Consider the following 287,738-nt stretch of genomic DNA (forward strand, 5'->3'; position numbering starts at 1 on the left):
TAACTAGATTGCAGTTTAAGGTAATTCCAGTAGTGCTAGAGCTGGAGTGATCTATGCTACTAACTTGTGCCACCTTGAGCAGCTGCCAAAGCATTGCTGTTCAAAGAGCAAGTAGTGCTGAGTTCCAGCCTTGCCAGTGATACAGCAAAAACTATTTTGGCTCCTTCGTGCTCCATCAGAAAACAGTAATTTTCAGTCTCAAACTTGACAGTGGTTTGAGCCTCCGTCTCATTTCTTTCATTTACTTTATTGTTGTAAGGGGGAAAGGGATCTCCAATCTAACTAAACAGATTGGACTCCAGACTTGGGTTTGTTTGTTTGAGATTCAGATATGCAGACAGACTCTCTGTAAATGTTTAATGAAACAGTTGCCGTTGTGTTTTCTTCTGACACTCATACAATTTAAAGTGCTTACATTGTGTGCTGGCTATGAGTTGGCTTCCATGCTTCACTCTCCCTGCCCTTTGGTATTTCAATTTTACTGGGTTTGAGGATAAGCATTTTCAATTGATATAAGTCACTGATTGGAGATGGAGAAACGAAATGCTTAACATAGTGTTTTGAAGAGACTGTGTGTCTAAACTTCTTCTGTTTTGTTAGAAAGTTGATTTTTTCCAAAACAGGGTTAATCTGACTCTACTCCAGCAGAAGTGACATCACTAAGGGCAGAGTTGGGCTGACTCTCACTGCTTTTGAAAAATCTTACTTTAGTAATGTAAAAAAGTGTTTTGAGATATTAAGATAAATATACTGCAAATGTAAATAATATGGACAGAAATTGCCTTTGCTTCTGAAACATGCATTGTTGTATTATTTAGAGATCTGTCTCATTTTAGAACTGAGTTTACTTTTACTTTCTTGTTACTAAGAAAGGAAAAGGGCATTATCACTTCTATAGTTAATGGGAGACTCTTTCTAGAGACTAGTGAAAATCTTACCTCCCCTGCCCACATGCTGATTTTTGTTTCTTGTCCTAACTACTGTTACAAATTGCTTACCACACCAGTGTGCTTAGTGCCTGTGGCTTAATGGTGCATGAACGCCCTCTCCGATGATTTGCAGCAAGAATCTCCTTAAATTGTTTACCAGTATCCACCTATTTTTTTGTTTAAAAACAAGTGCTGTGTGAGTTGGATAAATGTCTTTCAAGTGACTGAAAGAATAAGTTCAAAGGCAATAGGGAGTCATTAAATATCTATTTAAGAACTTAGAAGTAGCTTTGCTAAACAGTGAAATGTTTTTTGTGGCAAATGGGCTCCACTGAAACAGCCACTAACAGCAACGGAGGGTTCACACTACCTGGCTGGGAGTGTCTGAGTATGGAGCCTATACCACTGTATAGGGAGGTGTGGGTTGCCTGTGCTATATAGGGAGACGTGGGTGGCAGAGGGTGATCGATGCAGTACTGAAATGTTCTGAATTGCCTTCTGGAGACTATTCCTCCACACAGAGCGCCTAGGTTCTTAAAATGCATGCCTGTTCTAGGTCTAGGAAAATATCACTAGATCAATGCAAGATTCCTTCAGTATTTTTCCAGTATTTTTCCTTAATCATAGACTGTTATGACTTAAGTGAGGTAGTTTTTCATACACTTGTATCACAACTTATTTACACAGATTTTTTTCTGTGAAGAAACTCAGTTTTCTTACTTTTTCATAATGAAGGCAGCTTGCAGCTTTCATATTTTCCAGGAGTTTTCTCCTCCTGCATCCTTCAGCATTTTGTTGTTTTTCTCTGACTTTGCTTTGCTTTGTTTGATGTCTTCCTGGAATTTGGCCTTCTGGAATTGAAGTGATTATCTTTAAATATTTAATGGTCTCAAGTGGGGACTTTGCCAACAGAGACTTTCTGAGGCCCTTCTAGCTCAAGATTTTTCATCCTTTTATTTGCCACAGAACAAATGGTAGAATCCTGATGAGTAATTTCCCATCAGCTCTGCTTTGGTTTGAGTACCAACTATGGGTAGTGAAAGTGGCTTCTTTTTTACACTAGGATCTCATCAAGTTTTCCCTATCATTTGAGGTTTGTTGGAGAGCTCATGTTTTTATGTCTTGTTGTTTTTTCCCTTAATTATTTGGGAAAGCTAATTATTTTGTCCTCCCAGTCCAGGAACAATTGCTCATCTTTTCCCATCACTGCAGCAACTGGTTTGAAATAGGCAAAGCTTTCACAATTTTCAGAAGCCAACTCTATTCTTTCCCTGCTGAGAGCCCTCTAGCACCTTACTTATCTGCCTTAGAAGAAAAATGCGGCATGTGTTAACTTGTTTCATTTTGCTTTTATTTCTGACTCTACCTAATCTAGCACAGACCAGGATCATTCTCTTACTCCTTCTCAAGCTATAGTTTATTTGTCTTAATCCCAGGTCACTTTGTGGTTAGAGCATGTCACTTGATTCACCTGACACCTCTCTACTCAACTCTAGGTCAGTTTTGGAGGTGACACTTAGATTTCCAAATGAGCATAGCTTCTGTGTGAGCACATCAGGTGAAGTTTCCTGGACTTTCAAAAATGCTCTGTGTTCACCAGTGCCTTTTGAGCCACTTGAAGATTTTGTCACATTCTTCAAGGGCTTTTTAAGGGAGCTGCTAAGTACCAAAACGTCTTTTGGAAAAAATGTGCTTGCAGCCTCCAGGCAGAGTTTGTAGTCAATCAGTGACTCTAAACATGAATTCCTGATCTGTAACCACACACAGCAGAGTGAGTACTCAGTAATCATACCAGCTAATTATGGTTTCAGTTTATCCTGTGTTGTGTTTGCCTTTCCTGAATCTCTTGGTACATGGGATTTGGTTTTTGTTTTTTTTATGTACAAAGAATCTGTGAACGTCTCTTGTATAGTGATCTGGCCAATAAGCCTCAGTCCTGGATTACTGAGAAGTAGTGCATGTCACTGTACATGGCCTTGCATGCCTGCACCCCACGTAGCCTCTTTCCTGCTGAGGTAGCAGGCTGCCCTGCCTTTCCCAGAATGCCACCTCCATGTGCACACTTAGCTGATAGGTAGGCATGCCTTGTCTCTATCAGCACTGTAGTGGGGGGAAAAAGTTGCTCTGTAGAGACCCTCAAGAGTTGCAACTGAGTTGAATTTGAGTACCTCAATGTGGTAGCAAAAGCATAGCTATATACCCAGGGCTACAAGTGTCCTTAACAGGAGATGACTTAAAAGTCGTTCTAAGGTAGTTCAGAGGTTTGGGATTTACTAAACTGAGTTTATGATAACTGTAGGTGAAAAGGGGAAATGAGAAGCAAAACTGTTTGCCTCAGGCCCATTGAGTTGAAATCCTCAAAGGGCTCAGCATGTTACATTATTGTTCACTGCACTAACCACAGAAGGTGACAGTTGTGCCCTGGGCCCTTTGCGACTGCTCTGCACTCTGCTTGGGCTATGAATTTCTGCATTCACTTGTAACGTAAATAGATTCTCAAGCTCTGGAACTGAGCTGCTCCAGGCAAAGGAGAAAAATGGATTTGTATGTTCCCATTCGGTTGCTCTTAACTTAAGACATAAGTATTCCATTTTTTTTTTGAGTGCCAGACTGCTAGTTTCCGTGATAGTGTTGCTATTCTCTTCCTTTCCTAGTCTCTGGTGACTTACAAGTGTGTGCTGTCTCTTTGGTTCAAAGAAGACATTGTACAAAAATAACTAAATGTTCACACTCCCCGTTTTCCCTGTGCCTGCTGTAAGGTTTCAGGCATAGGACAGGAAGTAAGCAAGAAAACAAGGTACCTAGAGCTTACCGGGTGGCCTGCCATAGGTGTTGTGCGTAACAAGCAGGAGTAGAGATGCTGGGCTGTAGGAGAGGCAGCTTGACTACAGGCAGTGAAATTGGGCAGTTCAGCAGTAACCCCAAACCAGAAAGTTACTTTTTGTTTTGCTTGGTGTCTGCTCCTGATGCAAGCATCTTAGAGGCCTAGCAAAATGAACCCTACAGCCAAATTCTGTTTGTCCACTGAGGATGTGAGAGGTGGATGACAGGGAATTCTTGCTCTCTGTAGCGCTGGGGAACTGAACTATGTGGGGAAAGGATTTTGCAGTGTATTTGGGGAGAAGAAAGACTGTAACTACTGAAAATCATTCACCTGCTGATCTTTCTGAAGGTTCTCCTTGGTGCTCAGGCTCCCAGACTTGGCAGAAGGCTGAACAGTTTTATAGGGTGTAGTGGATTCTGGGGGGGGGGAGGTGAAGGGGCTGGTTGTGTGTGTGTGGGGTTTATTTTAATTATTATTTTTTGGGGAGGTGTTTTTTTGTTGTTTTGGGGGAGGGGGTGGAGAGGTGGGATTTTTTTTTTTTCCCTGTAGTTGGCTACTGTAACGTTAGAGCTTACCTGCTAAATTTTATTTCCCCCTTCTTCCAGTGACTATGTCTGAGGAATGGACTGGCTAATCTGCTGCTTTAATGACTAACAGAATAGCCTTGGTCTCCCTTGTCAGTGCTGAAGCTTAGAGGCACAGGCTACCTGATCTCACTGATGCCCTTGAGAGTCCTTTGCCCCTTTCCTGCTTGTGGAGAAAGAGGGCATTTGCTGCACAGACAAGGACAGGCAGGAGGAGACGCACAGTGTTTACGATACAGCAGTGATCTAACTGCCTTCAGTAAGTCCTATAGCTGCTTGTCTTGACCACAGAGAAAAAAGCTTTTTGTTCCGTGATAAGCCGGTCAACTGTCCTGATGGGAAACTACCTCCAGCAGAGCCCAAGGGCCTGCACAGCTAAAAGAGAACAGTTTTAAGCTGAAGCTTGGCTCGTACAGGCTGCTGACTGCTTCACCTGGCAACTGACAGTCTTTTTTCTTTTTCTGCAGTTTGGCCGTAGGCCCTTTCAGGGGCCTCTGGGCAAAAGATAAATAATCTATTTTGTTTGTCCTAGGCACTTGTACAGCTCCTGGTATGGCTGGCAGTATCTGAGACTCTTGCAGCCTTCTAACATATGCTGTTGTAAAGCTGAAAGGTGACTTAATTGCAGTTGCACAAAGAGCAGAAATGCATCAAAGGTAAAGGATAAAATCCATGGCAGCCATTATCGTTTCTTTTTGTCTAATCTATACCCAGTGTATGCTTCACCTGTACACATAATTTAGGGTTGACTTCTTCCCCCCCCCCTTTTTTTTCCAACTTGTGCTTATATGATGAGAAAATACAAACTGGTTCTCTAGTGTCAGGGTAAACGGGTGCCTTCTATTGTGGTTGGCAATTTTGTTGTGAACTAAGCAAGTGTGCCCTAAGTTGTAGGCTGATGGGAAAATGTGCTGTGGGAAGAACCTGCCTGTATAGCCCATCAAGGCTAAGGAGTAGTAGGATTAGACTCCTGGGTTGTACCGTGCCTGAGTAATAGCACAAAAGGAAAAGAAAACTGGTCCCTGCAGAGTGTAGAATGTAGTCTTAACAGTGGGACACAATGTTTATGCTACTGTTGCAAAAGGTTTTAACTTAGAGACCTGTCAGCATTTAATTACTTTTGACTTTTTAAATAGTTTTTCTGTAGGTAAGAAAATATTTTTTTATTAAATCTGCATTAATCTTCACAGACTCAAGAGTTTTGAGTATTTCAATTGGTTGCAGAGGCAATTAAGCACCTAAATCCCTTTTGAGATGAGGTTATGCCCGTTCTTTTTGTAATAAGGGTGTACTGTGTTTATTCCTGTTTTTCATACAACTGCCGTTTGTTTTATTTTTTTAAATCATCTGTTGGCTCAAATAACTAAGGCTAATAATACACCTCTCTTGTTTCATTGCTACAGCACTGTGAGTGTTACCTTGTAATTTATAAGGCAGGGGAGGATTTTAGTCTAACAGTGATCCTCCTTTGACATGTTACATCACCCATAAAAAGATCGGAGAGATAACCCTTTGCCCTAAGTAAATTGTAGAAAGTAGAGCAGTATAAGAAAGCCTGGGTTAGTGTTTTGCAAAAACAATATGCATGTTCACCGGTGAAAGAACTGGATGGCCTCAGAAGCGTAACTCTCGGAGAAGGAAGATGTCCCACTGATCAATTCCAGGCCTTAAACAGAAATATCTCAGAAACTTAGGCTGGTTCCACTTATATGTAGGTGACTCCTTGCGACCACAGAGTGAGGCAGAAACAGTGATAGTGCCAAAAGTCATTCTGCTGTGTCCCTTGTGACGATAGTTTCAAGTAACAGCCAGGACTTACTGTAATGTTAGGTGTGATCTAACCAGCTGATTAATGACCTGTGCTTGGATACAAACTCTGATTTTGATCCCAGTTGTCAAGGAATTGAATCCATTCCCAAACAAGACTGATCTCAAAGTATAATACTGTCCGTTGTTAAAAAAAAGAAACAGTTTACATCAAAGACAAAACCATTACCATCTGGAAATTAGTGCATTCCTCTGACTCTTTGGGGGTGAAGGAGGTTAGGGTCACCTGCGCATGGAAACACTCTGGAACCAGCAGACTGGAAATTCCAAATTTTGAGACTATTTTAATCTTAGGTTGAAACAGACAAGTTCATCCATTGTACTGTCTGCTGAGTTATTTTTAGATTAAACATCACTTGTTGCTTGCTGTCCTCAGTTTTCTATAGAACTTTGGATCAAAAGTATAGGCCACTGAGGCTCCTAAATAGCCCAAAACTGCTTGAAGCTGCGGATCATACAGTTATGAATGTAGTTTTTAACATGGGCTTAGGTTCTTTGATAATCGGTGCTGGATTCTTAAAAAAAAAAAAAACAAAACAAAACAAAAAAAAAAAAAAAAAAAATTGCAGCTATGGAATCATGTAACATGAGAAGATTTAGAAAGACCTGATGTCACATGACTTTTTGGTTTAAACATCTAAGTTTACAGTTTCACTTACATGCTAATCCTTCTTCCCAATACTTTTTGTCTCAGCATTATTTAATAAACCCTCATGTTGATATGCACCTCCACCACTGTTTGCAGGTAGCTCATAAACATTTGAGTACATTGCTTGATTAATTCTGTTCCTAATGAACATCAAACTCCACTGTCACTGACTTTTATGCACTTCTCTACCTTTAAAGCAGAGCGTGGAGACTGCTGAGGAAGTGTGTGCCTGCTCTTAGTTATGCGAGATATTTGTTAAAGACCTACATTAGTAATGGTCTGAAGGTCTAAGTGATAGGAGAAAATACAGTGGATATCTATGACAAGAAATTGTGCTGCTGTCTGAAAACGAGTCCAAAAACTTCAGAAGTGACCAGCATTGTGGTTGTCTGTAGTGTTCGGGGTTATCCCTCTTGGCAATCAAACCCTGCTTTTCCAGGGAATGGATCTGCTTCACTGAAATAGTGGGAGTTCAAGTACCTCATTACTTCTGAGAAATTCTCTCCAAGCCAAACCTCACAAGGTACATACCTGAGACTGAGGTACTCAGAATTCTAGCTATTCTTCAAAACGCTGGCTGAAGAAGGGGCCACTGGGTGGAGCTGTTGTCATACGGTTAGCCTTCATAAAAACACTGGAATTTAAGAGGTGGTAAGAGAGAGGTCTGTGATTCTGTCTGGTATTTAGAGACTTATATTTTAGAGAAATGGCCTAAAATATTAAGGAATTCCAATTTAAAAATACTATTTTTATAAGGTAATAAATCTGGGATTTAAGACTGACAGGCATAGCAGTGCTATGTGATAACATAATAAGATTTTATTAAAAAAAATGTATCACCTGGACAAGAAGGTAAAGTTAAAGTAACCTGAGCTAGTCATGTTTCCTGTTGTCAGCCATATTAATAAAGGCTATGGGAAGTGTGGGCAACAAGAAAGCAATACTACCAAGCTGGATGACTGGCCCAAGTTAGAAAGGCAATAGGTAAGGAATTGTTCTGAACAGCTGTCTTTGACAAAGTTGTACGCTTTATTTGGAGAAAGGTGTGCACTAAGGACCAGAAGAATGATGAAGAGTTAAAAAGCAAGAAGTCAGAAATTGTTTAAAGAAGACAGTTTGTCACAGAGAACAAAAGTGAGTGTGTGTTTGCATGCTCTGTGGAAGGGAGTCTACAGACAGACTTTTCTAGAGGTAAGAAGTTGTAAGTCTGAAAGAAAAGCTATGTACATGTACAGTCTATGTAATTGCTAAGGCAGAAGTATTTCAGAGAAACATGGCACTGTACTTTGTGAAGACTTGTATGGTCAGACTTTATTTGTGTTTTTGCCCTGGAGGAACAGAACTGCAGAGTTGAGTCTCAAATCTGCTGAGGTAAACACTGTTAGGAACAGGGATTGTGAGGAGTCAATGTTCAAAGTGAGAAGATCGTGTGATAATATTTGGATCTAGGTGATGGTTTGAAGCCTTTGTCCTGGAGGAAAGTGCTTTTGAATGGAAGGTTTCCAAAGTTTAGTTCACTCCAGCTCTGTTCAAAAAATATTGATCATGACTGACTTTTTATGCTTTCAGGTACACAATCTGAAATGTTTCAAAGAGTGACTTCATTGCTAGGAATTAAGGAGTACTGTTTTCAAAGCCTATTGATGTTTTGATGTTAAAAAAAAAATAGTAGTGAACTGAGTGTGTGACTTAAGGTTACCTTTGGGCTTTGAGCTTAGACGTTTCACATTACTTCAGTGTATCTGCCTCTCCATCTATTAAAATAGGACCGTTACTAATTGTCCGTCTGATTAGGAGGTTAAAAGGAAAAGCTGAATAAAGTTTATGAGCTAATATGTAAGTTTGAGGCATGGAGTCCTCTCAGAGGAAGAGATTAGAACTAGACTGCTTTCAAGTCCAGTTTTAGTAAGCTATATGCAACTTCACAAAGCAACAGTTTCTTCCTTCATTATTTTGCTGTAAAAAAAAAAAAAAAAAGAGCATGAATCTGTGTATATATGCACACATACACGTGTGTGCATGTTTCAGTACCACTTTTTGTGGAAACTGTTACAATACAGAACAGGAAGACCTCTAGATTGTGGAATCAAGGTGTAGAATGAATTGGTTTAACAGTTGACTTCTACCAGTTTACACTATTTGCAAACGACTTGAATTCAAACAGTGTTTTTTTGAAACCTGAGGATACTGAGGGTTAAAGTGTTTGCTGTGTGAACTGAGGACTAGCTCATTGCCTGAGATAGAGTGCATCAGATGCAGTTATTCTTCCACTACTTCGTTTTTTCTGCTAAAACTATCAAGGATGCTGTGCTAACTCTGCCTTTTCAGCTCACAGTTCTGGCATTCCTGTTCAGAAATTCCTAACTCTGATTACTTGAGGCTTTTCTCCTGTCTGTGCAAAGGTTTAGGCTATTAGGTGCTAATGATAGCCAGAGGGCTGATAATATACCTGAAACAAAGATTAGATGGTGAAAGCTTTCACTCTCTCTGCTTTTTAGAGCAGTGCCGCCAGCTACTTGGCCTGCTGGGTGTTACTTTGGAGCAAACATGGCTCGTTCCACTCCTTGAGAAATGGAGTGTTTATTGATATGAGCAGTTTTGTTGTGTTATTTATTAAGTGGTTTGGGGTGTTCCCTTCTCAAATGAGAAATCTTGGCTACATGTGTTCCTATCACTATGCCTCTGTGACCTTGCAGATGAAGTCGGTATGTCAAGCTGCAAGAGAGAGTGCCTTAAAGTGGATATGGGAACAGGATTTAAATATGGTGTGTTCAGAGTGGCAATAGGATAATACAGATTCTGCTCAGCCAAGCAGGAATGCCAAATTCTCGTTAGAGTGGGATCTACTATTAGTGATGAGCTGACTGTAGCTTCTAGCAACAGAATTTCAAGTTGTCTCACATTTAGCTAAGTTCAAACACAGTGCCTGAAAGATAGCACTGAGAAAGTAAACCTGCTTTCTTCTTCCCATTCCTTTCACTTCTCAGCCAGCATGCATCAAGATTCACCGGTGATGGGGCTGCATATTATATTTCACTGCTCCGGCAGGGAGGGCTTCAGTGCTGCACAAAAGGGCTTCTGAAAGGCACTTGGGTTGCTGACTGGACAGAGCTGTGCAGGTGAAGATGTGCTGCTGGTGGAGAGGTAAGGAACTGAAAGAGGATGTGGGTCACGTTTATTTTTTTTTCTATTTGTGTGTGTGTACTTGAACACATATGGGTTATGGAACAATGCCACTGACAAAGCAGACAGCACTTCAGGTTTAATCATGCCCTCTGTTTATTATAGTTTTGTTGTGGGATTCCAACAGCTTGCCAAATGTGCCTATCATTAGATAGTTGTATCATCAGCACAGCAATCTGCCTCGTAGGTGGGAAGAGCCACCGACAGCTGTCGCTGAGGCACTCGATTGGGAAGAGCTGGTGCACAGACAAATGACCTACTTATCCCGGGTAAGGCAAGGTGATGTGATGCCAACCATACAGGATATGGATAGTTGCCAGGCGGAGGTCCCTGGATCTGGTGCCTATGTAGAACAGGCTCTCCTTTGCTTTTCCAAGTGCTGAACTTACTCTGCCAAATTATTAAACACCTGGCCAAAGTGTGAACAGAAATGATTCAGCGAGGAATCTAACTGCTAAGCCAGGGCACATATGAGTGTAGTTAACGCACAAGTGTCTGTGCTGTAAGCAGTACAGAGAAAAACACTTCTTTCCAAAGTTATTGCCTGCTTGCTGAGCTTGACTGCGGGATTAGCTAATTTTCAGGGAAAGAGCTGGAAAGCTCGCCAGGGAATTAGCAGTAGGATGGACTAGGAATGACAAAGCACCATGTGGGAGGTTGCTTTTCTGAAATCAGTATCTTCTAATATGGACGTGCAACACAAAATAGAGGCAGAATATAAAAATACAGTTGCCAAAGTGACTTTCAATGCTAATGACTAGTTTTGCTTTCTGTTTTTAATTCAATCCAGAGTTAACTTTGAATTTACGTATGTGATGAAGACGTGATAACTTCTGTTGTTAAGAATAAGAGAGACTTGTATATAAATACAGGATTTACTCTCTTTATGTAAGCATCATGCGCAGTATTCTCACCAAACCTGCAGCACTTTGAAAATTTCCTGGAAATTTTGTTGGTTAATTTACGGCCAGTTGCATTTAAGAATGCCCTCTTTCTAAAATTGTGTTTAGTGACTCTAATTTCTTGTTTTGTGATTCAGGTAAGTAAACTCCCAAACTTTGCAACATACACAATAATCTAAAATTTCATTAGAACTGAAAGAAGCCTAAAACTTAATGTGTTCATTTTGATTCATTAACTTCAATCGTCATAATTCTTCCCATTTAAACGTTGATAATGCTTGTCATTAAACGGAGCTGTTGGCACATAAATATGAAAGGCCAAGGATCTGTAATAAATACAGATTTATTCCAAGGCCTATAAATATTGTAGACCTATTAAATCCAATTCAGCCTTTAACACAACCTTTAGTATGCTTAAACTGCAAACAAATCTAGGAAACTCCATAACTTAAGTTTCTAAGATGAAGTAAACCACCCTGAAGTTTACAGTGTTTGTAACTTCAGTTTACAAACGGACACCTCGCACAGGAGCAGTTCAGGTGCGCAGCACCAAAACAGCTTCAACTCCGCCCGCTGCTGGGCCGCAGTCCAGGGAGCCTCGCCACGTGCCCGGCCGGGCTGGGAGGCGGCCTGTCGGACCGGGCTGCCGGGGCCGACCTTGGCCTCCGGCCGCTGGCCATGGTGCTGAAGGGGAGAGGCAGGCACGGGAGCAGCCCCGAGCCTTCCCCAGGGACAGCTGGTTTGGACAGCCGTCTCGCACTGGGAATAGCTGGGACTCTGATAAGCTACGTGGTGACGTGTGTTTGGGGCATAGCGATCCCTCCAGGGATTTGTTTTCAATCACAGAGCCGTGTTGGGAGCAGCCTTCCCTGCTGCCTGATGCAGAACCAGATGGTGGATCCTTGTACAGAGCTTTCAGATGGAACATAGTTTATCAAAAAATGATGTGACTGTGCTGGGCTTCATTTTAAGTCTGCTGAAGGTTTTGAACATAGTTGCTATTTATTCTTACTGTGTAGAAAAACAGATATCTAAAAGGCCCTTTGCACAGATGTGCAACTGCTCTCTGGAAAATGCGTCTCTCCTTATGATTGCTTTTGGACATTAGAGTCAAGTCTTCTGATAAGAAGGCCAATGTAGTCAGCATATCTTTGGCACTGGAATTGGATTTCTCGGGTTTCTGTGCTAGTTTTTAATCTGTGTGCGATGGAGAAAACTCATCTTGTTTCCATGTTTATTGGTTGGTTCAAAGGATTGAATCTGTTCAGGATGACTGTTTAAGTTATGTAGGAAATGAGGGGTCATTAACACCCTCAGAGCAAGTATTTCCCGGGATTAGGGTTCTGCATCTGTGGACTGTGAAAGTGACTGAGAAACTTTAGGGAAACTTCTGTGTGGAGTTAGCTAGTACTGCTAACTGTAGTGTTTTCAGATACTTCCTTTTGTCTTCTTTCTTTGAGTTAACCTCTATTTTTTGTGTAGAAAATCATAATATGAAGCACCTGGCAAGGGCTGATCCCTGAAACAGTAAACAGTCAAAAGGAAAAAAAAAAAAAAATCCTCATTCAGTGAAAGAAGCTAAGCCATAGACTGAGCTTCCAAGAAATAGCTTTTTTTTTTTTTTTTTGGATGTTCTTGATAAAAATAACAATAAAGGTCATGAGAGGTCCATCATCCTGAGGTGTGATACTGCTTGCTTAGAAAAGTGGACCCTGCTGAGACTCAGATCAGGTATGTCTGATAACTGAGATGGAACCACAATGTTTATTTTTAGAATGTGTCAGAGAACCTGTTTTTGGTCCCTACTGTTCTATAAACGTCAAGTACTTATTTGCATGATCTGAGACTCAGTGATTTCTCCCATAAAATGGAGTTAGCGTGTCTGAATGCTAGCTTCCTCTCCTTTCCCTTCTGTGTGATAGCCTGAGATGGCCGTAGGGAAGATGGGAGGGGAATGGGATGTTCCTGATCTCAGATTACACTGTTGCCAAAAAGAGCAGTTTCACTCTGACCTTACCCTGCCTGCAGGCTTCTGCTGCCCTCCCCACTTTGCGAACAGGAGAGGGGAGCAGGGACTAGGGGAGTTGGGGCTAGGCCTCGGAGTTCTGGTTTCTTTTCCTTCCTGCACTCAGAGTAGTTGAGAGGGGTTATTTTTCTTGATAGATGACTAAATCTAAAGTCCAGTATGTCTTTGTATGTAATATTTGAGAGTCTCACTTGATGCCTTATGAGGAATTAAATTGTAAATATTGATGAAGTTAAATATTGTTTTGGTAGGGTATTGCATATTATGGAATATTATGATGATGCACTGAACATAGACATTTTAGGCATTATTTGTAAATTGCTGGAAGCAGAAACTTCATGCTTTGCCTGCTAATCCCCACTGAAGTGTAAAATAAATCTAATTATCTCATCAATAGCCTTACACAGTGAAAAGAGAGCAAATTTAAAAAAACAGATGGATAAGTATATATCTGTGGCTATTATGTTAATTTTGGTTCTTCTTTTTTAAAGTGTTCGCAGCTAATTTGGAAATTAATTGAAAACATCAAATACATTTTTACTTGAAATATAGACAATATGTTTAGAAGTTAGTGAGCTATTCAAACCACTAAAATAACAGCAGATAATCTGAATATTCTAATGCAAGCTATGATTACAAAATCTTTACTTCTGCAGTTGGAAACAAGAAAAGTAGATGAAAATAAAGAACTAAGAATGTGTCAACTGGAAGAGGGCTTAAATTTTAGAAATCTTTTGGTTGTTCTTGTTTTGTCTTTTAATTTTTAATCCAACTGGCTGCAGAGCCAGAAAGTTGTAATGAAAAGGTTTTGTTTCCTCTGTCCTTAGTGGGCTCAGACAAGTTGGGGCATAGTATGTGAGTGCAATAAAACTTTTTTCTGCTAACGAAGTTAATCCTTCTGGAGATGAGAGCATCAGTGGCTATTCCGCTGTTATCAGCAGGGTCAGGTGATTAAAACACATTTTTGGTTGCACCTTCTGCAGTATCATGCTGTAAATCAAGGTGCAGTCAGTAGGACTGGGTGAAGTAGTCAGTATGAATAGGATGCACATCTGTGCCTGTGGTGAGTTCTTTCTGTGGTGATGCCACTTTGCCTGTCACTTTCTATGCTAGGTACATGCTAGGTGTATGCTAGTACAATTGCTATTGTGCCTGCATTTGTTAACAGAGATAAGTAATGTAACTGTGGTTGCAAGCAAATATCATCTTGCTTGAAGTATCTGGTGTGTATGTTACCTATGCACTGAGAAAAGTCATATGAACTTTTAAAGAGCCACTACAAGAATTGAACTGTCAAGTTAGGGATTTTTTTCCCCTGTTTCCTTTACTGACAAATGCCTTATTTAAGTTTCTGATAGGATGCTAGAGTAGAAAAAGAAAAGCTTGCTTTTTCACATCCCAGGTGGAGTGAATTTTTGATCTGATTTCAGACCCTGCCAGCAGCACTCAAAGCAGGTGTGTGCAATGACAGCAGAAGCTTCAGAGTGTTGAGTTGGAGGAGAAGTTGCAGCCTGCTAGGGTTGAAAAACTGTTGTCTTCCTGTCTCCTCCATTAAGTCACTGTAGATGTATTATTTACAAATGGAAAGTGGGGAAGACTTGGTGCTCACTGAAAAGAAGATAGGGTGATCAGATGCTGCATATTGCTGCTAAATTTCCTTGTCTGGTACTATGTAGATGATGGACACTGTGCTGGGATGAGTGACTGAATAGGAATGACTTGCTGCTGAGTGGTGCATCGTTTTGTTCTTAGGGAAGAGTTTTGGAGCAGGGTAGGCAAGCATATCACAATATGTGCTGGGTAAGAATGTGTTTCCATAATACTGCATGGAGTATTTGTACCTGTCCAAATCAAGGCAGATAGGAACAGGCTAAACTCTGAATAGAAAAATCAGCTTTTCCTTTTTTCAGATCCCATTTTCCCTGAGTAGGCACAGGAGAAGCAAGTAAACAGAGGCCAATCCTTTCAGAAAAAGAGGGAATGCTGAATTATGAAGCCCAAGCTTAGTGTTTCTTCTAGTCCCTGCAGGAGAGATACTTGTGCAAGAGGGACTTGTGCAAGGATTAGGGAGAACATGTTTCAGTTGCTGGGAGAGATAGAATATGTTCCCTAGGTAGTGGGAATTTACTATCAAAGGTTATAAAACTGTACAAAATTTGGATACTTTTGCAGCTTGAGACACTTCCCTATATAAAGCCAAGACAGGTTGTTTTAACGCTTCCTGGAATGCCTGATCACAAAATAAATTTGAATATTAAACATTCCTTAAAATATTATATCTGCCTGGCTGCTTTAGTTAGAAAAGTCTGAAATTTCTGCTTGCCACTAGAATGCAGCCTATTCTGGGGAGATGCACTAAAGCTATGTCAGCAGCTAAGAAAACTGCAGCAGTCTGGGATTTAACTGGAGGAATTTATATGCTGCAATGCAGTCATCTGTATAGGATTGTGACTCCAGGGTTATGCCATTGGAATTAGGGTAATACTTACGCAATCTCTGCTCCTTAAGTCCTCAGGAGCTGTGTTCAGTGCTATTTTCTAATAGAGCACCTTCGGCTACACAGGAAGAGACTGTTTCAATGGTGATCAAAACTACCTTTGGAGAAGTTAAGCTACCTGAGTGGTGTAACAAGACTGAATTAGTTCATGTTTATGGCATTGGATGATAACACTGGGCATGTTCAGACTGTCCCAAAGGAAAAAAAGGGCTGTCCAGTCATAAATTGTGCTTCCTGTTTTTGCTTGGAGTTGTGAGAGAGATCATCTCTCAGATTTAGCTAAAACCTACTTGTCTTATAAGGTCCGTCTGATACTTAGTACAAGATGGGAAATGGATATGCAGAGGAATGACTGGAATGAAAGAACACTTTCAAAGAGGTGCCCGGATTTTTTTTTCATAAAGAACTCTGAGTAGTTTCAGGTGACTTTATAGCATGTGGAAGAGGGTATCTACAAGGCTGGTACATTCTATAATATGTGGGATTAATGTTGATAGCTCACAGAATAGTTGCAGTGCTCCACTTGTAGAATGGAGCAGTATGATCAAGTGACTGAGGGAACTTGCTCTCTCGAAAAAGTGAGAATCATCCTGCCATGCTCTAGCAAACTTAATTCCCTTCTGAAATGAATTTTTTTTAACTGCCACTTTTTATGCTTCTAGCACTCTGCTATAAGCATATATTTGAGGTTAATTGTGCTGTATTACGTAATAACAATTTGTGGCAGATTTTTAGAGGGCTCGACCTGTGTCAGGGATGCTGAGACACGAAAGGTAAGTAATTTGTCTGTGGTTACCAATCTCGGTGCAAAGGCTTGAATATAGGTGGCAGTGATGCAGTTTTTCTCAAACTATCTAGGGACAGGGCAGATTAGTTATGTATGTTTGACTGCTTTGGGGTTTTTTGTTAATCTATTTGAACATACTTTCCTTAAAGGCTCTGTACACTCAGAAGCTCTTCTAAATCCTAATCTAAAGCTTTTGGTTACAAAATATATTTAGAAACGTGTTGCAAATGTATTTAGACAAAGAATGTGACAAGCATATTTAGATTTTACTTAGTATAGTCGCCTTGTAGTTACTTGTGTTCTGACTGCTCTGATTTGCAAACCTGAATGTGTCAGTGTCATAGATAAAATTTTATATGTTGCAACAGTCGTAATTGCTTCCTGGTATTCAGTAATAACAGCAGACACTAAAAAAATAATGTTCAACTGCTCTAATTTTAGCATAAAATGAAGATGACTTGTTGATTAGAGTTATTGTTTTGGAGGATATAGCAGTACCCAAGAAACCAGCGGGATTCACAGAGATGTTTCGTTTGAGAGTGTTCACACAACACCCATCATAAACTATTGTCTGTTGCTATGATACAATCGCAGCAGATCAAATGGCGGATAAACATTGTGTAACTCTTAAAGAGATCAAGAAACGTATATAGCTAAAGGATGGTAGAGATCTGGGGAAGGATGCTCTTGGCTTGGACAGCAGTCTCAGATGAAATGCTGTGTGCCAGAGAACAAAGCAGAGGTAGACAAAGGACTTCAAAGATGGAGGGAAAGAGAGGATGGCATAGCCCTAAAGCTATGTGGGCAGGAAGGAATGTACATCCTAGTTATAATGTTGACAAAAGTTCTTGTAGGAATCTTCCAGCGCAGCATTTCCCTTGTGCCATCCTATCTTAGCGGGTTTCCTCCTTTGTATACAAAGGACTCTGAAGAGCTTCCTCAGGTAATGTTCCCACAAAAATACTTATGGCAGATTTTTTTTCCCCCAATTATTTTTCTTTCTTTATTCTAGTTTGTTACTTAGGTAGATAGTTCTTCATGTTAAAAAGATGACTGCTATTTTAATGCTTTTTATCTTGCTTTTAGTGATGTAAATTTTTCACTGTGGCAGAGCAGCCAGGTGACAATAGAGTTATTTTTATTCCTCAGATTACCTAAGAGTCCTGCTAGTTATTTCTTTCATTTATTTAGACAGATTTATTATGTCTATTCTTGTCTTCCCTTTCGCAAGGGATAAACATAAGATAAACCATTCATGTGTGTAGCAGTGCTCCTTGGTTGCCTAACTGCCTATTCCTATCCTCCTTCCAGAGGCACCTCGTTCCATCCCACCAGCTTTGTACTATGATCTCAAGGTCAGCAAATGGAGACTCGGGCAGACTGCCAAAAGAGCAAGGATTGTCCAGTTAGCCACAAAATCACCACAGAAAATGCTTTGCCACTCAAATAAGAGAGAATAATCTGAACTCTCTGGTTGATTTTTTTTAATTTTATTTTATTTATTTTTTTTAAGGGCTGTGTCAGGTTTTACAACAGTGATGCTTGTCTGAGTTAGCAAAGAGTTTCAGGTGATGTCAGGAGAAGTGAATTGTACCACTTACTTCACTGAGTGTCAGCTCAGACTCAAAAATAATACTTACTAAATGGAGTTAAATTTCACTGCTTTTCAACACAAGAAAGGAGGGGAAAGACCCTGTTAAAAAGAACTTTGGGGTTCTTTTTGGTTTGGGTCCATATTGGAATTCTTGGTTTTGGTGACCTTTTAACAATGCACAGCCAGACTGAAAGCAGCAGTGGTGAAGTTCCTTGGCTTCAGAAAAATGAAACCTATTTTCAGCATCTGGGCTATTTCAGCCAGTGATATTTGTGGCACATAACATCTTACAGCATTTTAATGACAATTCTACAAATAAATGTGACAATTGGGTATTGGCTCAGAGAAAAAAACAGCTGTTTTATGTCTCTGCATCACAGATAAATTCCCTCATGTTTTGAGTTTTGGCATCTTTAGTTGATTGCTCAAGTGTAAGAAGAAATACTACAGAGCTAATTATAATCACTTTTAATTAGTTCCTGCAGTAACTCCTGCAATACTCTTTAAGGATGTTTAAAAAATCATAACAGCAGGATAAAGTGAAACTTTGCACATCTAGTTGGGAGGGAGGAGGAAATGAAGACAGAAAAGAATTATACTTGGGTATAGAGCATGTATAGAGCACCAAGGGAATTTGATACGAGTGAGATATCCAAAAGACATGAGACTAGCTAAGAATTTACAACCCAGGATGTACTGTTTCTGTACAGCTTTTCCTGCATAATCACACATGTGCCATGCTTAATTATGAGGAGAATATCAATGCAAGCGATATCTGTGGTCTGACCAACTTGAAAGTTCTCATTGATTCCTTGGGGAGTGAGGACTGAGTGAGAGAAGTTACTGACATTAGAAAAGGCAGTGAGACCTGCAGCTTTGATTAAATATTACCAGTCATCTTACATCTGCTTGAAAAGGAAAGCCAGCACTTGCAGGTTATTTCTATGTCTCTGTTATCCTTGCCCTTGCCCCTTTATATCCAGTGCTCAGGTCCTCTTAGCAAAGGCCTTCCTTAGGAGATTACCTTGTTAGTCTGATAGGCTTTTTATACTCCTAGCTTTATAGTGAGGTTGAAGAGATGGCAAGAGGGAATTTTTCAGGAACGCTAGAAAGATGTGGACTTCTTATCCCACTTCTGTGCAAGCAGCTGGCAAAAAAAAAACAGAGCACTGTTCAAGCACCCATTGTGGTTGGTAGAGAGCAGATGGGAGAAGAGGGTGACGCTGGTGGGAAGGTACTACTTGCTTAATAACACAGATCTTGGTTTTTGGTTTTCATATTGGAAAACAAGGTCTACTGAACCCCCAAAATAGAAGAGTGAGATTGGTACGTGTTTAAATGGGGTTTAGGTGTTTACTTTTCTTAGTCTTGAAAAATCTCAGCCTGAGTTTAAGTGATCTCTCTTTGCTCCAAATGAATGATACAAGCTGTCTGTGAGTTTGATGCATCTTTGCAACTGAAACACAAAATGACATCTATCTCTGCATCAAGGAAGTCACAGATACTTAGATGTGGCAGTCGAAACACAAAGCCCTCAAACAAAGCTACGTACGAAGTGTTACAATACGTGGACCTGTAAGTATTCTGCCAGTATTTGGGAATATGGAAAAGTAGCTAACAAAGCAGGAATTTCTGGCTAGATTTCTGATTGCACAAGAGTATGAACCATCTCTAACACCTTATTTTTTCGTAAGTATGACATAAGCCTTAGAAAACTTACGTAAAATGTCTCACAAAATTAGCTGCTTAAACAGTATGCATTTATGTACCTCCTGTAGCATTAGCAACAGGAGTAAATGGTGTGTTATCACGTGAAATAGAGGCCTTAGATATTATGTATTGTAATATATAGTTAGCTCTGAATCTCTATCTGCAGGACTCTCAATCAGAAACAAAGCCCCTTAAAAATCATTCTGTAAGTACATAACTGGATGATGCATCTCCGTTACTGGATGCCGCAGCCCATTCTCGGCAAGACGGGAAAGAACACACACGTCAACGTGATGCAAGTTCAATCCCCCTTATTATTCTACCTATCTGGCTTATATATCCTTTCAGAAGGCTCATGTGTTCACACACTTTACAAAGCGTCACTATTGGTTGACTAGCATTGTCCAGGTGTATCTGCTCAGTCTCTAATTGACTGCTGTGTCGACTCCCTTGCCAGGTGCATATACTTCTGCTTATCTTGCTGTAAAATAGCCAGGGCCCCGACAACTGTTAGTGCTCATTTTGTTCCACAGTTTGTAATATGTCAAAGAGTGAACAGCAGAAGATAAATAGAAATCCCCAAAGAGTAGTAGAAGTTAAAAGAGCTTTCAGGAGCTGAAAGAATTTTCTTGGGTACTTGGCAGTGTGGTCTGAGGGTCAGAATACACAGGGAATCTGAGCTCTCTTTTGGAACAGTCCAGCTACTTACACATGACAAAGGGCTTCACTGTTTTATTCCTTCTTGCCTTTGTTTCCCTTCTTGCCCTTTCCATGTTGAGACTTAATTTGTCTGTAAGCTCCTCAAGGCAGGGATCCTTCCACTAAAGGCACAACAGTACTATGAGTTCAGTTAGGGCAGTCCTATAACAGCACCAACAAATGATAGTAATACATTTACAGCCTCCTTGACTGCCAGAGACCTGCATCTGGAAAGCTGATTTCTCTGAGCTGGCACCTTCTTCCTCCTGCTTTAAAAAGACAAACAAACAAAAAAAAAAACTAGCTCAAAGGTTTTCTGAACCTGAGTTTTGATATTTTTAACTTGATGCATTTGGTCTGTGTAGTTGTTTATCTGCTGTCAACTGTAGCTTGTTCAAAGTCTGTGGTGACAATAATATGCTGACAAATATGAAGCTTTTTGCTTTTAGATTTTCAAAGATACTTAAAGAGAAACTTTAAGTTTTAAATTCTGTTTACTAAGTGCCTCAGACTCAACAAAGCAAGGAGGGAAAAATGTTAATAGAAAAAATCCTTAAGGGGTTTATTTTAGAAACCTTGACTTTGTAAATTGGTAAATAATTTTCAGCTTTCCAGGAAATAAACCTGCATTTTTAAGGATATGCATAATTCTCCTGCCAGAATTGCTGATATATACAGCTGAGGATACAATCTGTCTTGCTCTCTCCAGGGTCTCTGCATCCTTTGTTAAGTCTTAGACTCTCCTAGAAGGCAGTTTTCCTTGTTTGATGTACACGGAATATGAGGCATAGAAAAATTAAAGGAACTAACCACGATTTCTGGGCAAGTCAGTATTATTTTCTGAAGCTCAGGCAGGACCTCTGAGTGAAATCCTGGTCCCACTGGTAAAACAATGGAAAGGGGCAAGTGACTGCACTTTCTTTCTATTATAATGCACATAAATGAGTTCCTTTCTTCTGTGGTTCTCAAAGTACTTTATAAAATAAATTTAGGATCCTTATCCCCGTTTTACACAGCAGAAAACTCAGGCCACAGGCAACAAAATGACATTTCTGAGAGCATTTAGCAACATAGTGCCATTGTTAGGAATAAAATCCACATCCCTTGCATTTCAGGTCAGTGCCCTAGCCAGTAGGCCCTTCTGCCTTCCCCTGTACACAACACTTCTGTAAGCAGCTTGTCATCCCTAGACAGGATTTGAGTGGAATAAACGGCAGCGAGCTGGTAGCATGCTGGCTGGAGAGTGTCGTTTTTCTCGGTGCATCACGTTGCGCTGCCTGCATGTAATCTGAGGTAATGGAAGCAGAGGGAAGCAATATGTGCAATATAATACAAGAGCCAATGCGGTGAGGACAACACCCTTCTATAAATACAAGTTGCAGATGTCTGACCGTAATGGGAACTAGAGCGGTCTCCATAGCCAACAAGGATTTTGCTGTTTCTGAAGGGCTGGGCAGGTACCCTGTTCCTCTTCTGTCCGTTTTCTTGAATACTGTTTTCCCTTCCTTTCGTCACCGGTATTAATTCAGGAATGTTAGGGGAGCTGCATCCCTGCTTTCTCTCTACCCCGTGGCCAGCTTTGCATCTTCTTTGCTGTGGTGATGGACACAGTGGAGGCATCCAAGTACTGTGTGTGGTCCTAACTCTGCACCCTCTGAAGTCATTTTAAGTTGAAGTGTTCTGACTCACAGGAACAGTGGCAGGCCCTCATGAGACCTCTTGACAGTTCTCTTAATACAAGCTGAAAGTAAGATGAATAAAATAGGTTTGGAAACTGCACAGTAAAAATCTTCTTTCTAAACAAGGTATGTTTAAATTAATGATTGTAAAACATATGCATTTAAAGATGCATTTAAAATGATTCTCAGTGCTGTATCAACAGTTACAACAGTTGAGGTAGACAATTTTGGTTTTGTTTCTTTGTTTCTCTTTAATAACTTTTTTGGAAATGCCTGAAAACAAATGTATTTGGGACTGAACTGTGCTTTTTTCCAGGAGAATGTGATGTTCCCTCATGTTCTAGGTAGGGATTTTGCAGGCAGTACTGACATGCAATGAAAGCTAGTAAGATGGGCTGGAGAAGCTTGAGCAGAGGTCTAGCTGCCGTATCATCTCTGAGAGAGGTCAGATATCCTCTGGTAGGGTGCCCAGGGGTTTCGCAAGGAGGAGTGGTGCAAAGAGTTTCCTTCCCTCCTCCCAAAGAGGGCCTAGGAAGGGCACAGCACAGGGGTTAGAGGTGAGCGCTGCCTGGGCCCAGGGGCTGGGCCGGCCTCTGGGTGGGAGTGACCAGCTGCTGTCTCTAGTAGTTCTTAGGCAGCAAGGATACACATTGCTGTGTATCTTGGAAAAAAAGAAGAGTGCCTGGGACCTCTTCTCTTCCTGGCACTTGTAGGCACAGCAGAGAAACTGGCAGCAATGTCTAGAATTCCCCTAAGAGACAGGAGGAGAACTGCTATGGCTTTCAAACACAACTTTTCATGATTGACTGCCTCCTCCAGCATGTGTATTCCTGCCTCAGCCTTGCACCTATCTCCTGGGACTTGGTGGTTTCCCAGCCTCAGCAGTGGCAGGTTTTGTATGTCCTGTGCTAAAAAGCAGACTCACAGGAAAAGGAACTGACTTTCACTTAACCTTTATATCTCCTTCTGTGATTTATCTTTAAAGACATCCTCAGTGCTCAGTGCCACGGTGCGGTCCAGTATGTCCTGTAACATGCTTCTATTCCAGCAGTAGCAGGCAGAAATGTACATTTTAATATGCAGTTAAAAATAGCTTTGTTTGTTTTAAAGTACCCTCCCCTACCTGGTATTAATTTCCATGGAGTCAAAGCATTACAATTCACTTGGTTTCTGTGATGACTGCAGACTAAATTTGGAATATTACCTCTTCCAAGCACAGTTTTAATGCTATCAACAAGTAAGTTTTTTTCAAACTTACCTAAATCATTACAATCTGTTATGCCTTAAAAGAGAGAACTAGAGAATTTTGCCCTATATTCTTCTATTTTGCTTTTTCTTTCTTTTTTTTTTCTTTTTACATTTGAATTGAACAGTTCTTTATTAGATGTTCTTAGACTTGTAACAGTATTGCTTTGGTTTTCTTCCTAAATAAAAGTTAATGTATGGATGCCATTCCAGCTTTCCAAATAACAATAATAATGAATAAACCTGACAGGCTAGGAATCAGGCTATGGTTACACATTCAGGTGTTATCAGATTTGTATGTTAACAGATAATTTGGCAGTACCAGCTTTATTTGGACCAAGTATGAAAACAGACATGTTTCTGTTTTGTAAATCAGAATACATTAGAGCACAGAGTATCCGAGCTGGCTGCAGGAGAATAGATATCTATTCCGTCATAAACATTGTTCCATAAAATACTGAAAATGTTGTATCGTAGAATGAGCTTTTGCTTTGTCCCATATGGTTGTGGAGTTACTGTTCTGCTACAAGGCTCCTTAAAGCCAGACTGGCTGCTTTTTGACACCACAACTTCTATTCCTCATTTATTCTTGCGTTGATAAGTTTGGCAGGTTACTCAGAGTGCTTCAGGTTGGAAGATGGGGCTGGGAGAAACCTTGTTGAAGGCATTGCATGTTAAGAGCTGCCTTACATTTGAGGTAACTGTAAAGTGCCTATTAAGCTCCACCATGTGGCTAGGGTTTGAGACAAAAAATGCTGCTGGGAGTCTACTGCTTTGTGCCTAGGCTTGAAGGGGAGCTGGAATGGCTCAGAGGACATACATGGCAGCCAGTCTAACAAACCAGAGAAATGGGGTAAAGGGAGGATTAAGTCTGTTGTCTATACATGAGAGAGACAGCAAAAGTAACAGAGCAAATGAGAGAGAAAGCAATTAGAAAAAAAAGACATGCTTGGAGATAGAAAGGGTGGCCCTGTGAGGATGAGAAGGATACCTTTTGTGTCTTTCAGCCAGCAGCTGACACAGTTGAAGCTGCAAGCACAAAAGCTATCTCTTTTTGTTTGATTCTGCCACTGTTGAGGGAAATAGTTCATTGTGTGGCTCTGTAAATAAAAGGTCTTGTATCATGATGTTCAAAACAGTTAAATTTTTCTCTTCCTGTCGAAACTACTCATAGGACCCCAACCACTGGTTAGCTTCGGGGTCAAAAAACAGGAAATGTTTTCTGCATTACACAGCTAATGTGCTGCTGCTATGGATGTTATTTCTATTACTTTTTACCATTCTTTAAAGCTCTTTGGTTTTAGAACTTGTTCTCCTTTTCTCAAAACTCCCAGAAAAAAGTTGCAAGAAAAGGTAAGTGTTGTAAAAAGTGAATTATGGAAGGAAAACTGGAAGGAAAACTTCTGACACTTACGAGTTTCCATTGCTGGAACTTAAGTTTTCTGTATTAGAGAGGAAACTGGGTAAGGCACAAGTGAGGCTAAAGCTGTTTTCATTCCATTCTTACCACAGCTGACAAATGAATAAGTTAATTATTCTTTCCACTTTCACCTGTAAAGCACCTTTTTGGTGCACCTGGCCTACTTAAATACTAAACATTATGGAGTGGAGACTGTTTCTGACTCTATCTTCGTACAGCACAGCAAGGTTTCAGTCAGAGCAGTGTGCTGGCAAGGTCTGTGCAATAATATCCAAATGCTATAGTGCTGTGGTTGTTACCCCAACTCTGCTTGCTTACAGTAACTTTACAAAAGTACTACAGTCCTACATTGTCTGAGTTGATTCATGCTGCAGATGAATAATTTCCAGAAGACTTGTGTCAGAAATGGAGGGGCTGCTTTGTTTTGTGTTTTATCTCATACACTTGCATTGAAAAAGAAAGCCAAGGTACTTTATTCGATTCTCTACCCAAAGAACTTGTCTTTGCCAAGTAAAATAGGTGATGCATTTAGGTAGAACTGGAAGTGAAGTGAAGTGTACCTCCCATTCTGTGAAAGTCGACTATGGGGAGTTAGGATACCTAGTCCTATTGGAGTGTCTGTGATACAATTTTTGTGTAGGGCACACCTCAGAAAGTTGTTTTGAGGGAATCGTGAAGTCTTGGCTTTTGAGACCAGTTCCTGATGAAGGCAAGTATGAGTGTCAGTAGTAGTAGGGAAGGTAGTGTTGCCGTCCTTACCAAGTAAGGCAGAGCATGGTGTAGTTTGTCAATGAACCAGAGAGGGCAGATAGCTTCATGCTTGTGTAAACATGAAACCAGGGGAAGGCCCTGTGCTCTTGCTTGCCCCTTGGATGTGGAGATTCTTTCTGCCTTTCTCCTAGCACACAAATGTGTACGCATAGGGCTGGTTTTAGACAGAAGTTACCTAATGCAGCAGACAGCTGGAGGTGGCAAAGCAGCCCTGACCCTGCTGTTTAATTTGCCTGTGTGAAGGCCCTGAGGATGCCGTATGGCTGCTGTACACTACCAGGGAGGAATGGGTCAGGACTGTGGGATGGTGGTTACAGGCAGAATGGTCCCTGAGCCACTTCTTCCTTCCCCAGCAAGAGGAGTTGTAAGCTTAATCCTCCTGGCTCTCCATCCCAACTCCATTGCTTCCCTTTTTTCTTTCCTTTTCGGTGGCAGATGTGAGCTGGTATTTGTTTGGAGCTGGTCTCGGCTGTGCCTTCTTAGCACAGCAAAAACTGTGACTGCTTATGCTTTTCAGCAGCATGAAGCTGACTGCGGTTGTGTTCTGTGTCCACACATGTACGTGTGTTCACATAGCTGTGAGAAGGTGGGGTGCCAAGGCAGGAGTTTGAAAGGGCTTAGGTGGAAATAAGTTTAGCTGACTTGTTGAGGGAAGGTGTTTTGGGGAGCAGTAGAGGAGCAAAGAGATTAAATGAGGTGAGAGGGGTGAAAGTTCACATGCTTGGAGAAGGCCTCCCAGAGGCTGGAAAGAAGGCCAAACTCGCTCCAGTCAGCCCCAAGATGGGAAGTTTGGACCACGGACAGATAGCTGACTCGTATTAGTTTCAATGTCACTAAGTGAAGGGCTCAGCTTACGCATAAGGGATACACTAGGCAAATTGTAATAGTGGGATATTTCTGTTTGTTCTGGACCCAATGCCCGCTTTGCTGGCAGCAGAAAGGTTCAGTGTTCAGGATGTTGCCCCTACCTTTCCCTCACCCCGATGCTGGTTGACATTGCTGCTCTCACCTACCTTTGTAATGGCTTTAAAGGAGACGCTCCCACAGTTCGTTGGTCAAATGAAGCAAAATGTCACAGAGGGAGACTATTTTGATCCCTTTCGCTGGTGGGGGGAGCAAAAGGGGAGGGGAGAAATGGGCCAAAATAAATGTCATAACAGACCTGAAGTTAAAAAGTGTTCCTCCAAGCTTGGGCTGTGCTTTCTGGGCTCTGACTCATTGAGCTGGAGCGAATGTGGAAGGTGAGCTGTTGTGAACCACTGTTTCCTCTCCTGCTAAAAGACCTGGATGGAGCAGCTGGCACTGTGGATGGACTGGAGGTAGGTCTGTTCAGCGTTGCCGAGCTTCAGGATTCCTGGGGAGGGATGCAGTGGCTTCAAGTCAGAACTGTTAACTCTCCCTCTTCCCTTTGTGGCAGATTTTGTACTCCATAGTTTTCCCTGTTGATACAGGACGTGACCAATACAAGACTATTTTGGGTGTGAGCTCTTTTGCACCAGGTTCTGTTGTTTAAATGCAAGAGTTTTTTCTAGGCAGTCTTAGGGGCTTGGAGAAGCCTCTGAAAGTGAGCATTTGGGTCTTCTCAAGTGGTTGCGCTATCCTGTGCCTTACAACACATTTGAAAAAGTACAAGCATCCAGTGGAAACCTGTCCATCTTGTCTTGTGTTATTGCTTGCTTAAGAGATGCTGTGTGGATGATTACAGAGTGATTTCATGAAAATTCATTTTTATCCTGTGTTTGATCTGTCTAGCCTGTGCTAGCATATTACAGTTACTCCTCGGATAACATCAGTGTTGTGGTTTATTTTCAGTGGCAAATGGTCTTGCTGAGCCAACTTTTTGATCTGTTTAAATCATTAAGATTAGTGGCATAACATCTCCATGGAACGTTGTGATAGCAAGATAAACTATGTGCTCAGTGTTAGGAAAAGAAGGGTTGTACGTCTGTCTATATTTCTCAGAAACTGTTGAATTTTTTTAGGCCTTAATCTGCAGCCATAACTACATGATTGTAACCTGTAATTATTAATTGGGAGCAGAGCCAACAAAAACTGATATTCCGAGAATTATGCAAAACAAAGCTGGGGAGCAGAGCAGCAAGGGGAATTGGTGTGTGATAACTGCATACACAAGGAACAATGAGATACAGAGGAAGACAGGGAAAGGGTATAATGGGCTCTGGTTGGCAGAGAGACTTAGTTGGAAAAATGTGGAATAAGTATATCTTTGAGTCATTTGCTTTTCCATATCTGAAAGCCTCCTAAACATGTCATCACAATACATCTACATGCTGAAGATGAGCAGTTTGATAAGGTATGATTGATTGTGATAAGTGTGACAATAATACAGGGCATGTCTAAACATACAGCAAATATTTTCTTTCTCCTGTGGAAAATGTTTACACATGAAAATGGAGTTTAGGTTTTGTCAGCCAAAGAAATAGTTGATGACACCAGCAGTAGATCCCTCTGGTAAGGCTGATTTCATGCAATAAGTAAATGAAGAGCTGATTAGCGCAAACTTACGGTTGAGAGGAAAAATGCAGAGAGTTCATTTATTTATATCTCTGTAAAAGGAATGTAATGTGCTAGTATGAGAAGGTGAATGTGCCTTTCCAAAATGCAAGGCAATGAGGAACGGGGCTCATGTATCATGAAGTCAATGGCTAGCTGTTAATTAGAGAAGGCCCTTCTTGTGCTAGTTGTTTGGGAACAGTGAATGCCTCTCAGTAGAGTGGGGAAACGTGTGTGCTGGGGTATTTTACTCCTGCCTAGTGGAAAGGGAAAGATGGGCATGGAGAGTGAGGGAGAGCTCTGGAGACCTGACCTGGCTGCTCCTGCTGCCCCCAGAGGAAGGAGAGACATAGGGCAGCGAGTGCTGCTTGCAGAGGCAACCTAGCTCATCCTCTGCAGGAACAGCTGCCCCCCTCTCTGGGTTTTTCCTCTTAGTTCCGGTTTCTCTTAGTGCTGTCCTCTGGCATAGGTGCACGGGCAGGGGTGGCTGGGATCTGGCCAGAAGACACCGCATTAGGGCAAAGTTTTCTGTTGCCTGATACCCTCGGAAACAGCTTGTTGGGAGAGGGCTCAAGGCTGCTCTAAGCTGCAAGCAGAGGTAAGAATGCAAGAAACATAAAGCTGGCTTTTAGTCAACAATATTTCTCCTGACTCCCTTCCCATCCTTCCTCCTTTTATTTTCTCTCCACCTCCAAAGCATGGGAATGTAGTAATTGCGTTTTGACGCAGTTTCCAAACTCACTGTACCTTAGTCATTAGAAAAAAAGAAGGCAGGGGGTGGGGTAGGAGAGAAGAATTAAGAATGAAAAATAGCCATTAGCTAGTGCCAGTAGGGCAGGAATGTCAGAATGCTGTTGGAAGTATGTACTAACAGATTTGTACAACAGCTGTTACTATGCAGCTTTTTATTTTTTTTAAAAAAATATAACTTAAATTTTTGATATTGGATCTGTGATACACAAACCTTGTAAGACTCTGAGTCCACATTGACTTCAGATACAGTACTCTAAGCATAGATGCCTGTGTTAAAAGTGCCTGGATTTTTAAAACTTGGCTGGAGATTTCATGGCAGCCTTTCTTGTGGTTATTTCTGGCACCTCTGGCTGCCAGTTGGAACGTGAGGCTGTAGATATGTGTGGAAGTGGAAAGGAATGGGTGTGCGTACTTCTGTGGAGTAGGAGCCTTTTAATAGAAACAGGCTTGATTTAAGATTGGTTTTTGAAATGAGTAAAGATTTGCGGAGCAGATGCAAGTACAAAATCCAAACCAGTTTTCTCCTTCAGGCTGTTAATACAAAAGGGTAAAAAGATCCTTCAAAGTGCTTTTTAAACAACAATTAATATTCCTTGGAATCTCCCCCATCAACCCTGAAAGAAGGCTCAATGTGATGAGGAAGCCAGAATTTAACCTCAGGAAGTAAGTTAGTGAGGGAGATGGATAAGCATATAGTCTGAGGGATGAGAATATAGTCTTCTGCTGACTTCTGCCGTGTGTCCTTTCTGCCTCTGATTCTGTCCTGGATCCAAACGCTGCCTTGGACTGGCCCAGTCCCTATTCCTTTTGGGCAAGGAATTGTAAAATATTCCTCAAGGGGCAACAGTGAGCATTTCTGCACTGACAGGAGGGGTGAAATTGTTCAGAAATTTCCTGACTGCATCTGCTTGGGGCCACTTTTGCTCACGCTCCCTTTCCCTAATTGAAGCCAGCAATCAGCTCATAACCTGTCCTCGTTTCAGTTCATGCATTTTACCTGGGTTTGGCTGTCACTGGGCTGTCTGCAGGCTGTCCTGGTGGCCTGTTCTGTCCAGTGGATTGCAGCAGGGAGGGTGTCTCCGAGGTGGATGTCCCAGGTAGAAGGAAATTGCTTCTGTGTCTGCACACCTTTGAACCACTGTGGGACCCTGCTGTCCCCTCACCTTTCCTGGTCTCACCATAATGTGTACCAAGTATTAATACATTTCAGGAGGAAAAGGCATTGAGCTAATGCTACTTCTGAGGGCATAGGAATAGCTGCTAAATAGGCTGAGGAATACTGCTGGTGCTGGAACATGTATTACTGCTGCCTCCGCTGCTGCGGAGAAACAGCGTGTTAGTGTCCTGCAAGGCTGCCTTTCCCCAGCAAAGACGAGACTGACTGTGAAGGCAAAACCGTGCCCAGGAGCGCGACTCTCTGTGGCTCCACTGTAGACACTTCATAACTAAACATTCTGGCCTCAGAAGAGGGGCCCGTGAGGTGCCTTGAAGATGCCCTTTCCTTGATAAGGAAGAACTGGAGCTGTGAGATGAGACCATGCTGGTGGGGGGAAATGCAGGCAAAAAATTCAAGGCTCTGAAAGATGGACATAATCCTCATGTTTATATTAATAAAATGATGTGTGAGATTCTCCAAAGGAAATATTTTATTCTGATGTTTTATAAGCATAAATGGAAATCTTGCTCTTTGACAGCACTACTATTTTGTCAAAATGCTGTACCAGAACATGCTGTCCCTTCATATCTGTCAGTTCTCTGTCATGCCCTGAGTCCCATAAAATACACAGAATGTTGTCTCAGGACAGTAATCTCCTACTGCTACATAAATGTTGAGGAGAAGCCTTAAGTTCATTAGTTCCTAAGGCAGAAGATACTGTTTCTGCACATTTTTACTTCATACAGAGCCTTTATTAATCTTAGGCTGATATGCCTTTTATTTTAGTTACTGGAAGCTGGTAAAACTTGAGGCCGATTGCTTATTTCATCTCTTTGTGTGTGGAAGCCTGACCACATAAGCAGTTCTCACAGATTAGTGGATCTGAAATGCTCTGTGACAATGCACCAGTGCCAACCCTTAAAATTGCTTGCAGGACGCCAGGTGATCCTTGTCATTGCTGCTTCCTTCCCATGGAGAAGAGGTAGGGTTTTGCTCTGATGCAGGCTGCTTGCTGCAGTCTTCTTTAGGAACTGCTGCTGGAGGTAATAGCAGATTTAAGTGGATGGTTTCAGCAGTAGGTCTTGTGGGTAGGTTCTCCACAGTGCAGTTCCTCTGAGCTTGCTGGTTCGCCTATGTACAGCTCACAGCTCAATTATGGCTCCTTTTTGGCCTGGACTTGGGAGCAATGGCCAGGAAATTCGGCAGAGCTGGTGAGGGTGGGATGGGGCTGTTATCTAAAGGTATCTAATGGTAGGGACTCTGACCTTCTGATAAGGTGTATTGCTACTGGTGGACTTCAGCTAGGGTTTCCTCTCCCTTCCCTTATGATGAATCCTGAGGGTTTGGGGCTGTACATTGCTGAATCTCATCTCTCTCCTCATGTCCCTGAGCTTGTAAAAGCTGCTGTAGCAGAAGCCTACTGGGCTGGGGAAAGTGTTGAAAGAGCAGCCAACTCTCAGTGATACTTTCCCTCGAAGTTTCACAGCTCTCTGAGCATTTATCCTGTATTATTTTCTGCTTCCCAAGCAAATGTAGCACCCCAGCAGCCATGAAGATACCTTTGCTTGGCAGAGAGGTATAGGGTAAACCCCTTATAAATACCATCTGTGACTGTTATTGTTGCAATTGTATGTAATTCCTGGTTTTGCTCTTTATGTTGGACTTTATTTATTTATTCTTGGTCTTGTTTTGGATTGGATAATGCAAATTTATCTAGTTTCAATTTTGCTCTGCCTCTCTCCTAGGGGACTTTGCACTTCTGATTTTCTTGAAGTGGCAAAGACTTTTGCGAGTTGTCTGGGCTGCTGGGAAATGGTTGTTTGCTTTAAAATACTCTGTTTCCATTGGAATTACCAAACAAAACATTTAAAAATCGTTATGTCTTCAAAGCTTTATTTATACAACATACATTTCTGCCTAGATTTGACCTGACAGTGTTTCCTTTAACTGTTTTCTTTAGGATACATTTATAAGAAAGAGTCAAGAAAGAGTGAGAGATGTGGAAATCCAAAATAGTAAATGATCATGCTGTTATTTAATCCTTTGAAAAGGGAAGCAGACTTTTATGGTGACCCAGAATAGACAATGGAGTGACAGATGCAAGTCCTTCCCAAAGCGAAATAAACTTTTGGTATGCAATGTCAAGTTGTATACAGCATAAAATGATCTGGAGTTTAGAAATGAAATGATAGAAGGGGAAATATGATCAAGTTACTTTGAATGTTAAGTTAATTGAATTTATCAGTTGCCCTGCTCAGTCTTTTTATTGGTATCAAAAGAGAGCACCTGGTTAAAAAAAAAGATGCAACACTTCAAAGGCTAATCAAAAGAACTACTGTTGTTTTCTGGGAATAAAGAGCATGCAGTTTTGCAATAGGGTAACGGCTAAAGCCAAAGAGCTGACCTGAGCCAAGAAGAAAAACATGCATGTAACATTTGGGTGGATGTCTGTTGTTTAAATCAGCTACATAAAGAAAACAACAATGTTCCAAGGCCATTAACCCACAGAGACCTGGATATCAAGGAATGATTATTTATCTGGAGCTAAGAAATATACTTTCTCATCAGCTCTTCTCTGTATTTTCCTGTTGTGATGGTTTTACAGCTTTCCTTCAAATAACTATCAGAGGGCATTATCTGAGACAGATATTTGGATGTGCATGTGGTTAGGCAGAGGATGTTGTAATTTACCAGTACTGAGTTTTGTACTGCTGTTATTGATGCCGCCTTTAGAATAAGAGAGAACCCTTTTCTTATATCGTGGCTGTCGACATCATGATCACATTTATCAAAGGCATCCCCATAAATTTTCCGTTTGTAGCTTATTCCAAAGTTTTATTTAATCAGGTCACCCGTATACATGGCCTTGCAATTCTGGTGGCACAGTGCTGCATGTGTTTGCCTTGTAAAGAGAGCGTTCTCCAGAAAGTGGGATTTCAGAAGGAAGTTGCTTATCATCGTGGCATGTTGTATTTCAGAATTCCTGCTGCTGCCATTTGGCATCTCCAAAGCCCTGTAGAGGTGTCTGCAGAATATCTCATCTTGACAGAGGATGTTAGATGCACGACATCTTTTGAAGAAGCCTGTAATATCTGGTCTTGGAGGTTAGCAACTGGAAAGCTGTTCCGTGAGAGTCCCTTAGCTAAGCCTCTGTATGTCTGGTAAACAATTACTTTAGAAAAGTAAGTTCTGTTTCAGAATCACCTGATGGTGTTTCATCTTGCACGGGCTTGGCACCAGGGCTTAGTTATGTATCCAGCTGTGTTTTTTTTTCCTGTCAGGAAAAGACATGGTCTTGGATTAAGAGGTAAGAGTGGCCTGGCAGTCAGGCTGCTCCTTCCTACAGGATATTATTCAATGCTCAAGAGCATATGCTATTAGTGTAGGAAAGGCAAGAATTCATTTGTAAATTAGTGAGAAGAATTTGTTTTACGCATGTATGCTTTTTCCTAGCATTACTTGTTGCCATCTGCTTTTTGCAAGGTATCTGCAGCCAGAGGATAAGAAAGTTAAGTGTTCCACTTAGTTGTGAAAGCATGTTGCAGACATACATGCTAGTCATGTTGGTGGACTTGGCCTTACACTGAGAATGAATGGGGCTGCTCCATGCCTCTCCACTCAGCGCTAAAATCTTGGAGGTTCTCCTGAGCTGATGCTCCTGCTCGTATCTATCATATAGCAGCGAAACGCTTCTGGTCCTTTTCCACCATTCTCGTGCACCCACAGTTGGCCTGGTGCTAAGGCGGGTTGACTTCATGCCCTATAATTCCACCTGCCTCCTGAGACACATGAAATAACCCGTGTCCCTGCGGCCTGGCTTGTTGCATACGCTCGCTCCGAGAGGGCAGAGAGGAGGTGAAGTGATTAAAAGCATGGAAGCGCTGCAGTCAGCTGGGGCGCCCCCTTTTCTGCCGCCTTTCTCACTGCGCTTACCCGGGGGAGGGCGAGTGTCCGTCGTTTCAATACGCTGACGGCTGCAGGTAGCAGAAACGCGTTTGGGCGGCCTCTCGCACCGAGCAGGCCGAGAGCGGCAGCGCGGCTGACAAGCCCCGGGCCGGGCCGCTGCCCGCGGCGCGGCGCGCTCCGAGCAGCAGAGGGCGCCCGAGCGGCGCCGCCCCCGCCGCGCTGCCGCGGGAAAGGGCGCTGCGCGGGGTGGAGCCGCTGGCCTGCCCGCGACCGGCGGCGCTTGCTCGGCGCACACGTGCGCTGCTTCCCGGGCAAGACGGAATTTCAATTTCCCCCCCCCCCCCAGCTCCTCCTGTTTCTGCCACCTTTAAAAGATGAAAGTGTAACCTTGGGCAGGAGAAGCCAGCAGGAATTTTGCGATTTGCTGCTTTGGCCCTGTATGTGGTGCCACTGCTAGTGGGCATAAGCTCAGTTAGGGTCCTGAATTAGGACTCTGCATTACAGAGTCTGAAAAGTCAGTTTCCTGTTAAATGTTTTCGCTGCTAACCTAGGCAAGAATATCGGAAAATGCAGAACCTGATAATCTAGTTTCAAAAGCCAGTAAGTTTACTTATATTATACTTGTAATAACCAGATATCGAAGTAATGCTGTGTTGGGACTTTGTTCTATTTAGATTTCCTAGGATGTGGATGAAAAGGACAAACTCCTGATCTTTGGTACTTGACCACAAACAGAGAACACAAATATGGGAGCAACGAAATTGCTTTTCATGGGTGGTTGTCAGGAATAGTGCTATCAGACTAATTCAGCTCTATTATTAAGCTCACTGTGTAATGGAGGAATTTGCCCTATTGACTTCAACAGCTAGAATGAGGGATGTACCTGTCTGTTTTTAACAAAACAAACAAAAAACCCATGATCTTTAGGAATAGTTTTGATCAAGGATTAAATCCTGAAAACATGCATGACTGATTTTGTTAATGAAAAGAAGATTACTTGCATGCACAAGAGTTTTCAGGGTTGAGCCCGCTTTTAGAACGATGACTTGCCATTGATTGTTTGTCAACAAAGTAGAACGATACAAAAAACCTCTTAGAAAAATATAGCTATAGTTTCTCCACACCTATTTATTTGTTAAATTTTTATACGCTTCTGAGACTTCCCAACTGAAACTATATTACTCTTAATCTAATACAAATATTTTATCTTTCAGTAGTTTGCAAAAAAACTCTAGAAATATGGAAGTTGCCAATTTCCATTTAGTTCAACGTTGGCTCGGACAATGCTGTGGTCAGTATAAACTGCTAGTGAGGAATCTGCAGGAAATTCTGCAGTATATGTTTATGGGATAACCTGCCTACAGGGGAAGCCTTACTCTACCAATTCAGCTGGGCACATGGACGTATGTATGTATGTTCCAATCCTTATCATTGTGACTTTAGCCATTCTCCTCATCCTTATAAATGTCAAATGCTGTCATTGACAATGATGCTTTGTGGTACTTCTCAGGAAAGCTGAACACTGGACAAGTAGGCCAACAATTTCTGTCTAACAGTGGATATGCAGTTGAATGTGGTATGTTGTCCTTTGCAATAGCTTTTGTGTGCTGTATTGCCTTTGTCTCGAGTATGAGGTTTGCTTTGGTGAAGGGCACACCTTTTCTTAGCAAAGCCTTTGTGGGCAGTGCTGAAGCCAGTGGACTTAAGCGCACACGTCAACAGACAACCAATGACTTCACAGACGAAACTCTTTCTTCAGTGCCCATTCTACAAAGAGAAAGGTAGCAGGCTTTGGTCCTAAATGAAGAGCTTACCCCAGTTTATTCAATGAAATAGGAAAAAATATTGGAAATTACTAGACAAAATCTTCTTGGGGGGAATATACAGACTGAAGTGTTAAAGTCATGTCAAAACGTACATATACATGACAGCATGTCATGAAAATCAGTCCAACTGTTTTTTTTTTGTGTGTTATCAGTCACTCATGGACAGAACTATGTCGTCCTACTCGCGTGTCTCTCCGTACGCAGAATGCACTCATTTTCAAACTTGGCTGAGATAACCGACTTGGCTCTTGACTTAAGGACTCCTGGAAATGGTTTTGTTAGGGTTTTAGATCATTATGTGTAGTGAGGGTATATTTAAAAACTGACTTAGAATTCATGCATTGTAATGCCAAAACAATTTTTAGCCAAAAAATTAAATGCATAGGTTTAAGATGATAGTATTTTAAGTTAAATGATTTGTAAAGAAATGGAATTGGTATGGGAGCTGGACGTGTTACTGAAACTATGAGCTAAAGGGCAACTGCTAAGGGTGGCCAAAGAGGTGCTTTTACTGAGGAAACTAAACACAACAGGGGAAAAAAATCCTAAACCCCATGTTACTTGTTCAAGTGGCAAGAAGGCAATAGCAACCTTCTGAAGCAGCTACAGAAGTGAACTTCCCTGTTTGTTTAGAAACAGACACGAACTTGAAAGTTCATGCTAACTGAAATTACAAAGTTAAATCATGAGGAGAATAGCGGTTGATTCTGAGCTGTTACGTTTGCCTTCAGAAGAGGGAAAGATGGTTTAGAATTGTACAGTTATTCGGGTTAGGACTTGACTACACTGAACTTCTAAATTCATTCTGTGCTTTGCTTTTGTTAACACAGCAGCTGTCATTTGTTAAAATGAAACATAGCTCTAAGAAATGAAAGTCATTTTTACCTTATCAGTGACCTTTGGAAATCCATCCGTTATTTAAACACAGGATCTTAAGGAGTTCGATTTATTAAAGGGAGCAGAGGCGCCAAGTTGTGACCAGTTTCACCCGGTTCAGACCATAGATCTGAGAGCATTCAGGAACACATTAACATGGAGGTGGTGGAATAGTAGTTTAAAAACAGATACTGTTTCCAGAGGCTGAGGAAAATACAGCAGAGGGGATAGCAGAAACTGGGCAGGGGAGATTAGGCCACTTGTGCAGTGTTTGTGCTGTGACCTGCAAGTACTGTGGCTTCTGTTGCTGCTACTTTTTTTGCCTGTACAATGGATTGTGTATTATCCCCTAATACGTGGTTTGGACAGGTGACAAAACTGGAGCCCGGTAGTTCAGGAGTTAGCTGAAGAGGCAGTTGCCATGTGGTAATGCTAGAGCTTGCTAAAGAAGCGGCGTTTTTCTCTATGGAGGGACAATAGTCGCCTTTGTTCCCTGAGTGTTCGTGTCCTTTCAGCGGCTGGATTGCAGTGCTGCCATGTCACTTGTGAGCTGTTTACAGAGCCCAGGTGTTTAAAAATATTTTACAAGTCGTCTTCGTGGTGACCTAGGTGGTAAAGCCAGCACAAGAGCCACAGCCTACTGAACGAACTGGGGTACGCTGCCCACATCAGTTTTCCAAATACCAGTTTGGAAAGAACTTTAGCAAGGGCAGTTCTTGAAGACAGAAATGTGTGTGTGAGAGGCACAGACAGTATCTAAGACTACATGCACAGGCAGAAAGGTCAAATGTTGGGTGTAAAGGCTCAGAGGGTGAGCAGCATTTTCCTGTGGGCTGATGCAGCCGCTTACCAGAGGGAATTTAAAGTGCATAACCACCTTGTGCACTGGGCCCTGTTCAAAAGGTAGCCAGGCTGCAGGACTGCCCCACAAATGCCTAGTGACCGGTTATCCTTGCCAGGCTGGAAACTAAGCACAAACACCATGTAAGGGATTACTTCCATGAAAAATTGTAACAGACTGCCTGAAGGGTGATGTTTTCCACTTTTTCCTGGTTTTTGCTCTGCAGTATGTTTTTTTTTTTTTTGCTAAGATGGTACTTCGGTTGTGTGGTTTAAGTGATGTGGTTCCTGCTCCGGGAGTACGGTAGGCTCTCTGCAAGACGCTTCTCTGTCCACCTGCAGCTCTTTGCTCCCGTGGACATCGCTCTGCTTTACCTCAAGCTGCTCCGCTTGCCTGGTGACTTGGCTTCTGCTGGGGGTGCGCATCCGGCTGAAAACCCCGAAGTAGGGTAGCAGCGAACGCGACGGCTGGAGGCAGAGCTGTAGGGCGGCCGCCGGCAAGTGCAGGCCTTGGGGCAGAGGTGACGCCCCGCGCCCTTCGGGCTGCGCGGCGGCCGCTCCCAGCCCTGCTGCCCTGCGCGCCGCGGCGCGCACCTGCCCGCGGGCGCGGCGCGGCGCGGCTCGGCTCGGCTCGGCGGAGCGGGCGAGCCCGGCGCAGCGGCAGCGCCGGCACCTCAGGCTCCTCCTCCGGCCTCCCCGCCCCGGGGCCCCGTGACGCCGCGCGGCGGCCGAGCGCCCGGGGAGGGAGCGGGGGATGGGACGGGACGGGCCGGGACGGGCCGGGATGGGAGCGGGCGAGGGGACGTCCGAGCCTGCGGCGGCTTTAAATGCGGGCCGGGCCGGGCGCCGCCAGCACAGCCGCTTCGCCTCGCCGCCGCTCGGCCGCGGGAGCCTTGCGCGGGCGCTGCGCTGCGCTCCCCCTGCCAGCCGGCGCCCGGGCCGCGGGCAGCGAGGCGGCCGCGCGTGTGCGTATGCCGAGGGCGGAGGGGCGAGCGGCGGGCACGCGTCGGCGCCGCGGCGGGGGCGCAGCCGTGCCCCGCGCCGCCTCCTGAAGCCGCCCCGCCGCCGCCGCCGCCGCTGCCCCGCGGCCGCCGCCCGCCGCCAAGCTGGAGGAGCGCCGCAAGCCCGAGCCCCGGAGGTGAGCGCGGGGCTCGCTGCGGGCCGCCGCGCCGCACCTGCCCGCCCGGCGCCGCGAAACCGGGCGGCGGGCGAGAGCAAAGCGTCCGGAGCGTTGGGGCCCGCTTGCTGCCCGCCGCTGCCCGCCGGCGCCGCTTGGGCCCGAGGCGGGGCGGGGGGGGGGGGTCCCTGTGGCTGGGGCTTTCGCGCTGGATCAGCCTTTCTCCTTTTTCCTTCCTTTACTTTCGTTAAAGGTTTAAAACGCCAAGGGAGCTTTCGCCTCTAGGAGTGCTTCGCTGGTGCTCGCTAGTTAGCGATAACTTGAAAGTGGTTTACGTGATTCGAAAACTTTTTATACTTTTAATTTGTCTTCGCTTTAGTAAGCTGTCAGCAGCACTCGTTTCAAGGAAATCAGATTTCATCTGAAGTTTTTAATGCTCTCTCTGGCATTTGGCCATATAGGGATGTTTTCCCTGCCTTAAACAATTTGAGAAGAGCTCCTTGCCTCTTGTCTTCCCCTTGTGAGCTTCTTGCGAAGAACTGCAGTCCAGAGGTGCTCTGCTCAGGTAGAAAGCAAATATGGAAATGAATATTAAATCATTCCTTTGTTTGTATATGTTTTCTTATGACAAAGTTAATTGTAATGGATCTGTGCTTGTTAGGAGTGCAGCTTTTTTGTATTTGTTTTCTAGAGAAGTTAATGCGTTTTATATTGAATATGCTGAGATCTTCCTGATACTGCACAATTTTAAAAAAGATACTGGGCCCTATGCTTCAAGGGAAGCAAGCGTTGGTCACGCCTGGGAACCGACAGGTGCCTTCAGCTCCTGTTGAGGTCAAGGAGCTCAGGGGACATAGGCTTGCCATAGGGTGCTACCTCAGGGCACAAGTGACTTGTTGCTGTAAACCTGCCCGAGTGGGGAGTAATTTTGTATTTGTAAAAAGAGCTCTACTTAATCATTCTACAGAACTGTTCCTGCAAGTCAAGTTATGTGCATAAGTAGTAACAAGATTGAACCCTAAGGCAAATCTTAACAGTAACTACTCCATCAGAGAATTGTTCCAGATAGTATATTTATCCTCTTTTGTTTCAGAGAGACAGAGTTTACTTTGCATCTAAAAATGACTTTGTGCTTATAGACTGCTAGCTACTTAGTGTCTTTATTGTTTTAGCTATTCCCTGAAATGTACATATTTTCCATTAAAAAAAAAAACTTGGCTAGCTGGATTTGACAAAATGTTAAGAGCTGCATATTGTGTGTGGGAATAGAATTTGCTCCTTACTAATTGCTGATGTGATAGTCTGCAGAAGTGTGCCTGGTTCTTATTTTGGCTCAAAATCAAATGTGAATTATTTATGCATTAAGAAGAAGGTACAGGCAAAAACAAAAAGCCCACCCAAAACTCCTAAACCTCAGCAACTATTCCGTGGTAGAATTAATTTATAATTATGTGAACTAACTGATTTGTAATGGTCTCTGTGCATTTTTTTTTTTAAGCTCCTGCATGAAATTCAGTGCTGAAGCAGACACTGGAAGATCTTTCCTAGTGATTGCGATCATGTTAGAAGGTTGTAGAGTCCAGTTTTGCAAGGCTCTATTCCAGCTGGTGATTTTAGATCTCACTAAACTAAACAGGATGTAAATTCACCTGCTTGCAAATGTCAGTGCAATCTGAAGTGTGTTAGTATGATCTGAAGTGATGCTTTTGCTGTGCTTCCCCCCCCCCATGAGTTGGACATGAATCTGAAGTAAAACCAGAGACGTGTATGTTTCCAAAGCGATCTTATGGGAGGAGTTTGTTTACTTATTTCCTTTCCTCTACCACTTTTACAGAGTGTGAGTTGTTTCATGTCTGTAAAAGCAGTGCCTGGACTTCAGAGAAGAGGCTGCTTGAAGCTGCATTTCCAAGGCTTCAAGGCTCTGGCAGTTGTACCGCCCAGGAGAAACTAGTGGCTTGGTGTGTTGCTGCTAGCCAGAGTTGAAACTGGGGTGAGAAGGAAATACGGGTTGCCTTTTTTCCTTTTTTCTTTTCTTTCCCTCCCCCCCCCCCACCTTAGGGGGGAGGGATGAAGTTTTCATTTGTGTGCACAGGGCATTCCTAGCAAGTTAACAACCTGTATGCGTATCCATTCAGCTCCCGGCAAGGTTCAGCAGTGTTTTTTGCAGCTGATAACTGTAAAGATTTTTTCTCTAAACTTCCATGTTGTGGTTTTAAACCTTGAAGCTTCTGTGCAGTCAGAAAACAAGCTTATGTGTTAGTTTTGTATAGTGGTATTGTTCAAAGTTGGATTTTAAAAGGAATTCTGTAGGGGAACTTTCAAAATACACTTTTGTAATTCTACTGTCGGTGCAGGGCAAATACTTCACTTACTGATGTCTTACATTGATAAGAAAAGGTTGAATTCGTGCACAAAGTGCAGTTCAAAGAAAAACATCTCTGTGAGAATGGGAAATCTGTAACTCCTGTAGTTTTCTGATCTACCTGCGTATCGGGGAGGGCGCCTTGCTCCCATACAAAGGTGTTCTTTCAGGAGTTGATGCTTCAACCTGAAGGATTCTTAACCAGACTACTGCCTTAAAGACCTGTTAATGCATACTGTAGTGGGAAGTGTTTTGGGTAAGGTTGTGAGTGAAAATTGTTGTGAGAGAGGGTAAAGAGAAGACTTGCATTCATTTTTCTCCTGGTAGTTCTGCAAGCAGTTATTTTCAGGAAAAGGTTCTTCAATAGGGTCAGATTTCGTCCTGCAAGAGACAGGCTATTGTAAAGGCAAAACGTTTCCTTAATTGAGCAAAGGCTTCCTGGATCAAGTAGCTTCTTCAGGAAGGTGGAACTGTGAGAGCACGCACTTTTGTGGGTACAGAAAGTAATACTGCTGTGTGCCTATATGCCAGTCTGGTAGTGTGGATTGCTAGTTTGTCGACTGATTCTTGTTTGTTTTTATTACTTTGGGATATTGAAGAGCACATGTGAGTATCATCAAAACAGTAAAAGCTGTGGTTTGTGTTTAAATCAGTTCTTGTAAGTTGGGAGCACCAGAGGACTTAGTAGGAGGTTTAAAGACACTTTGTTGAAAACAAGGTTCACAGCGTTGTAATTCTGGTGGTATGGCTGGCATTGGGTCGTTTCCTACGTGACATTGGTAAAAATGACTTCAGTGCATTAGCAAGATAGCATCCTTGTCATGCTCCAGTGACCTGCCTTTCACATCCTTTCTTTGTGCATTAGATTAAGAATTAGAACTTTTGCTTTGAGCAAATTAAAAGAGTTCTGATAACCACTATCGGGCTTTCTCATTCGAAGTCAATTAGCTGCTTCCGGCTTTAATGCGTTTAGGAGCTCAAAAGGAGTGCACTTTGAAAAACCAGTAGTAGCAGTTTACAGTTAATATTGATAAAGGAGTGTGTCTCTGTGGATGGTCTCATGCCATTGTGCTTCTTCTGGTGGAAGGAAAGCTTCTGTTTTACGCTCCCAGTAAGTAACAGAATGGAAATGGGGAGGCAGAAGTGTTTAAGTATGTTTCATTGTGTGACTTGAAATGAAAACGTAGCAGAAATATTATCAAGTCTGTGATGAAGTGCTGCTACCATGCAAAGCAATAATGCTGTATTTATTGGCTCTGTTGGGATCAGAGATTTTTCCCTGAACTTTGAGTTGTCCTAGCATCTTGTTTCTACTGACTTTGCTCTGGATCGTGTGCTGTCTGTAGCAGGAATGCTTTTCATTGCTGTTGGGGCAACGTTGAAGGCTATGATGGCATCTCATTTGGCGATCAGATAGCATGTGGCATCAGTAAAAAGCCACAGAGCTTTGAAAATGCCTGGTTAAATCCTGTCACCATCTCCTGGAGTGGTTTCTACCTGTATCCTGGTCTATCTAAACTTTCCTGATAACTCAGAATTGAATAGTGGCTTTGAGGAGTGGTCGTAGTCCTTCAGGTCAAGGCTTGCACAGATATTCAGCTCAAACATATAACAGCATAGAATTACTGTTATGTTATGCCTTGAAAGTTAGCATGTGATACTAGTTATGATTAAAAAGCCTCCTATAAAATATAAGCCCTGTTCTAGTACAGGGCCCTGTACCTGCTTACCTGGAGTACAGCTGAATATTGTGTGGAGTGCTATACAGCTGGAATTGCTGTAGCCTTTTGGGGTCTGGAAGAAACTCATTGGAACAAAAGCCAACTTTTGTGTTGGGTGTTCTTAAACTCACCTGCTACGTGGTGACCTGTCAAGCTACAGATATTCATGGTATCATCTGTCCTCTTGTTTTGCCACCTGCCTCATTATCATAAGTGAAAATAAAGCTAGAAATGTGTTTGAATTACTCTCCTGCAAGTACTAGTTTCTCAGAGAAATAATTTTCGAAGGTGCCGTGGGGGCTGGCAGTATGGTGAATGGCTGTTTGAATGGGTTGAAACGGACAAGCAGATAGCTCAGAAACTTGGCCTGATTTTAGATTTCAGTTCTTGCTCTTTAGCTGTGTGTGTTTTGGACTTACAGATTCGCATCCAAATTTATAGCTGTATAAGTAAAAGGAGAACAGGATGTATAGTATATGATGGTAAAATGTGATCCATGCTGCTTGAGAATAACCCCTGTGGTGTCCTACAGTATGACTGATGACTGATCCTGCTGGGGACATTGGAAGAAATTATTGCAAATGACTCTATTTTCCGGTGATTTTTTTTTTTCCTGAGGTAAGTTGTTGAAGAGGCAATTTGGGATCACCAAAATCAAAATCCTTTTTACTTGTGACTCAGATGAACTTTTGAGATCTAGATTCTAGAAATGTTTGTTCTTAGCAGGGCTAGTTGTACTGGAGAAGTAAGAGGAAAACTGAAGGGGAAAAAATATTTGTGTGTATGTGTATGTATGTATGTATAAAAATAAGAATATATATATACAGACGTGTGTGTATGTATATTTATGCATACATACCTATTCACATGCATACTTGTCTCTCTATGGCTATTCTGTTTTTACTACTTTTAAGAAAATCAGTTTAAGGGGCTTTTGCTTCCAAGCAAAAGCATTTCAAATCCTAGCTTTATTATATAACTACATATATAGGTGGACAAGTTCTTATTTCTGTTTTGAATACTATATGATATATGCTTCATAAACACTGTTTAGTAAATCTCATTTTAGTAAATCTTAATTGTGCAGACATTAGTCCTGACCCCCAAATTTCATATTTTGATGCAAGTTTTGAAAATTTGGACTTGTCAGTTACTGGAGTTGTTCAGTCACTTCATTTACGACTGAGAATTACTGAATTTCTACTGTATTCTATCATCAATCATAATTATAATCATTTCATTGAATTGTAATGCTGTTACCATAGTAAATGAAAATATTCTAAGGTTTAGAAGTTTGGCTTGATACATTTTGTGATATTCCTCTCCTTAAAAAGAAATTAATTTCTGTGAGGTGCAGCCCATAATGAATATTTTCTTTGGAATTCAGAGAAGAACAGCTATGATCCAGCCAGAGGCTGTGAAATTGTTGGTCATTATAAATTAGAGCAGCTGTGTCTTTGATAATGCTTCTTTTGCGGCCTAAAAACTGCTTTTTCAGTTTAGCTTCCATTGACAGATTTTTTTGCTACAGATTTTTGAAGGTGATTTTGACCTCTTTTTTAGTCAGTTTGAGTGTTCCTACCTCTAAATCAAGAAGTTGGCTATTTCCATGATCTGCCTAATTAGGAACACAAGTAATGGTGGCTGGAAAACTGCGCCCAGAAGTATGGGGGACACACTGTGTATGGTTCTTTGGGTTTGTTTTTGTTTGCTTTTTTTTTAACCCGCTAAAGGTTTCTGCTGCTAATCTGTGGAATTAATGAAACAGGTTAAATTTTACATGATTCTTTCCCAGTAGAGATTTAATTTTACATTTAATTTTACATTTTGTCCACTGTGCATAATGGGTGCAGAAACAGAAGTTGGCTACCTTTGGCAATGGTATTTTTAACTTCAAAATGAGAATCTTTATCTTAAGCTTTTTAATGCTTTTACGTTTTTAATCACCTCTTGAGTTTCCTGATCTCAGTCTAATTTCAATTCTTAACCTTGAATAAAAGGTTTCAGTAAACTGCTTTTATTGTACCTGTGACTCTAAAACTAACACTTCAGACACATTGTCAGCGCTTATACTTGAAAAGTGTAAGGATCTTTCAACAAGGTTACTAAATATAATAAGACTCTGTTTAGATTGAGGTTGGGAAATAGTTACTCAATAGCTCAAGAAAAGTAGCATCAAGAGTATATTAAACCTCTTTCAGTGCACCGGAATTGAACGAATCCTAAGTGTAGTTCTCATGTATGGGAGCTGTACATGCAAATTTTGCTTAGCTCTCATAGTTGGCAAATTTTGTTTTTGTGATTATGAAGCATGAATTTTATCCAAATTCTTGTAAAACTTGAATAGTCTGATATCATTTCCATGGCTGACAGTTACTGTTTTCAGCAAACAGCCCAACTGAAGAACAGTAGTGCTGTTAAATAGATCAGCCTGTGTCTCTTTCTAGGCAGAAACAGGAAGAGCAGTGAAAAAATGGCTGGGTACTTTGTTCTCTCCCGTCCCCAGTGAAGCTCCATTCCAGAGCCTTAATGGCACAACAGTGCAGCGCATAGTGCCCTGTGAGTAGCTGCACGTAAATTGTTTAACATCGCGTGATCTTTTAGGGCTGCAGTTTGTGAGTAAGTGAGTTTGAGGAGTGGTGTCATGGGTGAAGCGCGTATGTGGTGCTGTGCGGAAGCAGTGCCCAATGCCTTTGTCTGCAATGCGGCTGGTTTTATATATATATATATATATATTTATATATATGTATATATATATGTATATATGCACGTGTATGTGTGTGTACGTATATACACACACACACACACACACTTAACAAGGCACTGAGATGAATGAAGTTTCAGTGCAGTAAGCATCTGTATCAGTGCCTAGAGAAAGTTTGGAAATCCAAAGCAACAGCCAGATCAGTGTCTGACAACATAGTTTACGTTGCTACTTACAGCCCAGTGGTTCTAATTCTAGCGCTTTTCTTATAGTGCGGGAGTGCGGGGGGGTGTTGATCTCAGTGGGGCTGTTCCCTTAGTTCTGCCAAGCACTTTAGCACAGGTGACTTCTGGCCTTTGAGCAATTCAATAGATTGAGCTTAAAGGCCATGCTTAAGTGCTTTGCTGGATTGAGGCCTGGGTGGGTAGCTCCACTGATAGGAACAAGTGAAATGCGTAGTGAGATAGCACAGTGGGTGAAGCAAATGGGCAGAACTGGGCCTGAGGCTATCTTTATCCAACAGATGGACAAAGTCTAGATGCAACCATAAACTGCTTTTGGGTGGTAGGGTGGCACGTGGAAATCAGTGCTGAAGACCTGTGCGAAGTCTTCAGGGCCTTCTTGGTTGGGAGTTTAAGGGTGGCGTTAGACAATCTGTTTTGCGTTATGAAGTTCACCTGTAGCCCAGATGGCAGATGACATTGGTAACGTTATAGAGAAAACCAATAGATAGCTGTTAGCAAAGTAATAAGTTTAAATGCTGCCTGTTTTAGAGTTGGTTTATGCATCTGATATGTTACTGGTACCTGTGTTACCAAAATGTGTTTGCAAAGAGAGAAGACATCTTGCTTAAGATTGAGTACAATTTCCACAGGAATAGAATACACCTAAAAATTTCCCATAACTGTGTATATGCTTCTTACTCTGTTTAAAATAATATTTGACTTTTTCTACCTTTGTATGAATTACCTGATAACACATTAAAAAGTTAGAGTTGGATTCATCGGGATTTTAGAAGGAAAGTCCGTGCTGTACTCTTTGCTGCTGACTTTATCACTATGGTGCTTTAAGTGAGGGTCCACAAATAGGCTGAAGTACAAGCTTTATGGCCCACGGTTTGCATTCACACACTGCACGCAGCAGTGACCTGCCTGCAGTGGCTGCTGGTGCTCTAGGCTTCACTAGAATGGTTGGCATTACTGGTGTCCGGTGGCTTGAAGGAAAAGGTGGGTCTGCACAGCTTCGTGGTAGGCCTTGGATTTTCCATTTTAGGAGTGCTCTGAAGCTAAGCCTGAGAGCCTGCTAGCATGGAAAGAATGTAAGCAAGTCTGGACTTGAGCGTTAGGATTGAGCCCGTGCTTTGCTGACAGTGTAGACAAGCCCAGGCATCCTTTCTTGCCTCTGTGGGCACTGAATTACAACTACGATACTCTGACTATTCACAATTTCATGGGTTATTCCTCTCTGCAGTGTAAGAGTGGGCATGCAGCTGTGATTGTCACACAACATTTTAGCCTGGGACAGGTACTCTGGGTCCATGAACAAAACAGAGAAACATTAGGAATTGCTGCAAAAGAAAAACGGCCTTGTTTTGCAAGTTTAGTTTGGATCATCCATCTCTTCTCTTTGCCAAAAATGCGATGTATAATTTTTGTTGAAAGGGAATATGCTGCAAAACAGCTCCATGGAAATCCCAGCTATATCTCACAGTGTCAGAATCCTCTCCAGACACCGAGTAAAGGAAGAACACGTCTACAGCTTTTAAAATAATTACTCGAATTAAAAATCAAGCTAGAAGAGCCTTGAGCCAATGCAATTCAGTGCAAATTAGGCATACAACTTAATTTATTAAAAAGCATTGCAAAACCCACTTCTGCTCTTCATGGTCAAAATAGATCTCCTGGTGAGTAACCTGAATGTCCTCTGGGCCGTCAGTGGTGGTGAAATGTAGCAGTGCATAGAGATTTCCGTGAACTTTAAAAGTTTCTGTCATTACTTCAGTTCAAATGAAACCATCTTTCTTGAACCCATTTCTGCCTTTTTATTGCTAAATTATGAGCAAGACACCTGTGCCTTAAGTATTCCTGCTACAGTAATGGCTTGGGTTACAGACAACTTAGTATTTTTCTGGGGTGGCCTGACTCTTGCCTCATAACTCTATAAAGGCAGCTAATGTCTTTCAGGAAAAGTTCAGCACTCCTCTGGATCTGGCCCTTAACTTGAAATTCTTGCTATTGTGTATGGAGTCTTGAACTGTGGTATCAGCCCAAGTTTTCTGGCTCTGCTCCCGGACCAATCATTCCGCTTAGTAGAGCAATAAGAAAATGCAAGATAATGGGTGCAGATAACTGGGATTTAATATTATCTTAGGCTATTTTCCTTTTACCTTTAAACACCATCTTGTGATTAGATGCTGGGCATAAAGCAGTTCTTTGTTAACAGGTATCTCCAAGAAATTTGTAATTACATTAAGATTTACAAGCTTGGTGGTTATACTGTATTTAAGAAGGTGCCTCTAGCTGATGGATAAGGCGTGTGTGACTCCACCAGAGGTACCAGGAAATAGCCTTTACCTTTTTTTGCTTGTTGAAAGCCTTGTCACAAAAAGGACAAAAGGCAGCTTAATGCCCAGACTCTGCTGAAGATTACCTGGAGCTGGACACCGTTGTACCACGTTCGGAAACATACCTTTCTAGTTAAAGCTAGCCAGTGACGTTTGTGGGAATTAACTTATTTGAGTACAACAACCAGGAATACTCCCAAGGGGCCAGATGAGGACTGAGCTGTGCAGGTTATGCTGAATGAGTCTTGGCCATGCACGTTGCATTGCCTTGACCTCTCAGTCTCCCTGTCTTCATGACCGTGTCTGACACTCCAAACTGCAGAATTGCATTTCATTATTATTACTTTTTTTTTAATCAGTAGTCTAGCTAAACATTTTCTTGACCCTGCCAGCCCCAAAAAGGAATGTAAAAATTATTTTGTTCTGTTATTATTTTGTGAATATACCTCAGTGTTACCAAAGCAAACAACTATTCTGGGCCTGTTTCAGAATTTTTTCCTGAGGTTTCTTCACAAATAATGTCTGCCTCCTTTTTCACCTGCATCTGCCTAAAGAAAAAGGGATGAAAGCAGGTGGTGGATGATGAACTTGAGCAAATAAGTCTGGTCACGTACACTTGGTGTCAATGAGATCTTAGCTCAGAATTCCTGGCCTTTTACCCTGGTAGCTTTAACTACTGTCATGGCAGCACGTGCTAATTTTAAAGTGCTCCTTAAAATCAAACTGCACTTCATTTTGTTGTAGGCTGTATATCACATAGAGTGTGTAAAGATTAACTGTGACTCTTTAAGGTGCTTTTGAGTTTATTAAAACAGAAGGAGGAACTTCTACTTTACAAAACTCAGGAGGAGAAGGAAGGAGAATGAGGATAGTATAAAAAAAATTCTTAGTGTCTCACTTAAGGTAAAATGACATGGTTTGAAAGCCTTATTGTGACAGCCAAGTTCCTCAGGAACCTGAGAGTCTCCCCTTTCTGAAGGGAAGATTTCAGACATGTCTGGGAAATTTGCAGCTACGGACTCATCCCCTTTGGTATCGCTGGAGTCCAAAGGAGCCCAGCTACTGACCTTGCTTGTGAGGCTCTTAGAATGCTACAGGAGCCTAGGAGTAAACTGAGCAGTAGTCCTTTGGCAATGGAAGATGCAAAAGGCCTTAATTTTTTTAGACCATTTCTTTCCAGAAGTATGTTTTTTTTTCCCTGTTTCTCCTCCCTCCCCCCCCCCCCCCAAGTCCATTCCTAGAGTGGATGAGGATTTTCAGACTTTATGTTAAAGCCATGCTTTCTTTGCTTTTCCAGAAACCTGCTTGGTCTTCTAGACAAGCTTGTTAGTCTTTGTACTAGTATGTAGGTTAGTTTGGAGGATGGAAGACCTCCTGCAACAGTTTTGCTTACCAGCAAATCACATTGCTGATACCGTTTTTTTCCCCAAAAAAATTGCCTGGCAGGAGTCACTGGAAGGATTTCATAAGAGCTAACTATGAACAATTTCTGGTGGAAAAGTAATATTCAGTGCTGGGTTACTGTTTTATTCTCAGCCTTGTTTTAGGCTGACATGGGTAAGTCTATTTTAGGTTGCCCTTAAATGGATATCATCTAGAGGACAGTCTTGTTAAAACTTGGGAGTTGCCTGCTCAGCAGTTCAGTTATATGCTCTTGGCTGTATTTGGAGGATACAGTAAATCCAGCTGTAGGCACTTAGAACCATATTAAGTATATTACTCTCCCATGAAGCAAAATGTCAATCCAGTAGTAAACTCATTTTGCTGGTTAAATGAGTTTAACATTTTTAAATGGTTTGACTTTATGCTGGATCATGTATTGTCTGCTTTTACCAGACTACTTTTATGCTGCATCATGTCCCTCCTGTTACAGTTGGTGTCTTGGCGGCACAAAACCCGTATTGCGTTGTTCACTGACTAATGCAGTAAAAATGCCATCATGTGCCCCTGTGTGGTCTGGGGCAAACTCTTATTACGGGATGATTGATGGCCTACAGGTCTGAGATTAAAGATCATGGGCTAGTCTGTTCTTCCCTGGTGCCACAGGTTGAAGTCAAGGTCACTGCAGTGTATCACTGTCTGCCCTGTGTTAACTGAGCATGAAGAAGGATAAGGAGCACCAAAAGGTACTGCTCTACTCCTCAGCATTGGTGGTTTGCTCCCTCTCGTCCACTACAGGGAATTTTGTTGTGCCCTATGTAATATCGCTGGCTTCTCTCTCGGCAGATGCTGTCAAGGGAGTAAATATGTGGATGAGCTCTTCTGTGAGGCTAGTAACAATGATTTAGTCATGGCGATGAGGTTGAGGGTGTAATCCCTCATCTTTTATCTGTCTATCCACTAACCTTTTTTATCTATTATATATCCATATCTATCTATCCACTATCATTTGTCCTAGTGACCATCAGTGCTCCATGACAATTATTTTTTTCTGATAATATTGGCAAAACTTCGTATGTACCTGCCCCTCTGATGTCATGAGATGAAACTGAATCAGGAAAGTTTTCCCTGCTTGGGGGTGCAAACCTGGTTAGTGATAGTCAGGGTCAAACACGCTTGATTCTGTCCCAACAATCTGACAGCACCTTCCAGAGGGCACAACTGGCTGCTTCTCTTGAACGGGCTCTCAAGTCTGCTGCGGTGATGCAGAAAGGGTTTGTCACTTGCAGTTACATTGCTGCTGAATGATTCTTGTGGGTGTCATTCATAAAGGACCTGCAGCCTTCAGGATCTGGGGCTGGTGCATAATTGGTGTTTTGTTAGATACTTGGCACTGATGAGAGACTGAATGACTTTCTGGATTCATGATGCTGTGGGCTGTGCTTTATGTCTCTGTCATTCAAGCTGCAGTTTGAATTGGTGGAAGCAAGGAAAATTCTTTTTTATTTCAGATCCTTCCCAAATGGCTTTTAAAATAATTTGGTTTTGCACTGCTCTTCTTTCTGCACTTCTCCCAGATGTTGTTTCTTTATCTTCAATAAATTTGTATAGCTTTTTTTCTCCAGTGCAGTTGGTGAAGACAAGGACATTTAGCAAGAAATTCACACAGTCAAATTTCAAGCTATCAGCTCTGCATTAGTTTCGATTGATGGTTATTAAATTAGCAAAGCCACTGAAATGAGTGCGGAGATGTGTGGGCTGAGAACAGTGTGAGTGTCCGTTCTCAGAAGAGATTGTCTTGATTCCCTTGGCAAGCAGCTCTAAACTCTCCCAGACAGGCAATTGTCACTCTAGTGGGGATGGGGTTGGCTTGTAGTACCTTTTCTTAGTCTTTGAAACTCTACTGGCTTGCTTTCTCTAACATTTTTGGAAAAAGCAAGTTCTTTCCTCCATCTGGATCGCGTGTGTATGCTGTCAGTCAGATTTGGTGACTCTTAGTTCTACAGCTGTGTGCTTTGAGCTTTCTTTGTGTGGTCAAATGTTAGCACATCTCTTTCTACTTTTGAGTAACTGTCATCTGACTTGCAGAAATTCTTGTATCAGAGACTTTCATCTAGTGACTACTTAAGGGTTGCAGAAATTGATTATTTTTGCAAGGCATCTGATATTTAGAAATCAAATAAGCCCCTTGGCATACCTGCAGCTCTCTGTCATGCACTTTCTCCAGGTCTGCATCTGTAGTTTGCTAGCACACCCATAGTTGCATGACAGCTTCAGTGCTAAACACAATTTAAGACATTCCTGCTCGTGTAACACAATTCTCTGCTGCTTAGTTATGCCACATGGGCTGTTTAGAAGGCTGACTGTTGAAGCAGATTACTGAAATCGTCCATGTTAAAAATATCCTTTATGCTGGATTATGTTTTTGAAACCAGCATATCGTGAAACCTCTTACCACTTTAGGATGGATCAGAAACGCTGTGATCGTGTTGTGTGAAGTGCTGAATGTGCATTAGCTTCCTTGGCTGCTTCAGATGTGTCCAAAACATTTTATGCAACTGGGCTTTCTGCCTGGTGGGGCCTGCTTGTGCCAGTCAAGTTTTTTGCTGGGTCAGGTGTTGTCTTCTACTAGCAGAAAGTGGGCCTAAAAGCATAATGCCAGCATATGTTCTGTGCTGTGTGCAGGGCTTATGGTAGCTTAAGAACCTCAGACGTGCACAGGGAGATGGTGGGGAAGGGAATGTGTGGCTCTGGGAGCTTGAACATATGAAGCTTGAAGGAGGAGAAAAGCTCCAAACCATAATTACAGAAGTGAAATTTAAGAACAACGTTGTTTCAGGCATTTCGTGTATTGGGGCTTATTGCTGTGGAGAAGAGACTTTCCCCTGAAGTAGGCACAGGGGAGGATGAACGCAGAGGCCGCTGGGAAGCAGGGACTGAAAATGTTTACTGGTTTTCCCTGGAGAAAACCAGATCTGCATTAATGGTGCTGTGCTCCACCCCATGTTGTACACACTGTTCTTTTGCTGAATGGGAAATGGACTTAAACCAAGAAACTCCCATTTGAGATAAACATTTTCTTTCAAAGGGCAGTCTGGCCAGATTAAGACACCATTTTAATGTCTTGATCGATGGATAGAAAACATGACGTCAAGATAGCTACCCGCTGCTTTTTGCGAAATCTGTGTAGGTCGTAGTCAGCAAGTACTGCAAAGATGCCCTTCTGCTTCTGTTTCCTTGTATTGATTTATGTATCTCTATATACTTACATACAGGTATTTATCCCCTGTGTTTATCCCACAATATGTTTGTTTAAAGTCTGTGCCTATTTTAAATTTACATGTGCTGAGCTGAGCTTAAGTATATGGTATATGCTTATAATGTTGCAGGAAGTTCTTAGCCCATTGTTGTTAGTCTTATGACACAATACACTTAGATGCAGGCGGGTTTTTTGTTTGTTTTGTTTTAAAAAAGAGTTCTTATATGAGGCTTAAACCAAGAACAGCTATCCTCTAGAACAGGACTGATTTTTAGATCAATCCTGTTTCAGTTGAAGAGCACATACAAATGCTCCCATAAATCAGCCCTTTGGAGCAGTATTGTCTAAGGTTTGTGGAGCCTGAAGTCGTGCACTAAATTGTAAGATACTGGACATTGCCCTACTTGTAGAAAAAGAGACAAGCATATGCTGCATGGCTTGGAGTCATCTTTTCTCTGTTGGACTTTTTCTTTAGTCCACTCCTGAAATGCTTTCTTCCCTCCTGCTGCTTTCCCATTTTTGAACTAATCCTAAGATTTTTTACAAACCTCCTTTTCCAAGCAAATGACTTGGAGCTGGTGTGGTTTTGAACACTTTCCAGTGCAGAAATTGAACTCTGTTATCTCACCAATATGTGAGACTGAAAACATTTTCAGGGGTAGCAACTGTTCATAAGAAATATAGTCAGATAAAAAGTTGCCTGTAAGGCACAAACCTGCAATAAAGATATCACAGGACATGATACTGTCGAGGTAATGGTTTGCAAAAACAAAAAACGCCCAGATTCTGCAGGCTGTACTGAAATAAAAATTTTTAGTAAAGATCCACTACTGCTTGTAGATTTAAAAATTGACACACTTTTCTATCTGGAAAAAAATGTTTTGTATTTTATATTTCACACTTTGCAGAAATTGAAGCTACAAAAATGTGTTTTCTCTTAGTCTCAAACAGATTCATGTTTGTCATCAGAAGTCACTGCTCCCTGTTGATGGGGACATCTCATAGAGCTCCTGCCTAGGTGCATATTTTATATTCCTTTGAGTGTCTTTTTACACTCTCCCTGCTCTAAGTACAGTAAATATAGCAGATGTGTGTGGAAGATGTCACAGACCAGCCCGTTGGTTGGTGCAAGCTCACCCAGTCCTGTGGACAGAGGGTTTTAACTAAGAGGCTACCAGTTTTAAATTTAGCTTAAATGAAGTGTGGATTTTGGTTTGCTGATGTATCTCATACTACCAACCTGTCTCTTTAACAAAAAAAGAAATAAAACCAAACAGGCAACTGATTTTGTCGGTTTTTATGGAGACTTGTGTCATTTTACAGCAAGCAATCTAAACATAGTAAAACAATGGCTTCAGCTGCTACACCTACCCTAGCATCAAGGGCCAACTTTTCCCCAGCCGTATTTCCCTGTATTTTGATAATGTTACTTTCTTGTTTGCATAGAAGAAAGGTCTTTTCTTGCTGAAGCAATGCAAGTTAAATAGGGAAAATCTCCCTTTTCCAAAGCCCCAATTCTCATGAAACAAAAGAAGTTTCAGTTTCTTTCATTCTTAATTATTTTTTTCTAGTAGTTACTTCGTTTTTGGGATGTGTCCAGTTCAGTCCTTAACATTATAAGTTGGAGAGTTTTGCTGCAGCTGACAGAAATTTGAAGTGAAATCCAAATGATCGTGACTTATTTTGCCAAAGTAAATTTAAATAACTTATCTTGGTTTTAGGAAGGCGCTCTGGCTTCATCTGTGAGTTGAGATAAACCTTTAGAGTTCTTGACATTCCAGTCAGTTTTTAAGAACTTGATTTGATCAAAAATTGAGGCTCTCATTTAAATTCTGTGATAGGACGTGGGTATATTAAAATACACTTAAAGATTTCAGCAAATGGGGCACAGCCACTGTTGCTCTTGAACACTGAGAAATCTTCCTCATTTCAGAGTTATCTCTTTAGTTTCCCTTGCTAACTTAAGAACTCACCTATTTGGGGAAAGTTTGGACTAACATCCAACATGAATTAAAAATCATATTCTGAAATTGTAATTACATTCTTTTACAGTGTTATCTTCTGTATCGCTCCTGTCTTTTGTCACCTCTTTTTTTAATACCTAAAAAATACTAGGTTAATGGTATGTTTTCAGTCTTAATCTCAGTCTCTGAAAACAGCTCTGCCTGTCTGACATTAGACTGAAACATTTCACCTAACAATAAGGTGGCTTAATTGTGGATTAAAAAAAAGGGGGGGGGGGCAAAAGAAAAAAAAGCCCCCTCACCTCACTTCTCAAAATTATCTTATTAACACTAAAACCACTTTCAGTAATCTAAATAGCACAACACAGTGTTACTGAACATACGGGCCATGCTTTCCTAAGTGACATCCATTGAAATGAGGCATTTCAAACAAAAAACCTAACATGGGATTTTGTATCTTGTCTAATGCTGCCTTATTAGTGAGGGGCACTGCATAGCCTTGGCTTGTGGTTTTCTCTAGGTCTTAATAACCAGCTGACAAGACCACAGCAGAGGTCAACAGGGAAAATATTCAAACAGAATGAATAGGCAGTGTGAGGGCAGATAGGTACTTGCAAAAAACATCATCTGAAATACTCATCTGAAGACGATATCGAAGAAATAGCTGCTTTGAGAGTGCATCTGTTTAAATGAAACAGATTTATTCTCAAGAACGTATGAGCGGGAGAGTAGAAAAAAGGTGAAACAGCATGAAATCTGAAAAGTCTTGCAGCTGTATGTAAAGGCTGTATTTGGATACTCCTGAGTACAGAAGATGCATACTGCTTGCTGAAGCTACACCAGTGAGATAGAGGAGATATTCTTGTCTGCCTTGGTTTTGCATGCTGCGCAAAAGCATGCTGGGATAAGTCTCTGGCTTGTTACCTGTCTGTGCTATGTTGTCATAAATCTCCCCTAGATGGACTTCCTTGAAGGGTACTTGAGCAGGGCAGAGGAGCAGAGAGCATAATCTCAGTGATTTATGTAGGCTGTTGCATACTTGCCCTGTGTTTTGCTGAGAAATCCTTCTAACAAGTGGACTTCAGTGTCAAATAATGATAGGCTTATGTCACTGGCGTGCTTGAGAGAGACTAGTGAACAGCAGTGGCCCTTCAAACTTTCATAGGCACTTTGGAGAGAGTAGTAGTCCAGAATGTGAGTTTGCTGGTAAGCTAGTGATAAGATCATAAATTTGCAGAACTTCCTTACTCTTTGCTTCCTTATTCTTTGCTCCTACAGCATGCACGTTGAATGAGCAAGTGTGCCACAAGTGTCCCGGTCCAACAAGTGCTGGCAATTTGTTGCAAATAGAAAATAGGGGTCTGCACAGAAAGCCATAAAGCGCAGCCCAAAACAAATGAACAGCTCATGCTCCTTTGAGGTCTAGGTTCGAGCCCTCTCATGTGTGTCCTGCATTGTCAGAAGCAAAGATGCTTTAGCAGCTTGCACTCATTCCTAGGTTTTAGTCTTATAGCCTCTGGGTAGTGTTGTTCATCTCACCGTTCTGCACTGGAGGTGCTCTGAAGAGAAGAAATGGCATTCTCCACTTGGGCAAGGAATCTGCTGGAGAGGGAAGAGTTGAGATCAGTCTCTCTGAGTCTGCTCTACCCGATTGCCTTGTGCAGAGCAGTCGTCTTAGGCAATAGTTCCTTGCTGATTGTTGAGAGTTACTATAAAAGAAACTGTGTTTAGGTTTGGGTTTAAAAGTATTATAGTGCAAGTTCTTCCTGCAGAAAGGGGAGGCTTCTCTCCTCCCCACAACCTTTCACTGAAGAAGCATGTGAATAAATGCTGCTTTAGAACTAACAGGGGAAAATGCATCCAAGATAAATTTGGCAGTCTACTTTAAAAGTACATCAGACTGTGCTGAGGATAGTCAGAAGCTAGTTTTTGTGAGTTATAGTGCTTATATGTGAGCATTTGAGGAAAACCAAAAGGAGTCTAGTTCTTAATGAGGAACTGGTGGCATTAGGTTTGTTTACTCACCTGTTCACTTATGGGCTGTGAGAATTGGTAGTCTCCTGTTTGCCTGGCCACTATTGTCACTGTATCTGAATGCCGCCCAGGTTGCGGAGAAGGGAAATCGTATTGTTGACAGAAGCAGCTTGGTTAGCTTATTGGTTCTGGCTATTTATTTTTGGGGCACATGCATGAATCCCCGCATTCAGCTTCTAACTTCTGTGGCTCTGTGGAGGCACCGGTAGGCACTGACAGAGAAGCCATCAGTGTTGCTCTGCTCTGCTTGGTCCAGGCGCTGTGCATCCAGCCTACGTGAGTCTCCTGGTCCAGTTGATGGTTGTGTTGCTGGCGATTGGGTGAGGCTGCTCGTTGAGATGGTTTAGGTGGTAGTTTAGTCCTGTGAAGGACTCTGAATGCCAGCTCAGCTGGCTTTTTATACTTTGCAGGGAGCAGTGCAAAGGAGTATGTTGGTGTTGAACCAGTGGCAGTTTCTTGCAAGCCGTATTTGTTTTGAGGAGCAAAAATGCAGCCTAAAGATAGGCATGCTTGGGTCACTCTGGCTGTGTTTGCTCCTGGTAGCACATGGAGAAGTTGCAGAGGTACAGGAGTGCTTTACGGCTTTGTGTAGAAGGTGTTGGAGTGTCCAAAGGGGTCAAGCAGCGTAAAGCAGCTGTCCATTCTAGCGGCAGCTGTAGGGTCTCCTCAGCTGGAAATTATTTTTTAGCCTCCAAGAGGAAAATTGACTTGTGTGATGAACAGTTTCCTCCTTTTGTGTTTGGAGGTAAATGGAGGGGAATTTTGTATGTGCGGATTCAGGCGTAATCCTCATGGGACTCAGACCTGCCAAATGGCTTAGCCGGCAGCTCTGGGTACACTGTCGACTTGTTTTTGTGTCTCTGTCCTCCCCCCAGCATCCCCATCCATTGTGCTCCCACTCTACTTCATGGAAGGCGATGGAGTGAAGAAGAGGTCTTGGCAGGTAGACGATGGCAGGCCCTGAGAAGCAGATGGAGGTGGTTGATTCGGCATGCCCCTGAAGATCTTATTTCTCTTGCCTTTCAAATTAATGTATACAGCTTCCATATGCCCGCACATAAGAGCGGATTCACGGGAGCAGGAGCTCACCGGTGGACGTTTCAGTAAGGAAGGTTGACCTGGCCCCAGCCAGGGCCCGGCTGTCGGCACGTCTGTTCTCTGCTCTTATGTGACCTAATGTGCACAATCCTCTCGTCTCCTGGAGCTCTTTGCACGCTCTCCACCCTGGCTAATTGCAATAGCGTTACTCTTTACGTTTGATTTTCACATGGCCTATGCATTAATAGTACCCGTTCCAGTTAAAGAGTTGGCTTAATTTTTTTTTTTTCTTTGATCAGTCCAGAGTTTGCTGGAGTTTCTTCCTGATTGCAAAACATGTTTGAAATAGGCCAAATAATAAAAGCTTATCAGCAAGTCATAACTCTCATTTCTTATTTCTTCAGCAATGTTATGCATTTATTCACTTGAGCGAGTTGTGTCTCCATGCAACAGCTAGTGTTGCCACATCGGCCGTTCTGCTTTATTTATGCCAAACACTAGTTTTACTTTTCTCGTGTCATAAATTTTAAGGTTATAAAAAGTGCTGGTGTTGATTCCTGTCAGCGGGAGAGCCTGAACTGTTTCTTCGCACCGCGTTGCGGAGGAAGCTGCGGCAGCGCAGCGCCGGGGCTGCCGCCGGGCCTTGCTGCTGGGGCAGCCCGTCCTTTCTGGCCGCTGCGATAAGGCCGCGTAGCCGAGAGGTGGCAGCGCTCCATCTGCTTAGCTCCTCCGTGTTTTGTGGCGAAAAGAGGCTTTTCTGCCCGGCCCTGTTTTAAAGGCTTTACTTTCCCATTGCAAACTCAGGCGTTGGCAATAAACACACCCTTTCTGCACCTTGACAATTTCCATGTGCCCGAAGGTGGTTTCCATAGGCTTCCAAATGTAGGGTTTTGTACAGAAACTAACTTAATCAGATCTTCTGTCTTTTTATTTATCTTTTTTTTTTTTTTTTTTTTTTTTTTGTTAAGATAGCATTTCTAGCACTGTAACCTGATCAGTGACTTCTGTTGTGCACACCTAAAATGTGAGCAGTAGTGGAAAAAGCACACTGTAGAGTTACAGTATTTTTTTTTTCTTTCCCAAGTAGCTTTCACGTAATGATCTCAAAATAAACCCTGAGCCTTGCTACATCTATGTGAACGAGGCCTCGCTTATCTCTGCTGCAGTAACGATTGGGGACAATAAAGCTAAGGTTAAGTATCATCTTGCTACATTATACCACTTTGAAGATGTAATGCAGGTGTTTGGTGCTGTAACAAGACGATCTACAAGAAGAATTTATGACATGGTAAGCAAAGCAGAGACTATAAGATAAGTGTAGCTGAGGGGAAGGAATTGAGGAGTTCTGTGATAAGTTTAATTAAAAAAAATAGCTAAATAAATTGGTCTTGAACCACAGTAGTTTGCTATAGAATATAAATCAGATTTGCTCTGCTGATGGTGAATGTTTAAAAGTGCTTTTATCTCAAAAGTTATCCTGAGCAGAGAGTTGAACATACCTGCTCATTCCTTAAGGTGTACTCCACTTGTTTGAGAGTAGCTGGAGAAGAACCTTTTAATCTTTTCTACTTTGTGTTACTGATTTTCCTTCACCTCTGCCCATTGTATTTTGACTTTTCTCTCAATCCGTAAATCAGGAACTTCCTTCAGTATTAAACTGGACTTGTTCTTTTTTAGTAGTTGGGCAGAATATTACCATGACTCCAGCTGAGGGTGGTCTACAAATTTAGATTTGAATTGCAAGCTGTGTTGGGTGGGTTATGGGAGACTTCTGCCAGAATCACATTGACACACAGAAGCATTTCTCAAAATGCTTAGTATTGATCTGTGTTCCCAGACAGGCCGTTTCCTATAACAGCTTATGGTTTTGTACTCAAGTATATTCTGTTGGAGTACATGACTTGCTCAAATTAGAACCTGAAAATAGAGAAATAATATGTATTTATTTATTTATTTTTGCAAAACCTTACATTAACTGTAATGAGGATTTGGGCCTAGATAAAAGGTGGCCGGATGTCCCGTCGTTTTGGCCTTACTCAAAGAAGCTAATGAACCAGCACCACCCTTAAGCTGAGGCACGTTTATGTTCAGTGGCCCCCAAACCATTTGCTCCTTCTCTTACTTCTGTCTAGTGGTGCCCTCCTCTGAGGGATGGTGAAGATACCTTTTCTGGCTGCAACGCTTCACTGATAGGGCTCTGCACCAGTTTTTCCCCAACGACCCACGTGAAGATTTTCTGTTGTTTCTTGTGATTCTTTATTTTAAATTTCTTCAACTCCCATTTTTTGTTACTTGAAAAAATCCAAGGGGCTGAAATGTTTCCCCTGTGCAAATTCACAAAGGATCTTTCTTGCCAGATTCTGGCCTGAAGAAATCCTGCAGTAATCTGAGAAGGGCAGAAAAGACCAAGTCAAGGGAGGTGGTGCTTCAGAGTATAATCACTAAACTCCTGCGGATTAGATTCGAGGCACTGTGCCAAGGCGACCCAGGCTCTATTCCTGGCCCTTTAACCCCCCCCCCCCAGCTCCTTGGGATCTGCTGTGGGCACGTTTCAGGGAAAGCATCAGTGTTGCAATGTGTCACAAGCAGGTTTCGAACCCTCTGCAGCCAGAAAGCACCGAATTGACCTGGCGAGTAAAGGTACCGCTGCAGCGGGTGATGTGAGCAGGCGCTTTACTATGGGGATGGCAACTGGTGGATTCTCAGCGTTTTACCCCTTGCAGGCAGTGCAAACTGTTCACTTCCGTGTGACTTGCTCTTTTGTTGTAGCGTACTTGGGCTGGTGCTGCCAAAGCCGGTGTGCAGAAAGCAGCCTGGAAACACTGCTTGAGCAGAGGCCGCAGCGGGATGGGCAGCGGGTTGCACACACACGCATACGCGCGCACACGCTGAAGGGCCTGACTGTGCTGTCAGAGACAAATGCTAGGGCACGCCACGAGTGAAACTGTAAGAACAGCTCTTGTGGAGTAATAGAGGTGTGTGCGGTGTGTGTTTGGGCTGCAAATCCAGGCCCGTGGGTTCCAGCTGTTTTCAGTTGTGTTTATAGCAAGTAGCTACTGTGCTACTTAAAAAAAAAAAATCAAAAAATTGGGGAGTGTCTACACAGTCATAGCATGCTGGCAAGAGCAGTTGTGGCATCCATGCTCTTTTGTAGCCAAAGATAAGGTGCATAAATTGTCTTGAATAATTTAGAAAGAACTTGAGCTTTCAGGGAAGGCTTCTGTGCTTGTGTGCTGGCTTCGTGTGCTTTACTGGCCTCTATAGGAAGCACATCTTGGCCCTTCAAGCAGGGCATCAGCCCCTTGTAAAATGATACATTTCTCAAGTTTGAAGACTTTGTTGTTCAAATCTTGTGGCTTCTGGGTTTCTGTCACATACAGTGTGTGAGGAAACGGCCTGTGTGAATGAGAAGCGGGCCTTGCTTCAAACTTCTGAACTGGATCAAAACTTAGGCAGGAGCTGAGGTTCATGTTGAGTATGGTGGTGTATTAACTGCTGCCATCCAATAATCCAAGTGAGAGATGAGTATTTCCAAATACTAACTTAGTGGGTTTGGATCTGACCTTTTTTGCTTTGTTCTTCCTTCTCTGTGAAATACTTGCGAGTCATTCATGTGGGCTGAGCTGCTCTTCTGCAGACTGAGAGCCAGGGATGAGGCCAACGGGCAAGTCAGTAAAGGTGCCTGAGGTACAGGAAAACACAGCAATGACTAAAGAACTGCTCCTCTGCTGCTGCTGTTAGCAAATGGGAGCTCCGATATGTTCTGCCATGGAAGAACACTTTTCTTTGTGCAAATAGATGTTGGCATGCTTTTGCAGGGTAGATGTCCTAGGATATCCTTGGTATACATCTGTTCTATTTTTTTTTTCCTATGCTCTACTGAATGTCAATATGCCCTTAAAAAAATCTCTGTTCATTTACTGTTTACTGCTGCTGCACTTAGCTTGTGGGATCACAAGGGGAAGCAATATGGTTGTCAGGATGTTTTGAAGGTTTTTTTTCCATTCTGTACCAGACTTGCCTATTCCATCCTAGGAATATGTAGAATAAGTCTGTGTGTCTATGTAAACATATGTATATATATAGACATATATAGAGAGATGTATATATATGTATGCGTACACACATAAGCACGCGTATATAGTTGTATGTAGGTATGCATGTATAAATATATGCCTGTCCTTTGCCACGGGCAGAAAACCAGATAGGGCTCTAGTTCTGGGGCTGCATTGGTACCAAGCTTGACGTTCTCTTCAGTAGCTTCAGAGGCGCCTGTTCGTGATCTGTAGAGCTAGGTACATGTGTATTTGATGTGCTGTCCTTGTTTTAAGAATAGAAGGCTTACACAATGTTTCCAGTAATGATAAATGAATGTGTGCTTAGCCTGTGAAAGTAGGTTATTTAATATAACTTATTTTTTTTTCTTTGTTATTTTATCATTTTTATATATACTCGTCTAAAGCGAGCTTGCAGATGGCCCCTTGGAAAGTGTGCAGGTTCTTATTCTGTGCGTGAAATAGGGCAGTTTAAGTTCTGGGTAGCTCAACACGAGGACTTCGTGGTGGAGGTACAGAATTAGGAGCCTCCTCTATAAAGAGGAGCTGATAAGAGATGGAGAGAAAAGCAAAGGGGAAAGGAAGCCATTACTAAAATCAGTCCCCAAATGAGCGAGTGAATGAATGAATGGGTGACACACATAAATACTCTGCTGTGATGGCCTGACTTACTGTAGCTTGGTCTCTGGATAATCCTCATATGTCAGATTTCTGTAAGGCCAACATGTGACACAAAGCTTGCCTCTCAACAGACAAGAGTGCTTTGCTGGTATTAAGGGGCTGGCTGAAGCCTAGTCTCCCACTGTGCATTCAAACGTGTGTGTGTGTGTGTGTGTCTGTGCTTAGTATGTGTGCTTGCTTGTATAGGTGGTTCTGCAGCCAACGTTTTTGAGAAGAACTTTAAAGGGAAACTGGAATTTCTCACACTGTTGCCTGTTGCATAAACAGTCCCAAACTTGCCTGTGTGTGTATATATATCCTGTTAAGAGAAAAAGAAAAAAGGAACGAAAAAAGAAACAAGAACCGGGAGAAACAAAGACTTCTAGCTGGGATTACCTTTCTCACACCTGTCGCCCCTGATGTCCTCTCAAGGTTAGAATTCGAGCTACGTGAGGCCAGCTTATACCAAACGCCGTTTGAAAGGAGCTCGGTGAAGGAACAGCAGGCACTGGAAGGAGGACTGGAGAGCCCACAATAACATGAACAACAGCTTGCAAGTTAACCTGCCCAGGAGCTGGGCTGGTTCAAATAGCTCCCTCCAGGAGAAGTCTGAGCATTCCTTTTTTCTTTTCTATTACTATAGGATGGAGGACGAGGCAGTGCTGGATAGAGGGGCGTCCTTCCTTAAACATGTATGTGACGAAGAAGAAGTGGAAGGTAAGAGACCTTGAGCTGCTGGGGAGAAAGAATATCATCACAGTTAGTATTTATGTATAAATTTGCCACAGTCTGGTAGCAGAGGAAAAGGGCAGGTTTGTTTTGACTTAGTAATTAATCCTTAAATTGACTGAAAGGCCAGTAAGCTTAATCAGGGTGGAATGGACTTACTAAATTTGAAGAAATCCAGTTTTTCAGATCGAGAGTGAAGGTTGTTATATGCTGCTGACACGGACTTCCACCTCACACAAAGTAATGCCCGCTCTCTTTTTGTATAGCAGTGGTGAAATATTGGGGCTTTTTGTTTTTCTTTCATGTATGAAAGTTTCAGCAACACTTGCATATCACCACTGCACCTTGAAGTGGTGGAATACAGTGGCAGACATCACAAGTGGGGAAGTAAATCAAAACACTAGCAAAATTCCTACTGAGCGTCAGGGGTGGACATACGCAGCAAAGGGATGTTTTCCTGGGTTATTCTTTTTATTTAGTAGGAATAAATGGAAGAGCTCTCCCTGGGAAGAGGAACTTCTTAACAGAGCAAAGAATTGGACATTTTTTTTTTAGGAAAAGAGTAGATTCCTTCAAAAGCCTTTTAATTTTTTTCTATAAATATATTGTGAAATCCTAAAGGAAAAAGGAGTTTGAAGGAGTTCAGCTTTTTAAGGTTGTTTTGGGAAAATTCTTAACTTGATAGGAATGAATTATTTTATCAAATTCTCTCTCTCTTTTTTTTATTCTATTTTATGAGGATCAGTTGACATTGTGCTTGATAAACTAGTGGAAGAGGAGGAGGAAAGGGCTGTAGGACACGTACCCTACCTAGAAGGGAAAGGAGGCCAGCATTTCCCCTCACAGTGTTTCAGTGTGCACTCTTGATGGGTTTTATTTGTTGGGTTTTTTTGTTTGTTTGTTTGTTTTACAAATTGAGAAACTAGAATGACATTATATACCAAACACCTGTGACTTTTAAGTTTAAAATGTTTTGAAAGGTGTGGAGATACAGCCCTGTCATTGTCATCAGTGACAGACATTAAAGTATTAAGCAATATGGAAAAAAAAATAATCTGCAAAAATGTTTGATTAGAGCAGTTCCAGCAAATCATTTCTATGGAAAAGCATGTGTTTTATTTCTGTCTTGCATGAAGTAATCTGTATTTAGCAGCTGTTAATCATCACATAGGGTTTAATTAGGCCACTGTCTGCAGGGTTTTTGTATTAGCTTCTTGCTCATAGAATAATTGATACTTAGGCACAGAAGCAACATTTGGGAGAGAAGAGAGGAGAAACAGTTCTTATATTTTATTGCCTTAAATGTTGCCGCCTGCTGTTGTGGTATGTATCACCCATATGTGATGCTCCAGGAATAATACAGGATTGTTGTTTGTGCAGATCAGCGCTGCAGTGTCCTTTTTAACTGTCCGCAGGTGCTGTGAAAAAGGTTGTGGTTAATGTTTTATGTAATGTTTCTAGATGTTGTGCGTTTATCTCCGTGTTTCTATGCAGATATCCTCACTTGATTTACTTGGGCTAACAGACCAATTGTTGTTCATCTTGCTGGGGAAAAGAGAAGAGGAGGTGAAAAAAGATGAAGTATTTATAATTGCACACGACAGGGCTCTGAGAACCGTAGCTGCTTGTCTGAGCCTCCCGGGAGCCTTGGAGCTGGGTAACCGGCTAATTCCCTTGTTCGTGCTAAAGGCAGCACCTTGCTTCTCACCAGGCTTCTGTGAATGACCTAGCTAAATCGCAAAGGGAGCTGCCATCTGCGGCGGGGCCGCTGCTGACGCTGTGGCATCTGTCACTGTCACCATGCAGAGGGGTGGGTGCGTAGCTCGGTTGCTGGCTTGCTGCTTGGCCGCTCCGCTCTGCCCTACTGGGACAGCCTCAAATTCGTAGCTTGCTTGGCACATTCGAGGTGTTAGCATGATGCAAATAAGTGTTAAAGCCTTCAGCACTTTGAGGAGATCTTATTTGTCCTAATACAGAAGCTGCATGTCTCCAACCACATCAAATGGCTATGAACAGTTACACATCCTATATATAAGTACACTTAATATATATGTGTGCATCTAATTATGCACACAGGCACCTCATTTACAATCATAGTCTGCATATATCTGATGGAAAGGTTAAAACATTAAGTCAAAGACCCCCTGGCTGATACTTGTTGCAAATGCTTTTGAGTCTTTTTTGCTAGACTTTTGCAGGCATAAGAGGAGTGGAGCAGTTTCAAAGAGAGGAGAGCATTTAGCTAGAGGCCTGAAGAGGTGAGCTCTGAAGCCCTCTCTGTTACTTCAGCTTACCTTTCATGGTACGGTTAATTTGCTTTTTTGAAAAGTTTACAGTGATCACATCCTCTGTAGAAGAAGGTAATTGCAAGTGGAATTGTTACCTCTAGATGTATTTTATTTTCAGATTGTTTTTAATTTCAGCTAACTTTCATGAGGAAACAAGGCACGTATTATAAAATTATTAGCCTTTCTTGCCTCTTCTCTCCACTCTTATCCCAATGTATATGTATTTTTAACCCAGCAGTCAATCTTGGCCAAATTTCACAAAAGCTGCTTAAAGATGCAGGTTTTCCAAAACTTGTAGGACAATAGCTGAACAGAAAAATGAGACTGTTTTATTTCCCCCATGTTAGAGAAAGGAGAACTGTTAGCTTTGTTAAACACCAGAGAGATGACAGTGGAGTATTAGGGCAGAGGGAGAGGGGGACTCTCCTACTGCAGGAGTTTGCACAAGGGAATTGAAGAATCCCACTGTTGGACACACACTCCTTGGAAAGCAGCTGCTTTTGTTGCTTATGTAGCTGATTTAGAACAGATGCAGAGAGTATTTGAAAGCTGTCATCTTCAGTGTCCCTCCTTTGCAGATTAACTGTCCAGAATGTAAGAGAGAAATGATGTGCTGTTATTTCAAGGCAGTGAGTGGTTCTTAAGTCAGACCTTTTCAGTAAAGTACTTGACGGTTCTCTTCTTTTATTTGTTTTTTTATTTATTCATGTAGCTGGTGGCCTTGCGTCATGTCTATGAGAAGGACACAGCAATTCTGGATTACCGTGTAGCTCACTGATTTGATTATGTGGTGCTGTGGTTGAGAGGGGCCTTTCTAGTCTATAGGATGTTGAGACATGCCTTTGCTGGATAAATGTATTGTTAATAGAAATCATGTACCTATTGGAAAAGTATGTAGCTTTGAGCCAGTTCAAAATATTATTTAACGCATCTCAAAGATGGTGCCTCAATCTGGCGCCTGCAGATCTGCATGTTGTTGCTATTTTATTAATGCTATCGGCTACTGACATTTGAAAATGATTCAGTTCTGGCTACTCCCCCCCCCCCTTTTTTTTTTCTTCTTTATCAGTGAGAAGGCTTAACTAACAACTTCAGTACATTTTACTTACGAAGAGCTGCTTTGTTGGCACTCAGTGATGTTGCACAGAAGTGGCCGGAAATGTGACTCAGCAAGACTAGGAATCTAGCTCAGTCCAGTTCAGAGTGTGAAAGGAAAGAAAGTGAGAAAGCATAAGCTTTCTCAGGGGAAACCAAGAACAGACATAGCCCTAATTTGAACCTCCTGTACAAGAAAATCATTCCTATTCACTTAAAGCACTGCACGTTCCTTTCCTTAAAGGTAATGACACATTGCTGTAATGCCACTTTTAGGAATGCTGGTATGTGTGACATAAACAGATTACTTAATAACCAATTTTGCAACAGGGGAAGAGTAAAGCTCCACCTTATCCTTTGAGATTATGTATTCTTGGCTCTTAAAGTGTAACTTCCCTCAGGCTCGCTGCCACCTGAACTCCATGATGGGGTGGAGGATGCTTAATTTCAAGTTTGACAACTTGGTTACTGGAAGGCCAAAGCAGCACTCTGGGCCCATATATTACGAGATGGGGACCAGCGCTTATGCAAGGTGCTTTGTCCTGCATTTTAATTACTTTCCAGAGTTTAGGTATCAGAGTATTTCTGAGATAGCACTGTTGTAAGAACAAATTCACTACATAAGGTAGTGATAAGCTGATTGTGCATGCAGAAGAAATGGAGCTGTTTTAAGAACAGCTGAGTCAATATATGATACTCTTTGTCCAGTGCAAAGGAAAGACTGTGTTTCCTTTTAAGCAAGAGTAAGTTTTACAGTGACATGTTCTGTGAGTGTAAAGCACATAGCAGTGAAGGGAGGGTTCTCCATACCATCCTGACAATGACTGGCTTTTTGCATCTCAGATCAGTATAGAAATAATCATAGGCTTTCAGACCTGATAGTGAAATGCATTTTGCTAAGGCTGTCTTAAATGGAAAGGTAACTGCCACATGGCATGCCTCTAACCCTCAGCCTTCGATGGGAGTGACTTCTCTGAGTGGAAACTTTCTGGGGAAATGTTACTGGGGCCATCTCAGAGCTGCTGGTCCTACCTAGGGAGAGCAGGTGCTTCCAGGACAGACAGATTTACCTGGGCTGTGCAGAATAGTCCAGGGGCATCTGTCTCAGTGCGCCCATAACAATGACACTACAAGGATCACTTTTTAAGCTCTCTTTTGTTTTTTGCTTCAGTTTCTGTAGGTGTTCCTCAGCCTCAGTATGGAGGCTGGTGTGGCTTGAGCAGCATTTACTTCTCTGGGGCTAGCTTATTTAAGAAATCTGATGGTTCAGGTTTTTACAGTTGTCTTCCGCAGTAGAAACCTTTTAGTCCTTTCATTGGAACTAGAAGTTCTCCCTAAACCATGCCTTTTCTAAAGCTTTTAACAGTAGAGGTGTGATTTTCTGCTTAGATGTATTTTGTGTTCTTCCTTCTGATCCTGAGGTTTTCTTGTTCAAGTGGATGAGGTTTTCCTTATTAAGAAGTGGTACCCAGGCACTGTCTTCTCAGCGATCCTACAGAGCAGTGCCTTGAAACAGGGAGATGCGTGCATGCATGTAGAAGAAGACCCCTTTTCCCTTTATTTCAGAGGGTTCTCGGTTTGCTGGATCGGTTTTATGGAGAGGGCTTGGGGCATGTGGCAGTTGTGCATCTACTGGTTACATGATATTTTTGTTCTCTTCTCTCCTGCTTCTTTTAAATCAGGGTGAGATCCATCTCTGGGCTATTTGGCTCTCTTTTCCCACCTCTCTTTTCCCATACTATATATGCCTTCCTCTCATGCCCAATACCTCTTCTTGAAGGCACAACAATACTGGCAGTGCAGTTCAGGAGGGAGACAGAAGAGCAGCTATAGCCTTTACTCAGTCTACACATCTGAGCCTCAGATGTGCTGGTTACCCTTCCTGAATTTTTTTAGGACATTTTAAATTAAACAGGTAACATATAATGTCCTGGGGAAGTCCAGACACAATTGTAAAATGGGTAATGCACACATTTGCATTGCAAATTCTGTCCAGGTTTTTGCTTGTCTCCTAAATGGGCAGATTTTTAAGAACTGTACTCCATACCCTAAATAAAAATGGAAAATCAAAGGAAAAGTCTAACGTAATTGTGCTGAAGGGTAAATGACAGAACTTGCTCAGCAAATGAGGAAGCTGTCTGCTGACGTAGAAGGTAAAAGATACTGGACTTAATGTCAGAATATGTCAGACCTGGATTAATTTGTGCTTGGCCATGGTAAACAGAGTCTTTGTATAGTGAAGGAACACAGGAGTGTTGTTTACTTTCTGCCATGTGTCCAGAACCAGCAGAGCTGGGCTTCATCTGGAAAAGGATGCTAGAGCTGTTTTCATAGCTTGCTAGAGTTAGTGCAGTCTTTACACTGGTTCAGGTATTACCTCAGGCTTTGTGAAGGTCTGTCCCTTCTTTTCACTTGAGTGGTATTTTGCACCTGGTTGCTCAAGGCTCTGAGAACTTCCATGGCAGTAAAAAGGGGCTCAAAAGGAACATAGAAAACTTCTATGCTTCCTTGAAGGAAGCATTATGCTGTTGGAGAGACATTGCAAGGCCTTTGTGTAAATGAGTCTCCAGGCCTGAGAGTACCGTGTTTGCATTCCACCGTGGTGCCTTGTTGGGAGGAGCTTGGCCTTCTGGTATCCCAGCTTCCGGTTGGAGTCTGCCTTTTATAAAACACACCATGGCCTCTATATCTTTAATTATAACCACAGCCTTGGAATCAAGGTTCTGTTGCAGCAAGGCCATTTCCTGTCTCATGATGCAGTACTGCAGAGTTGATCAGTTATGAGGACTCCCTTGGAGCTGCCTGGCACTTCCCAAATCCAGGGGAATGGGGTGGTGTCCTAGGTGGATCTCAGCTCGCCAGGTTGCAGTTGGGTATCTTGCTTTTGTCAATGAGCTGTGCCCCGTCATTTGTTCTGCAGGCTTTGGACAGCGCGCCACTCTGCGCAGTCACTGACAGTGACATTGACAGTAGTTCCAGCTCTGAAAAGGCATGGTGTTTGCTTCAGAGATTAGATTTCAATGGCGTGCCTTCCTGCTGCTTGTGTGCATGCTCTGCACGTGCTAAAGCAGCAGCTAACCTCCGCTGTTTGAAGGCAGTTTGGATCTCCCCGCTGACACTGGGGAGAGCAGAGGCCTTGCAATGCCTCGGTCAGCATACCACAGCATGGCTGAGCATTGAAATGGCAACCATCTACATCAAAGTATGATGATGGTATTTCTAGTACTGGCTTTCTCCTTTAAAGAAATTGTATGGACGTTTTATCCTTTCCACCTGTCTTGCCCTTGAGTGCTGGATTGGAAGAGGTCATGCTGAAGCTAAGCAAACTGAATGATAGTTTTGAAACTACCATAATAACCAACATTCATCTTTTCTCTGTAAAATTTACCCATGCATTTAAGGGGAGGAAAGACTGTCCCTGGTAGACTTGGCTTAAGCAATTCATCAGCATTTATAAGACTCCTGGCCTCCAAACAATGCAGTGCACAGTGCCTAAAATTCAGTGTTCTTTCTCTTTGGGCAGCTGCCTTACGAGGAAAAATGTTACAAGCTTTTGTTCCCAAGTCAGTGGCCTAGCTTTTCTACGAAAAGCCAAAGGCTCTCACAGAAGGCCCTAAGTATGTAGACTTAGCAGCTAGGAAAATCAAGGCTCTTATTTATATTGGAAAGTGGTCCAAAACGTACCTGCATACATGTACTTAGTTGTGCCAAGTACAGCTAGCTCAGTTTGTCAGCCTTAGTAATTAATGAGATTGAAATAAGGAAAATGAGGCCAAGGTGTTTTCAACCAAGATAGGTGGTTTTGGGCAATGTCCATTTTGGGTAGCAATTTGGGCACTTCAAAAGGAGGCATGGTTTTTAAAGGAACTGTGGTCAGGGCTTCCTGAAAATCAGGTGTCTTGAGTTGGATGCCAAAAAAATCCAAAGGTTGTGTACTTCCACACAGCTTTTTTTAAAACTTAAAACAAACAATCCTCTCCAGCACAGCTCTCCCCCTCCCTCCTCCTGTGCAGTTCCCGAAAGCTGTGCTTTTTCAAGTTTTTCTTTTCTTTGAGTAGAATCCAAGCAACATTGGCCAGATTAGCTCAGATCACAGCAGGACAGGTTTGGTGGCTTCTGTAACCTCTCACAGCTCCAAAGAAGAGAGAAAGAAAAGCAGCTTATGGAGTTGTGGGTAAGAGTATAGTAATAGCTTACGTAAAGCTCAGTGAAAATACCCCAAATGCATATTTCTTGTTCACTCTAAACAATGGCTGCCCGTTAATTCATTGCCAACTTTCTTACATTTTCCTGTCGTGGAGCAGTACCTTTTAGCTGTCCTCAGTGTGTGTCTCCTGGGCACATACTCTGTTTCTCTCCTCGTAATCCACCACTTTTAGCGACTTACTTATTCTGCTTTTTCCAAACTCATAGAGTTTAGAAATCTAGGATCTTGAGGTAGAAATGTAGAATTTTGAAGAAACTAGACAAAACTATGTTTTTTCATTTCCTCTTTCTGCTTTGTATCTTCTTGACTTGACTTTCACTGAGCTTCCTCTTTTAAAGCAATTCCATTCTTCAGGGCACCATACTAACTTCACCTTTTAAACAAGCTTTGCTGAAGTAGCCTCTGAATCCTGTTAGGAGTCTTGTAAGTCAGGGTCATTGATGGGGAGGGAGCAAGTGGCAGTGGAAGATGCACATTTGAAACTGAGAATAGCAAAGTTTAGACAGATGGCTAGGAAGACTTTCTGTCTGGTTAACTATAGTGTCATTATGTGGGAACCCTTTAAAGACTACAGAGGTTACTTTACCTAAAGATTAAATTGACCTTTTGAAGACATTTAGGTTCTAGAAACTTGATATTATCAAGATTCTCATGTACATGCTGTCTTACCTACGCTGCTCTGTTCCCTGTCCCTTGTAGTCATTTTAGGGAAAAAAAAACAGAATATGAGTAGATAAACTGCAGTAACACAAATATGTAAAGTTAACTTTAGTCAAGTTCCTTGTTCGAGTAAGTAACAGCTTGTGGAGCCAGGAAGGCAGAAGCATCTTTTTTGCGGGTGATGGATCCTCTCCTAAACAATTTAACCTTAGCAATGAATACAGGATCTTTGTGCCAGAGGTGACAGAAGGGAAAGAAAGTAAGCTTGAGCCCATGGTTGGCTGATGGACAATTGGAGAAAAGCCCTGTTGTTTCTAGTTTTGTCCCTTTCTGTTTTGCCTCTCGGTTGAATAGTAGCTTGTGTTTTCACTCTTGGAGGCCCTGTTTTCTCTTTTGCACTTTTATTGCATGTATCTCATTGCAGACTGTACTCCTAGTGGCTTTTTATTAGGCTGTGAGCCCTGTACTCACCCTGATGACTGCCCTTTTACAAGTATTTGGTCCCATCCCTTAAGGTCCATCATCTGATCAAATCACACTGACCTTTTTCTTTGGCCAACTGCCACCACCATGGGATACCATAGAAGAATTAGTTTATTGTATATTACTGTTCTTTTGAAGGCCCGGATGCTTGAGAGCCTTCTAGATCGCAGTTTGTTTGGTTTCCTGGTTACAGACTTGTGCCAGTTTTTCCCCAGTCATCTCCATAAAGACATGAATTCTCCTGGTTCTGCTAGTCACAGTCCTTTACCTAGCATCCATTGGCTATCTCTAGGCATCCACCTGCTGCTGCTGGTCCTCTGAAAGTGTGTGCTCAGTCTCTTCAAAGACTGCCTGTTCTCCACTCAGGAGAGCAGAATCAAGGCTCCTAAGAGTGAAAGGGAAGGGAGAGCAGGGCAATTCAGCAAAACTGCTTAGCAGTTCCATCCTCTGGCAAAGATGCTCCTTTTCTCTACTGTGCTTGCGAAGGGGGTCTTTCCTTCTGAGTTTCCCCATCCACAGGCGTTTTCCTTGTTTTTGCATTCTCTGTGCCTGCAATATGTCTCTTTCTCTTGTGCGGCCTCTTGCTCAAGCCACTAGTCAGCTTTGTCATTTGAGTTAGTTTTTACCTGGTGAGTGGGCACTGGCAGTGCGGCTGCATTGCATGATGACCCCCCTTGTCGGACTGCTGAGGATGCTCCTAGGGTTTGCCTCTGTGCTGAGCAGCGCGGCACCTAATGCTTGTCCTGAACTCAGCTTGGATGCCTTTAGCCTCTTTCTGTCTTCTGTTATGCAAGTAGCTATCTTGGCCCTCTGTGATAGCCTGTGCTTGGACACAGCCATGACCCAGACACTAATTGTCATTGTATCATAAAACCAAGCTAGGTCTACTGAGGATGTGACATAGGTCATATGTGTCTTTTTGAATGCCCCAAACCCATACATTATGGTTTTTGATCTAAGTACCTTCTGCTTGAACCCATCTGTAACTCAAAATACAAGTGACCTGCATTGCCAGTGTCTTTCACTCGGTGCTCATCTGATCTCTGAAGGCTTGTGAGGGAGGAGAGTTTCACCAGATGAGCATGGGTTAGTTGGGAGTGAACCGTTGATAGCTTTTTGAAGAGGTGATTTTGTGCCCAGCCATCACCATGTAAGACATAGATGTCTCTGCACTGGTCAAATCATGACTGTGACACAAGGAGGAAAGCCTGTCCTGCTTGTGAGGGCTGCCCTTCATTTGGAGGGCATCACGTCTTTTATGTGGTTCCACTCTCTGTTTCACTGTGGGGAGTGAGGAGCGATTTGTGTCTGATTTACCTCCAACTGGAATGTTGTCTTGTTTCAAGTTTCACCCAAGTCAACAAACTAACTGTTCTTCTGCTGTTTACCCGATGGATGAGCTTCTACGTAGTGGGAAAGCAGTCACTTGAATATTAGGATGTCCTTAAAACTCATTTCTGGAGCAAGTGATGGGTGCAGAAATATGCCTGGCCAGCTTGTCTAGAAGATTGCCTGTGAGCTCTCTTTTTAGTTTCAGGCCTTGTGTTCAGCTGCATTAGTGGTGATAATATTTAGCCCTTACAGAGTGCTAGAGGAAATAATCATGTTCCTTGTCTCTAATGCATGAGCGAGCCATGTTCACTGACAGGTCTTATGAATTTCCATGTCTTTTCTCCTACCCTGAATTTACGTCTTCCTAATGTATCATTGAAAATACTATAGTTCTTCTGTTGTTTCTTTGTGGCCTGCATTTCATCTGTTTGTTAATGTTCTTTCAGATCTCTTCTGGGATGTTTTTAGATGCAATCCAATCCCTGTACAGGAGCGACTGGGAGCGTTATTTCTGTTGCATTGGTGGTGCTAGCTGTTCTCTGAAGCAGGGTGTTGCGTGGGCTGTGGGTCCTATGCGGTACGTGCTGGGGACACAGCGCAGTAGCCACGTCCTGCAACGCAAAGCTCTGCTGGGGAGGCTCTGGAGGGCCTGCACCTGCTCCTCTGCTAGCACCGGTCTTGGGAGGTAGTCAGCACTTATAACCCCTTTAAAATCAGGTAGAGTTAAGGGCACTCGGCACATGATGGCACAGCCTTTTGTTCTTATTTCTTGAGCTGATTTGAAACTAAGCAGGGTTTAATTTGAGGCTTGCTTAGTGCTACTTTTAGTACCTCCCCTTAAAATGGATCATCCCAGTGATTTATTTGTCCTTTAGAGCCATCACTTTTTTTAATGTTGATTATTTCTGTTGATTCTTGCGTGAAATGAGATGTACCCTTCTGCTGCCACCTCCGTTTTTCAAAACCAGCCACTAAAAGCTTCAAGAGACTCGCTGCAATTCTGGCAGCTTGTTGGCTAATGCCACATTTAACTGTGTGCCTGGCAGTACGCCGACATGTTCTTCTTGGCCATCAGGCCCCAAGGTGTGCCATGCAGTCTTCTGCTGGCAAAGCACGTGGCAGGCTGCATCACTTACCAATCTGATGCAACTTCAGAGCTGCAATAGGTACAGAGCGATAAAAATCAGGTGTCTCTGTGCAGCAAGTTTTCTTAAAGTTTGCAACTGGTTAGTAATGGGAATAAAAGCCAGGCTCTCTAGGTATGTGTCAGAAGCCGCATGCACGACTAAGACTTCCTCGCCCTGGGGATATGCTGTGTTTCAATCCCGTGCTGGTATGAGACTGATTGTTTGGCTGTGGGAATGGGCAGGGAAGGGCACACCTTTCCCTGCCTGTGTGTTCAGCCATGCTCTGTAGTTAAATGCCTGTCCTGAGCGAAGCCCTTCATTCAGGCAGCTTGAAGCACATGTCCCAGTCTTCCCCGCCTGCCTGCGTGCGCACACAGCTGCCCAGTGGAGGAGGTGCAAATGGCCAGAGGAGTTGGCTTATGGAGCGGCTTGGCTGTGTGGACATGTTTGTGGTAACCACAGGAGCTTGTCCAAGCCTGATCAGGTTTAATGCTACTCTCCTGTCCTTTGGAAAGGAGCCTTGAAAGTAAAAATAAGGGCCAGGTGAAAACTGCTAGTACTCAGCTCCTTTTCATTGCTTTGTACACTTTTAATATTAGTTTTTGATCTTGTTTCCTTCTAAGGTGCCAACCTGAGATTCTTTACGGGCTAGTCTCTCCATGTGCTAAGTCTCAGCACCCCCGGTCATGTGGAAAGGATTCCTTTTTAGAGCATATGCACCAGGCAGACTTTTATCCTTTGATCCTTTAACTTTCAGCTCCTTTCTCCAAATGACCAACTTTGTTCCCGCTGAGCAAAAGCCATTTCACTGTCACTTTTTCTTTCTTCTTCTTCTTTTTTTTTTAAAGGCATTTGAAAATGAGAGTAGTATCATGATTAAAGTGGGAGCTTTTTCTGCTTGATTATTTAGTTGTAGATATCTGGAATGTAAAAAGATTTTCAGTCTGACTGCGAATCTGCCCTTGGTCCTGCAGTAGGATGGCAGAAAGCTGTAGACTCAACTCTTAAGTCTAAATTAATGCAGAGACCTCAGGCACAGAAGTTATCAGTGTACTTGGATAATCTAATCATACCTCCTGACTTTTCCTCATGCTAAGGCTATGATTTCGGTTTGCGTTTCTTGTAGCACAGGTTTTCTGTTACTAGCCTACCTTGGAATTGGTACTATGCCTATTAGTACATTGATGTGTTTAAATATACTGTACAGAGGCTTTGTGACAAGACCGTTGTTGCAAGATGAAGCACCCCAGAACTGCCCAAGTTCAGCCTCCGTAAGAAAGCTGAACTCTGTAGCTCTTTATTTGTGCGTCGCAGAGGAGGTCTGTTCTGTACAATTCTTTGGGAGGAATTATTTCTTACCAAGGATATAGTGGGAAATAATAATGTTCTCCCAGGCAAATGTGGTTGCAGAACGAGTTTGGTAAACAATTGAATTCTGTAGTTCTCTCTAAATAAATGTTTTTGTCATTTGCACCTGTACTGCAGCATGAATGAATCCATGCGTTGCAAGCAATATTGACGGCTTGTTCTGCAGAGATCTTGGGGTGTTTGGAACTGACGTGATTGCAATGAGTAACTGATACCCCACTGGCAGCACGTTTCTTTTGCAGGCAGATCCCCAGATCTCTTCATTGTTTACCTTCAATCAGACTCCTCAGCTGGCGGTGCCAGGCTTGTCCTAATTCTTTTGCAGGGCTGCATTGCCCCTTCCTTGGCAGTGAGCAGGGCAGCCGCTCAGTGTGCATCGCACGCACCCGTTGCCCCTTTGTCGCTGCGCAGCTGCCATCTTTCTTCCCTTGCACGGAGAAGCCCCCTCACTGACAGAGGACTCGGTTCAGGTTTGGCTCAAGGCTTGTGCCACAGTGACTGCAAGAACAACGAGGCAGAACTACTGCTATAGAAACATATGAACCTGGCCTGGTTAATATGCACCACATAACCTGCACGCATGCAGGGCTGGCTCATCCCGCTGAGAAACCCCATGCGAAGCCTTCTGCCTGCCGCAGCAGGCCGGAGAGCGAGGAGCTGAAAGGAGGTAGGGCTTCTGCAGGTAGTGGGGTAGCGTGTGAATTTGGTGACGTAAACACACAGAAGGAGCTAATGCATAGCTGAAACTTGACCAGGTTGGAAAAATTCAAGCCTGCAGATTTCTTGCTGTTTCTTTTTTTTTGTTGTTGTTTTTGTAAACTTTTTTTTTCCCCCTCTAGGTTTACATTTCTTAAAACCTCTAATTCCCTTAAACGGAATAACTCAGAAAATGACTCAAGGGCATGGTGTCTGGTGAGCTCTGCTTTCTTCTGTGCGGGCCGTCAGAGTGCTGCCGTGATGAGAACGTGAGCTTGGGTGGTATACGCTGCTTCAGATTTGAGCAGTTTCCCTCCCAGTGCTTCAACAAGACCATACTTGGTCACGATAGAGACAGGAGATGAAGAGAGACTCATGAAGGCAGGGAGGAAATGCCACATTGTATAAAACTGAAAATTTAGTAATAAAGGAGTGGGTTTCCGCCAATAAAACTGATTCAGGGCATCTCCTGTGCCTGAAACCTAAATTTGGCTCAAAATCATGAGTTGCTATGCATTAACAGCTCTTAATGAAGCAAAAAATGTAGTTTCAAACAATTTTTCCAGGGGAAAAGTACCTCTCTGATATTGACTACTTCTTGCTCTATTAAAAAATCAGATGAACCTATTTTACTCAAAATCCTGCATACAGTAAGAGTTATCTTTGGGCAAAAAACTAACTCCAGAAGTTTCAGCTGCGGCAGGTTGAGTGTGAGCACACTTTGACCCACCGCGCTTTAGAACAGGAAAGGTGCGGTCCACTTTCACCTGCAGGCCAGTCGGCCTGTGCGTGCTGCCTATGAGATGTTACAGCACTGTAAAATACCTGCCCCTGATCAACCAAACAGTTCTAAAAAATTAATGCTTCACAGGAGAGGTTAGTGTAATTTTACTGGAGAAGAGTGGGCAGGGAGGCAGGAGTGGGCCCAGGAAAAGGCTGTGATGCAGTGGGTGCCACAGAAGGAAACTTGTCATTGGCCTCTGTCAGGTGTACAAGTGAAACTTACGGCTGAGTGGGACCTGGATTATCAGGAAAAGTGTATTAGTCAGCTCTGTTCTTCCCATCCTCTACTAAGCAGCAGAATAATAGTGTGGTGCATGTGTGTCATGTTAAATTTATCAGGCATTAGCATTTGCAGTAAATTGTTCTCATGGGAAAGCTCTGTTATCCTAGTGAGTGGGAAATGTCTCAGAAACCCAGCGCATTGAGAGTGTGTGTCAATTGTTTCCTTCCAGGCACTTTGGGAAGGGAGCCTAAAAGTTTATCTCAGCATTTACAACAGTGTAAACAAATGCCAAGCACTTACTTCAAGTACACAGAAAAGGAAAATGTCTTGCTTGGCCTCCCTGAGCAGATGGGGAAAAAATAATAATAAAAAAAAGAAGCAACGTAAGAAATCTCTCTCTTGCAGAACAGGGAAAAGCAGCTAAGTAATGCAGATGTTTGCCTGTGTGTATATATGTAACTTAGTTTCACATTACCAAAATCTTTACTGTGCACACGTGATCAAAAGATTAAAGAGATTGTCCAGTTCTACTGGCAGCATATTAAAGTATTAAGACTACAGGCTTACTATGATGTGTTTCTATCATCAAGCTGACCACAAAATTGAAGTGATTCAAAGAAGGATGTTGTTTGAATACAGACACTGGAATCACTCCATCCTTTTGCATCTGCCTTTCGGATGCAGTCTTGGCTGTGGGAATTCCTCGGGAGTGGCTGCCCGTTCCCCACACCTACAACTTGTGCTGAGACAAGATTTCCCTTCCTCTGTCCCCACGTGATGGTTATGCTGTCTGCTATGTTCCAGGTGATATTCCCAGTGGCTGGAATGAGCTTTCCTTGATGTGCTAGAACTAAACCTTCTCTTCAGGTGCTATCTGCAATGTGTCACCATAGATGTCCCAGCTTTGGCTTTATGGCTCTGCCTGTTCCCAGGGGCCTCTGTGGTTCACCCCTGTGTCTGAGAGCTCGTCGTGCTGGCACAGGGGCTGCAATGAGGAGATGCAGGTCACTGCTGTGCTGTCTGATTTTACTCAAGTTCTGGGTTTCTTCCTTTTGTCCTGCTCCCTGAGGTGGCAAGTTATTGGTGTCTGGCACTGTACCAGCCCTTTGTGTGGCTGCTAGAGCCAGGGAACATCAGGAGATGTGCACATGGCAGTCGGGTAGCTTGTTTGCTTTCAGATGCAGTACTTGTAGAGTTTCTGCAATGACCTGTTTAATATCGTAGCCTAGGTATTACTGGCTATAAAGCATCTTTAATGTTACCGCGAAAGATTTGCATCAACGCTTTATAAAGACAAACACACAATGTGTATGTCTTGTTTGTTTAGTACGGTCTTCTGCCTAGTTCGGGATAGCACATGAGCTACAGCTTGCTGTGCAGCACTGAAGCCACCAGGATGGTGAGGGGATTCATATCAAGGCCATCACAGGCTCTGCAGCAGTACTGGGTCTGTGAGTGAGCAAGGGAGTTTTGATATAAGGATCTACCTTTTCATTACAATTTCCACATAGCAAATTACTTTGGAGCCAAAATGCACCATGCTTAGGGCCAGTATAGGAACTAAAATTTTTTTAAGGGATCGCATTGAATAACTTTTTTTTTTTTTTTTTTTTTTTTTTTAAAAAAAAAAACTTCTTGAGAGCTTGAGAATGCAGTTTTTAGGAAGCTTTGTTCTTTAGATATCTTTTTTTCTACTTCAGTAAGTCAACAACAGTTTGCACTTCAATTTTCTAATTTGTCTTTTGTGTTTGCTTTTCAAAGAGCTGCTACTAGAGATCTGTATATCTAAACACTCTTGGCTGTAGAGCTTATGTAGATTGGCATGAGAAACAGTGTAATGTGCATAGGGCACAAGCTATTTTCATAAGTTTCTAGCCTGTCATTCCATTCTGTGCAAAATCCTTGAGGCACTGTTAGCTATTTTAAAGATCATATCAGGAAGGGCCATGCTGGTCAAGCAGCTTTTTAAAAGACCTCAGATGCTTTCAGTTTGAAAATTCATGTGCAAAAAAGGTAAAGGACTTTCCAGACTTCACAGATTGCCTCAAGAGCTTGTGCAATTTGAAATGTCAGCTGTGGGGTCGCAGAAGCCAAAGTGCTAGATCTGACAGGCCTTCTCATAGCTAAATCCAGCATGAGAACAGCAGGAGTTTCAGAAAGACCACACACGCACATACACACACACGGGTGCTTGCCACCGCTTTGGAAATCTTGAACAGCAGTTAAAGGTTACTGTATTCTTCCATGGGGAAATTCGGACTTTTGAAGACCTTCATCATATCTATAATTTATTTTTATATGTGTGTGTATTATACACATTTATATCTGCACAGTGTGTTTTTGAAAGAGCACTTTGGAGCTTGTGTCCCCCATACAGCTGTGTGGACTACCTGGTCACCCTTGACCTTGCATTGCTGTCACTGATCCATCACAATCTCAGACAAGGTGTCTCACAAGAGATGAATATTTGCAGGAGCTGCTTCTCATAAAAAAAAAAAAAAAAAGTTTCCTATGGAAATGGGAGATTTCATGCCTAAGTTTTTAATTACTCAGTTTTCTCTCAAAGATGGGACTTACGACAGTGAGGAATGGTGTGCATGTGTTTAGCAGTGGAGTTAACCAGTAGCTGCAGCCTCTGGCTTTACTGTCACGCCAGCATTTCTGAAGCAACTTCCTGTGCATTGCAAATAGGTGGCTAATCTGGAGCCTTGTAATGCTGCTAAAAAGCAAACAACAAAGGGTAATAATGCAGCTTGCAGATGAAAAGAGAGAGTGGTGGATACTGTGCAAGGAAGAAAGATGAGAGGAGATGGGTAGATAGCAGGGGTCAGGTTTCTCTCTGTAACTTTCACAAGTGCACGGCTGTTTTATCAAGCGATGCCTGACTTTGGTTACTTGCTTAGCTTAATTCTTATTCCTCACCAAAAGGCAGTGCAACTGCTGAAGCAGAGAGGTGGGCACAGCTCTGAGCGAAAAAGGGACTGCAGAGTTCTGTGTCCAGTGACACAAGAGCACAGCTGCCTTCAGATGCTGCCGTCCTAGTCTTACTGGGTGCTGGCCCACCCATCTGCCAGGAGTTTCTGTGCTTCAGGAGTGATGTGACTTCACATTGCTGAGTGTGTTTCGGGAGGGGTTTTTTTGTGAATATTCTTTCTGAGAATTTTTGGTCGGTGTTGGGCTCAGGACTGAGGGTACCTGTCCAAAGCTGCAACGGAGATGTGAGGCCTGTAGCTGTGAAAGGTTCTTTTTGGTGGAGTCTCTCCACCAAAGAGAGACTGGCGTCGCCAGTGCCACCAAATGACTTGGCTGGGACAGTGCCAGCCCAAGCTGTACCCTCTGCCTTCTCTTGAATATGTCATCTGGGATGGTCATGTGGGGTTTTAACAGCCATGCTTTCATGCAAAGTATAAAAGCTAAGAATAAATATATGTGAAGAGACTGAAAGGATGACTCTGCAGAAGGGTAGCTCTGTAGGAACACTGTTGTGTCTAGGTGTGAGAGGAAGTAACTGACTGTACTTGGAGACAAATACGCTTGTTTTTATGTGCATTTGAAGATCATTCATTCAGATAAATGTACTTCAGTCAGCAATAGGGCATGTGTGTTTATCTGAAACTCTGCTTGGCTACACTGTGAACTGAGCGGGGAAACCACTCAAAAAAGTATCAAAGATACCTATCATTTTTTCAAGGGTTAAACCTGAAACAGCTATGTTTTAAAGCTTAAATAGATAGTTAAATTATCTTGGCACAGAAAAAGAAATAATGTAAATGCTTTCTATTAGCACAAGGAAATTTTTTTTCCGTGCTGGTAGAAGAGGAGCAAAAAGACCTGAAAATAAAGGACTTTTGATAAAATTCATAAAAAGGAAATGAACATGGGATTCAAGTCCTTTAGTTTGAAAGGAAAGTCTGTATGAAAAAGGCAGTCTTTGTGTTTACAATGAGCATAAGAAATTTGACAATTACTTAACTAACTTAGTTTTAATTTTGGAAAGTGTCAAGCAGCTCGAAGTTTACAATCTTATATTACCAGTTCTTTCTCATTTGCTGTTTCATAATACCACCCTTGTGGCACTTTAACGCTTATTGTACAATGGATTATGTAGTCAAGTCCTCTATGCTCAATTAAACTGGATGAATTTGCACAAGGTGACCGTTCAGTTCAGAAAACATATGTGGTAAAAGAAATGGAAAAGATTAATGAGGAATGTTTTTGGAGAACATTATATTCAGTGTTACAAAATTAGTCTGATGGCCTTCTTGTGATTCATTTAAAAACAAAAACTAAAGGACTAAATAATTGTGCCATGTCTACACTGGCATGTACTCTCAGAAGTGATTGTACAAAAAATACTTTTCCAGATGGTAACTCAGGAGTTCCTGTTTGACATTTGAATCCAATAAACACCCCAGTAATTAATGTTAAGCAATATGTTAACGTTTGAATGAAATGCAGTGTGACTTGTACCATATGTGATCAAAATTAATATTCACTGTGCTTGTGTTCCTTAGGTCATCATACTATTTACATTGGGGTCCACGTGCCGAAGAGCTATAGGAGAAGGCGGCGTCATAGAAGAAGACCTGGACATAAAGAAAAGAAAGAAAAGGAGAAAATCTCTGAGAACTACTCTGACAAATCAGACATAGAAAATGCTGATGAGACAAGCAGCAGCATCCTTAAACCACTCAGTAAGTGCTGGTGTTGATTGTTACTCACTATGATGGTCTGTTGTCTGGTGATTTGCTCCTGGCTTGAAGCATGAAGGAGGAAAGTGGATCAATGAAAACAGTCATCATGTGTTGTAGGACCAGAATCTTTTTCTAATTAGTTGCTGGGGAATGGTTGTTGTGGTTTGGAAAAGGCACAGGCCAGAGCAAATGTTACATCCCTTCTGCATCACCGGAGTTTGCTCCAGAGCTAATGCCAATCAAGAGCAGCCCAAAAGTTGGCATTGTGTTTAAGGAGATAGCAAGGAAACTTGAAAACTGAGTAGATATCTGGAGAGATCCACTGCAGCTTCTTCTCCTGCATGCAGGTTGTGTACCCTCTCTGGGATTCAAGCACAAATCATGGTTTCAGCTAGAAACCACCTCATATAGGGGCATGGTAATAAGCAGGGCTAAGACTACTGCACAGGCTCTAAGAAACATATCCTCTTGGGATTTGGCTCGGTCATATCAGTAACTTACGGTGCGTATAACACTTTTCCTTCCATACTTTATCAGTTTTAGGTTTTGCAAAGAAAAAAGAGAGTAAATGTAGCATTATTGTATGAATACATATCTGTAGGGCTTGAATATCTGAATTTTGATAGGCAGATGATGTGTGTTGGTGATGCCCTGTACCAACATTGGTATTGAAATTGTTAACCACGTGCAAGAGAGATCTTTGTTACCCAGTGTCATGATTTTGTGACTCTTCAATAGATTCGTAGGAGACTGTCGTAAAGTCCGATTCCTCTTGCTATCTTCTCCATTGGCCACAAGCTTGATCTAAAATCTGGAAATTTAGTAAGGTGCCTGCTTAAATACAAGTGGCAGGGAGACAGTGGCAGCCTGCTAAAATGGGATTGTGCTAACAAGATTTGAAGATAGATAGAACAGCCCAAGGATGATATAACTTAAAATTTTGAGGCTTAATTTCCAGGAGGTTGGACTTGCAATAAACAATTTGCTTATGAGTGAGAAAATACTTCTGAGCTAGAGAAGGGAGGAAGCAGCAGAATGATACCTGATCTTTTGTTGAAGAAACACATGAGTTTTTCAGTATGCAATGCTGCTGCTGCTGCATAGTTGCTGCATATCAAGGCAGTGATATGGGATCAGATTAGTAATGTCTCTAGCCTAATGGAAAGAAAGAAGAGCTGCAAAGTCCATTTGCTCTTTGTAGCTGTAGCTCCCTGCCTGTCCCGAAGAAGTTTTCTTTTTAACGCTCAGAAACCAGGAGCTGGTTTTGCACTGAAAGACAATATTATGTCTTAAGAACTCTAGGAATTTTATGTTTAATTCTTATATATACATGTCTCTCTTGTTTGTGTGCCAGTGACCAGATCCATACTAAGTCCTTTGGGCTTCCGGATGTATCAATATCCTAAGAGAATCATTTCTGCAGACTAATTGTTCCTGTGGTTGAAAACCTATTTCTTCCATCTATTTTTTGATTTGCTGCTTTTCATTTTGTTCATCATCCCTTCTGTTCTTTGTCGTCTGAGACAGAGTTAATGGTATTTTTCCTCTATTCCTTTCGCAGTTTAGTATGTTCTTATCTCCTTTTCTTCTCCGTATAACCAAATGTAGTCTTTTCAGCTTCTTTCAATTTGATAATTTCGCCATGGCCTTTTCCTTCCTGATCTCTGCACCATACATTTTTTTGGAATGGGATCACTTAAGTCCCACATAATATTTCAAGTGTCCCATGTGACTGCATTAATGGTACATAATTTTAACTTCTGTATCATTCATCATGTCATATATCCAGGTATTCTACCAGGTTCTTTGACTTGTTATTGTGTGTTTGTGGCCAGATCTTTTTATGAGCTGGCACAGTTGATACAGAACACTGTAAGGGATAGGAGTGGTTCAGGTTACTGCCTTGAATTTCCAAACATTGAGTTTCACATTGCTGCTTCTCCTGTTTTTTTTCTCTTCTGAAACTCTGGTTTTCTTAATAGACCTGAATTATTCATCTCCTACACATTTCTTCACTTGCTAATAATCCCCTCCCTTCTAGTTCTGCATATGTAGTAAACAGCAGGCTTCACACTGCAATTGCCGGCACTCTGCTCTTGATGTTTTCCACCATTTATAACTGGCTCCTGTTTGCATGCAGTTTGCTGTCTCGTAGGTGGTGGCCGATCAGAGACAATCGTTGGATATTCAGACTGTTCTCTTATTGAAACTTTGCTGAAGGCTTTTTGAGGGTCTAAGTGGCTTAGATGCACTGAGCCTCCACCTGCTCTGTTCACTCTCAAGCACGGAAAATATTTCCAAGAGAAGATTGGTTCTCTTCAGACAAAGAAATACATCCCCCATCAACTTAGTATAATTTTCATTGCTGGCAATTGCAGCAAGAAATCTCAATGTAACCCCCTTTTTATTTCTAATTTTCATCTTTTAAATATAACTGAGTTAGGGATAGTTGGCTAAAGATCAGTTTCAATAGAGAGCTAAGAATATTAGCAATAAAGAGCTTGGGAATTTGGAATGGCTATTTTATGGAGCTAGGAGAAAGCCGAAATGAAATATCTTACAAATATTTGAGACAGCTGTCAGAAGAGAGCATGTGGCATAGGAAACTGAAATATCTATTAGGGCTCATCCCTGTGGTTTAGAAGAGTGAGAAGTTTGCTAGGGAGTCAGGGTGTGAGGTGGCAAAGGGAATGCACGTGGCTGCATTGTGGCCAGCCAGGAAGGAGTGCTGGATTTTGCCCCTCTCCTCTGAAGGGGAAACAACAGAAACTGAACGAGAAGTGAAGTGCAGAATACCATCAAAAACTTTTGCAGCTTGGAGACAATTGGACCTGACTGTAGAGAATGAGTGTTAGTCTAACATGCCTGAGGTCTTTTTACAGTGGCAGAGGAATATAAAGGGACTGCATCTGTCAGGGTTAGGCCAGCTCGGCAGTGGCTTACTGGATATGCATGGGAGGCACACGATGTCTTGATGTCTTCAGAAGAGGAAAAATAAGTGCCTTGGACAGCAAGGAAAGTTGAAGTCCTGAGCCCACTGTGCAGTCTGACACAATTCAGCATTAACTGTGGCTGTCTTGTAAGGGGACCCAAGAATAGAAAAGCGGTGGGTGTTGCAGTTCCCAGGATTAAGGGGTGCTGGGACAGCTGTGAAAATGACCCTTGCATAACAGTGCTTTGCCTGATGGTCAGCTCTGACTGGGGCTATCCATCCTCAATAGTACTAGCTGCTAAAAATTTATTGGATTCATACAGATTTTAAGGACCTGTCAGAGGCTGAAGCTCAATGAATGCTATGTTTGCAAATACAACGTGTAAGAGACTGTCCTCAGCAAGACTTCGCAGGAGATAATAGATGTATGTACATGTAATGAGATATTAAAATGAAAGCGTTGTTCATCTCCTTATTGGTAAGATGAATAGACTGAAATGGAAGACATGCATCTTTTCCTTGAAAACTGGAAAACCTTGGATTCATATATGCTCTAGTTTTTTCAACTGTGTTTTAAAACAAGCAAAATTACTTTTAAATTTAGAAAACCCAAACAACTCAAGGAGATGTAAAATGCATCCAAGTCTGTAAAACCAAGAATTTATATAGCTCCTTCTCTTTTAATATTTTTGTGCACTTACTAGCTTGGCCAAGTTTTAGACACCATCAGTTCAGCTTTTATATGATTTGTAGTTTATTTCATCTTCAGTTACAGCAACAGTCATATAAAGCTCAATTTGCAAGAACTCTACTAATTTTAAAGTAGTTTCTAGAAGTTCAGGAAACAGTTTCTGATTGTCTCAGTTATAGAGAGCTTTGTTTTTACCGACCAGTAGGCTTAAGGTAGTTGAGAGCTGATACATCACTTTTATTTCTTGATCTGTCTCTATAAGCCTAAAGCTAGATATCTTAGTTGAAGATGATTCCTCAGCTGCTTTGACAAAAATTCTGCAATCAGTTTGTGACCAACTCTGGATTTGAATCACCAGGTCAAACTGCTGTTCCACAGCAAATGGACCTGATGAAACATGTCTGTGGATGCAGGCAAGAGAGTAGACAGGTCCATAAATGCAAACCTTGCCTATATACAACTTGTTCCAGTTCAAAACCAGTCTAGCTGCACTTCTGTATTTGGGAATTGGGGCAGTCTGGAAATGACAGTACTTTTTTTAAAAAATCTGGGTTTAGTTCAGTCAAATAAGCAAAAATCTTTGAACAGCCTTCATAAACAGCCTTCAACTTTCACATCTGGAAAGGGTTAGGGAAATTGAATATGTACAGAAATGTGTTCTGTCTTAAGTATTGTTTAGGAAAGTTGCCTGCTTCTCAAGTCCGGACAGGGATATTGTCTGGTACACCGAGGAGGAGGAGGTATTAAGGCAATGTTCCCTCAGCAGAGCCCTTTCAGGATATTCCAGGCCTGCAAGGGCTGTCTCTGTACTAGGAGAGAAAACTGATGTTCACTCCCTTGTTCTCAGGTAGGACTGCTGACACCGATGCTAGTTGAAATGTGGCTTCCTTTAACCTCAGACTGTTACAAGTTGGTGTCCCAGATGAAGTGTACCAGCACCATATTTATAAAAGTAACTCCTTTAAGTAGCAATTGGCCTGACTGTGGTTTCCAGTTACGATCAGTAAGGAGGAAACACTTTAGTAGTGATTATTCTGCACCAGTCAGGAAGCTGGCATATATGTTTTGGGGGGAAAAGAATGTATAACTGATTGCATTATTAGGCATACTTTAAATAACCTCTTTGATCTGCCCAAAACATGCACAGCTGTTGAAAAGTAAATGAAGAATTATGCTCTCAGAATCTTGTGGTTTTGCTCAAATATCCAACCTGCAAAAGGAGAAAACGTATCGAGAGACGGGGTCCAAAACAGATTTTTCAGAGGGAAGGTTGAGTGATTTTGTAATGCTAATGGTGGAAGTATTGGTCAGCTGGAATTTTAGGCACATCAGATCCATCCATTCTGTGGAGCTGTGCAGGGATGTGGAGATAGCCTCCATAGTGGAGAGAAGGAAAGACCTGACCAGAGGGAGTTGCTGGTGGAAACCAAGAGGAAACTTGTAAGTTGGGATGTGTAAAAGTGTCAAGCCTGATTCTGCCCTTAGATCAGTTGGTTGCTTATCTGTATATGAAGTGCTTGGTATTGCTTCTTAGGACTCGCATCCTCTAAGACAGTAAAATCTGATTTGGTAGGTGTCTAGAACATACCTGATATATAAATATAACTGCAGAATATGTTTTAGAAAATCTTATAGAAGGGTTAAGTAGTTATGACTGAGCCCATCTCTCATTTTACAGTGTTAGCTGCAACTGTTCTTCATATGGTAACATGGGGGCTAGGCTTACTTAGGGTTTTCTTTACCAGTTGAAGGAGGGAACTATGATTCCCTCACAGGACACAAAAGCAGAAAAGGAGCAAAGAGATTGAAAATCTGGATCTGGCTGTGGGACTGGTTTCTAGAGCACCAATATTGAAAGAGAGGGAGGGAAGAGAAGTCATCCCATCGCAGGTTTGTAAAGGTTTGCAGTTTGCTCAGAAAAATTCCTCTTCCACCCACCAGCAGTAGTTCTTTAGGGTTTTAGCAAAAAAATCTCTCCTGAGTCCTCAGATGTGGGTTAATAGGAGTATTTTGCTGAAAGAGTAAACATCTGCAGCAGAGTCAGTTCATTAAGGTACCACTGAGGCTTGGACTGTCCACAGAGAGTGGACAGGCACTCTGAGAGCAGCTCTCAGAGTGACGGTGACGGTTTGGTCTGGTTGCACCAGATTTGCTATGTAGGCAGGCACTATTACCCTCTGTAACAATAGCCAAATGGCATCTGTGGCTATGGGTTAATTAGCAGCTTTTAATAATTCTAATTTAAAATGGAGCTTTCCCTCAGAAAAAGTTCTGTGTTTCCTGAAGCTTGCTCTGTGTTTAGGGTATGTGTACTAATACTTAGCCACTGAACACCTGCATTTAAGTAGTGCTCAGTAGGATGTTTTACATGGAGAGAGAACTGTAATTATCTGTAGTAGTTTGTATGAACCTGACAGTTCCTGTAACATCAGTTGGCACCGTTTTTTGAAAACTGGTTAATCTGTGCTTGGTTTATCGAGATGCCTGGGGATAGAAAAGATTTTTTGACAAGCAGTTTTGCAGTATGAATTCACTACGCTGATTTGTTTAATTTTTTTTGGTCCAAGTACAATAGTTTTACATATTGGTTCTGGTTAATGTAGGACACACCAAAGCTGATGTCATTAATATCCTTAGTTTTCATTACATTATGATTTGCTTTTTGCTTAATGAATAAATTTTTGGCCCTTTCAGGTTCTTTAGGTCTCCTAAGGGGTGTCACTACCTAGATAATACAGGGAGTGGTGGTGTGTGTGTGTGAACAGTTTACTGTAGTGAATCTAGTGTGATACCTTTGAACAGTGCTAGCAAGGTATCCTTGGTAGCTATTCTGCTTTTTGGTATGTTCTCTTGCTCACCAACACGGTCTCTGTCGGAGAAGAGGGCTCACCTTTAGGGCTGAAACGCCAATTGATTCCCTTGTGTCCTTGATTTGAGAAATGTTTCATCACGTTCTTAATTCCCACCAAAATCCATAATTCTTGGGCATGTATGCAACTGTTTCTGGGGCACTGTCCCACAGAACAGACTGTCAGATACAATCTGTCCACCTCATGCTTTTCATTTCTTTAGAACTCTCATGTTTCAAAGTTTTCTTCCCATTTGCTCAGTGCCAGTTCTTGTGAAAAATTTGCTTACCCACGGCCTTGAAACAACATTTCACGTTTACTAACTTAAATGGGATGCTGAAGTATGCAGCGGTCTCTGATAAACACAATAGGTGCAATGCCAAGGGCAGTGTGCTGAGGGTTCGGAGTAAACACTCCATGCACAGGCTGCAGGGGCCAGTGTCTCGTAGGCACAGAGCGAGCCATCACATCTGGGGAGGTGACTGACAAGAGCTGAGGACTATCCAGAAGGCTCTCTCCCTGGCAGTGCCTCTGAAACAGGAGGGGAGGAGGGTTATTTGAAACCAGCCATGGAAAAAGCAATTTGAGCTCACCAGTATGGAAACCACCTCTGTCTTGTTTTAAATACAGCTCATACATTGACATCAGTGAGGCATTCTGGAGGGTTTTTCCAAGCTTTCTGTTGCAGGTGTCTGCTTACAAAGTGTGAGCTTTGTCACCTTCCAGCACAGAGCTGCCTTTCTCAGGGGCATTTCTGCACACAAAACAGGAACCAAATTGCATGCAGAAATGGGAAGTGATATGGGAATTTGTGCAGAATACAGCACGCCTGATCTGCAGGTGCAGCCACTTGCAAGTTCAGCCAGAGACTGCTTGTCCAAATAGCTGTGCCTTATGGAATTGTTCCTGTTTGTTTTCCACATGAGTGTGAGGTTTCTATTTAACTATATGTATTAAAAAAAAATGATTATGATCTCTTTCAATGTCCTTTACTGTCTTCCTCCCTTTCTACATGGAGTATAATTTCTGGTACCACCTCTAACTCAGAGTGCTCATCTTGCAGGAAAAGATTCTGTGTTATGGAGAACATCCCAGTTGAGTTCTAGTGATGTCTGGAACTCACCATCCCAAGTCTGGAACAATCTATCCATAATGAGATGGAATTAATCCAACAAAGATATTTAAACATCAATTTAGGAAGGCTCAGGCTTATTGTCTACACTAAAAGGTCATTAAACTAGCAATTATAAATAGCAAGAGACAGCGGCTGCATTGAAACAAATGTATATACTTAGCAGAGCAGATGTAGCCTAGTCAGAGGGTGTGCCAAGAGTCCTCCTTCTATTAGTGTTGCTGGATTTTTAAACAATGAATTTATTTCCTGGCTCTTTAAGACTTGGGATGATATTTTTCAAAAAGCCTTTTAGCCTCAGCTGATTATAGTAAGAGCAGAGATAGACGCATGTCAAGAGCCTTTAAAAAAATACTAGTCAGGATGGCCAAATAACTTCATTTTTGGTACTGGTATCTTCATATAGGGAAGATCAGCAGGGAGACATTCCATAAATGTAAGGGAATCCGAGCGACTTGGATGTTTTGGCTTCCAAGAACCTAAAAGCAATGTAGTGGATTTGTCCAGGGTGGTGGAGTCAGCTGAAACATGCTTTTTGCTGCTTCTTGCATCTCCAGTGCTGCAAATTTAGGTCACATGTAGTGTAAATGTAGATGTAAACACAAAAATAATTACTGCTTCGCTTGCAAACATGCCCTCTGCATAGCTGGGAGAGCATCTGAAAGGCTTTTTGGGTGCAGCCAGTTGAGTAAAGCATAAAAGGTACGAGAAGGTGCTTGGGGGAAAGGTAAGTTGCTGGGAAAGGTACTGGTGGGGAGGTCAGCCGCAGCCAGTAAGTGTACCGCATGCTGACAGCGCTTTTGGACGCGCTGCTACAGTGCAAAGGAGATGTTACATAATGTGCTGCGAGACCTCTAATTATATTCACTGGACATCTGACTAGGTAGGACAGAGATCATTGCTTTCTGGTGCTGAGTATTTCATTAGGGACCTTCTAATAGCTGTGAGAAGTGCTACGGTTAGGAAGTTCTCATGCCTGGGCCAAAGAGAGGAGCTGCCCCAGTCCCTGCGGGGGTGCAAAGCTGGAGCTGCGTTTGGTTTCCAAGAAGGATATTTCTGAGTTTATGCCTGGGTTCAGGGAAGGTGTTGTGACCTCAAAAAATCTAGGGCAAAGATAAGGAGAGGAGGTGTAAGGAGGGGAGTTACTTCAAGACTTAGTTGATTGGCAGTTAGGAAGACTTTCTGTAGGTGTGGGAGTGACAGGGAAGAGACAGAAGTAGGAGGAAGGTGCTTGAATGGCAGCTAAACACAACTCCCCCCTTCCCATAAATTACTCCAAATCCTGTCAGTGGGAGAGGTTCTGGATGGTATTTCTCCTTTTCCTTTGGCTGCGTCCTGCTGATTGTAAAGACTCTCAGCTCCCACTGAAGCACTTCTATAAGGTGAAGGTACATCATGGTATGAGGCTGTGCCTAGATTTGAACTGTCACCTTAGGCAAAGGCTTTCTTTTTTCTTGGCAAGAGTACAGTGTTTTTCACAGGGAGTTAATTAAAAAAAAGTTGCTTTCTTTGCATCAACTCTTGACAGAAGGATTTTTTTTTCCTAAACTAGACTTCTGCATATGTTGGTTGCATGAGGGCTACTTAAGAACATTTAGGTTTCTTTCAAATATTTTGTGCTTCCTTTGTACCTGATATCCACCTCATTTAGGTGACTGCATGGCTGAAATTGAGCTTATAACGCAGACCGGTGCTAACCTGCGTGGTGGTCTCGATTTTTCCTTTGCTGCCCAGCGGATGGCAAGCAGTCCTGAGCGCTGATCTGTGGGAGTGGGACAGTGGGTGCCACTCAGGAGCAGAGCACAGCAGGCAGCTGCTTGTTGTTCAGTGTTTCCGGGTAAGCAAACAGTGCAGGTTTTTATCACTGCCAAGGATGTTCACTGCACTTCTCCGCGTCCCTGCAGCATTGTATTTTTGTGTTTTCCCCTTTCAGTGAACTTGCTAACATAGTTACTGGAATGTGTTTTTGTATCTCACTCTGATATAGAGGAAGACCTTAACATCTTTGCTGAGCTTTTCCTCCTTGCTTGTGACAGCTGGAAAATGAGCTGCACAGAGAGGTTTTTTGTTTTTCAAATTCCAGGTTTTGGGTGCATATGATGAAAGGTAGGACTGAACTGTTCCTCCTTCAGTAGGTGTGGGCTGAGACTCCCACACAAAGCGGAAAGCAATCTTTCTTGGCAGTGCTGGTAGTTGAGGCAAAGACTACGTGGTTGTAGTGTAGAGGATTAGTTATTTTCCTGTGGAAAAAGGTATAGTATTTGTGAATTTCCCTTTGGGCTTGCTTCCAAAGTTGATCTTGAGAATAGGGTTGGGGAAAGCAGTGGTGTCCCCAAGTAAGTCAGGTGTATGTTAGATCTGATTTGGTCTAGTTCTCAGTCATTAACCCCATAGAAAGGCCTCCACTGCACATGTACTTGGACACAGCGCAGGAAGCCTGAGCATTGCTGACCGCAAGCTGCCCTGGGTGCCTTTGGAAAGTCCTGAAAGCCTGATGTTGAAAGTCTTCAAAGGGACAACTATGTGAAGGATCTTGTGCAAATGAAAATAAATCTGACCATAGTCTAACTGCATTTCACACGTTATCCTCTCTGGTTGACACTCTTTATAGATACAGCTATGTGTCTCACTCTGGCAAGTCCTTCGCTTTGAGAAAAACCACCTGCCTGAGTAAAGTCAAAACTGCCCCTCTCTCCTCCTCTGCTGTGAAGTCTTTAGGTTTCCCTGCTAGGATTGTTTTTTTGTGCCAAGGATAAGGAGCTGAAGACTGAGGGGACAGAACCTCCTTGTCCTGTGCTGCCTTTTGCCCTGACGCTGCAAGCCATCGGGGCAGTGAGGGTGCCGAGTGGGTGGTGAGCACAAGCACTCGTTCACTCGTTCTTTCCTTGCCAGGGCTCCTCAGCTTGCCTCCAAAATCTTCCTCTTTCCTACAGTATCAGTAAACTGTTCTTCCTTTCCAGGAACACTTACTTAAATTTTCTATGGCTTCTACCCTTCTTTCCCTCCTGCCCTGAGTGCCAGAAAACAAAAGTTTTCTTAGGAGCTGAATGACTTTTCAGCCACGCAAACAAAACCAGCCCTATCCTTATGATTTTGCATCATTCCGCAGAAGAAACCCACATCTTAAACTGAAATGTCATACTCAATCTTTGTTCTTTTTTATGCTGGTATACAGTGTTTCAGATAGCTGTAAGGTTATTCAGTATTTGCATTAGTCACCTTTACCTGCGTCAAGGCTCACAGGTAATTCAGTAGTGTTTGCTGGCTTACAAATGTTTATTGAAGTGACTTAGGGGTATGTCATGGAAGAATTAGAAAACATTTTCTATTTATAGGATTTCAGTTTTCCTCAGGCTGTGATGCAATTAGAGTGGTGCTAGAAAGTCACTTGCATTTGGTATTAAAAAAAAATCAGCAGGTGTTGTGCCCTTGTGAAGTGGTCACAAATGGCTGGGTCTGGAATAATATGTGAATGTGCAGGACAGAGTTTTCTGAATGTGTAGAGGCTGAGATAAATTGTGCAGATCTGCAGTCTGCTTTCAGAGCTTTCTGGGTATGTCTGAGACAAGCAGCCACTACAGCAGAGGAAGGAGGGAATGAATGCGATCATTTTCTTCTCAAGAGAAATGATAATGTGCTTCTGATGAGGATTATTTGTAAGGGACAGTGCATTTAAAGGCACAGTGTCATATCTTCAGGTATTTTTTTTTTAATCTGCCTCTAATGATTTGTTAATTAAAACACAAAACCCCCAAACTTGCCATGGTAGTAATGTCAGTGTAGATAGAAAAGCTATTGAGCAGTTCCACTTGCATTATTGACAACTTCAGGTGATCAAAATCCATGATTTATTAGGCCCCTGAAATCACAAGATTAATTTAAATGTGAGGCATAAATACAAAAGTGGGCTTGCTTCTACTTGCCTTTTGGTTTTGACACCCTAAGGCTGTCAGACTGCTGCCATGCTTTTAAGGTTCCTGTGCAAGTTGAAAAACTGAAACATATTTTGGGGGATTAAATAAAGGTTCAGGTTCTTCTGGAGTAACTTCCCCTTGAAAAGGGAGTTGAGGAAAACAGAAACCCCCCCACCTGGTTAATATTGAAGTAATTGGTGCACAGTTGGTGATAAAATAATAAGAATTAAACATTTTTCATTTGGTGAATGTGATCTGAGCATAATAGGAAAATTACCTGTAAAATGAAGAGACGAATCAGTATCAAAATGCCTTGATTTTGTGGTAGATAGGAGTGATATGAAATATTTTCATTCACCGGTCACTTCTGACTTGATTAATTGCATATTTGCTTGCTTGCTACTTTACAAGTAAGCCATTTTTGATTAGAAATGGTCTTTGCTGCTTTTTTCTTTACCATGCAGCTTTTATTAGAAATCTCCCTTGGTCAAAAGTGACACAACTGATCATGCTAGATGTAGACCAAAGTAATTGAATATAAACTTTACACTGGGTTGAAAGCCAGGAGGGTGAATAATTGTCTACTTTGTGGATTTTAAATGATTCTTTAACTTCACCTTTAAACTTCTTTAGGTTTTTAAGTACCAGAAAAAGTGCCTCTGGGGAGTTTTCATGGGATATATATTGCCAGGTAGAAATGGTGTGTTATTCAAATAAACATTGTTTTAGAGGCATGAAAGGAGAAGAGGACAATTCTTTTCACAACAGAGGGGAAGACCTCCTTTAAGTGGAAGCTCACTGTGTAATCTTCTGTCTTGAACTGATAGCATGTGCCGCTATAATTACCTAAGCCACCTTAATTCTTTGCCTAATTCTGTTCTATGCATTCACGTGAAACTGCTAAGGGACAGAAAAGTCTAAGGAATTTACCGTGTGGGGGAAAAAAAAAAAAAAAAAAAAAAAAGCTCATTGAGAAGCATTTTGATTTTAAGCCTGGGAGATTTCCATAGCTGAGAAGGGCTGAACTGTGTAGGTGATACTTGGTACTCTAAAGCTACCCTTTTTGGATTCACCTCTGTGCAAATCTGTTGGACAGTATGGGGAAAAGCCTTCCCATAGCTCTAGGTTTCTCTATGTGTATATATAAACAAGAATTTGAAGTCTTTGAAAGCATGTAAACTAAAGCTGTCTGTTTAGCTTGGTAGGTATTTCCACATTCCCTTACTGTTTCATAGAAAACGTTTCGTACTGTATTATGACTCATATTTTACCAGAAAGCTCTGCTCAAATGAGACTTGCATCTTATTGATTAAACGGGCAAAGTGGTCAGCAGTGGTATCATACTGCTTCTGTATATTTACTTTCTGGGTGTATATAAAGTGCATGGTGTTTGGAGTAGAATAATGTTGACCAAAGTATTAAACTTAGTTACAAGGAGAAGAAAAAGTAGCTGTCACTGAGATCTGTCCTTAGTGGAAATGTCATATATTGTATATTCTTTGCTGTTACCGATCAGTCATTACTCCCCCAGACAGAAGAATGACTGGCTAGAATACAAGTCGATAAGCCAATTTACACATGTAGTTTTCAAGATCCTCCGAAGGATGGATCTTAGTGTTTGCTTCACTCGTCAGGTGTCCAAGCAGATCTGCTAACCTAAGGACATCACTCCGCCTCCCCCAATTTTTCTTTGTTTTTTCTTTCTTTCTTTTTTTTTTTTTTTTTTTTTTTTGTTCACCTTCATTCTCTGGGTGAGGATTTTCAAGTGCTGCCAAGTTGGATGCAGCTCAACCCTGCATTGCATTTTTTGTTATGCAGGGTGGCTCACAGCCGAATGTCCCCCCAGCACAGTCTCACTCCCTTTGGAGGCTTTTTAGTACATGTGAAGCACAGTGTCTATAAGTAAATGGCTTTATCTCAGCCATTTAATTTAAAGGAATTATCTCTATCTAAAACCAGTAGAGTAAAACAACACTTGAGATTAAGAGGCCAAGCAGTTCTAGCAAGAGGAAGAGCTAAACAGTATCATCTAGGAAAGACGTTCTCTGAAACAGTGGAGTCCAAGCTCTGAGAATCCAACCCACCTGCCCTAGGAATCAGAGTGGGGAATATGTACCTAGGGCCATAATCTTCTCTGTGGCATTTTAGCTACACAGATAGATAGGAGCTTGTGGGAAAATAGCATACACCTGGACTGCAAATGCAGTCTGGATGAAGCAGCACAGAGAGTGCCCTTACTGAATCTGCCCTGTGAAAGGCAGTATCCCCAAAGTAGCCAGTCTTCTTCCCCCAGCTCTAAGTTGCATATGCCATGCAGCACACTGGGAAAGGGCTGCACCAAATTTGCTGCATATCAAATGGTTTGGGGATTGCAGCTGGTGCAAATACAATTGTGATGGCAACCGAGGTGATAGTGCACACTGAAATGTATGTGGAAAGATGGGATTTCCAAAGTCATCTCAAAATAGCTTGATTTTCAGAGAGACTAACTCGTAGCAAGAAAAGAGATCTGATTACTCTGTGGTGACTTGAGTTGGCAGTGGGCTTATCTAAAAGGAGTTTATATAAAAACTGGCTATTTTACTTTGTGAGCAGTTACTAGCTGTTCAGGAAGCAGTAGGAAAGACATGTGGGCTTTCCTCTCCCAGCCGCTGGTGAAGCCATTGGTAATTCCTGTGTTTTTTTCTGTGGAAGAGAGTGCAAGACTCAGTTTTGTCCTTTGATGTGGGGGCCACCCTAAGCTGAAGTTGGAGTGGGGGCAGGAAAGAGACAGGCTCAAGGTCTGTCACTGCAAACAACTTTGGAGATAGATCTGCAAGCTTGTGAGATCTTGGTCCCCATGAAAACCAAAAACCACTGCTTATAAAGTCCTGATGTAGGCTTTATGCAAAATCGTCTAATGTAAATATAACCAACAGTGGATTTTCTTGTCTGAGCTCTACTTTTTGTTTTCTGTTGGCTTTTGCAAACTTCATTAATATGTTCCTACTGGGACCATTAAAAATGTTGATCCTTAGTCTAGCTATTCTTCAGACTGATGTCCTTTTCTTTTTTTTCTTTCCATGCTCTAAAATCTGCTTATCTGCCTGCAGAGCTATTATAGACATGCTTTTCCTGTCACCTCTTGCTTCTGCCCTAGGAAGAAGGCAGGTTAGTCACTTGGGCGGCACTGAACTGGGGGCTGTGGCTGAGGCCAGGTGTTAGGGAAGTGTGGGGGCTAAGGACTAGCAAAAGAGGGGCTTTCTGGTGTTTCCCACTGTGTGGAGCTGTCTCTCCAGTGATCCCAGGGGGTGGCAAGTATTATGGCCATGACCTACTAACCTCTTCCTGTCGAGATCGTGGGTTTGGAAAATGAGTGCACAGATGGCTGCTCTCTGGAAGGCGCCAGATGCTGCTGATCTAATGAGTAGGATCAATAGATATTTTAGCAAAATCATGGTGAATGGCATAGGGATATCTAAAAGGAGAACTCCCGCAGTGCTCCTCCCTTCTTCTTAATGCTAGTTGTTTCTGGTCCCACTCCCTTCTTCTCTTGGCACCCCTCGATTTGCCTCCACCTCCAGGTTGAGTTGGCAGAAAGATGATGCAGATAATTTTGATTGCACAAGGAAGCTGGTAGAGAAGTATATGATTAAGAAATGTGTGGAGGAAGGACCAGAGAGCTCACGGCCAAAAACCTGTTTTGCTCAGATGCCAGGAGGTTGTTATGGCAAAGTGGGAGCGTTGATGAAGACAGAAAGTAAATCAATCGTTTGCAGAATACCTTGCTGATAGCAGAACTATAGCATTTTCTTCCTCCCTACAGACTATCACTCCAGCATGAACCTTTCTGGAGTTCTAGCTTGCACAAGCAAAAAAACTGAGAATAATTATGTTTCTGTCACTATTCACTAAATCAGGCTTCATTATATCCTCCTGAATGCTTTTGAGGAAAAACTTCAGTTGAGGCTGAGTCTCCGATGACCGTAGGTCTTGTCCAAGGTCCCGTTCCTGGGTGTTTTTTTTCTGTCAAGACTATACTAGGGATATTGAGCTTGCTCTAGTGTGATACTGTGTTGTGACTGTGCTTGTGCCTTGAAGAAACAAGTTATTGAGAGGCAAGAACTGCCTTTTTTGAATCTGTTCTGACTCTTACTGCTGATAAGCCAAAATGAATTATTTCACCTGTAACACAAAGGACTGAAAGCCAAAGAAGAAGAACCAAAGGGAATGGAAATGAAAGGACACCCAAATTTACAGTGAGACATATCATAAACCTAAAGAATAAATAAGATACGGTGAAAAAGGCCTCTGCCTATAGTTGTCATTCTAAATGATTCCTTTACTTCATTATTATCATCAGCCATTTCCCAGAAACATGGTATATTTGTTAAGACAAATCTATGTGATATCTGGAACAAAAGATTTGACAGCTGTGGGTTTGGGTTATTCTCAGCTTTGAATCCTGATCCAACATCTGTTCTAGTGGGGGAAGAGTCTTTGTATTTATTTGCTGATTTCTTCCCCACTGAATGAGCTTTAAAATAATGACGTTAAGCGTATCAAAATTATGTTTAGACAAGAGTGTGGTCATCTGAAAGCTGAAGAGGAAAGCAGTTGTTAACTTCAGTGCAAATGATTCTGTAAAGATGTGTTTGCACATGTGTTGCCAGATATACAGCTATAAAGATGCAGATCCCTTTTGGTGCGTTTTGCCTTATGGTTTGTATAATCACTGAAGCAGTACTGTGGACATCAGCACTTAGATGGAAATAAAGTATGCATAAATCAGCACAGCCTTTTTTTTTTCTGTTCGTAAAGAAACATATGAATAGGCTAGTCTTAACCTGAATGTGGTATTGGGCTTGTATTCAACTCTTGCTTCCAAATAGAAACCTTGATATTTAAATATAGTAGTGGGAACTGAGTTCATCCAGCTGAGGAGGGGTGTTTGATTTAGCTCTAAGCTGTTGGTATATAATATCCTGTGAATTACACAAGTGTGCATGAAAGGAGAGGTATTTTGAGCAGCCTGATCCATGGAGACCTCCAGCAGTTACTCGGTGTTGTGTTCATGCTCCAAGAGCAGTTTCATAACGATATGACTTATTAGGCTTGGATTTCAGGCTCTGATTAATAACTTGGCTCATCTGTGTTAAAGCTATGTGGGAGTTTCCTTGCTGGGTTAAGCATGTGTCCTTATTTTGTACTTGCAGTTCTACTAGGAGAAGCTGGGATGAGCAGCAGAAGTTGCAGCTATTACATCTGCTCTTTCATTTGCTTGGAGCCAAGCAGTTTTCATGGTTTAAAAGTGGTGGCAATTGGGATGATGCTGGAATGATGAAATGAAGCAGAAAACATATGTGTCAAAACCTGTTTGCACACAAAGGAAAGAACTGGGCTCCACAGTGAGTCAGCTGCACATTCAACCCTAGAGAACCACAGATCATAGCAGAAGTATGTCTCAGAGTGCCTGTCCCTGTGGGAGCTTTGGTCAAATATGGTCTGACAGGGGTGACAGACAATACAGATAATAGATTTGGTTTATATACATAATAAACGTAATAATTACAAAAGCCTACAGTGCTGCAGCGACATTTTGGTCCTTGGCTGTATAGTGCTGATAGCATTGTGGGTTTGGGGGGATGTTTTTATTTTTAATGCAGATAAGTGGCTCTTATAAGGTGAATCATCATGGTCAGGAAAGAAGAAGGGCAAACACTAAATATACCACATGGAGAAAGGAGCAATAAGGAGGAGTCCACTGCAGATAGTGGAACTTGTGGGCTTAGGATTTTTTGTTTGTTTGTTTGTTTCCAGAGAGGTCAGAGAACCTATACTGAAAACAAGATTCAAAGATGAAGGCATTTAATTTGTACCATACTTGGGCAGAGATAAGTGTCACATAGATACCAATTCAGGAGAGCTAAATTAAGGTTTTGCTCTGACCTGGAGTCTAAAAGAGTCTCTCTGTCTCACCTAACGAGAGTAGGCAAGTAGGGCGAGTAGGGGTACTTAGCCTCAGTGAGTTCCTGGCTGTAGCTCTCTGAAATAAAGATGGGCTTGAAGAGCTGTGGATGGGCAGCGCCGTGGGCACCTTTGCTTTGCAGCAACATTGCACTTCGCTTTGCGACTGGAGCTGAATGCAATGGGCAAGGTTCAGTAACACGGTGGTAACTGTAGCCTTTGGAAGCAGCAGTAATTCACAGTCAAACACTTCGTGGTTACTGCCCTCTCTGGATGGTGATGAGACGGGCTTGTCACAACTGTGTGGAAAGGGTGGACTTGGAAGATGGCGAGCGGTGGGTCTGTAAAAGTTTCAGCAGGGGTTTGGGGGAAGGTACGTGGCCAAGGTGGACCTGGCAGCTCACAGTGAGGAGCTGTGCTGGCAGAAGCAGCACAAAACCACCTGGTTTTGAGACCATGAAGGCAATGGAAACTAAGCTAGAAAAGAGTTTCATGGATGTGGGAGGATTTTGACTTGTGGCTTTAGCTTTTTGGTTCCTCGGCGTTTAAAAAGTTTTCTGAGGAATCTTGCAAATCTGCCTGGCTCTGTTCTCCCCGGTCCAGACGCTGAAGAGAGGGGAAATCTTCTTCCTGCTCCTTGCTTTGAGGCAAGGTGCTGACATGAATATTCAACTGGGCACAGACTCTTCCTTGTGGTCTGGGTATTCCTAGAGAACATGTCTGACCCCGTTTTGTTGGACTTGCTCTTATTTGGGTTTCCCTTTATCTGTCTGGGGCTTGTTCTGCCTACTTTGTATATCATGCTTTTCTTGTTTCGGCCTGTTTCTATGTAAATTGCTTAGGATGGGAAACTTCAGAGGGATGAGTCTATAGAAAAAAGAAATGTAGTCAAGTGACTTCATTCCAGCATGCATTTCATCGTGGGAATGAGAGCTCACCCTGCAGAAAGAAAATGCTCACCACCAAACAGTGTGAACTTATTTAATGGCAACAATTGTTCCTTTGGCAAAGTCTAGCTAAAGCTCTCTAGGGGGATTAATCTAGGCTTTGCATTAAAGCTGTACTGAAACATACTCTGCATTCCTGGTAGAAGAAAAGTAGTACCATCCAGAACAGTTGTTTCACGTCTGCTTGAAGAAATGTGGATTATTTGGGAATGGACTGTTTTAAATAAATGACTGTTATAGCCTGTAGAGTCACATTCACTAATTGGAGAAAAATAAAGAGCTATGTAACCACAGAGTGCGTTGATTAAAATTGTTCATACAGATTTTGAGTTCAATATTATGTCAGCTGTATGGTTCAAATATCAACCTCCTAATTGGAGAACCCTTCTTTGGCCTGGCTGCAAGGGTTTTACGGCTTCTAGCAGCTCTCACAAATGCTAGTGTGTGGATAGCTTTATACCCCAGGTACAAGAACCAGGCGACAGGAAATGTGCTAAAGATCTCTCTGATGAGCAGCATGTCTTGGGATCTTTACAAATAAATGGTCCTGTTGTCTTACTAATCTGAATCCATTTCTCATTCCGACTGTGTTGATTTGACTTTTATTCCATGATGAAAAGGGAAGGTATCAGTTTTTTTTACCTGATCTACTAAAGAAAAGTCTACAAAAGCCTACGTTTACACACACTCACACACACATATATATGTATGTATGTGTGCGTGTGTATATATATATATATATATATATATATAGGTATGTATATATATGTGCAATAGGCAGTATTTTTTTAATTAATTGCTTGCTTTCAAAATTGGGTTGCTCTCTCTTTGGTGGGTTCCTCTAATGTGCTGGCAAAAACAGGAAAGCTTCCAACCAGAGACAGAACCACATTTGGGGTTAAATGTGTGTGTTTTTTGATAGTTGGAGCTTTCATTGTAGAAAGCAAGCTAAAATCCCATTATCATCATCTCTTCGGGCTGGGTCCTGCTTTGCTGTAGTGATCTCATGGGCTTCAGTGGTACCAGGTCAGGCTGTCAGTGCATCTGCTTTCAACACCTGTGGAAAGAGTGCAGGCAGGCAGAGAGCTGTGATTCAGGACAGCACTGAGGAACAAATTTAAATTAAAGCATATAGTTAAGCCTGACTGGTTGCAAGAAGATTTAAAGGCGTACTTAAAGACAGGCATCTGTTTAAGTGCTGTGCAGCATGGTGGTATAAATAGTTTGCTGAACTGAAGCTGCTTCCCCACGTAGAGGGGAAACCTCGGCGCATGCTGGGTTTCAGGGAAAGCTTGCAGCTACTCTGCTGCGCTGCGAGGATGTAAGCAGCATGGCTTGGACACACAACTGCTTCTGCTGTAGATTCCTGCTGTATGTGTACCTTTTCTTTAGCTTGTGTTCCAGTGACCACAGGACTTCAGAACCAGTTAAGAACTTATTTTGTCACTAGGGAGAGAAAAGGATGGTAAAAGGGATGGAGTTTTGCCTGTTGATTCCCTGCTTGCTACCCGCCCCCCTGACTCATGCTAGACTTGTGCTGGTTCATGCGAGTGAGGCTCTCCGGAGAGCGTGTTGTAAACGGATGCTGCAAAGATGAGCAGGGCTATCTTGTCGCTGGGCAGTTGCCAGCGTGCTTTATATAGCCTGCGCTGGTCTCCCTTGGTAAATGGAGTAATGTAAAAGCGCTTTCTTTTCCAGCATTACTTTGGAGGAGCATTGCTCATTTTCCCTCTTGTTTTTACTTGTCTCAATTCCTTGGAAGCTGTCACCAAACTGGATGCTGGGTGTTTTTGTAGTTTCTCACTGTTGTATTCTGGGCAGCAGAAAGAGAATTGCAGGAGCCAGGTCCCCACAGAGGGGGAGATCTTTCTGGAGTTGGGCAGAGTTGGGTGTTGAGCATCTCTGCGTTTCCCTTGGAAGTGGGGGTTGAGTTGCTGGCCTTCTCCTGGAGGCCCGCTCAGTGGTGCGCTCCGACTCTATCTTACGTACAGATGTGCAGCAAGAGTTGCTCATGCTGCTGGTCGCTCTGTTTCTGCCAGCACTTTTGGCTTGAACTGCCAGAGACAGCTGTGTTCATTCTGTTGTCACCAACATTTTCTTCACGTTTAGTCTTAAAATACACCTATTTGAGTGTAGAAGGGGGGGTAGCATATGTGGAGTTTGTCCTAAACCTGTGCATGCAGATTATAAAGCATTTTCTGCTCTTATAGAGGGAATTGTGCTTCATATTTATAGGAGGGTTAACTACTAAGAAGCTGATGAGGAGAAGCAGCTGAATGTGGTTCGCTAGGAAAGAAGGCCGTTACTCAGTTTTTGTAAAATGCCATTCTTCAGGCACTTGAGCAAAATACATTTCAGCAAGCTGCATCCTTGTTGAATTCCTTACTGAGAAGCCAAATACCGTGGAAGACTTGAACACTGTTAACAGCTCGCAGCTGGTACAGTCCTTGGAAAGTGTTGATTTTCAGGACACCCTTTATTTCACAACAGTTGGAGCTGTACGCTCCTAACCAAAACCTGGCCATGTTTTGGAAGTTGTGTATGTGGTTTTTTCCCCTTCATTTTCTAGAAGTTGATACAACATCATCTAACAAACTAAGAGGGTTTTTCTCCCTTCTGGAGAAGAGAGTATCAAAAAAAAATTTTTTTTTTGGCAGTAAAAAAGAGTCTGGTGGATCCGTTTCTTCTCAGATTTTCCAAACCAGACATTCTGCACCAGAAGCGAGCCTTTGGAAGACTCTACCTATCCCTCAAGTGTGACTGTTATTTTATGTTTGGGAGAGTAGTTTAAGGCTGATCTACAACTAATCAAGGGTTTATGACTACACTCTTTTCAGTATTATCTTGTGACTGATTTCATAGTTCTGTATTTTGTTTACACAATTGTGTAATTCTTTAAAGCCAGGAAAATACTAAGGTATTTGTTTCATCATTCTGCAGCAAAGTTATTGCATACTTTTCATGACTAAAAGACTATTGATCAAAGTTCCTGTGTTTTAGCCATTTTTGCCAAGGAATTTGGCGTGGAAATGAGCAGAGCTCATTCTCAGCAGGGAGAAATGGAAGTTTTAATGCTTTGGGGATTAACCTGTTCATTCCTGTTGTCAAAAGGGAATGTGGCTCCTTTAATCAAATTGAAGGACTTTGAAGATACAAAGAACTATCAAAATATTAAATAATATTAATATGCACATTTAATGAATTACAGATAAGATTGCTTTCTGGGAAGAGAAGAGGGATTGTATGTTTATATAGGCTTGGGGAATGCTGTGTAGTACTTCATCTGCGAAATGTGTAAACACTTCATTGATAAATGCTTATAGTGGCTTATTTTTCTTGAACCCTTGGTAATGATTATCTTACAGCATCTTTTGCACTGTGCCTACGACTGGCCAGAAAAGGCCTTTGTATTTCTTTTCACCTCTTTTCTTTAGATGGAGAAGTACCATATTTACACTTGGGTTACTTTTAAATTTTGAGACATAGTTGGGCTGAAATTTGCTGGTCTTTAGTCCATTTTGGGAATAAGTAAGTAGAATGATGTGTTCTGAGGCTTCATCTGGGAATGGCATCTCTCAGAGAGAGTTTTGGAAGTTGTGATCATGGAGTTTCCTCTCTTCTCGGTCCACTTGGTTATAGGAGTCTGAGCGATGGCTGAGATTCAGTTGCTTGCTCAAGGACTTTGTAGAAGCATTCTGCTCTGTACCATGATCACTTGCTTCTTTCTTTGAACCACTAGTAAAAAAAAAACCAGTATGATTTTGTTTCTCATTAGTGTTAGCAGCTGTTGCATTTTAATGACCTAAGCTCTCCTACTTGTGAAATATTTATTAGCAAATGCAGCTTCTTAGATCTTAAGTGTTTAAAGTTTCTTCTGGTTTTCAAGGCAAGCAATATATAAATATATATTTTTTAAGTCCCACTTGGTGTGAATAACATTTATAAACTGTTTGGCACATTTAAAAATGGCTAGCATTTAAATCTGAGATGACAGTATGCATAGCCATAGGCCTCTTCTTTGATTGTCTTCTGTAATTTTACATTTTTTGGACTGTGGGTCTGTGTGGGTCAGGCTTGTGGTATTTATTGTAAGTGGTTTAACTTGCTGCCTGTACTTGTCCAAAGCATTTGGAAGTGGTGGTGATGTTGTGCTTTCTGCAAACATTTTAACTTGCTGCTCGTAAGAGAGAGAGTGACAGGAGCGTTTTGTCTGGTCAGCTTTGCTGCGGCCGCAGCATGAGTAGGAGCTGCTGCTGCTCCTGACTCACTTCAGGCGGGGCTGGAGCATCTGGGCACTGCTCACAGATGCAACCACCACAGCTTCAGGTTGTGAGAAAGCTTGGGCTCAAGTTTTATGAGAGCTTGAGACCTTGTGGATGCAGGATGCCTCTCAGATGCCATTGAAACAGAAATGGTGCTGTCTATGAAAGAGTGTTTACCTGAGAGGTGAATCCCTCATAAATCCTGACTGTGCAGGAAATCCATCTGCTGGGGACGTGAGCACGTGCCTTTCAGAGACAGGAGAGTAGCAGTGCAAATGCTGAGGGTCTCCAGGGGGACAGGCAAGCTCTCTCAAGATGGTCTATGGAAGGAAGGGACAGGAGACAGCAGTTCTGTGGCTGTATCCCTGCCTCGTGGAAAGGAGGATGCGCTGATTTAGCAGGCAGCAGGCACAAGACTGTTTGACAAATGGTATCTTGGAGACAAAATTCTAGCACTAGGATTTCTGAACTTGGGAAATGTCCCAGCAGTAAGCCAGTGTGCATGCTTGCCTATATTGTTATCTGATGTGCTTACCTACTTGCTTCAGGTTTTGCACTGAGAAATGTGTTATTTTCTGAATGGCCACTTCAAACCTGCATGCATCTGTGCTGTGGAAAGCAAGGAAATTGGAATGCAAGTCCGCTCAGTTTTCTCAGGACCAGACTATATTTAAGCTCACTGCTGTGGGGAAAGGTGCTATGTTTCACCTGACCCATGGAGGCATAGAGTGGCCCCAGATTTCCAAAGCCCTACATGCAGATTTAGCTCTAAACACGCCAAAATTACTTGCCTTTATGTATGCATCTCCCAGACAGTGTGTTACCAATGCATTTTCATGGCACTCCCATGTATTTATGTATTTTGATTAATCTACTTTCTGCTGCTACACAGTAATCTGCAGAGCACAATTCTGGGCTTGATTTTGTTCATTTTTTCCTTTGTTGTATTTTTGTTATATCTATTCATTGCAGGAGAAAAGGGGGATTTTTGCTGGAGTGCAGCAACTGCATTCTTAAGCATGGACTGCAGGGGAGGTTAGTTTTCTGGCTCATACATGAGCTGTTTTATGTGGGTCTCTTGTCTTGGGCCTTTGAAATCTTTAGCTGTAGCTAAGTTCATGTTGCCATGGGTGTGTTCCTCTCCCAGTTGATGACAGCTTTGTTCTTAAGCTCACTAGGATGAGCTATGTTGGCACAGGGTATCGGGAGGCCTCCCCAAGGACCTAGGACCATGCCTGGCATGGCAAGCCAGAGTATTTCTTAGTTGTTTGCTGATCCTAGACTTCCCTCTTCAGACACATTGAGAGCTTGGTAGAGTGTGTTCAAGTCAGACAGCATTAGTGCCTTTCTTAGTACGTGTGCGGAAACGAGAGTGCTGGTTAAGATCCCCCATATCCAAGACAACGCTTGGTGCAGAAAAGAAGGTGATTCCCTTCTTAGCAACCAAAGGCTTTAGGAGTATAAAGTCAGTCAGTACTTTGCTTGTTGTACAAACATCCTTCCCTGATTAAATGTAGTGTGACATTTCTTCGAGTAAAGTGGGTTTGGTGTCCTTCATTTAGCAAGAACTACCAGACTTTACATAACAGGAAGAAGAGCAAATGTTTTGCAAGCAATAAAATATTTTGCTTCCCACCAAGGTTGTGTATTTTCTTTCAGTTATGCAAAGCATGTGCTTAAAATGGGACTCTCCAGATGAGGACAGCTTTCAAATACAGTAACCTTAGAACAGAAATCCTTGAGATTGATTGCTCACCATTTCCTGCTTCTTTGAGGGGAAAAAAAGGTTAAAGTGTTTTGAGGAAAGACTTTCTTCTCTAGACCAAGGTTCTTTTTTGTCTGTGAAGCTGCAGTGAATTGAACCCTTCAGATTTCTGTGCTAATTGTGTTCGCAGGCATTTGGCTACACCTCAAAACCAGGCAGCAGAACCTGGGCTGGGGCTGCGGGAACAGGTATCTGCAAGAGCTGTCCCTTGGTCTGCAGCTTGCTCACTCTCACAGAGCTAAGAACACCTGCAGAAGAGCTTTAGACTTCTTTATAGATGTTCATTTCTTTAATGCATTTGATGGATACAGGTAGCAGAAAATATGTGCTTATTCCTCTGAAGTTACTTTTCCCAGTGGCAGAGACGCTTTGGGGAAGTTCAATAGCATTAAGATCTTCAAAAGTGCAGATTGGTCACATTGCAGTCTATAGGCTGAAGAGGTGTTGGCATCGCCTAAGTACAGCAGACGGCTGGCAGGTTTATTTCATCCTCTTTTGGGGAATTTGCTGCTACATGAAATCCATTTCTAAAAACTCCGGGGAAGAAAAACAGTTGATGTTGATACATGAGCACATGTGCTGTCCTCAGTTTGACTCGACATATGCTACTGCGTAAGTCAAGGTTTTAAAATTCTTTGAACTGCTTTAAAAATGCAGTACAGAAGGCAATAGGGAACTTTCTAACATTTCCTCTGTACAGATGAGTGGAGCCCTTCACAGCAGATCATTTTATGGTGTATAGCCTATGTTTCCTTTTAAGTAACTCTCATAAAAAGGGTCTATCAGTTTGTTTCTGGCACTGAGCAGCTGCTCTGCCTCTTATGTCCTATGCTTCCTCTAAAAGAAAGAAGCCCCCAAACAGGTTCACGTTCTCTTTTCAAAACTTCTGCAGCAAAAGAAGTGACCCAGCAAGAGGATGCTGATGACTTCTGGAAGGGTGATCTGAATAATATATATTAACGTTGCCCTTCATTTTATCCGTGGGAAGGGTTTGAACAGCTCTTTGCTGTAGACAGTTGGGGAAATGAGGATATTCCTTTGCCTGCGCAGAAGCTTGGTATTATATATAGCTTTAAGTAAATACTCTGAACTAGGGGGTAGAGAGAGGGGAGGAGTGATGTATTTTACAGCTTCTGAAAGTCAACTGCACATTTCCTAACATAGTTTTCATGTCTCTTTTCAAAAGCTCAATAGGTTTTGAGCCAAGTTCTTGAAAAAGCTTTGGTTCTGTGTGTATGTATTTGCAAACACAAATAAAACTCTCAAAATTGTAGAGTCTGAAGTGCCTGGGATTTCTCCGTGTGTATCTTGGCATGGGCAGCTCACTCTCTGAATGAGTTCCTTTCCACTCGGCAGCTTCACTGCCGCCGCTCACTTGCTGGCTGCTCTTTCCCTTGTTGGTGGGGATAGCATTGCTTTCTTCCAGGAGTGCTGAAAATGTACAGCTCGCTCTAGAGTACGTAAGTCAGTAGCAAAGTAATCTATGAGACAGTTCATCAGTGAGTGAGGTTTAAAAAAGAAATTCGGTGTCATCAGTGATTAGAAGCTGCATGTAGGAAACTTTAATTTAAATAATGAATTTTATTCTGGCTGTACACTTTTCATGGTTTCTTAAAGACAAGTTGATTTTCATTGATTGATTTGCTGGTAATATTTCCTTCACACTGAATTTATCATTCCATTTTGACAGACAAGTCACGCCTTGTCTATAAATATTTGTTTTAATTCTATCATGTAATCTGCAGTGGTTCAGCTTCTTAATAGTTGTGCATTAAAAACAGTAAGCAATGCACATTTTTTTGTTTACTAGAGGCAGAACACAAGTACCTAAATTTAGGCATCTCTGTGTGGGTGCCAGCATACACTGTAGGCATTTGTAAGCTCCTGTTATAGTCAGTGGAGATGTAGTTAACTTGCAGAGTCAGGTGCAGAGAGCACTTCAGCGTACCATGAAGAAGACACCTTCTGGCTGCTCAGCCAAATTGCTGCCCCCACGTTATTGCTTGTACTGACTAAACTGCCTTTGATTCTCAAAGCTTAGGTGTTTAAGCTGATATCCATCTGGAGATTCAGCAGATATTCTTATATTCATCAAATTCTCTTTGGATGGAAATTGAAAGAAAATTGAAAAAACACAAGGAAGTTTTACCAATACTGGTATTGGTAAAACTTCTAGAAATTTTTATTTTGTTGCTGTTAAAATCAATTTAGGAATCAAGAGAAGCGTTATCTGTAGCTAATGAACTGAGCTAGTTGGCTTCCCTGTTCTCCTCAGGGCTTGGCAGCTTACCTCTTCTTTTAGCTCTTCTTTCTTCTTAGCTCATCATGCAGAAGAAATAAACGGGCTCTCCTGTTTTGTCACCTCCCATTTAGTTTCTTTAATGAAACTGCCAGTAGTATTTTTTCTGCACTAAAGGAGAAGATACTACTGTCAAAAACTGGTTTAGAACACTAGTGTAGCTACTGCAGATGATTAGCTAGTTATTCTCATCTTCAGCAATTTGACTTTCCGTAGATTTTTGAATTAAACATGTACTTTATGTTTTTTTTTTTTGGTGTTATTGTATTAAAGATCTTAACAGATTACAGTTACTACAAGTCTTAATTTTAGTTGTTTGTTTTTAAATCAGTTTACTGAGAAGATATGTAAAGGCAAATATTTATACCAAAACAGGAACTCTTATTGTCAAGAAGTAACAATTTGCTTCCCTACTTCTTCAACATGCCAAGTGACTTCCCAAGTTTAACTAAAGGGGTATGTAGCGGTTTGGAAGTCAGAGGAGAAACGCTTACTGCCTGTCGGGAGCACACAACTGCTCTGCAGCTGCCGAAGTCTGCCCGCTCCCTCACACTGCGCAGGAGTCCCAGGAGTTTGGCATGAGGTGAAGTACTAGCACCAGGAGCACCTCCGTAGCTCTCCATGCACGCGGCGGCAGCAGCAGCAGCAGCAAGCGTTGCTGGTAGCTCGGAGAGCAGCACTCTCTGAGACACCAGGTGTTCATTAAAGGTGTGTGGCAAGAGGCATCCTTTCCTTTCATCAAGCAGAAAGGGGAGAAAATGTGTAGTCTTACACATTACGTTATTAATGTAGTCAGGCCTTACAAAGCCTGACTTTGTGATGCCTTCTTTGAGTCCATGCAAGAAGGAAATAGCTCTCCGGCTTTCTGGAGCTGAACTCTCATAGTGCGAGAGTCCGCGGCTTTTGCAAGTTATCCCATCCAAGGTTAAACTGTTCTTGCCTATCTTACTGCCAAATACAGTGTGGGAAGGAAAAGCCTGCCTTGCATTTCTTCAGCGCGGCATTCCTATGTGAGGACATTTGGCATTCTCTAGAGAGTTTCCTACAGTTGTCTCAAATGAAAAGAAAGGTCAGAAGTCCAGCAAGCTTTTGAATGCTGTGCATGCCACTTCTGGTTTTTATACCTGTTTCTAAAATCACACATTCCACTTAAAAAATATAATGGGCTTCCACTTTCAAGAGGATATGATTAGAAATAGATAAATAATGTGTTACATCTTTACTAACGAGCTGTAGCACCTTGAAAAACAAAAGCAATGTTAAAATAAATGCAACTTCTTGCCCCCATTTCTACTTCTGCTCATCATTTACTCAATAAGGGGTTAATTCATTCTGGGACCTGTACTGAGGAGTATCCTTGTATTGAGGAAAACACAGGGGCAGGGAAGAGGAGTAGCATACCATGCGTCTGAAATAAGCAGCATAATGTAATGGAAAAGACACTGCAGTGGAGTCAGGAGAGCCAAGTTGCATTTTTGGCTCCCTGTCACTCATCTGCCAGGCAGGCTTGCTCAACATACCTCTCCGCTGTCTGTTTGCCTCCAAACTTGTGTGTTTTCTTTGATAATAACAGACCTATGAAAGAACAGACCAGCCTTCTCCAGAGCTGCTCTGGCATCTCAATTTTTTTCAGCCATCCTGTTGATCGTAGTATATATGTTTAAATGGTCGTAATGTAAAGATACTTGGAAAAAAACTAATTGCTTTTTGCTCTTTTAATGCAGGATTTTTAAGCAAATGCTACGTCAGTATTGTGCAGATGAGAATGACACAGTGTTGTGAGGAGGGCCCTTAAAATAGAAACTGTTTGTTCATCATGTAGGTAGGTGATGTATTAACAGCTACTGGCAAGAGCTAAAGGAAGTTAACAATTTAAAAGTATAAGATAAATTGGTAAGATTTGGATCCTTTAGAGCTTAAAAATTAGCTTGCACACAAATTAGGTATGCTTTAAAAGCATGTTCTGTTTAGGCAAGTTAGAATTAACGTGGAGTTGTCATTTATTCAAAACCACAGCTGTGATGAACGCTGTGATGAGGGCTTGAACGAACAGGATGGTTTAATTGTGCTTTGTATGAGGAGCAGTCACCTGCATTTGAAAGCAGCAATAGATTTGCTTCCTATAGTCTGTGTGTTTATATTAGCAGTGTAGTTATTGCAGAAAAGGGCCAAGTCTTCTCACTTTTCCTGCAAGAGACTGTTGGTGGCTTAGTTATTCTCACCCTGAAAGCAGTGGGTGCTGAGACTTTGCGCGGGCTCTTTGGGTGCTGCACTTAGAGGCCCAGCGTGGGCAGATGGGTTTAACCCCCAGGCGCCAGGGCAGCGCACGCCTGACGGGAGACACGCACGGCGACAGGCGATCCGGGGCGCTGCTGGAGCCGCTGTCACTACGGACGGGCAGCACCTCTATTAATAGCGTTAAGAACCAGATGATTCCTGGCGTTACGTGAGCGTTAACTCTGGAGATTATGCACAGGTGTTACGGTGTCGAGAAATCCACCCTATGGGATGTGCCTCTTCACAACGGAGTGGGCACTTAAAGTACCGCCACCTGAAAGCATACATGAATATGATGGCGAGAGTCTGTTTTTATTTAGCTACTCTTTTTGGGGGTAGCACAGGGCTTGTGCAAAGATTCACTGAATATGTGATTGCTGCTTCCCAGAATTTTAAGTCCTGGAATGGGGACTTGGGGATTAGCTGATATTAGTCAGGAACACAAAATTTAAAATCAGCACATGGGAACTTGTTTCCCCTGGAGGTTGGCAGTGCATGCTATCAGCAGGGATATATTTAGAATATTGCAACCATCGTATGAATCATCGGCCAAGTATGTCACCTGGTCTACTTTTTAGGGATGCTGTAATGCAAAAGAGGCCAGTGGAAAGGTTGCGAGAGGTCTTTATTTAAGCATCTCTTTCTGATCAAGCTTTATCATTGCTGTAGGTTAGAAAAAATGTATGAGACGTTATGGTTGGCTGTTTCCCTCCCCGTAAGTTACATGATATATGTTTTTAGGGTTGTAAAGCAAGCTCTACAAAAGCAGCCAGTTTTAAGTTATTCAGGACTTAGTGAATAAGTAACTGGACAGCAGGCAGAGTATGAATGCTGTATGTAATTGCTGGTAGCTACATCCATCTTACTGTACGTCTCCAGTCATTACCACTGTTCCCAAAGGCTTGCAGCAACACAAAAATTTTTGTTATGACTTTGATTCCTTGTTGGGTTTGTAGGTGTATATGTCTAGTTTCTGGGTGATCGCCATGTCACAAAGTTTAGTTATTTGCAATCTAGAAACTGTTCTGTTTTGTGCAAAGTATGGCTAGATGGGTTTGTTGTACTGTTCCTTGATTTAAAAGACTGCAGTTTAGTGTCTCTGACAGTATTTTTTTTCAAAGGTTTATGATATTTCTAGCAACGGGAAGGATTTTCAAACACTTGGCTTTGACTCTTTGGAATATACTGTGATTTCAAGCGAGGCAGAACTTGGCCAAAGCTGACTGCTCTTCAGATACCTCACCTAATCTGCTTGTGGGCTGCGTTTAATATTTGGACTACGTTTGTACAAAAATATCTTTGGCCAGTGCGGCTAAAGCAGCGTTTCTGAGTAGCAGGTGATAACTTTAAGTCAAGTAGTTGGAGGGGGAAAAAAAAGAAAAAGCTTCTTGGCATGCAAGCAGTGCTGCAGTTTACTTGGACCATCATGCAGCATAACAGTTAACGTGACGCCAGCTGCGGAGCCATCGCTTGGGACAGGGACAGTGCACAGCCTCATCCATTTGCCTTTTGGCCTTTTCTGACAGTGGCTCCCACCAAGCGGTTTAGCGCTGTCAAGCCTGGATAGTTTTATTACGTGAACTGAACCAGTGTGCTTACTTCAAAGAACTGCCCTTAGTATAGGAGCAAACTGCTTTTGTGAGTATAATGTATTTTGTGTGTGTCACTTGCATAAAACATTTTCAGTGTTTAGCTTTCCAGTAGAACCTTTTTAGTAAAATAAATCACATTCCTAGCTGAAATCCCACATCAGTGGCACTGTACTTGAGGGGAAGGCTTGGGGAAGCCTTTGGAAGTCTTAATCTTTTAAGTTAAACCATGTTGTTCAGTACTTTGCTGTTGGGGGTGAAAATTGCTTCCTGACCAGACTGGGACCTGAAGGCCTTATCTAAAATTCAGTCTTCAGTGAGAGATTCGCTGCCCACCTCTGCGTTTTGCACAAGTGTCTCATTGAGTTACTGCTCGATGGCAGTTTTTGTCTGACTGACTTTCCTGAGCTGAGCTGCGTGACAGCAGAGCGGGAAGAGGCAGCAACGCTGTTCGGTCTTCCAAAACCTGTGTAGAAGGAAGTTGCCCGAGTTCTTCCATTTTCATTCCCTCAAAGAGTTGTAGGTAACTGGACATGGTCCTTTAATGAAAGCTTCCCACCCATTCACATCTTTTGCAGTCTTTGCTATTACCGGTCTGAGCCATATGCTGTTCATCGCTGTTATTCCTGAGCCCCCAGCTTTTCCCTTCTGCCACCATCTGGTCTTGGATTTAAAGCTTCTAGACCTACTATTCCTGCAGATTCCCTTGTCAAGGTCTGTGTAGCATATTATGGGAAACTTCAAATTATTTTAGGGTCACGTTTTGCTGGGAGTAACTTAGCAAGCAGGACACTTTTTAGCCCTCATTTGTGTCTAGCTGAAGAGTTTATCCAGTGCCTCATTAGTTCATCATAAAGCAGGGCCGTGCTTTATTGACTGCTGTGGGAAGTTAGCTTGTAGGTGGATTACAGATCCAGGCACAGGTAAAGGGATAGTTGGATAGTTCAACAGGTCTTTGATCATAATGCTGTTTTCTTCAAAATCATCGCAAAAATAACTATTGTTAATCCCCAAGTCTAAACCTGTGACTTCCCAGAAGACCCGAAGCCTTTTGTTGATTTTGATTTGCAGCCTTATTATAGACAAATTAATGTACATGAGTGACAGCATGCCAAAGAGAGACGAGAAGAAAATGAGTAATTAACATATATTGGGTATTACTGATTGCTTTTATGATTATCTGGATTTTAAGGTATTAGCTGGAAAAATAACCCCTAATCCCTTATTAAAGATAAAAGGCAGGTCATTAAAAGTAGAAGGTTGTTTTCAGTCCTGAGAAGCACTGGAAATATGTCTTGGCTCAAGCAGCAAACTAACCTTGAAAGCCTGTAATTCCACATTTCTCAGCTTAGTTGTTCTCCTTGGTAAGGGAATTTCTGCAGTTTCCCATGTGCCGGGGAGGTGGAGGGGGCTGCAAAACAAAGCGACCCTTGTCGTCCGAACCAGGCGCTTGGCACGGGGACGGAGCCCTTTGAATATCTGCATTAACTGAGCCCGGCCCAGCTGCTGGGCTGTGAACTTTCAGCAGCGCCTAACTGTACGGCGCGGTTCTCGCGGGAGCTGCTGGGTGGCTGTGCACCAAGGCTGCTCCTGCTTCGTGTTCCCACCAGCGACAGGTCTCCTGGAAGAAGTTCCCGTCGCTCCTCAGCCCCTTCCCCTTGTACCCCCCAGCTCATGCTGACTCCGTGGTGGCCACTGCACTGCTGTTATGGCCCTGTGCGAAGCTGGAGCTGCAAAACAAACTGATTTTAGAAACAGAGCACAGGCTCCTGCAGGGAGGGAGAAGGAGTGGCTAAATGCTGGGAGCAAGAAGGTGTTAGATCTCACAAAACGGTAACATTTCCATGTTAGGATTTCTAAGCCTGGGGGGGGGGGGGGGGGAGGGTGTTGTATGCAAGTGTGAGGAGTTAGGAGGAGAGCTGCAGCTGAGTTAGAATAAGCAATGATCTGCAGAAACTTGCCACATGCTAAGTGCTTCTTGGTAGTCCAGTGGTCTTAAAAATACAAAACAGATTTCTTATTTCCAGATAAGGAATTCTGGGCAACAATAAAGCTATGGTGTTTTTAACTTTATTTTTATTATTTTAAGAGTTTGCTATTTTAACACTATGTGTTTATGTGCGTCTGAGTGCTAAAAGGTCATTTTAAATGCAGTTTGAAATAAAAAGAAATAAATATAATATTAAATGACTCTAAGGAGATTATACTTGACAAGCAATTTAAATTTGAGGAAATGTTTACTGTTTTGCTGGAAAGTATTTTTGAAAACACTGCTCTTGTTTGATTTGCCCTTTCAATCTCAGGTTAATAAAAAGCATGTAATTAGGACTATTACTGGTACCTTTACTAGTACCTGGATGATTTATTTCTTTTTTTTCTCCCCTTTGAGTCCTGAACACTGCTTAATACCAGCTGTGCTGCTGAGTGCTCAGTGTTTTTGCAGATGGAGGCCCCTTTCTAGTGCCTGAGGAGGGATTTTGAAGCTATAGGTGGATGTCACTCCCCGTTTGTTTGGTCAAGATCTCTTTCCTGAATGCAGAGAAAGCAGGTGACTGGCTTATGGCAGCTGGAGCCACTGGGGGTCCAGAAACTGTTTCTGGAGGGGCTGTGTACTGTGGCCTCTGTTTTTGCTGTGTGCAGATACGCAAGTCGTTTGCTAATAGAGTGGAGGTGGTTTGAGGGTTTTCCAAGATCCCTTCCCTCTCCTGAAGCTCCCGCTCTCTGCACATGCTAAAATCCTGACTGAGGTGCCTATATTTTTAAAAGCTGAAGCTTTATATTGGATGTTGTGTTTTGAAATGTTGAGTGTTTACCTTAGGTAGCACATGTGCTAAAGGCATTCAGTCTATAATCTCTTCATTTCCTTAGAGAAAACATCAAAAAAGGATAAAGCAAAACCTAGCCTGCAAAAGTGAGTTGCTAGTGCTGAAGACTAAATCGTGCAGAAGAGAAAATGTTGTGCTGCAAATGTGTACAAAGTGAATGTTTTTGTGCTAAGACCAAACTCCTCCTCCTTGTTCCTTACAGACCAGAAATGTGTTGTTGAGTGTGTTATCTTGGAGTGGTTTTCCTTTGGGCAATTTGGTTTAATTGTTCCCAGTATCTCTGTAGAGATTACCTCTGAATGCCTGTTCAGTATCCAGAATATTTAGGGTATGGACCCCTGAATGAAACAATTTTGGGCCTTCTGCATGATTAATAATAGCTCCATCTTACTAAAAGCCAAAGAAGTTGGAGTGGAGGCATTGAGCAAGAAAAGATCATGAGAGCACTTTGCATGGAAAGGACAGCACATAAATTTATCAAGTTGGATGCATTTTTCTGCAAATGTTTCTAATACACAAAGTTGACTTTTTATTGCTACAGTTTCTGATCTCAACTTCCAAACTATGACATCAAGTAGATCATTAAAAACAGTGTGGGGTTTCCAGTCTCTTTTTGTTACTGAAAGTTCATCTGAAAACCTGGCAAAGTGTTCATGTTTGGACAGCAGATGTGATAACTGGAGTGGAGATTAGGTATATGGGGAGTTGACTAATGGAATAGAATAAATTAGGTTGGAAGGCACCTGTGGAGGTCATCTGGTCCAATGTCCTGCTCAAAGCAGGGCCAACGTGGAAATTACATTATTAATGTTTGCTTCTAAGTTATATATTTGTCCAAAGCACTCTTCTTCTAGATAGAAGTGAAAGTGGAATAGAGCCCCAAGGAGATGTACTCATTTCTGTCCCCCAAATCATTCTGACCCATATGAATGTGTCTGGGCTGACATTGCTCAGATCAGGGAACAGTGGATGTCCTGGGGCTCTCTTTTAGCATATGTGGTGCAAAATTATGCTTGCCTTAATATGGTATTGGGATATGGCCTAAGTATCCTCTGATTGGTGGACTTGGGAGCCTGGGTGACTGATCCTGATCATCTAGGGGTGGCTTCAGGTTCTCCAGAGCCTTTCCCTCTGTGGTGGAGAGCCTTCCTTTGCCACTTATGTCCTGGTGTGAAACACCGCTTTGGTTTCAGACTCTGTGCTGAGCTGACGGTGTGAGGAATAAAGTTGGGGTATTGCTCCCTGTTACAGAAGTTGACGTTATCGGTGGGACTGTGTGTGTACATGTTACAGAGAGAGAGTGTCCCTGAGGACATGGCCGTGCAGAGAACGCCCCAAAGCTGCCTGAATGCCTCTTCATGTCCAGAGGTTCAGTAGTGTTGGGCAGTGCACCGATACCCTGATAGCACCACGAGCCTAAAACTGCTGGTAGCAGATGATACTGAAGTTGAACAAGTGCTGATAATGCCATGACATCAACAGTGTGAGTTGTGCACTCCGCTCTGCAACCTTCTGTGCCCCACTCGTTGTGACCAGCCTGGTCCCGCTTTGCGTTGCTGGGCCAGAGCCATACGCCCAGCTGTTGTGCTCAGCACTGGAGAAGAGGGGAAGCAGATTCCAGTCTCCTCTGCCTGACCTGCAGCCTTCCTACTGGATCTCTGAGCAGTGTCGAGCAAGGCAGAGCTGTGGAGGGGATGTCCTACTGGTGAACTGCAGCAGGGGAAGGGCTGAGACACGGGGCTGTGGTGGAGGATCCATCCCGTACTCAGAGGCCGAAGTGAAGCGCGGAAAGTATGCTCTGTGCTGCAGTTTCTGTTAGGGGTTGAATTCTTTGGGGGCTGCCTACAGCCCTTTAGCAGGATCAGATTGGCTGAGGAGCTTAGTCAATGGAGAGAGAACAGTGTCCTCCCAAAGTATCCATTGACCAAAAAATTGTCATACAATCTTGGTGGTATCTTTGTGCATCATCTTTGGTGTCAGTCTCATAAAAATTCAGTTGCTTTGGCCCATCACTGGCTCGTACTAGCTGCACTTGGAAGTTGAGTGCCTATCTAAAGGTCATCAGCTGTGACTTCTACCACAGCTTCAGTGCAGCACCTTGTCTCTTGGCTTGGAGAGGGGTTGTTTGATGTTGCCTTCTCGCCTCATGGGAAGTAGAAAGATAAAATCTATTCCAAACAGGTCCCCAGAAGTGTGGCTATGAGGGACAGCAAAGCCTCTTACAGCATAGAAGTTTGCTCTGTACCTTATCACTCGGATGGCAGCAGCATCTGGTGACCTGGGGAAAGGAGAGGTTTGCTCCTGTGCAGGAGTGCTTGGGCGCCATTCTCTGCGCTTGGCCTGCGTAACTTCAGGACCATGGCTTCAAGAAGAGCAATGCCTTTCCTTCTGTGCACACACAGAACCAGCACCAAATTCCTCTATGTTATTTTTCTCAGTAGTGGTATGGGTGGATTTACATAAAAGGTATGTCTCTTTAGAATCAGAGTTGTCACTGAAGAGACCAGAAGTGAGGCTTGTGTTTGATTTTCTTGTGGAGCAAGTTGATAACATCAGAAAGACCTATGCTCTTGCTTGCTCTAAAAGAAGATGTCTTCTTCCACACCTCACATAGTGGGAAGATTCACCCAGAGTCTGATCCAAGTCCTACTACAAACTGTGGGAATTTTGTCATTATCTCCCTCCTTGTGCCTAATTCTCAAACAAAACCAGACAAAATCTGGAGGAGATTACTCACCAGATTAGTCTTGTGCAGAAATGTTTATGGACAAGGTGAGTTAGCAAACCTGTGTCTCCCTGGGAAACATCCCTCTGGAGCCTTCTTGCATCCTTTGCTCTTTCTCTTTTGTCTGATGTGCGTTTAAAAACATTCATCTTTCTCTGTAGTGTTCTTCATGCCAAACAAAAAGAATTATTTCTTCTCTCTCTTCTCTCCTGTGGTGTCATTTTTACCTCCCGTGCGTGTGCTTTAAGCAGTGAAGTGGGTCGATCGCACCTGTCACATCCTTTGCCTTGTAGGTAGAACAAAGGAGAGCTGCTGATCCTGGAACATACACCGTTCACTCACCACTTGCCTGCTTTGGGGCAAAGTACGGGTTGATCATTAGGAAGGTCAATGCTTAAGCAGAAATCACCTCCGTGCGTTTTGCTAATTACAAGCAGCCCTTCTGTTCAGTCCAAGCCATCCTCAAACTGACCTCCTACTTGTTTTTTCCTCCCAACTGTCTAATAATTAACAAACTGCTTAATGCAAGACAAAAGACCAATTAACCCTAAAGCATTTAGTGAACTACATGTAAATTAGTTGTAAAATGTTGCTGTAAACATTAAATGTCAGGCAATTACATAAAGCAATAATTGCTAAAGTTGCATTTAAGAGCTTAGAAGAAAAAAATCTGCTTAAGTGGCTCTTCGGTTCTGGAACTCTGCTAATGGTTTTGTTTTTAACTACAGCAACCCCGGTCTGTGTAAGTCAGAACAGGCTGTGGCAACTCAGATTCGTTGGGTTTCCGGTAGTGGAAGAAAAATAAAAGCACGCTAACCTTGTGCACTTTTTGAATCTGTAGCATGGTTGAACAGTGGTAGAAAACCTTCAAAGGGCAGTACCTGGAGTCTAGAAACAAATGGAAATGAGATGAAATAGTGTTTCGTTTTGGTACTCTAGGCGGTATCCAGTGGTACAGTGTGCTGAATTAGTTGGATACCAACCCTGATGGCTATTTCATGGATTTATTATTGTTTCCTTCATTTCACACTGTACGAAATGTTCCCAAGCTTGCTAAAACACCTGTGTTGGACAAGGTCCTGTTCAGCATGAGCACAAGGGGTCTTGGCCATTTACTGCTAAGTTCAACCATTTCAGCTCTCCCTGTTTCTGCAGGCGCCCTCATATCTGAATTGCCTCGCAATTTGCCATTTGAAAGAGCTACCCTGGCATAAATATCTCTCCCCTAACCTATGTGGCCAAGTTTCACATGAAGAAGCTGTTTTGCTTTTCTGCAAAATCTTTAATCCTCTTAATTGGCTGTCTTACTCTGGTGGTCCTGTTGACCTACCAGTTCTCAAGCCCCCTGCTACTCATGGTCTTAAATAATTTGGTTTTTTTGTATGTCTTGTGTACTTGTTCTTTAGTTTCTTTTTCCGTCTTCCTAATATTTTATGTTTGCTAGGTTTGCTTTGACCTAAGCTTGGGTTAGATTAGCATGTTCCTAAATGGTACAGTGAAGGGGGGCTTTGCCACTGAGTCTGCGTATTTGTGCTTCCTTAGCTTCTTTGTATGGGTAAAAGTGTTCCTCTGTGTGGCTTGCTTATAATTGCCTAAGTAGTCTTCAGATGGGTCTGTAAATCTCAAATTTCTCATCTTTCAATGAAAAAAAACTTAGATTTGTTTGAACTAACCTTCTTCTTTACTCATTTTTGCCAGTATCCCTTTCCTGAGGAAGTTGATCCTAATTATAGTGTAATCTCTTACTTGAGAGCCAGCCTGTGCTTAGTTTTACAGTATAAATGTGTTGCTTAATAGTATATTATTTTTCTTGCATGCAATTTTACTAGTATAAATCCTCATCCTAGTCCATTTCCAAAGGTAGAAATATTTTGTACTGATATTTGGCTGATTTAACTCTAGCAATACGCTTAAAGCAGGAAAGCTGCCTTCCAGCATAGAGCAAGTCCTTAGTGAGACTGCTGAAGTTACTGCCCTGCCTGAATCAGTTTTCCTTGTCATACTTGTCATGCAGTAAGATGAGAATAGCTCTTTTCTCCCTCTGTACAGCAGATGCTAAGGTTAACTGTGAAATCTGGCCAGTTGAGATTCGACCAAGGAAAGGTATACATGGCTAGCCTGGAATTGGTTTTGATTAACATTTCCCTGCCCTTCTCTTTATTTTTGTTTCACAAGCTTTCTTCTTTTATCTCAACTCTTCATCCTTTCTCAAAGGTTTCTTTTTGCTGTTGGCATTTGCTAAAATGCCTGCTGTGTGATACCCTGCCAGTTTACCTCCCTTCCTCGCGCTAATGAGAGATCACCTGCCATTTGGGAGCTTATATAAAATGCATCAAAACAGGTATCTGGGTGCAGCCCTTGTCAGCAGTTGATCCAACGACGCAAACTTTAAAGTTCCCAGTGGCAGAGCTGCGAAGTAACCGAGTTTTCTGATCTGGAGGGGCCGTGTGCAGTCCGGGTTCTGCGTCAGGGTAGAGGGACGCGCTGGCGGCGCAGACCGCGGCGCGCTCCTTGTCCGCGAAGCAACGAGCCCGGCCTCGGCCGGCTCGCCGAGGTGCCGCGAGGTCCTGCGTGTGGCCTCGCGGGCGGGCGGTGAGCCTGCGAAGCTCACAGCCGGGAGGAGGCAGAGTCCTGAACTCCACTTACCGTTGCAAGGGGAAACGGATGAGGAGCGAGAGCTGCAGAAATGTCGCCAGGCTTTCGAGAATAAGCGGACTCAGGAGTTTCTTTCTGGGAAGCCAGCTGGAGGGGGTATGCTGCTGGCAGCTCTGAGCTGCTCAGAGCTTAAAGTTAACGGTTGTTAATTTTTGAAGGCAGGAACGAAACTGGTTATTGTGTCTGCCTCAATAGGGTCTTTCTGCTGCTGAAATACCATTGCAAAAGTGCTTTTCTGACTTGTTTTGACAGAGAGAAAGAAAACTCCCTCCAAGGAGCGATCTACCCACCACTAGTTTGCTGTGCACACTAGTTACAACTGTAAGAACTGTGAAACTGTGACAGTTTCAGTGAGATGATCGTAACGTCTCTGGGGCTGGCCAAGTGAGGGAAGTGCTGAGCACAGGCTTTAATTAGGATTTAAAATAAGGGATAAATGCAGTTGCCTCAAGTGCGGTCTGAAGAGGTGGCTCTTCCTTGTCTGACTTTCTCAGCTGCAGCAAGAAAGTGTGTGGAAACATAACGTTAAAACACGAAACTAACTGATTTTGTAACCAGTCTGTGGGGCCAAATCCTGCTGTTCTTGAAGTCAATGGAAGCTTTGTGTGAGTTCTCACTCTGGTTTTGTAGCTCTTGAGATAAGTGGCTGTTAACCTTTAAGAGCCAAAAGGGCAGTTTACTGAATGAAGCTTTCAGGAGGTGATGGTGAAAAGAAAAAAGCTGAGCTCTTCAAAGCATCTCAGGGGAGGTCAGGCGCCTTATTCCTACTGATATTCAAGAGGAGACAGGTTCCTAATCTCTAAATCAATTTAGGCTCCAGAATATACCTGTTAGTGCTTATGGAGTGGAGATGTGCGTTGCCAGAACAGCTAACACATATCCATCACCTCCATCGTATGGAGAAAGATGGTCTTCCTCACCCACCGCTAGCTCTGGTGAAGACTGTGTCCTCCTGTATCACCAAAATACATCTCTCCATATGTGTTTGTATCTTCACTTTCCTTCTGTTAAGTGTTGCAGTGCCTCTGCACTATACTTAATTCAAACCAAGCAAGAGAGCTGTACTCGTTCCTGTACAGGACGATGCCTAGTAATGAATGCTGACTTTGAGTATTGCCATTTGAGATGATTTTAGATTCAGCAGCAAAAAGAAGGGCACGTTATGTATGCTGTGAATCGCCTTGAAAGTGAGATTTGCCTTGATAGGGCTTCCCATTGGTTGTTCTGCCGGGTTTGTGATCTCCAGCCTCCTCATCTCTGAGTCCTGGCACCTTGTTCTGACATTTACACCTGTGCAAAATGAAACTGCTCACAGAGGATCCAACCTTTGATACCCATTTTGTAAATAATGGCCCTCTGTGCAAGGCAATGGGAAAATGAGGCCTAATTTATTTAGTTCTCTCTCCTTTCTCTACCAAAGCAGTAATTTGTGCTCTTGTGCCTCAAAGCTAATGAGAAACCTGTGTTCTCAGAGTGGCATCTCTCTGCTCTTCGTTGTTTGAAACAAGTCAGATAATAATGAAGAAACAACAAACTGCTGAATCTTCACAGTGCATCTAGGTTGCTCTCATACACAGGTTGGTCTTTTAATATGATTGTAAGTAATAACAACACCCCTTTCTCTCTCTGCCTGAAGTTGATGAGGTATTTGGCAACTCCTAAAACGGAGGAGGCAGAATGAAAAGAATTGAAAGCAAAAAGTGTTGGAAGCCAGAGACATTTGTTATTTCTTGAAATACTGCCTGGCAACAGAAATGGGCTCAGTTGCAGCAGGTGACATGGCTGAGAAACACATAGAACGAATGGCTCAGCACGCACTAAAGTTGCAGGAATAAAAAATGAAAATTCTCACATGCTTGTGCTTGACCTTCCTGCTCTGTGGTTCTGTTTGGGTCTGCTCCGTTGAGTGCTCGCTAAGAAGACTTCTAGAAGTGCTGAAACGGCCAGAGCTGATGTGGAGATTGATATAAACAGACAGTGATGAGACCCTGCTTGTAAGAAGAGCTTAATAAGCATAAAATTGCCTATTGCAGCCGGAGGGTTGCTCTGAAAGCGCAGAGAGGGGAGGGCAGAGTGTTTCTTCTTGTCACTGCACTGGAAGTTCACATTCACAAGTAGAGTCCACAGTTGTTAGAGTGGTGTCCTTAAGAATCTCTCTGTATTCTCACCATCCCTTAAAACAGGGGTGCAGGTAGATGACTCCTCTCTGGTAAACTTAAGAAAGAATAAGTAGTTTAGCAAAAGGGATTTTAGCCAATTAGAGAAAATGACAGTGCTTTCTAGGACACTTTGTATCACAGCAAAATATCTTTAAAAATCTCTTTAAGGGGAGCTGCATTACAGTGTTGGAAAGGAAAATGGCATCTTTTGCTCACCAAAAGAGGAGGAATTTTCTCATGTGCTCTTTTGTACTGAGTAGTTGCTTTTTGCAGCAGTTGTGCTACTGATGCCAGCGGATGTGCTGAGGGAGTTGCATTTGATGGTTAATATGATTAAGAACATGTTTAAGGTACTTGAATGTGACCTAACAAGATTCCAGAGGGTCAAGCAGTATGTTTCTGTTCAAATAAGCTATGAAAGACACATTGTTTTAAAAAGAAAAAAAGAGAGGAAAGCCAAAGGAAAAGAAAAAAGTTAAGTATTAGGTGATTTCTGAACTTTGTTATATGTGGCAGCCACTGTGCTGCTAAATTGTTTCACTGGAGACTCAACTGTTATTCAAGTCCAAGGGAGGTGCAATATCAGACAGCATCCCGTATCTGTGTAACAATGGGAGATGTTAGAGAGCTCAGAGAAAAGCCAGGCTTTCTGTAGATACTGTTTTTTCTTTATTAATATCTTTTTGGCAACTACTCAATAATAACTCCTTAAAATTTGCTGTTGTTGCAGTTTTACATGATATTAAGTAAGATGACTGACCTCCAGGACTAGTCAAAAATACCACTGTGGTCCATATTTTCTCATGAATTTCTTGTTACGTAGTTTAGATCACGCCAGGATTTATCAATGATAAACAAGGCAGAGGCTCAAACCAGAACAATGGGCTGGCTGCTTATAAAAAAGAATCACAGAATGGTTGAGGCTGGAAGAAACCTGTGGTGATCTAGTCCAACCCCCCTGCTCAAGCAGGGTCACCTAGAGCACGTTGCCGAGGCCTGTGTCCAGACAGCTTTTGAATGTCTCCAAGGATGGAGACTCCACGACCTCTCTGGGCAACCTGATCCAATGCTCAGTCGTTCTCACAGTAAAGAAGTGTCAGAGGCATCCCTGCCTTTCATGTAATTAAAAATGGCAGTGGATGAATCTAGAAAATACAAAAAGAAAGTGATGAAGAGAGAGAAGTTTCTTGTTTTTCTAGCAATTTGGAAGCTAGTAACTTGTAATTAACATCTGAGTACTGCAGGCATGACTCCAGAATTGTGTAGTATCCATATACGTGGTTCTGCACTCCTGAAATTAGTGAAAGTTTTACTATTAATTTCAGGAGGCGGAGAATCAAGTTGTTAATATTTGAAATATTCACTCTGGCTTAACTTGCTAATCGTATATCTGTGGGAGGCTTATTAATAATTCATCTACTTGGAATATGTCACCACTTCTACTCTTGATGTGTTATACTGATGTTATTTTTATTGTTAGCAGCTGAAAATAGCAGAGACCAGATTGGAAGACAGTTATTCTCTGTTGAACCCAACAAAATGTTGGGAAAGGGAGGGCTGACTAATATTTTCCTTTAGAAGATGCTGTTTTAGTTTAAGAAATTGCCAAACCAATTAGACTGTCCTATAAACTAATTGATTTAGGACATTTTGGAAGGAACCATCTTTTCTCTGTCCTCAGTCCTTATGTCTCCATGGAATATTTCAATAAAGTATCCGTAGATACAAATTTTCACGTTGTCCCAGCAGCACTGAAGACAAAGGCAGCTGGCAGTGCCCAGCAAATCATTACGCAAAGGCTGCCGTTCTTCTGGCAGTTGAATATGGTGTTTGTAAGCATTTGTCTCATACTGAAGACTGTTTGCAGATCAAAGACTTAAGATATGCCGCATGCATAGTTCACACTAAAACATGTACAATCACACAATACAGTAGTCCAGAAGAAGAATGCATCATTCAAGAGGCAGTCAACACTATTTATGTGCATGGAAAAGGTCACAGTCAAGAGATGAGGAATGTATGTCTCAAGGTGGCTCAAACTGCTTTAACAGCCTCCTCCGCTTCTTTACCCCAGAGTAGTGCAAGAAAGGGCCCAAAATGGAATATGGGGAAGCAAGCATTCTCTGCAGGTTTCCAAATTCATCCTGCAGACAGATCTGATCATCTACTTTGCTACAGCCAGCAATGAATGCAGAGTCAAAATAATCATTTTTCTCTCTAAGAAAAGAAATTTATTTTAAATGTGGACTTAGAATGATTAGTTGGTGAGTTGGTCATCTGGAGATGATGGATTCTACAAGAACCTAAAGAGGCTTAGTGAGTGGTCACCGAACAAACCTTTAAGGTGTGATCGTTTTCGCAAAGGGGATTTCACGTGTAGATTCTCCTGTAGTTTTCTTCAGGGGTGTTCAGGGGCCCCTTGACTTTATAGAGCACCTGGGGAATCAGGACTTCAACTCTGACCCAAGCTGTTTTGGAAAATTGATGTTAACCCGTTTCACCTTTTTCTCTTCTATAATGTGGACAGTAGTTATTACCTGTACATGTGTAAGGATAGTCTGTGCACAGTGCTTTCAAATGAGCACATGCTCCAAATAAATTAAGCAATATTAGCAGCAAACTGAGACAGAGCCTGACTCTAGCATGTAAGATGACATAGGTGAGCTAGTGAAGATGTCCAAGGGTGAAGCATTTTAGTGACTCCCGGTTTTAGGCATGACTCCATTTTGGCGATTCAAGGAAGCTGGTAAAAATGTGAGCTACAAAAACCTTCACTGCTTTGTTTTATATGATGTGCTTCAGCCTTGTCCTAAGTTCTTACTTAACCTATTTTTGATTCGAAACCTTTCATCTACAATTCTTTGTGGAACTGAGTAATTGGGGATATTTAAATGTATAAATTAAATACATTAAATATGTCTAGCTATCTGCTAGCCACAAACCCTAGAGAAAGGGTCATGATAGCAGTGCGATTAGAACAGAAATGTTTCTGTGGAGGACTGTACAAAATGCAGCAGAAAGGCCCCACAAGCTGCCGTGGCTGTGAAGCTGCAAGAGGCTGTACTGAAATGCCTTTTCAGGAAGTAATGTGCATTTGGGCAGAAAATTAGGTGGCTGTGGTGGTGGTGAGGAAGTTTTGTGTTTCCAGACTTTCGTTAAAACTGCCTGGTTTATTGTTCTCGTTAGCGATGTTGACTGAAGCATGAGTTCCCCTTTTTGTCATCACTTACCCGTAGTGGAAACTTAGCACCAAAGAGTTTCTTGAATTGTGTGTAAAAATGTTGAGGATCTAGGGCTTGCCTATGCAAGAAGGGTCAGGAAAATGAATGGGAGTTGAGGCATAAATCTTACTGGAAATGATTAAACTGCGGTAGGTCTTCTATACAGAATTAAGTAATTGGTTCACTCTGGAAGTGAGGTCAACTATACTAAAAAGAAAACCACTTTAAACCTGATAAAAGTGTCCACGCAGGTGTTTAACTCACCTAGCTCACTCTGAATTCATATTGATATGAATCGAGTTTTGGCTGACTATAGGCAGTCCCAGAAATTAATGAGAGTATAACCATGTCCTAGTCTAATACGTGTTTGGAAAGCACATTTTACAAATAGCCTCATTTGATAGTGTTAGCCCAGACCTTGAGGAAGCATTTATACTAGGTTTCTTGGCGATTTTTGTAGTTGCTAATATACTTGAAAGTAATGGAGTATTTCAGATTTGATGCTCCATCCTGTCTTGAAGGCAGGTCACAGCTCACTGAATGCAGAACCCGGTGGCACTTACCAGCATCACCTCCTATGGCTGCATGAAAACACACTCTGGTAATAACAAACTGAAAAAAACACACAGAGGAAAACCATGCTGGTTATAGAAGAGGCTGTTTTAGTTATGTGTTAATACAAGTGGTTGTGTGCTTAGTTGTGTGTTAATACAAATATAAACAAATGAACGAACACCCGTCCATTCAAAGAAGACCTCATAGACCTGGAGAACCAGATAGTAACAGTCTCCCCTGCTGAATCACGTCCCTCCCATTAAGAATGAGGCGGTTGTTACCTGGCACTAAAGAGGGAGGTGATTTTAGGATACTTGCTGGTATCTTAAAGCCCCTCAGTATTTCCGTGAGCTGCAGGGTGCGCTGCCAGCAGCAAGCTTTCTTCCTCATCGGGCAGGAAGGGCAGCGAGAGAGGACTCCCGTGACAGCGAATGATTGCCCATGTTAGACTGGCTTTGGGCTTGGAAGTTCGGCTCCGGCCTCATTTGCCGTTGCCGTGCTAGAATGTGTCTCGCTGTGCTTCTGAGCTCCTGGAGATCTCTCTGTGTTGATGGAGATTGATTTTTGCCTTTGGGAACCTGAGGGTATAAATTGTGCTCATAATTGGCCTGAACTGAGCTAGGAGAAACTGCTGATGTATTCATTCTCTTCAGCAAGTGATTTAGTTTATAAGCCACTTGGTGGGCCACTTCTGACTGAACACAAGGAAAGGACAAGGAAAAGGGGGAGGTAAAAAGATGTCATTTATGGATATCAGTACCTATATTTAAATGTTGCATTGGAGCATTTTACCATCTGCAATTAATACTTTAATTCCTTTCCCATTCAGAGAAAAATGTAATTCCAACCATCTAAATCTGTGGATTAGCATTTTCTCAAATGCTTATGTCTGTTGATCATGAGGTTCGTTCTTGAATAAGACAGCAATAAAAACACTATTAGAAAGGACTTCTTGGCATAGGCAGCTGATCCTGTTGTTAATGGTGCTGGTTTCAGCAGCTTCAAAACTGGCTGGATTAGGGAGAACTGAAGGTGATGGTCAAGACTTGGGAAAGACCGGTGGGGGTGGTGCTCAAAGGTCGGGCAGGGGGAGGTCTTCAGGGTTTGCCCCGCAGGTTAATTGCTCTCCAGTTCTTAAGCCTGATACTTGCCTCTCCCCTGTATGCTTAGCACACAGTGTTCGCTCAGGAGATTAAGATGAAAATATGTTCTCCTTGCTAAAGAGAGCACATAAACAACCCATAAATGGCCCATTAACCTACAAAATTGCAATAAAGAACATGTGGTAAAGCAAGCCATAGGAGACCTGTGACCCAGCAAATTCCTTAATTGGATTTTGAACCTTATCATTTGTGCAAAATGCAACTATTATGAAATTAGCAAAAACAAAAGAATGAGGAAAAAAAAACAGAAGGGAGACGTGTAAGATGCATATCCAAACCGGGTGGGAACATTTTTATAATTCATCTTAAGACACGGTTCAGCAAGCAAAATTCTGTGACCTGCTGTGGAGTTATCGTGTTATGCGATCAGGTGTCAGAGTAACACCTCCATGTAATAAATCACTCTCCAAAATGATGGGAAAGAGATAATTTTCCCATTGGCTGAAACAGATGCCTTTAGCAGCTCTAGAAACTCTGTAATTGCTCAAGATCTTCTCTTAACAGGCTATTTAATGCTCCAGCCACTTGCTGTGCTGTGAAGCTGCCTTTTGAAGCTGTAGAGTTGGGCCAGTCATCAGCAGCCCACTGTGGCTTTCCAATTTAAATTACCCAGACCCTCTCCATCTCTGTGAAACCGGTGAATGGCTGGAGGATGGCTGCCATTTGCTGTTGCTAAATTTAAACTAATTAAAGAAGAAAAATTAGATCGTAGAAGTCTGCAGATGGATGTTATAAGCCGTTCTGCGGGCTGGGCACCACTGTTTTGTTCTCTGTGTAGTGAGTTGCTCAGGTACATGCCTATGTACATGTCCATAACTGAAGCATTACTGCAACAGAAATAAAAACCTACTGTTATGCTATAAGCAATCTAGTTGTACAGCAGTACAGAAAGGCCTTAGCTGAAATGTCAGGCTCCATTCTAGTGGGTATTTTTTTCGTATGTACAAATGGTGGGACATCTCTGCTCTACATGTGCAGTCGAAACAGAGGAGGAGGAGAGAGGTGGGGTTTGGTGGGTGGGGAGCTGAGGCCCAGAGTGGGCAAGTGGTTCACCCCAAGCCAGACCGGGTGGCTGGAAACTGAACCCTGCCTCGTGTTACTCAGGTGCTTTGGTTTCAGAGCAGTCTCCTAGCACTGTGCTTCATTTGAGCTGACTGTATAAAGACGAGCTTAAGTGTTAGGCCTAATTGAGTTTTTGGAATAGGATCATTTTAATTATTTATACTAATGTTTGCTTTAAATGTGTTTTAGATGCAGATTTCAGTCCAAATTGCTTTTATAATTGCCAGGACAATTTTCATGCATGAGATTGTGTTTGAAGCTATATTTTAGAAATGTTCTGCAAGGAGCATCTGTTACATCTAAGTCAAGTAATCAAATACTCATTATGCACATCACAGTTTCTCAGAAATGTTTCTTAAAAAAAGAAAAAATCTGTAGGAACGAGTGGTTGCATAAGAGTACTAGCTACAAGAAGGGGTTAATGTATGTTTTACAAAGATTAAGTATCTGTAAGCTCAGTATAGCAATATTTTTTCTCATGCTGAGAATGTAGTAAGAGACAGCTTTTGCGGGAAATTATGGATTTCCTCAAAGCAGAATGGAAAATTCATTTTGAATGAAAAAATGTAAAAGCCTTATGATGGAAAATGCAAAAACGTTTGCATAGTCAGTTTGGGAATTTTACTGAATCGTGGGCAACACGTGGCTTATATGACATAACGCCAGAGTCTCAGGTCAGTTGAATGGGAGAACTTTGCTTTCCACTGCTGTGTAAGTTGCTGTTTTCTATTTTGTTCGTGCACCTCTTAAGCTGAATGATGCATAATACGGTTGCAGTCAAGGGAGCCAATTGAACTATCCGTTGTGTTTCTACTTGATGGGTGGGTTGCTCGTGGCTCTTGAGACAAGTTCAAGTTGGCAGTGGTTGAAATGCCGCATCCTATGACTGGCAGCAGAGCAGTGCTCAGGCCAGGGCTGGCAGGGGCTCTGTCTTCCCAGTGTGAGAGGAAGTGAACCAGCAGGAGACACCGAGATTGATAGTGCCGTGGGATTGCTTTGGGATCTCACAGCATGACCGCCCAGCCTGGAGCTGTGTGGCATCCAGGGGGTAGTGTCACCTTCTGCCTGCAGACCTATGGACTTCCCTTTTCCTCAGCTTTTTATAGACTGTGTTGTCAGTCTTAGGTGCATATCCCAGTGGTCAGGAAGCGGGCGCTGCTGCTTTGATCTGTAGGGGCAAGACCCAAAGTCTGACAGTTGGAGGGTAAAAGGATATCCTTGATAGTGTTGATGCTCAGAACAGTGATGAACAGGCTCCTCTAGCTCCTGTTCTGAGGCCATCATGGTTAAAACTGTGCTTATGAAGTGGCATCCTTGAAAGCATGTGAGTGAGGAAGGATCGGGGGCATGCAGTCACCAGAAGCAGTGCAGTCTGTGGTAAGCGAGGAGGTGGGAGAGCGTGGCTCTCATCCATGGTGTATATGCTATAACTGTTTGTGTTTGGGATTGGTAGGGGCTGTGTTTCACATTGCTACAAAGGACAGAAATGAGAGCCATGCCTCACGGAAGTTTAAAACAGTGAGGAATGCTACGTGGTGGATTTGTGGGAACAAGTATAGTCTAGTGCCAATCTGTGGCACAACACCGTTGGTTGGGATTGTGCTGACACAGCGATAATGTTGGAAAGCCCAAAGGTTGGTACGCTTAGTCAGCAGGTGGAGAGCTTGCCCGGTAAGGCTCCCTTGTGAAGGAAAACCTTGATCTCTTAGCGATTTCTCTGGCAGGATGCTGCTTAGTGTGGAAGGCAGCTTGTTGCTAGCAGAGTTGCTGGTGACCATCCTCATGACGTGAAAAGCTGTTGCAGAGAGGAAAATGTGCGGGGGGAGAGAGGTGGTGAATGGTAAAATTGATCTGGTTGGAAATGAGCCTTCCAAGTCAGGTAGGTATTTTGGAACAATAATCACATATGCAAAATATACTGTTTTGAGAAATGCATTGTTTCTCAGGAAGAAGCCTGATCTCCTCATACATTGCTAGACCATTCCAAATAGGCATAGCAAAAAACAGCATTGGGTCTAAAGTTATGGAGAAAAAATGTTCCCTTCAGTGAAGTATATCCATTGCCATAATTGGCATTATTAAAACTCATGCAACAAGACAAAAGCTCATCAGCAGCAAAAAATAAAAACCAGTAGTTTTATTAAATTTTCATATACCTTCAATAGAGAAATCCTGTTTTATATTCTGAAAATATCATCACCTGAGCGATGTAGAAATGAATTTGCATCAACTTTTGCTTAATAATTTATGAAGAAAGAACTGAACTTTTCTTTAAAAAAAGTAGTAGGAAAGGAAATGTTTCTTGTTACTTCCTTTTTCATATAAAAAAATGAGATTTTGTTTACTCTGGAAAAATCAATGGTGATTGGACACTTGGTGTAATTAATTATATTGCAACAGTCAGACAGCTGATCTTTTGAAAAGAAAGGAGTTTTTAGCAGAACTGTTCAAAGTTCATAGTCTGCTGTTTAACTCTAATGCTAATAAACATGCAGCAGAAAGGATGTCTTTCTTAAAATTTCATGTGATCACACCTTCATTTTAAGCTACAATGACTAAGGAAGAAAAAATAAAGATAGACAACAAGAAGCTCTCCAGCAAAGCTGCTCTTGGGGCATGAACTCTGGTTACCTGTAGGAGATGCAGTTAGGTCCTGGCATGTGCACAGGGATGTTTTCAGCCACTTCTGTTTCTTGAACTGGAAAGGGTTTCTGCTGATTTTTCCTTAGCCAACAGTACGAAAGAACTGTACTTGTGCTATCAGAAGAGCATGTGTTGAATATAGTTTCTTTTGCCTAAATGGACCCACTTTTTCCCAATGGGAGGAGTTGTTTTTTCTCAGTGCATTGGTGCCTGACTAAATGGAGTGAGTCGCATTCTTCATGTATAGATGACACAAACTTTCTGTTAAATATTCCTGTGTTTTCTAGTAGCAGGTCTGGGAAGGTTACAGCCTGCCTTGCAGGCCAATGAGAGCCCGAGCCTTGGTGGCAGGGAGGGGAAAGCCAGCTGTGGGATGCTGTCCCAGTTAGCCCCCAGATAGTTTGGCTAAAACTGGTTTTACGTCATATAAAAAAAGGGGGGTGAGGATCTCAGCTGATCAGAGTACGAAAGGTCCTTGGGCACGCACCATAGAGCATATTGGTTTTGAGCTCGATAGCTCTTTTTTTACAAGGGCTGCAAATTGCTGTAACATAGTTAAAGACTGTAGGAAGAGACAAGTTTTCCTGAACTTTACTCCCAGCTTGAAGTTTTAAGACATAAGTGAGAGGCAAGGAAGGGAAGAGAGGGAGATACACACACCCTCACTCGCACCCCTGCGTCCGCGACGACTAGGATGTCAAATGGAAAAGGCAGCCTGGAGAAACGGCTGAATGGCTACGGGGAGACGGGGAAGGAGAGGAGCCGCACGTCCCTGGTCATCGCTCAGGCCGTTAACCGCAGTATTTTCACCTCTGCAGTCTCCCCTGCTGCTGAACGCATCCGCTTCATTCTCGGGGAGGAGGATGACAGCCCGGCGCCCCCGCAGCTTTTCACAGAGCTGGATGAGCTCCTGGCCATCGACGGACAAGAGATGGAGTGGAAGGAGACGGCAAGGTGGGTTGCTTTTCTCTACCTCAAAGAGGAAGGGCAGCTCCTTGGAAAGCCCATGGGAAATTGCCCTTAACGTTCAAAAGGGGGTAATATCCATGCCCCAGGGTGACTTGGGAGATCCCAAGTCTGTATTGCTGAAATTACCCTTCTTTGACAAAAGAGAATATTCAAGGGTTTGTTTAAATATTCCTTTAAAAGAAAAACAACTTTGGAAAAAGAGTCAGCTCTGTGTGAATGTGTTACATCTGTAGAGACAAACAGGTATATGGGCTTACTGTGCTTTGCAGCCATTAAAGTGTGTTGACCAGAATTGTCAGAAATCAGTGCCTGAATAAAACTTCCACAAACATGTTAAAACTACTTTAATTCTGTTTCCCAAAAGTAGATTCGAGTGTGACTGTACCAGATACACAAATTGGAAGATTTGGACTGTGTCCCACTCCTAATGAGTTACTGATGAAATTAATTTTAAACAGGTAAAAAGCTAAAGGTTTTCCTTTTGAGGGAATTATCCAAGCTGTGTGTTAAATGCTGCATTAGATCGCAGCATCTTGCTTGGTTAGGTTCTTGGTTAGGTTCTACTTATTACTTTGATAATGCTGATGTAGGATTGGCATTTTTTCCTTGTTTGACGTGAATTATATATAGTCTATTTCTGAACTATGCAGAAAGAGCCATTGGATCGGAATCGTGCCCTAAGGGTCGTTATTCAGCCCTCTAGACTTAGGAAGTTTAGTTTTTTTTCAGTGAAAATATTTTGGAGGGCTTGCCTTAAAAGGTAACCCCCTAGTTGCTGCCTGGTTGCTGTGAAGGCTTGAAATGTTCCACGCCAAAGAGGGGCTCAGATAGCCAACAGTCTGGGCCTTCCCTAGTCCCCATCTCCCACCTCTAACTTCCGGCTTTTCGTTTCCCTTCGTTGTGGCTGTGCTAAGCTCTCTCCCCACCTTCCAGGCTTAAGGGCTCCTACTGTGTTCCTAGTTAGCCCTTGTTTGATTTCCCTACTCTTCTTTACCAGTGATTTAATGAACCATGCCACCACCTACCCCCTTTCTCCCTTATCTTTCTTTATTTTTTCTTTGCAGACACTTACAGAGTTTATTTAAAGGCTTCTCGCCTTTTACTCTTTAACTTCTTGTTTATTGGTCTTCCTTTTCTCCCTTTGTTGCTTTTCTTCTTTCTTATCATTAGTTCAGTACTTGGATTTCGTCATGTATTCTGCCCACCTCTGCTTTTAGCAGCAAATTATGCCTTCCACCGTCCATATATAGGCCTTTGAAAAGACTTTCTCATGAAAATTTGTTAAGGCTTTTTTCACAGCTCAGACCTAAATATTACGTTTCATACTATTATGAAACATATTATTATACATACAGTCTATTTGGGCTCTCCTTTCTAATGTGAATGCTGGAAAGCAGTGTTTTCCTTAAGTCCACAAATGTTATCTATCCAGGCTGCTGCTTTATTTCAGGGGTTATAATACAGAGTCAGAGCTCTGAGTCGAGCTGAATGTAGCCCTGCTGGTGTTAATCTGATCGGCGTGGTGATATTTGCTCCTGTTTTGGGTCACCCAAACCAGCTTTCAGATTAAAAGGACTATGTCCTACGTCCTGCACAGAGCTTAAATTTCTTGAAGCATGTTTGTCAAGAGTCCTCTGCTTTTAGTTTTGAAGAAACTTGCATAGGGATAGGCCTGGGCTCTTTGTATTATCAGGTTGCTGTAGGGAGAAAAGATTTTCTACTCTGGAAATGCCTTCTGGTTTTATATGTTTTTATACATCTTTAGTAGAATTGCTAAATAGAACTGTATACCTGTCTTTAAGGATACACGTGCATTTTACATGCTTAAAAGCAGGGACACCCTGCTGAGGCACTATGCAATTCCCAGGCTTGGCCTGACTCCCTAACATGCAGTTATTTTGCTGATAGTGACCTTGCATGGCATATGATGGTCCAGAATTTTTCAGTATTTTCCTGAAATTACTTAATCTTGCAAAACCAAAGCTGCCACCGAGCGGCTCTTGCTGCAAGCCGGACGGGCTAGAGCTGGCTGGTTCCGCGCTTGGCAGGCAGAGGGGCTGCCAGCTCTGCAGCTTGCCGCAGCTCCGCGCACGAAGACAGGCTTGAAGGAGTGGAAGCTGTCAGCAGCAAATGTTTGTATTAAAAGGTTTTAGCAACGGTGCTGTCCCTTCCAGAGGTGTTCTCGTCTACAGTAAAACAGCTGTACATGTCATGGAAAATTTCTAGCAGGAACCTTAAAGATCCTCGTTAAAAGATACTTACAGAAGAGAGCTTTTGTTGTCCATCTTGGTTCTTGACACACCTAATTCCAGCCATCTGTGTTGACAACCCCGCTATAAATGGGTGTCCCCCTGCACGCGTTGCCATTTCTGAGAGCAGGCCGGGATGCAGCATGACCAGGGCCAGTGGAGGTCAGAGTCCCTCGAGGGCTCCCATCGCCTCTTAGCCCTGCTGGTGTCCAGCCTCAGTTAACAAGCAAAGGCTTTTTTGGGGGAAAATGTCCTTAGTTTAGACATGGTTTCACAATGGAGCCCTGTAAATGCATTAGGAACGGAGCAGTAAAAGTGAGGGTTTATTGCTGTTAAAAGGTAACCTGAAGATTTGGGTCACTGAGTGTTCCTTGTTCGTTCTGTTGGTGCTTGTAATTAACTTGCTTGGTTTGGATGGAAAAGTCCTTGCACTAGCATGTAAGTGTTTGCATTTTGGTGGTGGCTAAAGGATACAGAGCAAACTAGTTAAAATAAAAGACCTGAAACCCTACTGGCAGCTGGAGGCCACCAGTCTATTTTGGAACCAAGCTGTTGCACTGTAGTGGGGACTCCTCTTCTACAAGGCATGGAGACAACAGAAAGATCTTGAGACCTGTATGAAAAGAAATGAAAGGACTGTAGAACAATGGATTTTTTTTAGTCTTTTATTATGGTCCTGTATATAAACTCTGTCAAACAGTGCATTATACTATTAACAGGCCTCCTATGCCATCCTTTTTTTGGACTTAGAAAAATAAAACAAAATAAAAGGCTTCTGCATATGCTGTGTTATTTAGTAGAGATAACAGCTGTTCTCAGAGTCTGGGTACAACTAAAGAGGCCTCAGGCTCCCAGACAAGCCTTTGGAGCATAGAAAGTCACTCTGGAGGCCACCAAGGGCCCTTCTAGAAAGCATCTATCCTTTGGAGCCACTGATGTTGATACGTTGCTGAATTCAGAAGTCCATAATGCCAAGAGAGCCTTGCTGGAGCTGTTAGTGTAATTTTCAAGACCCGAGAGGCATAACACAATGTGATTGTCAAAAACAAGATAGAGATGATTAAGATAATTTGATGGTTAATTATCTAAAATAACAGTGCTGATAGTGTTTTGCCCTGAAACAACACGTCGTTGTTGTGGTGCAAGTACTTTTGCTATCAACACTATCTTCTGAGTTGTTGAATTCCTAATTCATGCAATAGAAAGTATTAACCCTACGGCTGTTTCTTTTGTCCTCTCCGCTCCGATCTGTCACCTTGCAAGTCCAGCACTTTTTTCCTCTGTTCAGCAGCTGCACATTTGTCTTTCTATGCATGAGTGAGTTTTTCTGCAGAAGCAGTTAAATGTGTAGAAAGCCCCATGGAAGGTATTGCTTAACAAAGTACTCATGTTCCTAGTGTTCATTTCCAGGTGAAATGATTTGCTTCAAGACCTCAAAGGGTCTTAGAATCAAGGGTGTAAAGCTATTTCAAGGCTTTCAGAAGGACTCTTACTGCCAATGGATTTCTCACTGAAATGAACTCTCCTAGGAAAATGTTTATTCTTGGAAGCAGAACGTGAAGGAGAATCTATGCAGTTGAACTTTAAGGCTGCACTAAATATAGTTGCTTTTGGTTCAAATAAGTTTTGCAAATTAAAACTTGTTGTCAGTATTGTGAGAAAAGGAGACAAAAGCAAATACTGATAATTGTGAATAACACTTTGGCTGCAAATACAAACACTTTGTAGTTTGCAGCCTTTATGATGTTGCATGGTAAACTGCATCTCAGTGCGTTCGAGATGTTTTGAGCATCTATACAGTCATAGGAGTGCGTACATAATAGACAGCCTTTGAAATTCGCAGATATGCAAATGCCTTGCTCCCTTTGCTATCCTAGGAAATACCTAGATTTTGTGAACTGAAAAGACCTTCCTTGCTTTGCGATCATGTTCAACCTTTGAGCTTGGGTTAAAAAGTTGCCTTTAAATAAAAAGAGATTTTTGCAGTTTAAGAGAGTAGTGGTTTAATCCTGAAATAATACATTTTTGAAGATTAAATATAACTTCAGCAGGGTTACTAATATCCTTTTGAACCACTTAGTGGACTTCCTTACCTTTACATACTTGTTTTTTGTCTTAATAATCCCCTTACGTTAGTCAATGGAATTTTGATTATTCCAAATACATTTAAGTAACATCTTGAGACAGGATTAAAATGCTCTTCTACTTTGAAATTCGTTTGTATGAAAACATCTGCCTTTCTCCCGCACTCCCTGCTCATATCACAGTCATAACTGGTTGCTGCAATAAAGGAGAAAAGGTTTATGGCATTTTTATTTTTTGTCAGCACACAGAAGTTATGAAACGGGTGCAGTCCCCTCCTGCGTGCCGTGCAGCCGGAGGTGTTTGCTGAGACGCGAGGCGGCCAGCTGTGCAAACATGGCACTGGCGGCAGTGGGAGTGGAGGGCAGCGCGGCAGCGCGGGGGCCCGCTGGCCCTGGGGGCTGCTGCACTGGGGCTCCCTGCTGCAATCCCATCCCTTGTGGAGGTTTGCGCCTCGCGCTTGTCTGCTGTTAGGACACGGTTTTAGGGAGCGTGAAGAATATTTTGCCCAGCACAGTATTTAACCTTTGCTCGAATCTTCAACCGAAGAGATGAGCTTTCAGTTTTTTCCAGGCCTGCTTTGCTCAATCATTAAACAGTGGCGGCCGGCTGGAGGGAAGCAACGAGCCCCTTAATTTAGTCTTCTCTATCAACGCTCATTTGTTCCTTTGGGAAGTGGTTCTCTCTCTGCTGCTCTCCCTCATGCCAGCCCTTTAGTACTGGGCAGTATTACTCAGTGCTGCTGCACACTGGCAAGGCTACCGAGGTTTGGCAAGGCCCCCGATGTTTTTCCTGTAGTCAATAGGTCATATTGCCCTAGGCCTACCTGATTCCTTAAATGATGGCCAAAGCTTTCTGATCTTCTTGTCAGCATTTGAGTCCTTGAATGCAAGTCACCGTATTTCCGGGAGTGCTGATCTTGCATCCTCCTAGGGAACTGTGGTGCTCAGCCCCTCTCACCGCTGGCTGTTTCGTCAAGTTAGTAAGCGTGGCTCGAGCTATTTAACTTTCTGCTGCTCAGGTCTGATGAAGTGGTGGTAGGGGGCTGCTCTGCCTACATTTGGAGTGTCAGGTTAGGGCCAGGGTGTGCGAAGGCGGGAGTGAATTACCAGGTGTCAGCTAAGCTGTTGAAACTGCCTATATATTGTTGGCCTGCAGCAAGCATGAGGTAAACTGTGTTAGTTTAAGTGCTGGTGAAAGCTATTAAAGATAACGTGTTTTATCTCACATTTGCAATAGGTTACAAGCAGACACAGAATTATCACTGCTCAGCTGATGCATACCAACTCATTATGCCGTTGCAACTTGATCATGGATTTGTGGCCTTGGAGATGTGTGGGAAAATCTGTGTGCTTGAACTTGTCTGCGTGTTGTGATGGTTGGACTATCTTGCTTCTTTCAGAGACGGCTGCGAGGAGCTGAGGGAGCAACAACTTTAACCCATGCTCATTTGTCTGCCTTCTTGTAGGTGGATAAAGTTTGAAGAGAAGGTAGAACAAGGTGGGGAGAGATGGAGCAAACCTCATGTGGCCACATTGTCCCTACATAGCTTGTTTGAATTAAGGACATGTATAGAGAAAGGCTCAATAATGCTGGATATAGAGGCCTCTTCTCTCCCTCAAGTGGTGGGTAAGTAAGCTTCCTTGGCTCTTTCCCTAGACTCTTCCCTATAACTTTATCTTTTTATTAAACTTCAGGGTTTCCAGATTTCCTTTGAAAGTGAGGAACTGAGCATAGCTGCTCCGCCCTTCCCCCCGCCCCCAAAAAACAAACAGACAAACAAACAACAACAAAAAAGAACCCACAGGCTTCCTGAAATAAAACATGGAATAACCACGTGGGAAGACCCCAAGCTTTCCACTCCTATTAAGGGTGGTAGTTTAAGGTAACTCACCCATTTTCAGTGCCCAGTGAAAATACTTGCTTTCCTTAAAAGAGCAAAAGAAATAATCCTTCTAGCAATAACAGGGAAAACTGAAAAATGCATGGAAGAAGAGGATAGGTGAAAGAAAGAAAGATAGATAGAGTTCTTGGGGTATTTTTGCTGCTATGGGTCCAACCTATAAGGACTTACCACCCTTAATCAGTTACAGGGGGATGGCTAGAAAATCTACAGAATTGATTTCCAAAATTGTTTAAACGTGATCAATTTGTTGATGTCTAATGGTGACAGATAGGAAAGTTAAACTCACAGAGCTGTCTTTGTTGACTGGTGTTATACCAGAAACATGGGAGAGGAAAACTACTTGCCAGATGGAGAAAGATAAACGTGATGAGGAAATACATGTTGTTCTGAAAGGAGCGTTCCAAAAATTACTAATAAAATATATGAGCAACAAAAGCTGATGGAAAAATGTCACCTAACAAAGAATAAAGTTTTTGCAAACATTTTGTGTAACCAGACCTGCATGCATATAATCAGTCTTTTCTGAGTTAGTGTCAAAATATTAGGCTTTTTTCACCACAGATTTGAAAAGGCATTAATTTTTAGATAGCATATAGAAGATGACTTTCTGACTCATTGAGTTAGCAAATGTGATGCATGTTCTGCCTCTACTTTCCATAACTTTTATTATTAGCACAAATAAAAGTTACTGGTAGACAAATAAGAGCTGCCACTTTCCCTTGGGGGACAGCACGTTAACTGAAGTAATAAAGAGAACAATTTAATGTGGATTTTAACGTACAATAGAGGTTCGTAGTAAATCTGGCTACTCCTTTTTTGCCCTGGAACAGAGGAGCAGAAAGGAGAGAATTGATGGAAAATGAGCAGCCTTTGCAATGAGTTGGAAGTTTCTTTTACAGTGCTTCAGTGAAAGGCAAAACCATGTAAGATGTTTTATCCTGTGAAAATGGGAGCAAATTCTGCCTTTTGCAGTTGCTGTCTTATTTTTTTAGTTCTAAGAGCTGAATGATCTAATTAGTTACTCATCTCCAGGACTTTTTTCCTGTAGTCAGAATAAGTTTTATTGGAAACCTGTGAAGTGAATGCAGACCTTGTTTAATTTGAAAGAAGTTTTACTGTTATATTTCTGGGAGCATCCTGGAACTCACAATGTAGCTGTAGCTTCCCCACAAAAAAATACAGGTTCAGAGCAGATTCCACATTCTGGACTAAAAGCTGTCTTTTCCTGGCAATAGTTGCTTTGAAATCCACTTAATGTATGTATGAAAATAACAGAAGGGTGAGCGTCTTGGTGCAACATGTGCGTCAGTGGCTGTGTTACTGCTACTGGGCTGAGGGGCTCTGCTGGATGTTTATGTTTCATTTCAAAGGAAATGTTTAAAAGAGACTCCCACTAAAAATAAATTGGCAAAATTGGTGGTTTTGAGACGGGAAGGAAAGACTTCAGAATGGTAAGGTAGACTGAAAATTAACAGTCCCTCTCCCCCTGCTCTCCCCTGAGGTGACTGAAATTTGTTCCTTGTGTTTAATGCTCTTTTCCTCTCCCCTGCCCCCTCCTTGCATGCAACAGAAATGATTGTCGACAATCAGATCGAGACAGGCCTTTTGAAACTAGACATGAAGGACAAGGTCACCTACACACTGCTCAGGAAGCACCGGCACCAGACCAAGAAGTCCAACCTGCGCTCTCTGGCTGACATTGGGAAGACCGTCTCCAGTGCAAGTAGGATGTTTACCAACCCCGATAACGGTAATGCAGAGGCTAACTGGCTATAGCCTTCCTTGTTAAAGCAACCCACAAAACTCACCTGCCAAAAACTAACTCCGTTGCCATGGCGATGCTTTCCCTAACCCACAATTAGCATAGCAAGACCCAGGCTGATAATCCATCAGTGGTGGGCTCTGAAGGCTGCTTTGGCCGTGGCACATTGCTCTAACCCTATCTTCACTGGACAGAGTAGGAGAGGAGGCAGGTGTCAGGCAGCGGGATGCAGTGGTCATGGGCAACGCTAAGCAAAAGGCGTAGAGGCACTCTTGTGGCTACTGTGTAGGAGACGACATAGGAACAGCATTAGAAGAGACAGATTTAGAAGAAAACTCCAACCACGCCTGAAACCTGAAAGGCTGATTGTCTGAAATGTTCATACCGAGGCAAAGCTTTTGTGTGCGTTGGGTTTTGGTGTCCATGACACTCTTAATCAAAAATGGTGACGGGAATTATATGATCTAGCTTGCATTTTATTGCCATACAATCGTTGTCCAGTGTGGGTAAAGCTGATTTCCATCTTGCTTTATTCATCCTAAAACTGTTTTGTGGAGTGTGTTTCATGTATGTCTCTATTTCTCCTTAAAAATGCCATGTATGTAGTCTGTATAAATGTGTTTGTGTGCACAGATGCAGAGAGTTATAGAGGCCTTGGCAGTTAATCTGTACGTAATCATGCATTGAGATTTGCAATCTTTTTAATTGAGTTAATCAAAAAAGAGGATGTTTTAAGACTATTGTGTCTTGCAGTTCTGTGAACCGCTTCATGCGGCAGTATGAAAACTTGTTCAAAAGTCACTATTTTGAAATACCTAGAAACGAAAGCAAGCTGATATCAATATTACTACATTTGAGGCTTCTTAGCTTTCTGAGTTCTGCTTCTAAAGCTCACCCTAACGTCTCTCCCTATCATGTTGTGGTTCTTTATTAATACTTCCTACTTTTTATTGTCCTTTGCTTTTGCAACAGGTGTGTATGTGTGTGTGAAGAATATTTATGGCTCTTGATGATGCATCTTCGCATGTACCAGTGGCTTGATAATGCAGTCATTAAACAGATAACACAAAGGCACAGTAAAATGAATCGAGGGAACGCTCTAGAGGTGAACCTTTTCAGGGAATATCTGTGCAGAGATGCAGTGGAACAAAGCGGGGGACTGGGCTTTGAACAGCACTGTAAAAAAAAGTTACAGTTGGTCTGAATTCACATTCTGGGGAAGGAACTACAGCACTGGCAGATGAAGTTACTGGTGTGCACTGAAGACGGGGAGGCTGTTGCAAAGCCCATTCAGTGACTGGAAAGGCGTTCTCAGGCATTACTTGCAGTGGTGTGTGCACATATTAATTAATTTATTCGTTTATATATTGGTTACTGCCTCCATGACTACTTCTTTCTCTGAGCCTTTGAAAGAAAGGGTGAACAGGCTTGCCCTGTAATATGGGAGGCAGAATTTAAGAAGTTAATATGTAGCCTGCGTCACTGAGGTTTCAGTCTCCCTGCGTGCAATGTAGGTGATGCCGTTGCTTCTAGGCTCCAGCTCACAGCCGCTTTCCTAAAGGTAGGCCCTGAGTGTTACAGTAGCACGAAGCGTGGTTTTCAGGCTAGCCCGTGGTGCATTTCTGATGGCACAGTCAGACCAAACTGCTGTCATGGTACTACAGTACATAGTATGTAAAACTATTCAGATGGTGAACTCTTGGCTGTTGGGAGTGTCTCTGTGTTGGGGGAATGATATGCTTAAACAACTAGACAAATTTAGTGTTTTCCTCTATCAGTGATTTCCTCAGGGGTAGAAATGTAAAGCAACCTGTAGGATTGACTGCATGACACTGTTACAATTGGTGATTCCTTCAGACCCAACAAGAGTCTAACTGAAGGGAAAGGGGTTAAAATGTGCTGTTTACAACATGCATCCACCTTCTGCCTCTGCATTGCATCTGTTTTTGACTGCACCGTATGCTTGTAACAGCCTCTTCTTTTTTCGGCAGCTGGTCAAGTTCTTCCTTTCCACAGTAAGTCATTCACTGAGGAGCCATCAAAACTTCAGGGTGCTAAAGGCAAAATAAAAGTTGCTTAGAATATTAATGAAGGTAAACCATGCATAGTGCATTATTTTGCTGTACTTCAGATGATAAGTCCTGGCTCTTTGCTGTACAGAGCCAAATTTTCAGTGCTGGTTTTAACATGATTGTCCTGAGGGGATGACACTGGTAAGGGACATACATATAAGTTCTCACTCCAGCACATGCTTATTTTTCATGGCTTAGGACATCCTTTGCTCAGGTTCTACATGACTTAGCTTTTCATTCATTTATTTTTCTTGTTTGAAGAGACTGTGTGGGCCCTGTCTCTGTTGGACTGAGTCTTGGCTTTGCTTAGCCTGCCGGCTGACCTTGAACCAGTTCTTTCATATTGTTTTGCCCCTGTCTCCACCTAGGATATTTATATATTATAACAATATATAATGCATTATGTTTCATGACAGCTTTGAGACTTAAGGAGGAAGAGACATATACAAAGGGAAATAATTTATGAATAGTTGTTACTGATATTTATTATTTACACTTTAATGAAAAAGTAACTCCAGAATGTATATCATTGAGATATACGGGGCTCCCTGGAGTTCAGCGAGCGCATCTTATGTGCTTCTGAAGGCAGAATTTGTCCTTTAGACAGATAAAAATTTAATAAAGCCAACAGGACTGCAGCTGTCTCTCACCATGGCTAATAACAATAATAAAAGTGCCACCAGCCCCAGGTGCTCATAAATTTCCCTAGAGTTTCTTTCCAGGCAGATATTTGCTCTCAAGTGCTACCCTTCATTCCAGTGTTAGTAAAACATTCATATACTGTTCCTGCTGCACGCAGGTCAGTGTGAATGGCAGTCCCTCAGGACATGGGACCTGTGTACCTCTTGCTTCTTACCTCTGGGTGATAGCTTTACAGGCTGATATATTCAGAAAGCAGCTTGGCCTTCTGCTCGGCCGGTGTTTACTGCCCTTGGTAAAATGGTAACTTCTCATCTTTAGTCTCTCTTAAAACACACGGATGTAAATTATGAAGCACAGTGCTAATTTAGTTTACGCAGTTATTGCATGTCCATTAAAGGCTGTTAGTAAGACAACATCTTCTGACACTTAACTAGACTATACAATACTTAGTCTAAAAATGTTACTGGTTCTTACTGGGTAATCACAATTTCTTTGGAACCTGTGAATTTGGTGTGTATCTAATTATATCAAGCTATTTTCAAAAACATTTATTTGAGAAACAGCTTTGACACCTTTGCATAGTGTCATTACAATAGATTCTGTCTGCTAGTGATCTTTCTTTTTTCTTTTTAAGAAAAGTTATAGTTATATTTATACACAAATTAAATAATGATAAATTTCTTTGATGGTATTTGTTGGATCTTAAATCTGGAGACAGCCAAGGACCAATAAAAATATTTAGGTGCTTATATCTCACATGTCAGAGTGAGTAAATGACTACATATTAGATGTTCTAACATTTTCTATGCCTTTCTTACCTTTATGATAAACTTACTATAAACTACAGCTCTGACAGTATGAATATTCATAATTAGAACTTTTCGAGAAGTTTTAAATATGTCCTAAGGTAGTCTTCATGCATAGGGCAAGGGAAAAAAAGGGTAAATTAGCAAAAGTTACGAAGGCTTTAGTCTGGAGAAAATACTGTATTTTCACTTTGTTGTGTATTGTCACAAGTCAGTTGAGCTTCTCTATAAAGCACTGAAGCGTGTGGCTATTGCCATGCTCTTCGTTTATCTTCTCGAATTCTGGTCTCAGTGTTTGGAGCTGTCGTGATATATGAATGAGCCCTCTGCAGTTTTATGAAATGCATGTAGAAATTCAGCAACCTAAGAAATGCTGCTTTTTGGAGGTGACTGGGAGAGTAAACGTTCATCTCCCCACCACCGCCATGCCTGATTCCTGATGGTCTCCAGGCACTCTCTGGGCATGGGAAGACCCAACCTGGGACGACTCTGTCTCTGGGGCCAGCGGTTGCACAGGCATCCTGTTCCCAGCTCTTTTATTTTACCACTGTTTTTGCAGCCAAACTAAGTGGCAATCGGATTGGCAGAAACACTGGACTTGGGAGTGGTAAAGCTTTTTATTCATAACTGCGTCATAAAGACTGATACTCTGGTATTTTGGCTTGCCCAGTGATCGTGTTTGTAAAAAGATATTTCCTTAGAAATCCTTCTGCCATTGGGAAAGAAATTGTGCAAAAGATGACAATTTCTTGTGTGCTGTTCGATGGAGGAGGATAAATCAATGCATTTCTTTGCTGTCCCTTGAGCAGGATACAGATGATTATCAAAAAGCTGAACAGACAGAGCTGCACCACGTAATTGCTAAAAGCTACTTTTACGAAGACAGTGTCCTTTTTGTTGCTTTTTATTGGTAGAAAGCAGTGAGATATCTGATATGTTCAATGAGGAGTTTCAGAAGCATTTAAATTGAACTGCCACATGTTTTCTGACAGAGGTGCACTAGCGTGTCTTGTGTTGTTAACTGCCTTTCTAAGAGTTCTGGGTGTTAATTCAGACGTGTGCTTTTCTGGCTCAGAATACAACATTTGAATCGAGCCCCTGCGATAAGTAATATGTAGACAGGAGTCTGTCCAGCAGGTTTTGACCATCTGGCACCCGTTTGGACTGTAATGTAGAGCTCCCATTCATTTGTCCCTGTATAAGATGAGAAGGATGTGCACCATTCCTTATTCAGGTGCCTGAGGGCTATCTAATAAATGTTCAGCGGTACTTTGATGATGAAATTTGCTATGCAGTGTGTGTTTTAGCTATTATTATTTAGAAGAGAGCTATGAGTGTTCTGCTTGCCAGCGTTTTGCTTAACTTAGGCCCATGAGAGCCACTGGCACAAGCATTGCAGAGTAGCGATCAAATCATAATAAAAACAAACTGGCAAAAGCTGTAGAGAATAGGGGTGTGTTTGTGTGCAAGGATGTAACCTGTGTGGATAATGGCATGCTACCCATCACGGTGTGAATGGTGTCTGTGCTGTCCAAACACCTGGTGTATGTTTTACAGAGAAGAGGTAGGAGGCAGTTATTTATTTTTTTGCTGTGCTAACAGAGTAGTTTGGAAACACTTGAGTTAAAATAACAATTATGCTGTCTGCAGTGCATTAGATGATGCAATGAGAAAGTGGAAGCTAGTAACAGGTGAAAACTTTTCCCCCTTAAGTTCTTATTCTGCGTCAGAATGCATCTTTATTCTGTAAAGTGTTTTTCACCTGGGACCTGCATCCCAGGTCCCTTCAAAGAGTTGAATGATACAATGACAGTTAAATAGTAATAACAGTGGCAGAGAGAAATTAAGCCAGAAATGAGATCTCTCAAGAGACACTTGAAAAAAACCCAACCAGTTTAGTTAACTGTTTGCATTATTTGAAATATTACAAAATAGAGTATGCATTTTCAAGCCCTAATTGATGTCTGTTTTGGTGTTTATATGGCCAGGATATTCAAAATTGGTTCTTACGGGGAAGTGACCTGTTTTTTTTTTTTTTCAAAAGCAGTGTGTGTCTGCCATTCTTATTTCCTGCCTGTGCTGGGGACTGCTCAGTAGAACTAGAACTGAAGCTACTTTATTTAGGTGCGTGAAGTCTGGTTCTGCGATGCCTGAATTTCAGGCGCCTAGAATTAAAAATCTGCCCCAGACCTGCCGAATGAACCATGAAGGCTGAAGCTGCAGAAGAGATTTGGCGCTTCAAATGAGGGGGCTTGTTTCTTTGTCCCTGACCTATGCAGAAAGGTGCACGGTGCACTTGTGTACATAACTACAAATGTCCAAAACCTCTGCCTCCTAACTTGCTTGCTTGTGCGATTGCTTGAGCATTTTCTCCCTTTCGTTTTTTTTTTTTTTTTTGACTTTTCTACTTTGCTCTCTTCCTCCTCTCTGCTGCTGCTGCTGCTGTCTCCTGCTTGCACCACCAAAGCACGCAGCCCACTTGAGAGCTCCGTGCCCTGCCTAACGACACGCACGTTGGATGATGAGATCCGAGTGCAGCGCAGCCCCAGCGTGGGATGGCTCAGTAAGTCCCAGGGTACGGGCAAGCGGGCTGGGGTACTGCGCTTCCTTGCGAGAGTTTGGAGGAAGAAGAACGGGTAGCTCTCAGCAATCAAAGTTTCTTAATGCTTGCTGCTCCGTTACCAGTGGGAGGATTGGAAAGACCAGTCTTCGTGGCATGGCTGCTGGTCCAGCTGTCCATGTTACCCCTCTTCTCCACGCACTGTGCTCTCTTTCACTCTGTTTTCACAATCTGTTTTCACAGTGGTGAAGTGGGTAGCTCATTTGCACTCCCATTCAGGCAGTGGTCTCTCTCATAACCTACCCTGCAGAATTTAATGCATGTTTTGGTGTATCTTTTGGCTATCGGAAGGGTTTCATTAATTTTGCCACAAATGCAGTATTAGAAATAAAACAAACTTAAGTATTTTAATTTCCATATAAATTAAATGCAGAAATAAGCTCCCTTTGTGACACAGCTAGCAGGCCCTGGCAGCTTTGTGCCTCGGTGGTGAGTTGGGCTTGCCTCAGGCCCCAACTCTCTCCCGTTACCCTTCGGAGAGTCTTACTCCTCAGCAGCCCTGCACATCACAGAGGAGTGTGCTGTTCACAGAAAAAGGCACAGCTTACTGCGCTGATGGCAGAGAGGCTCTTTACAAGCCATAGCAATCTCTAGAAAACTGAATTTCAGGCTATTTACTGTGTGGGGAACCTATTAGAAGAATGAGATAATAACGTAGAGGTGTTTGGATTATCACATTACTTTTTGCACCAGTACTGCATTGAACGCAGTCCAGGAAGAGGCTTGCATTGCCTTTGCTAGAGTGACAGTAATGCAAATGAGGCCTGAGCTGGGAAATGATCCTTAGCTAGCAAACTGTGGACAAATGAACGTGGTGTGCTAAAACTTTGGCTGAAATGTCAACAGAAGACATTTTTGACTCCATTGCTCTGATCAGGGCTGGGATTGGAGTCTGTAGGCTGAGACTTGTTGCTTTCTTCTCTCAGATTCTTTGGTATTTAAAGAAGTTGCTGACCTGAAGACTACAGATTTTTACAGTTCTTCTTTAAGATGTCCCTCAGAATTCTTATTGCTGGGTTTTTCGTAGAGGCTGAGATTGCCTTGTGACGTTGTAATCTCCAAACGGTTGAGTCTGCTGCAGGGTTTGTCCTTACGGGCAGGTTGTTACACTAAAAAAAAATGACCATTTGACATGTCCTTGCTGCCTTTGGGCCTTCAGAGGTGCACAAGGGTTAGGAAAGAGAGTTAAATGGGATTTAGGCTGTGCAAATCTGTGCCATAGTGTCTACACAGCAAAATGGATTTTGATAGAAAAAGTACAGACAGGTTTGCACATGCTGCATCTTGTAGTTCTAGTTATGCTTGTGTGCAGCCCTGACTTTGCTTGGCACTCACTGTACTTTCAGGGAGATGGGATAATTTTGAAATGTAAGTGGGGGCACTGACAAGTTTCTCAGGTCAGCGAAGCTGCTTAAAGATGGTAGATGTGGTTTCCAGTCGACGTTTTAAAGAGCATCAAAGACAGTACTGAGTGGGAGTAGTCTGCTTGAGGACTTTGTAAAGCTTCTTCCAAAGATGATATGCACAGACACCAAACTTGAGGAGAAAACAGTCACACTGCACCCTGAGAAGATTTTGGCTGTCTGCGTTAGGTGTAAAATTTGTTGCAAGGGGATGGAGATATGAATCATCCTTACCCTGAAAGCTCTATGTAAGTCAGGCTTACGAGACATTTTCTACCTCCAAAGAACAAATAACACTTTTTAGACTTCTGATACTCAGAACTCTTAATGCAAGGCCGCTCTAGCGACTGAAGAATGGAGTGAGTAAGATCGGTGTGCTGTGCCAAGTGAAATTAGGAGGAGAGGCTTTGATCTCACTTGTTAAATATAGTGTCATGATTAAAGGCTCTGGATAGGTCCGCCTTGGCACTTTGTGGTCGCACCATGCCTATGTTTTGTCCCAAACTTAGTCTCCATAGATAGAAACAAAGGGATTGTGATTTCCTTGAAAATGGAGAATCATATTTATTTTTTGTTTGGAACTTTTTGTACTCATTACCGTCTAACTTCCAGTACAGGAGACTTATGTGACTATTTTTTATTGAGTGTGCTGGACGTAGATTATAAAAGGTCTAATGCCCTGTAGTATTCAAAATATAGGGGATTTCTCTTATAGACAGAGAGTTATTTGGGGAAAATTATAGATTTGTTTGCACTGAGCAGTCTTCAGTAGTGTGGGCAAAGTTACAGGGGGCAGGGTGACGTGACAGCAGGGGAGGCAGCTGGTCTCTGTGAAAACTTCATAAAGTACAGATGAATGCCCTGCAGTAAACGCTGAACACCAAGGCTGGCAGGTGTGTGCCTGCGCGTAAGGGACTGCGCGTATTCACCCCTCTATTTGCTGTTGGTAGCTGCTGAGGTTAGCCAATGCCAGGTGGAATTGGCTGAGTAATGCTTGCGGGAGTGTGCAGGTTGAAGCAAATGTGTTGAGGTTAGTGAGGTTTCCTTGCCAAGTGGTCAGGAGACTTTCTGTACCTGGTCCCTGGCAATGATAAATGGCTGTTAGTAGTGAAGCTAGATTTATATTAAAGTGCTCACACCTCTTTATGGGGTTAGCTCGCAGAAACAAGTGCAGATGCCGAGTTTGGCTTTCTCTTAGTACCAGGTCCTTTTACCTGCTAAGCTCTGTCAGTGCTTGAAATAAGAGCACTATCACACAACACTTTCTAGGCAGTTTCTTTAGAGAATACATCAGAGCAGTACTGTATTGCTGGCTAGGGATTAGTGGGGAAGAGAAGGAGATTGATGATCCAAAGCTTTCTAACTGACAAAAACAGTTTCTTTAGAGCTCTGCACCCTGACGTTTCTGCATCGTATTGTACAGTTTTGCCTGGTGTGCCTCACTTTGAGGCTTCATACATTTGTCCTTGCTTAGCCCTGTAGCGACAATAGTGTTGCTATAGTTTTGATAGCTTAAGAGTCATGTTTGTAGGCAAGGTCATGTTTGTAGGGAGATGTAGGATCTTTATTAGATCAGTGGATACATTTGGAAAAAAACAGAGAAGATTTTTGGCACATCTGTCTGTCCTCACATCTGGAACAGAAATGGGAAACCTCAAGCACAGTATGCATTGAGAATAGTTGCTCTGAGTTTGATTAAGTTATGTTGATTAGGTCAGGAAATGAAGAGAAAAGGTAATTGGCATTTGCGAAGCATAAAACACTGTTACCAAGAGGTGATAAAGTCATTAGCCACTTCCTCTAGAAAGAAAGGTAATTATCTCCTAAGGAACATTCAGTCTTGGATGTCTCATAACAAAGCAAACAAATTCGTAACCTGGAAAAGTATCAGCTTTGAAAGCTATGGACCCTCACGTTAGTCTGTTTCCTCCAGAACTGGGCCTAGAAATTTGGACAACCACCAAAGCAGTATGTAGAAAATGAAGACAGACATTCAGCAGATGCCTTTCTCTACAATTATGTAGTGCGGCTCTTCTGAATAAAATGCATTAAAACATCAGTAAAAAATGGTGTAAAATAAAACCATTAATGTTTTCCTCACCTTCCCCAAAGCTTTTTGGAAGCACTGCTTAGTTTCCTCTCAGTGAGACATTAGCCAGTGCCAGGAGTTGGAGGTATCAAACTAAGATCTGAACAATAAAAAATGTAATTCTGCAATGCTATGTCTTTGTCTATATTAGATAAACAACTCGCACAAAGCAGTGTATCCGCTTTGTGCAGATGGGCAGTGTGGGATATGCAGCTCTGAGACCAGCCCACAACTGTTCCCATCTCTGCAGGTCTCTGTAGTTCTCCAACTCTATTTAAATCTGCTGAATACTTTTTTGTTTCATTTCTCTCACTCAGTAACCCTCAGGTCAACTGATAGAAGCTTTGCTTTGACTCACCGAGCTGCATGAAACCAATTATCAGTGTGAACAAGCTTCACATTAAAAAAAATGCTTCCCTGTCTCTTGGTTTGATTTTATTGGCTCAGATTTGCAAAACGCCCGTGTGTTTCTCTGCACAGAACTTCAATCTTTCATTTCAGTCCATGGGTACATTGTATACTTGTCAAAGATTTCCCAGAATTGGCATTTTCTTTGCAACCTTTAAAAGAAAATTAATTGCACAGTATATTAAAAAAAAAGAATCCCTGTGTTTTAATAATGGACTTAAAGATTCCAAGAATCTGGTTTTATTTTGATTTTTTCCATCTATATTCTTTACCAAATATTTCTTATATATTAGTTCCTAACACAGAAGGTGTTATGAACACCTTTTTAGAAAAACTAATATGTACATTGTGTAATTGACACTAGCACATTTGATCACTTTTTTGCTGGCTTATTTATGCATTATGTATCTCCTCCTTGCAGGTTTAATATCAAACACATTGATCAAAATTTTAAACATTGTTAAGTCTCGCTTGCTAATAATCAAATGGGAGGCTGGTTAAGATTGTATGTATCTTGAGCTAGTCTTACAAGTGGTATTTCTCATTTCACATATTTGTAAAACATTGTAGAGATAGGTGGAGTCCCAGATCTGGTTCAGAATGACAACAGGAAGTAAGAGAAGCTGGATCCCCCTTTTGGAGTATCGAACTGAGCTTTGCTTTTACTGTGTTGTTCTTTCTTGGATGTGGTGGTAACATGTGACGTGTATATTGAGATTCAGTGGCTTGTAGCAAAGAGTACTGCAGGTCTACCTCCACATACATTGAATATATTGGAAAGAAAATGCAATACTGGGAGTCCAAATCTTCTTACTACTCCTTTTTTTTTGACTCAATATGCATAATAGGATACTATTGTTTTTAAATGGTGATATTAATCGGTTCATGCTATAAAAGATGAGTTATGTTATAACATGAGCTGTGGATATTCAGCAGCATTGAAATGACTTAGCATGAACTTTAATGGTAGATATTCTGAAGAGCTCAGTAGTAGATCTGTGTCCTGTATAGAGAGACCAGATTTGTTTTCTCTGGGAGTTGATCAGCACTGACAATTTGGTCTTTCATTATATGGATATCTAACCGTTAGTTTCATCAATGTTGTCTTGAAACATCCTAACCTAGAAATACCTCAAAAGTTGGAAAATGCCTCTGTGACAGCTTTCTTTAATATTTTCTGTCTTTCTGGTTATGTTCATGATCAAAAACTCTGTAATAACAGCTCCTGTTGTTCTGCTTAAGGTTCCAATGAGAGTGGGCGAGAAGGGATGGAAAAATTTCAGAACAAAAGAAAATGCATGCCAATTGCAGGGGTTTAGAATATTGTATCCATCCCAGCAGTCCCCTTTACTGCTGCTCTTTTGATTTTTCTTCTTTTATGGCTATTTCTGGGTTTCTTCAGTTTTAACTATAAAGGCTTTTAGTAGGATTGTAGAAGTGAATTATGAGATAATGGGTCCCCCCCTCCAAGTTCTTTCGGACTATTTTCATGTAGTTCTACTTCAGTTCTGCTTCAGTCTACATAAGAAGAAGTAGGAAAAGTAGTCCATAAGGGAGCATGCAGCTCCTGTCTAGTTGTTTTCCAGTGCTTGAATGTCATTATTTCGGGCTTACAGATGAACAGTTGATCTTTGAAAGGTAAATGGAAGTTACCTATTTCCTCTGTTTGCATCTGTGTTTTCCTTTGTCTCTCCAGAGTATCTGGTCTTAGGAATTGTTGACTTTAGGCCTACCGATTCGGTGCACACGTCATTTAGCTCAGTAAACCCCTAGGGTTCATGGATTTAGTTAACAAGGTTACCTGCCAACCTTCCTCATTGCATGAGCTGCATACGCAGTCTTGTAGCAGGTACAGGCTATGTAGGAAGCTAAGAGAAATGGTTCAGAGGTAGCAGTGACCATGAGGGTCCCACTGCTGTGTTGCAAAATGGGTTTGTAACTGGGTCCCTGGATGACCCAGCAGCGTCAGCCTCTGCAGCCAGATGCTAGTTTGTTTTTTCCAACAGCCAGAAATTATGAAAGGTCTTAGACAGTATCGCTGTTCTAAAGCTTGCAGGAATGCTGTGGATCAGAAATGATGAACCATTCACATCTTTCTATTCCATGTGCCACGTGAATTTATAGAAAGCAGCCTGTCAGGGTCTCAGATTCCGCATGTGAACCTCCCTTGTGCAAGGAAAGGTGTTGCTGTAGCCTGAGCCTCTGTGTTCTTCTTACGGGATTGAAATAGGTCCTTTAATTGGTGTTGACATTGTTCTTACAGGCAGTCCAGCCATGACTCACAGAAACCTGACTTCCTCAAGTTTGAATGACATCTCTGACAAGCCTGAGAAAGATCAGGTAAGCTTTGCATTTGGACTTCACTTGATGGTGTGTGTGGTTAGAAGCTGGATGTTTAGAGAGCGCCTTTGTGCTGTCAAACTGAAGCAGATGAAATGGGCCAGCAGTGAGTCTGACAGAGTCCTGTCACTGGATCCTTCGCTTCCTAAGCATCAGCCTTGAAAGAAGCTGGTCGAACTCTCACAAAGTCTGAAGCAAGTTCTGCCATGTACAGAAGCTACCTGGCAACCTGCCAGATATCAATCTGTGAGAAGAGAATGCACAACATACAGCTTTTGATATATTTTCTGATCCTCTTTGCACTGAAAACGGGGTCTTTGTTTCAGCTGGGGCCCCACGTTACACTGTGTGGTAGCTGCGGTCATGCAGCACTCCATGACATGCATTTGCAAGGGAGATGTGATGGAACAGGAGCATTTAAGGAAATGTGTCCCCCCTACATCAGTTATCCTAACAAAAAATGTTACCTCATGCTGTGCAACTGTGCATCACTTCAGAAATGCAACTTTAATAAAAGATGACAGCAGAAGAATAGCATCTAAGTGAAGATGAATTATAGAGTTAAGTTGAATTAGCCTGTAGTGCCCCAAGAAATGAGCTCTTCCTTACCAGTCTCCAGGAATTTGTCTAATTTCTTAGAACAGGGCAGTTCATGGTATATTGTACGGGCTTTCTTTGTGTGTGCTCGTGTGCTCTCACCGTTTCTGAGAGTTTAAGAGTTTGAGGGCTAGGAGTGAGTTTAGTTTTACTCTAATGTCTGAATAAAGTCTCTGTGTAAGTTTCAAAAAATCTTTATCTTGGTTTTAAAAAATGGGTTATTCTCAGAACACAACTGTTTCTTTGAGAGCATCTTTTTTTCCCCATCCTTCAGTGTTCTTTAGTCCCGTAGTTATTTTCAATGCAAATGAGAGTTACTTTGGAAAATTGTTTGGGTAAGACAGTATATGCTGTCCAGTTGAGAGTGACTCTTGTCCTTCCAATGATGACTGGATGCAATCTTTTTTAAGAGCAACTCTGCTGTATAACAACACAGCAATGTAATTGATGTAGGAAAAAAAAGAAGTTCAGAGTAATTAAATGTGGTAAAACTGTTCTTCAGCGTGCTCCTATATCCTTTCTCCCTCTACTGGCATGTCATTTATGCTACTATTACTTCCCTATTCAAACAATTATAAATACATAATCTTCCCATTTAGTAAGTGAAAAATCCATGCAAAAGGAGGAAATGGAGGATAAGAAAATAAACATTATAATATTGCATGTGCAAAATAAATATAACAAAGAAATAAAGATTCCCCCTCTAGTATCAACTTTAATTATTCAAGAAAATACTTAAAGAGAAAGGATGCAGAGAGTGTTTCATGTTGACCCCAGTGTCATTCAAAGTTGTAGCATGTATTTATATAACTTTTTTCCCCAAAATATGTTTCCATTATTGTATGCAGACATACATGGGGAAGGGATAGGACTGTAAGACAGCCTTTCCATTGGAAAGGCTGCTGTGTGTTACATTTTAATCATACTGTAATTGGGATGTTATAGGCAGAGTAGTAGAAAACTAGATCTAAATATTGCAGCAGGCTCTTTAGATCCCTGCAGTACAAATGTTCTGTTGTTTCTCCTGCTGAAATTTCTATGGACATATTAAACATATCCAGGTAATAGCCTTTTTGTGTTGAGTCAAGGATAAAAACAGATTTTTCAGTAGTGCTAATAGTGAGCTGTGTTAATAAATCCAGTTTGGAAGTGTACTACAGTTTTTAACATTCAGTATAGATAATGCTTGACTATTTATAGTGAAAACCGTTACTTTTAAACTATCTTGTTCCAAAAAGTTGTTTAGTTAATTAGCCAGTGTCTGGCTGATGAACTTTGCCCAGTGGAACCCTTGTACTGTAAGTGTTTCAGAGTTGGCCTGAGAAATCACCTTAGATCTCAGTTTTTAGTTACTGATTAACTGCAAGTTGTGTCTTGATAAAAAATTTGTGAAATTGTGATGATGCCTAGCAACTTTCTTGAGTAAAACTTAGCATGCAGTACAGGAGACAAGGGAATAATTCGTGGTGTTATGACAACGGGAGCTAGAAGGAGAACAGATTTTCTTGCCTTGACAGCAGAGTGGCTGGTTTTCATTATTTTAGTATCCCATCTGGAAGTCTGACAGTTAATATGGCCATATAGTGAGATAAGAGTCTGCTAAAGAAAAGAGGCTCTATATTTTTTTATTTTTTTGTGCATATCAGAGACCAGCGTGTCTTCAAACTATGACAGGCTGAAGTTAGTTTATGACAGTTGCTTAGAGCAGGACTGGGATTGAACTCTTCTATCAATCACTTTTTTTGCAAATACAGAGAATATGACGTATGGGTGTTTTAAATGAAAAAAGACTTTAAACAAACATTTATATATCTTTGTCATTTTTCCTGCCTACCTACATCCTTATTTTCAGTATTACAACTTCTTGTGCTAACAGGAGTGGTGCAATTAACAATACAGTGAGCTTGTAACCAGAATACTTTTTATGTGTGTTTCAGTAGGTTCTTATTAAGCAGAAAGATGCCATGTAAAAGTAAAGCATATTTCCTGGATGCTCTCACTTCAAACTGTGAAAAGTGCTCCTCAGAAGACATTTCCCTTTTCTTTCTTTGTTTCTCTTTCATTATCTCTTTCTATTTTTATCTTTATGGAGAAGGGCTGGTGGGAAGTGCTTTGTAATTGCCTCAGGACCTTCCACCCTCCCTTTTCTGAGGCTGGCAGAGTGGGTTTTGTGATCTGGCCACCCACAGGACATCCTGGAGGGAAACACTGAACCCTCTTGGAACAGTTCTTGTTCTGCAAAGCCTATCTGGTTCCTGCCAGTAAACACTGGACGCTCATCTAACTGGTAGTGGCCACAGTAGTTTGAAGCAGCCATTCTTTTCAGTGCCCTTCGGCCTGCATGTGAGAATCTTCTTACCCAAGTACTAGCCTTCTGCCACAGTGATTTTAAACTTTCTGCATCGTGGGATGCTCTGTCTCTGCTTAGGAACAGTTCCCTCATGTCTGTTTGGAAATGCAGGCTGATCCTGGTCCTGAGCATCCTGCCCTGGCACAGGTCCCTACTTCCCTCCTTCCTTTCACCAGGATGTTATAATGTCTGGGTTGAAAACTTCTGTCTCCAGTCATCTGATCCTGATAAGTCTTTGTAATGTTTGTTTGGAATCATTCTCTTCAGAGCCCAAGGGGGGGCAGATCTCAGGTGCACTGCAGTTGCTTTACCTCTCGTGAGGCATTTGTCTCCAGTGTGGACCTCCCAAGCTGGGAGGAAGCAAGTTAGTCCTCAGATTCAGTGAAGACAGACGGAGAGTGGTCAGATGAATTTTACCGTAGAAATATGAATTTACAAAGCGGGGACTGTAATTGTCAAAAATAGAATTGTTCCATTCAATTCCACATTCCTAACAACTGGGGAATTTTAAGGATGAACTTTAAGTCTGCAGTGAACAAAAGAAGCCTGGAAAAGGTCAGAAGAGGACATTTAGGGGGAAGCTCTCTGCAGAAAAGTGGAATGCGTTGGTATGTTCACTAATACACTTGACTGCTTCTCTCTCCCGGAGCTTTCTTGTTATTGGCAGCAAGGCCTGAGGGTGGTCACCTGGGTATGGCTGCTTGGAAATGGCTTCTTTTCTCTTCTCTCTTCTTTTCTCTTTTCTTTTCTCTTTTCTTTTCTTTTCTTTTCTTTTCTTTTCTTTTCTTTTCTTTTCTTTTCTTTTCTTTTCTTTTCTTTTCTTTTCTTTTCTTTTCTTTTCTTTTCTTTTCTTTTCTTTTCTTTTCTTTTCTTTTCTTTTCTTTTCTTTTCTTTTCTTTGATAATCCCTTGAAGGTGGCACTTTTTTCTTTTTCCCATTATTGTTTTAAGGCAGTTAGAAGGCACTAAGCAGCTGGGACCTTGGCTGCAAAGGAAAAGGTTGTTCAGCCCAAGGTGATCCCTCCAGACACAGGCACACACTTCTCTAAGGTGCCTGCCTGGTCTCCTGGCTTATTTTTGAGTCCCTGCTTATTTTTGAACTGTAATTGCAGAGTCAATTCAAGTTTCAGATGGGCCTTTTCTGTCTCCAGAAGAAGTACCCCTAATGTAGACAGCTCTATTAAGAGCCTCAAGCTAGGTGAGTTGTATTCATGCCTTTGGGGACTTGTGCCAGGGCAGCACCTGGGTAAGGAGAGCCCTTGTGTCACAGGAGAACACAGAGGCTTTAACACTGCTTGGGATCTTGCCCAGGGTGCTGCAGTGCAGCATACTAGAGCACACTGGATGTATCTGGGGAGTTTTCTGAAGATCTGTCAGAGGATCCTCCTTGAAGCTGCCTTCCTTGAGGTTTGCAAGGCCTGCTTTGTCCTGCCCTACAGCAGCCTTGCCGAGGATCAGGAACGATGCGTGTGTGCAAAGGCAGGGCAGCCTGTGTACAGGCTGGAGGTGGTGCCGATTGGATTGCCCTCCTCCTGTGGGAGAGGAACAATAAATGATCAAGGGAAGAGACAGAAGACATAGCCCTAAGCTTTTTTTATGGAGACCTTTGAAATGAGGACTTGGACTTTGCTTCACTACATAAGTGCCAGCCCAGTTAGATGCCCCATTCATATTGGTGGCTTTCTCAGAGGGTACAGAGATGAGTGTGAAGACTGATAGGGCTGTGGACAGAGACATAGAAAGAAAATATTTACTGTGGTCTCACGACGCACTGACATGAGTGCAGCAAGTGGTAATAACATGAGACTTACTAAAATCATACCTAGCACTCAGATGTACCTGTATTAAGCCTCATGAGGTTGTTTGCCCTGCCCTTAGGGTAGGGATTGTTCTGTGTTTACTTTGGATTTACTTTGATCTTTCCATTGTTTTGTTTTTCTCATGCTCTTTGCCTTCTTAATACACTTTTCAGAGTTAATCTTCTTACTAGCATAACCATTAAACTCTTGTCAGAGTCAAAGAAAATTAACTTAGGATTTCTCTTGGAAGAGACTGGAGGGAAGGAAGGACAGAGGACCCTCAGCTTCTTTCCAGAGAAGAGAAAAGCCATCAGCCAAGCAAGTGTTGCTCATTCCCAAACTTGCAGGATAAAGAGCTGTCAGTTAGTGAGGAAGAGGGAAAGGCTTATGGGCTGAAAGGTAAAGAAAGAGCACAGACAGCAGATGCATTAAGGGTTTTCCAAAGGATGTGAATATATAACCCGAAGTGTTCTTCAGCCAACTCTGTTATACTGCTGTGGTATTTAGGACCTATGTGGATGGCCTGTCCTCTGATAATTTTAGGATCATTGCACTTTTTATTGTCATCTTACCTTCTGAAACAACTTCTTCAGTATATCATCGTTGACTAAGAAAACACACACACACACACACACACACATCTTGCTGTAATTTCCATGCCTGTTGTTAATGCTCTCTTTCCCCTCTGACACAAAGTGTTTTATGGATATGTGATAAGCAATTAGATTAGCAACTTTATCAAGGGCTGGATTGCTTCATAAAGAATGATGGAGTAAGAACAGTTTCATTTGTTTTCTGTGGTTCTTTTCCTTACAGTTGAGGCTGGATGAAATAATATTGCCATCAGAATAAGACAGTACCAAATCTTAAAATGGTACGAAAATCTGAAATAAAACCCTAAGTTATTTGTAAGGTAGGGATGGCTGCTAGATTTGAAGTGTTAAGTTATTCCTTTTTTCCCCCTTAATTATTGGAAAACAAATAATTTTAAAGCCCAAACAACAAAAGGAAGGGTCAGTTACCAAAATGCAGAGTTTGCAGAAAATCTTTAGCTGTGGATTACCTCTTATAAAAGTTGCATCAGTAATACTGACTCAGATCTCATGTTCCTGTGACAGACATGTACCACAATGCCCACCTTCCTCAGCTGCCTGTATCTTAAGTAGTGACTGCTCTGCTACACTGGTACTTACAGTTGATGGTAAATTGAAAGGGAAATTAATATGGCAATATTTTATTGTTTCTTTTTCTAATGCAGATTTAGTTACTGTCAGTAGAAACAAAGCACGTGGACATCAAAGCTTTGCTCTGACAGTATGTCATTGGTGTGGTGGGATAATGTCAAACTAGGCAGCTTTGGGCCATGACTGAGTTGTGGAAAAAACGTCAGGCTCTTGTTTGCTGCATCCTGCTCTGCTGGGTCTTCCCGCTTCTCTCTCGTGCTGCCTGCCTCTGGTTCTTTCTCTTGTCATAAGTGAAACCCAGGAAAAGGAGTAGCTGTAACTCTCTAGCAGAAAGTAACGGCTGTCCTCTGGTACAGCACCGTACTATCTGCTCAGTTACCTCTAAACCCTGAGCAGAGCATCCTGCTCACCCTTCCTGCCCCCGAGTCGCAGATTGGCACCCGCAGGCGGCAGCGAGCCTGCGATTTCTGGCGGAGGGAGAGTGTGTATAGTCTCTGAGACGCATTCAGTCTTGATTTACCCTTCGATTGTTATTTTAGGGCATTGGGATCTGCGGAGGATACTGACATGTTACAAAGCCCTTTGCCCGTCAGGTCCCTAGCTGAGCTCATGGGATAAAAAAAAATATACCGGAGTATTCAGTGATCCCTACAGGAGGCAAATTTGGGAGAGGTGTGGGGAGGAGGTGAAGGGAGGAAGAAGATTTTGTTCCTGTTTGTACCGCCACATTCAGTAAACATGTCTTGTTACTGGAGGTGTAACAACTGAAATAACCAGGAGCTCCCGAGAACGTTTTTCCCTTTCCGCCTGCCGTGCCTGTGGGAAACTTGCCATGGAGCTGAATAAAGGGCTTGATTCATGCCTCCTGCCAGGCTAATGTCTCTGAGCAGCACTAAGCATCCAAACAGCTATGTGTGGTTATGAGTGTATTATTTATGAATATTGAAATTAGTTCCGTAGTTAATTTGCATGAATCGACTCCTTTCTGCCCCGAGAATGACGACTTGATTCATTGCATTTAGATTGCAAAAGGCACTGGTTCAGCATCCAGTGTTTTTCGGAAGGTGCTGGGCTCTGACTCAAACTGCTCTAATGGAAGCTGACACTTCCGTAAAGGACACGCAATTCTGTTTTTGCTGTTTTATGATGGGATGGTTTTTTGGATTATTTGTTTGATATTTCGTCAGTCTGTAAAGGATAATTAAGGAAGAGGAGGTGTGTACCATTCTCTTGTATTTGCATTGGCAGAACTCTTCTTCATGAGGTAGTGTAGAGAGGGATTTTGCCTCCATTTGCCTTTCTTTATGCAAAGCTGGCTGCAGTTAATATCCTGGTCATTTATAGCTAGATAGACAAGCAAAAACAGTGGTAGTTTGGGACAGTTTCTTTCTCTTTTCTGTTTTCCATTTAATAAATCTATGTTGTATTCTTTGTATTCTTTCCCAGGTGCTGAGGTTTGTATTGCCAGATATAGTAGTGTTAAGTACGTCTAAAGGCAGGAGAATTCCTGAAGCTCTGGAGGATCTACCTATTTTCTAGGAGTCTTTCCCGAACACCGCATTGAATAACACCAGAATCAAAGACGGTTTTGAAAGAAATCTAAAGAAAGTTTCTTGAGCTGTCAAAAAAATACGATCTTATGGTTGAACCTTATCTGGTCCACAGCAGCGTTTGCTAGAAGAAGCACGTTCTTTTGACAGGACATCAGCCAGGCTGTGGGGTGTGCCTGTGTGTTCGTATGTGCACATCTTAACTAATTGCCTGTGCAGGGCTGACTGGATACATCTTTCCCACCATACTGAGCTTAGCCAGTACCTGGCCCTTGAGGCAGGAAAATTTGCACTAGCCTGATGCAGGAAAAGAGGCAGGCGTGCTGAAAGCAGAGGTACGTAAAAGTGGCCTCACATGACTAATCCATGGATGTATTAGTGACCTTGGCTGTGTTTATTATTGCTCAAGTCATATTTGGAATGAGCTCTTATCTGGCAACATACCTTCAATTTTACCTTTGCTGATGCCATGTGAGGATTCCCACGCCAGTGTGCCCGCAGCCAGATTGATGTTTTGTTCCTCTGTTGCGAGGAAAGACAGTTTGCTGGGAGTCTGGTGGGAAGCAGAGCAAAGCTCTCAGATCGCCTGAATTCCCATTTCCGTTCTCAGCAAAAAGAGCTTCTCTTCATTTGAGCAACCTTTAGGGAGAACAAGTTTTTCACTCTCTGCACAGTGCATAGGACATGTTTTTTTATGTATGGTGCTAGACTGTGGCTCGTAAATTAGTCTTGATTCATATACTCTTCATACTTTGGAAGTAATATTGTAAAATTATTTTTTACAGCTCACAGGGCAGAGCTGTGAACAGAAGTTATTTAGAAGATGCAGAGTACAGCCATTGTCAGCCCAGTTATTGCTGTGGTGCAAGTGGACTCTAGGAAGCCAGGAATGGTGTGCCCTTGCCCACTGCTGGTCCCACTCACAGTCCTAGTCCTGCCAGAGATCCTTGGGTCAGGCTTTGTTCAGATGTCCTTGGCAGCACCGAATGACTGAATCACTAGGGCGTTTTAATGCTTGAGATGAGAAATAAAGGAGACATTTAAAGAAAATCTGGGAAAGTGTTTGTCAGGGACCCATTATTGCTGAGCTGATGCAATAATATATCAAACATGAATATACATCGATATAGGGCGAATGTAGTGGCTTGGCATTAACTCCAGTTGCAAAGGGCTTGTATATGGGACAAAAGAAAGGCTCTGAATGAATATGGTCAACTGGAATATTTAGTCAGAGAGAGGCACAAATCCCTTCTTATTTGTTGTGGTGTGCGCAGTGTTTATTCAGACCAGTGTTTCCATATCAACAGGGAATCTGTGCCAAAGCCATTGAGAAAAAGGAATTGGCCTGGTTGAGAGAAACCCTCCTGCCCTTCCTGGGGGGACCACTATAGGGGAAGAGAGCTGGTGGGTCCCCGCTGTTCGGAAAGAAGTCCATTGATTAATGGTGAGGATGATGTGTTGCTTTTACTGTTTGAACAGCCTCTCCTAATCTCTGCAATCACCAACAGAGATTCCTAATTTCTATATCTGTCAGCCTGGATGACCTACTTTCACTCCATGGAGCTCAAATGAAAATGACTCTCTTCCAGTACAGCTCACTGCCACCTTTCTTAAGGAAAAGAAATGTTTCTAGGAAGTTTAGTTAATTGGAATTTCATTTTCATTGACTTTTTTTTTTTAATGCTGAGAGCAGTTTCGTTTTAGTTTGTCAGTAGTGCATGTCTTAAACATTCCTTGGTAACGGGGTTCTGTTCACGGACATAGACAAAGGACATAGCATTGCAGGTATCCCTTTGGTTAAGAGTTCCTGGGATAATTTATGGCTAGATAATCTTAAACATATATGTGGATAGATACAGAAATACTGAGATCAAAAGAGAGAGATTCAAATTCCTGGGAGAACTAGTCTTTCTTAAGTAGAAAAGCACTGTGTTTCTCTGCTCAGATGTAGGTACCCTACAAGTGAAATATTATGCAGGCAGCTGCTGTCTGGCACACTGGAGGACTCTCCATGCCAAACCTGGCTTGCATGGCAAAGGGGTTTGGGGAACTGAGGAACCAGGTCCCTTTTCCCTGTGATTAGGAAACATTAAGTCTTCCTTTAGTAGTACATCCAGGATAGGCAGTTAGGCTTGCACTGGTAATCTATATGATCAGTGTTTATTTTGAACACCCACCTTTTGCTACACTTTGGGGGAGAGTGGCTGCATTCAGTGAGTTTGAGTAAGATCCACCTTGCAGTGAGTCAGAATATGCTGATCAGCTCTCCCTGGGGTCACGTGGAACAGCACTGCTGCAGCAAAATCATACCCTGCCCTTCTTGTGGATTCTTCCCCTCCTCTTTGTTCCCACACCCAGCATGGGCTATTTTTAATTCTGCAGTGCTGAAGGGTAATGAATATTGTGAACCTGAAAATGGTACATGGTAGGGTGAAAAAAAGATCGCTCTGGAATGGACTGCCCTTTGGAAACAATAATCTAGGTAGCTACATCTTGAAAAATATGTGACTCATGGGGAAGAAGAGGGAGATCTGTAAAATGATGAAGGGCATGAAAAAAATGAAGCAAGGATGAACATTTTAACTGCTGGATAGGGTAGCTTTGGAGTAGCTATGGTTGCTTTGCTGTTTTGGAGTGGGACTGCCAAAAGCTGCCTCCTTGAGCTTTTAAAGAAAAGCTCAGAAATGATCATTTTGATTCTTGCCAAATGCATAGCGTTTTCATTTTTTTCATGCCAGTAGTATTTGCTTTGCTTTGCTCACCCAGTTCCACTAATGATAGCAACTAAATGCTGCTAATGGACAGGAGAATTCAAGTTTGCACTTCAGACCCTGCATGACTAAAGGACGGCATGTTATGAAGTTAGCATCTCTTTATGAATTACAAGTAGCTTCCTTAGATAAAGTCAATGGGTGGCCTTTCAGTTCTAACTTTGCTTTATTAATGTTATTGTAATGGAATTTTATACTGTACCTGTGTAACAGCATTAGACTTGCCTGGGGTTTTTTTTTTTTTGGAGGGGGGGCTTCCCTGCTGCAAACTCAGCAGCCTCTGTCGGAAGTAAGCAGTTGTAATACCCAATAAAGGCAGCCGATTTGCACATAGAAGAAACACTCAGGCAAACCATAGCTTCTCACTTTCCTAACAGGTCTTTTTGCCTCAGTGTTCTTTCTAGTTAGTGCTGTTTTTTCAAACAGGATAGAGCTGCAAAAGCTTCCTGTTCAGGTAAAATAGGAAAAAGATGGCAAGTGAGTGTACAGGCTAGTACTAGTTTTAGCTAGTGACTCACTTAAAGGAGTTCCTGCTTGTCTAGGGTCTTCTCTTTGCCTTGGTGAAGCCAGCAAATACTTTGCAGAAGGTTCCAGGGCTCACAGACAAGAGCCATGTGTGTATTCATCCACGCGGCCCTTTTCCTCTTTTCCCACTCTGCTGTTAGGCACCTAAGCTCTTGCTTGTGCTAGGTGCTCCCAAATTAACAGAGGAGACCTTCCATTCTTTACAAAATATTTGGCCATTGAGTGATTTAGGAAAATGCATCCAACTCAGCCCCTTAAATTGTTTTTGAAAATCTTGCTAGGAGGCACGTAACGTGCCTTGGTCCTCTCCTGGCCCTGCTGGGTGTATTCGCTCACAACAGATGCCCCGTAATGCTTCCCCTGCTTGTGGGCTGTCCTCTTGGGTTTCCTTTACATTAGCAAGCCAGGCCAATAATGGCAGCAGTTCAGAGCTGCTTTGTGAGCTGTGCTGTGGTCTCTGCAGCAGAGAAAGCAACATTTTTGAGGCAGACAGGTATATAGCACACTCAGGTGACTGACAGTAAACAAACAGATGCAATAAAAGCGGTGTGTACTTACTAATTGCTTTCATTTCCAATCTTTAGTGATGCTGATAATAAGAGTGTTAAAATGCACGTAGGGAGATTGTGATTTTCAGGTTACCGTGCCCTTTTGTAAATACAGCATTGAAGATCCTTGCCCTTTAACATAACATTAGCGATCAGATTAGAACAGTGCTCAATTTAGCAGAGTGCAGGCAAAGGGAGCACAGCAGTTCCAGCTGCAAGGCTCCCTTCCCCTCCCTGGTGCTGCAGAGGACTCGGTTCTTTTCTGAAACTTCTTCGGGAAATGGTTCAAAATGGATCATAAGTGCTGACTACAACTTTGCCATCAGCTAGCTGATAAATGATTTAAGCAAGTTTTGTGTGCTGATGCAAAAGTCATTTACAGCATAAAACACCTTCAAGACTACTGCTGTGATGTGTTGGACAGAGGGGAGGCTGAGCAGGCTGATGCCCTGGGTCTCAGGGGCTGATCAACTTCAGACCTCGAGTTTCTTCTTGTCCCTTCTGATTTGGAAATGCACTCAAGTGTGGGCCTTGTGTTTCTTGTTCAGGAGAATACAAGAGCACGCAACCAATCTGGTTAGCAAAATTGAACATATGCTTTCTTGTGGACTTGCTACCTGATCGGTATCTTCTGTCCCTGGTTTCTCCAAAAAATGTGGAAGAGCATGTTTCCAAGCTTTCTCCGCTGAACTCTTTGATGTTTATTAAATATTTTCTCTAATGGAAATCTTGACTGAAGTGTATGGGAGTAGGATTATTCCAGTGTTTTTTCTTCCTGCTGAATCTCTAATTCATGTCTTTTCATCAGACTTCTATTTTTCTACTTCCTAGAGTCACCCTGGCAAAGCCAGGGAAATGCTCATTAGGGATTCACAGCCTGCTCTAATGTTACCCCCTAGTTGTGTTTCTGGCAGGACGTCCTCCCTCACCATTCACTGTTAGCCAGACAAATACAGAACGTCTCCAAAGATCATCCAGGGTGAAGGGGTTTTCGGGAACTGATGGAGGGCAGGATTTGAAAAGCCTTCAACTCCAAATTAATTCTGCTGCTGCTGAAGTGGGCAGTTAAAAACAAAGCTGTCTTGCATCTGAATGCCCTTAGAAATCCCTGCCCGGCTGCAAGGACACAGCCTGAGTGCTAAGCTTGTTCAGAGCTTATACTCTCGGAGGAGCAGTGCCCTCCGCAAGCATGGCTGCAGCTGCAGGAACGCTTGCTGCTTGTCTTGGGGAAGCCCAGAGCTAAGAGCAGCGCAACAGTGATCACCCTACCATGCAGCAGGCCTCCTTGAGCTAATTTAAAGCCTAGCAGAGAGGCGTGCAATCCCTTGCCAAGCTGTGGTCTCTGCTCAAGAGATTCGGAGTGCCAGGAAGATGCTGGAGAAGAGCCAGGAGAGATTGAATTTTAGAGCTCACCTGCTGCAGTTGCAGTGTTTTCTCTTTAACAGATCAGAAGCAGTTGATGACATTTCTCCATAGTTTGCCTTAGTTAATACTTTGTCAGCTAGATGATGCATGTTTTGGTGCACTGTGAGCTTGCTCACGTCCACTGTGGTACAATTATAGTATGTAGATGCTGAGATTAGAATAACCTTCAGGCTGTAAGGAGCTATTTTTAGTATGAAGCTATATCTGCACTCTGAGGAAGACACATAAATGAGAGTGACTCTGGCAGTTGGCTGATGAGAATGATGCTGGTCAGTAGATTTCTCTTGGTACTCTGATCTGGTGGTGACAAGCACAGTCTTAGACCTTAGATACCATTTGGATGGCTCGAGAAGGACTGCTGGAAATGAACATATAAAGCTTTTTAGGTCTTCTTCCAAATTTACTTCCCTCTAGTTTTTAGCCCTACTGTTCAGTGACACAACAGATGCTTTGTTGCTTTTCTAGAAGTGCTATTTATCCCATGGCTGAACTCCCAGTGCTGCTTTTCTTGGGGGTGAATTCACCTTGTCAGCTCCACTGGTGCTGCTCCCAGACCTCAGGCTTTTCTGCTGTTTGGGCAGTGACACTCAGGGTCCTTAAGAGAACCTCTGAGGAGGCTTCTTGCTTACAATGTGCAGGGAGCAGAGTTCGCTGCTACTACGTTGCTTTGCTTTGAGTCACAACCTTTTCTTTCCAAGTCCACTTGTTATGTTTTTCAAGCAGACCTTGAGGTTCAAAGGTATTTCAAATCTTGACCTTGAAGACGAGAAAACTCCAAGGTGCAATTAGGCTGGCACATGCTTGTGGTGGCTTCACCAACATTTTTTTTTTCTTCTGGCACATTAGTTGTCATTGTTAATGAAGGAAAAGGAAAAGATTTAGGTGGATAGAGAATTCTCTGTTAGCCTAATTTGTGCCTCCTGGTCTCCTTTAAAGGGAGTAACCTGAGCCCTTGGGAATAAACAGCATCCTATCCTGCTGCTGGGTGGTTTGTGATCTTTCCTCTCCCCTGGCAGCAGCCTTGCCCCAGTTTGCATGCATAGGGAGGACACTTGGTGTCCGTCCCCCCCCCCCCCCCCCCGTCTTTTTTTTTTTTTTTTTTTTTAACCTACTGACAATTCCTGGCCTGGCAAAGTGTTGTCAAAATTTCCAGAGAAGCTGTATTCTTTGACTGGCTTTGCTGAGTATGTCTGAGCATTTTGTCATTTGCTCGTTCTTCCAAGGGGAGTATTACCAAGCAGTGAATAACTGATGACCTCAATTTAAAGTAAGGAGGATTCTGTTGGGGAATAACCACAAACCCATTTTTTCCTTGCGCCTTTAACATTTTCTTTCTTATAAATATTAAAGCCATCAGTTAGCCCCATGTACTTTGGGGCTTCTGAGAGCTTGTGGAGCCAGATTGTGAGATGCTGTGAATTGTGGGTAGCTCTGCCAAAATAGATACCTTTACTTTGCCAGTGGGGCACACTGATTTTTCAACAGGGATCAAGCAGAGTGGTGTCTGCAGCTGCTTATGTGTGTATTCCATATTCCAGCAGTTCATTTACTAAATTTTAAACTTTTGTACAAGGTTCTTGACCATTCTGTATAATAGAAAGTTATTATGAGAGGGAGCAAAGAGTGGAATTAAATTAGCAATTGCTGTGGCAGGATAAAGTATCAGCTGCAGTAGCTTCATTATAGAGCAGTGGATGTTCAGCTGATAGTGGAAACATCAGAGATCTTTTAGATATACAGTGACTAGTAGTAACCTGTCTGCTGCCTTTCAGTGTTTGGGGTTTCATGGATTTGAGTTATGTGGTAGGGTGAAGGAATGAATTTTTATGTGTTATGAGACGTAAGGGATGAAGAAAGAATAACAATAGTTGTTTCCCATCTGATGCATAAAATAGTTATTGGTTCTTTTTTTGAAATGTCCACCTAACCTCAGCTTCCACGTGTATAGGTATTATAGTGTATTACAATTTATGTGAATTTTGTATTTTAAAGAAATAGTTGCATTTGGTTTCTAAATGTCCCCCTGTTCCTTGATGTTCACAGCTGGGCTTAACAGAGTGCCATAAGCCTCTGCAGAAAGTGTCTGAGGGGTCAGGTATCCCCTGGGCCACTCCATTCCTAGTCAGCCTGGTAGCTGTGCAGAGGCCAGGAGTCCTATGTCTAACTGTCTTCTTCCTCATTCCCCTCACTGCACCTTGGTGTGTCTGTCCAGGCCTGCTGCTTTCCTTTTCCTCTGAAACTCTCTCTGGTTTCCCTCCTCCTCTTCAGAGATACCCCTTTTCACTTCACTTCTTCCCAACACTTTCTCTTCCTTTCTGATCTTTAGGTGAGGGATGTAGCAGCCATCCAGCATTGCTCTTCGAAAGGACTGAGAAAGAGAAGCTTCAGGAGCTTCTCAGCACCATCACAGCTCTAAGCCCTGTTGCCAGCATTGCTCTTCTGGTTGTGGTCATCTTAGCAGGAATGTTTGACTTGACATGAATGCAAGGGTGGTTGTCTGCTTCTGCAGTCTGGCTTCTGCTTTACATTTATAATGAGGGGGGAAAGCTGTAGTGAGTAGCAGTGTATTTGCCTATATTTCAGTAGACAGCATGGGGCAAAATGGCCAAAATGTGATTATATCACTGATTCAAGGTAATATATTATGTGATATATTATGACCAAGAAGAAAATGTGGGTGAAAACTGTGCAAGTTTTATTGCATGTTCCTGTTTGCGTGCCTAACAAACCATTGTATTATTTTTTCCTCCTCTACTGTTGCAGCTGAAGAATAAATTTATGAAGAAATTGCCTCGTGATGCAGAGGCCTCCAACGTGCTGGTTGGGGAGGTAGACTTCTTGGAAAGCCCTTTCATTGCCTTCGTCCGGCTGCAGCAGGCAGTTATGTTGGGTGCTCTGACTGAAGTCCCTGTACCTACCCGGTAAGAAAATTCAGCCCCTAGGCAGGTAACACGAATTGGATACTATTTCCACAGTTTAAAATAATAGTACCAGTCTGAAAGAAGAACTTCTCTGGTGGTTTCCGTCATGTAATTGCATTGGGGTCATATATATTTTGCAGGATAATTGGTTTTAAAGTAACAAAACTCACTTTAGCTGCTTAATCATTTTCAAGTCCTGAATTTGCTTGTAAAATATAAGCTCTAAAATACACACACTTGCTTAATGATAAAGATATAAGTACTTTTTTTCTGCCCTCTTTCCCCTGCTGCTCAAACTCTGTACCTGACCCAGATTTCCTCTGCATTTTTCTGTGGGGCATTGTTTTCTTTCCAAAAATTCACATTCAACAAAGGATGCAATTCTGATCCTGTTGAAAAAAAATCAGATAAATGGAAAAAATCTCCTTATTATAGTCATATGGAATATTTGTAATTCATAATGGCTCAGAAAAAATGTCATTTGTATGTGTTTTTTATTGTGACTCGTGTTGCAAATTAAACTGCAGTCTCACAAATGTGAATTTATCTTACATTCTTCAATATTTGCATGAGTTTGTTCAATCGATGTGTAAAACAGCAAAGCTAAAGTCCTGTTCAAATTCTTAGCTGTTAGCCTTAGTTACACAGTCATACATGGTTTATCAAGTAACATAATAGAGAGTAGTATCATCATAAATGTCCAGAACATTTTGATGTATGTGAGCAACATTACGTAGCATTTTGTGGGTTTTTTACATATATCAGGTGAAAGCTGTAAAAGTAATTGGTATAAAGGGTAATGAAATGCTGTAAGAGTGAAACGCAGTGGAGTTTTCATGAGAAGGATGGAAGAGGTGGCACGTGGACTGATCTGCAATATTCCCTTTCAGTCTGCACCAGCCTCCATGGTGCCTTGTTACGTGGTGCTGCTCTGCGTCTGCTGTTCGTGCTGTGCACCTGGGCTCATGCACCCTTGTTGGTATCTGCTTACACTTTGCATCTGGCTTGTAATTATGGAGTTCAAATTGCACCTTTCATATCGTTAATGTGCCAATACATATTTTATGTGAACTTTTTAAACAGCTTTCGATACAGAGTGAAAGTCATATAATGCCTGGAATGTTTGAGGCTACATCAAGTAGGACCTTGTAAGAAGAGACCTCGTATTGCTACATGAACACGTAGCTGGGGCAGTACTAATACTAGAATAAATTACATTGGCTGTGATGTTGCTATTTTGTTCAGTTGCCTTGTTGTAGTGCAGCGGTGTGTGTATCTTCTAATGGTTTCAGGGGTGCCTGCAATAACCGTGCCAACAGCTGCTTGTGCTCATTGGGTTTACTTTTGGGAATGTGGGGAAATTGAAGTGGCTTATTTGTAGCAAGAGCTATCCTTGATTCCTCTGCATTGCTGAGCTCTGTATGTTTTCATATTTGACTTCTAAGTCTAATCACTGTTACTTCTTTTTTAAAATACTTTTCAAAGTGCTTTTCAGCAGAGGTAAAATTATGCATTCTTTGTTTTTGTAGTGGGAGCCAGGAAGTTAGTCCTAGGATTGCTCAACGGCCTCATTATTCAATAGCATTAATCAAAACAATGTGTCCTTCCATGCCAACATTTTTTTCCAGGAAATAGTATTATCCATCTGTTGTCCTCCGAAACAAATGTTAGCCCTAATCAAAGTAGTGAGGCTCATTAGGTTGTTTTTGTGAGTAATGAAGAGCCATTTGCGATGGCTGCATCCTGTGAAATTCAATCAAGGAACTCCCATAAGGGCCCAGGCTGGTCATGATGGAGCGTCTCCTTGTTCAGCCTTTTGTTTCAGCCGTCTCACACGGTGGGCATTTCTGCTATAGACAGCCCACAGCCTCTACGTGTTGCTGGTGCTGGAGCCTTCTTTGTTCCTCTTTTTTCTCCCCTCAGGGTTTCTTCCTTTTATTTTGTTACATTATCAAGTTCCTGGTAAAATTATCAAAACTTTGCCCTCAAAGTTGGGCCATTCAAAACTATGTGGGGTTCTTAGAGAACAGCATGAAGACATCTTGGTCATTTGCTTCTCAAAGCACTAATCTGATCAGGTTTGCAGAGAGAGGGCAGCTGTGGCTTTCATTGGGCTAGCTGATAATCAGCATATCAGCTGTAACCATTAGCTGGACATGTAAGAAACCTTTGGGTGTAGAAGCAAATATGACAGCAAGCCTTGGAGGGGTGAAAGGCTCATGATATCTGTAGTCCCTGCCCTGTTTTTGGTTTATTCATGCTGACCTAGAACTGTAGAATGAAAAAGGATTATTGTGTGTTTAAGGTAGATAGTATTCAACACGTAGACTTCCAGTTAAATAGGTTACTTATTTCTGCTGACTTTTTTCTCCGCACATTCTTCGGCTTGTATCTTTAAATTTTATAAGTTGCAGAATTTTTGACAATTTTTGACAGATTTTTTTAGGAATAAGATTTCCTGGGTAGAAATGACTCTTCCCTACATTTTTCTATATATTTCTCCCTTCACACTTCCTTGCTGAGGGTCTTTCCATTAAAAGTAAAGTTTTACTTAAAACGAACCAGCAAGGTCTGATAAAAATCTCTAGGAAATATTACTGTGCAGGGTACTTATGTGAAACAGAAGGCAGAACCAAATACTTCACCTCCTTCATTTCTTACAGCAATCACAAGTTGTACTTCTTTCATTAAACAGGCCCAATATAGTATTTCTCAGATTCTAGTGGAAAAATAGGCTGTGAGCACGTCCTGTCAGCCCTTGAGTCCATCAACATGCGTCTCTATTGGCAAGCTGATAAATAACAGCAGAAGGACTGCTTCCCTCAAACTCCTCAAAACTAAAACTTTTTTTTTTTTTTTTTTTTTTTTTTTTTTTTTTTTTTTGCAGGACCTTACCAAGTTTCTTTTGTGTAGCTGCGTTTAACCCTTACGAATTGCTGCTCTTGCTTCTCCCAGATCTGGGAAGTAGGCCTGGGTGAGCAGGCTGAACTTCAGTCTTGTTTTAGTTGTTACTCTTCCTCCTTTTTCTTTTTTATGAGGGACCCTGTCTCCTGCACTGGTGGGTCTCTTACAAAGATGGCATGATCAGGCTTACCTTGACCTTGCCACAGTTTTCACCCCAATCCTGACCCTCTATAGGAGCTCTGTGAAGAGAGAGATTATGGATTTCTAACTGAACTTATCAAATGTAAAATATTATTACTTCACAGACTTGGAGCCCATCTGTCTGTGTTGTATACATTCCTTACTCCCTAAATGTCCTTTTCGTCCGATCTTATGGAGACTTTTAGCCAAATTCTGCTCAAGCAGAGTGCATAAAGCCTTATTGCTTTGTCAACAAAGTGGATTGAAATTCTGCCCTGCAGTCTCTGGAATTGTCTTCTGCCAAGGTCTGGGAGTGTTGTGGTCCTTCCTACTAGGCTGTTGGGCCCGTGGTCTCTGGTTACGGGGCTTGCACACAGTGTTGTTATGGTGCTTTGCTTAGGCCTTCTCAGCGTGTGGACTGGCTTTACAATGCAGTCACTACCGCACATTTGTCTGTCTGGATTTGAAATTGCTCATCTGTGAGGCTGAATTTATTCTTGTTGGTTTTGATGGCATGGTCTGTATCATTAAAATGTGAATTATACATAATTGGTGGTCATCAGCTGCTTAAGAAGGATAAAATGTGCAAAATGGCAGGGGAATAGTACTTTGGATAAAACAGAATAATAAAATTACTGACTTTCTGAGTCATTACTGACTTGGAAGGAAAGAATTTCAGTGTTTCAAGTGTCCTGGCGTACAAAGTTCAAGACTGAGTGCTTGGGTGAAGCTAGGGCAGCTCTCTCTGGAAGCTTTTACCTAGGGCATTCAGAAGAAAAGTTGAACTTTCTTCTGACTTCAGAGGGACTTCAGGCTAAGTGATATGAGGCAAAATCTCAAAGTTTTCTATATTGAAACATCCATAAAAATGTTAAAGATCAGAAATGAAAATTTGCTGACTCAGAATGTGCTGAGTACAATGAAGAGAAATCCTGTACGAGCTTTCGTCTCAAAGATGAAGGTAGTAAAGATTCTCTATCATAAAAGGGAAATGTCAGAACTACAAATGAGGGCTTTCTTAGGGGGAAGTATTCATGACTAAATCACATTTAGTACATGCAAACATAATCCAATTTAAGCCACTAAAATACATTAATATATTAATATGTTTGTGTGTGTGTGTGTATGTATGTGTATGTATATATATATATATATATATATTTATGCATGTTTTGTACTTTAAAAGATCTTACTCTACATGCCAAAGGCAATTCTGAGCTGAATCATTCAGGACAAAGAATTTAGAAAGTGTCACAAATAACTGGCTATTTTTAAGAACATTTTAGCAAGTGCAGGAGTTTCAGGTACTTCTGCATTGCAAGAGAGTTGGCAACTTAATTGTTTCAGAACATAATTATGAAAATGTCTCGGTCCCCTGAAAAACTAGGAGAATGCTGAACGGCAACTTCTGAAGTTAGATCCTTTTTTTCTTTTAATTAACGTACTTTTAAAAGTGCTGTCTGAGGAACAATTCCTCTTTAATGTTGTTTTATAATAGCTGTAGAAAGAGGGAAAATTTCTAGAGGTAGGAGGAGAGCAGAGAACATGACCTAGGTGTGTATGGGTTAGTCACCTCCCTATGAACCTTGAATAAAACACTTGAACGCCTTACGCAGAACTTGATTAGGAAGTCATAGTATTAGTAATGCCAGGTCATACGTATCTGCGGATTCCGTAACACTAACTTCATGGGATTTTTTTTGTAGAGCTGTAGATTTTTTCAATAGAAGATAATTGTTTGGATATAATATATTTTATAAGATATTTGAATTAATATTTCATGATATTTTGGTTGAGGAAGCTAAAATGATACTTAATGCAATGCTTAAAAGGATAGCAGAGATTTCTGGTGAGGATACACCAAGTGCCGTGACCCGCTTGGCATCACAGATGTGCCAGTCAGCCGCAAGCTGAGCAGTGTAGATAACTGTGAGGCCAGTCCTTGCATTTCTCTCATTGACAGTGCCTGTTTGGATCTCCTTCCCTTCTTGGTCGCTAGTTCTCACAAAACTTGTAGGAACTTGATAATGTTTGTTACCTCTGAGTCTTTGTCTCATTTGGTTGAAGTTGGCCTGCGGGTTCAAATATGGGCTAGGGGCTGAAAAATGGATAGATCATGTGAACACATAAGTTCCTCTTTCTCGGGAGAGTGGACTAGCATAAGATTCCTGAGTAGCAATAGGTTATTTCATCTATCTATTTGCAATGACACAGCTGCCACTTCTCGGATGTTTCCTTCGAGGAAGGTATTGGCAGATCAAAAAAGGTTCAGAAAAGATTTGTAGAAGTGACTGAAGAGAGAAGAAAAACGTCTGTTTACTTAGCCGGACTGACAGAGTATATTGATAGCTGAAGATATTTTAAAGAATTATAGAGGTTTCTTCAGTCTACATGAATGAAACAATCGAAATTTATGTCTGGAAGTTGAAGCTAAACCAATTCACACTGGAAGTAGTGCAAAAGGTTTTATTTAGATGAGAGAACTTACCAAGGGTTATGATGTGATTATTTGCCATCACTGGCTGAAAAGTGTGGCTGTACTTGGAAAAAGACTTAATTTAGGAAACTTGAAAGTTGATTTGAGAAGCTATTAGTGTTTCTGTTTTAAACATAGAGTGACACAGAGTTTACTGAAAATTGCTCCAATAATTACCCCAGCCTTTGCTAAATCAGGTGAAATGGTCTCCTGCCATGTGGCTTTTTCTGTTGGTGATTACAAGGGTGGGTTGATATGTAAGTGATGGAGACTTTTATCTCCAGGTCTACTAAGAGTCCAGCTCTGGACAGCCACTTGAAACGACGCTGTCTGCCATGCATGATGATGAATCCCCACAGACCACTGAATGGTGGCCATTGCAGGAAATCACTGGCAGATTTAACAGGGCTTTCTTAACAGGTCAAGTGGTGAGGCTGAGGTTTTAGCGCAAAGACTGTTGTAATTTCAACTCAAAGCTATGAACCAGTTCTTTTTCTGGGACAAATCTGAAGGGGGAATTTATAGGACACTTGTGTTTCTGCAGGCAAGGCTGTAGGAGTTCTTTAGGTAAACAGTTTTTAGATTAGCACCTATTACACAGCATGAAATCAACTTTAAAGGAAGAGCATTGCTACAGTGTGTAATGGTTTTTGCTGACATCATCAGCATTGATGTCTTGTTTTAGGAAGTGGAAGAGTCTAAGATAAGATTTAGATCTTTCCAGAATTAAGTAGTATTTGAATGGTAATGTCTTCTTTTTTTTTCTTTTAATTTTTCATTCCAGCTCAGTAGAATCTAAGTACCTTTGGACATCCAGCCATGAGGCTGTACTTAAAACTTTTCATAATGTAAATCAATTAAGAGGGTGGAAATCCTAGTCACCCTTCACCAGCATTCCTATTATTCTGGCAGAACTGCTAGACACAATTTTATTGGCAAAACCATCCTTTTTCCATGGATAGCCTTTTCCATTAAGAGATCTTATTAGACCATTTTGTCGTGGGAACTCTGATGCGTAGTGACTGCAGTGCTGGTAGTCCTTCTAAGTGTAGGCAAGTCTTAATTCGTAGTGCATTAGCACTGACAAAAGCAAGGACAGGGAAGAAAAAAAGCAGTAATTTCCTGTCTCCTGTGATTTCGTATTGTGATATTTTTGAAATTCTTACCAGTAACTTGGATATAGTTTTAGTCTCACTATCTTGCACATGTAGCCCCCCCGCTCTGATGGTGCCTACAGGAGGAATAGGTTTCCCCCTCCCAAGTCAGCTTACCTCTTTAAAAATAAGCTATGACTAGGAAGCCATCAGATGGCCTTGCAGGCCTCTGTGTCTTGTACACTCTAAGCAGAAATTCAAAGCATACTACTTGGGCTTAATTATTTAAAGCTAAAACCCAGTTTAGATTAATGATTTCCCTTCACACATGGGTAGCTACTCTGGATGCTGAACGATACAGAGATCTCAGTCCCAGTGGAGCATTAATGAGCACATGCAGTGCTATCTGATAGTTCGGGGAAGGAAAAAAGTGGTTTGAGGTGAGATGTAGTTTATGGTAAGCCATGTGAAAGTTTAATAACATCTTTCCTCCCCTCCCTGAATGCATTTATCTTTTAGCACTCCCAGCTGTGCTTGCTGCAGGCCCAAATGCTCCCCTCTGCTGCTGTGCAGACCCTGCTCGGGCTGTCCTGCTCAAACAGTAGCCGCTTCTGTGCAGGACTGTGACCCCATTTGTTTGTAGTGGTTTCAAGGCTACTTTTAAGGCTTTTGAGGAAGAAAACTCTGGGGAGTGTCTTACCCTTCAGCAACTGGGCTGACAGGGTGCAGCTTATGCTCCAGGCTAGCTAGAGTGGTACGTACAGTGTTACTCAGAGAAGTAAACACGTTGGATAAGAAAATTGTATGGGTCCTGTTTTTGGTGTCTCCTGTGGGTACCAGGCCTGGATATTGGTGCCGTTGAACTCCCACTGAATTAAGGGGAGGTAACACTTTGGCAAACCAATGTGTGGTGCAAATGGCATTTCTACCACTGCTGAGGTAAATCTGACCTAGAATGGTTGTGGATTGAAAGGCAGAAGCTTCACCTTAGTCCATTGTGTAGCTAACGTCGTCCTCTGAGCCTGGACTGAGGCAGTCTAGGGTACTCTGTGGTGGCTGACCTCTGTGAAGGCCCAGAGCAGCAAGATGTCAGTGAGACTGATTAGCCCAATAGCGTCTGGATCTCTAAGAAATGCAACCGTCCCAATTTTTTAAAAATTAATTTTTTGTATTTGTAAGGAGTAAATGATCCATTTTCCTGTCCTAAATAGGATCAATCTGTTTGTTTTGTCAGATTTCTGTTCATTCTGCTGGGACCTAAGGGCAAAGCAAAGTCCTATCATGAGATCGGCCGAGCCATCGCCACTCTGATGTCTGATGAGGTAGGTGTCTTGACGTTGCCTGTGTGAAGCGGGTTCTTTTTGCTTTCCCAGATAATAATGATTTCCTTTGCTCCAGCACGGTCCAGTGGGATGCACGTAAAGCTGAAATATGTAAATGTCATCTTCTAATTCTGTCTATTTACATAATTATTTTGTCTGCCTTCATATTTCTGTAAAAGCATGAATTTAGGAAGTTTTTGTCCATCAGGCCTATTTCCCAGCTAGCAATCACTCTTTCAAATAGACTTTGAATTAATGTGTGGGCCCTCGTCTGTGGTGTGCGTCTGGAGTCACATTCCGTGATCACAGTAACGTACCACTACACTACGCAGGTAATTACTGTAGAAATGTTTACATCTAGGATTTATTGTTTGTATTGCACTGTATCCCAGAGCACTTCTTAATTCATGCAGTGGTTATATATTATCCATGAGTAGTGAGCAATTACTTGCTAATCATATACCTCAATAAGATGACTGCACTTTCCATATTCATTTATAACTTCTTTCTTCCAGTATCTCTTGGGCTCGGTGCATCTGTGCTGATCTACATTGTTTTCTTTGTGTCATCTCCTTCTGCTCTTTTCTTCCCCAACAGTTCCCTTAGTTACCACTCACCCAGTCCCAGCTCTTCTGTCTTCTGTCTTCATCACTCTTCATCTGTCTTCGCATCTCTTCATCACTAATACTAGACTTGCATTTTTCTTTCTGCTCATCAGCTGTGCTCATCAGTAAAACCAATTTGTATTTCATGTTGTTATTTTTGATTAAATGTTGTCATTGTTTCCATTTCACAGGGTTCAAAACTAACCTGGCTTTTGATAGACTGGATTAGGCAGGAAAAAGAGGATTGATGCTTCTTTGTGGCTTTTTTATACTGTCTTCTCGTAGTGCAATTGAAATTCCTCGTTTACTGAAAACTGCTTTTGCTGGACAAAAGAAATGGATAATTATTTTGGTAACACTTTTGATAAAGGTTAAAAATATATATTTGGCAAAAAATTCAAAATGTTTGAAAGAAAAGAATCTTTATTATTAAACCAACAGCCAAAGAAAAGGGCTCACAAATTTTGACCATCTTTTACTGAGGTTAACCCACCACTGTGCCAAGTGTCCTGATACATTTTTCAGCAAATTTTTGAGACTGACTCTGTTGTTTTTGTAGAATATAGCTCAGTAGCTGCCTCTGGAGCCTGCGCTGCAGGAAAGGCAAAACTTTGCTCCATGGAGGCTCTGTTTCGTGCAGGTGTTCCACGACATTGCCTACAAAGCCAAAGATCGGCAGGACCTGATCGCTGGTATTGATGAGTTTCTGGATGAAGTCATTGTGCTCCCTCCTGGGGAATGGGATCCAGCCATTAGGATAGAGCCGCCCAAGTCTCTTCCATCTTCAGATAAAAGGTAACAACAAAATACAGGCAGAGTCATTCCTATGGTGAAGGACAGTGTGTGCCAATTCTGAAAGGATGACAGGAAGAGCTGCCACTTTGGATATACAGTGTTTTCGTTTGTGAGGCTCGCAGCCACTGCCAGTGTTAAGGGAAGTGAGCAAATGGGGTTGGACTTCTTGATAAACACGTGAATGGTCCTGTGGCTTATGTGAGGAGCCATTTCCCTGTCAGGCTTGCAGTGTATTGTCAGTACAGCATGTGGAGGGCAGTGTGAGCAGAGGAGTGAATGTTTTGGTTATTGGTGAACTTTTTGCATAAGATAGCTGAAGTTCTCTGAAACTATTGTCAGATGCTGATTTACACTAGAAATAGTTTCAGGTCTTTCTTAACAGCTGGGGAGAGGAAGCTCTTCAATTCTGTACCCATTAGTGTGCTGCTGTTGGCACCTATATAACATATACAGTGGGCATCCAGACTCTGCCATTCTGCTTAGTCCTTCTAACACACTGTGTTCCTCTCTGGAAGAGACCTGCCAGCAGGTCGTTTTGTAGTCTCCTTTATACAACACAGTTTTAGGCAAGGCTATGTAAGACTTATTGGAGGAACTCGATATGGATTTTGGTTTTTTTGGAGCTGTCAGGCAGCACAATGAGCCTCAGTTTGGCTTGTCTTCTTGCCTAGGAAAAATATGTATTCTGGTGGAGAAAATTTACAGATGAATGGAGACACACCTCATGATGGAGGACATGGAGGTGGGGGCCATGGAGACTGTGAAGAACTGCAACGAACTGGCAGGTCAGTAATAAGCTGCTCAGCGTGGCATACCAAGTGCAATCCATCCAAGGTGACTGTGTTTCCCTTTTAGAGCCTTTTCGCCCCTTCAGCTTTCCATCCCGGCATACTGTTCAAATTTGCATAGGTTTAACTGTGAGCCCCAAATGTGTCCTGTGGTTTTGAGTGCTTAACTTGAAACTATTGGAACCATTCTGAACAGCCACCTTCTGCAAATTACCAAGTGTCTTAAATGAGGCACTCAAAAATGTAAGAAGGCCCATACAGTTGTTGGCTGTTGAAAGTCTGCATGCCTGGGCAGTTAAACAGGCTGCAAGGGATGTACACGTGGCAGGTACAGCCACTTTTTCAATTCCAGTTGCTGGAAGTGCTTTAGCCAGAAGCGGAGTTCTCTTCCAGACATTCCTGTTATAGCAGAATCACTAGATGAAGGCTTTTGTAGGGTAGAAATAAAGAAGACAGCAGTGCCTGAGGACCTTACTTTCAGCTTTATTACTCTTGAGTGTATGCCTCATAAAAGTTCAACAAAGTGAGAATGCAGTTTAGGTGGCAGTCCATAAAACAGTGTGCTTAGCAGTTCAGGGTTACTACGCAGGTTTTTTGTCACTTTTGTGGCCTCCCTCTGAGTATTTTTGGAGATTTTAGTATCTAAATTCTAGGAGAAAAATCTGCGAGCCTGAATTTGCACCTGGGGGTGAAGAAGGCAGTTAACAGTTCCTGATGATGGGTCAGGAGGTAACTTGTGCTTTCTTGTCACATGCCCCTCAGAATACAGTGCCCAGAGAGTCCCGCAGCATGGTTGGTGCAGGGCTTCCCGGTCAGTGCGTAGCCTAGGTGGTGGCTGAATCGCTGGGCCTCAGATACCCCTGACTGGTGCTGCTGAACACCATATTTAAACATCGTGTTTCATATGAGTAAAATACTGTCTTGTCTATGGTTGTTCAAAAACAGCGTGTCTTCAAGTAGAGCTCTTTTACTTTTCAAGATGATTTCACTTACTTACATTTTAAGTCCAGTTCTTTTTCTGGTTAGCAGTTTGAAGTATTTTTCCATTTAGCAAATTGTTTGGCTCAATTGACCATTGTGTCTGCCATATGGAGAAATTCAGGCAAGGATTTAAACAAGAGTTAATACATTTTATTGCATCAACCAATGTAGTTGGAAGCAAAACCGATAGTTTTTTTGACCTGCAAACTTTTGTGGTCTGTTTGAGCAGAGGTAGGGCTCATGTACCTGAAACTAGTATGCTTTCTAGCTGCATCCCATGTTCAAGATATTATCTTTCTTTACAATATTATCTGAATGATATCCCTGGATCATTGCAGCTGTGATAGACTGATATGTAATGTGATGACCTCACTCCTTTCAGATCATCCTTCATTTCTGGCAATGTTTTTGATTACTTATCTCAGTGACTGTAAAACCTTTAATGCAAGTCTTCTCTTGCTTGACTTTTCAGGTTCTGTGGTGGCTTAATCAAAGACATAAAGAGGAAAGCACCGTTCTTTGCCAGTGACTTCTATGATGCTCTAAACATTCAAGCCCTTTCAGCCATTCTTTTTATCTACCTGGCCACAGTGACCAATGCTATCACGTTTGGAGGATTGCTTGGTGATGCTACAGAGAACATGCAGGTTAGCAATTATTTTTAGAATCAACAAGTAGGAAGGACCTGTTTTGCCTCTTACTGTCTACAAAATCAGCCTTTAGGTAGAAGGGCGTTTGGCCACTTCCAAAGCTTGAATTCTGGGTTTAGTTAATATAGGTATGCTGTATTTCCCCTGAAAACTGGCTTTCTTTCACTGCTATCTGGACTGCTGTCCTTTGAGGAATTGTAGAAGCAGTTGCCTTAAATTGTGTTTGAAAGATGGCCAGGCAACAGAGAAGAGCTTGGTGAGGATCCTTGCTCCTTCTATGTAGAGAAATTCCTCAGGTCTATGCTCTGTGTTTGTGTCTTGGTTCTACTGTTTTGGTCAAATGAGATTTACTAAGTCTGATTCAGACTTTACATCTCAGCAGAGCATAGCAGTGTATCCTCTGCCTGACTCTTACAGTCCCTGGACTTTTCCCTCACTGTAAAAAATAGTGCATAAGAAAGCAAGGGAGTCGGGAGGTGTGATACAGGAACAAAAGGCAAGTTTGTTAGAATGATGAATTCTGTAATAATAGAAAGTCAAATTTTGAGAATCAGATTGTATATCCAGAGACAGATTCCCCTGTGTCATCACTAAAGACCGAAGTAGGGGCTTGAAGACGTGGCTCAGTTTCCTCTGAAGGAAAGGGATTCTGTTTTAGCACTGCTCTAGATTGCCTGTGTTTGGCTGAAGCAGAATTATTCTCTAACAATGTGCTTTAGTATTCCCACAACTTTTTCGAGAGGAAAAAAAACATAAAAACTTATATTTACATAGATTCAGAGCAGCCATGCTGAATGTTGTAACAGTAATTAAGCTGATGGTAACAAGGACTAAATTATTTATTTATTATGCAGATATAAATAATATAATTATTTATGCGGATTTAATGTAAAACACACATAGGAAAAGGGGGCACCTGTCCAGGGCTGTAGACTTCCCTACCATAAATCACAGGCTAGACTAAGATTCAGTAGCTGGTGGAGTGTCAGACTTCCCTCCACCTGTACCAAGATGTTTTTTCCTCTTCCAAATCTTGCCTCTGTGGCAGTTGTGCAAACAGATGCATGATGCATGACCTTAAAAAGAAATAATAGCAAATAGAAGTAGAGAATTAAAAGGCCTCTGGGATCTGCTAGTGAGCATCACTCTTCTGCCACTGAGCAGCAGAGGAAAGTGTCTCTGCTCTACTTCTGTACAAGGTAACATCTTTTTTAAAGTGAGCAGAAGAAAGGTAAACACTACATTTTTCCAAATTTAGTGCACATAATCACTTATGTCAAAAAGTCCTTTTTGGTACCTTGGTGCCTTGATAACAGTAAACAGACATTTTATTATCAAGTAGCAAATTCTTTGGCACGGAAGCTGAAATTAGAGTTTCTTAATGCTCACTAAAAAAATCTTTACTCAATTAAATTTTTTTAAAAATTCTGGCATTTGAAGAGTGTGTAAATGACTCATTCATCTGACAAATGGTGAAATTACTGTCTAGTTAAGCAGTGACAATACTGTAGCTTGCATTCTGGTTGTGTCATTTGAGTAAGACACCTGCATTTGCTGTCTTTTGTTTTGGCTGATGGATCAGCAGCAGCTGGTCTGCATGTCCATACTAGAGGAGGCAATTCATGCCCTCGGCCCCAGTTTTTTCCGTAGCACGAGGGAATGGCAAAGGGGGCCCTGGTGTTGTCATGCCTTGCTTTGCTTGATGTTGCGCCATGTGTAGCTTCATAAGCAGTTTGCAGCTGGTTTTTGGCTGCTGCCACTTGACTTAGGGAGACTTTCTGCTGCCAGGCCCCACAGCATAAACCAGGAAAAGGAAGCAGTGCTAAAACAAGGTAGGCCTCCAGGAGAAGAGCTGGTAACCCTAGTGCTGCAGAAGGACCCCTCTGAGATGTGCTAGTGGATATGCTAGCCCAGGCTACAGGCTCCCTGCAGTCGTTTTAACATTAAACTTTAATTCACAAATGTGGAACAAAGTGCAGAAAAATCATCACTGAGTTGCTGGAGAAATCCGATCCCTCCCATCAGTTCATAGCATAGCTGAGGCTAAATGCAAGAAAATACTGTTTGTTTATTGTCTTCTAATTTGTGCACTTTAGCATTTACCTACTTCACACATGTAACAAGTGGCTGAGTTTACTGGGTTTTATTTATGCTCCCATTTGAAGCATGCACGAAATTGAAGCACACCCAGCTGTTCTGACCAGTTCCACCGGTGGGTCAGAAGTTTAGAGAGTCTGGGCACCGTGGGCTTTTCTTTTGCTATCTTCCCTCTTCAGTCTTTAGCTGAAAAGGCGTTAGGTCTCTTGACTGCTGGGGGAGTTTGAAAAGGTTTTTGACTCTCCAATAGAAGAGCAAAGATTGCACGTTCATTGTGCTCATGTGCTCACGTACCCTCGGAGTGCGAGGACAGTGTCCAAGCCCCACCAGACTTCACCCTGCTCTGCTGCTGCGGAGGCTGTTCCCCTGGGAAGCTGCTAAGGGGAGTCAGAGCCCAGGTTCCTGTGAAGAGTTGTTCAAAGTCCCAGCCAAAGCATTTGGCATTTCTGCAGGAGAAAAGAGTTCAGAAGCTTTTCTGTAAGACCTCTGAGAGCATGAGCCATGCTATATTGTTGTTTTCCAAAATGTGAAAGAGGGAAACTACTGCAGGGACAAGACTTGCCCTCAGAGGACACTGCAGTGTCACGCAGAGGGAAAGAGAGGGCCTGGTTGTCACAGTCATAGTGACATTTTTAAATTACACTTGGCAGAGCCTCGTAAACTCTGGATTTATGTCAGCTTCAACAGCTGAGGAGCAACCCTGAAAAGTTTTCCTCCCAAACATTTTGTTGTCATAGAAAACAGTATTTTGGGGGCTACTGCGTTGTAGTTTACGCTTCTTGTTTCTTGCAAAGAGTTATGTAACTGCCGCTGGGGGAGGCGTTCAGGATTGCCTGGCCTGTGCTGTCCGCCGCAGAGCGCCTGACACGGCCAGCGTTTCTTTAAAAGCTCGCTTCGGAGTTTTATGTTTCTGAGAAAAGGCACTATTCTTAGCTGCAGCCGTGTGCAAGAATGCAGAGGAAAAGAGCTTCCAGATGGGCAGGAGCCTGTGCGCCAGCTGCGAGGGCCCTCGCTGGGAGCAGTGCCGGAGCGGCGAGGGCCATGCGCTGTCCACATGCCCTTCCGTCTCCTGTGAGCCACTGCCTCCTCCTCACTTGTCCCCTAAATGGGAAGGGGACTGCTCGGAGGCTTCTGTCCACGTCCCCTGTAAAACCCGCGTGCCCTTCACGTGAAGGCTGCAGTGCTTCCCAGTAAGGGCTTTCCCTCATGCTGAGCCCTGCAAGACCTGATGGGGGACGTCACCGGCAGCATTTCAAAATGGGATGGTGGTTACAAGCCAGGTTGTCTGGGGCCCCTCTACTCACACCAGCAGTTTCAGCACTCTGCTGAGCAATGGAGTGTGTCTCAGGAGTGGGAGGCTTGGAAATACCTCTCACCTTTTGCTTTGCTGCGCAAATGTCTTGCGGATGCTTTGTAGACTCAGCAATGATGGTGCTTGAGCAGTTTTTTATGGCCAGAAAAGTAGTTGATGATTGCACGGTACAAAATGTAGCTTGGGATTTAGCAGAGAAAAATTTTTCTACTTTGCATAGTAACATAGTGGTTTGACACGTGACAGTCGAAATACACTTTTCTCACTGCAGATGGAAACTTGGGTCTTTCCAAGAAACAGAGCTACAAAACTCAATTTAAACTCCTCTCATTACCACTGATAAGCCAGCCAGACTGCAGCCCCGACCCTGCAGCTTGCCGTGGACGGGAGGAAGGAGCTGCTTGTGGTCTCAGTTGCTGTTTGTGAGGCACAGGCAGCATTAACAAGGTTGCTGACTGATTCAGATATAGCTACAATGAAGCATGCAAGCCCATGCCTAAATCTTTCTCTAGTTGATGGGTGATTACACCTGGAAAGGGTGACAACACAGCTTAAATTAAGAGTCTAGATTCAGTTTTTAGTTCACTGTTGTCTCACAGAGACACTAGCCAGGTCTTGCAGGTTGAATGGCTATGAGGTACCATGTGGCTCCTCCTGCCAGTGGCACAAACTCTGTCTATGAAGTATCTCTGCTTGCCTATAATGATGTTCACGGGACCAATAAATATCCAACCCCCCTCTGCATTGTTTCTGTTACTAGTACGGCTCTTTTAGAAAAACAAGCCTAAGCATTGAGTTGTTAGGCATGGGAACAATGATACTAAAAGGCATTTCACTTAAAAGGTAGCTTTTTTTCTTCCCTGTTGTTCTTTTAAAACTCAGTCAAGTATAAACATAGCTTAGTTTGCACAAGAGCACACAAGGTAAGGTCCACCTAATTCTGTCATTTCTGTAGAACAGTGCGTGCTCTGTCAATAATTACATTTTATTGGCAAGAAAACATGCCACCTACATTGCATCCACATTTTGCATTTTAAAAATGGCTACTGTCCAGCTATAACTTACATGAAAATCCAAGAACACATCAAGCATCTTCATTTATCATTCCCCAGTGAAGCTGTTTTGCCACACATGCCAAAGGTAATTGCAGAGGCAATTAAATGTGGAATTTATTGCTTGCTGGTGACATCTGATGAAGTTGGGTCTCAAAACAGGGCTGTTGGATGAAGTAGCCTTGCTTGGTTTGTACCTGTCTTACCAAAACAGTTATTTCAAAGAGGGGCATCTTGTTTATCTAGAAAGAGTATCTACTCCATTAGAGAAAGAGAAAACCCTCTGCTCCAGAGCGCTGTCTTCGAATCGTGTTCTGCCATATCCATCTGAAGAGCACTGCAGATGTGTGTCTTTATGCACAGTCATAAAACCGTCTTCAGCTTCAGCTTGCTCTCATATCCTTTAAACAGTCTTTAGAAACTCTTCCCCCCCCCCCCAATAGTGAAATATAATAGAGTATTATTAGACTCTGGGCCTCAGAAATAACTACATGGTTTGCTGGTTGCCATCAATAGTGATGAACTGTATCAGATGACTTTATCTGCATACGTGGTTGTACGAGATGATGGAAGATGTTCTTCCCTTAGTCTTGGACACATCAACATACAGCATACTACAAGTCACTGATGTAACTGCTTTTTTTTTGTTTGTGTGTGCAGTAGCACCTATAAAAAGGGGTTTTCAATACAACTAACATCTCTGCTATGTCTACCATAGGGTGTGTTGGAGAGCTTTCTGGGCACAGCAGTGACTGGAGCAATTTTTTGCCTTTTTGCTGGTCAGCCACTCACAATTTTGAGCAGCACAGGACCTGTCCTTGTCTTTGAAAGGCTTCTCTTTAATTTTAGCAAGTAAGTAAAGGGATGGAGGAGGGAGGAGGGGAGGAATGTCCCACACTAATAAAATACTAGCTAGGAATTAAGTGGTTAGAAGTGGGGAGGAGAAGGGATTTAGTGCATGAAATGAAACATCTATTTGTTCCTTGTAGAGATTGCAGTGAAATCACAGCTGGGATTTTCATAGGCATGTTTGCCCCAGAGGGCTGCCCGGTGTGTTGGGTGCGTATCTCCCTCGGGCTTTTTGGAAACTCTTTGCCAAGTCTACATTTGCAGAGAGGTTTGCACTCCTTTCAGTCGGTGTGCTGTCCCTCCCTGAGCACTGTGTGTTTCCCATAGGATCAAAGACACCCAGCTCACAGAGGTTTTGCTAACAAAATCCAACAGGTCTCCAGGGTGCCAAAATTTGTCCTTCCATTCATACTCATTTGAAATCATGGCTATTATTAGTAAAAGTGGAAGTATGTATTGCATAAACAGCTGTAGATTATTATTTGTCCTCAGAGTTCACAGAATCATAGAATCAGTAAGGTTGGAAGGGACCTCTGGAATTGCTAGATGAATCTTTGCAGTATTAATTGCTTTGGGCTTTTTTTCTTATAACTAATGTAAAGAGATTCTCCTTCTCACACTATTTTACCATTTATTCTGTGATAATGTCTAAAACCCAGAGCTGTAGGGGCCCTGCTTTGATATGAGTTTGCTTTTGTTACAGATCTGTAATGCTAGCAAAATATAGTGAGATTCCCTGAAGGAATTGGTATATTCACTGATAATTTCACATGTAGCCCTACTGATATTTTTGGATGGTGTTTAAAAAGATAATTTTATGTTAAATGGAAAATACCCCACATCTCTTTTGTGGCCTTCCATTCTTTCATCAGAGGAAGCTCATAACACTGTAAGTTGTGAAGGACTTGTATTTTAGAACATGAAATGAAGAGTGGATTTAAGACAAACTGAGCTTTCTTTCTAAAGCAATTGCCTGTAATGCAGAACAGTTCTTTTGCCATTTGTAGCTATTTTTAGAAAAGGCCTATTGAATTATTAAGCTTGAATGTGGCTGCATGTTGCAACAAGGCAGGAGGCATAGGCTGTGTTTGGTTGTTTAATTTTATCTCCTTTGTTATATTGCATCTATGTGGGTAGTTACTCATCTGAGTTGGTAAAGTAAGAATTGAGAGGATACAATATGACCAGGTCTCTCCTGTGAGTACTTCCTAGGAGAAGTCTTTTAAGGTACAGACCTGCAGGTGATACATTTATGTGAGATCTACTTTTGCAGTATTAACACTGGACTCTTTTAGAGTGTGATGATTTTATTTGGCTACTTCATAAACTTTGTAATACTTGTGGCAGTGTGAGCTGTATGTGTGAGAATAGTGCAACGCAGGATGAAATGGGCACAGTCTGATTCTGGTGTCACATTGTCAAAGTCAGTACTACTTTATCATCAATATTGTTGGGTTTGAAGCCTGTATGGTCTCTCACCACTCTCCGGTTCCTCTGAGACTGAGCCATATTTGTGCCAACCCAGGCAGAGGGTTGTCTTGGATGAGAGGATGCCACAGAGAGATTTCTTGCCCCTTCTCCTTAAAATGAAGCGTAGTCCCCACTTGCCTGGCCTTGGGATTTCCAGGCTCATTCGTGCTGTCTGCTCATTTCTGCCTTACAGAGGCAAAAGGGACCAGCTTTGGAGCCTGTCTCTTCAGACTGCTGGAGTGCAAGCAGAGAGAGACAAAAGCTAGGAAAAAATAGACAGAAAATAAGAGTAGCTTTGGGAAGGAAATTGGAAGCTGCCTGTTGTTAAAAGCTCTGCAGCAGAGCAGCAGGAGGGGCACTTTTCACTTTTTCTTTTTTTGCCTAGTATAAGTGAATAAAATCAGGAATACACGTGCTGTAACTGTTTGCATCCAGCTTGCAGGTCTAAACTGCACATGGGAGCAAAAAAGCAAAATGGACACTTTTTATGGCTTTTGGAAGGAGAGAGTGGTTATTTTTCACCTGAAAAGGAGGTGGTGGTTATAAAAGCTGTTGTTTCAACACGTACTGGAGCAGAGTGGCAGTTCTGTGGAGGAAGTCTTTTTCACAAGAAAATTGCAGTCAAGGGCTGTGATTTTCAATAATGCATTTGCAGTCGTTTGTATTCACAACACCCTGTTCCATGCTGGGAGCAGAATTAGAAACACTTTATGTCTACTGATTCATAGAAAGTTTGACTCTGTGCATGTACAGATATCTAAGAGAGCTTCTGTTAAATGACAGCCAGCCTTCCCAGAAGAAACTCAGACTGCAGTGTGATCGTGGTCTTAACTAATGGCAGAGTGCAGTTTGGTGGCACCTTCTTTTATGAAACCCATCTCTTCCTTTCTCCACTCCATTCCCTGTTCAGTGCAAGAGATGAAAAGTTACAACCCTCATGTGAAGAATTTGTTTGGCAACATATAATAAAACAGTTTAATGTAAATTTAACCAGAATTTAGTCTTAATGAATTTAAAAAATTATGAGGATATATGTACCCTCAGTGATCATCCTAAGACCTGGTAGGCTGCCTAGGGCTGTTGTGCCCCTCTTACGGAGGGGAAGCCAGACGTACAGGCAGTTCGAACCCAAAGAGACCGCGTTGTTCAGACACACTCAGCCAGCCCCGAGCTCCCTGACTTTGGTAGCGCTCACACAGCTGGGGCAGCTCAGAGTGCAATGGGATGCAATTTAGCAGCTGCGTACCTGGCCTGACTTTTTGCTGCAGCTGTGTGCATCTGCCTCCTTTTAGGTGGGCCCTGCCTAGGCTTCAGTGTTTTCTCCCTTTTCACTATTAAAAGGTTGCAGCTGCCTCATGTGGGGCGCTGGTCTATTCTCTGCTCCGCGATGCAGTACCTTGAGCTGGAAAACTGCCCTGTAGCCCCTCTGCCTGTCGAGTTTCTGCTAGAGAGGAGGTACAGGCTTCGGGAACACAGGGCAGAATTGCTGCAGAGTTGGCAGCATGTGCACAAATGCGGACAAAGGTGTCTGCACAGGTCCTTCTCCCTTCCTGGAGTTTCCCCAGAAACTGCTGCCCTTACTCCTCTCCCCCGCAGCACTGCCCGCTGCTGGGGCACAGCCTCCAGCTTCCAAGCAAAAGCAGCCAGCCAGTCTGGTTGGGGCTGCTGGCCTCTGCTCCCTTCCCCAGAACGGGCACTAATCTCCCTGGCAGGGCCTTATCTACGCTGCTGCTCTTCGTTCTCATTTGCTCCATCCTAAAAGCCTCCTTTGAACTCTGTGCTGTGGCAGGGCATGGCAATTGTGAGCAGAAAACAAGGTGCAAACACACTTCTCTGGATACACCAGTACATTTCACTCCATCATTCTCCATGGCCTGGTACCAAGCTTTTTTATTTCTGCTGCTGCTCTATATTTCTTTATCTTCTGCTGGTATTTTGATTTCTGCAGATAGAGCAATGGCCTGAGATGTGGCAAATGCAGGATGCTGAGTGTGAGGCTTGGCAGAAAAGTGTTTTTCCAAAGGAGATTTGTAAACCACGGATCACATTTTCTGCTGATGTAAAGCTGGGGACTCTGTGAGTTGAGCTGTGCTTGGGCTGTACAGCTGGCTGTTTGGGCCTTTACAGTTGTACCCGAGTTTGCCCAGGGCAGCTTTTTACTGGGAAGCCTAAAAGAGCTTGAATTCACTGGTAACATTTATTAATGGAGTGACTGTTTCTGCATGCTTTCTGCTAGCTTGACTATTAAATGCATGGCATAGATTTATGGGGCTGACTTGCTGAGAAGAGACAGCAAACTTAGTACTTGGGAATATGTCCATAGACAAAAAACCACAGGTCTCAGAGTCTGCACATTTGCCATTTCTCATTGTAAAGAGCTGATTCCATGCAGAGTTACCTAACCCCTTGTATTTTTCCTTCTTGTCTTCTCTATCTTGTTGCAGAGACAATGGCTTTGATTACTTGGAGTTTCGCCTCTGGATTGGTCTTTGGTCGGCCTTCCAGTGTCTCATTCTTGTAGCTACTGATGCCAGCTTTCTGGTGAAATACTTCACCCGCTTCACTGAGGAAGGTTTTTCCTCCCTTATCAGCTTCATCTTCATTTATGATGCTTTCAAGAAGATGATTAAGCTGGCAGATTATTACCCAATCAACTCCCTGTTCAAAGTGGACTACATCACACATTACTCCTGTGCCTGTGAACCATTAGATCCAGGTAAGAAAATTTTTTTATTATCTCTCCCTTTTGCAGATAAAAGTTTTCATTTGCTTTCTCTTTTGTTGTGCTGCTACCAAGATAATAAAGAGATAGCTCAATCCTTCTTTATCAGCTGTCTTCAGATAACCTATGTTAGCCTTATTTTGAAGGTAGTATGGCCTGCTTAGGGATGAGGTTCACCCTAAGTGGTAGCTGGAATTTCTTTCTAGCCCTGCTTGCTGGAATGTCTCATGTGCGGGTCATTGCCAGTGGAGAAGCTACCTCTGTATCTTTGTCCCCTCACATCCCTGCTGTCATTAATTTTAAATGGCAGTTTCTGAGGAGCCTGTGAAGGGACAGAAGTGGTGGTTCAGTCACTGCGGTGATGGCTAAGTCAGTCCTGGTATCTACAGTGCTGTTTTGCCAAGTGCAGGTGCTAGATTTATTCAGGGTGTTACCCAAACATGGGTGGCTCACACCTTCTATCTGCGTATTTGAGTGAAAGAGTACAAATAATTCCTCATTAAAGCAGTTGGGAAGAATGTCTGATGGAGTTACGCCTATCACTAGCGCGTGGGCCGCAAGAAAAATTTATCCGGAATAAGTATAGATCTGGCAGTGCAACTAGGAAAAGAAGGCTCCAGGACCCAAATACAAACAGATGTGTGCCAGGTTTACCATTACGGAAGTCATAACCACTCCTAGGAGCCTTCAAACAATGAGGACTGAGTAAGAAAGTTGGTTTGTACTCAAAGTAATCTTCAGGTTATCTTGGCGTGCCTGCCAAGCAGGAAGAGCGTCTAGTTGTTGTAGCCAATTTGCTTTGCAAAATGCGTCAGGAACTGGATCTGTTTAAACTATGAGCTTACATTATTAAATGTAGGCCCTCTGCAAGGACTTCAGTGCTGGTCCAGTTCTGCTTCTGTTTGAATGGAAGGTTGTTTCCTCTCTTGGCAGCTGAGGAATTAGGTCAATGGGGAATGGTCTGCAATGTCACTCTTGAACTGAGAAATGCCAAAATAAAAGTCTCAACTGCCCATCTGGATGCTGGGCTACAGACCCACTGCAGAGGGCAAACGTGAAGGTACAGCTGACATCTGCAGAAGAAACCTGGCTGTCACTCTTTTCATTTAATAAGATATTTGTACTGGAAATACAATGGCGATCTTTGCCTGGATAAGCTAGTGAAGGGACGATTAGTGTGTGTTATTTGATAAAGTTCACAAACACTTGCTGTCATGAGTCCCTTTATATCTGTCGTGCCTCTTAGCCACATGTTTGTTTCCCAGGGTATAGCTGATTTATTTCAAGTGCGCATGCGTGCACATAGATACACGTATACGTATGTTTGGTACTATGCCAGGCCCCAATGCCAGTCTCATTGCCGTCTCACTTTAGGTAGGGCTAGGCCAGTAGTTGAATGCCACAGACCTGATTCTCCTGAACTGGGAGACTTCAGAAGGGGTCAGCTGACCTGGGCTTGGCTTGAGGTAGTGCTGCCATGTTCTTGTTGTATTTTGAGCATAGGATTTATACAGGGGCTGGATGTGCAATTCTGATGCACCTTGCTTTGCCCAAGACAGTGTTTGTCAAAGGCCTGCCAGATATTTCAACTCTTCTCAAGGCCCTTTGATATACCATCTCTTGCAAGGATAACTCCAGCGTTGTAACACTACCTCAAAACACAAACTGCAGTGCAGGTGGGCACACTGTTTGCTCCTCAGAATATCCCAGTACACAAGGGGTCTGACTGCAGCCTTGTAAGTGAGGCCACAGTTTCTAACTGCACATGAGAGGGAAACACAGCTTTTCCTCTTCTTGTTCCCTTTCCTCAGTCATGCTGCCATATTAGAGACAGACCGCATGTTCCCATGAGTGCACACAAGCCACTCAGACCTAGCCTGCAACGTGCTGGTACTCTCCATGTTCCACTGTGTGGGCACTCTGGGAGGATTGGGCAGTAGATCTTGGGGATTTAATCTCCATGCCTCACAGTAGTAAGATGAGGCATTATTTGAGGGGCCCATTACTTCATAACAGTTTGTGCATTCCTTTAACATCAAAATTCTGGCACTTTGTTCCAACATGCTGTTCTCGCAAACTAATGCAATTTTTAAGTAAATAGTACTGAACTGATAGGTTGTTTGGTTTTCAACACTGGAATGGTACGTAAGGTTGACTTAGCAATTGCGCAGGTAGCAATGGTGACGTTGTAAACTAGGAAACAAAACTCACCAAAAGGGAAAGAGAAAATCCTCCACAGGGCTCACTAAGTTGTTTGCGATGGAAGGAAGTGGCTTGATAGTTTTAAGATGCCACTCTTTCTTGCTCTATAGATTTGGTAGTTGGTTCCCTACACACACACACACGCACGCACACCACACACACATACACGCTGTTCTCCACTTACTGGAGTCCTGTGCTCCTACTGACCTTTCCAGTTCCTGAGTGGCTTTAAGCTAAGCCTCCAAGCAGGATGTATTATAATATTTGCTTCTTGGCACCACCCATGGACAATGTTAGCAAGGCCTGGATATAGGACAGAAGTCTTTACCCTTCTGCTCAGTCATATGTGCAAAATACCCATCCTGGATGTGAATGGAAGAACACGTGGGCAGCTTTACTGGGTCAGACTGAAGGACCATCCAGCCTAATGTTTTGTCTCCAGTCGTGGCCAGTGAGAGGATCAGTGTGCGTCATATGAGGAAATACCGCGCCTGCTCTGTACCTGTCTGGAGGTAGCTGTTCACTGCTGTCAGACCTTGGTGAGCATGAGTGGCTGATACTCATCTTTGATCAGACAAGTAATAGGATCATTGCTGCAATTTCTCATGGATCTCCTGAACCTGCTAGTGCCACCTGAGTCATTCTGGGATGAGGCCTTATCCCCATCAAACAGGTGCCATCTGTACTCCTCTGCATGCAGGGCAAGCTTTTGGATCACATGACTGCATCGTCTGGGGTTATATCAGGAGAATGAAGTACAGTATCATTTCCATGTTTCCCCCTTAGTTTGTCAGGTATCATCAGACCTTCAATAGGAGGAGTGACCGGATAAGAGTTGAGATACTGACAGCAATCTGTCCCAATAACCCTCTGGGACTTTTCTCTAGCCATACCAACCTCTGCTAGATACGTCTATGCGAGTCCGTGCCACCTGTGATGTGAAGACTGTCATAGTATGAATAATGTCTGGGATTCAGAAGCTGTCAAAGTTGAGGGAAAAGACAGAACAGCAAACAGTCTGGCAAGGGAGCAACAAGCAGTGATCCCAGGCTTAAACTCAGTCTGAAATTTGTTTTTTTGACATTGATGAAAAAACAATTGTCTTGTGTAAAGCTGTGAGTTTACAATGATTACTGTATTCACACAGCACCTGGCACTTGCTGGGCCCTTGTGCTGTTCTAATCCTTTGGTTGGTGGCATGCCCTTCCATGGTGAATTTGACATGTACTAGCAAGGAGGTGTCCAAAGAAACAAATAGCCTCGTAGATCCTTGCTAGCATGTCAGTCTTGACACTAACAGTTTGGCACCTTTCACAGGTTTGAAATACACTGGTGCATGCATCGTATAGCAATGTCTCTGCATAAACACAGATACCCATAAGGAAAAGATAGCACAAATTCTTGCTCCTGGAATAACAAGTCTCTCCATCAGCTGCTCATTGCCACTGTAGAGGAAGGTCTCTCTCCTGCCATGCAACAGAAAATCAGCAGCAAAGTCACGGGCAGCAGCTGGGAAAGTCTAAGCTAAGAAAAGTGCTTTCAAAAAAAAAAAAAAAACTTGCAGCTTCTTCATTGGCTCTACATGTAGTGTAGATCCTCCAACAGGAATATTAACACCACTACTGTCTAAAATATCTCTGAACAATCCATGTTGCCTTCCACTAGACATTTTTAACACATCACTCCACTGGAAATCATTGAATCCTTTTGTATTACACCAGAAAGATTAATGAAATGATGATATGGTCATTCGTAGCTGTTGTGGTATTGATTCAGCTTTCTGTACTGTGTTCCCCAAAGGATGCACACTTTCTTCTGCCTTTTGCAAAAAATGCACCAGTGTTGTGGAAGATGTCTCCATTTCTCACTCACAAAACATAAGTGGACTGACTCTTCATGTCCTGCACTTTTGAAAGCCCTTTATGAAGGTGCAAAGTAGAGGTACAAATCATCATTACATTTCTGCAGTATTTTATATCTGCACAACATGGCAGCTCTTGGTGTTGCTCATGTTTCAGGGAAGAGGAGACACTTTTCTTCCTTCAGGCCTGAATGGCCTTTGCTTTGGGCTTGGAGGAAGATATCATGCAGGACGGTGAAGTAATGCTTTTGAAATCGCCGATGGGATTTTTCTCTGCTCTGGATATCATTATGCGGTGCAGTGTGCACGCCTACCCTTTGATCCACATATCTCCACTCTGCATTTCTCCAAGGAAGCATGCTTTTATACAAGCTAAAACACAGAAACAACTGCAAAAACTATGCTCCTTCCGCTTTAGGAGGAAAAGCATCCCCAGAGCAACTATTTAGACCTGGAGTTAAAAGAAGTACAACTGTAGGAGATTTCTCTTTAGCCCAGCAGAGAATTCAGAGGAAGAAAAGAAAACCTCTATACTCTTGATCTGTTCTGGCAAAGGAAAAAATGAAAGCAGAGAGATTTTCAGACTTTGCTGACACTGCATGTTCTCGTGATAGCATGCGGGAGTGCAGCAGGCGAGTGTACAGCGAATGTAAAGGCTGTGCGCTACAACACGGACGCTGCTGAGCCAGCTGCAGGAGCAGGAGGTGATAACTTGGTGCTGTCTGCTCACTACAGTTTTTCATTCATGAGGCGACAGGGCCTGATGCTCCTTTAACTCACCTGCTTGTGTATTCCTGCTTGGAGGCAACAGCCTGCCCCATGCAAAAGGCCTTTTCACTCATCTGTGAAGTCTACAAAGAGGCATTTGACATGATTGGAGATGCTAGGAAAGGAGCATGTGCCCTAGAAAGAAACAAATGTGCCTTATAGGGTATTTAATGAAAGTTAAATATTCTCTCTGGACAAAAAAGTACATGCAAAACCTATGTAAAACTTGGGAACATGCTTGACAAGTCTGTTTGCAGGAGATATTGCATTTCTACTTGAATTCTAAAGTGTAAATGATGTGTAATCCTGTGGAAGCAAACAGAAACACACAGGTAGGTCACAATGGACAGAGACCCTCTTTAAATAAATTAACTCTATTCTCTTAATTTCAGCTACTCCTTTGCCTGTCTTTTACTTCTCAAAGTGTGTTTGTGCTGGTTTCTGAAGTGCGTTTTGTTTTTTTCACTATCTTTGGGGGATAGGTCCTGAGGTGTTTATTTTAATCCAGAAATCTTCAGGAAAATACTGCAAAATCAAAAAATTATGTATTATCTGTCTATATATCTTCCTATCTATCTACTTTTTTTACAGTGAACTCCAAAATAAAGTTTTTCTTACCAAATTTCTTTCTTTCTTTTTTTTTTAAGTGATTTATGACCAATGCTTTTCAGTCGCTCAGAAAAAATACTTTAGATTCACTTAACCAGAGTGAAGAGATTACAAATACAATTCGATGCTCTTTTACAAAGATCTAGTAACAATTGATTTAATAGCTTAGGTATGCTTTTGGCATCATGCTCAGTACTTCTATTTTTGTCCTCTCTTGCAGTTAATAGCTCGTTATTTAATGGGACAAGTGTGCTGTCAGGTGATGGGCTGTCCTACTCCTCCACTGAGATGGTAAGTGAGGCTTCTTGGAAGACCAGCCCTGAAAGCATCCAAGTAGTGTTTGGGGGCTCTGTAAGAAGCGGGTTGGCATCCCCCTGCTCCTCATACTTTTATTCTGCCAAGAGGCAATGGTTAAGCAGTGGTCCAGCCTCAAGAGCAAGAGAGGAAACCATGGCTTCTTTCCCCCCACCTCCTCCTACTAAACAGAAACAACCACAGTCCCAAAGTGAGGAAATTAATAGGTGTTTTTTCCAGTAGTCCTTTTCCTTGGGAACATGTGGCCTCCTATAATCTGACTGATTTTGGCTGTGACCTGGCAGTGAGTTGACGTAAGAAGAGTTTGCGTAGTTGAAACTGAGGGAAGCTCACCACCTCTGTTTCCCTCCCTTGATTGTGTTATGAGAGAGCCAGCAGTTTACAGCTGGATTTTAGCTTACCTATTCCTTCCAGTGGCAATGACTGCAAATGCAATTCACGTGCTTCTTCGTAGTTCTCCTGAGCTCTGTAAGTGCCATGAGCTTCTGCTGGCCATAGAAATAGCTCGGTAACCGATCACGTGAAAAAGTCCTCGTCGTAAAACTCTCCATTTCCTAATAAGCAGTGTGGCACTGTTTCTTTTCACATGCTTACTCTAGCCTTGAAGGATTTATCATAATATTGCACATGGAAGACTATGTACATAATCTGATAATACTAATTTCTTGTGAGTGGCAAGCCCTTTTTTTGCAACCCAATCTGTACATGTTGGCAGGAAGGAAACAGTTCTCCTTGGGAATTAGCAAGATCCTCGTGTACAGACCTCATCATTTCCAGAGTGGTAATGACATGAGTGTTAGGGCCAGCCCTTCCTCTGAAGGGTCCTATTTGCATCCCATTCTTTGACTTCCTGTAGCCAGTACTGACTTTTCCAGATTTCACTGAGGCCGTGAGCTTTGGATGATGAGAAGGAAATAGGGTTTAGTGGTTTTGACTCTGTTTTGTGTTTCATGCAGGAGCAATATGCTGAGATGCAGAATAATGCATTTTTTTGCTTAAGAATACAGATTGTAGCCAGCTGTTTGTTTTGGTAAGGTGGCCGCTCTTGCATGGCATCGCATCGCCCCAACAGAAAGAGAAAAGTTTCTGAGCTGGGGGCACCAAGCTCATGCAGGCAAGACTGCTCAGGGCTCTAGAATTGCACAGGAGATGCAAAGCTGAAGGAAAGGACATTGCCCAAGGTCCCACAGGAGGTCTGCAGTAGAGTGAAGAAACAGAAATGAGATCTTGTCATGGCTGGTCAGTGGCTCTCCAGGCTGGACCTTTTGTGCCCTTCCCTGCTCTGTGCCTTCTTTGCTGCCCAAGCCCTGCTCGCTTCCTGCAGCTCCTGAGCATCAGAGCTGGCTGCTTGTGCAAGGGCTGAACTGAGGGCCTCGTTGTTCAGCTGCCCGTCACAGCAAATCCTGCTCTGTGGGGTGACGAGCAGCCCCAAGCTCTGAGACAGTGCTGGCCGTCAGGATGCCTAAATCCACCTGTCAGGAGAAAGTGCCAGTTGCCACTTTCGTTTCACGAGCAAGAGCAACTCTGCTTGTTATTTGTGGATTTAGCATTTGATTGTCAGTCTCGGGAGAGGGTAGACGTGCTTAAGAGGAAGGCAAAGGACCAAATCAAGGCCTGAAGACATGAAAATAACCCCCAAAGTTGCATTTCCTGACAGTGCTTTCTTGGAACAGTAATCTCAGCATCTCAGGCTCCCTTTCCCAAACTCCCTGTTGTGACACCTTCCCTGTGACTCAGTAGGGCTGTCCGGGGCCTCCTGTCAGACCACATTGGCATCTCTCAGTCTGATTTTGAAAAGAGCCAGGGGGCTGCAGTGTCCCAGCCCTCTGCCGTGGTCCCTGCTCGAGCAGCAAGCCTGGAGCTCAGAAGTTGGCTCTGCTCCCTTGCACGTGGCACTGCAGCGGGACCGGGGACCACGTCTCACCAACCGTCTCGGGCACTTGTGCTAAATGCTGGCCACAATGAGATGTCCACTCCCGCTGCAGAGCGTGTAAAAAGTGCCCCAGAACCTTTGCTTTTCTTGATCCTCCCTGCTTTGAAAACCACGCTCATTCTACCATCTGCTGCAGCCCTGAGGTTAGCAGGGCAGATCTGCAGAAACGCCACCGAGGAGGGACAAACTGCTGCTGCTCGGTGCTGCAGAGAGAGGCAGTGCTGAGAGAGCAAACGTGGCAGCACCTTGTCAAACACAAGCACATAAGTGGGTGGTAGTGGTGGTGGTGGTTGTTCACTCTGCCATCAGCATCAGTAAAATCTTACCTCAGTTCAGCAATATCTCTGGATTGACAAAATTTGCTGAGGGGGCTGTAGTCATTTAAATGCATCTTCAGACCAGGAATAGATAAAAATCCAGCATTTTGTGGCATGAGATGTGTTTTCAAATGTGCACATTATGAACAAGACTTTTAGTAAAAGTTTACATGACTTCCTAATTGAATATTTTGCTTATTAAGAGCAGGGTTTTTTGTACCTTATACTTTTGCCTCAAGAACATCCATTTTTGATAAATTGCATGCTGATCTGAATTAGTTTGTTCCTTCATTTATTCATTTTGAGTATTTTAAAATGTTTTCTCTCTCTAATTTGATAGCTTCCAGGACAGTAATTTTCTTCATCTAGATTCTCATGCAGAAATGGAGGAGTAGAGACAATGTGATTCTAAAGCTCCCCGGATTGGTAGAAATACTTGAAGTTACCTTGAACTTGTTTTGGAATTAACATTTACTCTCTGAATTCACAATCTTTACTTAAGATGATGCTCACTATGTGCAGCTCGAGTAGACTCAGGAGCTCGCTGCACATTTATAGTCTTGGCTTCTCATGCATTCGTATTTGGTCTGTCCTCATCCCCACATTGACATTATTATGAATAATACACACAGAGGGAGAGGAAAACACACTTCCTTGAGCTCCTCTTTACAAGAAGCGTTAGGAAACAGATGATCATCTAACATGGCCCATGCAGCTCTGGATTCCACAATGAGATTTTAAATACAACTAGTGTCTCCCTATCTGGCAATTACAGTCAGTCATCATTAGTGACAAAGTCTTTGCATCAGGATGGAAGCAGTTAAAGGAAATTCAAGAGCAAGTTCTTATTCAGTGATGCTGTGGGAAAGAGACCCGCAGGTCTTACTGAAGCCAATGGAGATAACTGTGGGTGTTGTGTTGAGTCCCAGCAGATGAGCTGGGGCTGTAAGACATTTCTGCAGTTACGGACAGAGAGCTTTTGGCCGTGGAAACAGTGCTAGTCTGAGAGAAGTGGGTTTGGATTAGGTGTTATCTGCAGCGAATGAGCAATGGAGAGTTTGTCTCAGGTCACTACAGCTTCTATGTGAAGTTTCCAACATGGCATTTCCATGAGGGAAAACCCAGAGCGTGGCAGGCAGGAACACAGTGGAGGGAGGCTGGAGGGATTAGGAAGCTCCCTGCTATGGGAATGGCAGATGAAATGGCCTCTCAAAACCAGGCAGGGGTTGGGTTCGTTGGTCAGCCTCAGCAGGGATCCCCTCACACTTGAAAGAATGAGGGAGAAGGAAGCTTTGTCTGTCCTTTGAATGCAAAATGCCTATAGGCAAAAGTGCAACAGAGAGCTCAGTTTTTGTTCCCTATTCTTTCCAAGGCACAGGTAATATTCATCCTCTCTCCAGGTTACAATCCATTCTGTCTGCCCACAAGCCCAGGGATTTGTCTCTTCAGCCCCACGCCTCCCTAATCCTCCCCGTTTTACTCCTGATGTGCTGTCCCCGTTAGTGTGGTAGCACTGATGAGCGTCTAGGCGCTTGGCTTCATGGAGACATTCTTTTTGCTCTGCAGTACAACGGCACCATTGACTGGTCATCTCTGACAAAGAAGGAGTGTTTGAAGTACGGAGGACAGCTTGTGGGCAACAACTGTAAATACGTCCCTGACATCACCCTCATGTCTTTCATCCTCTTCTTTGGCACCTACACCTGCTCCATGGCCCTGAAGAAGTTCAAGACCAGTCGCTATTTTCCAACCACTGTAAGTATGCCTGTTCATCCAAGCAGTCTGTCTCTTTACTCCTTCAGTGTGCAAAGCTAAACCCTCTTTTTGTTATAGCTGCAACACACACTGACAAGTGCTTTGTAGGGAAGCCAGATTGCATTTGCTGTGATAAAAACATGGCACTGGTTAATCAAGGTATGTCCTGTAATTGCTTAGCTTTCACTGTGTTTTTCTCCTCTGAGTGTGAGGAAGGCACAAGTAAGTCAGCAGAAGAGCCGAAATCTGTCATTGGCATGTGACAATGATTTTAAAGGTACTGAGGGCAACAGTTTGAAACTAAAATAGGTATTAATGCAGTTTATCTGGATGAGATTGATTCCAGCTTTAAGAAATTAGAAGAGTACTTCAGGCATATGCAGTCTCAGTTGGCCATTTTCAGTGTCAGGTGTAAAGCTGAATGTGATGTACTGATTCAGGCTAGGGTATATGGACATTTGCACAAAAATCAAATGAGGAAAAGTGGCTATTAATCATTGCATCAAAAGTCTCCCTGCTTATAGCCAGGGGGAATATTTGGGGAGGACAGAAGAAGCCCTTTGCTTCATCATTGAGTGGAAGCTGGTAAGCTAACTGTCCGGACAGAACGTGACAGCTGAGATGCAGCTTTCATGTTACTGTTTAACATGGGAAATACTCAAAAATCAGTGCAAAAACATTGAACTCAGCTGTAATCCATATTTGGCCTACCTGCTATGGTACGGACTTAGAGGAGAAATTCCACTTCTTCCCTTAGATGTGAATAGGAGTGTCCTGATAATCTTTGCATTGATTTAAATGAAATTTTGCTCAGACTTCCAGACGACTTATATGCACCTCTCAAGTGACTCAGCAGGCATCTACTTGTTCTGTCTCCCTAACTAAAGCTGCAGCAACAGCTGGTAAAGGTATGAAGGCAGAGAAGAAATCCAGGCCTCCCCTCTGTGAGGGGCTCAGCTGAAACACACTGGACTAGAAGCTCTGCCCTCCCCAAGACTGAGCCTTTCCCAGTTCTGTCAGAGTCTGAACCTGACAGAAGGCAGACGTGCGAGTTGGCGGTTTCCGTGTGTAACAAAGCTGTTTTTCTCTCGGAGACCTTCCCCCCATTTTTGGCATTCTGACACACCAGGATTTATCCTGCATGGATGTTTACTGTTCTGCTGTGTTAGAATTGAACCTCTATTATTTTTAATAAAAAGGAAACAAATTCCATCCAGGCTGGAATGTAGCTCAATTTATCTGTAACCATGTGAACCTGGGAAGCCTGGAAGGAACAATGTTGAAAAGTTCACGCAGCTTACGGACAGGCATGATGGGTCCTGCCCAGCTATATCTTGGGGCCTGACCAGTGGCAGCTTTAACTTGTCATAGTGCCATTGATTTCAGTAGCACTCTTTTATGCCTATTGAAGATTTAACAGAGGGGCCTACTTTCTTTTCCTATTTGTTTCAGTAGTTTTATTACTTCGCCAGAAATAATGTAATCTCTGCCATTCACACAGAACATCACACCTGTAATGGAAGATTGGGTCTTTTTTACACCATTGTCTGATGCAAAATGCCATTTTTTCCTTCCTTTTCCCAGATTTTTGTCTGCATTGCAAAAATAAGTCACATTAAAAGTCTCCTTCATTAAGAGTCTCCTTTTCTGGAGTTATTCAAAACCCGCCTGGATGCAGTCCTGTGCAACATGCTCTAGGGGACCCTGCTTGAGCAGGGAGGTTGGACTAGACACTCTCCAGAGGTCCCTTCCAACGTTACCCTTTCTGTGATTCTGTGAAAAGAAGGATGTCTGGGGATTTTTTTCTTAAATCCACAGCCCTTGGGAATCCTGAGATGATATGAGAAGCTAAACCTTTGTCAAAAAAGTCTCTGGCTCTGGTGATAGCACAGAAAGAAATGAATATGTGAACCCTTAAGAATCAGAGATCAAAATAAAAATGGAAGGAAACAGTATTTAATATCTGTAGAAATGTCACTATGATTTAAATTTGATTCATAAATGTTTGGTATTTGTCAGTATTGGAAGTTGATCTTGAAAGTGCTCTCAGCGTGACCATGATGCATCATGAAAATGTATGTCTATAAGAAAGAGAAAAAAAGAAACCCAAATTGTCTAAAAATTATTCCTGAGATCTATGTGAGTTTTAATGCCAATAGTACAATGCATGCTTGGCTGCCTTTGGAATAGTTTTGGGTCTTCTGTAAAGAAAATCTATCTTAAGTCATTTATTTCCAGCAACTTTTAAATATACTGGTAGGAAAAATGAATGAGAACAAAAAAATTGAAAGTAAGAAAATAAAGTTTTTACTTGTGAGTTATTTGTTTTAGTCTGACAGCACAGATCATTAATGTTGTGACTCTGGTCACAAAGGCCATATTTGGCCTACAGCTGCCTTTCAAATCCACTTTTAAATTGCTTTGATCTGTCCCAAGGGCCCAGAAGTAAATATTACCTCCTAGAAGACGATTAGGAGGCAGTTTGTCAAGCATGCCTAAAACTAAAGGGTTGTTAAGTAACACAGTTCACCAATTAATGAGAACTAAAGGTGCTGACAGGCATCACGGTACAGCCTGCAGTCGGGTAATTGAGTCCTTACCAAGGTAGGAGTAAGTGTAAACTGAGCCTGCTTTGGAAAACCCTTTTCCTGTCTGCTGAGCTGCAACAAACAGGGTCCTCTAGGAAAGCTCTGCTCTTTGATTTGAACTGTGAGAGTGGTGGCATTCATGCTCCACCTTGCAGGAGGTTAAGTGACACGAAGCAGGTGCTACTGCACTGCCCGGCGCAGAACCGTTCCTTTGTTTCCTTCAGACAGGCAGAAAGAATTTGCTTCTGCATTTCCCCCTGCTTTTCAAATACACTGGCATTCTGCAGTTTGCCTTTCCATAGCAATTAACAGGCAGTCCTGGCCCCTTTCCACTCAGAGCCTCGCGTGCCTTCCGAGGTCCCGTCTGCCTGACGTTGGTGAGCAGAGCTAGCTGTGTGCTCGCGACAGGTCGGCAGTGCTCCCTGGTGCGCTTGTAGGCGTCTTGCGCCTTGCTTGAAGAGGCGTGTGGAGTCTCAAATGAGCTCTGCTCTCACCACTTCTTCCAAGTGTATTTAATCTTTCACAGGAAATTACTTATTAAAGAAAGGGCCGATTTTTCTCGGTGTGACTGCAGTGCAAGCTTTACAGGCACTGCTGCAGAGCAACGAAGCATCCATGCTGGTGGTTGTTGGCTACTGTCAAATGTAATGTCGGTAGGACTACCTTGAAGAATTCTTGTGGGAGTTTCTTACAAAAGCAGTTTTCTTTTTCCTTAGACTTGTTTTCATACTTCCATTTAGACTTACTTGTTTGGCTTTCAGACAGCACAATAAAGTACCGAGGCACACTGAGGAAAATGGCATCAGACATTACAATGTGCCCCTTTGTTTTCACAAAAAAAGAAATGATTAGCTTGTATTGCCACCAAATGCAAGGCTGGAGTATCACACTGAAATGAAAGCATAGGTAAAATGGTTGCTCATAGTACTAACTATTGCTATGATATCAACTTCTGTTTCAGGCCAGGAAGCTCATCAGTGACTTTGCCATTATCTTGTCCATTTTGATTTTCTGTGGAATAGATGCCCTGGTAGGCGTGGACACACCAAAACTAATTGTGCCAAGTGAATTCAAGGTATGTACCTGTCAGCTTGTTCTGTGGCCTCTGTAATAGGTTTCCTTTTTTACCCACCTGCCCTGTATAAAATCAGGTGCTTCCAGAACAGCAAAGTCGTCCACTCTCTGAAAAGGACATTATCACCATTTCAGCGGATATCATTTTCATTAGTATTATTTTGGTTGGCAGATTTATCTTCTAATTCTTACTTCCACACTTTTAATATAGGCCCAGTTTCTCCCACCTCCTCTGGGCAGTGCAGGATCCTATCCCAGGACTTGCATAAGCTGAGTTTGTGCTCCGCCATCCAGGGACCATGTAATCCCCCATTCAGGTCCTTCAAGGCATTTTAGGGAAGCTGCTCAAAGGTTCTTGCAGGCAGACTGCTGAAAGGCCTCCTTGTAACCTTGTTGCTGATCAGCTTGCAAAAGCTCATCTATATAAGCAATTCCTAATTTTTAAGAACATTGTTTTTACTGTTTATGGCAAGGATTAAATTGTCACAAACCTCAAGTGTCTCCTTGTAGCCGTTCAAGGGAAGAAAGTGTCCTGTTGCTGTAAATATAAATGTGTTTGTACTAGGATGAGCTCACTTTTATATTACCACTAATACAAGCTTTCCTGTCCTTGCCCTTAAAAGCCAACCAGTCCCGAGAGGGGTTGGTTTGTCCCACCTTTCGGAGGGAACCCATGGTGGGTGTATCTCGCCGCAGCCATCCCTGCACTGCTGGTGACTATCCTCGTCTTCATGGACCAGCAAATCACAGCTGTCATTGTCAACAGGAAAGAACACAAGCTCAAGGTGGGTATTCCTCAGGCCTGGCATGTGTGCGAAGAGCTAGCCTGTGCTGGCTCTTCACAGTATTCTGATCTTTCCTTGAAAGAACTGTGCTCTTCAGGTGTAAACATGTGAGCATGGCAAAGGAAACCATTGTATTATTTATACACACAGGCTATTCCAAACTCTTGTAGACATACTGATCTAAACAGTGCCTTACTATCTTTTTAGTCTTATTATTCCTGCAACTTTATTCATGGAAGCAGAACAGGTCTACTTCAGTTAGAAGGCTGGATGAAGTTCATTTCAGTATCTACTAGCTCTGATCCCAGAGGTTTAATTTGCCTTGATAATTCTTTAGGACTCTGCCATTTGAAGAATTAAAACAGGAAAGAGAGTGTACATCTATTCACAAACACATAGTTATGTGTTTGTTCACTTTATTCACCCATCTGCCATGCTCTGCTCTTCCAGTAGGAGATAAGAAATCATTAAATTAAGATAATTAATGATAAGAAATCATTAAATTAAACACAGGCAGGAACTGTGGAGAAAGAAGTTTTGTGTCCTTTACAATGTCTGCCTGAATAGGGTAAATGCGTGCTGTCCACTTCATCCAGGAAACATGGTTATATATATTACAAAGAGTATTCATCCCTTTGAAACATGTCACTAAGCCTGATATCAGAAGGCACCTAGAAAGTACAGGATATCTTCCAGTGAGGATCTTTGGCAGACTTCCTTTCTGGCATTTTTTCTAGCAAGAAATAGGGAAAACTACCTGCACTATATGGGCCAGCATAAGGCTCTGATATCTGCCTTACTGCTGCTATGCAAAGCTGTTGAGTTTTGGTAATGCTGGTGCTTCCAAACAGCCGTTCACTTCGCAGACTTAAGAGACTAGTCCCAAATTCAAGTTCAGCTAGCTCAGATGTCTCGTCTAGCATCAGATGTCTCCTAGCACCTAATTTTCTCCTGCCCCCTTCCTTCCTCAAAGACACTGGCCTATTCACTGTTATCTGCTACTGTGCTACTGTTTCTAAGGAGAGGAAGCTGCCTTGTGATGTGGTCAGCTTTCTTCCTCCTTTTCTGTCACACATTAGAAGATGATACTTTATGGATCTGATTTTTCCTCCCAGGTTTCTACAGTTCAGCATGAAGGGGAAAAGCGAGGTGGCCAGAATGATTCTACCAGCCCGGGGTCTCACTCAGAGGGAAACTTATTGAGGGAGGATGTTTCAACATGAACCATACCTAGGACAGACAGAAAGAGCTGGGCTGGCAGCTTTTCCTGCCCTGTTTGAATAATGCCTTGAACTGTGATGCTAGGCTGCGTACAGGGGAGTTCAGAGTTCAGCATGGATACTTTACTTAGCTCTAATGTTTGACTGATGGTGGAGTATCCTCTTATGTGGTCATGTCAGGTAGGAAGAGGATGAACGTTAACCATGGAGTACATAGATTGCTGTGCATGGATATGCAGGCAGCACCCGCTCTTTGGAGCTTAGGCTTGGTGATGGGAAAACTGTCTGCACTGCGGGAACCTGTTTGCTTAAAAATGCCTCCTTCACTCAGGAGCTCAGGTTTAACTTCAGCCGTGACCTCATTTTTTTCTGGACTGCACTGTGTTATCACATCAGAGCCAAAATCTATCTCACCTTATCAAAACGGGCAAAGTTTCCCTAGATCTGACAAGCCCCTATTAACATGTTTATCATGTAAGGTGATCGCTGTTCAATGTGCCAAACGATAGGCAGAACAAGGTCTCTTTGTGCATTGACCATTGCTGAATGAGTGCCGCGTCTTAGTGCGGCTGTGGGCTGCTCAGAAGGCGGTCCTGAAGCTTTGGGGAAGCCGTGGGAACCTACGCTTGACAGCTATGGCTAAAGATGGCTGGGGTGAGACAGCCAAGTTGCTATTACAGTACTGTAAAATACAAGAAATGAGCTGAAGATATTTTAGATATAACAAAGGTATAGCCACAATTGGATATTTTTTTAAAGAGCTTTATACCTGCTGACATAAAATATCCTAGGATGCAGTCATGTTTTTAAAATAAACTTTTCAAACTGGTGCTACACAGTTTTTTGTGCCTGTAGGGTTTTTCCTTTCCCTGCATGGTCAATTCTGTTGAAAAAATACTGAATTCCTGTAAAAGAAGACTCTCCCTTCCTGCTGACAGGAGAGATTTCAAGTGGCCTAGACTGTGAGAGTAAAGGCTCATTCAAAACATGTTGGGTCATTATTTAGATATCAGCTTTATCAATTATTTAGAGAGCTATTTGTCTTGGAAATGCAGCTCTTCTGCCAACTTAGCTCATATTTGAAGAGGAGGAGGATGTCCCAGCTCATGTGGTCACTGAAGGCATTGGACAACTGACACAGGATTTAAAACCATCCTAGGATTGACCTGGAGGAGCGAGTGAGAACAACAGGGAAGGGGAGAGGCTTTTGGTAGGCAGTGGGAAGTGCTGGCTGAGAGTCATGAGGCTGGTTTGAAACAACCATTAGAACATCACTTTCTGCCGTCTGGATCTGGGCAAAAGTAATTAATATTGTGCCCACATCTTTGTCCCTCAAGAGGAGGCTAATCTTTACCCTGTCCTTAAAGCACACCATTAGGTGAAGGTGACTGGGGAGGCAAGGTACAGAGCAGAGTTCTGCCAGCCTGCCAGAGGGTGCTCTTAGTGCATATTCGCTTTCTGCAGGTGTCTTATTTCCTCACCCTGGGCATCTGAGTGGCTCTAGGTTTCCCTGGTGTGGCCTCAGCTTTACGTACAGTTTAGCTCTCATGATCTGGCCTTCATGCTGCTGCGCAGACATAATTACACCAGCGCCAACTGGAGCAAAGGTGGGGAAGGCAGCAAAGGGCAGAAAACCAAACATAATCCCCTCCTGGGCAGAGGATACACTGTGCTTGCTGTGAAGGCCTAGCCATCATTTGTCCTTCCTCCCTCAGGCTCGTAGGTTCAGGGCCTTCCTTCCCCACGTGGTGAGGCAGCAGCGCTCTCGGGCGACGGGGATTGCTCTCCGTGCAGCCTTTCTGCTCGGGGTGGGTCGAATAGAGCAAGCTCTATCGGAAGACCAAACTTTCATCTCCTGCACCTAGCTAAGCAGACAGTTCTTCTTTTCTTTATTTTTCCTTCTTTCTTTCTTTCCTTTTTTTTTCCACTCCTGGGGGAATATATTCACTGTTCTTCCCCCGCAAGGAAGAGGCCTCATCTCCGCTTGGTTTATAGGTGCTGAGCATGGTTATGGTATCAGCACTCTGTGTACTTTTTTAGTAGCAAAGTATAAACATTTCAGCAAAGTACTGTTTAATATAAAAATTTGTTTCCTGCTTCCTTTGTTACGGTTGCAAGAACTGCTTTTGTTTCAGTGCAGGTTCTCTAGTCCTTCCCTGCTATTCTGCACCAAAAAATGCCTCAGTACACAAAATCTACCACAGGCCCAAAAGAGATTTTTTTTTTCTTATTAGTGCCTTGTTAAAATATTGGCAGGATGTCATTGACTCACCGTCAAAGTGGTGCTGGCCAGCCAGCCAAGGTAAGCAGAGCACATAGTAGGAAAACAATGGATACTATTCAAGCCGAGCAGGGTTGCTTTCCCTCCTAGGTCACCAAGTAGGTCCAACTCAATTGTTCTTGCCAATAAAATCAAATTGAACAGGTTTGAAAAAACTTTAATCTCCTTTAAAATATCAAACCTTAGAGGTCTCTCCAGTGTTTTTCTGAATGCTCCTTTTTTTTGGTGGTGCTTCTGTTCCTTCACTTCTGCTTTTGACATTTGTGGCTGGTTGATTTCCTTTCATAGTCCATTAGAGGATTTAAAAAATAAATAAAACTAGTAAATATAGGTATATATGGTTTGGAAAAAGCTTTTTAGGATAAATCAACCCAATGTTTTGCTAGCAGGTACGGGCTGGTTTTGCTGCCTCTCCCAGGCCATCTTCTTTCTTTTAACATGACAAATAGCATGTAAACCCCGCAGGTGTGACAATTAGGACACCTACCTAGAGAAGCTGGTGAAAGAAGTGGACTCATATTCCTTCTAAATCTGACCAGTAAAGGAGCCTGATACTAATAAGCCTGGCTGGAGGCAGTGCGTGTTAGGCTGGACACAAGGCCTGCGCCTGGACTCTCTGCTGTGTTGACTGCATCTGTATAGCTTCTGGTTAGGGTGAACAGAGCATGTGTCTGGCAGGCTGCAGAGCACAATGCAGATGTGCCTGCAGTGTCAGCTTCTTACCGAGGCTGTTATTCTTCCTATTTCAGTTTCCATAGGAATTTCTCATCAAACCATTTTGAAGATCAGAGGTCTTCAGAAGGGAGTAAGGAAAAGAGGGCAGTTTTCTCCTTTTGATAGGATATGAGCCCAGCAACTCTTTTTGTTGCTTTCACCCACAGGGCATAAATTTAGGTGTCCAGGAAAGTGTCTCCAACCCCAGGCACAAACAGCAGGGACAGGACCATTTGTGCAGTCCTGAGTGCGAGATCCTGCAGTTCCTTCCTATTCTAAATATACAAGTCCAGATCTTGCACTGAGATACAAAATGGCAAATGTTTTCTTATGGCAGACTCCATATATCTGTAAGATTGCTTTGAGGTAGACTTCATTGAGTCATTATGCTGAGAGTTGTTTTACAACAGCTGCTTAAAACTAAAGTTAGGCTTTAGGCTGGTTTTATTAAAGGGTGATTTGCGTGCTTAAAGATACGTGCATATCCAGCCTGTCACTCACACAAATATGAGATGACTTGGCCCACGAAAGTACTGTTGTAGCTGCTGATGCTAAATGAAGAAGTCTTTTAAACTAAAGGAGCTGCTATACTTATAAAAAATCAAGGAATTTTAAGGAGAGATCATGAACAACTGTTTTCTCCATCCTGCAGAAGTCATCTTTGACTTTCAGAGTGCTGCTGGCCCTCAAATTCAGTCAAAATTAGTGGGAGCTGTTTGATGGGCCGTGTTGCTGCGAATCAGGGCAGTAGAGAGCACAAGGGAAGCTGACCTATACAAATGCACAGCTGGGGAAATCTTGCCCTTTCCCTATGTCCAGAGAAGTCCTGTATAACTGTAACAGGATCAGTGGGATAACAGCTCACACTGTCGTAAACCCTTATCTTGCTTTTCAGACAGCCTTTCCATGCACTTACACTGTCCAAATTCCCTTGTTGCCGTAACTGCCTCACGCTGTGCAAATGGGCTGTTCTGTTTTTGCACACGCTGCGAGGAAGCGGCAGGGGACTGGGGTGGTGCTGGGTCCTTGATTTCTTGCCACCATGTTACCTCGTTAAAAACGTGGGAACACTTAAATATAAAAATAGCACTGTATAATGGGGTTTCATTTTTATTTTTTTTTAAGAGGCAATGCAGATCTCCTTAAGAATACTGTAAACCCATTATAATCAGGAAATAAGTATATTCTGAGGACTTACTTTAATGCTTTCAAGATTTGATGTGTAGCCCCCCTAGTCTTTTTGTGTGACCGTGGCTGCCTCTGTATCTGACTGATGGCCTGCTGTGTCAAGTCGCTTGGTAAGGAGTTATTTGACTGGTTGCAGGGCTTGCACCGTACCGGCTCCACTTCCAGGTGCTATACAGGATCTCATATGAAAGGTACTTTGTCTCTTCCCAGACTACCTGCCAGTCTGCTGCTTTCCTCTCCTTACTGCTGAACCCACTTGTATTGTTTTTGGAGCTTGCCAGAACTGTAACACACACCTGTGTTCCCTACCGGTGCCGGTAATTCATCCTTTATGGAGCAAGGTGTCCTGCTCTGCTGATTTCTTATGAAAATTACTTTCTCTTAGAGCAGGCCAAGCTGTTGCCCACAAAATGGTGTAAAAGGAAGGCTGCCTGTTGGTTGTGCCTCTGCCCCCTGTGCCAGAGCCCAAGGAGGGTATTTTTTTTTACATATTTTGGATAACTAAACTTAAAGTTGTCTGTCTCCCTTCACAGAAAGGTGCTGGATATCATCTGGATCTGTTTTGGGTGGCCATCCTCATGATTATATGCTCCTTTATGGGTCTACCCTGGTATGTTGCTGCTACTGTGATTTCCATTGCTCATATTGACAGCTTGAAGATGGAGACAGAAACTTCAGCTCCTGGAGAGCAGCCCAAGTTTTTGGGAGTGAGGTATGTCAAATCAAAAAGGCCTTAATTGGCTTGTTTGCTTGCAAAGATCAGTGTTGTATTTTAAATGGTCTTGTTTCAACAGTACAGTTGCAGAGGTTCAGGGGAAATTGCTTTTAGATTTTCAATAAAACCTCAGATCAGCTATGCTTTCTGGAGGCTTTTTTTTTTTTTTTTTTTTTTTTTTCCCTCAGTGGAAATATCTACTTAGATGTTTATCTGGAATAGTCCTGCTGCAAATTCTCCCTTTGAAAAGGAAGAAGACTGTTTTACCACCTGCATGTCTGTGTGCAGGACACAGTATGTGCAAGTGTGTAAGAGTCAGTATGAGGGAAGGGAAAGCAGGAACCTGCACACTGCACTTCCATTTATGCGTCAACTTTGGGCATCCATATTTAAATACACAGATCTTTACATAGCAAGTTCTGGTGCTTATGGGACACTGCAAAATTTTCATAAAGAATTTTGCAGTGCTTGCCTTGTATTTCCAAATCTGCAGTGCAGCTCTCTGGAAGGTCCTGGGACAAATCCCCATGTGACTCTTCAGAAGTTTATTCGGCAAGGTCAGAGCCAGTTTTCTGGTGTTTAGGAAAGGAGATATGTTTCCTACAGATTTCTTTGTTAGTGGGAATTAGGCAGTTGCTACAAACATAATGTTAAAAAATTAAAAACTGTGGTACCTAGAGCAGTCAATTCTGCTTAATCAGGCAATTAATTCTGTATTCAGTTGTCTTAATTAAGTGGTCTGAAGTGCTTTCAATCGGCACAGCAGCACTTACAAAGATCAGGCCACTTATTTAGGAGATTAAATTGAAATTTAATGGCCTAACTTGCAGTACAAAGAAATATTGCTGGCAAAAGTATTTTCAGATGTTGGGAGCAGCTGAGGGTTTCTGTTAAGGCAGACGTTCAGCTCCCCAGAATGGTTCAGGCTAGGGGATCCTGACGCTCCTTTGTACGTGGTGTGTGTGGCAGTGTACAGAACGGTGCAAGACAGTATTCATCTGACTGTTGGAGTACTACACCAATATGCAAAATATGGTACTATTATAAGAGTGGAGAGTTAATGATTTATTATTTAATTACACATTATATACATATATGTATATGCCATGCAGAGAATTTGGTCTGCTAAAGGTTTTTGATGTTTAACATTTAAACACTCTCACCTTTACTCAGTAGCAATACTCTGTTGATGCACAAACAGTGGAGCTAAGAAAACATTACAAGAACAGATTTGGCATGTGAAGAAAGACATGTATGAGGCCTGGCTGCAAACAAGATACCTACCTGATGCTGCTGGCTTGATATTGCCAGCCATCACTGAAAATATAGCTGCAAAAATGTCAGACTTCTTAGGGCCTTTGAATGCTCTCAAGAGGAAATAAAACCAGAATTAAAGCCGAAGCCACAGTTAATCCATTGATTTTATTTCAGGGAGCAGAGAGTCACTGGATTCATTGTTTTCATTCTGACTGGTGTATCTGTATTTATGGCTCCCATCTTAAAGGTAAGCGCATGATGTTTTCTGCAGCTTTTCCTCACCATGCTGAAGGACGAACAAGTGGCCAATGCAACGATAACTCTTGATCTATTTTTATGCTACTAAAAATCTTGTCATTGAAGTATGGAGAAGGAGATTAGTGAGAATTACTGATGCAGTTTTTAGTTTAGTGGAAGCTTAAACTTTTTAAAAGTTAAAAATAATGCATCGGTAGCTTGCTATAAAGTAATAGTGACAAATTTTAGGGCTGGTGTTTTGGGAGGCTGTGGGGTTTTTTTATTATTTTAAGAGTTTTCTTACATGTTTGTGTGCAGTAAAGTGTGTTTTATTTTGTACTTTATGCTTCTGGTGTGCCTATGCTTTATGGAAAATACATTGCGGGTAAAGTTTGAGAGTCTTTTGGTGATATCATGGAAGCATGGTTGTCAACACAGTAGAGTTGCTTTGTGGAAAACGTAGGTTAACAGATAAATATGTAGTCAAGAAAAGTACATTTGCTTTTATTTATATATATATGTGTGTGTGTGTTTGTGTATGTACATTAATACGCTTAATACATGTGCATACATTGGATACATGCATGCACAGGCAAACCTGATCACTGCTGTACTGCTTTTGTCAGGTGGCTCAGCATAGCAAGCACATAGTGTCAGGTTTACTCCTACGCATGGAGTCCTCACGTGCTGAGCCACTGTGAGCAGCAGGAGCACAGCCTTGCAGCGCTGTCTTTCAGGACGGATTCACTCCTGGGAATCCACAAGCAGCCAAAAATGCCTCTGTTTTGTTACTCTAGAAGCTATCATGTGCAGAATTAGGAATATTTTTACATCATGTGCCACAGAGGTGGATCTGCTTGGGGCTTTTTTTGGAGGAGGGAATATAGTCTGCAGGTATTCTGTATTTCTCATGCATCCTGAAGTCAAGCTGTTTCTAGAGAAGACAAAGCCCTGCAAACACCCTAGCAGGCACCCATCCTGATAAAGAAAAGGGGAGCCTGGTTCCTGCAATATGCATTAATTGCCACAAGCACATTTTCAACAGCTTCTATACACACATGAAGAAAATCTTCCTTTGGTCTTTACTCGTAGTCTGCATGCATGGCCCATCGAGAGGATGCAACTTATATATGAGTGAGGATACACTGCCGTGATGGCAGTGAGTGGAGCCTGCAGCTGGTAGTGCTAGTCGATGGGTAACGTGCTGGCCTAACGCCTTTGGGACTGTTGCCACGGCCTCAGTGGAGCAGGATTTCTGCCCTGTGTGCTACAGCTGCCAAGGCCCACACCTCAGCAGTATGAAGTTCTTGCAGCTCACCTGGCTTTTAAACAGAGCCAGCCCAACAATCAAAGCTGCGCCTTTTCAGGTTGGCTCCTCCTAAAGTAGCACATGCCTTGTCACTCGAAAGTGCTGCCCAGCTCAGCAATATGGAAAGCCTGTTTCTATAAGTGTGATAAAACACAATTTGTTAATCTCCTGATTTTTTTTCTTGTTAGTTCAGCCAAGACTCTGGCCTGTTGCACTGCTAATTCTCCTCCTTAGGACTCAGTTCCCTACCAGCACCATTCCCTATAGACAGATAGCTATTTTCCAGGGTCTGTGCTGTATTGGAACATAACCACAGAGAAATACCTTAGTTCATAGATCAAATCTAGAAAAGGTGAATGAAACTTTGGTCAAGAGAAAGTTCAAGACTAAAGGGGCTGTGAGGCACAGTTACATATGAGCCTGACGGGGAGGAGACAGTGAGAGAGCAATGGTGCTCCATGTGGAGCATGGAGAGGAGAAAAAAGGTTTAATAAAGTCAGGAATTTTCCTGTTCTTAATTTCTAAGGTTGTTTTACAACTAGCTGTCTTCTTATTTCTTGGTTATAGTTTATTTGTCTCCACAGGCAGGCATTTCTGTGCCCTTGATTTATGACTAATTGTATTAATTTTGGTCATCAGTTCACGTGATCTTTCCTTGCAAGATCTCTCTTCCTCTTTTGCACTGGGCTCTATTATTTCCTTTGTTATTGTTTCCCTCATTAATCATTTTTCTTTGCTTCCCTGAAGAATGCGTCTGGGCTAGGCCCTCACGGGAGGAAGTCTGAGGATAAATCAGCACACTCCTCATCCATGTGCCAGCAGGAACTGCCTGGCAACGTTTGAGGACTTTTAACAGCCTCCAGTGATAGGGGCTCCTGCTGTAAAGAACTGCCTTGCAAAATGCATTGAAAAGCCTATAAGTCTTCTCATGCCAACTGCAAATTGAACAGTAATGAGCCCAAATTCAATAAAATAGTCAATCCACAGAATAATCCCATCCTTGTCTTTCTGTGGGTGTTGTGGTGTTTGTGCTGTTTTTGAATGTCACTGATCTTTCTACTCAATTATGGCTGATCTCCACAGAAACATCCTCAGCCTTGCTAAGAGAATGACAAGCACTTTCCTATGAATACATTTTTAATTCTGTTGGCTAGCAGCAGCTTTGCTCTGAATCTCCAAGCCAGCAATCCCATAGTCAGTGGGGACCTTGCCAGAACAAAATCTTCCCAAGTAAAAACACTGCTTGCTACTCTGCAGGATAGTGTTCACCTGTGAATGATTTACAAGATTAATTGTCATAAAATGGTGAAATAATATTTGGGAAAAAAATTTTGAATAATACGAAGGAAAAGAAAAGGAAAAAAGAGAGCAATAGGAATGAACTAGAAGCTACAGTAGAAAGCTACCCAACTTGCTGGAGGAGCTACTATCTTGTCTGATCTAATCCCTCAGAGCAGTGAGGGGTTTGAATGCCTTGGACATCCAGGGCTATGTGAAGCATAGACCCCCCATCCCTCCCTGCTACCATGCACAGTAATGGGAGGCTCCTGAAGCTAAGCTACCAAAAAATCATTCGGCTTTTAATGTGAAATATAAATGCAACTCACTCGAGAAAGCAAACAAAGCCAACGCAAAGATAGATTAGCAGTCCAGAAGCTTGCAGGAGATGATAGGGAATGAGACTCAGGTGAGGAATGAGAGAAAACATACCCGACAAAGGATTGATCTCAGACAGCGTTGCACACGTGGTCTTGGTGACTACAGCACTTGTGTCCCTGAAGTTATATGGGTGCAATCAGGATCAAGGCCTCCGGGGCTGTTTGCATGGTGCTATGTTTATTACCTTGTAAACGATTAATAATGTAGTGGAGAATACAATAAACCAGTGAATTATCGCTGCACTATTGGCCTTTCTAACGTCTTATGTACCGAGGTCAGAGAAGCAATGTGCCTGTTGCAGTGGAGGCGGTGGAAATGTTCGGCGTGCTGCGCCTGCCCTGCAGTGGCAGCTGCTGGGCACTGCATCACGCACCATCCTCCTGCACCATGACAGCTGCCCAGCTCCCTCTGTTCTTCTGGGATTCAAATAAATTGCACAAAGGGCTTTATTCAGATCTTGCTTTTGATTTGTGCCCAGGCATTTCCATTCACATCACGCCACGGTGGCTGCACACATTTCTGTTGTTCAGCCGAGGAACTCTCTCCCCTTCTGGCAACAATGCGGTTGTTTTTGCCATTGAAGAGAGCTTTGTGCTTCGGGTCAGTGAAGCATTTTTATTTTTTTTTTCCAGAGGAGCATTTTTATCGGAGGAGCGGGTGTGGTATTACCATGTGCAGGTGTCTTTGGTGGAGGGAGGCCTCCTCCTTTGCTTTTCTTCACTTGCATACTCCCTGCTAGAGGAGCCCAGGTGCAGTGCCGAGGGGACAGGAGTGCTCAGTTACACCCGCAGGATATGAAGCGAGGTTTCAACTGACATGAATTTTCAAAGCACTTAGGAGCCCTTGGATGGGAGATAGACATGGCTCAAGTAGCTGGGCTGGGCACGTGGCATACAAGGAGAGGATTATGGTGGTGTTTGCTGAAGTGGGGAGGAAGATGCACTTGGTGGTGACTCCTTTGCCTTAAACCTTGCGAGTTGTTTGGCAACAGGGCTGTTGTGCCCTTGCACACTGCCTGCTCTTGAGCCATCCTTGCTTCCAGGGGAAGATGTCAGCAATTGCATGGCCAGTGATGTGGGAATGGGCAGCGCTTATCACTTGAGGGAGCAGAAATTGTTGTTTGAAAATACAGTTCCTAGAAGAGAAGAATGTAACTCAATGTCCTATACTTATGATTTGTTGTGGATTAATGTGGGCCAAAGACTGGGCAGAGGCAGAGGTTTTGTTCACCTGATTGTCATCTCTGAGTTGGGACACAAGAGAGCAGCCTTTCTGGACAGGTTTCCAGAGCTGGATATATCATGGGATTATACTGCCTTTTCTTCTCTACTTTCTGCTTCTAGTCCCACTAAAAACCAAGAGGCGAGGAGGAATTTGGAGTTTATTTGAACACATTTTACTGTGCCTCTTGGTTGCTTTGATGGCTATCTGGGACTGACTGACTTCATTTCCTTTCTTTCTTGGAGGCTTCCAAGTTGCATTGAAATGGGAGAGAAGTGGCTCATTCAGCCTCTAGCCTGCTCATTTTCATACTACAAATGTTCTTCCATCTCTCAAAATACAGCAGAAGGCTTGCTCATCCCTATCACTTTAGGTGATATTCAGAGATGATACTCAAGCTTAGCTCAAGTTAGGAACTATGCTCCCCCCCCCCGACTATCAGTGGTGTGCTGACTGCGTATGCAGATTATTCACGCTTGATTTTTCTCTTCTTTTTCCCTTTCAGTTCATTCCTATGCCTGTGCTGTATGGTGTCTTCCTGTACATGGGTGTCGCTTCCCTCAACGGCGTGCAGGTAAGTTCCTGCAGCAGCCCAGGTCCTCTAACAGGCGAGATCAGATTCCCTGCAGGACCTTGTCCAGAAGATGGTAATCATTAACCATTGTGGGTTTTCTTTTGTAACTCTCTGGCCTTTCCTTTCTTCTTCACCACTTCATTTTTGTTCCAAAGAAACACATGAAGGGGAGTAACTGTTTACAAATACTGTCGTGTACTGGCTGGCTTGACAGTAAGACCAAAGGAAGAGTCTGGTAAGCAGGCGAGCAGCCAAGTCCTGGCCATGTGAGCAATGGTGGGTGCTGCGGGAAGACCCTCGGGTCTTTCCTGACCTCCTGCTCACTGACAGCAATACTAAGGACAGCCTGCACTCCCAAGGGCCCCCGGCTCACTCCTAGGATGGCTCAGGTCTTCTTTGGGGCCTTTTGTCACCAGCTGAAGGAAAATAAGTTAATGTGATTTATTGCAGCAGTATTATTCTGCAATGTTAACAAGTGGGAACACTGCTATTAGTAACTGAAGGGAAGCCAAGCCCCCTTTCTTTGTCATTGAGGAAATATTACGTAAGGAGCCTTTCTCACAGGGCAGTATCTTCAATTGGTGCTAGGAAGCTGGAAGTGTTTTTGTTATTTTCTGGCACCCTGTTAATTATGGCTTTTCTTTTTAGTGCTCAGTTGTGTTCTAATGGGAAAAGACTCTGTGTTCTGCGAACACCATGAGAATTTATTTGGATATTCTTTAAAATGGCCCTGGCTTTCATTCACTGGTTTGAGATTAATCTGGTTTCAGGATCAGTCAGAAGTGGGCAGCAGGCCCAAGTTCTGGCAAGAGACAACAGAGGGATTGTAATATTCACCCTTCGGTTGGTTCTCCTAGAGGGGATTTCCCATGTTTTCTGGCCCAGGTGGTCAGGGAACTGTACAGCTTGTTTTCAACCGATCAGGGATGTTTTTCACTCAATGAGAAATTCTGATTTTGGTTTAGCTCCAAGTCCATCACATCCAGCCCAGAGCAAGTGATGCTGCCTGAAAAGCTGTCTGTCCTCCTCATTCCTCAGTTAGGTGCATTTCTATTCCTGCCAACGTTATGTTTGCCCTCATCTTCGTTAACCCATGTTCCCAACTGATTTGGAAAATGTATTGCTTTTAAGTCTTTTAGTGCTTCTTGGTAGAAATGTGGGTTCATTTCAGTGACCCAGAATTTGATCCTGGCAGTATTTTGGGTATTCATCTTATTTCCTCTATTTTGTGGGTAATTAAGTGCTTCCTTCAACTGAAAGTTCCTTACATCCCCAGCTGCAGCAGATCCAGCTAGTTATTTTGAAGCCAGGAGAGCTATTTCCACTGACACCTTAGTTTTTTAGTTTACATGCTGATCACCAGAGCACAGTGAAGTCCTGCTGCTTAAAATACAGGAATCTGAAAGACTCACTTTGAGAGATGTTTGGCTCCAGTGTCTCTGTTTAGGTGCCAAATGTAGATGTAGGAGCTTAACTTTAGACAACTGAGTTAAAATGTTTAGCTGATTATGCATTAAGAAAAGGTTACTCAGGATAGAAGAACTGTGCCGAGTTCTCTGCTGAATTTCCTTTATGGAAGGAAAACAAGTTCGTTCAAGGTCACCCTTCATGGTCTGATAATGCTTTTGTCACTCATTTTTGTGCATCCTGGCTTTCATTTAAGTGCCTGTCTTTCTTTCATTTTTTACTCAGTTCATGGATCGTCTGAAGCTGCTCCTGATGCCTCTGAAACATCAGCCTGACTTTATCTATCTGCGTCACGTGCCCCTGCGCAGGGTCCATCTGTTCACATTTCTGCAGGTGGTATGTCTGGCCCTCCTTTGGATTCTCAAATCAACCGTGGCTGCTATAATATTTCCTGTCATGGTAGGTGACATTCTCCTTCACCTTTTCCATCCCTTCCTCACTTTTGTAGCCCGGGCCTTTCAAAACATGCCATCATACCCTCCCACAAACAGGCAAATCAAATCCTCTCACTGTAGAAATCCCTAGCCTGGGACTCTGCACTCTGTTCATTGCACTGACGCAAGACCGCATGAGGCAAATGTCCTCCACATCCTCTCGTTTGCTGTGGTTGCCTTTACATAGATCCTCTGGAGAAAAACAAGCCTGGAAAGTTAATTTTTTTCCAGGAAGGTGAAGTTAATTTTGACCCTTTCTGACTGCCAAGGTTAGAATTGCTGCTTTCTCCTGGAGCTGCATAAATGAATGAGAGGTTCATAGCTTTCCTTTTTCAGTCTGCACTAATCATTGTACAGAAAATGTCTCCCTTGCTTTTAAATAACACATACTGACAAAAACAAGAATGAGATGGTAGAGCTGTGCACACTGCTCAGGGCTTTCTGTAAGAGGAGGACCAAATGGAGAAAAAGGATTAAAGGATTAGCTAAGTTGAGGGGAAAAAAAAAAAAAAAAAAAAAAAAGTCTTTTTCCTTTCACATGGATTCATACAGTGATATTGATTTATGTTTCATATCTGAGTATATTATGTATAGCCGTAAGGTCACGCAGAGTCATGTTAAAGCATTTTTTGGATGTTGAATGATAAATTATTCATCATATAGAAGAACTATTTCATAAATATACACTATGTAGTCAGTCTGAGATATAGTATATCTGCATGATGAGAGGGAAACTGTTAAACTCAGTTTTCTGTGCATTTATAGCCTTAGTAGACCTATAAAGGTGATTAAGTGCTTATACCAAATAAAACCCGACCTAGTTTTAAGGGGAGGTTACATGTACACTTTGCGAGAGGCTTCCAAGCCAGACTGAGTCTTGAAACCTGTGACCGTATACAGGTGACAGTTGGAATGGTTTGGGCCAAAACAAGAGAGCACGGAAAAGACCCATCTCCACCTCCATGCCTGACCTGTAAATCAATGAGAACAGTTGGCAGCAATGTAGTCTTGTGGACAACTGAATCTAACGTGAATCCAATGGGACCAAACCTCCACACGTGCAGATTCTGCAGTTTCATCTCTGGCTTGGAGATGGTTCAGACTTCTGCCAAGTCAAAGCTGTATGAAACTCCGTAAGAAATTTGAGTCCAGCCTCCCTGGTTTCAGGTTTAGGAACAAGTCAAATCTCAGTTGTGGGTGCAGTTACAGACTGAGTGCTTATTTAGGAAAGAGAATGAGAGAAAGCAGAAAACTAGACAAAGACAAACATTTGTTCTCTGATGCCAGTGAAATTAGAGTAAAGCTTACTCAAGTAGAAAATCCTACACATTTTTGCTAGAACACATGCTCATATATAAAGATGTTAAAAATCCACAGTTCCCACTTAAATGCCATTCCATTGCATTTTAATGACTGTGTTGTACTGCTGTTCAAAGTTGAATCTAAGATCTAGACTCTCTTCTTACCCATAAAACACAATATCTGAGTGAGCAGTAAATCTACTGATGTTTATTATAATGATGCAGAATCAGTGAAGGTGTTGTGGCAGCTTAGGTGTAACTGGATCTGATGGCCAAACCTCAGTCATTTGCACTCATGAATGAAAAGAATATAAAATTGCAATTTGGCTGTGAAGATCTGACCAGTAGCTAAATTTATACTTAATTTGTAAGAAGAGCAATTTTAATACAAATGTAATTTATATTGTGATAATCACAGGGATATGTGTGACATCTCCCTCCCCAAGTATTTTTACACTTCTGTAATGCACCTGCAGTTATGCAAGTTAAAATTTGAGATCCATTCTTAGATTTGTGCTTTTGATCATCATTGCTTGGGGCAAGATCTTCATGTTAAAGGCAGTTCTGTTATTTGCCAGAAATAGATTGCATCTTTCTGTAGCCAAGTCAAGCTTCAGTCTTTTAGTGTACCCCTTGGTAAAGCATATGTGTGATCTCAGTATGCATTTGTTGGTGGCATTAGATCCAGTGTAGATGTAAAGAGTTGCTTCAGCTGTGCTCTTTCTTTTTTTCCTAGCTCCTTTGATTGTGGTCTTGCACAGAAAAACCTTCAGTTTCATGCAGCCACCATCATATTAAACTTTATTCTGCACACTGTGAGGACACATTAGGCCCTTGTCAAATTTCTAAAGAGTTCTTACATCTGGGGAAAGTGTGAGGAAAAAAGTAAACAAAATTACCCAGGCTGCCCCTGTGACCCTGAGTGGAAAAAATAAATTTAAATAAATGGAAAACCTACATCTTTGGTCTCTTTAGTTCATTATTTTGCCTGATGCCTGCTGGTTGGGTGGTACAGGTTACCTTTGTCTCCAAAGGAGCGATAAATGGTTACATAAAGTTACTTGTCTGCTTTTTCTCATGCGAAGCAATACCACTTAATGGAGGCCTAACTCCAGACTAAAGTTTGGATTTTCAAGTTGATTGAGGTACTCCAGGTGTTCACTCTGTTCTATACTGGTTAATTTACAGCCAGAATAAACTGTTTGAAATTAAGAAGAGGGAGCAACATGAATGGGCAGAATGTTCCCAGTTAAAGGTAAAATGTGACAGAATGCAAAGTCTGTTCCTGCCTTTTCAGATCCTGGCTCTCGTAGCTGTCAGAAAAGCCATGGACTACCTCTTCTCCCAGCATGACCTAAGCTTTCTTGATGACGTCATTCCAGAAAAGGACAAGAAAAAGAAAGAAGATGAGAAGAAGAAGAAAAAGAAGAAAGGCAGTCTGGACAGCGACAATGATGATGTAAGGAGCTTTCTGCTCTTGTCAGATTACTCCTGTGTAGCTACTTAATCCTGGGTGACTGCACTGTGCTCTTCCCCAGCTCTGGGGTGAGGATTTTCCCAGCCCATTTTGAATCAGACCAGCAGTTTTTACCTGCTGCAGCAGACTGACCCCAGACAAAACTTCTTTTCAACATTGCCTTCCTTTTGCCAGACGTCACCAGCCTGTGGCAGGTGGTATTTGCATTGCCAAGAGTGAAATCACATTTTTCACAAGTGCAGTAGCTAACTGCAGATATGTCATGCCTTTAACTAGAATGCTTTTCATCACCCTTACTCATCTTTCCCTCCTCCTCCTTTTTTCTCCATAATTGTCTTTACATTTTAGAAGGACAGTGGTTTTTGTGAGCAGCTCTGTTACTTCTGAAAATATTATGGGCTTTTTTCTTTTTTGATTTTTCTGAATTACTCTTTAAAAGGACAAAAAGGTGCAAATTGGTTGTCATTGCAGTGCCTTAGAATACATGCCCTTCTCCAATGTACTTTACTCTTTTCTCTGACCTCAGGTTGCAGCGTGCAGTAAAATAGTGAAACATAGCTGCTAACATCATTATTAAATGTAGTGACCTGACCAGATCTACATGACTTAGAATCTTCTGATCTTTTTTATTGCATATATATTTAGAAGAAATGTAGGCTTTGTGCCTTTAAACAGCCTACTACCCAGGGCTAATGTGAGCTCATGTACTACTAAATTTACATTGAAGTGCTAACCACAATGATTATGTAGTATTTCCTATATTGAGCGGGTACTTCCTTTGGAGAGTTGGCTGCTGTAGTCAGCATCGACTTTTGCTCCAAGTGGATGGCAAGGTATAAAGGGAGTGAGGCTTTACCAACTACAGGATACCCGTAGAGCGTGAGCGTTGAGCGTGGTGTCTCTTGTTCTGCTCATGTTACTGTCTACAGTTAATGAAGAGGCTCCTTCTGTGACTGGGGTAGAGGTAAGGTCACCTGTCTGAAAAATGTGAAAAATGCAGAGCAGGAGAAATGAATGAGAAGAGATCTCACATCAGCGGGCTGGGAAAGCAGCAGCAACAAAAATCAGCTTGGCCTTGCCTGTATACTCAGGCCTAAGTCATTGATCTGAGGCCAGCAGTGCTGCAATTTGGAGCTGTGGTCTAGTGTGGGGTGGCTGAGTGACAGCAACTGTGGGCTGGTGCACCACTTCATGGCCTGCTTGCTCCCGTGTCAACTTTGCTGATACGGGGTGGCTATGAAGGTGATACCAGGGAAAGGAAACTCCCAAGAAGCAGCTACTGGGTCAGCTAATAATCTGACATCTAATCTAGCATCAGAACAGCAGCTCCAGGAGTTCCTCCACACTGCCCGGTGGCTGATCAAGCTCAAGGAGGGAGGACAGAAAAGGTAGCTTTGATCTTGGTGGAGGATGAGCTAGAACTCAACTTGTTTACATGAGAGCTATGTAACTCTTCCCCAGAGCTGTGTTAGAGGCAACAAAATCAGACTGTTCCGATGAGAAAATACGCAAAAGTTTTTGCCTTTGTATGAAGAGTATATGCTGTATAGAATAGATCCTACACACTAAAAGAGGCACAACTAATAATTTCATAAGTGAGGGTGCAGCAATGTGGGAAATAGCTTGGTTCCCACTCTTATGAGGTCAGCCTGAACCCAAACATAGAAGATTGGCTCTTAATTCAGACAGTGGACTCCCCTCTCTCTTTTTGTAGCAGGCACTGGCCACTGGACTCTATTCCTCCTCTAATTTTTCAGGCAGCCCAGCACATGCATCCCTGTCAGCAGTACAGCACCTGGCAAGGCTCTCAACCTATGTTTGTATGACTGTTTTTTTTATAGGAAAGGCAGCAGCTTCAGGTGTCAGTGTGGAGAGCCCTCGCCTGAGAACATGAAGACAAGACTTTGACTTAAGACTTGAATTTCAGCAGTATTGTATCAGTGGGAAGCCATATGCACACTAACTACACAGTCCCTCTCAGTTATATGCTGTGGGAGGCAGTATAACATTTAGTGTCTTCTATAAATTTAGTGGAGCAGGGCTTAAAACCTTTGCCATTTGCCTTTCAATAAAATGCCTTAGCTGCCATGCTGCGTTGCCCTGGGGTATGTGCATTTATGTATTACTGTGCACTGACAAGCAGTTCCTTGGATGGGCTCCCCCCCCCATTTCTTTGACTGATTTGAATCTAACAGCATGGTACCCAGAGCCGTGGCTCCCAAATCTGTGGTATGTTTTAAGCTATTTTATGCCTTCTCAAGCTTTTAATGAATGTCAGATATAGTATTTGATCTAATGAGTAATAGAATTTATGCAAAATACTCTCTTTTTTTTTTTTTTTTTTTTTTTTTTGCTGTTTTTGTCTTCTTTTCAGCACTCACTTTTACCAGATTTCCTGAATATAAAGCACTTGGCATTATTGGTTCGATTATTTTCACCCTTTTTGTACTGTAAATATGCACCCACAGAGTTAGCAGTGTGGGATTGTGCAGGCAATACTCCAATTACCCAATTGGATGAGGAGAATTTCAGGACACTGGTAATGTAAACAACGCTAAGGACGAATAAGGCAAAACCCAGCGTTGATGGAGACTGTTCTCTCAGCTCTAGCTGGGACTTCGCTGAAGTTCCCACCAAGGATGTGCTAGCAATCGAGGGCAGCAATAAAGGAGCTGAAAAAAAGAAGACATTACAGTAATCTCACCATTGCTCCATCCTGCTTGAAATTACAAGGTGTAAATTAGTGCCACTAACTATTGTATTTGCCTAAGCTTCTATATAAAGAAAAATCCAGCCCCTTGATTTTCTCTCAGATAGTGCATCCAAAATGCATGCTCTGAGAATGACCAGCCAATTTGTTAAAAAATCCTGAGCTAGCACATTTAGCTTAAGAGCCAAAAGTGATGTGTAATAGTGTCGTCTTCCCTTTTGCACATTTTTGCCAACAGCAGGCACTCTCTCTGTTCATAAAATATGGTAAAGTTTCAAGCAGACTCTGAGTGTCAGTATTTTCCTTCCATAGGTCCATTATATTTATGAGCACCAAAAGAGTGATACATTGGAAGGGCTTCCCAGCTCTCTTACGCTGTGCTCACAATATAGCCCAAAACTGATGGGGATTTTGGGGTGTCTTCATTGCCTCAGTGACTCTCTGCTCAATCTTGTTTGTTTGAGCTATCCTGGTCCCTCAGCCTCATAAAAAACATTTCTGAGGAAGTATTTTGCTGTTGGAGAATATAATGTTGTATTGGATGTCAGTTACGTTAAATTTTCCGGGGAGAGAAAGTCTCTGACCTCTGCAATGTTTCCCTGTCTGGACTTTCACATCTCCCCCTCTAACCCAGCGTTGTGCCCAGGGCTGTGCCTAGTTCAGGAACAAAGACATATTTGAACATTTCTGGGAAATACCACCTTAATTTCTTTGCCAAGTTCTGGAGAATCAGCCTTTCCTTGGTTATGAGAAGTTGGTTTTATTTTAAAGAATAGAAGAATTGTTCCTGGTACCTTCTAGGCATTAGCAGGTGGATTATTGAGGCAAATAGGACATAACCATGCTAGTGAGATTTTACAGAAGTCTTTGCGCTCTCCTTTCTTTCTAAGTATACATTTTCACCTGCATTTTCTGCAGCCAACTCCAAACTGAATTGGATGATGTCTTATAAACTGCTGGCCAAGGAGCTGGTGAGGTGGGGAGAGGGGAAGACAACGCTTGTGCAGGATTGTTGTTTTGGTCTGTTTTATTTTCATTGTGTAAAGGAAGAGGGCAAGAGGGATGCAATGGGAAGCCAGTGAGCACCAACAGACAGCTACGGTGGACAATTTATTTATTTGTTTTATTCCTCATCCCTACAGAAACTATATGAAGCATAATTTTGGTGGTGGGAGACAGTAGGAGAGAGAGCGGTGGAAATGTTCTAAGACCTTTTACACGTTTCTTTCACAGTCTGACTGCCCCTACTCAGAAAAAGTCCCAAGTATTAAAATACCAATGGACATCATGGAGCAGGAACCTTTCCTAAGTGATAGCAAACCTGCCGACAGTGAGTAGAACTAACCGCTTGCATGCCTGCTTGACTCTGACTTGCAGTACCAAAAAAAAAATATATATATATATATATCTGTCTATAGAGAGTGATTTTTTCTAAACCTTGCCTATTACTTTAATTTTTTTTTTCTTCTTTAATTTCCAGGCCTCTCTGTCGATTTTGGCTTTGTGTTTTCTTCCTTTGCTCTTTACAAAGCTTATGTTATTCTTTCTTGTGCCTCCAGCTTACATGCTTTTATCCAGCTATTAACAGGTCTCATGGTAACTCTCTCGCCGTCTCTCTTTAACCCTCAATGCACTCAGTCCGTTTCTGGCCTTTGCCATTTTTTGTTTTAACTCTGCTGACTGCCTGAATCTTTTTCCTCTGACCCTCATGTTCTGGATTTGCAGCATGTCTGAACTGCATCACTGTCCATTACTGTTTGTTTCCTTAAGTTCCAAGCAATTGCAAAAATCAACACTTTAAAAGAATAATTGTGTCATTGATCTGCGTCACGCATTAAACTGACAAAGCAGTGATCATTTGACCATTAACATGTTTCCCTTCTTAGGTGATTTGCTTTTGTGCTGTTCTGTCTCTTTTTACTTTCTTGTGCTATTACCCACCATTGATTATTATAATCTTCATTTTCAGCCATTTTCACTTTCTGCTGTTATTGTCTATTAAGTGAGGAATCAGGAAGAGCAGTTGATAAGCGTTCGTACATCTGCACTGACTTTTAAAAATACTATGAGCAACAGGTTGAATCCCAAAATATATATTCTGCTTTGTCGTAAGATGGGAAGGGAGAAATATGAACGACAGCATTAAATCAGCACTGCTGCGATGCCAGCAATAAGATTTCTAGGAGTAACGCTTTAAAGTGCACATTTTTAGATCCATAAAGTATCATCTGTGATGAAGAGTTGGTACCAAAGTCCTCTGGCTTTCAGCAGCACTTAGGTGTATTTGGCAATCGTCAACATTGTATTGTGTTTTTAGATGAAAGAATACCTACAGATTCCCATTATAAAACAAAGCCAAAAAGAAAGAGCTGGTTCCTTTTACTATTTATACCTTCTCTTTGTTTTGCTGGAGATACAGAATGCAACGGTGTTTTGCTGATGAGTGAAAAGAAAGGAGGTGAAATCCACCTTGAACAACCAAATAGGTCTTTCTTCTGTGAAAATGCTTGATATGCTAAACATAAATTACATCCTAAAGGTTGTTACACTGGATTTTATGATGAGAGGCACTGATTTCAGTATCGTTAAGGATGAAATAATTGAGGAAAAATTAATGCTTCTGCTACAAATCTGGGTAAATCATTGATCAATGTGCCAAACAGTAGCTTATTTGCAAATTTGTACATTTTTACAATTGAGAAATTGATTTGCTCTCCTTTATTTAGAAAAAAGGCAAAAAAAAAAGTTTCAGGTCCTTGTAACTAGAAAGAGTAGCTGGAATCCATCAACACTGTGGCATTAGCCTAGGTGTATAACTGCACTCTGAGATACAAAATACATTACCAATAATACTAGTAGCACTTAGTACTTGAGTATATTTTGCATGATCTGAGCGCTTCACAAACGCTTAATTCATCCTTCAACCAATAAGGCAGTGAAGTGGATTCCAGCAGTTTCCCAAGCCAAATACAAAAATCATTTTTTGGTCCTTAGCTTTCCTTCTGCAATAGCAGGAGGAGGATTATTATGAGCAAAGTGTGTGTTTCGCCACGCAGAGTCAGGAAAGGAAGGTGATTACAGGCAACAAGCCCCCTATTTTCTCGCAAGGAGTTAGGATGCCATGGTGAGGAGCACAGGATAACCAAGGAGCTAGATGAGAAGTTATGTTATCTGTTTTTCAAGGTGGTGAAACAAGGCCAAGAAAGGGAGTAATTGGCCTGAGAGGGGATTTGGGAGTTTCCTGACCCCGGGTTGTGCACCCAGACCCCAACGCGGGGTTCCCAAGGCCCTTTTGGCAGGTAGCTCTGAGCACTGCTGGGGGGCCCGGGCTGGTCTGCAGCTGGCTTTGAGGTGGCTCGTGGCTTCCCGCGCCCCAGACGGAGAGCCCTTGGGCAGGCTTCAACGCCTGCCTGCTAAATACAAAGGGAATTTTCAGGCCATCTGTTTTTTTGTGCCCCATTTGTGCCAGCCAAGTAACAGCAACGATAGCTGAGCCACCACTTGTAGTTGTTTATCCCCCCGTGTAGTTATATACCTGCCTGGGCAAAGCCCGCTTCTGAGTGCAGCTCACCAGGCAGTCTCTGGAAACGAGTCTTTGGTCGTATCGGCAGCTCAAGGCTTTTTATCTTGGAGGTCAGGTTTAAACTTAGCATTTTATCTGCAAGCTGTGAGATTCATGTGGCAGGAAGTCAGCCCTGAAAGGAGCTCCCAAATACATGGGGGTTTGCTGAGTGAACTAAGGCTGTGCTTGAGAAGCCATAAATGCTGCGTGAGATGACCAAAAAGACTTTCTTGTCTCCTCCCCAACAGGAGAGAAATCTCCAACATTCCTTGAACGCCATACGTCATGCTGAAAAAATTCCTTTTCTTCAGTCACACACCATGCCAAGGTAAGAACCTGCAAACTGCTACCTATAGCTATTCCTCAAAAAAAAAGGGGGAGGGGGGGAGAAAATTACTGTTTTCTTTTGATCATGTAACAGGATATTGCAAAGACAAAGGAAATAATCTGTTTTCTCCTGTGTGGGGGGGAATAATGGAGGAAATAATGAGTTTAAGCAGCAGCAAGGAAGTTGCAAGCAAACATTGCCAAGAGCAGTGAGAGCGCAGCTGGGGTGCAGACTGTTAGGACACCTTGGCCCCCAGCACCGGGGGTTAGATCCTTGGCTGAGAGGGCAATAGTCTTCTGCAGTGTTAAAGACACAGCTCCAGCTCCAGGTGTCAGAAAGTGTGTCAAATTAAGCTCCAGGGATATAAGCAAATTATTTCAAGGGCAGCTTTATGAGTTTTGTCACAGCTGGATGTGAAGCACAACTCCTAGGTATCTGGAGGTCCTATATCGATGGAATCATTGGTTTTCCCCCTGACATAAGTAGTGTTTGGATCAACTCATTAAAATAACTTAATGTGAGATACAGGCTTCATGGTAAGTAAAGGTAGCTAAGAGCTGTGTATCACCACTGTCCTGGGTCATGTATTTGGTATCCATAGGCTGCTGATTTTTGAACATTGTATTGTACTTGCATGTGCTAATGCAAAGAATTGATGCGGGATACTGGGAATCAAGGATTTGTTCCACTTCTAGATGCAGTGTTGTCTGTTGGATGACCCAGTAAGTAGTAGTATCTGCAGTTTTCCCTGTGTAAGCCAACTGCCACTCTGTTATATATGTGTGTGTGTGTATATATATATATATATATGATGCCATTATTCCTATGTGAATTGTAGATGTTTTCAGGAATTGATCACTCAGCAGTTGTACTGCATGGAGAGGAGCTGGGAGAAATCGGCCGGGTGTTGCAGAACACATTAAGCCTTGACAAAAGCATCAAGTCATCTGTGCATCTATCTTTCTCTCTTTTTCTGTGCAGCCCTCCACGAACTCCAGTGAAAGTTGTGCCTCAAATTAGAATAGAGCTTGAGCCTGAAGACGGCGGTTATTTCTGGAGGAGCAAGGGAACAGAAACTACTTTGTAATTTGTCTGTCTGTTAAATCTTACGTGGATTTTTTTTTTTTTTTTTTTTTTTTTTTGTCACTAGCCAAATATTACAAAATGCTCTTGGCTTCCCACCTGCATAGGTAAACGAGACATTCTGCACTTCTCCCTCTACCTGTGCCCCCTACAGATGTCTTTTTATTCATCCTCGCCCCGTTTTTCCACTCTGACCAAGATTTTTGTTTGCCTTCTCTGTCGCTTAGACATGCACGCATCTCTCTCATTTTCAAGCAGAGGGAAGAAGTATTAAGGATATAATATAATACCTATGTGAAATGCCAGAGGAACTGGCATGACTTTAGTTGTGAATCAGTGTGTGTTTGTTTGTTTTTTGTCTGGCAGAACAAAATGACCTCCAGGCTAATTCAATGTCTTTATTACACTGCTCTGAGATGCTGGAAAGTGCTGCTAATACTAACTTGCTCTTAAAGCCTGTACTTGTAGTAACACAAGAAGGAAAACTAAAAGGTACTTCACTCCCAGCACAGACAAACTATTGCCATCGTTGTAGCATGTGTTATGAAATACCCCTTTCCTATGCAATTTTTTTTAAAAGAACACTTTAATGGACTTAATCTGTCAGGTACATTGAAGAGTGTTATTTTCCTAGATTGTTTTGTTTAAATTATGGGGGCCTAACCTACAACTTTTTTTTTGTCAATTTTTTTAACCTTTTTTTAATTACTGTAAAGAAAAATGAATTTTTCCTGCAGCAGGAAACATATAGTTTTGAGTAGTTCTACCTCTTATTTCTAGATGCCAGGCTTTCTGTAAAAAATGTATTGTACCATATATAATGTGATTTTTACAAAAGAAAAAACACACAATCTCCAGGATATGGCATAGGGCTGGATCAGTTTTATTAACACCTTTTACTCTAAACCATCTGTTTTACCCCTTTTTTAAAAATAAATAATCTAACTTTACTATGAAGGAGTCAAGACAGGACTTAACTCTCTTGTGGTGTGGGAAGAGTCTTAGATTTAATGATGACGACTGAAGCAGTGAGCGGTGGGCGATGTCGGGGCAGATTCTGACCATTTGTTTTGTTGAGTTCCTATGCAGTATTGTTAGAATTATGTCAATTAAAACATGCGTGCGCGTGTGTATGTGCAGCAGCCCAGACACCCTCGGCATAGTTTGGACACAATGATGGAGTGATTAAGGAAAAGACGTTTTAAGATTACTTACAGGGAATTTTTTTTTGGCCAGAGCCCTAAAGATTGACACCCTACGTCAATCTTTGTGGATCCATGCTGTCCCAGATGCGGTTACCATCAGGTACAGAACTGACCCTAAATTTTTAGTGCCCAGCACACCCCTAGATAGTCTGATTCGTCAAGCCAAATTGACACGTCAAAAGCAAGCTGGCGTGCACGTGGTCACGCACAGGCTTTCTGCTTTAAACCCAGCAAGCAGATAGCCGGCAGCACGGCCATCAAGCGCCGGGGACAGGACAGGCCCCCTGCGAGGCTGCCAGCACCGCCCCGGGGTGGGAGATGTTACAAAACGGCGCTCGCAGAAACTATTCGCTAATGCCTAGTATGTGGTTTAGCTTCATTTTTGCTGGTGTAGCAAAACGACGAAGGCTGAAAGCATAGCCTGTGGCCTTCAAGCCTGCCATTAAGACCCCAAAGTGCACGTTGCATTAGAGAAGCAGAATTTCATGGTGGTGCTGAGACCTGTTAGACCAGATTTTAGCATCTCCTCACTGGTAGTTGCCTTGTGAACAGCCAGAGGTGCAGAGCGGTGGTCCTCTTCTTCTTCCAGATGTGCTGTAGGAGCACCTGGCAGGCTCGCTTTCGCTAGAGCGCTTCGCTTGCAGGAGGAGTTGGTATGGACCTGCTGGTGACAGCTTGGTCTTGGCAAGTGGCCATTGCTTCTTGAAGGCGATGGTGGTGCAGTGGCGCCCGCGCAGTGCACGCGCACGTTCCCCCGCGTGCTGTCGAGGCATCTAGACGCCTGCTCGGGCGCGAGTGTCGCTCGCTGCCCGTGAGCAAGCAGCGAAGGTGCATGGCGGTTGCGAGGGGGAGGGAGGGAGGGAGAGGCAGCCTTTCCCCTGGGCTACCCGGGGAGATCGGCATCCCCCCGGCGCTGCCCAGACCTGCTCCCGGAAGGGTAAGGAGACGTGCGGAGCATCCCGAAAAGCAGCAAGGTCACGGTCGGCCCTCCGCTGCCGCGGGGCAGCTGCTCTGGGGAGCGCGGCGCTAGCTTGCATACGTAGAAAGCCGCTCTCGTTCCTCCGTCAGCACGAGTCACTGGCTGCCAAAGGGGGCCGCGGGCTCGGGTGGCCTGTGCAGGGTACCTGGGGGTGACCAGGTTTTGCCTGTACCTTTTTAGAAGTCCGAATAACTGACTCGAGAAAGATCGAAATAGATAATTATAGCGAAAAAACATCCTGCAAGAGCACGGACAGTAGAAGCCCCTGCTGCGCGGGTGCCCAAACCGCGGGGTACCGCACGCGCGCGTATACGCACATGCCCGGCACGGCTTTTCACCCGCTGTTACCTGGTGATTAGTCTCCACGAAAATGAGGTCTTCCACTTTTGAACCATGTTAAATGTACTTGAAATGTATTGACTGCTGATCTGTTTCTGTTTCTTTTTTTCTTTCCTTTTTTTCCTGTTTTCATGGACTGAGCTGGGGCGCAGAGGGGAGCGTTGGTCGAGGGATGGGACAAAGATTTCTGCAGTTTTCCATGTAAAACATGGAGCTGTGGTGGCAGCAGCTGGAAATGTTCCATTTCCTGCTCCATGACAAAAGCACTTCACGGAAAGTTGGGTTCTCTGTTGTTGTTTCTTTTTAAAAAAAAAAAAAAAAAAAAAGGAGAAGCAGCAGCAAGCAAACAAGCCACAAAGCGCCGGAGCGCTGCTGGCACCACGAGGCAGGGGCGGCGAAATGTGGCCCTCTAAAGCCGGGCGCCAGGCTGAAGTGCCCACAGGGAGGGTTTCGCTGCACTTCGTAGGCTCTGTGGCGAGAACATAGACCCTTATTTTGATCCAGAATTGGGTATTTTGGGGGGCGGAGGCGGGGGGGAAGCGCGAGCCTGGGTTCCGGGGGCGCGTCAGGAGCGCCCGGCGCCCGCTGCTCTGCAGCGCGAGGAGTCTGCGCGGAGCCGAGCTGCTCGCGGCGGCTGCGGGCTGGGGAGGCAGCAGCCGCCGGCAGCTTTGTCCCAGCCCCGCCAGCCTCGGCCCCGGCAGCTCGTCCCCGTTTGTTTGTCATCGCGGCCGATACTTGTCTTCATTACTTTATTTTTATTTTGAATCAAGACGCACTTTCAGATACTTTTATTATTGTTGTTAATTCTCTTAAGTCTGTATTTGCTTTGGAGGAAAGAATAAAAACTTAGTATAAAATGAAGTGGATCAAGATGGTGGAACAAAACAGGAAAAAAAGCAGAAAACATTTCAATATATTAAAATGATTTTTTTCCAGTAATGTAAACCATGAAATTCCTTATAACGTCATAGTATTTTACAGTTTTATGAAGCTTTCTATTGTGACTTTTATGGAATCAAAAGATGAAGATGATGAGATATTTTAGCATTTATATTTTTCAAAATTAAATGTATACTGAAAATAAAGTAACTTTATGCATTTACTGGAGAGGGTATTCTTTTTTTTCCTTCTTTTTTTTCGTCCTTCGTGCTGTTAGCTCGGTCCCACGTGACTGGCTCCAGACTCCCGTGCCGCTGTCGCCCTTTCGGGGCTCAACCTGCTCCAGCGGGCAGCCGAGGGGGGCTGGAGGCCGCTGTCGGGGCGATGCGCCAGGGGCGGGTGCGTCGCCGGGGAGGGGGTTGCTGCATGGTCCAAACCCTGTAAGTTTTTGAGCGTTTTACCCCCCTTTTGTCGCTCAGCCCTGCGGCAGGAGCTGGGAAGGGCCCTGGGGCACGGGAGCGGGATGCCTCTGCGTCGCCAAGGGTGGCTCAAGGACCAGGGAGGGGTTTGGGCAGCTGGCTGCAGGCTCCGTTCAGCCGGGCCACGGGACCCCCGAGCTTTGGGTGATGCCCCCTGCAGAGGGGGCAGAAGTGGGGCAGGGCTTGGAGGGCTCCAGGAGGCGCTGAGCGACGGCGCTGGGCAGCATCTCCTGCCGCGCTCCAGCGACTGCCAGGTACGTGGGTCCAAAGTGCTGCCACGCAAAGCCCCCACGTTGGCCACAGGAGAGGAGGGGGTCTTTAAAACGCATGCATCTATTTTAAATTAACTCCTGAGTGAGAAATATGGGCCACATCTTGGTGTAACGATGATGCGTGGACAAGCTGCGAGTCTCCAAATCCTTTTCCGCTTAGCTGCTGCTGCCACGTCCCGTGGCTGGTAATCTCGGATTATACAGCAGCGAGTTCTCCACGCTAAATAAAGCAACGCCAAAAATCATCTCTGGTCCCATGTCTGCCCAGCTTTAACGACATGAAAAGGGTCTTGGGCCTGTGGCTCATCGCTGTATGGTAGCTATATAATGGTGGGGAAACAGGAGTACCGTGGTGGGGGGAGGATTTGTTCCTTGCGGCTGCCAAAAGCCAGCACAAAAGCTATGTCCTGAGTACCACTACGCTCTGATTCCCTCCGTTGGATGCTGCGGTCCACCTTCGGCCAATAACACAGAGAAATTCAGCAAAGGCTTCTTATTTTTCTTTAACTGGTTGTCCCAGGCAAGCTGCACGCAAGACGAGGAGCAAAATGCGTGGGCTGCTTTCCTGAGGGTTGCAGTGGGTCTGGAGCGAAGCGGGATGAGCTGGAGGCCGCTGCTCGTGGGTTCATCTGCGGACGTTCGCAGCGTTAGAGCAGCGGGGCGCCTCGCCCGGCAAGAGCAAACTCCAGCCTTAATTGTGGGGGAAACCGGTCATTAGGAGAGCAAACAGCGGGGCGCAGGGAGCCGATAAAACCGATACCTTTTTGCCCACAAACTACTTAATGCTTTTATGGAGCTAATCTTGGTAATTGATTTTAAAAACAAACAAAAGGTTCCCTAGCCTGAGCGTGCCCTGCTAAGCCTGGCCTCCAAGCCAACGCTGATGACTAGGTTTAATCCACTAAAGCAGGAGCCTGCGCACCGGGGGCCGGACCTTGAGCTGGGCGGCGGGAATGGTGCCACCAGCCGCTCCGATGACTAATGCGCAGCAGCAAACTGGGCAAGGCCTATCTGTCTGTCTGTCTATCTATCTATCTATGTAGAGGAAACCCCACCACGCCGCGTCAGGTAACTAACGGTTGCAGGCTCTCTTCTCCGCAGGAGCCTGCGCTTTGCTCGGGTGGGCCGCGCTCTTCAGAAAGGTATATTTTCAGTAGCTGTCCTTTTGTACCGCTCTGGGACGTGCGGTCCCAAACGGGCCTTGCCCTCCCTCTTCCAGGCCTTTGCATGGACACGAACTTGCTCGCTTCCTCCTAGCGGCACCCAGCGCCTTGCAAGTGCCCTGGGGGCTGCCCAGCGCCGTCGCGCTTCGGGGGACGCTGACGCCCCATCAGAAAACCATGGGCCACCGCGCCTGGTGGTTTTGTGCAGCTTGTGCACCAGCCTGATTGCTCACTGATGCTGTCAGGGGCCTTGACTCTGGCTAAACTTGCCCTTTTCTTTTTTTTTTTTTTTTAACTTCTTTTCTACTTTCTTTTTTTTTTTTGGCGAGTGAAGTTGATGGAGCAGGGCTGTGTCCAGGCTGGCTGGCAGGAAGCGCTGGACACGCCAGCGTTGCACAGGCAGTCGCGTGTCCCTGGACTCACCACTTCTTATCGCCCCCCTCCCACGCTCCCCCCGCGGGTTCAGGACTATTAGTAACGTTATTCCTACCGTGACCGTGCACTTTGAACGAGCTACTGTTCAATTATTTCTGCAAGAGCCCTGCAATTAGCGGAGATTGCCCTTTTACAGCGTCAGGTTGCTTATCGAGCAAGGGAGCAGCTTGAAATTTTGCATAACGTGTCACCTGTATTCCTTCCGCCTGCCCTCGCCTACTTGTTTATTTTGGCATCAGGAAGTTTTATAGCTACGGCCATGACGGCACGAATAAACCCGCGCGGGCTGGGCGGCTCGTTGCTGGGCAGACGGGTGCGCGAGAAGGCCCCCGGGTGGAGACCGTGTCCATCACGGCTGGCGCTGGCCTCCCCGCGTTTAGCAACGCTTCCCGCCAGCGCGTGTCCGGCCGTACTTTGGGGTGTCCCCCCTACCCCACCCCACCCCGCCGCCGGCGCTGAGCCGTGGACCAGCGGTGAACCGACCCCTCTCCTCTGTAAGGGACGGGGTCAGCAGCGGCGCGGGGCGCCGGGCACGTGGGCAGCAGGATCTCAGCGCCGCGGCACCAGCCTCGACTGAAACAAAACAAAGCGATGGAGAGTGGAAAATGAAAGTGTTTTCTGCCCCCCCCCCCCCCGGCAGTGAGGAGAACACTAATATCTCAGAGGTATTTTGCTCGCCAAGTAAATAGTCCAGAGTTGCACAAACTCTGAAGAGGGATTTTTTTTTTTTTTTTTTTTTTTGAGGAAGGCGAAGCTGCCAGCAGTCCCTGTGCTGTTACTGAATGTCCTGGCCATCCCCTAGTTTCTCAGAAGTCGACCGGTTTTAATAAAGATTTTTTTTTTTGGGGGGGGGGGGGTATTTATTTTATTTTCCTTTTCCCTTAAAAGAACAAGCCAGCGTCAGCCCTGTTTGCTTGCGTACCGGCAGCCAGACCTGCCCGATCCCCCAGCAGCGAGCGGGCAGGAGGCGTAGCCGTCGTAGGGGCAATATCAAACGTCCAATAGCCCCGGATAAACCAGCAGGTAACAGGGGCCGTGCGTGACTACGCAGCACCGGCAGCGTGTTGGGACGAGGCGCCTGGGGTCCGGTGCAACGCGGCTCACGCGGTGGCGTCCCGGGGTCGCACTGGTTGCTCCTTTTGGAAGGAACTTCCTCGAGCTTTCTTCTACCGGGTGGGAGAAATGATGATGCCTCTTAATTAAAGATGTTTCCCGCTCTGCCCTGGCTCCAGCACCAGTGCAGGGCGCCCCCCCCCCCCCCATCCCCCCCGCCCCACTTACGACCAGCTACTGGAATTTCTCCTGGGCCAGGGCCAGGTCTTTGCCCAGGTCCCGGCACGGGCAGCAGGAGTCGGGCTGCCGAGCGAAACGCCGAAAGAGGCAGCTCAGAGGCTCGGAAACGCCAGGCCTCTTCCCAAAAGTGCCTCGTGATGCATAAAGCACTTGCAATTTTCTTTCCCTCCACCAAAAAAAAGAAAAGGGGGACCGGAAGCAGTGGGGAAAGCAGGCTGCTGGAGTGTGGGCCTTATCAGCAGGCGTGCAGCTCGGAAACGACGGCTCGGCCCGATAAGAGTGTGTTTCTGGTTGCCCTGATCTGCTCGCGCGTGCACGTTGGATGCACACCGCGGGGGCCGGAAAACCCGCGCCGCGGCCCCGAAGGTGCACGGGGGGGTGCGCGCACAGTCCACACGCAACTGAAGAGCTACGCGTACGTTTAGCATGGAAATCGGGGTCACCCCTGCTCAGGGCACGTTGCCACCGGGCCTGGCGGTGTCTAAGCCCTTTTGCGGTGCAGGGCCGCTCGTGCCGGCGTCGCTACGTCTCGCCCGTTCCCGTGGAAGGGCCTGGCTTACGTGGGATAAGAGGAAAACACGAGGGGCTGGTGATGAGCGTTGTGTGTGCGCAGAGAGACGTGACCCGCTAGGGTCCGACGTGCCCTCTGGATAGAGGTGCCGGGGTGGAGGCTGTCGGTGGTGCTCATCTCACCTGGAAATTCATTCTGCTCCCATCTAGCCCAAACTTGAGGGAAAGGGAGGGAGCGTGGCAGAAATCAGTGCTTCACCGCGGGAAGTCCCCGTGGCAGAAGAGTCATGGAGGAGGAAATCACTGACGACCAGGAAAAGCCTCCTGTGTGCATCGCGCAGAGCCAAGGGCGCGTGGTCTGTCCCAAAGCCACGGAAAATGAAGAAAGGAGCTGGTTTGCTTTGCTCACGCCTGGCTGTGACTTGCCGTCTCGCAAAAAAAAGAAAAAAAAGGTGCTTGAGGTTGACCTCCGCTGCTGCCAAGGGTCTGCAGGCCTTGCCTGGCTCGCTGCTGGTTTTGTGCAGGTTAAGAAACTTTCTTCCTCTTCACTTTACTCATCAGAGAAAATTGTTACCAGCCCTGGCAAGATACTGCTTGGCTCTGGGGCAGGCTCATGGGGACAGTCCTGAGAGGTGCTCCAGAGAAGTGGTCCATTTCTGAAATGAAATGCTTAATAATGGATGCAATCTCTTTAATGGCTTTACTCAATCACTCGCCTAATTAGTCGACAGGGAGGAGGATGCGGCAGAATTAGGCTTTTTCATACATAATTAAAGCTAATGGAAGCCCGAACACCAATGCAAATAAACACGCTGTGTAAATAAATACGGGAGGGATGGGGGCAGAGCACGCATGTGACTGCTGGAAGCCTCCTGTTGAGGTAAGAGGTATCTTCTTGCCTGCTTTTTACTGGCAAAAGGTAGTGGCTTTGGCAGGTGAGACAGATGGATGCAGCAAGTAAATGTAGATAGATATCATCATCCCCCAAACCCCCTGCTCCCCTGTTGTCTCCCCACGTGCTTCATCCCTCACCTGGATGGAGCAGACCCCAGCAGGTAATTTTGATCCTCTTGCCACCTAACCCCAAAAGCAACTGAAGAGACTTCTCAGGGACTCAACCAGATGGGAAGACCATAGGGATGAATTTAACCAGGCAACGGTGGATCATGTGAGACTGATGTGTCCTGGACACTGCCTTGGCCTGTCCTGTGGTGTTCTGAGTTTGACATGGGGGTTCTGGGGGTTGGGACCCAGCCCCAGAGTGGCAAATCGCTGTCTAGAAATCCTGCATTCTGGGCTTGTCCTCTGTCCCTTTTTATTTATTTTTTTACATCTTTTTTGTGGGTTAACCTTGCATTGAAGAAGAATGGATGGCATTTGGCCCACTCTTCCTCAGCAGGATGGATGCAGTAAAGGGAGCAGCTCACCCCCTTGCTTCAGCAGCCTTCACCCTACCAGGTTGCTGTGAAAGATTAGTTATGGACTACTTGGCAGTTGGCTCCTGATCCCGTTGAATATTGCTATAAGCTGGGAGGCACATGCCTGGCCAGAGGGGACCTCTTGTGCCTACTCATTTCTGCTGTCAAGAGTGTTGAGGGACAGGTGCTGTCTCAGGAATGGCCATTCCCAAGGGAGGAGATGGTCAGATGGTGGCCGTGGTCCAAGCAGAGGGAGAGAGGTCTCTGTAAAAATGTCAACAGCTCTTCTCTGAACAGCATCATTGCAGGTTCCTGGCAGAGAGAAGTGAGGAGGGTCCTTGTATCCAGCTCTATCTCTCCTCCTGCCACCAACATGGTTCCTCTGGGCAGGGCCTGCTGTCAGCAGCACATTCAGTCTCAAATTCAGTGTCCTGCTCTGACATATTAAACCTTAGCCTCTGTGAGCTGCTGAAATTTCATCCCAGGAGAGGAATATCAGCTTCCTTTCTGAGGATACAGGTGCCACCTGGCAGTGAGGTGACCTGTCTTAGGGGAATTGCACCCAGGTCCCTTCTGAAGGGGTCTAGATAACTCCAAAGAGAGCTGAAGGACAAGGTAACATCTATCAAGCTGAGCACTTACAGGACTGGGGAGAACATGAGGGAATAAAGCTCTTGGACACCGGTAGCTGTCTCTAGGACTCTGTTTTGGTGTATTTTCCACGAAGAAACTTGCATTTGAGTCTGAATCCTGATCCAGATCTAGTGATTCAAACTCTGCACTGCTGTCAAGTGCTTAGACTGTTTCATTTCTTTCTGATGGCAAATATTTTGTGGGTATTGGTGTCCCAAAGGACCAGCCTTTACTGCCATCTCATTTCTGGGGTACCTGCAGGAATACTGCGGGAGCAGAGTGTATTTAACCACCTCTCTGCATAAGCAGCAAGTATCATTATGGCTAATGATGAGCAGAGCAGTTTTCTTGCAGGGCACCTGACTCTGAGACCTGTCAAGGTCTTCAGAAAGTTTTGGGCAACTGAATTTGTTGAATGCTTTGTGGATGCTTTCACCATCCTCAATAAGTGGAGGTGCTAGTTGTCTTTTAGCAGGATCCCAGAAACAGAGATGGTTTGACATTCGTGGATTTAAGCAACTTGCAGCAAGACTAGAGAATACACTGAAGAAATCTGGCTTCCCTATGCAATGCCTGTCCCCCAGGTTCGAGAATAATTTAATATGGTGAACTGGAGACTTGAGAGCATCTGTAAAATACCTATTCGCTCACTTGCCTTTCAGTGTGCTGGGCAGTGCCAGGGGCTCTAAGGGAGGTTTTGCATGAGGGTGGCCAAAACACGGGGAGGGTTGGCATTGCAATAAAATGTGGGCTTGCGGTGAACCATCTCCCAGGAGCTCATCTGTTGCAGGTTCAAGAAGGTTTGACCCAAGGGCTGAAGGCCAGAAGGTGCCCTGGCCTCATGTATAACAGCGAAGGCCTTTTATATCCTTGTGCCTGGAGCTTGGTTGGGACAGCGTTCCCATGTGTGCTGCATGGGGAGGTCTCACCTGGCCAGCAGTGCATCTGGGGCTTGTTTTTGGCAACTCAAGGCACTCCATCATCTTCCCAAGGCTTGGTGGGCTCGGGACGCAGCGGGGCCAGCAAGGCTGTCTGCAATGCTCTGGTCACCCATGAAGGATGAGCAGGTGCTAACAGGGCTAAGTGCAATGCTTTCTGCCAGCTGCTGGTCTTCCAAACTGATATCGCTTGCCTGATACCCACTCCAAAAAAATGTTCTGTTCTCTCAAGGGAGCAGTAAATCGCCCGCCAGCGTGTGAAGTTTTGTGATGTGGATGTAAAAGGATTAGTGACATAACATGGTCTAAAGCGGGTTTGAGGTTGGCTTGGTTGTTCTCTGCAGGTTCATGGAGGCTTACCTAATCCTCTTGGGACACCTCGGCACGCGCTTCCCACCGGACAGTCGTAGGGATGGGCCTGCACGAAGAACGGCCGATTTTTCCTTTCTTTTTTTTTTTTTTTTTTAAATCTATCAACACATTTCCTAGAAACAGACGTGTGGCAGAGGAGACTTTATTTGCTTGTGTTGCTGTGTTTCTCCGATTTTTCTTGGAAATACCAAAGGTCGCTCTAAGCTTTCACGGTTACCATGCGCCCGAGGAATCTGAGCGACACAGCCGTGAGCCCGAGAGCCGCAGGGGCTGCGATCCAGGGCGGCTTCGGGGCAGGGCTGCGCCAGCGGCGTCTGCTCGGGCTCACGGGCGCAGAGCTCGCCCAGGAGCCCGCTTTCCGCCCCGCTCCTCGTGAGGGCCTCCGCCAGGCGTAAAGCTCGGGGGACACGAAAAGGGAGCGGATACGCCGGTTTCTCGCACTTCGTGGCTCGGAGAAACTGAGCTCCCTTCTGGGGAGCCTCAAGCACAGCCAGGCCCAAAGGGTGCTGCAGTTGCCGTGATCAGTGAGGCACCTTCTGACAAGAGATGCTGTCTTGGGTACTGCTGGGACCAGTAAGCTGAACTGGAAGGGGAAGGGGGAAAAATATATGCATATAATACACGTATCTATATATACATAAATATATTTCTATAAATTTGTACAATAGACGGTGAGAGAATTTGCCAGCATAAGAGCTGTATAATGAAGACCGAGTCCGTCAACTGAAGCAATAAAAACACCTACCAATTATTTTGAAAAAAACAATAAACAAAGCACTAGATAACACGGTAACGGGTGGGTTGAACTGCCATGTCCGTGCCTGGTTTTCTGACGCTGTGCTGCTACACGTAAAACCCTGGTTAGTGATTTTTTTTTTGCCTCACACGTCCGCTCGCTCTCGGCGTATGCCTTTGCCAAGCGGTGGGGAAGGGAGCGTCCGTGCTCTTTCCCGGTCCAGCAAACGTCCCAGAGGTGCCAAAGGGAATTGAGCTCGAGGAAGGAAGGAAGGAAGGAGAACGCACTGTTCAAAGCAGTTTGTGTCGAGGAACGCATTTTGGACTCCAGCATCCTAAATGAAGTGCAATGACTTCACCAGAGCCAGCAATTAAGTATCCCGAAGCCAACAACTAATTATCCGCCGCAGAAGCGCGACGGGACACGGCGTGTGTGCGCAGTAACCCTGCAACCACGCCAGGCCTCACCTGCAGGTCAGCAGAGTCCTCAGATAAAATTGCTGGCCAAGAGAATTGTGGCCAAAGGTGGGGCCAAGATTACTTTTTGCTTGGAAACCGCCTGAGCACCGAGGTCTGCTCAAAGGTTTCCTCAGCCCTCGAGCCGGGAGGGGAGCCGTGCTCCAAAAGAAATCACGTAGATTAAGGGGACCGTCAACTTGTCGCAAAGTCCCTGTTCGTAATGCCTTTAATCTGGCTGCATGAAATTATGGGTGATTCAAATGCATATAAGTAGAAAAACTACTGCTGAAGCAGCTGAGTACAATAAACCAGCTGTCCTAAGCCTGGGCAAACCTTGCACCACCACCCGGCACAGGGCTCCAGGCGAGCAGAAACCACCCGCGGGCCGCCGGGGCGGGGAGAAACGTGCAACCCTGCTGGACGTTACAGGCGTGCCGGACAGATGGGGAACACTTAGCCCTTTGCTGGAGCCTTGGTGTCCTGCTCCTGCGCCCCAGGAGCCCTACGGGGAGCGAAAGGAGGAAGGTCTTGGTGGAGCCGCGTACCCCGGATAAGAGCCCTCCGGAGACGCGTGGAGTGAATGCGAGGGAGAGCGTGCGCTCTATATTTAGCTTTTTGGTAATGTTAAGGACTTCTGCCTTTTCGTTCGCTTCGTAAGAGATGGGGTTGGTCGGCATTGCAGCCCGTCGGAGGGAGTCCGGCCGGGGACGGGCAGCGTCGGAGCTGCCTGGAGCACCTGGGCCAAGCAGCCCCCTGCGGCTCCCTCGGCTCCTCCCCACCAAAGCCAAGCAGCAAATGCCAGGCAAAATCCCTCTCGCTTAGCTCTCGGGGAAAGCGAGCGAAGTCTGGGGGCTGCACCCGCCCTTCAGCCCCAGCAGGAGCTGGAATGAACCAGGTGGCTTTCGGTTTGCATCCCTGTTCAAGCTTGGACTGATTTTCTTTGTTGAAAAAAATATTTCTGCACAGATATCAAACCAGGAAAATTTGAGGCCATGGGCATTTCTAGTGCAGTTACAGGTGGTTGGAGAAGGGTGGTTGAACAAAAAATGAGGTTTCAGCCTGGCCTGGGCTGGGCAGCAAAGGGCCAGTGTGCACACGCCGTAGGGCAACGGGGGAGTCAAACGTACCTCCGAAGCGCAGGGCTATCGGCAGAGAGGTATTGGGATGCTTCAGGGTTTTCCGTCTTGGAAAAATGCTAGAATAGGGAAGGAGAGGGAAAAATGAGCATTGCAGGGGTGAGGGGGAAAAAAAAAGCAAGTTAAAACAGAGCTTTGAGCTTTGCTTGACAGATTATCTGTCTCATGCTGCCCTCTTTATCTGCTTGTATTGGAAACACTGCGAAACTGAGATCACGTTTCCTTACACCGCTGGCCTGCGCCCAGCGCAAAGGGACAGTATTGCCACCATAAAAATAAGCAGCTACCATCGCTTATGCCAGGCTGTGCCTGATGCACACAGACTTAAGTTATCTTTAGATGCCAAAATCTTTGGAGGTGCGCCCCCATCCAGAGACCTCTCCCAAAGCTCATGGAGAGGAGAGTCTCCACGGAGCTCAAATGTTTGCTTTCCCTCACAAATGTTATAGGAAAAGATCTGCTGCACGGGAAAGCACTGGAGGGAAAAAACAAGATCATTTCATAGCTTTTCTTCCAAGCTGTGTGCTTCACTTTTGGTCCACGGCAAGAAATGCGGCAGAGAAGCCGGCATCTCCAGTCCGAGGCTTCTAATGCCAAGAAGTAACTTGAATTCTACCAAGCCAAAGATCTCAATGCTTATTTCTTTGGAAACTGTTTATCTCAAGTATTTCTGAGAAATTCTTGATGCCACAGTGGAAAAAACCAAGTAATAATATTTAAAGAGCACCGGCTCATTTTCTCTGGATGATCTCTGGAGTCCTCTCCGTCTTTGTCTTACGAAGACCTGAGCTGCTTACGGTGCCCCCCTGAGTCTCATGAAGAAGCTGCTGTGACTTGCACCAGCCGAGGGGCTCAGATTCTCACTGCAAACTTCAGTATCTGAATTGCGACAAATTGTATACGTATGTTTTTTTCTTTTTGCACATGTGCTGTTTGGCGTAAGCGTTTCTAGGGGTGGCAGTAACCTCCAAGTTCACGCATAGGGGTTTCCGTCACATTTCGGCCTGTCGACGTCCTAAAATCTGGACCGAGGAGAGCGTTGCGATTTTGCAGCCCCCGAACCGGGGCGAAGGCGGGAGCCCCAGGAGCTTTGGAAGCTGCGTGCTGGCGCCCGCTGGGCGCCGGGTTTGTGCGGGTCGGTGGTTTGGTCGTAGACGTACGTCTTCGGTAGAGCGAGTTAAGGCTCTTGCAAGCAAGACAGGACGTTCTCATGGGGTCGACGGTATCGAGGACTCCCGGCTGGTCACGCTGAGGCACCACGGGCAGACAAGCCCTGCAGAGAATTAGGCTTAACTCAGGCTATCCCCACATATACCTGCCCTTAGCGTTACCCCCGTACCGCCGGCAGCCCGCGGCCGACCGGGGCGGAGGACTTTGCTGCCGGAGCGTCTCACGCCGCTGCGTCACTAACGCGACCCCCTGGTTTCCCTGTTCCTCGGGGGGCAGAAAGGGTAACTCAGCCCTCTGGGCTGTTTCCATGAATTTGCTTATTATTATTTGTCCTGCAGCCAGTCTCAGGAACTGTTACTGTGAGGGACGTGGGACTGCTGGTACGAACGAAGAGCCCTTGGCCCCGTGACTTCCAGAGCGCGAGAGCGAGAGGCGTCCGCGCTCCCCGCAGCGCTGACGTGGCCGAGCCCTGACTCTGCAGGCATTTCGAGTAGCAAGGGGACGTGCCGGGGGGGGGGGGATTATAGCCCTCACGCTAATGGCCCTCATGTGATTTGGGGATTTTCAGGCCTCTGCACAAACCCGTGAGGCAAGAACTCCCTCAGACAAATCCTCGGTGCTGACATTACGAAACCTGGCCCTCGCAAAAAAAAATAAATAAAAAAAAAAAAAAAAGTGCAGCATTTATGCTTTTCTAATTAGTCTCTACCCATTGACCCGGCTTTCTCAGGGAAAGGTAAATACAGAGAAATGGCTTGCCCCGAGCGCGAGCCCGAGGGGCTGGGACACGGACGTGCTAGGTGCTTGCAGAGGGACGAGCGTACCCACCCGGTTTTCTTCTGCTGACGTAGCGGGCGACGCCGACGAGTTTAGAAGTGCGGGAAAACCACAGAGGGTTTAAAATGAAAAACCGTACTCCACGAAATATTACATCCGTCCCCGATTTTGCCTGCCCGACCATCGCTGTGCTTTACAGGAAAACTCATCCGCGCGGGACCGTGAGGTCTCAGTGCAGGTGTTGCAAGAAAACGGAGTTGTTTCAGAGAAGGGGCGGGTTGCCTTGGCGATCTTGCGCCTATCATCTCCTTTCTTACCAGAGGAAGAACAACTCTTTACTCCAGGGAAAATAGAAATGTGAGGAAAGGGGCAACTGGAGGCACCTAACCCTGCCACCAGCTCACAGAAAATCAAAATACTGCAAAAAGTGCTTCCCTGTCTCACTTTTTCCAAGCCTGGGAATTTGGGAAGAAAGCACTAAGGGAAAAAAAAAGGAAGGCCCTGGGGTGAAGCGACACAGCAGAAAGAGAGGCAGAAACCGTGTGCAGTAAGTCTGGAAAAAAAGAGAAAGACTGGAGAAGTTTAGGAGCTGGTAGGTTAAAACCTTGTTTGAATTTCTCTCTGAGGGCTGGTGCCTATGGTATTTCAGGCCAGCGAACGCCCCGGGTGAGTGCACGTTCGCCGGGGTCATCACCACCAGCCCCTGCACGCATCTCCAAGTCGAGCGACTGGGTGGCTTAAGGGATTAATTTTGGGAAACGGGCATTTTAGCTGAGCCGGTTCCCCGTTGCCGAGCTTTGACGGTATTTCTCGGGGCTTGCGGCGGCGTGGGAAACCGTGTGTGGGCATTGCTGACTCGTGCTAATCACTGCAGCGCTGGGAAGCTCGTCTGCATTTTACAGGGGTTTCGGAGGACTTGAAATGTGCTCTGTTGAAGGCTAACTTCTGTTGCCACAAATAAACCAAAAAACCACCGTAGAAACTGGCCCCTGGCTCCACGAACAGGGGCCTCATGTCCTGGACGATGCCCAGGGACATACTGAACGCACGTGGAGAACGGCGATGAGCAGGTGAAGATACAGGTGATGGGCACGGAGGGCAGGTCCAACCAAGCACGTGACTTGGCACGAGGAGGGTCGGAGGTTGCTTAAGGGGCTTGCTATTTTTCAGAAGGTTCAGGGCTCTGTTTTAGGACATGCTCATGCTGTCAGGCCTTCTCCACACTTGTGAATCAAAGTATGCCACATTTTTCTGCTTAACTTGAAGACAGCATCTTACAGGGTTGGGATAGTCAATTCCCAAATAACTTACAATCCTTGAAATTTAATAGTTTGCAAAACAATCTGTTTTAAAGTCTTATGAGTTATGCTAGTAACTCCGCTGTCTTCTGCCTTAAGCTGAATTTCTTCCAAAAGGTCCCTGTCTGTCACAGGGACACTTTTCTCTTAGGTAATTTTTCAGGCCTATGATCTACGTCCCACAGCTGAAAGCCTGGCGTCAGGCTGATGGCAGAGATACCCAATACACGCGGCAGATGATCCACCTCAGCTCCGCTCGGGTTTCTGCGGTGTTTACGGACACGTTGCCGGTGGCCAGCTGAAAGCGATAGCTTCGAAGTTTGCTCGAACGGGCCCTAGCGACGCGCGCGAGAGGAGCTGTGGTTTGGCAAAGCCCGGCGGGAAAAACGAAGCTTCACCGGCGACGTCCTCTCCTGCGCCTGCGAATTTGATCGATGGCCCCGAGGACGGTTTCCGAGCGGGGCAGGTCCTTCCCAAGCAGGGCGTGCTGCGGCTGGCGCGCGCCGGCCGGCACGTGGCAAGCCCGTCGGCAGGCGAGAGGCTCTGCAGGCGGCGCGGTTGGTTACCCAAGTGGCCGGACGGTTCCCCTCCCGACGCGCTGCCGGCCGGTCGCTCCGGGAGCGCGCCGGGACGCGCCTCGGATGGCGCCTGGCTAGTGGCAGGGCCTTCGGCGTGCGGTTGCATGCTCGTGGCAACCTCTTTCCAGAAAGGTCCGACTGAGGATTTCTCTACTGCTTGTGATAAACTAATTCCTGAACGAAAAGCAGAAAAATTCGGTGATAACATCCTTGGTCAGTGCTGTTTGCATCCTTCTCTGTGTTTTTTTTAATGTCAGTTTATTTGGTGTGAAGAACAGAAACAAGAACGGTGGCAATACGTTTTTTCCCCCTTGGAGACATTGTGGCCGTAGTTAAAAATACTATAGGTTATTTTGATGAAGCTGTCTGAAATTCGATCGAAAACCGCTTGCCGCTCGCATTCCCCCGTAATTTTATCTCAGTGCTTAAAATACACACACACACACATATATATATATATGGTTATAAATCGCGGGAGACCGACAGGCAGCCCCTGCAATCCGGCCGTGCGAAGCGGTCGGTCTCGGCGTCGGCGGGAGCCGTGCGTGCGCGCCGGCCGGGCGGCCGCGGGCTTTTCCTCCGGCTGGAAACCGAGGAGGAGAAACGCGGCGCCGGCACCACGACGGGCCCCGCCACGGGGGTGCCTGGAGGGAGGGACCCCAGATCGCAGCGCCCGGCCCTGCGGCCGGTGGCGCGCCAAGCACGGGGCGCGCACGGCCTCGCGGGGTGCTCGGCCCAGGACTGCAGCAGCTTTCGTGGGCGCGACGCTAGCTGTCCCCCTCGCACTGCCACCGGCTCCTGGGGCACCTGGCCAGCTGTGGCCTCCAGGGGACTGCGGGTCTCTGTGGAGCCCTCATGGGGCTGTGGGGCCACCACGGGTCTATGGGCCTCCATGGGGCCCTCATGGGGTTGTGGGGGCCACCACAGGGCTATGGGTCTCTTTGGAGCCCTCACGCAGCTGAGAGGCCACCGCAGATCTATGGGTCTCTGTGGAGCCTTCATGGGGTTGTGGGGGCCACCACAGGGCTATGGGTCTCTTTGGAGCCCTCACGCAGCTGAGAGGCCACCGCAGATCTATGGGTCTCTGTGGAGCCTTCATGGGGTTGTGGGGCCACCACAGGGCTATGGGTCTCTTTGGAGCCCTCACGCAGCTGAGAGGCCACCGCAGATCTATGGGTCTCTGTGGAGCCTTCATGGGGTTGTGGGGCCACCACAGGGCTATGGGTCTCTTTGGAGCCCTCATGCAGCTGAGAGGCCACCGCAGGTCTATGGGTCTCTGTGGAGCCTTCTTGGGGTTGTGGGGCCACCACAGGGCTATGGATCTCTTTGGAGCCCTCATGCAGCTGAGAGGCCACCACAGGTCTATGGGTCTCCATGGGGCCCTCATGGGGTTGTGGGGCCGCCACAGGTCTACAGGTCTCCGCAGAGCCCTGACAGGGCTGTACGTCTCTGTGGGGCTGTGGCGGGACTGTGAAGAGCTGTGGCCCAGTGGCGCTGAAGTCCCAAGGAGTGGGATGGGGAGTCAGAAACCGGCGCTGCCAGGCTGCCTCCCTCGGCTCGCTGCAGCCGGTCTGCGGTCTCGAACACCTCGGCGGACGCCCAGCACGCTTCCCCGCGCGGCCTTTCGCAGCGAGGCCCCCTTTCATCCTGCAAACGACCCCGATCTCAGCAGAGAGAGGAGTGTGCCAGATAATTCAAATTCCTGTGAGATGAAGTAGAAGTCGAACGCTTTTTTTCAATTTTTGTTCCGAGTTGTAATCAGCTGCTTTTAGCACGTTATTGCTTTTTTCAAATGCAGGATGGGATAAAATGTTTGGTATGTCAGCCCTGAATCACAGTACTATGAGAGTGCCTCGAGGCACATGAATATGTACATGAGCCAGAACCGCGTGCAGGAGGAGTCATTGCAGAAGGCCTCGCTCTCTGCAAGCAAACACAGCTCTTCGGCTAGAGCAAGGGCTGTGAACGGGCCGGACAAACTCGCACTACATTGCAACAAGAAATCTGTGCTGCAAGCATTAGTTGCAATTAGTTTACAACACAAAGTATTTCTTGAGATGAAATTAGGCTTTCTTTACTTTGGGGGCTTTCTAAACAACAAAAAAAAAAATCTCTTTTTGCTTATTACTTTAAAGGTCAAGCTCAAACTAACCATTAGGAGCCAAGGCCAAGAGAACAGGAGAGGAAAGATGCGATCTCCGCAGTGTGCCGCAGGTCTCTCCTCTGCAAGGCCAGCTCGCGCCGCAGGCGGTCGGGGATGGAAGCGCCTGGGAGCTGTTAATCTTTTCCCCACGGAAGGTGAGTGGCCTGCTGAGGGAAGGCCGCCCAGGTCCGGGGAAGGCGCTGGAGGAGGCACCACCTCGAGTTGCTCCAAGAGGGGGAAAGCAGAACTGCTGGGTGGTAGCTGCCGGGGTGGTATCGGCCTGTTCCGTTTTCCCAAGTCCCCAGGGGATCTGTGAGCACGGAGTCACGCCAAAGGGACCGTTTGCTTCCACGAGTGACGTAAGGTCCGTAATGCCGCTCGGGTGCGGCGTCTCACGAGGCGCTAAGTCTGGAAATTGTCCAGCGTGGCAAAGTCCGGCCCTTAGATCTCTCCGCGCGTCTCTATTTTCACCGGTATATTTATGTCCCTAGCCCCTCTCTTTCCCCCTTAAAAAAAAAGCACTAAGCTTGCCCATTGCCAGAAGAGAGGCCGTGCGGAGGAGGAAAAGAAAAGAAATGCGACTTGGGGTGGAAGGTGTCAGGAGGAGAGAGGCCAGCGGTGCCCCTCGCGTAGGCGCCCGCGCGCCAGCGGTCTCGCCCCGGGGGGACGCTTGCTCCCGCCGGGCGCGCGGGGAGCGGGGCTGCACCGCGGCGATTCGGAGCAGGGCTGCAGGTGGTGCCCAGACACCGCAGGACGTGCTCCAGCGTAAGGCGAGGAATTCCCCACCACCAGTTTTCGCGTGTTGGCTGCATGAGAGAGCCGGAGGGAGGGACGGGACGGTTGCGGTCGGGATGAGCAGGCGCGCTCCAGCCCTGGCTGCGCGGAGCAGTTCGAGATGGGCTCATACTTCAAAACCGACCTGCTTTTAGGGGCTGCCAGGAGGACCAGAGCCCACCAGCTCACGAGCTGGGAGCAGCCGCCAGCGCCGACCCAGGAGACCCCCAGTTTGGGGAAGCAGCTGGGCTGGGGAGATGTTGCAGGCCTGGTGTCCCGCATCCAGCTCTTTCCTGGCCCACAAGCGCCATCTCTTGGAGCTCTGCTGAACATTTTCAGTCTGTTTTGGACGGGACTCGGTTTGCGACGCTCGTGCCCGCTTCCTCGAAAAGCTGAGCTGACACTTAGCGTTTTGCTTGCTTTCGGGTACGAGTGAGTCGCTGGGGCAGGGTGCGAGGGGGTACAAATCGGTGAAGTTTAGGCTACTCTGCCACCATGCAGAGGGGCCCCAAAGGTCCCATCTCTGCTGATGGGCTCGTCCGTGCAACCCCATCCCTGTGGGCACGTCAGGCAAGGCCACTCTTTCGTTGCTTAGGTACTTTGGGTTGGGTGAAAACAACCCAGCTGTCCACAGGGCAGCAGGAGCTGGGGCTCCCCTTGCACCACACTGCCTCCGGTGTGCCAGTGCCTTCACCGCCCACGTTGCAGTACCCGGGACCTCCTCCTCCTCCTGTGAGAGGTCCTCACCAGCTCAACCCCAGCCTCAGCCCCGTGGTGCCCGCACCATCCCAGCTCCCCGCACCCTGCCCCGGCGCTGCTGGACGGAAAGCATTTCCACATCCCAGCCTTGGGGATTGGAGAGCCGCAGGGCTGGGCTGCTGCTGAGCTTGCTTTATTGCCGCGCGTGCCAGGTTGCACCGCTCTCCCACCGGCCCTTGGATTTCGGTATCGCTGGCCCTACAGCAGCAGGCAGGAACCACGGCCACACTCCTGCCCCATCTCGGCGCTGATCTGCAAAAGAGGCAGAGGAGATGGTAGTGGTGATGGTGGTGGCGATGGCAGTGGTGCTGGTGGTGGTGCTGGTGCTGGTGGTGAAGGGGGCGAGTGTTACTTTGCAGCCTCAGGAAACCCGGCGGGGGGGGGGGGCTTGCCAGGGGGTAGTGGGGGCCTTGTATTACCTGCTGGGCACAGTAGAGGGGCGGCGCGTTGGAGGGGCAGCAGGTAGAGGCGAAGTCAGCCCTCTGCTCCGCCAGCTCTGCCAGGCGCTGGGGGCTCGCGCCTCCTGCACGCTGCTTGAAGGTCTCCGTCAGCCTGGTGTTTTGGGAGAGGACAGGTGTCAGGGCCGCAGCTGGGCAGTAGGTGCCTGGTGGCCGCCACTGCAGCCTCCATCACCCGTGCTTTTCCTGCGGTCCTTACCTCTTCTTGAAGTCAAGGAAGTCCAGCTTGGTGTACTGGCCACACAGCTCGTCGGCCTTGGCCAGAAAGGTGAGGAGCTCGCCTTTCACCTGCTGCTTCTGTGGGCCAATATATATGTGTGTATATATATATATATGTATATGTATGTATATATGTGTGTGTGTGCATGTGTGTGTATATGTATGTATATTTTGGAGGGGGCTTCGGGGGGCGCTGGAGGGGTCCGAGCTGGCGGGCACCGGTGGGCCCCCCTCCTTGCACCCACCTTGCCGTCGAGGCAGGCGGAGGCGTCCTTGGCGGCGCAGCACTCCCTGCGGACCTCCTTGCAGGCGTCGTAGAGCTTGCTGAGGAAGACGTCGGGGACGCTGGGGTGCCGCCGCGCCAGCTCGAACAGGTACCTGCAAGAGCGCTTGGGCTTAGGCGAGCCGCAAGCGATGGACACCCGCCCCCGGCCCCCGCAGTCCTGGGGTCTGCGTGGGGCTGCTCTTCACCATCCTCTGCACCCACACTCCGCTGTGGCCACCCACCAGGCCCCGGCAATTGCAACTCGGGGGCAGAAGAGGGGCGGGTGGCGCTGCCCGCCACCCGGGGCCGCTCACCTGGAGGAGTGCAGGGCCCCATCCGCACTGCACAAGTGCGCGTTGGTCGGCTCCTGGAGCTCCGGCAGCTGGGGGGACTTGGCCGGCTTCAGGGCAGAGATGCAGAAGTAGTTTTGCATCACGTTCTTCCCCTTGCAGCAGTCAGCAAACCGCTCGTCCTTGGCCGCGAGCGCCTCGCAGACCTTGGCCGTGTGCTCCGACAGCTGGGAGAGAGCAGTGAGCACATGCGTTGGGCGCGCAACGAGGGAAGACCCGGTGGCTGGGGGTGCTGCCACCTCCTCGTCTGGAGAAGGTGCTCCAGGAGCGCCGGAGGGGGGACTTGGGAGGTGGTTTTGGCCAGAGCACCTGGCCAAAGGGGCAGCCCCGGGGCCTTCCTACCTTCCTGTGCATGCAGTCCTCAGCCATGGAGCCGCAGCACTGGGCGGACACCTTGGCGGCATCTTCTGCTAGGGGGAAAATTTCCTCAAATGAAGCACTTGGTATCTTCTGGGCAAACATTGTTAGGTAGCTGGACGGACACAAAGCGTAAAAGGGACTTTTAGGTATTTCAGCTCCTCGTTCCCCTGGCCTACCCGTGAAGACCCGGTGCGGATTTAAAGCCTCAGTGTCTCCTTACAAGATCTGCTTAGCTTGTCAGGTGGGCGCAGAGCTGGCCAGAAACCAGAACCCTCCCTCACTGCGACTTTGAGGGGCCATGTGTATTTTTGTCAAACCGTGGAAGGAAACTGAAGCTTCTCATCCCTTTCCAGGGAGGCCGAAGTGGGCAGCGGAAGGAGGAGCCTGCCCATGGCGATGCCCTGCGGAGGGGCAGCGGCGGCGAGCACCGAGCACCTCCGCGGACCGCAGACCTCGGGCAGAAAACGCCCTGCGGGCAGGAGCCACGCTCCCGAGCAGGAAAGCAGGTCCCGGTCCAAGCGGCGCTGAAGCGTAGAAGGGACCGTTCCCCTCCTCGTACCTGAACTTCATCTTGTCCTCGCCATACGCCGCGAAGCGGGAGCAAGCCCTGTGTGACAGGAGAGTGAGCAGGGAGAGGGTTTTTCTTTCCAGTTTCTGCAACAAGAGGGAGAACATGTGCGTGAGGTGGCAGCACTGGTGGCGGCAGTGCCCCAAGCCACCCCGGGCATCCCAGGGCTTTGACCAGCCTCGTTCAAAGCCATCTTCGCCTCCAAACCTGGCGAGGGGCAATGGGGGCAGGGGGGTGTTTCACCTCTTTCAAGAAGCAGACGGTGGGCGCCGGGGAGATGCAACACGTGGAGACCATGGAGAGGAAGCTCCTGGCGGAGCCCAGCAGCACGGGCAGCGGCGCCTGGCCGTAGTTGCTGGCGTACTCATAGAGAAACCTGCGGGAGAGGCGGGCTGCCCTGGAGACCTCGCCAACGCGGCTGGCGACCGGGCGCTCTGCTCCCAGCCACGTGGGCTTTTGGGGGCGTCACGGCCACGGGGGGACATGCACGGTGGGACGTCACCCCTCCGCCGGCATCTCCTCGGGCTTCAGTGAGCCCCGGCTGATTGCATCAAGCGGGGCACTTTTTTTTTGTTTGTTTTGTTAAATCTGGGCTTGCAAAGTAGTCGCGAGGCGACTTCCAGGAGCGAGCGCAGAGGGCTTCAGCGCTCACCTGTCGGCGAAGTCCTTGGGGTCCTTGGCGAAGTCGGCGCAGAGCTCGTCGCCAGCCGGCTCGGCGTAGTGGGGCAGCTCCCGGGGCGGGTGCTGCAGGGCGGCCAGGCAGAGCTTGCGCTCGAGGCCCGTGTGGACGCAGCAGGCGCCCGTGCCGGCGTGCCGCGGGAAAGGCGCGTTGGCGTCGCAGGACTTGGCCGACAGCGCCGACGACTGCAGGGTGCAGAGGGAAGGGGAGTGAGAGGGCGGCTCGAGGTGGGTTCACCAAAGCCCTCCCTCGGGGCTTTTTCTTTTCTCTTCTTTTCCTTAACCTAAGCACTGATGATCTCTGCCGGGGGCCAAAATTTTAATACGTTGGGAAGATAAATCCCGTAGACCTGGAATTTCTACTTTTGGGCACATCTGCTGTCCGCAGCCAGCTCAGCCCCTGGAGACCTCATAGCACGTGGCTGAAAAACCAGGCAGAAATGAGCTCTGTGGGACGTTAGCTGCCTGAGGCTGGAAGCTCTGTGCCCCACTTAAGTGTTTCCTGCTGGCTGCCCTGTATTTCTGCAGAGCACCACCGAGTTTTCTTTGACCTACCCCGGCGTCGTAGCACGAGGGGTCGGCGTCCTCGGCGCAGCAGGTTTCGGCCAGCGAGACTATCTCGCGCACCAGGTGGCTGATCTCCTCGAAGGTGGCGTTGGAGAACTTCTTGCTGTTCATGATAATTGTGCTGGGAGCAAACAGAAGAGGAGGAACCCGTGGGATTTTGTGAGGGAAAAACATTTTGGTTTCTTAAAAATCGTATCAACGTCCACATGCCGGAAGGCGATTTAGGAATACGGCCTGGACGGGGGCAGCTTTGGTGCAACCCCCTCGTTTGCCTGGGCTGGCCGCTCTGGCAGCCACCCGCGCTGCTCCGCGGGAGGCTTTGTACCGAGGGGCTCGGGAGGCTAAAGCAGATACCAGCACTCAAAATCGCATCCTGGATCCTGCCCGGCCTCAGGCTGGAGGCCGAGGCTTTTCCAAGGAAGCAAAGGGCGGTAGGCGCCACCTCCTAGGATTATAACTCGTAACCATTTGGGCACCTAAAAGGGTTTGAATGGGCCAAGCGAGAAGCAAACTTTTCTCCTGCGATCTGGCTCATTGAAAGCAATGGCAGTCCTCATCTGCAGAGAGCAAATAAATCTTCCTGTTCTTATGTATTTCGTTCCCCCCACCCCCCCAGTCATGGCTTAGGTGCTGAACTTCCCAGGTGGGTGAACGCTGTAGGAAATACGTACAGGGCTCGGAAGTCATCCTTCCCCATGGTCCTGTACTCCTGACACACTTTGTCCCGGACATAGTCTTTACCTGTAAGCCCAGAAAAAGAAGAGCTCACGGTTGGGCCCAGCGGGGTGCAGCGGAGGTTCGGGCGACCTCCCGCCCCGCGCCTCCCCGGGCGCTGCCGTCGCCACGCTCGCCTCACAGCCCTGTTTCTCAGAAATCGAGCCAACAAGTGTGTGGGGTTTTTTGTGTGTTTTTTTTTTCTTTTTTTGCAAGCAGAAACTGTCACCACTGCATGGAGCAGCCTGCTTCCACACAGGGTGGGGGAAGACCAGAGCAAGCAGCTCCCGCGGCCGGGTGCTCTGCGGGAGGGAGCGCGATGGGTGCAGCGAGGTTGCTCGCTAAGCTCTCCTAGGGGTGTGCTAAGCTCTGCGCTGCAGGGCAGCTCGGGGAAGCCTGGGGGGAAGAGTTACGGGACTGGGAATGGGCTGGAAGCCGCTGGGGTGGCCAGGTGCACAAGGCGCTGGAAATACCTCACGAGGCCTCGGGATGCTTTAGGCTGCTGATGTGCCCAAACCATTTCTTAAGGGAGGATTTGAGCTCCTGAATAGCTCAGCTGGTCCCTGAAAAAGTCACTCTTGGTTTATAGGTGTTAGTTTGGTTTGAGTTTATGGCTTCTCTTCTCATTTCAGTTTCGAACCGCGCTGCAGTCCCTGGGAGGTGGAAAGCAGCTGCTAGCGTGCTGCAAACCAGCAGAGGATGCTCTTGGGGCGTGTATTTTGGGAAGCGGCTGCGGTGCTGCAACCCTCATGGGCTAATTCGATAGTGATTATGCGAGAGGGAGAGAGAAAACCTGCGAGAGAAACCAGGCAAACCAGCAAGGAAGTTAGCTAGCCCCCCGCCTGAACTACAGTAATTTTTTTTACATCTGAAAGCGAGACATGCTGTGTCCCTAGTGTCCCTAGACCTGGCCATGGCGGTCAGGGGCAGGCAAAGAGCAGCGAAATCACTGATGAAATAGTCATGGCCATGACTATATAATGATTATTCATCCCTTGAAGATGGTATCGATTTTGTTACCAGCTGCACTGGGCAGACTTTGGTACCAGCAGGGTAAATACAGACATCGTGCTGGCAGAAATCCCGTAACTTTGATGTGACCTTTCCAGGGAGTTTCGAAATGGGAAAGATATTTGCAGGGAAACTGTGAGGACACTTCCGAGAAGAGGCTGGGGGCAGAGTTGGGGGAGTGAGAAGCTTTCCAAAAGGCCCTTTGCTCCCGATTTGCAAAACCTTTTGGAAGCAGGATTTGCCAGGCTCCTGTCCCCGCTGCTTTCGATGCCGGTGCGGGACTGCAGCAGAGCCCCCAGGAACCAAGGCAGCAACCTTGACAGGGCTTTTGGGGGGAGGTTTGAGGCTGCCTGCAGAGCTGGGATGGGAAGCAAGCGTTCACACGGTGCGTGGCTTCTGCCTGAGGGCTTTTTTGGGGGGAAACGGCGCTTGCCAAGGGTGGCAAGCATCCGGCCCTGGCGATGAGGCTGGCGAGCACCGCGATGGGAGATGCCGCACGAGTACGAGCTCTTCCCCGCCAGCGGCAGCTTTCGGGGCCAGGACACGCCTGAGCAAGGCTCTTACCTCGGTGCTCGGCGTGAGCCCAAGCCACCAGCAGCAGCAGGACCAGGGCGCCCCTCATGCTGCAGTCGGGCCCCGGCCGGGGGAGCGGCTGTCGTGCGCGCTTTGCCCCTCGTGGGCCCTGCTTTGCGGAGAGCGGCACTGGAAGCGCCGAGCCCGGTGTTTATATCGAGTTGCTGCGCGTTACCTGGTGAATGATTAATGCCGCCGAAGGGGCAGCGGGCGAGCATCCTTGGCCTGCTGGAGATAGCGTGGCCTGACCGGCAAAGGCAAACACACATCGCGGGCTGCCAGCGCCCCCAAAACCCACAGCGGCTTTAATAATTAACTGCGGGAAATAGGTGCTTTGGGAAAAAAGATAGATACTTCGGTGAAAAAAAAATAGATGCATTAGTAAAAAAATAGATGCATTGGGAAAAAAAATAGATGCATAGTATGAAACAGATGCTGGGGGATCTTTGACGGTTTTTCTCTGCCTTTGATTTAATTATCGGTGCCACGCACAGGACAAGGAAGGACGGGCAGAGGGGAGCGCGTGGCCTGCGTCGCGCGAGTGCAGAGCAGCGTGCCGTGAGGCCCATAAATGCTCCTCCCGACCTGTGTGCACTCTTCCGGGCATCGAGGCTGCGGAGCCCCAGGGAGGAGGAAAACCCGCCGTGGAGGCAGGCAACCCCTGCCACCGGCTTTGCCTCTGGGAGGCCGCCGGGGCGCCTCGTTTGAGCGCCATGGAGGAGAAACCCCCGACGGGGGGCTGCTGCGGTGCCTGGCGCCGCCCTGACACTGCCGCCGGCCGGGGTGCTGGGTCAGGGTGACCGCCAGCGCCACGCCGAAATGCTGGCCAGGGGCCCTGGGGCCCTTCCTTCCTCCGCCCGCGCTCCCGCTGGGCTGGGGAGGGCAGCCGAAATGTTGTCCAGTGCACGGAGCGGTTTTTTTTTTTTTTTTTTGGCAACCTGCAGCTCCTGAAGAATAACAGCATCACGAAAACACGATGCATCTTTGGCAGTCAGAAGAGTTTGCAGCCCATTAGAGAAGAGCTGACTACTTGATTACTAGGTGCTAGTGGTATAAACCCAGACAATAGGTTATTTGGGTGTAAACACAATTTTTTTTTTCTTTTTCTCTTGTCTGACTCTCCTCTGAAATTGAAGCTGTAATTTCACAGCAGCAGCGCTGCAGAATCACGACTCGTTTGGGGTATTTTTAGCAGAAATGCAGGTGTCTGTTAAAACACATTTAAGATAATTGCTCATAAAATCGTTGCAAATCAAGAGGAGGCTTAACAACGTATCAAGCAGTGAAACGGGATGTGAAAAATTGCCCGCTGTCTGAGCTCGCTGCCCTCTTTCCCCTTGCAGCTTTGTAGCCGGGGCATTTCTCGGAGAGGGGCAAGTCCATGCCAGCGCCAAGCCAACATTGCTCCTCTCCGAGAAACGCGCCGGCTGCAGAGCCGAAACGGGAGCGGGGCTTGCCTGGCGCCGGCGAGCCACGGCCCTCGACTCCACAGCTTCCGTAAATGCCGCTTATCGGCGGCGACCGGCCTCGGCGGCGGCTTTGCTGAGCTGGCCGCCCGGCGTTAGCCTCTCCCCAGACGTCCCGCCTGCCTCGGGCGCCCTTCCCGCTCCGCAAACGGGTCGATGTGCCCTCCCGCCTGCCCTCCCGCCCCTTGCAACCGCTTGCCCAATATCCTGCGGCGCAGCTAGGCGTTAATCGAAGCCAGGACTTGTCGCCCTGCTGCCACGTCGGGTTCCCCGTCCTGTCTCTGGGGCGCTGGGGGTGGCTCTGGGGCGGGAGGATGAGCTGCGAGTGGTGCTCGGCGCCCGCTGCAAACAACCCCGCGTAGAAGAGAAGGGGCATCTTGCTCGTACGATAAGCAACAGGACAGAGGGAGAAGTGAAGCTGGAGAATGACAGAGGAAATGAGACTTGTTACCGCCAGACTGATAAATATCTTGGCATTTTTCAGGACTTTGGTGACAAGTAGCGTTTGCAGGGGCTGGGGCATCCTCACAGCTCCCTTTCACAGAGCCGGAGGAGAGCCACCGAGTTTTCTTTGGCTGGACCCTGGCTGGAAAAGTCAATGGTTTAACATGATTTTTTTTGTTTCTGTTACTCCCTCTTGGGGTGCCCCCAGAATTACTTGACCTTCCCGTAATGTTTTGCTGTTAGAGGGGGCAGGAAGACGACATGTTTCCTGTGCGAGCACAAGGCTGTTGAAGAGCAGCAACCTGTCTTGGTTCATTTTTTTAATGCAGCTCTTAATACAGTCCTCTTTGTAGCTGCACAAATATACTAGATGGCTGTGCACAGCTAAAACTGTTCCTAGCTGCTGCATGCACTTTCTGATCAACTGTGACAGCAAAAAAAGTAAAACAACTGCTTTAATGGTAAGGACTTAAGCAGCAAAGCGCAATGCATTTGGTAATGAAGAACAATTCCAGCTAACAACCTCCGGCACTTACACTGCACCGCTAAGGACGTTTCATCAGGAACACCTATAAAAAAGAAGTCTGACTGTCTCTTCTGACTGTCTCTTCCCTTCTTGCATCTAAAAAAACCCCTGGAGGTGATAACTTAGGTAACGTGAGTTTGAGCCCTGGCTCTGCCATGCACTTGCATGCACCTTCAGCAGCTCATGAAAAGCGCTCTGTCCTCTTTCCCTATTTAGAAAGCGGGAAAATAATTCATTCCTCTTCCCCTTCCCTTTTTTTAAGATGCAAGGGCCCTGCGCTTGCCCTTGTTGAGCCTCATGAGGTTCCTCTCTGCCAGCTCTCCAGCCTGCCCAGGTCTCCCTGGATGGCAGCACAGCCCTCAGCTGTCTCAGCCACTCCACCCAGCTTGGTGTCATCAGTAAACCTGCTGAGGAGGCACTCTGTCCCCTCCTCCAGGTCATTGATGAAGACGTTGAACGTGCGTACCCAGCACTGACCCAAAGTGAATTAAGTACAGTTATCCTCAGGACATCTGTACTGACCAGTTGGCTTTCTTCAAACAACGTTGCCCCTTGTTTCACTGCCTTTTTACAATCAACTTTCAATTTTTAATTTATATTCATGAAATACATTCACAAAGACCTGATTTGAAGTTAGGTAACTTGCTCCCATGCTGTCACGCCGGGGCGAGTTAGGACAAAATTCTGTGAAAATAGTAATGTGTTCAAAAAGAGCTGCCTCGGATGTGTGAGTGAAATTGTTAAGGTCAGTGCAAACTTCTTTTGATTCATTGCTCCGGGAGAAAGCGGCCTAACGAAGCCGCGTGGCGCAACCGCGGCGCAAGTCGCCCCTGCGGCAGCCTCGGGGGCCTTTGGCCTCCCCGGGGGGCCGCCGGGGCTGTTGCATCACAGCGCCGCGCTATGACGTCACCGCCCGCGTCACCGCCCGCATCACCGCCCGCCCCGGGCCCCCCGCAGAGCGCCGCGGCCGGCCGGCGGACGAGCACCAGGCGGGCGAGCGCCAGGCAGCCCCGCCGCAGGCACCGCCGTCCCCCCGCCGCGCGCCCGGGAGCCATGGCGCAGCGCCAGCGCAGCCGCAGCACCAGCGCCGGCAGGAACTGCCGCTGGAGGGGCAGGCGGCACAACCGCGCCGGGCGCTACAGGCGGCGGCACCGCCGGCGGCACCGCCAGCGCGCCAGCAAGGGCCGAGGTGAGAGGCTGCCGGGCAGCGAGGCGGGGGCTGCCGCGGGAGGAGGCCACGGCCGGCCGGGCGGCGCGGAGATGCCCGCGCTCACGGGATGCTCTGTTTCCCGCAGCTCACCGGTCCCAGTCCGGCAGGAGGAGGAGGAGGAGGCAGAGGAGGCAGAGCTACTAGCCGCCCTCGCCGAAGCCGCCGCCCGAAGGTCTTGGCCACGCCAGCCCGGCGAGGACAGCGCCGTGCACCAGCCTGGCACAGCAATAAAATCCTGCTCCTGACGCCTGTCCCGCCTCAGTGCCTTGTAGCCGCTCCAAGGCGGGCGCCGGGGCGGCTCCCGCCGCGCTCGGGGGCTTCGTGCCCAGGGGGCCACGCGCGGCGCCGCCTCCCGGCATGGGGACCGAAACCCCACGGTTTGATCCCCGCCGAGCCAAGGGGGGCGCAGGGGGAGGGGGGCTTGGCGCTGCACGCTCGCCCCGCCGCGAGGGCCCGCCGCCGCCGTGGGCACGGCTCCCGAAGGAAGGGGCCACCAGCCCTTCCCGCACGGAGCGAAGCACAGCGCTATCCCCCCCCCCCAGCTCCTCCGAGAGCCGGCAGTAACAACCCCAACCCGAACCCCAACCTCCCCCCGCCGCTGCCCCGACCCGGCCCCCCGCGGAAACGGTCGCCCTCGGTTGCCGCCGGGCGGCTTCACAATGCCGGAGGCTTGAAAAGCCGCCGGGCGGCCCCGCCGCCGCTCACACGCTCGACAGCACCGTGCCGGCCGGGCGAGACATGGTGTCCGGCCCCCGGGGCCCGCTCGGCGACTGAGCTCCCACGGCCATGGCACGGCACAGGGGCCACGGGCGGGTGGCCGGCGGCCACCACCGGGTCCCCCCCAGCCGGAGGAACCGGGGAAATAGGAAGTTCTACGACAAGCCGCTGGGCAAGAAGAAAGGTGACGGCGAAGCCGGGACGCTTTGCTTGGGTTTTCCTCCGTCAAGCCAGTCCTGCGTGGGGCAGGGTCTTGGGGAGGGGGCACCGGGGCTTCCTGCAGCAAGCAAAAACGCGGGGTGGGCGATGCCTTCTCGAAGCAGCCGGTCGATCTGCAGGGCCGCAGAGAGGAAGCGCCTCTGCGGGTCAGGTTCCCCGTCCCTATGGCCCAGCCTCCTTCCTCCTTCCTGAGCCTCCACACGCTTAATTTGCCCCCCGTGTGTTTCCCCGGCAGGGTACGTACGCGTCTGTGCAAGCTACTACTACTGGAAAAGGAGATGAGCCCCTGTGACCTGGGTCCCACGTGCGTCCATCTCTCCATCTATCCCGTGGAAAACCACCACCACTACCGGCCCCAGGGCAAGCCAAGCAAGCAAGCAGAGATTTCGACCACCCGAGACACCAGGAAGAGCTCCACCAGCAGCCTGGCGGGTCCCCAACAAGCATCATTAACAGCAGCGGTGAAAACCTGTCAATAAAGTCCTAGAGCGCAACCGCGGTGTGGTGTGCTACCTGCTGTAGGCACGGGCAAGGCTTGCCAGCAAAAATGGGCTCTGGCTGCAATAAAACTTGTCGTTTCATGATATAAATAGGGTCTAGAAGGGAACTTACCCAGGGGAAGCCCTTGTTTTTGATTAACTCCTATTTCCCGCTGTGCAAACGATTGCATAGAGAGCAACACCAGGCCCACTGTAACCACCGCTGCAGGGCTGCTCACACTCTAGCTGACATCTTGGTTAACTGCAACAGAGCAGAGGATATATTAAAAAAGTCCACGCACATTAAGGAAGAACATAAGGCCTGAAACGTAATGAAAACAGGCTTTTATTTTTTCTTACTTGAAAACTATTTTCCAAAACCCCCAAAGCGCATCAGCTAATACAACTATGGCAACACTTTTAGCTGGTCTGTATTTATCTGCCACAAGAGCAGGCTAAATGTGTTTACCAGAGCACAATTGATTTCTCTTAAATTCTTTTCTAAAAATCCTAAAGGCCAACCTCATGCCGTCCATATGTAGATGTATAACCGGCATAAAAACCCGTTGCTGAAAGAGGAGGAAAGAAAAGCCGACACATTCGTGCCGTGCCTCTCTGCGGCAGCCCGGCGTTGCCCTGCAGCCTTGGCGGAGCGCTCGAGCGCGTTAGGGGCTGCTTGGATGTTAACAAACAAAACCAAGTCGATAAAGCACAACAGGCATGTCTGTCAGAGGCACCCAGGCGCGTGAGCAGCCCGCGTGATTTAGGGCCATTTATTCTTCAGCCCCCCCCGCTGCTGTTTCCATAACAATGCAACAACTTTTTAAAAATTGAATTTTAATCCAACAGGGGCGCATGGTAAATAGCTGGGGTAACATGAAACACGGAACAAGGGACAGGGTCTTGCACTCACTGCCGGAGCAGTAGGAGAGTGACGTTACTTTACTACTTACTGTGCAAGATGAAAGCCAGTTAATTAAAGATAGAAACTATGCAATTTTGGTAAGAACAGCAATACCGGGTTCATGTGCAGGATGACAACCTGAAGGTTAGCGGTAAGGTTTTGTATCTCCCTCGCGTTTCCAGGAAATGACTGGCGACTGCGTTACCAGAGCCGCAGGAGCGGGGGGCCTCGGCCGCCAGCCTTGGGCGCCCGTGCCCACGCTGGGGGCTACGGGCCGGCTGCTCGGCCGCGGGCACGCAGTGACTGCCGGGGAGCTTAGGCTTAGGTAACACCCCACCGGGGAGCACCACCACCTGCAGGGCTGCCCCCTGCCAGGGGACCAGGGCTTTGCTGCTCTCCCACTCCTCAGCAACCTCTCCAAATCCGGACATTTTTCCTTCTGTGCAGGGGGCTGGAGTACCTGTTGATTCCTGGAGCAAGGAGTGTCCACCAAAAGCTTTGGGGTATCACATTCCTGTTCAATAGAGGGAGATTTTCCTTTATCTCCCTGTGTGGGGGTGTTTTGGAGGGGTTGCTATGAAATCTGATCCATGTATTTCTGTTGTCTGTGATATAAAGTTTTTATTAAGAGACAGTGTCTTCTGTCTCTGTTTGTGGCTCACTGTGGGTGCTTGCTTGGGGATATGAAGCTGTCAGCTGAGCTGCAGACCTCTCTGTCACATCCGTGGGAATGTAAGAAAATCCATCTCCTTCCTCCAAGCATAAAACCAGGATGAGGTGCGGAAAACCATAGGCTTCCTGTCTCCGCCAAGCCAAAACTCCCGAGGATGGATCCAAGCTGAAATCCCTGAGGCTTAGGTAACACCTCACTTGTGGCGCTCATCATGAAGAGCATCAAATTGCATCAATCAAAGCCAGGCAAATAACCCAGTTGCTTCAACAGGGAGCAAGCTGGATATTTACTGGACAGATAGGTCTGATTCTGTAGCCCAATTAAAATCTGCCTAAAGGGAAGAGCTTTGGGGCAAAAGTGACCATTTGCCTTTTAAGCTGAAGTTTGCTTTGGCTTGCTCAGTAGTTGCAGTCAGTAGTTATTGTCAGCGCAGGGACCCAATATTGTGCTCGAGGGCAGGCACTTCCCAGCACCACATCAAGGAGAGGAGGCATCGGAGAGAGGCAGGAAATCACCAGGCAGGGGAAAAAAATGGTGTAATGGGAATTCAAAGCAATAATTGCTGTGTTTGACCACCGTTCTTGGGGGGGGGGGCAGACCCAAGATACTCCATGTTTTGCTTTTATACTATGTCAGTGACCCTTCTCTTGAAGCAGGTAACTTTCCCAAGGTGCTAATTTATCACTTCTGAGCACTTCTTAGTGCCTCCTGGCAAGGCAAGTAAAGGGGAAAGATGGGAAGGATCACATCTATTATCTATCAGGGTAAATTTTTTGCTACTCACAGTTTAGAGAATTCTCTTCAGTTCTGCCCAGAGTCGATTCCCTCCAAAGGCTGTGCTCTGAGGAGCACTTGTTGGATTTGGAAAAAACACTCTGGATATAAGATCTTAATGTAGAAGTCTGCCAGCACAGTGTCTCTTCTATTCCTTTAGTTTTCTGAAAACTGATGAAGCAAGTGAGAAGTAAAAGCTCTGTTTTACAGTATTACAGGTGCTTAAAATGCATCAGTGACAACGTGGCTAAGGCACCTCCGCCCAGGCCAGCCATGGGGCTTCGGACCTCAGGAAGCGGTGACTTGCCCTGAGGCTGCAGCTCTTTGACTTGCCCAGAAATGTGGGAGGGCTCGTCCCTCTGAGCCATGCAAAGAGCCTGGAGAATCTGCATAACGAACAAGATGTTAAAATTTTCTGTACTTTCAACCACTTCAGTGCTTCGCCAGAACCCAGGGGACTGGGCATTTGCAGCCAAACAAGAGGTTTTTTTCCTTTAGAGGACTAGCGTGGCTTTAACTGTTTGGGGTGGAGGAGCGGCCTCCCGGCCAGCCCCCGAGCTGTGACCATCCCACCCGCAGTAGGGTGAGCAGCCCTTTACCTCTGCGCAAAGGAGAGAAACTCTTGCTCTTCACTGCGCATCGCGCTTCTGCTCGGGGAGCCTGTAAGGACGCGGCAAGTGCTGACGTGCGCTGCCTTACGCCGGTGCTTTGGCAAGTCCACTGCCGTATGGATTTGATATAATTGAATTTTGGCTTAAGGGGATGCTATGCCTTGATTGCCTGCAGTCCCATTTTGTTAAAGTATTTCCTTTGCATATTATGAGCATGTAAAAACTAACAAATGTCAAATCTAGGCATAGGCAAGTAACCAGAAGTGAGCTAGTATTGTACAAAGGTTACTGAAGTTCTTACAAATACCGCATGATTTGATGGGGAAAATAGCTGGGGGTTTTGTTTAAATCTAAGCAGTGAAGATTCAGAATCTGTTTTTCTATTTTCTGTGAATGGAGGAGAGTGTTTTCATACTTTAAATATAAAAAGAGCTAAATGCATTAACTAAAAGAATGCAGTTCATCATAAAAAAAATAAAATTATCAACACTCTCCTAGCTAGCTGGTAAATTAATTAAATCAGTGAATTGGAGAAGGGTGCCTGTCAACTTAACTATACACTGATAGATTGATGAGCCAAGTAGCAGATGTAATGCATTGGGATATATCCTATGAACTTGGACCATCACAAAGATCATGTTTTTAGCCTTCTTTTGATTCACTTTTGAAAATGTAAACACCAACTTGAATGAACAGGCTTACTCATTTGAAGCTGTGACAGGCTTAAATGCAGAAGTCAGTGCCTTAGGAAGTTACTGCTAGATTTCTTCCTTGGAAAACTGAAATAAATTAATGGACTTGTCTTTGCAAATGGCCAGTTGCATTTACATCAGTCCAGAGCTATTTATAAGACAGATTTTGAAAAATGGCTGAATAGTTGCATTTCCTGTGTTACTGATGCCAGTTACCTTATTTAGTGTTGTTTCAATTACTGTTGTTTAAATTTGCATAAGCTTTCACTGCATTAGGCTTGCTTTAATAATGATTTATTGAATAAACATTGAATAGTGGTCCTGATGGGTTTCAATTACAATGTAGTATTATATGAATTGAGTAATTTCCCCCCTGGAAAACAGCTAGATGCATTTTCCTGAGAGCTAAGATGCCTCGGAAAGCAGTATTCACGCTCTAAGAAAGGCTTAAGGAGTTGAATCAGGCTATTGTGAATAACAATTTTCTGAGTAATACAATGTATCTGAAGGGGAAAAAAGAATGATGCCCATTTTATACATATTGAGGCCATTGGGCATGGGATTTCTCTCAAAATTTCAAGGAGCAGCAGAGTGCTGTTGCTGGGAAGCAAGCTGGTTCCTGGCTGTTCTTAGTACAAAGGGCTAAGAGTGGCAAAAAGCCGCCTTTGATTTCCTTGTCCCCTTATCTCAGTTCAGGCAGTTTGGGGAATCCGGGATTATGTTTTCTTCCCTCCTTCCCCCATCCCCAATCCTCTCCAGTATCGGACACTGTAATCTCTGCACTCGGTGGCCACACTGATAGGGTATAATCAGCTGTTCCCCCTGTCTCATGTTATGGGCTGGTTTTGCAACCACCTGAGCTAGTCAAAATACTGATTTTAAGATAACTCCAGCTGCTAAGATAGGACTCTATGCATCATGAAGGAATTTAGCAGAGCAACAGGTGATTTATCTCTGCTTGATACTGCATTACACGTACTGAAAAAGCAAGATGATTGTATATAAGAAAGGAGTTAGGTTACCTACCAAACCTCAAATTGAGAAATACATGCTGTGTCAATATATAATATAAGCCAGCAGCAAAGCTATCGAAATGCTGCCTGAATAAGGTTTTGAATAAGTACCTGTATATTAGAGTGAAAGGAAGAGAGAGAAGTGCTGTGAAATGCTGCTCATTTTCTGTAATTTCATTTGCAACAAAGCACACCATAAATTGCTTCTCGTGAATGGTTTGGTGCCCCATCCCTTGAGTTTGTGGCCACACAAACCCTCTGCTCGCTGACTGCTTCCAGGGATTTATTAGCAGCAATCAAAGGGTAAGCTGCCTGTCTTCTGTCGGCCCAGTGGTAGCAAAATGTGCCCCGACATTGCCATGGTTGGTGGTTGCAAGAGCAGGGCCCCTGGGGACAGGACTTTTGGAGGGTGCCCATAATCCTAATTTTGGAGGGATTCATCACGAGAAGGCAGCTAATATTTGGAGAGTTCGTGCTTTCAGTCAGTACCAATTTCTTCAGGGTGTTTTGCCCCAGCTACAAATCCTTCTCTCTCCACATCTCCCTCCCCTTAGATTTCCCTTTCCCAGGAAAACTTGGTGTCTTATTTGGTTTCTCCTTCCAGCTGCCCCCTTAGGCAGTAATTTCAAACTCTAATTGCCATGTAATAGATAGCCACCTTTACGAAATCTTAGCAAGTAATGGCTGGCATGCGCCTTGTAATCATATTAGTCATCTATAATATTGGCTTTTCTATAGCTCTGACATATGACATGGACATTAATCCATACACATTTGAGGCAGGTTATACATTCTCCTCAATGCAGTGGTCTGTAGTTACTACAGTGAAAATAGCTTTAAAATTTAATAGAATAAACTTTTCATCAATGCTCTTGAAAACACGCAGCATCACAAAAAATACCAACAGTCACGTCAGCTTTGTGGAGAAGCTGCCATTTAAGAATCATGTATGTGGTGGGGGGGAAGCCTCCATTTGTCAACATTTTCCTAAATGTCAGTTCCTATCGACACGATGATTATAGTTGAGAACACAGATCAGCAGTGTGCGGGTTTTAGACGATTATTTGGCCAGAAAGGACATGTAGCTCAGCTTTTATATACTTTAGAAAGCTGGTGGGTAAATACACCTTTTTTTTTTTCACAATCCCAGGAGTGACGTGGGCCAGGTTATGTTGAGCGCACGGCTAAAAGGGCCCCAGCATCAGCCAGCGTTTCAGGCCTTGTAGCGGGTACACTCTACACACACGGCAGGACCTCCATAACGCTATACTCAGCATGCAATTTTTTGTAAGTAAGTAAGTAAAAGTCATTTATTGTGTTTGCTTCTGTGTCCATGTAGCTGTAGCTCTCAGACACAGGCACGGCTCTTCCGCAGTTGTTCTGAGGAGTTTTAATTTTGTCCACTCTGCATTTATCTTCACAGGCCAATGTGACAGGCGTAGCTTCGCTAACCACAGGGTCTTGAATTTCCCTTGGCAGAGGAGTCCAACAGTATTTATTGATTTGGAAGGCATCGTTCTTATGGCTTTCAGTTTTCTCTTCTGGCTATCACCACCCTTAAAGCCAGAGTACATTATGCTTCGTGCACACATCTGCATTTCAGAAAGACCAGCGTTTTAAGCCTTGTTGTTACCTCTCGAGTTAAATCAACAGTGGTGCCCAGGTGAAACTTGATCTGTGTGTTTTGCTGCTGGATTTTCTTCTGTAGTTCTGCCCAAGATTTTGTCCTCATTGTCATCTACTCATTGCTGTTCCATTCGGCTTTCAGTTCGGGTTGTTCCCAGGGTATCAGAGCTGCCTGCTGTTCTAGATATTGCCCAGCACCACAACTATGCACCTAGTATTGCAGTTGCCTGCTCATTTTTGGTGCGCAGAGGAAGCGTACAGGCTTGCCGCATAACCAGTGTGCACTGTCCTGGGGAATTGCCTTTTATAGCTGGGCATCTGCAACCCAGAAGAGTTGAACTTAACACATGCAAGAGGCCAGCGTCAGCGGCGCCAGCCTGCGCCGCAAGCACAACGATCGCTCTCTGAGCCTGCGGATCGGGAGCTCCCAGGCGAGCGAGCAACTCCCTTTTCCGCTGCACAATCAAACGCAGGGTCAGTTTTGTACTAGCCGCCCACTGGAATGCAGTTTTTGCCATTAAGTCATCTTAGAGCCAGAATTTAGTGAAAATATCCTAACAAGCAACAGACATTTTTCCCAGGAGATATCTGCTGCCCATCAAAACAGATAGGTTTGGAAAACAAGTGGTGCAACAGTGAGAGATATTTGGGCACTAAAGATCTAGCAGCGAGTGCAGCAGGGTAGAGTCGGACACGCGGGGCCTCTGCAGCCGCAGGAGCTGGGGAGAAACATGCACTGGGAACGGCAGTGCCCAGGCGAGCGCTCGGTGGCATTGCTGGACTTGTAGCTACCACTGCTACGACAAAATCACCTCGAATATTGCATTCGAGGCTCCTGCTGATGCTGGCATGCAGCGCGTACATGCACATTTCCCCTTCTGCACGCAAGTACTGACCACAGAGTCCCCTTTCTGCTGGCCCCTCAACCTGCTTTTTGGCATGGGACTGAGTGCAGCTTTCTTGTTATATTTATTTTTGTCTCCTTCCCTGCTGACGAATTCCTGTGCCGTAGCTTCAAGGTGAGCCTCTTTCAGCACCAAGCGCTCGCAGGCTTTTTGCGTGTTTGCGTTTGTTGTTCAGGAGCAAAAGCATTTCTCGGTAACTTGTGCTGGTTTAGATGTGGCCGCTGCAGGCTGAACCCTTTATGTTGTGCAGACTCAGTGCTTTCCAGGGGTCTTTCAGTGTGCATTAGAAGCAATTTCTATAGCTCAGTTCATAGAGGAACCTAGAGTATCTTTATATGGCACTGGATCTTGCCTGCATGCTAGACAGTATGTTTATTTGGCCATATGAGTGAACCTGAAGCCCTAACCGATGGAAAATGGGGGGGGGGGGGGAGAATCCTAGAAAAAAGCTTCTCATTTAATGCTATTCCTCCTTAGGGCCTGAGCATTTTTTGCTAAATTCATTATTACATATTTCAGCTAAAACCAAAAGGTGAGATATATACTCAAAAGGAAACATCAGTCTTGGACTTTTCTGGATGGTAGAGTCACTTGAAAACATGTTCATGTTGTTAAGATTATGTTTGTTCTTAAGTACACTTAAAAAGTTTCTGAAATGTTAGTAAACCTAAAATTTTTACAGTGACATCCCAGCCAGGAAAATGACAGAGTTTTGCAGGGAGAAAGCAAGTAACAGCATTACCGACTGACTTCATGGAAGAATGTCTCTTTTCCAACCCAAAAGCAAATGCCAGAGGAAATGCACAAATCCTATACCTTTTTGCTATCTCGTTCCCTGTCCCAGCAGGCAGTTATAGCGGATAGCTCCTCTATGGGTATCACCGCAATTTCTCTCAAGGAGAACCAGCTACAACGTAACAGATACCTCAAAAGGCAGCCAGCAATGAAAACTTGAATTACACTAAAATACACTTGTGTTTCTTTCGCACGGGAGTGTTGCACATGTTGGTCATCCTGTAGCCCACAGATAACTCTACCAACTATATAGGTAAAATCAACCTCATGCTAAAACCTTGATTTTCAAATGAAACCCTGTGAAGCACCCAATAAGCCCATTCAGGTGCAGCAAGGCCGACTAAGGCATAGCGCTCAGTTGTCACAGCTTTGCCAATTCTGTGTTATTCTACGTGTGCTGGTCTTTTCCATTGTCAGTTCATGTGACAAGGTCTCTTAAATCTGATGCTTAAATATGGCCAGCCTGACAGTTTTTGGAAACACAAATTTAGGTAGATGTGAACAGAGCAAACCATGTAGAAAAGTGCCTGGTGTTGTGTATTTGTTAGCCTTTTTCCTTCAAGAATTTTCTTTATTATTGGATGCACCTGACAACGACCTCCTCAGACACTGTTGCACTCTTCATAAAGAGTGGGGGTGATTTGTGATATGGGCTTGGGGAATGGTTGCGGGACCTAAATAAAGAGTTACGGGTGTCCTGAGAGGGGGAGAGTGTCCCAACATCTTTGAAATCCTTCGATCTCACTGCTTAGGAAGGAAAACAGAATCGACTTCTCTTCTTATCTCCCTCTTGGTTCCTCTCTTTCTGATTTCCCGCTGTTTCACGTGCGCTTCTCTGTGGAGTCCTTCATTTTTACATTTTTTGCTATATGCTAGCAGCATGCCACTTTTTCAGTGCTTTCCTGCTGCTCTTTTATTTTGATGTTGTGTACATCTTTCATGTTGCTTTCTCATGACATTATTCTCCCAAAGTCATCTTTCAGAAAAGCTTTCCTTATAGATGTATAATCTCAACAGTTAAAAGATGTCAAACATTCTCAGGCAGTAAAATGAGACAGAGAACAAGGTACTTTTATGGCGAGATTTTTTTTTCTTTATTGTTTCCCTCATGGGAGATTTCTCCCTTGGGGCCACATGATGCATACATTAATCATAACTGGAAAGCAATTTTCTTCTGCGAGGTGGGGGTTCTTCTGTGTTTCTTAAAGCAACTAGCACTTTCTCCATAGGAAGTCTGCTCAGAAAACAAAATATGATCCATTCTAATTTATCAAGTCATCAGTATAATGTGGTGTTGTCCATTTAGGAAGAGCTTTGTAACTATTTTATGTCTTTAAAAAAGCACTCCTACTCTGTTTATGAAAATCACGTCTCTTCTTTCTGATCAAATGGGCCATGATGGAGTAATTTGTCATTTGTCCAGATCGCACACCCCAGACTCGGACAACACCAGCCTGAGCGCTACTAGATCACAGCCACTTCTACCTTCAGCAAGTCTTGGCAACGGATGGGCCAGGCAGGTCCCTCCAGCACACACACAGAAACCTCTTTTTTTTCCTGCAGACACAGCTCAGGCTTCACTTCAGAATGCCGTAGCTCATCCGTAAATGACCAGGGCACAGCAGCTGCCATTTGCGTTGCTTTGTTATTTTTCCATACTGTGTGCGGCCATTAGTTGGACAAATGTACTTCTCCTAACCTTAATCATCTCTGTGGATGTAAATCAGGAATAACTCCACTGAGCCAGTCAATTTGCAACCAACATTTTTAGAGAAGAGTAGCCTTCAGAATAGGAAAGATGAAATGAAGTGTGCGAAGAAATGAGTAATGTTTTGTCTCATTCTCATTTTTTATAACAAGGAATTAGCTACACATTTGCCATTTGTTGTTTACATAATGCATTAACCTATGTTTAAAAATTATCTCCCTCTGAGAGCTCTTCCATGCATTTGGGTTCCCTAAGACAAGAGACTTGCGTTACACAAACATTGGCCATAGCCAGGCTGATTTCTGCAGCTGTGTTACAACCATGTCCTTTTCCCTCGCAAGGAGTCTAATAAAGTTTTCAGCTGGGAGAAGCAAGACACTACCTCTGTATAAAATCTACCTTAATGCTACTAGAAGTTTAGCGCTATGGGATGAAATGGCCTTTGAAAAGAAAAATGAAGCCAAAAGCCTGTTAAAGCTGGCACGCAATGATTAAAATGCAGAGAGAACAGAAAAACTTAACTTGCCATAAAGGAGAAGCCCAAAGGAAATCTATCCCCATACCTGCAGACCAGTGGTCGCAGAGCAACTGAATGAGCTTCAGTTTCCCTCTGCTTCCCCACTGCATCAAGGAGACTGGGGCCAGTGTTTGCTTTGTATATATATAGATATCGATATAAAAGAGTGAGCAAAAACTCATTGCTCTGATAGCAAAAACTGTACACTGCATACATATGCCACAATATAACTGCTGATAAGAAGCATCTTTTCTCAGGAGGCACCAACTCAGTCGCCACTTCATTGCTAGAAACATTCGCACTCTCATCAATCACATCAATTCTCTCAGGCCCTTGGGCTGCTGAACAAAAATCAGTCTTGGCATGTTATGTTCAGGTGCAGTATTTTGGATGTTCATTAGTTGCATATAATTTGATAATGGGGAGCGGTGTGCACTGGGATCCAGCAAAATACATCAAAAATGCCCTAAAAGTCAAGCCTTGGCTCATGCTGCTCATTTTGTTAATTGAACTTGTCTCCTGCCATGTGACAAAAGGCATCCAGCAGAGCTGACTTTTAACTGCTGTGGACATAGTGGCGTCAAGGGGAGATTTGATCCATTGAGGGCTGTGTGCAGTGTTCAGCCGAGACCTAGAAAAGTAGCATGCAGCTTTGCTTGTATCCCTGCCAAAAACTAGGCTGGCTGAATCAAACAGCTGCTAGTTACATGTCTTACCACTCTCAGATAGTTGAACCCACTTTAGAAATGCATCTAAAATAGATGACCTTTGCCTAATATATTGACCAGCACTGTCACCATTTTCTTGGTCTCTGCTGTTTCTATAACCTCTTTTATTACTATTGAGATCTGTAGGTCAACAGCCCCCTTTTTCTTCTGTATTTTTGCTGAGCCCAGCCATATCGGAGCTCTGCTCCACGACGAGGGCTTTAATGCATTCAAAAGCAAAGAGCATATAACTGGTAACACCAGCAGTGAAATGTGTTATATGAAAGCCTGTGATCTTTCTACTATACATGGTTACATCCTAGGCGCCCCTGCACAGGGTGCAGCCACTGGCAGAGGAGTAGGGCATAACAGGAGCCTGCTCTGAGCTGTGCCCTGGAGGCATGGCTGCAATTAATACTAGGTACCACAACTAGTAATTAGCGTGCGTGTTTGTATTCAGGGCAGACAGAGCTGGAAGTAAACACTGACCGTGGTGAGGATGTGCGGGGCTCTGCGCAGCACAACTGGAAACAGCTGATGGCCACAAATGGAGTGCTGAGGAGAGTGGTGCTTCCTCACGCGACTGCAAATCGCACCCAGCTCTTTTCCCTGGGAAGGCTCGGTACCAAAAACAGTTGTGTGGGTCTTGGCCAGGGTGTAAATGTGGTTCCCCTGTACCGCAACTAACTGCATTAGCAGGGGATGATTTCAGCAATAGTTTTTTCTTCTAGCAAGCGTGGAGAAAATTCATTTAAGTTTCTTTTCCCCTCTTTCTTTCCATCCCAAGCAATCCACTTATTTTCATACCTCCCTTCCTTCCCCTTTTCCCAATTTTGCCATGATGAACAGCTGTAAACTAGCTGGAAATGTTGTTTAACACAATGTTCGGCAGAGGCACCTGCACATCCTGGAGTTTCAAAATAAATCTTGGAAACCATATAGCAAGTAACCCTGCACCCATGAGGCTCTGGCTGCTCTGGTGGGGTTGGGACCCCTCCTGCATCCCAGCTGCTGAACTGGTGGACTGAGGTCTGCATTTGCTGGAACATCCTCAGCAGGTTGCAGAGTCTCTCCAGAGCAGCTGCAGCAGCAGTCACAGGCAGTTTAGCAAATGGCAAAACTTGCAGCAACACTGAGACACCAGGAGAAACTGTATGCTCAGGTGAAAAAAAAAAAAAAAAAGAAAAAGGCAGCAGAAAACTATGGAGGCAGCAAAGAGAAAGAGAAAGATCTGTTCAATTTAGGTAAGGCTTCTTTGGTAGAGGCTTTACAGCCTTGGGCCACCTGCAGAAATGTCTGGACTGTCCAAATAGAAAAAAAAAATCTCATTTTAAAGGCTGAAGTATTGCTAGTACTAATGCACTCCAACCATGGTGTTAGACGCTGTGTTTCCAATTCAGACCAGGGAGCCAGGACTGGAGCCCAGATCTCCTGTGGCTTCAGCTGCATGAGGCTGGGACATTTCTCCTTTGAGAGCAATGTGGATTTGAGATGAGGTTATTTATGATCCTCTTCCTGCACGGAGATGTCAGAGAGCCTTTCTGACACTCAATTTCCAGGATGTCAGCCCATAGAAATTTCGGTAATACTATTGTCAAAAACTTTTGCCGCAAACATTAGGCAGAAAATGGATTATTGACACAAGTTGAACGTTGTGTCCTCACAGATGTCATTACCAGCTTCAGAAACAGTTATTCCTTATATGTGCCAGTTAGCACAAAGTGAAATCCAAGTGGAGTTGCTTGTTTTATCAAAACAAGTATCACCTGAATGGCTGCTTGATATTGATGTAAGTCAGGGACTGCCAACCTTGATGTGCACATGGATTGATTATAAGTGTCTCTGGGGGCCAGGGCAGAAATAGCTCATACTGCTATCTGTAAGTAGGCTCTAGGAAAGCAGTTTTAGATACTAGGTTCAGATTGATGCTGTTAAGTAGCATTGGACACCTACAGGCCCAAGCTTTCTGCTTAGAGACATTTTGCTGATACAGCCTTAGAGCTCGTCCCTCTTCTCTCTAACATGACTCCACCTGGAGATTGTAATTTCACTTGTTGCTGCTAAGGGCTTGAATAAGCAAAGGGATGAGCTGTGTTATCTACTCGTGCTGCTGGCATCTCCCCCAGGCTGATTCCACCTCCAGCCTCATCCATGCTGACCAGTCTCCTAAATGTGAGTTTTCTCTCAGGCCAGGTGTTGTAGCTGCGCATGCATTAGAGTGTGACTTGACTGCAATGATATCCCAGAAAGCAGGGAAAGTAGTTGGATATCCTGCTAAATGGCGCAAAGTAAAAGTAACTGTATTTTGCTTTGTGCAGCTATAGGCCAGCTTTGAGAGAGATTCGGTACGACTTTTCAGCTAATTTCTATGTATGTGAGGTTTATTGTAATTAGGATTGTAGAATCTTCTCCTAGCATCAAACTGGCTAAGAAGTAAGATTTCAAGATATATTTAGATGCCTATCTGTTATTAACAAACACAAGAGGGACAAATCTAGTTGATGATGTCCAGACAATTCAGAAGAAAATATGGGACACAGGAGAAAAATCAAGCTGATGAATAAGAAAAGGTATGAAATCACTTCTGTCATTTTTTATGGTTGAAAATTAAGCAGCTATTACTTCTTTATTTTGTGTGAAATGCTGTCAAGTGTCTGCCCTTCAGTTTACTCTTTAAAGACAGCCTGATCCTCTGGGTAAGACCTGGGCCTGGAAGATAATGTTGCTTCTGTTGTCCAGTGACTTCGGCAAGGCCCTTATCCTCAATTTGCTGCATTCCTCTTGTATACTTCAGTATCCAAGTGGGAATAAGGCACTTACCTGGATGGGTGAACTAGTAAAGTCCTAGGGATGAAAGGTGCAAGTGCACAGAACTTCTGAGTAGGCGGGATTATTTAGTATTGGCCTAATATAAAAGGTATGTTTTTAGAAGGATGGAAGGAGGACCAGCAGGAACATGGCAGGTTAGGTCAAGGGAGGGTATCAGACATATGGTTTGTTTATGTGTGGGAACGAGACCTAGGCTATAGGATATTAGGTGAGCATAAGCACATTTGCGAAGTGGTTTATGGGGCTTCACTTCCCTGCAGTCATTTCTAGGTAGCTCTTAATTACACTGGGGAAGTCAGCCAGAATTGTTCTCACCGGCAGATTGAGCCCCTCCCCACCCCTGCTGAAACTTTTCCAAAAGATGTGCAGCCTGATCAGCATAAGGCGCGCTAGACAAGGTGAAACCTGCCTGGCCTATAGAAGGGGACTGCTAAAGAATATTGGACTGAAGCTATCTAGAGTTAGTTGCTTAGCATATCTTGCCTACCATTAGTAGCTAAATTTGCCGAAGCCTTAGGCCATAAGCTGTGAACCTTCTTAAGTAAAAGAAAGCCCCAGAACCAATTAAAGATGGAAAGATAAGGGACTGTAGAAAGAAAGAAGCAGTTTAGCATTAAAGAGCACCGGAAGGGAGAGTTTAGCATTAAAAAGCACCAGGAGGGAGATGAACTTTACATAAGACACAGAAGAAACAAAGGAACCACAAGACTGGGAGGACAAGATAAGGGAGTAAAAGAGCCATCAACAACGATGCAGAAGTGAGGTAAGAAGTAAAGAACAGGTCTAGAAACTACGGAAAGGACCAAGTGGGAGCTGGAAGACCCCAAACTCTAATATTACTATTGGTTCTGAACTATCATGTGAAGGGGGGATTTAGATTGTAAGGGTGTAACGGCCCAGGATCTGCCTTTGTTCAGGATCCCTCTTCGGAGGCACCCAGCTCAATCTGCAACTACTGCACGTGTGCCACTAAGCCTTCCTTCGCTCCAATTTCGCTTTGATATTCTGTCCCAGCGGGAACCTAGGGTCAGACCCTGGTATGGTGGCCAGGGAGCCTAATTTTCCATGATGTTTACATCCAGAGAAGGGTCCTCAAAAGCCATAACCGCCTTACAGCCAGCTCCCAGGCCGCAGTTGGTGCCTCTGCTTCAGACCCCAGCCCACACGGGAGACTCAGCGCGGCGGCAGCTGGTCTGAGGGCTGCCCTGGGCTGGAGGTGGGCCCAGCCCCACTCCCCCCACCCGCCCCCCAGCCTGCCGCCGCTCAGTGTCCGAGCACACTAGAGCTGTTTGCTGCACAGCCAGTGAAGCCACTCCATCAGTCCGTAATAGATTCCTTAACTTCTGAGTGTTCATGTGCTCGGTGACCCCTAGACTGTTCATCTGGGCAGGTTCGTCTCCGTTAAGATCAGTCTCAATGACGCGTGAGGCTTAACTTGCCTCAGGGATCGTGTTGACCCCTGCAACCCACAGAAACAGCAGCCTTAATGAGATACCCTGCCAGAACCAAAATGTGCATTGTAGCCCTGTACAGCAGGAATGAAGTGGTTTATCCTACAAAACTTGTTTGCTTGAGAAGTTCATTCCCTTTCCTGAGCATGACTGCTTCTTCTGACTCTTCTTTCCCTATAAATCTTTTGGCCTATATATATGCTAAGGGCCTTGGGCTACATGCAGAAAACTTATATCCTAAGCATTAAAAAAAATCTGCCAGAGTTCAATAGCCTTAGTACATTCCTTCAGGCCTTCCTGTATGTAATTTCTTCTTGCTGTACCAGTAAGGCCAGTTGTACAAACTGATTGGTTTGCAACACAAAGCTGGTATGCTCCTCCAAATACTCTATAATTCAATGACTTTGCAATAGAAAGGCAGGTAGCAAATAAAAGCAAATACTCATCAGACAATAGTCAAGTATCTCTGTCCTATGAAGGAGGTGAGGTGTATCTAAACAAGCTAAGAAACACATATGCTGTGAGCATCTAATAGAACAAACCTGGCATACACAAATCCCTCCAGTAACAGAGGAGTTTAATTTCATTCTAAAGAACAAGAAAACAGATTAAAGAGTGTTTCAAATCTGACAATCTTTTAATTAACCACTACGTGTGAGAGGAACCTCAGAGGTCATTGTAAAGAGTCATAACAGATAGTTCACTTCTCTCTATTTGTTTTCAATACATATCACTTACAGAAGGAAAAACAAACCATAGTGTCCTGGAGGAAGAGGAATGCCGTGATGGTTTGAAACACTTAAGATGGGAGTGGAAAGCAGAAGAGACCTAAGCTTTCAGTTCTCTTTAACAGGCCAAAAAACCCTGTACTGAATACCAGGACCAAGGAAACTGCAGCCCAGCCTTACAGAGCATTAGCAATATTGCAGTGGACTAAACCACACCACCCTGTCTGCATCTACTTCCTTGGCAGGGTGAGGAATGAAGTCAGTAGGAATTTGAAGAAAAATCAAATGCTGTATCAAGAGCAATGTACAATGAGAAAATCATTTCTGCACTGCCTAGAGGACCCGGAAGCCCAATTGCTATTAGCTTTAATGAAAACTGAGTAATCCTAGCCCTCAAGCAGCAGTGAAGCAGCAGAGAGAAATACAGAGAAATTGGTTTTATACTGCCTCAGGGAGAATGAATAAGATATGTATCTCTCAGAGAAGGATGTGTCCATTCTGCAAAGAGAAAGCTGAAAAAAGGAACAACTCACAGACCCTTGTTAGTCTGCCAAGAATGAGGTTAAATAAAAAATGGACCCAAAAGACTGTGGAAGCTACATATTAACTTGAAGATGGTTTCAGCTAACAGGCTTTACTTTGCAATTGTGGCAGGCTTCAGGTGTGTGTATGGTCATTCCCTTCTAGGCCACGGTGAGTGAGCAAGACATCCTTCACAGTGAGAAACTGAGGTAGGAATGAATGCAGCCATTTCAGACAGGCTGCCAGCAACAGCAGTCCTTCACTCTGTTCAGACTGAAGCTCAGCTATTCTTTTATATGTTACATGTAGATGTGTGTCTACAAGGATCCATGACATACCTACAGCTCTGCTGACATCTCTCTGTACCTGTGATCCAGTTTTCAAGGTGTCTAGCCTAATGTTACAACAGTGGTGAAGTGCAATGCTGAAGGTCTCGAGTCTCAGACCTAACTCCTCTGCTGTTCTGCAATAGTACCACATCTTACATCCAAAACACATCTATACCCACTGATGAGCCTGCTCAAACCTCTGAAACCCCTTTTCTAGATGTAATGCTACCCCTATTTATCCCTCCCCTAAAAAAGTCCCTGTTCCTCAAGCAGCAACAAAGTCATCTCCTGGCCCATTTACCTCCCAGCCCTGAGCACCTCATCTGACTCAAGGCAAATCCAGATGGCAGCTGGGTAAGAGTGAGCACGTGGACAGGAAGGTCAAGAACCAAAGTGGATGGAGTCTCTCTCTCTTCATCCCACTCTGCTCCCCAAAGCTACGGTTCATATCCCAACAGGACAGCCTACTCTCTGGCAAAAAGAGGCTGCAGTGGAGAAGGCTCACCACAGGCCTGTGTGTTGCTACGTACTATTTGGGATGCGAGTGGTCTGGATGCAAAATGAGTACAAGTTTGAGTCCACACTCTAAACACAGTGCAGGCATAGCTATTGTCACCAGCCACAGAAAGTCATAGAAACAATGCTTCTGTTGCCAAAAATAATTCCTTTTTAAATTCTCATCTAATGAAAGATGGAAAGAAAGGGAAGTTACACCTTCTTTAGAACAATGAAAACACGAAGTTTTTGTTTTTGAAATGTCATTCAAGTAAACCATTTTCACTATTTGCTCTTATCTTGCCTGTACAGGCCAGAGCATATTTGTTCACACCACATGAACAGCAGGTCAGGTTAGCTTCCCAAGAACCTCGCTAGCTTCACTGCAAGCCCAGAATTCACAAGGGAGCACTTCTTACTCTCAAACTAAAAAATACCATCTTAAAAGTATTTGGGGGACTTTTTGTTTCTGTTTTCCCATGGAAAAGCTTTCTAATTTCCTATCTAAATTTACTCATGGAGAGCTTATAACCAATATATTCTAGTGCCAACACTTTCTTGTGGCTAAATATGTGTTGCTTTTATTCCCTGGTATTTAAGATTCTATCTATCTCAGCACGTTCTATACAGACTACACAATGGGGAGTTATTTGCAGTTTCTCTCCTCTGAAGAGCATTCTTCCATAGTTTCTCTCTGAATCTATTTCATTTTGAATTAAGCTTTCTGACTAAGCTAAGGAAATGTTGGTTAGCTGAGTGGACAGTGAAGTGGATTTAGAACTGGCTGAATGGCACAGCTCAGTGGGTTGTCATCAGCAATGCAGAGTTGAAGGCCTATAGCTAGAGATGTCCCTCAGCATCAGTACTGGGTCCAGTCTTGCTCAACTTACTCATCAATGACCTGGATGAACGGACAGAGTGCCTCCTCAGCAAGTTTGCTGATGATACCAACCTGGGAGGAGTGGCTGAGACAGCTGAGGGCTGTGCTGCCATTCAGAGAGACCTGGACAGGCTGGAGAGCTGGGCGGAGAGGAACCTCAAGAGGTTCAACAAGGGCAAGTGCAGGGTCCTGCACCTAGGGAGAAATAATCCTGGGCACCAGTACAGGCTCGAGGCTGACCTGCTGGAAAGCAGCTCTGCCAAGAAGGGCTGGGTAGTTTCGATGGACAACAAGTTGACCATGAGCCAACAGTGTGCCCTTATAGCTAAGAAGGCCAATAGTATCCTGAGGTGTATTAGGAAGAGTGTTATCAGTAGATCGAAGGAGGTGATCTTCCCCCTCTACTCAACCCTGATGAGGCCACATCTGGAGTCCTGTGTCCAATTCTGGGCTTCCCAGTATAAGAGAGACATGGAGCTACTGAAGAGAGCCCAATGTAGGACTACAAAGATGATGAAGGAATGGGAGCATCTGCCCTATGAGGAACAGCTGCGAGAGCTGGGCCTCTTTAGCCTGGAGAAGAGAAGACTGAGAGGAGATCTTATGAGTGTACATAAAAATCTTGAGGGAGGGTGTCAAGGAGATGGGGCCAGACTCTTTTCAGTGTTGCTCAGCAACAGGATGAGATGCAACAGGTACAAACTGAACCACAGGAAGTTCCACCTGAACATGAGGAAAAACTTCTTCACTGTGCGAGTGACAGAGCACTGGAACAGGTTGCCCAGAGAGGCTGTGGAGTCTCCTTCTCTGGAGATACTCAAAACCCACCTGGACATGATCCTGTGCAATGTGTTCTAGGTGACCCTGCTTGAGCAGGAGGATTGGACTAGATGATCTCCAGAGCTTCCTTCTAACCTCAACTATTCTGTGATTCTGACTATTCCAAGTGAGGGCTTTCTAACATCCTGGGAAACTTCAAAGCTATTAAAAATACCTCATGCTGTCCCATCCTAAGGTCCCACTGAGTTACCCAATCGGTCTAATATTTCTTGGGTTAATAAACCCAGAGCTTTCTTACGACCTAATATTTCTTACCGATGAGCTCCTGAACTTAGAGCCAGAAATCACTGTTGCAACTTAAGTCATGACCTTACAATCAGTATGAAATTTCATATCAATTTTATTATTTTATCTGCCAAGGCCATCCTATTGTTTCAGCCAATCTTCATACAGTACATACCATTACACTCACACCTGCAACACTAGGCTTGGGAGGACAGATAGCCTCCTTTAATAGGTCCAGAGGCAGACAGAAAGCTGCAACTCACACACACCATTACTTGAACATAAAAACCAAAGGAGCAACCCCTATATGGGGAAATATTGCTCTAGCATCCAGAGAAGAGGAGAATTACCCTCTACAACCACATCCCACACAACAGCAACATCATAGTCTGCTTCAGGCCCTACAATAACAAACCAAAGTCTACAATTGCAAGCCCAAGCACACTGCCAAACTCACCCACTTCATCTCCTGCACAGCAACTTCCTCTTTAACAATGAGAATGTTTTCAAAATTTTTGAAATGACGAGAAGAAATTAGACCACAAGATAGCTCTATAATGCATCATCATCCACTTCACGAGCCACCCTTAGGAAGAGAAAACAAATATCCACCCCATCACATCTGTAAGAACTCACCTGGGACACAAATCTAAATCCTACTCCACTGGTTGCAGATCATATCCAAGATAACAGCACTCTGGGATGTGTGCCACACACACAAAACCAGCCCTTCCAGCTGAACAGGGATATTTCTAATTTTGCTGGGGAAAACTGGCTTTTTTTGAATGAGGTGTTTCAAATTTCAGGATTTTTTTTTTCTTTCCTAGGCCAGAAGGGACTCCTACTCAACTGCTGCAAGTCTTATCAAGCATTTTGAGGTATATAATAAAATATTAATACCTAATGAAAGTCTGAGCAGAGGTATCAGTAGAGATGATCTTGAGTACTGTGTCAGTACTGCATCGAGTACTCAAGATGACCTCATCTCAAGTACTGCAACCAGTTCTGGGCTCCCCAGGACAAGAGAGACATGGAGCTAATGGACAGAGTCCAGCATAGGGCTATGAGGATGATCAGAGGGCTGGAGCATCTGCCCTGTGAGGAACGGCTGCGAGAGCTGGGCCTGTTCAGCCTGGGGAGGAAAAGACTGAGGGGGGATCTTATCAATGTGTATAAGCACCTGAAGGGAGGGTGTCAAGGAGACGAGGACAAACTCTTTTCAGTTGTCCTGTGTGACAGGGCAAGAGGCAATGGACAGAAATTGAAGCACAGGCAGTTCTACCTGAAGGTGAGGGGGAATATCTTCCCTGTGAGAGTGACGGAGCCCTGGGACAGGTTGCCCAGAGAGCTTGTGGAGTCTCCTTCTCTGGAGACAGTCACAGCCCACCTGGATGCAACCCTGGCTACCATGCTCTAGGTGACCCTGCTGAGCAGGGAGGTTGGACTAGATGACCTCCAGAGGTCCCTTCTAACCTTACTGATCGTATGATTCTACGATTCTATGTTTGAGGTACATAGACCTCAGCTGCTGATACAGGCACTTGACATACCCCACCAGGCCCCAATTACCCTGATGGCCTCACTGGGGCCTCCACCCCCCACATGCCATCCTCCCAAATGGTCCCTGCACTGTATTTAAGCTCAGGCTGGAGGTTAGGGTCTTTATCTGTGCTGTGGGTGTTCTTAGCTCCTGCTAGTCCTGCTGCTACACAGTGGGACTACTGCCTCCATTTTCCAGCTTGACCTCTGAGCTACCTTGTTACTGTAGGTTTGGTAGGGACCCTTATGTTTTGGCTGGTCCTGGATAGTGTTGCTGGTCTGACTCTGGCTCTTGCTCAGGTACTCTGTTGTGGGTACTTCTTTGCTCTTGCCCCTGGCTCTGGGCTTCTTCCCCCTTCCTAAGCAGCCTTTTTGTAGCTCTCTCTGTATGCATCTGGGTTAACTGAGCTAGTGACAACATAGTGGCTGCATGGAGTATGTTCCTTCTTCTCCAGCTGACTGGAACATGTCTTATCCAAAGTATGCCTGGTTAACTCTCCCTTTCTAGACAATTTGGACTTCTTGCCCCCTCAGGTAAGGGAGTTGTGTTAGTATTCATCACCTTCCTGATCTCCTGCAAGGCATCTATCACCTCTTTAATCCCAGCCCAGAGAAAAAGGCCTGGTTCTGTAATCCAGCTGCTTGGGAGCAGTGCTCTGGGGAGCCCCTGAAAGTCAGGAATAGAGCAAAGGCCCTCCTGCAGGTGAAGGCAGAGCCATGGAGCAGACTGTTTGAGATGCACAGAAGTGAGGGAGGGAACTGAGGTGCTCTCAGCCTACCCAATACCTTTTCTTTGGCCCCCTGAGGAAAAGAGCGCCCTGGTGCTCATGGTAGTGTGAGAGTTGTACCTATTATAGCCCTTGGTTGTGGGGATTGGTACGGAGGGGGAGAGCTGTGTGGAAGCTGGTTCTGCTCTCCAGCTGTGGGACCCTAATGTCCCCCTCCACTGACTGTGCTCTTCCAACAGGCTTACGGGTTATAAGAAAGAGGCGAGGGGAAAATCCTAGTCCTAAATGCACAGGCAAACAGGTTTAACCTAGGTTAATATGCTATTCTTTCCCTCAAGTTCCTGCTTTTGATCTAAAAGCTACCTGTGCCCTGGCTTTAGAGAGGCTTGAATTGCTGGAGCTCAGTGTGTGGAATGAGCCTGAGTACGCTGTGCTGGGGAGGGCTCTGTGCTGCTGCCTTCCACAGCCGTACCTGTGGGGTGTGTGCACAGGCAACCGGGGGCTACATGTTAGTCCCTGACTCTGCTTAAAAGCTTCCCAAGGCAGTGGGATGATTCTGAACCCCCTTTCTGCTCTTCTTGCCAAGCAACACATGCAAAAAACCTACAACCTTAATGTGCAGCCCAGGCATCCCCCTCTACACCGCGGTGGTGGCGGCTGCTGGGGACAGCCCACGGGCCCTAGCGCCTGCAGCCTGCCCTTGGGCTGCTGCTGTTCTATCCCTCCTTCTCTGCTGCCTCCTCCTCAAGTTGGGCGAGCGGCAGCTGGCTGCAGCTGTCCCCTCTCCACTGTGCCCAAGCAGTGCAGGGCTGCCTTCCTCTTCCTCCTCCTGTGCCTCGGTGAGCACTGGTTTCCACGGACCCTTGGCACTGTAAGTGGGGGCACCTGCTGCAAGTGGGCAAGTGCTGTTAACCACAGGTTGGGGTGGTGTGTGTGTGATGTGGGAGGGGGTGCTGCTCCAGGGTGACGGTGCCCCTCTCCTGCTTGCTGGTATGCAAGCACCCCTCTGCGTGCTGCTTGTCCCATCCCAGAGAAAGCAGGATGACAGTACTGACCCATCTGTATGCTGTTTGGGTGATGAGGGGTGGGTGGCAGCAGCTGCTTCTGGCTCAAAAGAAAGGGACTTCTCCCTGAGGGCATGTGGGAGCCACAGGGACAGTGGGAGACTGCTGTGAAAAATGGATTTGTATACCTGCTGCTGAAAGTGCTGCTACAAATGCTGTGGCCATTTAATCCTTCTGCAGAATCTCCAGGTTTTTAATCGTAAGAAGAAACGCTGCTCCTAAAGTTGAGACACATTGCTGTGCAAGAGTGGCTACTAGAATAATTTGTGTAACTTGACTAGTTCTTTTGTTGACCAGCTACAATGGATCTTAATTTTGAGCAGCTGAGAATATATCTTATAGGGCACTTGTCAAATGTTGCCGGTTAATAGAGGAGCTCCAAGTCTGGCATTCAGACAGCTATTTGCCAAGCATCAGAGCTATTTATTCAGTTTACTGTATATGAAATTACTGCATATCTGGTGCACTGTATTACAGCTAGTTTTCAGGTTTTTCTACCTGTTCAGATGGTATGGCTGTTCATGATAGCAGTGTAAGTGTATGTGAATCAAACGCCAAATGTGCACATATACACATAGGAATTTAGCCTTGATTTAAAGCTTGTGTTAAAGGGAATCAACAGCAGAAGACTTGCATTTAGTTTGGGGTTTTATGTCAGAAATTGATGCTTTATAGTTCAATAACTGCTGACTTCTATCAGAAAAGCTTTTGAAGGTTTAGCTTGAACAGGTTTTTTTTTTTTTTTTTTTTTTTTTTCAGTGACTAAAAAAACAGCTTTACCCATTGTTACTTTGTTGTAATAGCTGACTACTTAGAAGGGGGAGAGCACTGGAGCTGGAAGTACCTTCTTCCCTAACTCTGAAGAAGAACTTGGCTTTATTTATTCTTTGAATGCAAGTCTGAACCATGCTTGGTTGCTGCCGGTGTAAAATGCAGTAGAACTGTCTGCATTTTTATCGGGGAAACAGTAATTCAATGTAAAATTCCTTGCAAGGGAACCTGTTTTCAAGGCTGTCTGGTTTGAGATACCATCCTATTAGGTACCTAATGCCAAAGACTTGCATTTGTTCTTCCCCCCAAAGGAAAATCTTTGGAAGAAAAAATTTCAGTCCCTGCTGTTCATAGGCACAGCAGGAATGTGCCTGGTCTCGTGCACAATGGGCATACCCTAGCCTTTCTCATGTAGATGTGAATCTCCTCTTTCATGACCATATTGGTAAAACCTAGTTTATTAATTACTTTTACAGTAACCTAATGTCTGTTAAGTTAAAAAGCTGAATTTCCTACTATGTAAGTTTAGCCAAGTGACTTACTTGTGTGGATCTCAGATTGAAGTATGTATCCTTCGTACTCAGATATAATGGGCTTCTCTTGCTCTGCTTCATGTTATAGCCAAACTACTTTTGCTGAACCTTCTGGGGCTACCTGCACAGTGACATAGCAGTCCTACAGTCAAAGGTACCCACAGGCATGTATAGAGGAGTTGCGGGGGGAAGTGGGTAGCAAACTGCCTGGGATGGTGTGGCTGTTGTTGATGTATGAGACGCCAAAGGTTTTCCAAGGGAAGAACTGGATGATATGGGAAGTAAAAGAGGTACCAAGATGTCTGGCTGTCACAGCTCTTCTGCACATTGTTTGTGATTGGGGTCTGGCAAATGCCAATTACACTAGAACAGTTCAATTGCTTCTGGAGCCTTGCTCTAGTCATCTTGTGATCTTTCATTCATCAAGCCAGTATCCCTCTGTAGTTTCCATATGAATAAAGATGTGCAAGACCAAGGTCTCTTTTTTGTGTACCTCTTCCTCAGGTGAGGATATCTGTATTCACACAGCCATTCCCAGTAAAGAACTAAAATGAGATTGCTTTCCCTGACTGTCTGCTTATAGGATGGAGGTATTTCAAAGGTAAACAACATAGGATGAGTCTAACAGGATTGCTTTCACCAGGATGCCTGAGCCACTGAACTGCTGAACATCCTGAACTGCTTCAAACTGAAGGCAGCAGACAGGGCTTTGTGGTCACCAGGTGAGAGCTTCCTTTATTTCTATAAAGGTAAATAACCGGCAGTTTGATAGTAGCTGAAGCCCGTATTTGATGCATTAATACCTCTACATCAAGAGAAGCAATTACATCATTCTATTGTTGATTACTTTTGAGATTAAATGATTTCTAATTAATTCACATGAGAGTTTGTGGAAAAACTGCTCTTTCTGGCTCAGATTTGTAGCAGAACAAGAACTGTATGCTGACCCATATCTGGAACCCATTTCAGCTTCTTGAGATACCTGATAAAAGGTGTTCAAAGAGTACTGCACTGTAAAATCTATTGTCATTTTTCTGAAGAATTGCAGTTCAAATTTAGCTGTTTGCTTTCTAAGTTACCTTCTTGTTCAGTTTCAGCAGCCACTAAAATAAAAGCTTAAAACCCAAAGGGCTGAGGCTTTCACTAAAATGCTACTAGTTGCCAGGTGAACCTAGTCAATAGGATTAGAGGTCTCTTTGTTAATGACACTGAATTATACCACCTTAACACTGAATTGCTGCACACAGGCTACCTCTTTCTGCTTTTTTTCCAGGTAAAAGCTCTGCTTAATTTCTCTTGAAGCATCATCAGACACTCCACTGCCTGGGGATCTTGGGTGAGGAAGTGAAATGCTATTTTGATTGTAATAAGCCCTAAACAGCTATGTGTGATGTGAATGAAAAGCACAAGACAAGCACTTTGATTACAGGTTCACACTGAAAGTACAACTGGTTGAGTCTGGAGTAAGGAACTACAAATAGCATGTAAATAGTGCATATTGTGAAGGATCCAGTTTTAAAATATGATCCCTGGTATAATGTCAGCTGTTATCAAACTTACAGAATTAATTGTATATGATGGCAAGTCACCCCAAAAGCAGCACTGGAACAACCCCTAGCTGAGGACAAGTCAGGCCTCCAGCTCCTGCTCTAACCCTCCCTACCACTTGAAATAGGCTCTGTTTGGAGGATGGGAGGGTACAGTTTCCTCTCTTGCAAAGGAATTTCACAAACACCTATGCTTCTCTGGAATGAAAGTAAATATCTGGAAGGAGGGTGTTTCTAATTTGTGTCCTATTGCTGTAATTTGCAGATAAAACTTGATGCTTATTAGGCATCTTCCTCACTTTTTTTTTTCTTCCCTTCCCTCTGATTTGTAGAGGAAGTACTGGTGCTCTTCTGTATAGAGACAGTCCTGTAATATTATATCAAGGTGTCTGCTCCTCTGTAGAGTATATTCCAGATACGGGGCTCTGTGCTTTCGTGCCTATCTTAGATTAGACGATGGCATTTCTATGCTAGAAGAGACTGAAATCTAATCACTATATGGCTCTTGCTCACTTTGAAAAATTACTGTAGATGTGATCACTGCAAAGAACTGTTGTGATATGTTCATATGCATTGGTATTGTCTTTGTTCAGACTCTGTCTGGCAACTCACAAATTTTTAGGTATGAAAAAAGGCTGAGAAGGATAGGTAAAGTTAAGAGGGAAGGACAAGGTGAAAACACTTTGTTCTACTTAGTCATTCTAGCTAAAAACATTTTCTGGACAAATAGTTTTAAAACTTTTATCCTAAAACATGTAGGAGGTAAAGAGATAAATATAAGCAAATTCTATCACTGTAGCTTATGTTGCACTATCTTCTTTGGCTTTTAAGACTAGTATTTTGACAATTCCCTTCAGAAAAGGTATTCTAGCACTTTCAAAGGAAGATGTCACAAGCACACTATTTGCTAGCTTTGTTCTCCTCCATTTAACTTATTCTCGATCATGAAAGCTATTTTGTCATTAATTTTTTTTTCATCCAGTATGCCACAGTGAAAGGAACTTGCTAATAATTGATAACATTCCTTGCATCTTTTCTTGGTGAGGAATGGGTCACTAGAAATCAACTTAGCAGGGCAAGGAAGCTATCGAAGGAGAAGAGCACTGGCTGGGTAACTAGGAAAGGAGATGGCCTTTGATTACAGTCCTCTGTAGACTATTGTCCTGGAGGAATAATCAATCAAACAGATCTAATCAAAGGATCCACCATGAAGCAGTCTTCATCTTATTCATCAACAGCCCCTGAGATCTGAGCTGAAATTTCTGGCCAGTACCAACAGGCCACTCTGAGTATTAAGCTGTTGCATGCTTGGTGAAACCTGTTAAGAGACTTGGCTTATACCTAGGAAGTGATATTGGTAATTAGAGCAAATTCTGTACTTGAAGATAGAGAAGTTTTGTCAAAATACTAGTGTGCTGAGCCCTATGCTGTCAAATGCTATGGATATTTTTGGTGCCTTGCATAGGTTTGGGGGTCAGAAAATGATGCAGAAGTAGGACCCTTGTCTTCAGATTTCAATAGCAGTACTGCTGTATGAGCTGGGAAACTGTTAAGAAAATTCATGGGATGGAGAGGTGGGGAGGAAGAATTGGAAGTAAATCCAATTTTCTACTAACACAAACTGTAGATGAAGTAGCTCATGTGAAAGCTGTTTTATCTTAAATGTGCTAGGTTTAATGATTAACTGTATCTGCAGAGACTGAAATCTCTGCCTATATTTGCATTTCCAGTTACTTCTGTGCTGGTGTCCAACTTGTCCTTGTTTCTTCTGCTGTGGTACTTGTATGACATTGGCTTTTTTATGTAACACAAAATACAAACCTACATATACAACAATCTGAGTGAAGCCTTAACACAAGAACAATTTTCTGATAAACTCTAATGCTTCAATGCTCTCCCAGCTTGAGCTGGGGAGCCCCCTTGTAGTCTGAGCAAATTGTTCTGTGGTAGGACCTCAACTACTTTAACTGGTTCCTAGTGATATCTGAGGATTAGACTACAATGCCAGAGTGGCTTTCCAGCTACCTGGAGCCTTGGATAGCAGGAAAAGCATGGCAGTGAGGAGGAAGTGAGTTAACCTGCTTTTCTGCATTTCTTTACTTAGGACCTTTTCCTACCAGGCTCATCCACCATCTCAAGTGACAGAATAGGACTTT

General features: G+C 44.1%; 2 protein-coding genes across 2 annotated transcripts; one reads left to right on the forward strand and one right to left on the reverse strand.

The window, feature by feature from the left end:
• The first annotated feature begins 38,315 nt into the window (after window positions 1-38,315).
• SLC4A4 (solute carrier family 4 member 4) lies at window positions 38,316-232,170 on the forward strand. The gene is made up of 26 exons (XM_062574256.1): window positions 38,316-38,335; window positions 62,698-62,771; window positions 81,560-81,739; window positions 132,169-132,304; window positions 138,119-138,279; window positions 140,127-140,306; window positions 152,622-152,698; window positions 168,210-168,367; window positions 176,256-176,343; window positions 177,589-177,743; window positions 178,415-178,528; window positions 179,985-180,159; window positions 185,342-185,475; window positions 189,387-189,658; window positions 195,325-195,395; window positions 199,236-199,424; window positions 202,974-203,087; window positions 203,710-203,871; window positions 209,808-209,986; window positions 211,421-211,493; window positions 216,178-216,246; window positions 217,939-218,112; window positions 220,746-220,907; window positions 224,869-224,965; window positions 227,446-227,525; window positions 228,507-232,170. The coding sequence occupies exons 2-25, from the start codon at window positions 62,699-62,701 to the stop codon at window positions 227,487-227,489; spliced, it is 3,237 nt and encodes a 1,078-aa protein (XP_062430240.1). The 5' UTR covers window positions 38,316-38,335; window position 62,698; the 3' UTR covers window positions 227,490-227,525; window positions 228,507-232,170.
• A 17,380-nt stretch (window positions 232,171-249,550) lies between these two features.
• Window positions 249,551-255,164, reverse strand: GC (GC vitamin D binding protein). The gene is made up of 12 exons (XM_062575051.1): window positions 255,107-255,164; window positions 253,489-253,558; window positions 252,806-252,938; window positions 252,225-252,436; window positions 251,816-251,948; window positions 251,564-251,658; window positions 250,987-251,116; window positions 250,609-250,811; window positions 250,275-250,407; window positions 250,010-250,107; window positions 249,772-249,904; window positions 249,551-249,604 (listed from the first exon to the last, which is right to left on the reverse strand). Exons 1-12 carry the CDS (start codon window positions 255,162-255,164, stop codon window positions 249,551-249,553), a joined length of 1,452 nt encoding a protein of 483 aa, XP_062431035.1.
• Window positions 255,165-287,738: the final 32,574 nt, after the last annotated feature.

This window comes from Rhea pennata, chromosome 4, assembly GCF_028389875.1.
Source record: "Rhea pennata isolate bPtePen1 chromosome 4, bPtePen1.pri, whole genome shotgun sequence".
Lineage (NCBI taxonomy): Eukaryota > Metazoa > Chordata > Aves > Rheiformes > Rheidae > Rhea > Rhea pennata.

Bases quoted from the DNA above. Each gene is read 5' to 3' on its own strand.
- SLC4A4 (XM_062574256.1), top strand. From the start codon at position 62,699: ATGGAGGACGAGGCAGTGCTGGATAGAGGGGCGTCCTTCCTTAAACAT. The intron at 138,280-140,126 runs GTAAGTAAGCTT...TGCATGCAACAG, and splicing joins TTCTCTCCCTCAAGTGGTGG to AAATGATTGTCGACAATCAG. The intron at 195,396-199,235 runs GTAAGTGAGGCT...TTTGCTCTGCAG, and splicing joins CCTACTCCTCCACTGAGATG to TACAACGGCACCATTGACTG.
- GC (XM_062575051.1), bottom strand. From the start codon at position 255,164: ATGAGGGGCGCCCTGGTCCTGCTGCTGCTGGTGGCTTGGGCTCACGCC. The intron at 251,117-251,563 runs GTACGAGGAGGG...GTGTCCGTCCAG, and splicing joins GAGGACAAGATGAAGTTCAG to CTACCTAACAATGTTTGCCC. The intron at 250,108-250,274 runs GTGGGTGCAAGG...ATTGGCCCACAG, and splicing joins CCGCCTGCCTCGACGGCAAG to AAGCAGCAGGTGAAAGGCGA.